At 37.9% G+C, this 288358-nt stretch overlaps 2 protein-coding genes and 1 long non-coding RNA gene across 5 annotated transcripts in view; all 3 read right to left on the reverse strand.

Moving 5' to 3' along the window:
• Positions 1 to 75012: 75012 nt before the first annotated feature.
• On the reverse strand, positions 75013 to 76410 carry LOC111607686. 2 transcript variants are annotated; one of them, XR_002752423.1, is made up of 4 exons: positions 76263 to 76410; positions 76101 to 76181; positions 75608 to 75659; positions 75013 to 75442 (listed from the first exon to the last, which is right to left on the reverse strand). It is a non-coding gene; the product is annotated as an uncharacterized LOC111607686 (long non-coding RNA). The 2 variants fall into 2 exon arrangements; XR_002752424.1 differs by lacking the exon at positions 75013 to 75442 and having other exon boundaries at positions 75472 to 75659.
• Positions 76411 to 98436: 22026 nt separating this feature from the next.
• Positions 98437 to 196100, reverse strand: nlgn4x (neuroligin 4, X-linked). Its single transcript, XM_005809966.2, has 6 exons — positions 195782 to 196100; positions 184705 to 185410; positions 150594 to 150746; positions 113220 to 113405; positions 108660 to 109449; positions 98437 to 99887 (listed from the first exon to the last, which is right to left on the reverse strand). The coding sequence occupies exons 2-6, from the start codon at positions 185153 to 185155 to the stop codon at positions 98993 to 98995; spliced, it is 2475 nt and encodes an 824-aa protein (XP_005810023.1). The 5' UTR covers positions 185156 to 185410; positions 195782 to 196100; the 3' UTR covers positions 98437 to 98992.
• A 75626-nt stretch (positions 196101 to 271726) lies between these two features.
• The window catches only part of pudp (pseudouridine 5'-phosphatase), a 23288-nt gene continuing 6656 nt past the window's right edge, over positions 271727 to 288358 (reverse strand). For both annotated transcript variants that reach the window (XM_005809967.3, XM_023329203.1), the window contains exon 4: positions 271727 to 272249. In XM_005809967.3, the coding sequence (XP_005810024.1) occupies positions 272073 to 272249 (177 nt within the window). In that variant the 3' untranslated portion in view covers positions 271727 to 272072. The remainder of the gene's footprint in view (positions 272250 to 288358) is intronic.

A 288358-nucleotide genomic window follows, 5' to 3' on the forward strand; every position in this document is an offset into this window, starting at 1 on the left:
GCATTTTTATTTTAATCTGTCATCAGTTTAGCCCCACAGATTACACTGCAAAAACCCCAAATCTTACTAAGTATTTTTTTTTGGTCTAGTTTTAGCACAAATATATTAGAACACTCGAAATGAGACAGAACTAACTTACAAGTAACTTTTCAGTAAGATACAGGAGCTTATTTTAAGTCCATACATACTTTAATATTGATTTTACAAAAGTACTAGTTTCACTGTCAGATTATTTCATTTATAGTATGGGAAAATGTCTTGTTATTTACAGGATCTATGGAGTATTGTCAAGAAGATGAGATACCAGTATGAGGCAGCTGTCAAAGCAATGAGGGATTCCAGCCTGGTAAACTCCATGACACATTGCATTAATGATATAATTCATGAAAAAAACTCCCAACAAAGTGCATATAAATAAAAGTGAACTTATTTCTCAGAAGCCTAACCCTTCTGTCTAAAATATGTTTTGTGGATCTAGTATTAAAATTTTCTGAGACACTGAATTTCGGCTAATCCATAATCATCAAAATTACAAGAAATAAAGGCTTGAAATATTTCACTTTTGGTGTAATGAATGAGTTCCACTTCCTGGAATGAATATCAAAAAATATTGAATTATAATGATATTCTACTTTCTGTGAGATATGGTTACCACAGAAGCTTTGCAAAAATATATTTCTGAAGAAGCTGATGCTCAATTTTTGATCTGCTGCAGATTCAAAGCCCTTCTAACCATCAGCCGGACACAAACGCCTCAGAAGCAACAGCTCTGCTGCACTTGAAGGTCAGTCTGACTCGTTTCTTCAGTAATCTCCAGATCAGATCAAGGTCTGCAGGAGCCTCCAGCTTTCTCCTCCAAAAGAGTTTTTTTTCCAACCTGATCCTAATTTGCTTCTGCCTTCTCATATATTCCCCTCCATCATGTGTTCTCCTCTAGAAGCAATTCAGAATCTCTAAGCTCTGCCTGCAGCTCTGCCTTCTAGAACGGCAGTCATAAAATAAAGAACTTTATAAAAAGTGATACACACACACACACACACACGCACACACACACACACACACACACACACACACACACACACACACACACCAGGCTATACATATGTTCAGTATTATACAATAAATTTGAATATTCATTACGTTGAGTCTTGGCAAAATAAAAGTACCATCCTTCTGTGTGTGATTAACCTCTATAATGTGTTTCACTTAGAGACAAAATTTCTACAAGAAATCAGCTTTTCAATAATATCCTAAAACAAAATAGAACGGAATATGATAGAATGAAATTATTATTGGTTATTATCCCACAGTGGATGAAATTCAGGTGTAACAGCAGCGAGTCAAGGATCAGTAGGAAGACGCACATTCACACAGAGGTAAAAAACAAAGTGTAAAAATAGAAATAAGACTTTAGAGTAAAGGCAGATTTACAACATAAGATGAATAGTACTGCACTCTTATTAAATGCAACATACTCAAGTATAAATAAATGTGCAACTTATTAGAATAATAAAAAAAACACTACAAATTGTGTGTGTATACTTGTGCATAAAACATATTTTTATAATGTCATATTTGAACTATACCAGAACATTATGACAGCCAGACTTTGAAAATCCAGGTAGGAGGCACTGCAGATAAAAAAAATGTAAGTAAAGATTTGATGTTATGTTAACAATGTTGATAAAGTAAATAGCTGTGGAGTTTTTATCACCTCAAAGAAAGAGTTTAAGTTCCTTAAAGGGCAGCCGTCCAGCACATTGGTAAGCCTGAGCTTCATTAATGAGTTCTGGCTAATGATGACTGCATACAACACAACCGCTGCTGCATGAGCAGACTCTTCTCTCCCCCTCAGTGTGACCTTCTAAAGGATAACAATAACTCATGTCTTCTCTCTTGTTGATTACAATATGAGCATCACAACTAGGCCACTTATCATGCCAGTAACATACACAAATGAGAATAAGCTTAAAAATGAAACAATGCACCAAATTCCCTCACAGTCCATTAATATTTCATCCATAAATGAAATATTTGGACCTTAAGAAAACATTGATACAGTAAATACTGAAGCTGTTCCATCCAGTTACAATGAAGCTGGTTTGTCCAGGAGGGATCAAATGTCAGCTTCTTCAAGGACATCCTCAAGGTCAATTTTTATAATTTTTTAAATAAATTATATAACAAAATAATATAATTTTGTGGCATGGTCCCCCTGACCGGGGAGAAGATGAATATTTCTGATTTATTTATTGATAAGCTTGATCAGGTTTAATGTTCATCTTGTTCCTTGTTTGGGCTGATCTCTGTTTTGCACTTTGAAGAAGTCAGATGAATTTTCCTTTACACAGTAAATTAACTCTGCCCTCTGAATCAGCAGCACTGAAAACCTCTGAACACATTATCAGTTTTGCTTGATCCTCTGTTATTTAAGTAAAGTTAGGTGGAAGTGTTTTGACCTTATTTTTCACTTAATGCCTGTCTTTGATGTGCTCCAGTGCTCACTGCAGTCCTCTGGGCTTTTACTTAAAATAAAAAAGAAAGCTGTGCAGCAAGGTTGTTTTTTCACTGCAGGTACAAGTGTGAAATGTCAAAAATTGATTTAGTCACTTTATGAGTTGTGAAAATAATAGCCCCCAAATGTCACAAATAATCAAACGTCTGATGCTGTTTTTGCCTGACTTCCCAAGGACCTTTATCACCATCTGTGTATTTTACCATTAAGAGCTGATATGTAGAATTGAAACTGGCCCAGAGGTAGAGTCATAACCTTCACTGGACCAAATTATGTTACCTTTTCTGTTCACTGAAACCCATTTTTCAAACCATTACTGATAGACAGAAAACAAAAGAATTAATTTTTCATTAGACTAAAAGGTAGTCTGTAATTGTGTCCTTCCCAAGAGAGGAAAGAGTGGGACTGTAGTCCTAGTCTTCTCTTATACTATTTATTTGAACTGTATTTTATTATTTTTATGGTCTTCACTTTCCATCATGACATTGGGCCAATCAACAAGCCCTTCGTTAAGTCTAAGTCTGTATAGCCTTTGACTGTGACATTTATCTAGTACTCGCACTTGTTTTTTTTTTTTTTTTGTTTGTTTCTTTTTAGTGCTTGAAGTTTTCAAAGGGACTACTAATGCTTGTATTTATACTAGCCAATTAATTGGAAAAAAATCAGTTTGTTTATTGGATATTTAAAGGATAGAGAAATAATAATAATAAAATAAAGTGTACCACTTTTGTTAATCAATCAATCCTCCAGAGCTCAGCTCTCTAGAAACTTGATAGGGCTTCTTAGAATATGCTAGGCATTAAGAGCTACAGTGTCAGGGTTAGAATGTCTCGAAGATGGACTTCAGAAATGCGTAAAACCAAAAAGATTTGGTGGTTGGAGAGGGTATGTCATCCCCCGACCACCACTTATGGGTAACAAACAATCAACGTTGACCAAAAGGTGGTGCTATAGAGCCTGGTGGGGTCACTTGGGAGGAATCATGGTTGTTTAGTTCATTCTATTCAAAGTCCACACGTTACCCTCTTTTGATGCTTGAAGCATCGCACAAGATCACCCCCCACTTTGAGAAGAGCAGCCCACTCTCCCCAACACCAGAACCTTCAAAAAGGTGACAGTCTTCAGGTGCTCCTCACTTGATGAGAATAAACACCAAACCAGAAAAAAAAACTTGAAATTGATGAGAAATGATCATACATGGATGTAGTGACACCTGGAGGAAGTTTCACATAGTTACAATGAGGCATCAGGGGAAGGTCACCTCTAGAATAGACCCTCTGACCTTGGCTGAGGCCGTACAGAGTACTATAGTCGTCAACCATTAATGTATTATGGCATCAACTTTTTGACTTTCATCTTTTCCCCAGGACAGTCATGTCCTGGATGGGAACCTACACCAAGGTGTTAAAGTATTTCCTCTTATTACTGTACATTCATACATATTCATAAACAATATTATTTCCCTATTAATTCTACAACTTCATCAAGTCTGTCTATTATTCAGTCTTTCATTGTTGTCTTTTATTGACCATTCATAAATTTTAGATAAACTCTTAGCAGATCTTTTGGACTTTATTCCCATTTATTTATTTATTTATTTGCCAGCAGTTCTAAGTTGAATAATATCGAATACGTCAAGGCAAGACTCTGCTAGTGTTGAACAGCAAGTGATGTCTTTCCCCTTAAAACCTGTTTATGATGTTATCTGATGTCTTCCTTATGCCTTCCTTTAAGTGTTTGAAAGATCAATTGCATCAACAAAATGCTCTGCTTATCAGTATTGTAATTTGTCTCTAAAGACAAGCTAATAGTGTTTTTACAAGGATGCTTCAAAGAAGCATTGGCTAATGACTGTTTTATATTATTTCTTCTGACACAATCAGACAGAAGCATCTAATATTTTCATCAGAGACATAAAATCTGAGGGATCCAAGAGCTATCTGCCTCTGAAAGAATATAGCTGGTAATCTATCAGCATTAAGGATACACCTGTAAGCCGACCTTTTCTGGTTAGTCATCAAATCAGCCCTAACACCCCATTCTAACGTACTAAATCCAATTTCTCTGGCTTCACCTATTTGACGCTAACGCGCTCTAAGAGTCCTTTGTTGAATTCTCTCAGCTGCCAGCTGAAACTAAGCAGGTTTTTATCACACAGCTGAAACACTGAGAAATCTCATGAATAAACATGATTTTATACCTTATTCCTACAACATATCAACCAAGAACTTATTACACCTACAGCTGAAACCAAACATTAAGATAGATTACATAAAAATACATAACCTACAGGTTAGGATGGAACTATGGGCTACACAAAATATATTCATTACATCCTGGCACAAAATCATTCTTAGATTGTGAGATTTTAGTCTGGTCACTTCAGCCTATTTTGAGCTCCTTTCAGAATGAGGGGCTCTTGTTACTTTATATCCAAATAAGCTGCTGGCCACGCCCCCAACATTTACACTCGCATGTGAAAATGGCTGCAAACAGATACACAATTGTACAACCGAAGTGGAGCCTCCTGTACAACCAACAGATATGCAGCAAGTGGTTTCTGGATGGTAAAGCAATAATAAAACACTTGTCCTTTCCAGTAGCCATTGTAATAGAACAAATAGAACAGTAAAACCATCTGACCAAATGTTCTGGCTGAGGTTGCTAAGGTAATCGCATAGTTCCTGTCGATTGTGAGTCAACATTTTGGAAATTTTTGACATGGCTCATTTTCCAGACACCAAAAAACATTTAAGTTATTACCTGAACGTTAACCTTCTTCATACTCCTGTTCAGACTCATAGTCACCAAACAGGTGGTGTATTGCATATATTTGAGTATGTAAGTTTTGTAATAAGGTAATACACTTAGAAGATATGCAAGTTATACTTGCATATTTGAAACCTTGGTGAAATGTTTGCCTGAAATTAAACAAACATCAGACTTTTTGAATTTATATTGAATTTTGAATTGATTCTTTTAAGTGTTGGGCTGTTTGATACCCAAATAGAAGTATAAAAATGTGCCAAAAAAAAAAGATTTTTTTATTTGTAAAGTGCCTTGAGACAACACTTGTTAATTGGCAGTATACAAATAAACTGAGTTGAACTTCATCTGTTGGCTTTCCTTTCGCAGAAAACATTGAAAACAAATTTTTAACAATAAACTGAATTTAATACAATGTTTAATAACTGGAATAAATTGGAATATTGAATTTAAATAACTTTTGTGAAGTGACATGAGAAACTTCAAATTAAATTTTATTTACATAAACTTACATGTATACACATCCTTATGCTGGAATATGTTTTACAAATAAACTTGATTGACTGATTACCTTTTCAACAAATAGTTTTAATCTTTAGTACTTTTTTTGTGTGACTGCTTTTTACTTTTACTCGAGTGATTTTAGTTTGAAGTGATGAAATGACTATATAGATTTATATAGTAATTTTATGTAGTCTCAAAGATGCTTTACAATGAAATTTGTTATTCCCATTCACGCGCTGAAGTTAATTTTCATGGGTAAGTAATTACCACTTTCTAATTCACTGGATCAGTTTGACTTAAACATTATTACTGTGTATGCTGAGGTGAATATATTAATACGTCAGCGGACAGTTTGCTTTTATACAAGCTCTTGAAGCTTCTAAACAAATATGTTAGTCTGTTTGATTACATGTTGTAGATGCTGGCCACCATTGTCTTTATAAGCAGTGACGATACACGTGCTAAAGAGACCCAGCGACCTGCCTGTAAGCTGCTGGGTAAACAGCTTTTGACTGGAGCCTGGAATCTGCACAGCATTCAGATCGTTTTCCAGTGACGGGGAACACCGGCGGACAGCCGCTGGAGATAAGGGATGTCAAGCATGCGGAGAAGCAGCTCTGTCCCTGCATACCAATGTTTTGGAGGGCAAACAAGATCTCAAGGTAACACTATTTTGGAGACCAGTTCACAAAACTGCCCACAAAAGATTGACTTAACGTTAATATACGCTAATATAAGAAATCCAGTCAATCTGGCACCAACAAAGTAAACCAAAAATGTGTTCAATGACATTTGGATTCAGTTCATATTACAACATGGAGTTATTTCATAGCCAACACAGAATACAATGAAATGTTACAACACTGAGCCTTTGATTACCAGAAGAGACTGCCTGCCTTCTGGGGAATCTCTACCATCAGTTGTTTCTGTCCAGCACTATTTCACAAGGTCACTATTGCTAACTGTCCTTGAACTCTATAGCCTCCAGTTCATAAATCATTTTTTTATTAGTTACATTTGAAAGGATAAAAGTTCTTTGTATTAATAAAACAATATAATATTCAACAATGTTCAATGTTTTTTCTCAGTTCCTTTGGAGTTTTCGTTTTTCACAGAAATGGGAAAATTGGGAACAAGAAGTATCAAACACATTGGTTTCCACATTCCACAGTATTTTTTGGCTTGGTCTGTTCACATTAAATTCATACCACATTTTTAATAATGTAAAGCAGATACAACCAATAAATGAACCAGCTGAGCAGCAGTTTACACACATTGAATAAAAGACAACTTTTACTTTCGCTACGCAAGTTAAAACCTGACCAGACATTTCCTGTTTTAAGTCAGTTAGAATTGTTTTTAATGTATTCAAAATCACACGTCTACATTAACAATGATTATTACGCCATGGCTTTGGTTCTGTGTCCCAGAGATAAACGAGTTCTTGTTTTGGATCTGAGTTTTCGTGTTTTTGCGGTGCTTTTTCCCTTGTCGCTTTGCCTGCAGGTGTCCACCAGAGGGCAGAGCTGAGCACTGTGTGGTCCCGCACACCTGCGACTCATCAAGCCATCAGCTGGAGGAAGAGGAGCTGGCTGCCAGTCAATCAGCGCCTGGTTGTTTACCTCTGTGGTAACTGTAGCCCTAGCGAGTTTTCCCCATGTGCTGTAACCTTCAATTGGTTTTATTCTATAATTCTATAATTTGTTATAGAATTATAATTCTTAATTCTATAAATATTTATATTTATACACAATATCTATATCTCTTTGCTATAACCCCTTATAGTCCATACATACATAGTCTTGTACATCTGTAAATAAATATTTATATCTCGTAGAGCACTTCTGAATAGATGCAAACTACATCTCGTTGCTTGTACTTGTAACAGTGCAATGACATTAAAGTTGAATTCTATTCTATTCTATTCTAAAATCACAATAAACGGCACCTCAAGACACAATTAATCTAGTTGTACATTCATTTTTGTTGACTGATTTGTATTTTTAATTTGTCGTTAAATACATGAGTCAATTTAATTGTTGGAAAAGCATGTTGTTTTAGATAATGGCCTCTCTGAACCAAAGTCCCAAATGTTAAGAATCAAGAGTATTTGTCTGTTTATATGTCTGTTTATATTTAATATTTTTTTTGGACAGGGGAAGCTGAAACAACAACTCTATCCCTCCCCTGAACCCAGGCCAGGGTTTGATACCAGCATCTTCCTGCAGTACCAATCACAGAGCAGCAGCAAGAAAAGACTGGAGGAGTTGAGTGTAATCTGTCAGACAGCAATAAGAAAAAACAACAAAAAAACAAACAAACAAAAAACCCAGAAATTGTGTACAACTGATGTAAATTTCTGATTTTAACTGCATCCAGAAAACAGCTTCCATGAGGAAGCCATTTTGGATCATTAATACCATCTTCTGAACTTCTCACATGGACTAGTAAGCCTTATCCTAAGATTTCTATCAGGTCATTTATTAAAGCTGATGAATAAATTTTGGTATATTTTTACAATGCTGATGATCATCATAATACATGGCTGAAAGTCACCTAATGTATTAGAATGTTTGGTATTTTTATGTTCTGACCACATATCTTGTAATGAAGAAGTTTACATATAACAAAACACTCTCACAATGATAATGCCATAAATATGTTTGATATATTTCTCTGCAAAAACAAAACTTTGGATGTATTGAAGGTGATACTTTTTGTGCAATCTCTAAAAGAAGTATCGAGAAAACTCCAGTGGTACTCCTTGTTTTAACTTTGATTCACAGTGACATGAGTGACACTCACCAGGTGACTTCAGCAGTCACTATCACATCACCTCACCTTAGTGTTGGTAATGGTCTACAAAGTACCTCAAATTATTCATTCCATTACTTCCTGATTCACCAAACTCCCCTCTGCTGTTCCTTTCCAGGTTGCCCTTGCATGTAAATTTGGAGATACATTCCCTCCTCATTACAGATAATGGTAATGAAAAACAGGGAAAAGAGCATGTACTTGTCACTATTGGCTGTAGAGTGGTGATAAATAGCCCTAATTAGCTATAACCTTCAAGGATCCACTTGAGGTTTCACCACCAAATCAGCCTTGTTTGTCTGGAACAAGCCCTCATGATTAAGCAATTGAACTTCTCTCAACTGAAAGAAACTAAGTGCATCCGTAGCTGTGGATGTCTTAAGACTTGAACTGTCCTTAATTGTGGGACATGCTTCTAAAGACCTGATCTTTTCAATACTGATTTTACTTATTGGCAAATTGATTCTCTTACAAAAACAAACAACAAAACAGTTGTTGTAGTTTCTAGTACAGATCCTGTTTTTGTTGAGTATGTTTTCTGGAATTGTTCTACAGATATTATGGTAGTTAACCTGCTAAAGCTTCACATCAACTGATAGAATAGGTTTGAAGTGTCTCATATACAATGTATGAGGCAGAATACATAAGCTGTTACATTGTTACGTTTTCCTTCTATTTTACAGTTTCATTGAAGAGTGTGACTGTCTACTTCCCAAACCAAGACAACAAACAACTGTGATTGCCAGAGGCTGTCCACTCTGTGCTTTTAATCAGACCTGACACCTGTTGGGGTCAGCTTTGGACCAGTGCCAGTGCTTTAACAGCAGATCATTCAAGATAATTCAAAAGTAAATACTTCACTATTCAGAAAGTCTGCACACAGTTACAATTGAGTAGATAACAACAACAAATGTCAATTAAGAGTCCAATATAATTATCCATCTGCCTCAGAAAGAGTCTTTTATGCCTATTGCCAGTGAATGAATTCCAGCTCTAGTAAAAAATGAGAGCAGACTATTTTTTTCTAATTTTATCTCTTTATGTCCTGTTCTTGCACTCCACAAAATATCTGCAATCCACAAAGTGCTGACAGCGACGGCACATCATGCTGCTTCAGCAACTCACAAACAATCATCAGTTTGGAACATTCCTTTTAGGTGTATTAGTGTATTAGTGTATAAGTATTTTTCTTTAAATACCACTTGTATCTGTTGAGGCTGATATGTCAAACTACATGTTAAAATTTATAAAGCAAAATCTGGCAAACTTGTCCAAACTGTTCCATACTATAATGTCTATTCCCAAATTCAAACAACCATTATGAAAATGGCCGTCAATAGCCATTGCAATAATTGGTGGTACCTTTTCATCAAATTAAAAATTGTCAATCTACTGCCTCATCTTCATGGACTTTATTGCAACCTTGTCCTTTGAATGAACTGAGTTAAAGCTCATAGTATGTTGGGTGGTAGCATTATAGCATTTATAATGTATTATAAATACATAATGTATAATGTATTCGAGTCATTCATTATAGTCATAGTCATACATTATACATGATGATTTTTAAGTTATTGTGGTTAAACATCTTACAAAACCAACATGGAAAGAGTCTGTTGAATGTTTTTGTAAAGCCTCTAAAACAGGATGTTAACGTGGAACCCAGAAAGTGATGTTGCAGATGTCTGACATCACCTTGTTCCAGATAAATAAACTCATTTCCATGTCAGAATCAGAGCTTTCAGGCTTTTTAATGAGTCTCCTAGAATTACTGATACTGACCTTAATAGTCTGGTTTTATTTAACTGATATCACAGTGAGGTGAGTAGCATGGTGTATTTAATTCTTCCTTTGCTAGCTATTATTGCATTCTCCTGCATCAAGATTTTTAGATTTTATTCGTTTATTTCAGCGGACGTTGTTATTGCTGCACCATTTTACTGCCACAGTTTTTTAGCCAAATAATTTTGACCTGTTGTTGGAAAAGCTACCAAACTAAATGGCTTTTTCTAAAGCATTGTTAGAATGACAGCAGGATTTCACATTCTCTGTATGAAAAGACACATCACAGTAACTCGTCCAGTTTTTAGGTTAGTTAGGATAACCAAACTGAAGTCTATTTGATTAATACCATAATAATGAGAGATTTTTATTTTATTTTATATTTTCTTCAAAGTCAGCAATTTCCATAAATGTGTATTTGGTAGAATTATCTTTCAACCTTATATCTTCAAATACTTTGGGTTTTTTTTCCACAAGTCTCTCACAATATTTTATAATATTTATAATGAAATTTGGTGGGATGTTGAGGGACATTAACCATTTTAAAAATCCATTTGTGTCTAAATTTTTACTTCTAATATTTAACTTAGATGTTTCTTCTATGTTTTCACATTGTCACTTTAATTTTTAATTTTGCCCAGTTGAAACCTGATGCTGTCTTCTTCTCTTTTCCATTTTTAAGCATATCTTCATATCATGTTTGATTTGACACATTGTATCAAACGTCACAACAAACAAACTGACAATGTGAATTGGTTGTTGCTTCACTGAAGTGCAGCTGTAACCTCTGCAGTAAACAATCCCATAACATGATGCTGCCACCTCAGCTTTAATTGCCATGGTGCTTTAAGCTTCAAGCTTACTCCAAATGTAATGATGAAAAAATCCTTCAATTTGAATTTCATCAGGCTATGAAATGTCTCCAGAAATTAAATTCTTTATCCCTGAGAACATTTGCAAAGTGTAATCCGACTTTTTATTTTCCTTTTGAAGTCGTGGCTTCATCCTCTGTGGTTCAGGACTCGTCACTATGGACGATAACACAAAGCGTTCTTCATGAACATCTTCATGAACATTCCCTAGCTGTCGAGGAAACTGAGTGTTTGGTTTGCCTCTATTGAAATCAAATGCTGTGAATTAACCAATCAAAAGCTTAAAAAGCCATCATCCAGGCATTGCAAAATTCTTAAAAGAGTTAACAATCTTACTGTATATAAACTTCTGAAAAAAGGAAGTTCTAAGCAAATTGTAATAAATTGTTATGACTACAGAATGCAGAACATTTCTATTCTATAAACTTTTCAAACAAGGAGAAAAGGCGATCTATGGGATCCATACTCTACCCCTTCATGCTTTTTCAGGTTTTCAGCAGCATGCCTGTTTCATTACACATAAAGTTTTAAACCTCTTCTTTTTTCTCTCATTTTGTTGTAAAGCAGTTCTCCTGATTGCTCCTGTTAATAACGTAGCACAGGAAGTGAGGAGCTATCAGGTCAGTGTGATTTATGTTAGTGTGATTTATGTCGTGCATGTTTCCACTGCGCCATTCACCTGGGAGGCATGGGGGAAGGGAGGAGTTTGTGAATTAAGCATGCTACTGTTTTGACCTTAGTGTTTGACCTCTGTGAACTCTTCAACTAAGCGTGTTATTGTCAGGGGCGGTCCTCTTAGATCGATAGAGCTATTGTTTGACATCAACATAATGTGAGTACGCTTTAAATGAAGGAAATTGACACTGAAAATGATTATGATCATGGTTACCTGCTTGTATACATGTCAAAGCAAAGATATTTCAAAGAACAATCGAAGTGGGTTATATTCTGATTAAGTGAAGATTTCCATTAACTACTTTAGGTTACGGTTATTTCTCAAGATAATTTAAGCTTTGAACATTTCTTCATGATAATTTATACAGAACACTTAAAACCTGTGTTTAAAACAACCACTCCAGGAAAAGTCATATTTTATAAATTAGAACATGTATTCTGACATTTGAAAGATAAAAGTACCTTTTTAAAATAACAATCTGTAAGCAGCTATAAAACACTTTTCATTACTTTGTTGAATTATAATGTTTTCATTGGTCTGATGTAATATTTTAATCTTAAATGTCATGTCTATATTAGCTGTGACAAGAAACTTATAATTAACAAAAATTAAGTCTGTGTGATTGAAATATGCAGTTTTTAGTCATCTCATTTATTGAATATGACAATTATAATGACGTCATGACTCATTTGGTAGTTCGATATTTTTTGCTTAACTCTTCCACTCATTTTCCAGTTTCGGTTTAATATCTACAAGTTTTTGGAGGAGGAATTTTCACTGGCTACCAGTTTTCTGATCAAAACCCTGTGATATGAAATATTTTGCACACTAGAAAAAAGGTTTATTTTGTTTAAATGAGCTTCACTAAAGAGAAGCTTTTAGACTCTGGAATAAAGATGGCCTGAATAAACCCTTAAATAATATAGTTTGTCTTTATGCTGCATGAAGAGAGATTGTCTAAAATCTCAGATATTATTTTTTGTTATATCAAAAGTGTTCATGAAATAAATAAATCCCAATTCAAAATAACTGTTTGGAAATTGCTGTAGAAACTCAGTTTTGGTAAATACCAACACTGAGTTTCTACAGCAATTTCCAAACAGTTATTTGACCACCTCTCCTCTCCACTCTTACTTATAAAAAATGATGGCAACAACATTCTAGAAAGGTTTATTTACTCTTCTATATAACTCACCCATTCACGTCTCATTATATCAACTGGAAGCATCTGTTATAAAGTGTCTAAACACCTTGATTTCTAAGCAAGTGTTCAGAATAAACACAAACTAAAATGTCATAGAATGATTCACTTTTTATTTTTTTAGTGGCAAAGAAAACCCAAGTACGATGGCCCAAGTTAGGGCCATTGTAGATAGAAAAAAAGGAAAATTCTGCCCAAAAATATCAGAATTACCTACAAAAAAAAACAAGGAAATGTGGTTGAGTAGTATAACCACACATACTTCATTAGCAACAAAAACAGAATAATTTAAAATGCTGCTGAACAAACTAAAGTCATATCTATTCAACTGGAGTTTAAAACTTTGTTTCACTCGATGTGATTTTAAGCACCAGAGGAAAAAAACCTAGTTTGTGGTTTTTACTGTTGATGATTTTGATTGTCGTTTTTATAGTTTTGTAAGAGCCCCAACAGAAGTCCTATCAAAACCAAACAAAGGCTAAATTATGAACATAGTCAACCTGAATAACAGCTATTACTTCTATTCCTGGCACCTTTCAATGTGATGAACTCAGATAGACCCGGCGAACAGAAGCACACTCTCACACTGCCTCTGCATTGCACACATAATCATGTTCTTCAGTGAGTGAGGACAACATTAGTGCACAAGCAACCAAAAATCACTTAGTTATGATGCATGCTCTGTTTGTTCATCTATGTGTTATAGGGTGCCTCATTTTTCAATGTCATCTTCTTCCCTTCTCAGCTGTGAGCGGATCACTTTCCAGGACAAACGCCTCGCTGAAGTTCACTGTGTAATTATTGACAGCAGAGAAGATTTATTGGCGTTATTTTAGCTGGAGATAAAATGGAAATGTGGATAATAACTGTCATTTCAGGAGCAGCACAGGAAAACTTAGCATACAGATTGGCTCTTGTCTATCCACTGGTCAGAGCAATTAGGTTTAGTCACTTGCTGAGTGCTGGAGAGGACACTTTCTGATGGCCTAGTGTTAGATGAGTCTAACACTGCTTCATGGCTTACCAAGTTTAAGCTCTAATTTTCTGGGCAAATTGAGAAAATAGTATATCTAATCTGATAAATCAGATTTAACTATGAAAACATGAGTTTGTAACTTCAGAGAATGTATTTTGTTTTCGTTTCAGAATGATTTCTTTCTTTAAATTTCTCTACTGGATTTGTTCAAGTAAACCCAGAAACAGCTGGTTTCAGCTCTGCAGGAGCCAACATTTCATTTGGTTGGACCTGGCAGAAAACGACAAGTATTTGGTAAGAAGATGGAATTCTTGGAAGTAATAGTTAAATTAATGAAATTTGATCTGTAGGTTTGAAGTGGTAGGCGCAGAAACACAAGTAAGGTTTTTGTATAATTACGACATAAGAGGTCATGCATTTCCATTGACCTTAAAATTGCACGATTTGACATTTTGAAAATAAACCTGCTTATGGGAACCATGCTAATTTCAAAAAACATTTGATCTAAAATGTTCGTGCTTGGATTAGGTGGTTTTTTGACTGTTTAAAAATGTGTGTATTTTACAAAACTGCAAAGCAAACACTTCTTTCTCATCACAAGTCATGTGATCAACAGCTGATTGTTACTACTGGTGGAAATGACAAAGAAGATGACAGGAAGTGGTAGGGGATGATGACGCCGCATGCTTTTAATTACTTACTGCATGAACAATCTTATTGTCTTATGATTTTAATTGCATTTCTTGTTTAATTGAAACACTGCAATTGGTGCTTCACATAAAACACCCAAAACTACATTACAGCTCTGTTTTAACATGATCAAATTTTATTGTAAAAATGTGAAAATAACATCTAAGAAAAAGTTCAAAAGTAACTTTAAACAACTCTGTAACTCTATCAATCCATAACTTAATAATTTGGTGATCTTACTATTTTTTAAACACAGAGCTGGATTCTAGCGGAGGAGTTTGCATCTTTGTGCCGTCTACAGATACTTGGGATTTACTTGGAAAGTTGATTATTTCTAATTTATTCCTAAATGTTTGCCTTAGTTTCTGGTGCATATATCAGTGGTGAGAGATTTCAGAACTCACTGAAAATAATATGAAAAAAATTATTTCATGAAAAATAAGTGAGAGACACAGGCATCATTGTACACAGACAAAATGTAGGACATAACCCAAGTTCAACTTCAGATGTGTCTCATATCACAGGAGAAGAAAAGCAGCAGCTTGCCGGACACTCAGGAGAAATCATGAACATGTAAATACAAGAAAACACTGCAAAAACCAGGAGAACTGGAGAATGACTCATTTTCAGTCTGAGGGTTTCAGGCTCACAGTGTACATGTGGAAGTCATGTGTGAAATGGAAAACCAGAGTCAGAGGAACAGGACATCAACACTTTCTGCTGCACTCAAAAACCGAGTACATCCTGTCAGATCTTTTGTTCTTTAGAGAACCTAAAACATAAAATTGTCAGCCTTTATTAAAAAATGTTTCTGAAGTGATTTACAAATACAATTCAAATCATGTGCGTTGTCTGATTTTAGAGCAGAAAAGACATCAGATACAAGCAGATGTGTCCAACCTCCCACAAGCACCATGACATGGTGGTGGCAGTATCATGCTGTGGGATGTCATGCTTTTTAAAGATATCTGTCTGAGACTAGAGCAGAAAAAAACATGAACACAGCAATCCGATTGAGAATGTCGGATCGTTGACAGCAATGAGGTTTTCCTCTCTGCAGAGAACATCTGAAGCTGAGTTTCTGAGATTTGATCAAATTGAGGTTACAAAAATAAAATATAAACATTTTCTAAAAACCTTTTCAATAAAAGGTTTTTGTGCTAGAATGAGGCGATTGTTTTGACATTTATGTATTTCACAGAATTGCAATGGAAACATTTTTTGCATCACACAAGTCCATGAATAAATCTCATGTAACTGTTTACATCCATCGCTGCCAGGTTTTTTAATTACTTATTACCTCTACAAGCTTATTCATATGTGATTTTAATTTAATTTAATTTAATGGAAACACCACAATTAAAACATTTATTTTTCAACATCAGCAGAACATAGATTTAAATCAATTTTTCTAAATGAGCTTTTCCCTTGAGAGAATTTACTTTTGAAATGTCAAATTGTGCGATTAGGAGATCAATGGAAACACAGCTACTGTATGAACTACATCACTTTAACTCCTCACAACAAAACCAAAACCTTTGGCTGAGTATGGGGATTGCTTGTGTGCCAAAAACGCTCAGTGTGATCTGCCTCAGCGAGAGTATTGAGGGCGTAAAGTTAAAATTGTGAAGTGAAGGATGAACCCAGCAGTACATGGAAGAACCGAGTGGACAGGAACTTTATCACCTCTAAGATAGAGCACTTCTCAAGGTCTCTTTAGCACCGGCATGATGCACAGTGTAGGGGAAGATAACACCTATCTCTGAGCGGACGGAAGCATTGCAGGAAGTGTTTGCCCAAAACAAGCAGCACCAAGGAATTTTAGGGAAGGACAGGACTATTTTATCTTCTTTTGTCAGGTTTCACATGACAGTACATCTAATGCAAATCACTTGAGACCATCTCAAATTCCGTAGAAGAAAAATTCTAAATCCTTTTTTGCCACTTGTAATTAAAAGCCAATGAAGTTTGTGAAATACTGAGAGGGTTCGCCTCAGTTATCCCTGCTGTGCAGCAGGTGCTGCTGTCTGACTCTAACTGAAGGTCCAGATGGGTGTTCAGTGGAAACACCTGCTGATGATGAATGAACGAGGGGGAAAATAGGTGACAACTGCGCTGACATCACTGCAGACTATTGATTCATGTTGCTCCCTGTGGTATCTTAATGCAGCAACAGAACCTCGCCTCACTCAGATGTTCCCCTGTTAATCTTTTCTTTCCAGGTCCTGTCGGGACTGGAGAAATTTATCAGAGTGGAAAATACAGAAATATACTAAAATGGGACATTTCATTCACATAAAGACCAGGGTTCAACAATGTTAGCGGGCTAAGTAACCATTTTTAAACTCCTGCAAACCCAAACACAAAGGTGGGACCAAGCTGTTGTTTTTTAAGAAAGTTAGGATCCAGCCAAAAGTCAAGTCAAGTCCCAAATAAAGACGTACAAGATCCATACAAGTCTAGTCACAACTAGAGTCTGAAGCCTTAACTTTAGATTTCGAGTCATTTTACAAAATATGGAATTTAATCAGAGTGACAATTTTTTTATGTAGAATTTAGACTTTGTTTTTGAAAATAATTGTTCCCCAGAACAACAAGTAAGATTTGGACATGGAAGATTTGGAATTTTAATTTAAAAATGTTAGAAAATCAGCTTTAATTTAGTTTTTTTGTGCAGTAAATATTGACAGAAGTAAACACAAATTAAAATCTTTAAAAATAATGAACAATCTACGGAGACCCGTATGTTCTTTTAGTTAAAGTACTGCTTGGGATGGCAATAAATATTGTAAATAATTTGCAAATACACCCTGGTCTATTTTTCACGCATTAACAAATGTCAAGGTAACATTGGACATATGTATACCTTTAAAGAGCTTCAGTAAAACATTTTTATACATACTTCACTTTTTGGTGCAGAAAACTGGTTAAAAATGCTGTCTGATGGCGATATCATCCAGTGAATATAACTCAAACGGTTTTATTCTGTCTTTCTTATGTTTATATGTTCATGTCTTAAAGAAGAGACAGAAGCCCATGATTGACCCATTTTTCCTCTGGCATTTTGCACATTAGTTTGTTTTGCATTTACAGTAGATCCTAAAGTGAAATATATGAAACTCTCAAAATGTCACAAATGAAATATTAAAACACATGGGAAAATCTTGCAAAAACCTTATATTTCAGCAGAAAAACCTTCAGCACTTAAGACACAGTATTCTGTGGCCAGTCACAGAGTTTAATGACTGTAGTTTTAGTTTTTCATTTTAGATGAGTGGTTCAGTTTTTGAGCTATGCAGGAAGTATTTTTGTTTGTCTTTTGGCTTTGGAAACACTGAAGTTTTTTGTAAGAACCTCAACCAGAGAAAACACTGAAAAATAGAGTTAAGTTGAGTTTCTTTGGTTATTGACCCCCACCTTTTGTTTAGTGTAGTGTTACACCCTGTGCATGGTGTAACTGATCTATGTTGACAAATCTCCTCAAGGTAAAGGAAGCTAAGACAGTCTCTAAATACAAAAAAAAACTAAGTTCTTAATAGTTTTATTTATGCTAACTCATAAAAGCTATTCACTATGTCTTTATGTGAGAATAAATGCTATAAAAAATTTTTTAATTTGAGATAATTTTTTTTTATCATGTACATTATGAAATGAAAATAAGTTTGTGGATCTTAAAATCAAAACCAGATTAACTTTATGTTGTTTTTTTTTGTTGGATCCTCAGACTGGGATCTCTGTAGCTGATCAACAGCCCTTTAAGATATCCTTATATCTTTTTTTTTCATAATACAAAAGCAGGAGCAATGTCTCAGTAATACCAAAGTATCTGCTAATAGAGAGCTGAGTGTGATTTTCTCCACACCCACCTGATGAACAGCATGCACTTCTGACAAGCTGCTTCTGTTTTGGAGATAAAGCTGCGTCTCAGGCAGACTCAGAGTTTCCCATCAGGCAGCGCCTTCATCTGCTCCGCTCTTATTTGTGTCTGGTCCTCCCTTAATTTCAGAAAACAAGCCAGCTATAATGAGTGCGCATTCATTTCCACCCCCCTCTGATTTTCCATGCATATCTCCACATCCATTGTTATTGGACTCTGTGTGACCTCAGGCTGTTTGGAATTCATCACTAAGCAGCTTAGCTGGTTAGGGTTCTATAATATAACCACACATATTTCAGTTCAATAACTCCGCCCTTTATTTAATGATTAAAACAAATAGTTTATTTCTTGTCGCTAAATGAACTGTTTCAGTTTGTTCCCGGTGCATCTGTTGGCAGAAGATAACACAGCTGGGAAAATGTGGCGTTTTCTATTTATAGGCAGGCGGCATAATAACTGGAGACTGACATTTCTCTCAAGTATGATTGTCAGGTTATGGCTCAAAGAGATCACATGACCGCACAATTTATAATTCTGTTCCTTGTCAACTACATCCACAGGCCAAGATTTTTCTGTCATAGAGAAATTATACATTGTGTATTTTCATCTTTTTTTTTTGCGAATGTAAATCCAAAAACTGTAATCTGTAAAAATTGCATACAGGACAGATTCAAGGCTTATAGAACAGAATAATATTTACATGGAATAAGTCAAATAGTTTTTACCACAAGACCAGACGTTTCTTGTTTAAGATCACCCAGAAATGGAAAAAAAATAATATTTTTAATAAACAAAACAAATAATAGATGTTTTTTTTTATTGCGTTCAAATTCCAAAGTTTACATGAATATTGCAATACCTTTGAAGAAGTTGAAAAACTCTATTTGTTATTTCACAATGTTTAAGTTGTTGCTCACATTTCAGTTTGCTTTTTTGTGTGACGTTATATAAAAATTAAAATAATCTGCCAAGATATTAGTAAGAGAATTCTGGACCAATCTGGTTCATCCTTGGGTTCAATTTTAAGCTGCCTAAAATTATTTTTCATTTAATTAATTTTTTTATTTCATTAACTCAATGATGAGTATGAATAGATTATGTAGTTACTAAAAGAAATAATGAATGAAAAGGAGCAGAAAGAAGAATAAACTTAAAATAACTTCCTGTTAAAAAAATCAACTATTCAGTTCAGATCATTACAAACATATTTCAGTTACACAAAAATACTCAACAAACTAAGGAAAAAATACAGCAAAAAACTTATTCAACGCCAAATGGTTTTGCCATCATAATTTTCAAATTTCTCCACGTTCTATGCTTCAGTGATTTACAATATAATATTATTTATATTATTACATCAGCCTTACTTTTCCACTGTCAATCTGTGTTCATGTAGATCGGTGTTAGCCACAGTAAATTGGGGACTTTGAGGGTTCTGGTCAGTGTCCATGGAAACGACCTGCTCAACAGATACAGGAACACGCTAAACTAATGACTATTTGTCACAAATCATCACTGTGTTGTATTTGTTGAACACAGATGAAAGAATAACTCATGACATAAATGACTTAGAAAAAAGGAGATGAGTAACAACTGCAGTGTCGCCACAGCATAGCAGCTTTTGATAGCAAAATGAATCTTTGTAATGACATGGTGGAACAATATCACAATATGAGTTTATTCAGCCAAACCTTTTTCATACATTTGTATCAGAAGACAGTTCTTTTTAGCAGGAGACAAAACAGAGGAAGTGACAGATACGACACATTTTCCTCCTTTTCAAAATGCATAACTGATTATGACAGGATGTGATATTATTGTAGCACCAGTTATTTGCATCTCAGTGTGGAGAAATGAACTCATTTCATGGTCTGCTGGGTGGTTCGGGCAGAGCACAAATAAGTGAGAATTGCCACTTGCCCTGCGTTTGGGTGGCTGTGGTGCAGAGCGGCGCTGAGATGAGCAAGCTGGAGAAATATGAAAATCAGGCTTCAATAACGCCTGGTCGCCGCGCACATCACTGCTAAGACATTTGCATATTGCTTTCCTTCCCGGGCGCCAAAATAAGATGGATCATTTCCTGAGCCTTTTAGCCCAGAGGAGGCAGAGATTGGAGGGAGTCTCCTATTACTGATGTCAGTCTTAACCTTCCACACTCACTTCAGCTTTGTGGACTCATCCCAGACTCCTGCAATCTAATAAGGCAAGGTCATTTTCAGTTGCTACTTTTAGCATTCATCTTCAATACATCATTGTCATATTAATTCTGAGATGTTATAATTACTCCAGCCAAATGAGGCCATGAGGAGGCAGGCAGTCTGCACAGATTCTGCACAAGATTTACGTGGATAAATGAGCTCAGGTTTTATGTTCATGACCCAAAACATGGATTTTTACCATTATTCCTTTTTTATTAATATTTTTAATATATTCAATGGTTTTTGTGGCTATTGCAGAGTGCATTGGATATTTACCCTTGATTTAGGGGCAATGGTGGCAAAAGCAGTAGGAGTTAATCCTGTAATCAGGGAGTTGTTGGTTTGAACCCCCACTACATCCATCTTTGTCATTGTGTCCTTGGAAAAGACTCTTCACCCGCCTCAGGTCTGGTCCAAACCTGTTTAATGGATGTGGGGAGGTTTTGGAACTGTGTCTCCTTTGTGCTGCAGGTACATTGGATGATTTCACAAGACAAGTTCTTCTCAACAAGCTTGGTGCTTTGCTTCCATTCCTGTTTGTGTTGCTCAGCAAATCAAGTTGTAGTCAATAAGAAAAGGGTGACACCAGGTTTCATCTTCACCGTTTGCTGATGATGAGGTAATGTTGGAGGGTTTACTTGACGTTCAGGCTGCCTCGGTGTGGAGCAAGCAGCTGGAGTTATGACTGTGGTTCTCAGAAAAAGATCTTTGCCTCATTCAGGTGTTTTCAACATTCTTAGGTTTTTTTTTCTTTGCAGGTTAAGGCATCAGAGCTGTAATGGGGTCTTATGCCATAATGTGAGTCCTGCTCCAGTTTGTTGTGGTAGAGAAAGAACTGAAAAACTTTTTGATTCAATTGATCTGCACATTAACACTAATGATACGATCTTGATCCAGTCAAAATTGAATAAAATCTCAATGTCTATAGTTTATATCTGCTTATACAGTAGTTGCAGAGCTGCATTTGGGCTGTGCTTTCCTCCAGCCTTATTCTGGATACAAGTGACTTAATTTAAATATTGTCATAGGCTGGCTGGACTTACCCTTCTAGATCAAGAATCTCCATTATCAGAGAGGAGACTGAAGTAAAACCACTAATCATTTGCATCAAAATGAGCCATTGGAGATCTTTCTCACACCTGATGAAGTTTCTCCTGGGTGCCAGTCTGGAGGGTGTATCAGTGGGTGTTTAAGACTTCTAGTCTGGTAACACCAAAAAAAAAAAACAGAGCAGGAGAGTATTGCTTATGTATGGCTTTGTCTACTAGACCTGTCATTGTTATGATGAACACAGTGGATGGATGGACTGATTATCTTTTTAGTAAGACAAAGTTTATTAAATATCATACTGTGCCACATATCAAGCTTTGGATATTTTCTAGCAACTGGTTTAAGAGGTTTGAGGAACTCTTTTAGTTCAGAGGCATCATGCAGCCAGAACCATGTGTGATCATCACATAACCACTGAAGCCCAGCACTGGGACAAAGTACAGAGTGTTCCTAATCTGAACATAAAGTGTGATTCCTGGTTTAATTCACAAGTTTGAAATTTTATGATCTCTATTTTGCACATGCTCAGCATTTAAGCTGTAATTTGATTATTTTTCACACTTTGGACAGTGCCATGGTAACATTGTGACTCATGGTGCATTTAAAAGCAATCATTCAATATTCCGTCTTTCAGGCTAAAATTTCTCCTAAAAATTGGATTTTGAAGTCATAATAATAGACAGATTCAACACCAGCAGGGTTTATTTGCTGTTTCATTTCTGAAATAACATCTCGGACCGTTACAATAACTATGATGTTTATGGGTCATACAACTACAAAACAAGTCAGGTGTCAGGAGTTTGAATGTGTTATGTTTTTTTCTAAACCACTCATAGTAAAACATAGTAAAACACTCATAGATGATACATTTTAGACAAACTGATGGGAGAGAGAGGATGCAATTGACACAAGGCAAATACATCAGCACACCACAAAGACAGACAATATTGGTTGGAACAGACAATTCCAACCAATATTTAGTAAAGTGTTCCTTACCAAGAGCACACACTTTATGTAGGCAAAACCCAGCTTTTGTTAGGAAATGTGTGTGTGTGTGCATGTGGGGGGGGGGGGGGGGGGGGGGGGGGGGGGGGGGGGTAGGGGGGCGTGTCTGTGGATGTGTGTGAGTTCTTTCCTGCACAGAAAATCTCTGCCGCCTGCTACAGCTACACAAGGCTTTAATCAACTTCTTTGTGTGCCATGGCTTTTTAAGGAGCTGTTGGACAACCATTCAGCGCCTGCTGATCAACCAAACCTGGTAGAAATCAAGCCGAAACCTCCCGTGAACTCAAGAATTTAATGTTTCCTGGTTTCTAAGCCTTACATTTGTTCGCTCTGCGCCTCCCAGGTTGGTTTCAGGTCCAATAACAAGGAACGTATTTGCCTGAGAGAAATAAGTGAATCTTGTATTTTGATTTATTGATGATTATAAGACAAGTTATTTTGAATTTACTTATGTACTCATGTGAATTAATGATGATTATGAAACTGGTGATTTTGTATTTTGATTCACTGATAATTAAAAGAAGAAAGTTGATTATGAAATAGGATGAAATAAAAATGATAAAATCAAAATCAAACGATTATTAAAAAGGAGTAATGTATGAAGGAATGCATTAAAGGATGTTGTGTTTACTGGTTTAATGGTTATGATGATCACACAACATATACTGTATAAGACTGTAATTGAAATAATCAAACAGTGTGTTAGGCACAGAGGCAAGGGAAAGGAAGTCTGAACATGTCCGGACTTGCCCCAGACTGTGTTCCAAATAAGGATCTGAAACCAGATGGTCAGAACAGAGAAGTGGGTAGGGAGGCGACCAAATGTGGGGATGATGGGGACTTTCCATGAGGTAGTTGAATACTTGAGAAGTCACCTACGCCTTATAGAGGCATGGGTTGAAAGGGCACATAAGGCCAGGAAAAACAAGAAGAGATGTTCTTAGTCTGCGGTGCTGAAGATGAGTCAACAAGAGGACGCAGACAGAAGACCAGCAGAGGACCACACCCTGGAGCCACGGAGAAGTTGAGACTCCACACTGCCAGAAGAGACAAGACCCCTTGACCTTCAGCCCCGGTTCCTGATTTGACTGCCTACTCTGCCCCAACCCAAAGATCTCAAAGTTGCAGCAACAAACTTGGAGAAAAGACAAAGGTCACTGAGTGATGAAGATCTGAGTGTTTGGAGGACAACAGCCAGTTCTGCTTTGCTTCTATTCTGAAGAGGATTTTTCCGTACAAAGACAAAGACTCTGTCCAAGGACATTGGAATCTTCCATTGCTGAGATCATTATCCATCTGGGTATGAGTTGAACTGCCTCCCAAAGCCTCTTTTAGTAAATTAGTGACACAGTTTAGGGAAAGAAGTTAGGAAATTATTAAGGTGATTATATTCAAATTGATTTTTACTTTTATTTTGTAATCATTGATAATTAAACTGTTTGTCATTTACCCCTGCTAAACGCTTGCTTAATAAAGATGTATCAAAATTCAAATAAGGATTGTGGACATTGAAATTAATTGAGTCAGTTGTCATTTTATGATTGTTCTAGTTAATGTAAAATCCATGTACATGATTCTAGAAATGTGGTGGCTTCAGAAATTCCTTTAGTGTTGATAAAATAATGACCTTGGGGCTCATGCCGAGCCACTGAAAATTGACTAGTCTGTAACAAGTGCACGTTGTCGATAGAGGGAGAACTACCATCAGTTATTGAGTGGTTATTGAAGTTATGCAGTTGTGAGGGCTACTCAACTGATTGCTTCTTAACTGAAAAAGGTCATAACTCTTGGATCATAGGTAGTTAAAGGTTAGTTGAGTCTCCTTCGACACCAGCTTAGACAGATCATCTCTCCTAGACCTGCCACAGCTTAATACTCGAAGGTTGAGAGGTTTTCCGGACCCGTTAGACGGAGAGCTGGTCAGTAGTCAGCCCATGGGTGTTGTGAGGTTTAGGGTGGGGCTGGCTATTGCTTAACAATAGATGACATGTTGTACATGCTCTGTTTTTTTATTTAGAACATATCTAGAAGTGTTTCAAAGTATGGTTGTAAGTATCTCTCTGTGTTTGGGCCTGAATCAAGAGTTTAGAACAGGTTTGGAATAGAAAAAAATCACCAATAAAGTCAAACTTTTGTACCAAAATCAGGTTTTTCAAGTCATTCCAGGTTTTTATTGCCTTTTCATTCACCTCCCAGAAACATTTGACTCAAATGGATTTTTAAAATTTTCCAACTGCAAAATCCAATGTACTTTAGATCGATTTGATATCAATATGAAGTGACACATAATCTACAGCTTCCAACAGTTTTTTCCAGTTATGGAAAAAATCTGTTTAATCTGTCTTGCAATCACTGCTGACTAGATTCTGTACTCTTTTATGCTGCCACCACCATGGTTCACAGTTGAGATATTGTGCACTTGTGCATACAATCCTAACAAATTACACATTGGAATGTTACAAAAAGTTAAAGGGGTATGGATACTTTTCCAAGGGGTATTAAGAAAAAAATAAAAAGGTCAGAAATGGTTCCAAATGACATCTGACATTATTAAAATCTATTTTTCATGTTAAAAGATGTAGTTGGTTTAAAAGCAGCTGACATAGGGCCAATTGTGAGACTCATTCTGCTCTGTGCTGAATGACAATTCCTTCCAACCCTATGTGACCCATTTTGGTTTCTGTAGGAGGTGAAATAATTTCTGACAGTAACTTGATTAAACCGTCTCTTAGTGCTCTGATGTACTGCTGAAGTGACTTTCCAAATGCGTAACCACTCGGCGCGTTGCCTCCAGCATGTGCTCCATTTCAAGGCACATCTCCATCAGCTTGAGCCGTTAGCTGATGTTATCTGCTGAGCTGACCTTGTCACAACAATCATATCCACTGGTGTTCTAACATCTTTCAGCTGCATGAGTGTTCAGACTGGAATGGTTCTATTTCTCTTAGAGTAAACTAGTGAAGAACACAACGACAGGAGACCTGGAGAGAGCAGACGGTCCCTGCAGGCCCCATGGTGCTACGGTGAGAGTTGCCTTAGTGATAAAATTAATGTTAGAATGGCACGTTAGCTGTGTCTCCATATATTTGCGCAATTGGACATTTTGAACCTAAATTAATGAAAACACTCGAACACTGATAAAAAAGGACAAGATGGTTTTTAGGTGGTAACAAAAAGCATATGACAGGAAGTGTGACTAGTTTTTTAATTATAAGTTTGTTTGTGTGAACAAACATAATCACGATTTTAATCACGTTTCTTATTTAATGGAAACACCACAATTGTAAATTTGTGTTTTTTCAACATTGGTGTAATAATGACAAAGTTTTGTGTACATTTCTAATGGAAACGCAGATATAGGCTAGTCTGTGTTCACTGTTTGTAAAATGATGCTCAACAGCAACACTTTGTACATGTTAAATAGACTTTGGATTTTTCCTTCACTTTTTTTTTTACTGTCAACTGTCCAATACTTCTAAGTCAATAGTCACACTCAAAATGCCTTTTGTCATGACTGCATGTGGATCAGCATGTTATCCAGAAACATGATCCTCATATTCATAAGCTGGATGTCCAGATTAATAAGTCATTCATTAAACCTTTATAGTAACACAGAAGATTTTTTTAAAAGCATAAGAACAGGATAAGTTATTGTTTTTCTATTGTTCATAGACCCACTATAAACTGAACAAATTTTGACAAATTCATGAGAAACATATCACTTTAAATACATTTAATACATTTAGCAAGATACACTAAAAATCTCAATTTTGCAAATAAATAATATGTTGTGAACTGCTTCCAAGTAGTCACTGTATTCTTTATTTTTTAAATTTTATTCCTCATCTTACCTTTTGGGATTACTCTACTTTGAGTAAACGTTTTCTGGGATATAAAACTAAAGTTAAATAAGGATTTCAAAAATCACAAATTGAGGTTGAAATATTCTACTCCTAGTGTAGAAAAATAAATAATGGATAAAGTCAAGGTTTCAAGCAGCACTTCTGGTGTGACCCAGAGCCAAAAAAGTGCTGAAAATGACATTCACAAATCCAATGAATGTTTCACAAATCACAAACTGGATTTTCAATCCTTCTAATATTAGTGTAAAACAGTCTAGTCCAGGTTTGAAGAGTCTACGTTTTGTAGTTTAGACTAGATTAAAGGTAGGCCAACAGTAGTTTACCTTGAAATGCAAATATATTAAAATTCTCAGAGTGGTGAGAAACTTCATCACACACTTAACTGGTGCTTGGGTATGAAAAATAATCAGGAAAACAATGAGCCAGTGTGTTTTACATGTCCCAAGACTTTGGAATATAATTTATTCAATCAATCCTTAAACCCAGGGCCAAACTGAAAAGCTTAGTGTTGAATAAGTATCCCATTTAAGCCTTTGGCTGAATAGGTTTCAAAAGTCCTTATCTCTGTCATGCTCAGTCACTCTAAATCCCTATTGAGTTTTGAATATCAAACCTCCTACAAGGGAAGATGTAGATGTTAGTGAACCTCAAGAGTAAAGTGCTTTCTGATCCACACATTCTACGACTGTCTGGTGTCTTCAGTAGGTTAACCTCCCACAGATACAGGCTTTCTGATGACTTTAATAATCTGCTCCAGACAGAACTGTTTGAAGTGCTGGCCCATCAGTGCTGCTGTGAGCCTCCAGATGCAGCCAGAGGCCAATAACTCCGAGTCTATTTTGGTTGCAAGGTGTCTTAAAATAAAATAATGGCTGCACCGGGGGCAGTGTGAAACTGTCCTCAGACATGTTCTGTTCAGCACTAATCAGTACATGCACACACACGCACACCCCTAGAATAATCTTTATAATCCCAAAATGAAAGTGAGTTCACTTAGACTGCTGTGGTGTTGGAATGTCTGAATTTTCTGCTTTTCATGGAACTTTATGAAACTTTATGTTTTAAAGCAAAACACAAGAGATGGACTTTAAAATTGTCGATGTAATATCTTTATAATTCAGTATACCTGCTTTATGAGGTACTCATCATTAGCTGCTTTTCTCTTACAAATGTGAGCAAATCTCTGTCTATATTCTGATAATGTAAGAAAAAACACAATTTGCAGTGTTTCCAATAAAAAAGACAAGAAGCTAAAATCACAAGTGAATAAGATTGTTCACTTGAAAAGTCATTAAAAAACATGGCAGACATACAGTAGATGAGACATATTCATATTTCAGCCGTAGACCTACACTCCTCATCTGTCAGCCACCAGAGGAGACGTTGTTGGAGCAACTATACATGTGGCATTATGGGGAAATTGTAGTTGGTCATTTTACAGAAGAGCTATGGATTCAACATGTTTGGATAACACAACTTTTTATGAACTGTGGAGCCATCTGCATATTGTCAGACAAAACATCATCCTCCTACCACTTCCTGTCATCTTCTCCATTGTTTCCACCAGTAGTAACATCCAGTTGTTGATCATGTGACTCATGTGATACGATAAAATTGTTTTCATTGCATATTATCGAAATACATCTCAAAAACAACTTTTTTCAGAATTCGAGTGTTTCCACTAAGCAAATTTATTTCTGTAATTTCAATTTTCGGAATTTTATTAAAAGTGTCATAAATTTTCAAATGAAACTTCATCACAACAGTCACAGGCATTCATAAAGACTCCTTCATGTTCATAACAGATGTTATGTCATGTTCATGACAGTGTCATGCCAGTCTCATGCACACACTGTCAAATGTTACCAGAAGTGCAGCTGATGTAATCATGGAGTGATTACATCACTCACATGTTGTCTTCATTCAGTTATGCTGGATTTCCTGGAGGGTTTTTAGAGCAAACATGTAACACTAAAAACAATTTTTTTGCCCTGCAAATATTACCCTTGTCTTTTATTTACATTTTACAACAAATTATTATAGTAGCACTTTTCTATTCTATATTTATTTTTACTTTGTATTAGGTAGTAAATCTGTATCCTTTAAAAGACAAGTAATATGATTCTAACATACCAAGTATATGAACTAAATTATTTTAACAAGTTCCAAACTTAACAATGTACATACATTGTAACTGAGTAGAATGAGTGAACCTGATGTAATGTATTTATATCCTAATAAGTAAATTTTACTTAAAAAAACATTTTGTACAAATGCGAAAGTAAAATTGACATTTGTTTGTTAAAATGACATCTTACTTCTAAGAAATATAAACTAATTTTCACTTGAAAAAATCTAAGTATAAAGCCTTGCCTAGTTTTTCTTTAGTAAATATCACTCCAATTGTTTTTCAGTGAGCCAAAGACACCATGAAGTGGTTTAGATCAAAGGATATTCATGTGATAGAATGATCTAGTCAAAGTCCAAACCTAAATCGACTGAGAATATATAGTAAGATGTGAAAACTCGTGTTCAAAACTGGTCCCATCTGACTGACCTTTAGTGATATTTAATGAAGGAATATATGGAAGCTTTACTCTGCAGGTGTTTAAAACTAGAAAACCCCCAAAAGACCAGCTGCCACACTTCATATGTGTATATAATACGCACTCTACTTAGAAAATGGATTTCTGATGCTGAAAGGCTGAAATAAAAGCTGTTTTCATTCTGACAAGTACCTTAGCCTTTCATTAAACCTCTGTTACATAATTGTCATTATGTTCCAGTTTTGTCATTTTTTTTCTTGGTATTGATTGGAACAAGATAATAAGAAAAAATGCTCTCTGTGTTTAGTGGATTATGCTTTTCATGAAAAATCTCACACCCAGCTTTTGTCTCATAATTCAGCCTGAGAAGAAGTGGAGGTTTTTTATGAATTTCTCATTATGACAAATAGAAGTACACTTGATAAAAGAGCAATAGAGGAAAAAAGGACACTCTCCTGGGTTTATTTACCCTCCATGTTTCTGATGAAGATATTTCTCTTCTTCCCCTTTTTTCATTCCACTCCCAAATTATCCTGTTGCCATCATTTTCCCCCTTTTTCCTCCTGCTTTCCTTTTTCGTTTTTTCTCTCCTTCTCACAATAACTGGATGTTACATGTAAGCCTTCCTGCAACCCCCTGGGAAGCAGCTGGGGAATTAGACTTTGGATGATAGTTTCTACCTTTTTTCTGTCTTTTTTCGCTCTGGCCGGTAATCTCTATTCCAGCAGAAAAACTCTCTGAGCCCCCAGTGGAAACTCGCTCTAAACTGTTTAGGAGGCTGTATCCAGAAAAACAGGACCCTAGTCTGGACCCCGGCTAGAAAGTCTGCTGTAATATTGCTACACCTCCTGGGGGACATATGCATCAAAAATGTTTCATAAAGAATGCATTTTTTTTTAATGTTTTTGGGGTCTGACCTGACGTTGATGGCTCCATCTTTGAAGAGAGACCGCCTGAGGTGTTGCTGGTGGGTCGGGATGGAGAGCGCTATTGAGTGCTGGGAGGTGGACGTGGCACTGGTGGGAGGCATCAGCAGCTTGGTAGCATCCCAGCTGCTCTGTCAGCAAATTTGTTGAAGCGGAGGGCGTGAGAGTTATGTGTCCTCAGGGTGCAGATGACTGCATCTACTCCACCCCCCCAAAACAGTGAGCAGCGGCTCATTACTTCTTAGCAATATGCTTAATGTCCAACTGTATCAGTCTTTGCTGTGTATAGAATGGAGAAATCTGATGTTCAGATCAAAAGAAATGATTCATTTAAACACAGGGAATATACCAGGAACATATTCATTTATTAGGTCCGAGCAAAATCACTTTTTTAATGTGTTCAAAAACTCACCAAACTTTACCCAAAATTGTTCCTCATGTAAAAGTTTTGGATTCCAATGAGGAATCCAAAATACATACATGCCCCCCCTAACATAAATTAGGATATTAAGTGTTTCATTATTATTTTGTATTTGGAAGATAAAAGCATAAAAGCTTGTAGAAAGTGTAAAGCAGGGGTTCTCAAATCCAGGCCTCAAAGGTCAGTGTCCAGAAACTTTCTAATGTCTGCCTTGTCCAACACACCTGAATCAAATGGCTGGATGTCCTCCTCACTATGCTGTCCAGTCCTCCAGAGTTCTGCTGATGACGTCATTATTTGAGTCAGGTGTGTTGAAGCAGAAATTACATCTAAAAGTTGCAGGTCACCGGCCCTCAAGGCCTGGATTTTAGGACCCCTGGTATAGAGATATGAATATAGATGGTGTATGCTGATACCTGGGGTATGCTATGTACAATGAATGATACAGGTAGGAAGAAAGAGGTATGGATGTTGTAACATTGATCACTGTAATATAGATGACAAATTATAAATATAAATGTGCTTAGACAGTTTATGGGTATAGCTATGACTCCATAGAATGAGGCAAATAGATAGAGTTAACCTCTGGTATTCACAGTTGCTTTTGGATGCTGTGCAGCTGGAAGGATTTTTGGTCTTACTTTTTTTCTTTTGGACAGTTCTGTTGATTAGTAGCCATTGTAACAAGCTCAGTTTTTGCTATTGGGAGTTGATGCATCTCAGAAACTCACATGATATCTGAACAAGAGCAACTCTTCTAACCACCTTATGGAGGTGCAAAGATCATAACCCAGATTCCAACATTTCTGTCTGGTGTCTGACCATACGGCCAGACAGATTTCAGGAGAAACAGCAGGTGAGTTTGATCAGCAGTGCTTGTCAACAACTGATGGTGTCATCCAGAACATGTTTCTGTGAGAAAACACATTCGCTGCCCACAAGGTGAGCTGTTAGCATATCATGACATTCATGACATCATCATACAGTAACAGTCTCTAGTCAGAGGCCTCTTCTCTCCAGATTTGTTGCAAAGCTGACTACCACTAGAGGTCTTTCCTGCCCACAGCACTCACAATGAATTTTGAAAGATGCTGGAATGATTTGCGTTATGACAACATTTGAATTTCCCTATGGGAAAAATATTCTATTTTTGAATCGAACTGAATCTTATTAAGGGAGTTGCATTGACATTAAATACCATTTAGCATCACAGGGACAACAATCCACTGTGTGGCTGGTTAATATCCACTAGTACACAGGTCTCAAACTCCAGTCCTGGAGGGCCAGTGTCCTGCAACTTTTAGATGTGTCTCTGCTGCACCACCTGAATAGAATAATTAGGTCATTAAGGCTCTGGAGAACTGATCTACACAAGGAGGAGGTAATGAAGCCATTTCATTCCAGTGTTTTGTACCTGTGGCACATCTAAACACTACAGGACACCGGCCCTTGAGGACTGAAGTTTGACACCCCTGCAACTAATATTTTGGTGAATCCATCACATATGAGTGAATACTCTCATATGTATATGCTTAATCTTAAAGGGGTAGTATTATGTGTTTTCCAGCCACATAGTGCTATTCTATAGTATATATGTTACCTTCAGTTGTTTGAAAAATATATATCAAATGTGAAAACATTGTGACTTTATAATTTAATGCCTTGAAATTGGGTCTTTGACTGTTTAAAAACTCCTGCTCTTTCTGAAACTCCGCCTTCAGGAAGTCATCACAACATAGCTCTGCTATTAACCCTTTAACAGCATGTTTTACCAGAGGATGTGTATTTCCACCAGGTGTTTGCTAATTGTTGCTTGCTAGTGTGAAGGAGCTGAGTATAGGAGTCATTTTTCACAGCTGAATGATTGCCACAAGAGGTTAAAGGATTTCTCAAACATGCATGAAAGAATCAAAGTAACACTCCAGGTATGTTTTTGATGAGAGAATAACATCATAGCATGATGTAAAGCTAAGAACTGTTGATATTACATCATACTGCCCCTTTAAAGTCATCTTAAGCAGGTACCGCTTAAGGCAGAACTCCAGCCAGTTAAATTGTGAGACATTAATAAGACACCAGATTAAAATTCATATTAGCTGTCGGAGACAATTACCAGGTTTGATGTCAGTCCAGAATAAAGGAACAGCAGTATTAAAAGGAAGAGGGGAGACAGCTTTTTCCTCTTTGAAGAATTATTCACAAAACCATTTTCTGATATGAAAACAGTTTTGGGTAAGTCTGGCCATGCAGGAGCTCCTCCCCTGCTTGCCCTCTTCTCTGTCTCCTTGAGAGATTCATCTTTTCTGCTTTCTTCTCCTCTCTGCTTCATTTACTCCCCATGGTTCACCTGAGATTGATGCTCCTTTCCTCTGATTGTGGTAATTATGTCTGTCCTGCTGCTGCAATACATTATGCGCAACACACTCACAGAGCATAGAAGAGGCCAAGGCCACATTGCTATTCATTGGCTTCTTGATGCATGCTGGGACATGTTTAAACGTTCACCCTGAACCTAATCAAGGAAAACAGACGATAACTGGCTCGTACTTGAAGCATTTAGGACCACTGAGAGGCTGATGTGGAGAGACAGAGACCAGGTAGACAGTTTGACGTCTTCTTGTTTGCCTCTCTGAAGAATCATGTTACCTCACTCTAAGATGGCTCCTCATTCGCCACAAAATTCAATGTGTTTTGGGTAAGTCTGTGTGACAGACTAACATGAAGTGGTCCACCATTGTAAAGCACAACGAAGCAGTTTTAACAAACCCCTTTGTGATTAGCATTTGTCTTTAGCACTCTGAGTTCTTGCTTTTCAAAAGCCTCATTAGATTCAGATCCATCTTTCTATCAACTTTTTGTCTATTTTTCTTTTCCAAATATCTCAGACTCTCAGGGAAAGAATTTTTGTGAAAAGAGACATTTACATTTCTCACTGATTTATACACTATAACATCTCTTACTTTATTTGTATTGATCATCCTATAAGTACTGCAGTACCAATGGTATTTTCTAGTGAGTTTCAAAAACATAATGTTGAATGCACTCGATAAAATAAATCCTCTTTAATGCATTTGAGGTATAGATTCAGATTTGTAATCATGTATTTCCAGTATCTCACCAACGCATACTGTATGGTGTAAAGTGGTTCCAAAACAAAAAACTTTTAACTATAATAGTCTTTATTTCTGATGGAATTATGTCACAGTATATCATACATTTTTTGTTTCTTTGTTTTTCCTACTTTTTTATGAAGTTATTATGTTACAACATTGCTCTTCTGTGTTTGTATGAGACAGAAAAATACCCTTTTTCTGCTTTGTGACTAAGTAAAAAATGTATTATCGTATGGGGGCCACTGTACTCACGGGGACCTTCAATTCAAATTTTCAATTTAATTCAAATTATTTGCATAGTGGAATTTCACAACAAATATTATCTTAAGCAACTCTACAAAAACGTCACTTCAGTTCAATCATACATTCATTCTAATTGATCCTAGTTATTAAACAGTACATTATCCTCAGTTTAATATTCAAATAAGTTTGCAAAACACAAACTCACCCTAAAAATCTTTTTGTAAGGGTGAGGTGGTTTTTCTGGCTGCATTGGAATGTGTGTATTTTGCCAAACTGCAATAGAAATTACCCGAGTCCTGTGATTAACAACCAGATGTTACTACTGGCAGAAATGCCAAAGAAGACGACAGGAAGTGATAGGAGGATAACTGCATGGCTCATTTCATATTGACTTATTGCATGAACAAACGTATTCATATGTGAATTTAATTGTATTTCCTAGATTTTGTGATATATCTATTACATAAGTTTGTGCACATTTGTAATGGAAACAGCTGTTGTCAGAATTTTCAGAAAATTTTTAATTTAATACAAACATAAGAAAATGTGAAAAAAGTGAAGAGATGTGAATACTTTCTGGATGCCACTGTATGTAAAGGCTTCTGGTTGCATTACGTTTTATTTTAGTCTATCTGACTAAAAGGGGTAAAGGCCAATGTTAGCCACTGAGACATAAAACGTAATACTTGAGTAAATTAGACTTTTTTTATTTAGCCCCTTCTCTCTTCTTCACCTCAATGCTTTCTCTAATTCTTCTCAAAAACACATCAAAGACACGAGGCATATGCATGTATAATGTAGAAGTTGACCCTGAAGCTTTTTGTGCAGTCGCCCTCATCATCTCCTCCCTTGTATCACACTTCCATTTTGCTGCATTGCAGTTTTTATAAAGATCATTATCAGCACATTTGAAACAATTAATGTATGCATTTATCTCTGGGGCAAGAGCTGGAGGTTGCTAATTACCATCGCTTTCATTCTTTTGTTGCTTTGTTGAAGGGAAAGTGGCCTGTTAGATCAGAGCTTTAGAGAAAGTAACGATGCAGCATCTAAATATTTCTTAAAATTAGATATAATTTAATATGCTTTTGTGATTAAATAAATATATTTGCATACACTGTAAAAACTGTTTGATTTTTTCCTACTGTCTAACATTCAATCAGGTAAAACGTTTTCCTTTTTTAGCCAAGATTAACAGCAATATTACTATTTTTTTTTTTCAAGAGGAAATATTAGGTAAGATATATTTTTGGAGCTTTATATAATGTTATAATATTACTCCCTCATCAAAAACATACCAGGAGTGTTCTGAATCTCCCATGACAACCATTCAGGATGCCATGATGGAAATATAAACCATTTCTTGTTTACAGTTGTAAAAAACAAAAGACAACTCTCACTGAGACTCAAGACCTATAGAGTTCTACTATTCTCTTCTTGAGATTTTGTCTTTTTTTTTTGTTTAGAGTTTGTATGATGTGTCATAAGGAGGCAGTTTGAAACGTTGTCTTAAAATACATTCAGAGGTTTGGTCTGTTATGTCTGGGGATTATGTCTCCAAATATAAGTAATGTCTTTGTATGTACATTTTTCAATTTCGAGAAAGTCATAGAACAATTCTCAAAATGAAATTTTCCATCTAAATTAGCAGTAAATTTAGTTATCCTAACTGACATAAAATTTGAGAAGTTTATTATTATTTAATGTCAGACTGAAGAAAAAAAATGTTTATTAAAATAGACAGAGCTTCTAAAATGCTTTACTGGCCACAGTCACCCAGTTGTGTTTCCTAACATGCACAAATCCACAAACCAATATATGATGAAGCCTATGATGAAGCGCAAATTCAAACTGGAAGACTCTTTTATCCCCACCGGGACCCGTTAATTGAAGCGACCTGCCCACAATCGTCGACCTATCAATGCCGGACCAAGCCACGTCACGTCCAATCATCGACCAAGTCCCAGCTGATAAGGACCTTCATCCATGGTGTCCTTCGCTCTCCAGCCGAGCTCACCCACCACCACCCCTTCTCCTCCATTCGCCCGGTCCTGAGGCCCGCACCCTTCTTCAACCTCCACCACCAGTGCCTTGCCTGGGGGGATGACGTTCCTACCAGCATCGGGGATGCTCATCTGAAGCCTATCGCTAACGCGGGGCCCGAGCGCCAAAGACTTTAAATTCTGTTTGTCAATAAACTCTTCTAATTGTCTTCTTATCTCCGTCTGAGTCTCTCCAGATTGAAATATCTGACACTAAAAGAGACAAAACAAAGTTGAAGAAAACTTTATGTTAAAAAAATCTTGCTGCCCAGTGGCACCGTCACATTTAGAGGCCATTCCAACAGAATTAAGTTTGTTTAATGTGATCTTGGTCTCATCAGGGTCGGTGGTCTTCCTCAGCCTGAGGGTCTGTGGGGCAGAAAGTGGGTCAGTTATCCCCGGCTCATGGTAGAAGAAAGGTCAGCAACTGGGCCTTCCAACCATGAAATTATAATGAAGAATAGTTTTTGTCATGTGCCACACGTTATTCATTTATCAGATCTCATAAATCAATCAGTGGGGCTAAAACTTCTATAAAAATGACAGGTTGGAAGTTAAACTGAAGTTAACCAATCAGATGTTAGATCATTTGAATTTTTTTATAAATTTTTATGTTAAATAACTTTATGGAACAATAAGTTGAAGCCTCTAAAATATATACACACATTAAATATTCATTATATATATCAATTTCCAATTTTCTATTGGTCTGTTCTAACCTTCTGCATCTTCTAGAACCAGTTCTAAAGAGGAAAACTCCAACTACATCTTTACATGATATATATATATATAGATATATATAGATATATATCTATATATCTATATATAGATATATAGATATATATCTATATATATCTATATATATATATATATAGATGTATATCTATATATATATATATATATATATATTATCTAGTTAGACTATCTTTAAAAAGACTTAACTAGATTAAAAATAAATAACTTTGGGAAAAAGGATTTAAAATTATCCAGAAAAACTCATATGAAGATGTCAGCTAAAAATAAAGATGCTTCTGGATGGAAACTCCTCTCCTCTTCTTAGTTATACAGGCCTACACACTGTCAGCAAAAAAAAAGAAGAAAAAAGAAAAACTGTAAGCCACTGGAGGGGAAAAAGATGATCAATTTCTTCATCTAATCATACCTTATCCATTGGCCTTCTATTCATAATTAAAAACAGAAGATTAATAGCATCTTTAAAATATGACCTACAAAAGATGAGAGGCTGGGACTGTTGTTGCTGTTTAAAGTTGCTCTCTATTTAGCGTATGTTAATGCCAGGACCCTGGAAATAATAGGGAGAGGTTCAGTTGCATGTGACCTTGCAGGGTCACGATGTTAACTGGGGGGATGTATCTCTGTGAGGAGTAAAATAACATGCTGACAGTCGGCTGTGACCTCTCTACACATTGGCTGTCAGGAATAATTGGATCAGGGCATAAAATCATGAATAGGCATTAGATCTCAGATAAATATATGCGATTCAAGCCAACGCAGTCCTGTTGTTAAACAGGCCACTATAATACATGTTAGAACTCTGACATAAGCTTATTAATGTCATAGTTAGAATACTCCTCATATATTAGGAATATTAGATTGAACATGCAAAACATTTGAATAGATCTGAATAAATCTGTCAACTCAGACAACAAGTAGAATTAAAATATTAACACATGAACAGGAAGCCAGTAAACTTTATGTTCATATAATGTAGAATATTAGCACGTGATCATTTTTCTCTTTCTTGATATGAATTACTGTTTTGCAAGTTGTTCAGTGTTATTTTATTTACTTAAACATAGTGCAGTTTAATTGAAGATTTACTAAAGATGTTCTGTGATGTTAGGAAAATTAATCATATCAACTAAAGAAGCCTGGTGGTGGCCACATCATGCTGTGGGATGAGGAAGCTTTGAATATCTCTTTATTTATAGGACAAGCAGCCAATCAGTCCATGGTGACTCTACTGCAGAGAATTTCTCCAACTTTACTTCATAATTTAATCTTCCAGCAGGATAACGACCCTAAGCAGATCATCTTAGCCTCAAAACACTTTTATTTAGTTTTATTTAACAACAAATGAAAGGTATTATTTAAAAATGTTGCTCAAAGTCAGAATAAAAACAATATATTTTCATTTAATATATAGAAATGTATTGCAAAATATACAGATTGAAAATTTTCATATATTGCAATGTATTAAACATGAATCTAAAATGTAAAAATATAATCACCATTTTACTTGGGATTGCAATACTTTAATATGTATCAATAAATCTACATACATGGTTGATGCTCATATTGCAATATTTTGGAAAGTATAAGTTCAAAATTTCTTGTCAAAATATATTGCTCAATACATTGGATGATATTTTCCAATACAGTGCAATATGTTTTTGTTTCTTGTGTATATGCTGTAATAGTATCTGTTTTGTCATATTTCTGAGTCTTGCTAAGTCAGAGACCTGATGGAGCAGACATTAAAATCTGTCTCTCCATTAAACAGAGCAAACAATAATGTCACTTTTACAACTTTACAATGCAAAAGTCATCTGATAAGTTGATGTTTTGTCTAAGTGATACATGCTTGTCACTATTATCTATCAAAGACTGCAGTTCAACCACAAAGCTCTGTGTAGTAAAAGAGTGTCTGTTACTCAAAACAAACCTTTCTTCTTTCACTCAGCCATTTTTACATCTTGCTTCTGTAAATCTATCAGGAAAATGCTGAGCCCCTGACTCCCGGAGAGGAAGACCTCACACTTAATATTCTGGTCTATAAATATTTCCACCACTGACACTTTTATGCAACGCCAAGCTGGAGACATGTTCTGGATGGAGAAGAGGAGGAAGTGAAGGATCTATGACTTAGATTGTTTTCTCAGACGTTACTTTGTGATCACATGATGGAACTGAAAGAGACACTGGAGAGTAAGAACCAGACAGATAACATAACAGAGACATGCAGCTTAGAAATCCCAGTGACTTGTGAACAGGTCCATGTACTCAGACACAAAATGACTCACATTCATGGAAATCTTGTATGAATATGAAAATACTTTTGAGCTCTGGCCACCTGCTTTTTTCCTATTATTACTGCTGTTAACTTTTTATTTTTATTTTACATAGAAAGTACTCCTGATTCAGTGCCTCTAGCGTGTGTTGTGTTTCTTAAACAGTTGTGTTTCCATTGACCATGTGTGCATGAAATTGCCCAACTTGGCATTTCAAAAATAAATTTGCTTAATGAAAACAAACCAAAAAAATAACTGAGGTGGGTTTTTTTTGTTTATTTTGCAAAACTGTAATAGAAACACTTTTTTCTCATCACACGAGTCACATGATCAACAACCTGATGTTGCCACTTTAGTAAACCAAGAAGACAACAGGAAGTAGTTGGAGGATGATGTGAATATGTTTCTTAATAACTTATTGTGTGAACAAATATATTCACAGGTGATTTTATTTGTGTTTCTAAATTAATGGACTACAAATGTGAATTTGTGTTTTTTTGACATTAGTGGAATACTGATGGAGTTCTGGGTGTATTTGTAAAGACACAATGCAAGTGACTGTCCACTGACACCACATGGAGGAGTGGAGGTGTTGTCTAAGTGATACATGCTGGTCCAAACCAAAAGAAAACTTTTGAACCAAGTTGAACAATAAACAGAATTTGCCTGCATTTTATGAAACTATAGTAATTGACTTACAATCTGTGTGACTGAGTTCAATTGGCTTTTTTGTTTTGCTGCAGTTTTCTGCCTCACAGAGAAGCTCCTCCCTGTGGCTGCACTCAGCTCCTTCAGACTAGCCAGTAGCAATTAGCTGGTAGAAGTGTGCATCGGTTGCTCTATAGGAGCTACTTCTCAGTGAAATGCTGGTAAGAACATTGTTAAAGGGTTAATAGAGGAGCCATTTTGTGATGACTTTCTGAAGGCGGAGTTTCAGAAAGAGCAGGAGGCTCTTAAAGAGATAGAGATAGAATTTCAAGCAATTTCTTTTAAGTCATATTTAATACATAAGCATTTTTATAACAACTGAAGTGGTTATTTGATTGTGCTATGAAATGGCCCCACATGCCTGAAAAATATACAATACTGCTCCTTTAACTGCATTGATTTGAATTTGGTTTTTGTGAAAGGTTGGTCTCTTACCTAAGAACCTTTAGTTCTTAAGTAAAATAACTAAAATGTCTTTTAAGGATTTTTATGGTAATAATTTATTTTTGACCAGTATTTTCTTAAGAGCCACTGCTGTGGTTTATAATATAAAAACTGTCCTTTCTTGCACATGCTGGCATAGTTGACCTATTTGTAGTGTCCCTGTGATTGGCTGTTTGATGTGACATCATCTTTCCCTGACTGTATTCTAGGTGGCGCAGAGTAGGAGTGGCTGAGGGTTTACTCCTTCCCACCAGAACTTGGCTCTCATTGCTCACTTTAAGCTCTTAGAAGTGGCTCACTCTTGAAATGGCTGGCAATAATTATTATTCCCTGCCGAGATAAAGAAGTCATGCTAGTGTGTCAAACAGCAAAACCAAGTGTTACTATGTTTCACTTTCATTTAGGATCTCATGTTATAAACTGTTTAAAGTTTCCTATTTGTTGTAAGTAGTGATGTGAGGTGGTGATACATTTATTTTTTGCTGACAGTTTTTAGGAAAAAGACATTGAATTTATAGATTATAATAACTGTCAAACTAAACTGACAGCACAACAGCCACTAAACAATTCATTAAAATAATGAAACTTTTTTTTTCTTCCCAGAAATATCAAATAGCCTGAATCCAAATATAGTTATAAAGGGCTTCCTTCACTTCATGCCAATTACATAAAGTGCATGGCCAAGAAGCTGCAATAAGTCAAAGCAATTGCATCACAATTTTTGAAATAAATGTATTTTCAAATCAGAGGGTTATTAGAAGAATAATAAAGTACAGTGTTACAACATTTTTGTCTATTGTATTAAACAGTAATTGCGTTTCCCTTTTTTTCCCCTCTTTGTTTACGTCTCACACTCAGTGATTCTGCCTTCTGTAATTGCTCTCCCTCCCCTCAGTGTGTGCTCAGGAAAACACTAAAACAGATTTTATTCTTGCTTTAATGGCTGCTTAAACTCCTTAGTGGCCACAAGCAAACATTGTTGTCGGCGGCTGAAAAGCCCTGCAGCTCTGAGCACTTTCATTATTTCCAAGGCCACTGAGTAACAAGACAGCACTCACAAGCTGACGGATTCATCAATTTAATAATCAACTACCAGAAAATTAATTGGCATGAATTCTGATGATTAATTTGTCAGTTAAGTCTTAAGCAAATATTCTCTGGCACCAGCTTTGTGCTTATAAATATTTCTGTCCCAGTTTTCCACAGCAGTAATTCTCTATCGCCTCTTCAATATCAACATTTGAACAGTTTATTTTTTTTAATTTGCACCCAATCTATTTAAACTTTTCACTTTCTGACATTAAGTTAGACAAAATTTTCCTGTTGAAGGTTAATTAGTGCTACCAGAATTAAAATATCACCAAAATGAAATAAACATTTTCCAAAACATTCTTCATGTTGAGACGCTTCCTTCCATTTCCTCTGTATTTTGTAGAATCGGATCATGTGGGGAAAACATTTTTTCGTTTCCTTCCACAAGTTTCTCACAACTTTGCTGGAATTTGCTGGAACTGGTTGAACTGGGTTGGGTTCATGGGTCTCCTTGCTCAAACATTCATTTTTAATTCTGCCAATTAAACAAGACACAGATGAAATATAGTCATTTAATTACAAATAATGAATAAGAACTTTTAGAAAGTAGAATTTATTTTTATGTTTGTCTGTGAGAACAACCAGCAACACCAACTGATAGATAAAACTGTGATGTTGCTTATCAGAGTGAACTCCAGCCTGAGCCTTAGTGGAACAAAAGACCAACTAAGGCTTTTTCCCTCTCCCCTGTTGTTCTCTGCTATGTTAAAGCTTCTTCATGGTAGCATAGCTAGTCATTAATGCTAATGCTAGCATGGCCACCAATGACAGTGAATAAACCATTTTTTTAAACGTGGTTTCTCTGATAAGACATTTAGCATTACATACATGAGATTGATTAACTGCACTAAGACTCTCCTCCTGACTCTGGTTGTTTTTGAGAAGGAGTGGTTCATTTCTCCAAATAGTAATAGTAGCACTGATGGTAGGTAGAGGATGTTAATATTTTCACACATCTGTTTTATACTGTCACAACATGGTGATAATTTTAATAAATATGTTTAGAAAACTTTCATACTGCAGCTTAAAAGTGTCCTGAAATTATGTTTTCCTGTCATGAAGACTCTTTTCCTCTCTTTCACCACCAGCTTAATGTCTCAATTTCATGATCATTTACGTCAGCTCTAGTGCGCCGAGCGAGTCATTAGCACGGAGTTACAATCAAGTTATCCTTGATGAGGTGGGCTGAGTCTGCAGACGCAGTGCTGAGGCAAAAATAGCAGTAATTAGAAGCTTGCTGCAAAAAAGAGAGCAAGTAAATGAAATAAAAGCTGCAAAGCTCAGTTCACAAACTGTATGTCCAAGAGTCAAAATGGCTCCTCTCTACTCTCTTTACAGGGCCAGTCATTTATTTATGGGTGTTTAGATGGGCCCAGCTGCTTCCCAGGTTCAACATGATTTTTTACTGTCACCTTTATTCCCTCAGGCTGGTGGGAGATACACATGGAAGGAAGCAGGACAGAAGAGCCATGTTCAGAAGACCTGTGCCTAAAAACTGGATGCTCAGCATCTTTTTGCATGATAGATGAGGAGGAATGCGACAAAGTTCATGGTTACCTGGAAATCTGCTGGTGTTTATTCTGCACACACTACCGTAGTTTGGCTTAGCATTTATGTTGAAAAAAAAACCTGCTAGTTTAGGAAAGAATCTCAGTGGTAAGCACACTGAGCCTGTTGGGGGATAGTATTACCATAAAATTAGCATAAAAGATCAGTGCTACGCTTTCACTGGTTTTGATTTTACGCTCTTTCTGCCCCGTTGAGCAACATGACTGCTGCTGTGTGTACAAATTGGATTGAAAGATGTTTCGATACTGAGTGTAATTTATCAATTTTCATAAAGTAAAATTGATTCTCTATAACTAAGTGGCTTACATGAAATAAAACTAAAAAGCAAGCTGTGTTCATCCCTGAAGTATTTGGGAAAAAGAGACATGGGACATTGTGAGTTATTGTATTTGCCATTTTAAATAAAAGCACTCGAACATTAAAGGTAATTTGTAAATTAGGAGGTTAGTTTAGAAAAGAAAATGCACAAGATGTGCACAGATACATAAAACTGAATATCAAAACTTCTGATATATGAAGTGGACATTTACACATTTTACATTTATACATTGAACTCATGACAAAGTTAAAAAAGAGAGAAAAAAACAACAATTCAGAACAGACTCTGCCTTTATGGAGACTTTAGAACCTCAAACTTACATATTTGAAGTTTCAGAACAATCAAAGTTCCATCCAGTAGTTTTTTTTCTCATATTTTAAAGCTTTCTTGTTAAACATGAAATTGTTTTCAGTCAAATTGTATCATACAAGTCAAAGTTTTTTGTTGTAGAGAGGCTACATGATGATATCATTTGGTTGTTTTATTTAAGTCTTTTGGAACAGAATAATTTTAATAAACTATATTGTTAATGATGTTGTAATTTACTGAGATGCACCTGAATGTTACTCTGACTAGATCTTATATACAAAGTGCTTTAAATATGAGAAGCAAACTAGAAAAAGTTCTATGTGTGAAACTGCAGAAAGGGGAGAAATCCATCAGACTGATGAATACGAGGTACTTCCTTTGACTGTACAGCTACACCTGCACCCACAGGAGAAACCCACCAGGAACCTCTGCCTCCATTCTAAGAAAACAGAACATCCTTACACTTCAAACACAAATGTAACATCACTTTTCTTCTTCTCCTCTCCAGTTATGAGCCTTTGTATAAGTCTGTTTTCCCTTTTTTCCCCATCAAAGACCCCCAGTCACCTGTTCCCCATTTCTCATCCACACACCTGCATCCACTTACATCATCACACTCTACAGTTTATGTACAGAGACTCTGCTCAGTCTCTGCTCAGTCTCTCAACATGTTTCTGCTCTGATTTTATTTTAACATGGTTTAACAAATGAATTATGTCATTATGTAATCCAAACAAAGATATTAAGTGGCAGCACATAACATCACTGTAGGGTGTTTAGAATAGTTTTGTATTGATTCTGCTTCTCATGTTTTAAGTTACTCAGTTTAGAGAGTTGGACAGTACTAGTCTGGACAGAACTCACAGCAAAGGACTGATGACCGTGTCACCTTGTCACCTCAGCAGGATGTGCTTGACCACAACAGCTCAGCTGTGTTTTAGTCCCGTTTGGGTTGTTTTAGGTATTGTTGCTATTGCTGTTTTTTTTCTTCTGATTTGTCCCTCATAACCTCTAAAAATTTACACATATCTGAATATAAGGAAAATGTTCAAATACAATTGAAATAACACAAAACTAACTTACAAGTAACTTTTCAGCAAGAATTAGTACTTTCTCAGTATCTTAGAAAGTATTACTTATAAATAATCTGCTTGTGAAACTAATATTTTTTCATCAATATTAACCAACTATGAACTAAGATAACTAACAGTGTTAATGATAAAATAAATATTTTATGCCTTACTGAAACTGATTTATGGTAGAAACACAGTCACAAAAGTAACAAGACAAGAAAAAAGAATAAAACATTAAAGCATACAGACCAATCAGCCATTCTCTCATTTAATCCACATACATGTCACATGTTTAGGAACTGAATGTGTTTGTGTGATGCTTGTGACATGGGAGCTAATCTGTTTAATCCTTTGTTGAATTTAAGGGCCAGTCACAGACCATAACTTTGGGTTTTTCTCATCCCTTATACATCTTATGAGAATGTAAACTTTTTCTTCAGAAGGTTTTCTCTTAGTCAGCTTCCCTCTCTTCCATTCTTATTCTCCAGATCAATACTATTTTATTCAGCGTAGGGATCACTTCTTAGATTTTCAATTTAAGCAATTTTTTGTTTGTTTGTTTTTTTACCAGTTGTACAGTAGAACAATCAATCCTTACAATGTTCCTGAAAGAAAGACCTTGAACAGTTCTTTCAACATTCACAGGCTCAACAGAAACAGTGTGGCGTAGAGGGATCACTGTCTGCAGTATCTGAGATAAAAGTAAACCAAAAGAAACTTGTTGCACCTCTTTCTGTGGAGACACAGAAGTGCAGATAAGTGGCAGAAGCTGGTTCAGTGCAAAATGTTTGCATAAAGTCAGAGGAAACTCACAAGGAGACTTGAGATAGAAGGACATCAATCATGGAGAGTAATAGAAGAACTCAGTAGAGAAAAACATAAAGAGAGGAAACTATATAGGGTAGGAGTGGAGAATGACATAAGAAACAAAAGAGCTAATCAAAGGTAAGTAGACAAAGCTGGGAAAGACAATTGACACAAGGAAATCAGGAAATGTGCAACAGGGAAGAGAGTAAAATAGGCAAAGCTGGAGGAAGGGAGGAAACCCTACCAAAGGGAAAATCTGAAACTAATATCAACAGTAACAGACAGAAACATTAATAAAGGAAACCCAAGACTAAATGAACAATAAATAATAAACAGAGGAAAGAACAAATGCAAAAGCAAAGCAAAAGAACAACAAAGAAATGAGCAAAAGAGAACCATAGTTGTAACAGAGTGGGATCATAACACGTCTACTGTAGACTTCATCTGAATCTGGTGATCAGTTAGACAGGAAAACTCTCATCTGAAAAGACTTCACCGTCTTTTTGATGCCTTTCCTTTTCATACAATCCGACATATTTAAAAGTATATGGTGGATTTCTCCAAAACACTTTTTTTAAAAATTGGCACTATTCACAACGTTCCAACAAAGTAGAAAATGGCTAGCAATTGCAATCATTTATTGCCTATGTTACCCTGTAAGCTACTTTAAATATCACACTCAGAAAAGGACAGGTCGAAGTTCATCATCAGGCTCCAGTAAAAGCAAATGCTTCAGCATTAATGCCTTCTTCAGGAGTCTTCAATCAATACTCTGTCTTTGCTTCCCTCTTGCAGCAACTTTCCCACAGATTCAGTCTGTTCTTTTGATTTATGAGCGTGACGATTCCTTTGTGCCACAGGTTGTGCAGTTCATCTTTCTGTGGCTTCATCCTAACTACTGCAACATGTCGTTTTGACAGTTACACAAGCCCTTCTCTTGTCAATCTCAGATTCTTGTCTATGTTCTCAGATTCTCCCTGCAGAGACATTTTCAGAGAAGATATCTGCATGTGTCTTCTTGAAAATTCCTCTCACTTGAAAAAGCTGCATATTATATCAACTGAGTTTGTTGGTTAGCCTTTAGCTTCCAGATTGGCTGTAGGATTCTTCTATGATTCCTTGTTGGTCCATTTTGAAAAAAATCTGGCCATATATACTTTTTTTGCAACTTCATGCTGATGTTTCCTTGGCTTTGTTGACGTACATAATAAAATTATTATAAAGCGCTATAAATACATATAATTTAGGCATGTGTCCAGGTTTTAAACATACATCATAGTATATTTAATATATTTACTTACTGACAGTTACTGACCCCTGACCATTGATTTTATAACTTAATAACTTATTTGTTTTGGTTTTTTTCGATGTAGGCATTACTTGGGTTATTACCAATAACTGGTGAAAATTTCATGTGAATTTCAACTTTATTACGAAAGATTGTGATGTAATATTATATCATGAGCAGTTTTTTGTTCTTTTTTTAATGACATTGATAATGTCCCATAATGCTGTGTGTAAATGTGTTTAGTTGGGGGCTATGTTTGAAAAGAAATGCTATTGGTTGCTTCCATTGTTTATTTGAATTCTATTCAGTTTTGAAAAAGTATATTAGTAACTTGATCATTCATGTGAAACTGTATTATAGCAGTTATACAAATGCAGTAAATTACTGTGTTTTGCCATTGTCACCTCAGAAAAAACACAAAATCTTACCAAGTAATTTTGGTTTAGTTTCTAGTGCTAATATCTTGAAATAAGATAAAACTAACTTACAAGCAACTTCACAGCAGGAAATAAGAGCTTGTTTCAAGTTAATAAGTTCTTAATATTGATAATAATGTATTTGTTCCACTGGCAGGTTATTTATCTTATAAAAAGTGTCTTATTATAAGTGAATTTTTAATCAATATTAGAAAGTTATTGACTTAAGATAAACTCCTATATATTGCTGGAAACTTACTGTATATGTGAGTCATATCTTTTTTAAAGTGTATTAAGATATTTGCACTCTAAGCCTAGACCAAAAGTACTTGGTAAGACTTTGTATTTTTGCAGTGTTGTCTCTCAAAACATGGAAGTTGCTCACATCTGCTGGACCTGTTGGGTGTTAGCAACCCTGCAGCTGTTTACTGTGATCTGTACATGAATCTAAATCACACAGTGGATAAAATGTGAAAAGCTCGTTTTGTGAAAGTAGAGGAGGTTTCATTGCTTTGTGAATTCTTTCATCTGTAGAAAATTCAACATGCAGTGCACCTTTCATTCCCAGCATTGCACAAGTAGGAATAGAAGCACGTGTGGAGCTGAGTGTTTTTCAGAAGTGGTGAGAGATCAGGCTGTTCTGCACTCTTTATATATTTCTTCTGCTGATAACCATCTGTGTGTGTGCATGTGTGTGGGCGGGGGTGCGCCTGTGTGCGTGTTTGCTGAGTCCCATGCAGTTGAACACATGTTGAACACCACAACAACCAGTCTATTACCTATTACTGCAGCGACCTCTGACTACTGATCCACAGCACCCTTTGTTTACAACACATTTACCCTAAATTGCTTGGTCCAGGCACACACCCCTACACACCCACACCCACACACAGATGGTCTGAATCTTTAAATCTTAGCTTTCCTGTTTTTCTATCGATTATCTACCAGGACACAGATTACACAGATTCCAACTTACCCTGCGATAGAGGAAACATATGCTGTGAAATGACGGCTTCAGCTGCTTCTCTATTTAAATTCAAGGACATATGGGAGTCCAGGCCAACTGCTTAATTAAGAAACTACTAAATATGCTATTATTATTTCACACAGCAGTATTTGCAACAAAAATGGTTGCTTTCAATAATTAACAAAGCAGCCTTTAAACTACTCTTTGATAAATTGGCTAATCAACAAAAAAACAATGAACATCAGCTTCCTCATTAGTTTTCTATCCAAATCTTCTTTTTTTGGGCTGTTCCCTAAAGAGTCCCCCAACATTTTCTCCTCTAAACCAAACACCACCTCTGCATGAGCTCAGTCACTGCATCCATAAAGTTTCACTGTGGTCTTCTTCCTCAATTTCCAAAAGCTTCTGTCTGAGATATCTGTCCTCATGTGTTCAAACCATCTCAGCTTCTCTAGCTGCATTTCCATTGACCATATACAGTAATTGTGCAATTTGACATTTCAAATTAGCTTAAAGGAATCACACAGAGGTGATACAACTTTTAGTAAGTCGGATTAGATGTTTTTAGGCTGTACTGAAATTGGTTTATTTTGGAAAATTGCAATGGAAAAACCTTTTTCACATCACAGGAGTCATAAGACCAACAGCTGGATGCTGGAAAAAGACCACAGGAAGTTGTAGGAGGATCATGTCATTTTCAGGTCTTCTGAACAGACTTATTCTGCTTTAATTTCATTTCTTATTTAATAGAAACCGAGCAAATGAAATTTTTTTTGACATTAGTGAAATATTGACATTGTATTGAAAATATTGAGGTTTGTTTGCAGAGTTTTGTTTATTTGTTTTTGTTAAAAGACTAAAAGTTTGTAAAAATATTGTACAAAAGTAAGAATGTCTGCTTTCATAACAGAACAAATACATAAAATTAAGGAAGTATAAAGCTTCTTTATAAGGGAACACTGAATGCAAAAGGATCTATCAAATAAAACGTTTCTATTTGCCAAGTTATATTAATATACAGAGCTGCAGGTGATAATACATTAAGAGCCGTTTGGGAGCAAAAAGAGCCGGATCTCTGAAAAGAGTTGAAATTCCCATCTCTGGTATTTCACAAAACTGTAATGGAAATACTTTTTTCATATCACGAGTCACGTGATCAACAATATGTAACAGTTTAGCTGCTGCTATGTTTTATGGGTTTTTTATTTTCGACATTATCAGAATAAGATTTTAACATATTTGTAATGGAAACACAGGTAGAAGTAGACAACAGGGGCCTCATGTATAAAGCGCGAGTACGCACAAAAAATAGACCAAGAAGTATCAAAGTCAATGTTTTTTTTTCATGATTTTAATATTTTATTTAAACAATGAACCGCATTTATCCTCAGACAATAAGCTAACACGCACACAAAATAAAGAAAATAAAAATAAAAGGATGTGAAAACCTCACTCCAATGTAAATAGTACTTTTTCTCAGTTTTTGTCTTATAAAGATGTAACGCTTGATTTGTGAGCCTTAGAGCATGAAATGCTTCTATGGGGTCATTTCATTCTCACTAAGAAATAAAACAGGGTTAGATCAGCAGATTAGCTCCAGACAGGTTTGATTATTTTTAAGGTAATCAAGTTGTGTATACAAACACACGTATATAAGTATATATGTGTGATTGACGTGTGATTACATGTGAGCCACATAAATGTGGAGAGCTTTGGCTCTGATGGAGAACATCGCCAATGGAAGGATTCAGAGGGAGTCTTTGTTCAGATATCATATTGATATGCTGGAAAATGTTGATGATGGTTTATTAGTGTTTAGATTAATCCAGACTGATCATCCTGGAGCTCTGAGCAAAACCTAAAGAGCTGTGTGGTACCGGTACTGCAGCTTTCACTCCTTGTGCAATATTCTTTATGGAAAACAGTGGTGGATGGTTGTATTAAAACAGATCTAACTGCAGTCATCCTTCAGTCGAGCAGCCCGCTTTATGAATGCGCCTTATGGACATAAAGCATCTCTCTTCTGTAAATGTATAACTTATGCACATGATTCTATTATTTAGAATAAACGTCCACATTCCCAGTCAGAGACTCTCTGACTCTCTGTCTTTAAATCCCGGCTGGACGCGTTACTGTTCAAATAGACATTTTCACAATCTCTTTATTTAGTTATTTATTTATTTGGATTTTTTTTTCTTTAAAATGTATTATTTTTATTTTTGTGAGGTGACCTTACATGCCCTGAAAGTACATTTTGCATAAAATATATCCATCCATCCATCCATCCATCCATCCATCCATCCATCCATCCATTTTCTTCCGCTTATGCAGGGTCGGGTCGCAGGGGTAGCTGCCTAAGTAGAGAGGCCCAGACTTCCCTCTCCCCAGCCACTTGTTCCAGCTCTTCTGGGAGAATCCCAAGGCGTTCCCAGGTCAGCCGAGAAACATAGTCCCTCCAGCGTATACTGGGTCTTCCCCAGGGCCTCCTCCCAGTGGGACGAGCCCAGAACACCTCAGCAGGGAGGCGCCCAGGAGGCATCCTGACCAGATGCCCGAGCCACCTCAACTGGCTCCTCTCAAGGTGAAGGAGCAGCGGCTCTACTCTGAGTCCCTCCTGGATGACCGAGCTTCTCACCCTATCTCTAAGGGAGAGCCCAGCCACCCTATGGAGAAAACTCATTTAGGCCGCTTGTATCCTCGTTCTTTCGGTCATGACCCAAAGCTCATGACCATAGATGGGGTAGAAACGTAGATCGACTGGTAAGTCGAGAACCTCACTTTTTGACTTAGTTCTCTCTTCACCATGATGGACCGGTACAGCGCCCACGTCACTGCAGACGCTGTGCCGGTGATCTCCTGTTCCCTTTTTCCCTCATTTGTAACAAGATCCCGATATACTTAAACTCCTTCACGTACTCTACCCTTTTCCAGCTCATAATAATATATAGTTATTATTATTATTATTATTATTATTATTATTATTATTATTATTATTATTATTATTATTATTATTATTATTATTATTATTTTAAATACTCATACTTCTATAAACAGGGACATAACCATGGTTATTGCGTCACGTGGTGGCACACTTCCGAGTATTTATATTGATTTGCAGATGTAGTTTGGGGTGGCGACAGGGCAGACCAGCAGCAGCGCTCTATTTTCCGCAAATTGGGATTTATAAAAGAAAAGTGCGCAGGTATGTGAGTGCGCACAGCTTTATACATCCGGATTTTTTTGTGTGAAGCACTTTTCTAAATTTGTCCATATGCCAAGTTTTAGTGTGAGAACTGTGCACTCTTTTATGCATGAGGCCCCAGATCTCAATGGCCCCAGACAGGATACACTATGTTCGGAAGGATAGCAGTCATGGTGAGACATGTAGAGCTGAGATCTAGAGGTGTTTCAGTAGACAGTGCTTCCTGTCCTGCAAAGCTTCAAAAGCTCCTCTGACATTTTACAAATGATGTGTCATCAAACATGAGTGGCAGGCTGGTTTGATACACGGAGCCAGTTATGATGACATTATTGCTTTTGTGTCACAAGTTGTCCTATTTTGCTTTCTCGTCATTTCAGTTCCAACTGACTGAGTGATGGTCCATCAGGTAATACTTTCTGAGAGCAGATTCTGCAGCTAGCATTTTCTTGATGGATTACTAATAGTCATTACTGTAATGGATGTTGACAGATGAAGACTTGCCAGTCTTTCTGTGTGTTTAACAAAGTTGTGATAACAATGGGACAAACATTTTACTGGTACTGACAGTTTCTTTCACATCCCATCCTCCTCTGACTTGCAGCATTTCTCAGATGTTTCCTCTTCCACCTCAGTCATGGATTCTTCTGCTTCCACAAGATTGTCTTCAACCAAATCAGAAGATGCTCCCTTTGCCTCAAAACCAAAACAAAGGAGATGATTGTAGACTTCAGGAGAAACAGGATTAGATAAACTCTGTTTCCATCTTGGGAGAAGAAGTGGAAATGGTTGAGGAATATAAATATCTTGGTGTTCATCTGGACAACAGACTGGACTGGAGACGTATCAAACCAGCCTGTCACTCATGTTTGGTGACACACACAGTGCAGCTTGGAGCGCTTTGGAGTCCTTTGAACTGGATAAAGTGCCATACAAGGAATTTAACATTTACCCTTCTTCTCCAAAACACTCCTGAAACTGGTCACTGACCTGATCCACCTGACCTGCCTCCAACCAGCAGCCTTCCACTCCACCCTGGAAACAAACTCAGCTGACAGTGAAGCTACAACAGTTAGCTTCTGTTACTCCTCTCGAGTTTAATCAAGGCTTAACGCAGTTCTTGGTTTCAACAGCCGTTTATTGTGGACACGTCTTACAAAGTCCCAAAAATGCCGTTAGAACTAAAAACAAAAGGTAACACAAACCCAAATCAGTTCACAATAAATAAAGTATTTACATAAATAAAATATACAAATAAACAAAACCGTACTTCATTAGCCACATTGACTCCAGAGGAGTAAAGTTTAATTTCTAACGATCAGCTTCTTGAGCTTGAATGCCCCATGTGGCTCTAAGTGCTCCAGCTAATGCTTCCCTGGGCAACACATGGTCCGCGGAACAAAATCAAAGGTCCCCCCACATTTGAATGTACACTTAACTGAACTTAATGAGCATCAACACAAATTTACTAAAACTACCACACATATTAAACTTAATGTTTAATATTAAATAAACTTTAACTACTGCCACCTTAAACCAAACATCAAAACAATAAACCAGATGCAGTTGTCTTGACAGCAGCTACAGCTTCCTCTCTTGCTGTTTACCTCCACCACTTCATTCCAATCTTAACTTCTAACTCATTGTAATTTTGAAAATATACTGTTTTTTATTAACATATATGTAAAATATTTCATCCATATACAAAAATGTGCATAATCTTTTCTGTCAGAACCAAGATCTGTAATTGAATCCCCTAAATTGGTTAATAATAAAAAGAGCAATATGTTTCTTTCTAATTACAAAAATATCTTCCAAAATTTCCCCCCCCCTTTTAATCATTTCTAAAATGTTGTTTAATCTTTCTTTTCCTAGATTAATTATTTTCTGATTGCATTTCTCTTCCTTAAAATATGTCTCTCTACTTATCTTACTTTAATCTATCCTGTGATTGTTTCATATTTTGCCATTGCTTTTGATGTGCTGTTTATTAATGCAATTCCTGTTTGTTTTGTACATTTTGTTCCATTAAGATAAAATCTTCTAATTGATTCTCCTCTTCCTAGAGCCTCTTCCAGAACTCAGATCCAAAATATGTCAGACATTTTTGCACATTCTCATCTCTGTCATAATAAACCATTCAAACCTGAACCTCTGCACTTCAGTCGAACCAAAAGTGAAACATGGCAGCAGAACAAGGCAGTTATACAAAGTACTTACTCAGGAGGGTTGATAAATAAATAAGATATATATTTTTCACTTCCCAACCCGTCACTACTTTGTGTTAGTCGATGTCATAAATCTAAATAAAATCCAAATTTTTATTTGTCACATGAAATAAAACGGTAAGACTTTCAATCCTCAGTCCTAATTTATGTTCCATCTGACAAACTCTCAAACATTCCTTACTGCCTGTCTGCATTGGTGAACAGGATGAAGGCGTTTCCTCAGACAAAAACCACAGGGGAGATCCAACCTTGAAGCCCCCTGTTGCTGGACGCTGGCTCTGCACTGATGGGGGTAAACAAGGTGATGCTAACAGAATCCTAAAGCATATCTGACTGATGGCATTGTTTACATAATTAATCATGTTGCACAAATAATCTCCTTCAGGTAGAAACAGAATAATTTATCTGATTTCTGATTTCTACACCACATAACCTTGTTTTTTAGATTTTGTTTCTTGGTTGTTGTTGTTTTTTGTAGGATCAATCATTTTTCTTTTGTCCTTTGGCGTTTTAGCTAAACCTGGAGAAAAGCAATTCAGTTAAAGAAAGAAAAACTTAAACACAGCAGGAATAAAGAAGAAAAGAGGAATTCCAAACACATTTCCAAGCTCCTAGGAATGTGAATCAAAATCATCTTAAATCCTTTAAGATTTTGTTTGTCTTTATGATCCAAATGGATGGAGGTATTTCCTCCTTCATATTTTTTGACTATTATTTGAGAGAAAAAGTGATTATTGGAATCATAAAATATTCATCTTCACTTATTCTGATCCAAGAAATGTGCAACTGGGTAGAATATATCTTTTTTAAAAATGTGTATTTGTGAATTAAAATAAACTACCTACAATATATACAATGGCAAATTCAATCAATCTTCCACACTGCTCTGCAATCTAATGATTTTCTTTCTAACCATGTAAAGAACTTTGAATTGCCTTGTTGCTGAAAATGTCCTACACAAATATAATTGCTTTGCCTTTCTTGTAACATCAGGGTTCTTTTAAAGCTGGATTTTTTTTTTTTACTTCTGTGAATATTTCCTGAAGTTTTTGACCAGCAAAAATGTTTTACCTCCATGCAGCAGCTCAGTCTGCTGATGGTTTACTAACCATGGCAGGAGAAATGCTCGGAGGAGCTTCAGCTGACAGCAGTTTCTGAATAAATCAGTTGTTATTGTTTAAGCTGTGGGCATGAATAACATGTTAAATGTTCAACTATATACTATTAAATATTGAAAATGAAAAATAAAAGTTGGTAACACAATAAATGTACCAGAAATCACAGGGATTTCTTAACTTTGAGGTCAAATCAGTGAAACCAACCCAGTTTTTCCTATTTTCCAGCATCCATCCATTTTCTTCCACCCTTACCCCATCGGGGTCGGGGGGGGGGGGGTGATGCTGGTGCCTTTTTCCACCTGTCAACGGGTGAGAGGCGGGTTATTTTAAAGCATTCTTGAGTGAAATTTATGTGGTAGATATTCAGCAACCTGCATTGTTAAAGATACAGGTTGGGGACATTCTGCACTTTCTAAAAAATCGATCCTATTAGCTCTAATTTATATATATATATATATATATATATATATATATATATATATATATATATATATATATACTGTATATATGTGTGTGTGGGGGGGGGGGGGGGGGGGGGGGGGGTAAATGCAAATTACTTGTCAAATGTCCCATAATGATGTATTTTGTTATATCAAAGCTCTTTGACTTTAATGATCTGCATGATAAATATAGCATATTCTCGGCTGTAGTTAGATATGAATATTGGCTCTGATACAACGGCACTTGGTAACTTAGCAACTTCTATGCAAATCGTCGTTAGGGAAGGGAAAGCAGATAATGAGTACAATATATCTCAAAGAGTGGTAAAATTTTATGCAATCAGTCAAAAATGTATGAATCTTCATTTTTTAAAGTGTAAAGTTTTCCCAATAGAAAAATGGATGCATAGATGAGATTTTAAAGGATGTGCTGGTGCTCAGTTAAAATTGTACCCAGCGGGATTGAAGACTCACTCACAATGAACCAAATAATGTCCAGCTGTTAAATTCATTGATGGAGTATTAATAAAAAAGGCCCTTGTATAAAAAGCACATCGTTTTGGGAACAAGAGTACAAGGCCATAGTTTTTAGAATAAATATATTTTTAAAAGGACTGATAGAAAATGTTTGAAAGGTTTTATGCATTTAGATATTTTGATTTTACAATCCAAAACAATATTGAATCATTTTAAATCTTGAATTTGAGAGAAAATGATTAGAAGCAGTCCAAATTCTGAGACAGTTATTACATCAGCTCAAATCAGACACACTGATACAGGAAACAGATCAGAAAATATCTTTATAAAATCAATGAAGACAGCAGCTGTTTCCATTACAAATGTATGCAAAACCTTATCAATATTCTGTTAACATAAATTCTAATTCCAATATCATTAGTAAAAGTAATCGGTCCAAAATGTTTTGCAGCACTGACCTGACCAAAGGTCAAAAGTTGTAGCTCAGTTTTCTTGTAGAATAAAAAAGAAAAGGGTGACAGAAATAAGAACTTAGCTGAGAAAGAGAAACAAAGTAGATGGATGAAAGATAAATTGAGGTTCTCAGAGGGCTGGTGCTGACTGAGATCAGCAGCAATATAGCAAATAAAACCAGAACATTTCATGCATTTAAAAACAGTTTGATAGCCAATACTCTCCAAGACATATATTTGCTGGTTCCACTCATGACTTTGAAAAGCAGGCTGCTGTCCTTTAGTTTAAGCCATACATTGAGGCTGAAAGCCATTAGGACAGGTTGCTGAGTCAGTTCCTGCCCAAATCACCCAGGTAAAGCCTTGACTGTCTGTTTCATTTAGGAGGGCAGATACATCAGTTTAAGCAAGTGTAGACCAATCAAACTCCTGACAGATGAGCCCAAGAAGCCAAAGCGCTGACTGTGGTGTGATAGTAGGAGATGCTATGTGATCATGAGCTGCAGCATCAATCTGACAGTTAATGTTCACCACCTGCATATGCAGCTCAGGTTATTTATCTTGTGCCCCTTTAAGCTGAACTTTCTGTAGTGCTGCAGTGGGAGTCTACTTTAGCTCTGAAACTTTATGCATTTTCTAATAAAACTAGTAACTTAACCTCTTCATTAGCAAGAAAATAGTAGTTTAGTCTCAACAGTTTAGTTATTATTCATTAATACCAGCCTGATAAAGTTCCAACATTGGAGCTTTTTGGAATAACCTTTCTCTAAAAAAGAAAAGTTTATGAACAAAAAGAAGCATTTAATCAATAAACTCTCTAGGCTAGTCACACTCAACTAAAAGATAGAAGAATGATGAAACTAAAACAAAAGTAAAAACAAAAATAGAACATGCAAAATGATGTTCAGTATGAATTGTAAATGGTGAAGCAAATTAGCTCTAAATTAATATTGGCTAAGATTATTTGACACTTTGTACTTCAAATATTTTATAATACAGACAAACCTTTATTTTGAGGGGAGTAATACTTTATTATTTCCTGGCTGATTGGGAATCAGTTTCCAGATGGTTACTGATTCATGGTTGAACTATCAAGTTGCCTTCATGTGGTTTTCATATGTTTGTTTTTCACAAACTCTACTCAGTCTACATGACTCTACAAGACCTACAAGTTGGGAGGAGGAAATGATGATTGATGAGCGATAAAATAAAATTTTTCATATTTTCCAAAATTGATATTGGTTAAGTCAATGCCTTTTCATTCCAACAGTGACCACTTATGTCTAAACTATGTTTTCTAAAGGAAACTTTGTGCTTTGATTCCACTTTCATGTGATCACAGTCGAAAAATTAAATTATTTTGAAACTCTTTATTTAAGGCTAACACATTGCCAACTGCATATTAATGCATCAGCTGCTTTTGAAACCATTTATTATCAACATGAAGATGTTTCAGTGGTTTCAGGATGTATTCAGGCTTTTATGCATCCCCCGCTCTACAGAAGGACACTAGTTTGAAATAGTCATTGACAAAGTGAATCAATATCTAATTACAAGCCGCACATTATGGTGCTTCTGCAGGCGAATGGAAAGAGGCCTTCCCTTCCTCCTTACACCAAGGGCTCAATAACACCTTGTAGATTATTTCTTCACCCATCATTTGCATGCTGCTCCCGTAATGGTCCCTCACTTTGGAAATCTATTACCATTTTTTGCCTTAAAGTCAGCAGTTTTCAGAAGACCGAGATTTGTCTTGCTTCGGTCCATCACTCAGCCTAAGCTGCATTCGATTTACACCAGAAAAGGTAATAACATCACCACTGGAGGTTTGTTTGTCTTGCAGAAATTTAAGTGCCGTGTTCTGGCTGTGGCTCTGAAGGAGAACGATTTTTGAAAACCTGAAGTGAATCACAAGTTCTGCACAATTACACTTCAAAATAATTTATGACTTCTACAGCTTCGCCAAGACAAAGATTAAAATTTGCATTTCAAGAGTCTGATGTTTCAAAATTAGCAGAGCTGGATGATATTCACATTATTTAGGTTGAATCAAGAATGACAGCTGCTGCAAAGGCCATTAAGGTTTGGATCAACAAGACCAAAATAAAACGTCTGTACTGTAAGTGTCATGACTTTGTTAAAATACTTGATCAATATCCATGAATGCTCTGAGAAGACCAGAAATAAAGTTTGAAAATGTTCATTATGAGAGAATGATAATGAATGTCAATCGATTGTCTCACTATATCAAGCACAATGTCCTCTGACTCTACTGTTAGACATCAGATAATAGCATTGATATTTCCATTAAAAATGTGTCCAAAACTTTAGCAAAAAAACACAAAATTGCAATTTTGGTCTTTCCTTTAAAAAGAAATCCAATAAAAATTACTAGTGAATAAGTTTGATGAAGTAACAAGTGATTAAAAAGAAAACCTTTCCACAGTCCTCAACTACTTCCTGTTATCTTCTTTGTTGTGTGATTCGTGTGATGCAAAAAAAGTTTTTCAGAATTTTCTTCTCTCTATTAAGCAAATTCTTTCAAACTGTGTAACTCCATGGTCAGTGGACTGAAGAGGAGAAGCAGTGAGGAGAGAAAATATTGTAAATATAAATATTGTTTAAGTTTGAAAAAGTTACTGGAACTCAACTGACAAAATTATTAGATTAAATTTGGATGGAATTGTGACAATTTTGGATTGATATAGTTATTGTTTACCATATGTTCTGTCTGTTTGACTGTCACATCAAATAAAACATACAGTAACACAGCATGTTACACTATAGGCACCATTACTGACGACACTCCATTTTGTTAGCTTGAGATAACTCATTTAAAGAAACAAACATGAATGTGAATAAAATCATAGCCCAAAAGTTGCCCAGAAGAATCGACCAGCCAAAGGTGGTTGTGAGAACCAGCTGAGCAACAGTAGTTGGCGAAAAGGTTGATATTTTCAACACTTCCAATAAGTCAATACTGTCAATAGAAAGGGTATATAAAGTTCACACAGCGGTTGCTGGCCCTGTGGATAAAGCTAGGTACAGTCACGTTTGGACGGCTTCATCTATCAAGCACTAAACGTAAGGCAGATACCAACTGGGTCATCGCTCTCCTTGGCACACCATGAGACCAGCAAATGTGCTCATAAATCTTCCTCCAGTTTGCCTCAAAGAATTAGCTCCATGGTTTGCATGGTTGTCACAGCAACAGATGCTCATCTTGAAAGTCATAGTGATTTTTAAGCCACATCATCTGATTATATAAAACAAGTGTAGTTCTCAGACCTCTGGAAAAATCCAGGTTACAAAAGCTTCTGGGTTTACAGTTAAAACCAGACATTTCCATAGACAAGATAAAACAAACACACGTTTGAACAGTTCTTTGTCTGACATTAAATCAAACTAACCCTTTCTTTTTAGAGATCAGGTAGAATTATGGATTTTTTTTTCCATTATGACATTTCTTAAGAATTTTTGTCTCAACTAATATTTACTATCCCTTTGAAAAAAATTAGTAAAGCCCTGAAATGAGACAGATCGGTGAAAGGAATCCTGCAGTAGCATACGCTGAAAGGCCATTCAGAGAGGAAGAAGTCAAAACTCCAAAACAACATAAAATGTCAGGACATATTTTGCACAGATCTTAAACTTTTGAAAAATGTTCTCTGGTCTGATGAAACAAAATTCATGTGATTGATCAGAAAGGCCATTGCTACATTTGGAGGGAAAAAGGTGAAGCTTTTGGATCTCTACATACAGAGTGTTGCAGTCATCAATTTGACTATAGTTAAGTGCGTGGTTGATTCCTCTAGGTCTGGTTTGGACATTAGTTCTTTACTCTTGGAAATGTTCTTCAGCCGACTCTCTAACTGACTTTATTCAGTCAGTTAGAGAGTCGGCTGAAGGTTCAGGTTTGAGTTCATAACCATACAGATTCTGGGCCTGTTCAATATTATCTATACATTATCTCTATATATTATCTATATCTGAAGTGACTGAAGCTGTGTGTTGACATGTGATTGTTCCTCTTGGTGACAGCATGGTGCTGAGAGGAGAAGACTCTTCACTAAACAAGAAAAATGGTTTTATAAAATCTACAGAAACATCTGGTTTAAACCGTATTTACTGACTTCAATAAATTACTGATATTCTTAAATATTTTACATTGCATAAAATAAATATTTTAAAGTTATTGTTTTGTTATGTTGACACTGGTGGACAGCTTTGTGGAGTGGTCTGAGCAGAATCACCTGAGGCTCAACATTAGTAAGACCAGAGAGATGGTGATTGACTTCAGAAGGAAGAAGATACCTTCACGACCACTAAAGGTCAAAGGGGAAGTGGTGGAGGAGGTGGAGGATTACAAATACCTGGGAGTTTTAATCGGCAACAGACTGGACTGGACATCTAACACTGACGCTGTGTGCAGGAAGGGGATGAGCAGACTCTACTTTTTAAGGAAGCTGAGATCCTTCAATGTGTGCAGCAAGATGCTGGAGAAATTTTATCACAGTGTTGTTGCCGGTGCCATCTTCTTTGCTGCTGTGTGTTGGGGAAGCAGCATCAGAGCCAGCGACTCTAATAGACTAGACAAAATCATCAGGAAAGCTGGCTCTGTACTGGGACTAAGGCTGGAGTCCCTGGAAACTGTGGTGGAGAGGAGGACACTGAAGAAGGTTCTGTCTATTATGGACAATAAACAGCACCCTCTCCACCACATAGTGGACAGACAGCGGAGCACCTTCTCACATAGGCTGCTCCAGCTCCGCTGTCGTAGGGACAGATACAGGAAATCCTTCCTGCCACATGCCACCTCACTGTACAATAAAAGCTAAATCATTGTTCTGCACTAATCAGTCCAATTTTGCACAACTGCACTGTGGCACACTTACTGTACATATATTTACATATACATATCTGCATTTTTTTTTTAATCTTTGCAAGGACTGCTCTTAAGTTGCTTTTTATATTAACAGCATTTCATATTTTTTACAATTTATAGCATTTTATATTTTATTTTTATTTTATCTACAACTACTACTCAGTGGTGGTTGTTATTATGTCTTGTCTCTATGCTGTAACTGCGAAGTCATTTCCCTGCTGGGATGAATAAAGTACTTCTACTATATTATATTAATTTATATGTTATAAAATTAAATCTTTTTGATAATAAATTTAAGTCTGTATAGTACCTGGTAAAAACAAGCTAGTAATTATCATTTGTTCTAGTTAACTTGTTTTTAGATGTTCTTTATATATGTGTGTGTCGATAGCTCAATTTTTCCTCCAAGCGCTGCTCCGGAATTATTGCTAACATACAGGCCTCTGATTAGATTTACACCTTGTATTCTGAGCACAAATGATGACAGTATTTGGAAAAGCTGGTATTTACCATCTTTTTTTATGTTGTTCTGACATGATTTGCTGCTCTGAGAGAAGCAAATATAATATTTTGCCCTTTCGCAGCAGGCTGTCTCCTGCCTGATGACTGACCTTGTTATCACAGGTTCCTTCTGGCCTTTCTAACTAGACCAAATTATAGTTTTTGCTCAGCACTTTTAACTCTACATTATTAATTTATAAATTACTTTGTTGGAGTTGTTTTAATATATGTGTCATTTTACAAGATGAGAGGCTTTTTGTAACATTTTATATTACCTTTTAATAATCCAACCTACATAAACTTGAGGTTAAAGTTTTCATAGTGCAATCAATCTTACCATAGGTAACACTAGTAAAAAGGCTTATTAGTGTAACTTCTTTACAGAAGGCACAAACACAGAGGCTCATTAAAATATTTCTTCTGGTTTTACTTTAAAACATCAAATTTAGATGTTTTAAATCTCCAACAAAATGCTAATATCAGACAAAGATAACTTAGACATAAAAACCCCAAAACATGTTAAATGTTCATTTTCTTTGATGAAGGAAGACAGATGTCCTAACCAAACTCGTCCCATTTGAAAATTGTCCTGGCAACAACAACAACATGTTTGTGATGAAAAAACAAAAACAGAAGAAATCTGTAAAGGGAGAAAACATGTTTTAATACCAATGTAAATGTAAAAGTTTAACCTCATGAATTTGAACTCAAAATTATTTAAATACATATTTCTTTCCCAGTATTTGCAGAACTGGTGTTCCTATTTTTACCTTATGTCTTTAGTTGACTCTGTTACTTAAAATGCTTTATAGAGGTGAATACATTCAAAAAGATAATGCTGAAGATGATAAGAACATTATTACGGTTGCTTGAAGTTTTCCTGAAGCAGCTTCAGTCAAACATTTTCTCAGCAGTAACAAAAAGCGGGCAATGATTTATTTTCTTTGGTGCTGATGATCCTCCAGATTATTTCCACTGTGCTGCTGAGATGTTCAGCAGAACAGACAGAAGGTCACCAGCAGTTTTTCCCTAAGCTCTTCTTTTCCAGAATCCTGTGAAAGTGTAAACAGTGCAGAGCCCAAATGTATTCTCTGGTGTTCCGAGTTACCAGCAGTCTGTTCTACACTCTCTATATATACACAGATGCTCAGAAATTTGAATACACTTACTATGCAATATGTTTTTATCAGTAACTGCAAAAACACAGTTTTGCAATCATCATGTTTCCATTGAATAAGAAACGCAATTAAAGTCACATATAAAAACATTTATTCAAGCAATTAAGTCATTCAGAAATGTCATCTTTGACTACTTCCTGTTGACTTCTTTGTGGTTTGCTCCAGTGGCAACATCCAGGTGTTGATCATGTGACTTGTGTGATGTAGAAAAAGTTTTCCGTTGGAGTTTACAAAATGAACCAATTTTGATACGACCATAAATACACCTCATCCTAGTGGAAAAACGTATAGATTTTTTTTTTTTTTTTTTGTAATCACTAATTTATATGTGATTGTTAAATACCTGGTAAATACCTTTCAGTGATTTCCATGAGCCATTTGTTTTCCGTACTGGGATTTCCACTCAGTCTATATAGTTCCATGAACTGCTAACCCTCTCCAGTCCTGAGAGTGAGTCCAGTGGACGACCCAGGAGCTTTTTATCCTGTGTGCACTGTTTGCTTTTACAACATTTTTTCCATAGTTTTGGGACTGTGATGCTCACCATTAGTGATGTACTTGTTTAAGTTAGAACAGGGTCCCAATATCTCCTGTTTACTATATATTCTCTTGACATCCACAGCAATCCCAGCACATAGAAAATAACATTAAAACCACAAAGCTTGTGTTGTTACCTATGATAAAGATCTCACTTTTACATAAACTAACAGTCTATATGGTGCATTTTTGATTCAAATGAAGAATAAAGTTGCTCTTCATTTACTGAAATTACTCGAGATTGGTGGTTTAGCTTGAAAAATTGCAGTAAGGTTCCAATACTTGATACTGTTACACAAGAAACGTAGGAAGTTGAGGTCAGATTTAAATAATTTAAGTAGTAATTTACATCACTTAAAATCAAAACTTGTTGTGGTAAATATTTGAGCTTTTCTTTTTCTAAACCTTCTAGACTCTTTCACAAACACATTGTAGCTGAGATAAGGCAACTCCAAGTGCAGAGGGGTCAATCACAACCCTGGAGGAAAAAAAGTAAAAGCTCTGTTCAATCATTCTCCCTAAATTACCTTGACAGATATCAAACAGAGTCCTTCACTCATGCTGAATGATAATTGCAGTGGGCTGCCCAGCCCAGTACTCACAGGGTCATCTGTAGCAGGCAGGCTGCATGCTGCACAAGAAATTACACCTTTTCCTGTTCATTTCTTTTCCTGGCTTTATTTTAGTATTCAGCCAAATTCAGAACATAATGCTTGCTAAATTTCCATTAATCAAATAATTACTCAGCTTGGCATTTCGTAAATAATTTTGCTTAACGGAAAAACACACTAATTTTGGTGGGATGAGGTGAATGTTCTCAGCCGTATCATATGGGTTTATTTTGCAAAAATGCAATGCAACACTTTTCACACAATCACACAATCACAACCAGATGTTACCACTGGAGCAACCCACAAAGAAGAAGATGACAGGAAGTAGGTGGAGGATGATGGGGCCACATGTTTAATAACAGATCAAACTTATTCATGTGTGATTTTGTGAGACAGATTCCCATCAGCCTCATCTGTGTGAGGTGGGGATTTAAGGAGGCGATGAACCTTCACACTCTGTTTGTTGATTAACCGTGTTGATAGTCTCTAGCACTCACTGTGTCTCTGAGAAGTTACCAGTTGATATTTGTGTTTTCCTGCTTGTGCTCAAGCAGTCTTCTGGTTCCTGTTCTCCAAGATCCACTTTGCCTTTATGAAACAACTCCTTGGATATTTGCTGCTGTCCACAATTTCTTCATCGTCAAGAAAATTTGTTTTTTGATAAAAAGGTTTGGAGCTAGGACGAGGTGTTTTTTTTTTTTTTTTGACTGAATAAAAATTGGTGTATTTCACAAAACTGCAATGGAAACACTTTTTTTTCGCATCAGATGATTCACTTGATCTAAATCCAGATGTTGAGATGAAGGGTTAGGGTAGGGTTAGGGTTAGGAAGAAGTAGACAGGAAGTAGTTGGAGGATGATGGTGCTGCATGTTTTTTAATGACTTATTGCGTGAAAAAAATTATTCATATGTGATTTTGATTACTTAGTGGAAACGCCACCACTGTGAAATTTGTTTTGCACACATTTGTAATGAAAATGCAGCTATTGATTTCCAGCAGTTGTTCCTCCTGGACAAGCATATAGTTGACAATCGCCTACATTGACTTTTTTTTTGCAATCCCTCATAATGTGTGTGCATGTAGTTGCAGTGACACTGGAAAGGAAACCTCTCCTTATGTAGGAGCGGAACCTGATTGGTACTTGAGAATACAGAGTCTAGACACAAAAAACACCTAAAAGTGCTTATCCAGAAGTACTTTATATGTTAGAAGAACAATATGATGGCAATAGTAGCTCCTGTAGTGATTCAATGTGAAGAGAGACCCATCTGAACAGATAAGCTCTGAGACCATTTGGATGAAAATTAGCACATATGGTTAGTTGAAGCAAAACCTTAGCCAATAGAACTGCCTTAGAGAGAAACTGGTTTAAATATTGATCACCATAGATTTATTTACACACAAGATGGTGTAAAGCTGCACCATCTTGAAGCTGCTACCCCCGCGACCCGACCTCGGATAAGCGGAAGAAGATGGATGGATGGATGGATGGACAAGATGGTATGTTACCTTATAAAGTAAATGTGTCCTATTGTAATAAACTAAGAGACAAAAAGCCAAGCTACTCAAAAGTTAAAAAAAAAACTTTTAATGATGGGCTGCATGGGTTCTTCATGTGACGTATAAGCAAATGTCAGACAATGCCACCTCTCTCTACTGCTTTGCTCAGTGGCAAAGTTTTATCTGGGTAAACAGACAGAACACCACGGGGCAAAAAGAAATAAATAATTGTTGATAAATGAGTGCATGTATATGTGTGTGTGGTGGTTTGTCCTGTGTGTCTGTTGTCCTACGATGGACTGCCGATCCTTTTAGGGTGTACAATCTCTCTTGGCCAATGACCTCTAGAGATTAGCAGCATCACACTGCAAGTTTAAGTGAGCATAGACAATGGATGGTTGGATAAAATAGTTGCCAATGGCAACAGACCTGTGAAATCAAAATATTACTTAATGCCAGGAGAGCTACTGATTCTCAGACTGGTACGTGGGTCAGATCTTTTTATTTGATGCCAGTCAAAAAGTAAAATTTTGGTGTTTTGCAAAGAGCCTGGAGTTTATTCAACTATATTTTTGTGCAAAAAATTGGACAATTTATGCACCTCAAATATTAATTACAAGTCAGTTAGGAAGCAAGTGACAGATCATTTATGGTGTATAAGGTCTAGCTGTAGTCCACAAACAGTATCCTGGCGTACATCCCTAGATATCGAAGATGGAGGGTGAAGTATAGTCTACAGGTAACCGTATCATCTGCCAACCTGTTTACCTGGTATCTGTAGGAAGAACAGATGGAGAGTCTGTGATGTCCTTCAGATGCCTGAAGGATTTCCTGACCACAGATATCTGGGTGACAGGCTAGCTGTCATTAAATCCTCTTAAGGTGAGTTACTTGTGGACCAGAATGATGGTGGAACGTTTTTATTGACATACTTTTTAAAGATGGCATCTATTTTCATTGTAGAACTTTATAATCGAGGTTGGAGAAAGAGCCTCATAAATATCTGTCAAATGTCTCTCTGAGAACAGACTATTTTTAGCTCCTGCTAAGTCTTAAAATAAAAACTTTCTGGAGGTATTCAGATTTTAGTTGTTTCTGGGATGTAAATGATCCCAGATGTGAAAATCTCTTTAAGCATCATCACAGAAATCAACTTCTGTGGCCTTGTTTAATCAATCCTAATTCTTTTTCTCCCATATTTAACCAACTTCAAGTTGAGTTCTCTTCTACATGCAATTTATACACCTCATGCTTACAGCTGGTTGGTGAATAGACACCAGAGTAAGTGACATGTAAATGAGATGAAGCTCCTTATGGAAAACTCGTTGGCTCTGCCCCTGGCTCCCAACACATCCAATAAACTATTGATATCTTATCTCAGATCTGGTTGATTCAAGTGTTTTTTATTACTACATAGATTTTAATGTATAGTTTTATATACAGTATGTATGTGGTACAACTGTAAGTCAACAGAAAGAGAGAAAAGTATGTGGGAAGGTGGGCGTGGCTGGAGGGGTAGATGGAGATCATGGTCTTCCATCCACAACTTTTGGTATCCATGACAGCAGCCTCACTGATGGGAGGGCTCAGGTGGTGTGTCATCCAGAGAAGGTGAAGTGACAACTTTTGCTTCATTTCTACTCTTTTTGGTAAATGTTTTGACTAGATTCAATTGGTTTAATGCCTGTATGATCAATTTTAGCTAGCATCCCTTCACAGTCACATTTAGCTTACAGAAATAACTATAAGACACCAAACAAACGTAAAAAAAACAATAACATTTTTGTGTAGGACATACATGTGCCCACCCCCACTGAAGCACACAGAAAGAGGGTTACCTACAGGATGTTTTGACAAAATGACCATTTTTCAATTTTTTTCCCACAATTTGGTTAATAGTAAAGTGGGAAAATAATAAACAGTCTAAGGAACACACACTGCGTACAGAGGGTCTGCAGAGGCCCAGCCACAGGAACTCCATGTTATTTAATTATAATCAGAGTTTATTCTGCTAGACCTTTAGGAAACATAATGCCAGATTGAAATGGTTTGACAGCACAGACCCGGTCAACACTTTCTGGACTCAGACAGCTCCTTCAAATGAGTAGGCAATTGATAAAACTCAGATAAACAGAGAGGTTGTTCTCAACACTTTGTGCTTCAATATGTGAAATTGATGGAGGAAGTGGATTAGGACATATTACACAGTGATAAGAATTAGACACAGTAACCAGCACATCTGCTCTTCATCCAATAAATCGGATTTTTAATTAAGCTTGAAGGTGAGGATGTGTTTGACTCAGAGAAATCTCTCAGCACCTGTCCAATATCAAGTGAGAAGTGACCTGAAACAAAACCTAACAAAGCCAAGACAACAACAGGATTTAGTTTCTTTTGGATGGTTGGAGACGCTTCACATTGTGTTTATGCTTGTGTGAAAATAACAGCCACATTTCAGGAGTACGTACTGATCTGTAGGAGAAGGATGAACAAGGAGCGTCAGCATGTAGGAAAGTTGTATGGGGCATAATATTAATTTTAACAATTGATCAACTATTTTAGTATATTTATGTATAGAAAACATCAGTCTCAATAAACAGCATACATTATTTCCAAGATTGGGTGCTTTGGAAATGCTAGATAGTAGCATAAGTAACTTTGTGTCTAGGTAACGTTTTGAATATTTTAAGGGGAAAAGCAGGAAGTAAGCAAATTATTTCACATTAAGTTCCACAGAAAAATCTAAGAAGGTGAATTCACAAATACTGAACTGTAAATAAAAGCAGCAGCATTACTTACTTAATGTTTTTCATTGAAACATTTATTGTGTAGCTTCTCTGAGAGCAACAGAACTCACCAGCTGGAGTTTCAGAAGCTCAGTGTTTCAGCAATACACATAAAATTCATTAGAATTAAAAAACATTCTTTAGACATGTATTCACTCACATTCAAATAAAATGTGATAAAGTGACAATCTCAACAGCAAAGTGTGTGGAATAGTAGATTATTTAATGTAATATGACCTGAATGCATATTGCACAGCCTTGGTTAGAAAATGTTTACATCTGTGTTTGAGTGATTATGTTTGCAATGAGTTGCTAAGTGTTTCTTAATGCTACAATACAGTTAAAGCTGTATATTTACAGCTTTAATTTATAAAATAAGGGCATTTTAATTATTCTTTAAGCATCTATCTTTAATTTTTATAGTTTTAGTTTTCACGGAAACTTCTTGTTTTTCACACAAAAAAATAATGTGCAAAATTCTATTTTGCAAACATTCCCTGAACAAACCTGTTTACCCAGTTAATGAAAAAATGTTCATCTTGTCGCTAGGCTCTTTCTTCCAATCTGTCACCTGAAGCCTTACTCAGGCGTGTTTTATTAGGAATATCAGGCTGTTTCCTGACAGAAACCAAACAGTAGCGGTCACTTAATTGGATTCCAGTCTGAGAGGCTGGATGGTGTTGGAGGTTGTGCAGTGGGTTAAAGGACCCAGACTGTCACCGAGCTGAGGAGGACAACATGGTGGCTCCAAAGTTTATCTAATGAGGTTGTTTGCAATTTCTGACCACTAACCTCTAATACTCAGGGGGAGTCATATTGATCTGCAGCTGCAGTGGCAAGTTAAAGCATGATCACCCCAACCCACACGCAGTCTCTCACTTCCTCATCTGAGGTCATTGGAAACCAAAGTCACATTGTTACATGAACACAAATGTGGTCAGGGCATCACCACGAATCCTGTTAAATTAACATTCTATACCAAACTGATACTTTAAACACGAATATATTTTAGCAGCCCTCAAAGGTACAGTGCAGCTTCAAATAACAAATTTTTAAATTTATGCTTACAGCCTGACTAAAGCTAAATAAAAACTATATTATCAACAATATTGTAAAACTTATTTTATGATACAAATGAACAATTCATTTAATCTTAGAACACCACACCTGTAAAAGGAACAGCTGCAGTGTACATTAGACAGTGGTCCCCAACCACCGGGACCAATTGGTACCGGGCCGCGCAAGAAATAATGAACTACTTCCGGATCTTTTATTTTGAAAATCCGAAACCGTCTTGCGCGTGAGCCAACAAGCTGTTATGACTACGGGTGTTTCTACGGGACTAACATTCATAAACCTTTGATCACTTTTGTGACTATTGTTCTTGAAAGTAGCATTGGCTAATTTGCTTTTCAAAACCAAGCAACTGTCACTTCTGGCTTTTTTTAACCTAAAAATATTTGATGTCATAAATCATGAAGTTCGATACAAAATGAGCGAAATGTATGTTATTGTATGTTATGTATGTTTTTTAAACTTAGCCATGAATTGGCTTAATGAAGGCTTTGGATGTTCTATAAGGGCTCGACTTTAACTCCCCTCTTCCACTTGCTTATTGCCATTAATTACTTCCTGCTTCCAGTTGATGTCTGTAAACAAATCATTTTATATCATTGTGCTCCAGTTTATTTTTTAAACTTAGCCATGAATTGGGAAAATTAATATTCACAAAAAAGCAGCTGGTTGTCTGTCCAGTTGACTGCAACTGAAAAACGTTGAAACAGTAAAGTGTTAGAACGACCTGCAGCAATCTGTAAGAGCTGGCAGGCTGTGAACAGAAACACCCGTAGTCATAACAGCTTGTTGAATTAGTTCACTTCTGGCTTTAGTTCCACAAATAACATACATTTCGCTCATTTTGTATTGAACTTCATGATTTATGACATCAAATATTTTTAGGTTAAAAAAAGCCAGAAGTGACAGTTGCTTGGTTTTGAAAAGCAAAGTAGCCAATGCTACTTTCAAGAACAATAGTCACAAAAGTGATCAAAAGTTTATGAATGTTAGTCCTTAATTTCTAATTGTCTGTTTGACTGTTGAAGGTGTCACAGGATTTGCAAACAGCTGTAGAGTCAGGAGAAGACCAACTGCCATCTCTGCAGACCCCACACATCCTGGACTTGTCGTTTTTTCTTCAGCAAAGTGTTAGAGAACAGTGTCTGACAAAAAGTGCTGCCCCCACGAGTCTCTGAAACAAGACTTGGGAATTTGTCATATTTTTCTTTAACAAATTTTTGTTTTCTTTTTTTGTTGCTTTAGATATTAAAAGAAATGGCTGTATGTGCAGATACATGTACACAATATTTATTTCTATTTCCTTTGACATTTACTTAACATCTGTGCACTTTGAGTGCTTGGTTTGTTCTTGGTACACACAATGTTGGCCACCATAGCTGATTGTGGTGATTTTAACTGACTGCCATGGAGCGAATTTATCCTTCTTAGCCAGTAGGTGGCAGTGCACAAAGTGACATGTTAGAGTGAAATAAAGTTGTTCAAATGCAAATATGTAATAAACAATTTAAATTATCACCTGCTCAATGTAATTTTATAAATAAACAAGCAACATGTTAACTTAAAATACTTGTAAAAACTCTTGAAAATACTTGAATTAGTATATGAAAACAACAGGGCTGTACATTGCCATATTCCACTAAAAGCAATTAATTTCTACTCATTGTGTTACTCTTTTATGTGCACAAGTGGTTATAAAACAGCCTCAGTATTAAATTGGACCTCTTCTGTAATTTCCAATACTTGAATGTCATTTCAGTTTTGTACACAAAAGAAAAACAGATAACTAAAATGATTTTCCTCCCAGCAAGAGTGACAGAGCAGAACAAAAGAGTCCAAACGGAACACTAACACAATCAAGTGTGACCAATGTCTGTGTGGAAAAATAATTGTCTTTTTATATTATTGTAGAATGTAACAAATGTTCTGTTCTCTGGCTCCAACAACCACCAATATGTTTGGAGCAAAGCACAGCATTTTATTGTTGGGTTATTTTAATGGCTAAATGATCTGATAATTTCCAAATTTAAAATATATGAAAATCTGCGTTAGTTTTATCTGTCCAAAGGACATTTTTGCCAAAACTCTTCTTTTTTATGTGGAACTTTGCAAACCTGGGTAAAACTGACATGTTCTGTTAGGAGAAAATCACCTTAAAATGAAACACTTCTAAAGTATGTTCATTCATTCAAACATTCATTTTAGTAAAAAAATAAATAATTAAATACCTACATGTTTAGCTATTGGCTCAGTTTGGTGCATTTTGGCATCATCTATGAACGTGGGCGTTTCTCGTGTTTTTACTTGCAAAACTTATTTTTCCAAGCCTAAAATTGCTCAAGATTTTTTTTAACACCCACATTTATTTTTCACCCAATTATAATAAACAGGAAACATCTATGTTGACCAAAAATCCACAGCAAAACTAAACATTTACAACACATCCAAAATGACAGGGCTAAGCCTGAAGCACTCAGGATTGATACCATCCTCATGGAGCAGAGGAAGTAATCATGCAAACTTTTCTCATCACACACCTAAAGCCGTGTAGCTTTCAAATGCAGTCATGGTGAGGAGCTATAAAGCACTATGGTGATCTTCTCTGAAGACGAGTGTAATGTATGCATTCCCAAACTCTGATTCCTAGTGACTACACTTCTATGCAGGGGTATAACTTGTGTTTGGATTGGCCAGATTTCATAAATGACCCCTCCTTGGCGAGTATAACATGATACCGAGAATCAAGTTCAAGTTGTACTCACCGCACTCACATTAATCCTACCACTCACAGATTACACAGGGAGCCAAGTCATGTTATGCAAACTGTTTAACGTTTACTTACATCCAGTGAACTCCTTGTATCCAAGCCAGAGAGAGGAAAGAAAAGATACTGGGAGATAAAGCTGCTCCGCAAACATGGATGAAATGCTCTGGACTTAGGATTTAGGGAAAAAAGTAAGAAACTTTTTACATTGTTGTACTTTTGTGCTTGAACATGGACAATCCACAATGAGCACAAAGTACAATAAAACACCAGTGTTGTTGACCACATGAGTATTTAAGTCCCCCAGCAGAAAGATGGAGTCCCCAGTAGGAGAGCTCTCCAGGGCTAAGGACTCCAAAATGGGACAGGGGTCTGAATCTGGAGGCTACCTTCTGTTCACCAGAATAAACCCTGAAAAACAGGATCTTAGATGGGGTTGCTGATGCATGGAAAAAGCTGCTTGTGAAAGTTGAGGCTCACCTTGACATTCAGAAACAACTCTGAGTTCCTGACTGCCGGACAGGACATGCTAAAAAAAGTTCAAAAATGATCATAACTGCTAATTTATGAAAACTTCATACTCTCTGTTTAGTAGGTGTCCATGTTTTCCCTGAACAATATACCCTTAAGATGCTGTATCCCCTGTGTTTTAGAGAAAACTGAAACCCTACATATGTGGTCCACAAAGTACCAGGTAAAGAGCTAAACATCTCAGTGGTATGCTTATCAGAAATGTTGTGTTGAAGATGTCAAGGATAAAACCTTCATCCATTAAGAGTCATTTCAGTAAATGAGGGAGTGATGCAGGGAAAGCTGCTTTGCTCTCAGGTGGCGGAGGGGTGAGTCTAGGAGTTCTAGGAGAATAACACAATGATGCGCTGAGGGAGGACATCCTGCTGAAAGGTCGAAACAGATGATAAAGATGAAATGAAGACTGGCTCCCTGCCAACAGGAAACGAGGAATGAAGACAGAGAAGGAGGGAACATCCTTTTGTTCATTCTTGCATTTCTGTCCGTCTCTCTCTGACACGCACTCAAACAGGTACCCTTTAACTATTGTCAATTATTATATTTGCTGACATGATTGTTATGCATCAGGCCTTGAAGATGAGCTGTTAACAGTTCCATCTGTCTAAGACTTTTTATCCCTGGATTAAAAAACAACTATGGTTTATTATTGTTTGTTCTTAAGGTTTACCAGTTCATAGTTTAACAGCGTTTCTCATATTGATGATGTAAGAAAAAAACATTCTTGTTCATGTATGAACAAGAATGTTTAGTCTGTTTAATTTATTTTAGTCTGAATTCATATCAGAAAGTGAGAAAAAAAATATTTTGTACAGTTTATGGAAATATTTCATATTTTCATCCTAATGGCTTCTCTTGCATTTGTTGAGAGAATTCAACATTTGACATCTCGCAGTTTGAGCGTGTAAAATAGTTGACAGAGCACATTAAAGAAATAAAAACAAGTGCTTTACTCTTCTGCTTTGTGGGTCATTTCAATTTACTGTTCTCAGTCTGGGGTGGCTGTAACGTCGCAAACAATTTCTCAGAGGAAAACTGATGAAAGTTCAGACCATACAGAAATGCTGTTTCTTCCCTGCAATTTTGGATCTACTCAAACTGCCTGAATCAAGGTTAGTTTTGTAAAATATTAAAAATGTTTATTTAAACTGCATTCTCTGAGGGTGTATGCATTTAACAAAATTAGGGGTCATTAACCTAGAACATTTTAGAAGCAGATATTACTTTCAAAGAAAGTAAGATACTGATTGCTATCCGTCTGGATGTGCTTTCAGTATCTTGCATCTGTTTTCAGATTTAATGGCATTTCTGAAATATCTGTTCATTCCATCTTTCTTGCATTCAGATTTTCATACTGGTTATGATCACCTGTAGAGCTACATGTTTGCTTTCTGATCAGTATATATGTCTTTTCATATGGAGACTTTTATGAACAAATCATTCTTATGCTTTAACACAACAATTTGATGACTTGGATTCAGAAGAAACAAATAAGGCTATCAAAATGAAAGAATATTTCATGAATTATTGAATACATAAAAATCCTTGTATTCCAGTACACAGCTGGTTTTAAAAACATGAAACAATGAGTCTCACTTCAGATTTCCTTTTTTAGCCTTTCAGTAACTCAGCAGTAGCAGCAAAACTTAGTAAAAAAAATGTTTATATTATGACCAACAAAAATATGTCAACATTTCAAGGGAGCTTTTTTGAGTATAATTATTTTAAATGTTAGATTTGGTTGAAGTGACATGTTCACAGACACTCTATAGAAACAAGTTTTGTTCCTTTTTCAGATTAGTCAAGATTACCTAATTATTTGAATAATAAAATGGTATCTCCAAATCATTTACTTTGTTATCCTTCAGAGACTTTGTAATTAACTTAGTGGTAAGTTGAAGGACATTGTCCATTTAGAAGACCTATTTTTGTCCATTTTTTAGATTTTGCTTCAGTATTTCCACATTTATTTTGTGAATTTGTGAAGCTTCACTTCATATGAACATATCAGAAAGTTTTGTAAGATCATAGAACATGAAGCCATTTGTACCTGGATGCATTTCTAACCTGTCCGACTTGTTTTGCTGACCTTTGGAATAATGGCTTCTTCCTCTCTAAGTGGCCTTTCAGCCCATGTTTGTCATGATGGGTTTTTGAACAGGACAAAATACAGACAATAAAAGGAACCAGATCCAACAGTGAGAGAATGAACCCAACAAGCTTGTGATTATGACATGGAAACCAGATGAGTACAATCAACTTAGCAGGGAGTGAGGCTGTAGAATACACTAAATATGACAACAGAAATAACCCAAGATACACAACTTAGACTGAAGTAAATCTCCACTTATTAAATCTGATTTTATACATTATAATTGCATTATATAAGTATTTATACATTGGGCCAAATGATAAACCAGAACTATGGAGGTAAAGCAGTGCAATTTTGTTCAGGATGTCACACAAGGAAAGAGTTTAACGTGTTAAAGTATATTCACAGTTGTGACTCCATTTAACTCCAACATCAGTAAATAAAACAATCAAAAACTTAAAAATGACATCAGCACACAGATTTTGCAAAATTGCAATATCAATATATTTAAATCTCTGAATTTTAACAAACTAATAAAACCTTACGTAAAAAAATCCGGAATTTGTTCCCTCTCCCAGATGGCATTATTCTGTTCTTAGGGGGTCCAGCAGATTTCTCTTCACACATTGCCCAGCAAGAGCCTTTTTTATTGTGGTGTCCAAGAATTATTGTGTGATTCCTCTGAAAATTTCAGTTCTAATGAGACTTTTACAAGGGTTGTGTACTTTAGTTCTTGCAACTTTCAAAGTTTTCTCTCCAGAAAGAAGTTTTGTTTGTTCTGTCCTTTCTGGACAGTACGACATGAGCTCCGGTTCTTGTGGGGAATGCATAGGCCTCCAAGAAATTTTGGTAACCTACAAAACTGGACATTTTGTCTCATTAGAAAAAGATATTGTGTAACATTTATGGGCTAGGCAGTTAACTGCGGCTACAAAAGAAGCATCAGAAGAGTGTCCTTTAAGGAGCCTGAGGTGTGAAAAAACAGGAGGCAGTGATTTTAGTTTTGGTGCATATATATTAAGTGATTTGAATAAAAACATACAATTACAGCAACACGATGAGACACATGAGAATTGACTCAGAATAAATTAATTTAAAAATCATAAAGTCCATAGTCCATTCCTAGCTCACCATCTTCCGATCCAGATGAAGATCTGATCCGACAGGTGGAAAAAAACCCGACCTAAAAGGTCAGAAAACCCATTAAGTGTTTCATCAAAAACAAATAGGCTAATACAAATGAAATAATTATTAAATTTAAGCATCTAGTTTATGCTTACAAAATGCAAATGCAATAATTAGATTCCTAATTATTAGACAACATTTCAATCAGGTTAAATTAACCATCATTTAAATAAAATAAAACAAAAAGTATCACATTTCAAACTAATCAATTTAAAGTTAAAGTGCACTTCCAAAATATCAATCAAGAAAAATAAAATTAATTAATCAAATACTCAAGCAGAGTGAGGAAAGGAAAAAATAAATAAATAAATAAATAAATATACTGCGCAATATCAAACTTAAGTGTAGCTACATTCTGTTCTGATCAATTTTATTTTAAACTTCAGTGCCTCAGCATCAATGTAAACGTGTCAGAACACAAAATTCAGCAACAAGTTACCTTTTAGAAGAGACTGGGGCTTAGCCACAATCAGCACTGACAGAATCCTGGTGACGGTCCAGGTAAACAATGCCAGTGATTCTAAAAAACCAACCCTCCAATGAGAAATCGAGCAGAAGTACCACATGAAAAAGTAATACTGTTAACAAATAACAAACTCACCCGGAAACCATTCAATAGATTTAAAGATTTTGGGGGGAATTCCTGAGAAAGACGCCAACAGCAAACCACAATCACAGCGGAAACAGGTGATGATCTTTAACTGCGTGCTGGAGGCGGGGCTTTAAATAAGTTAGCAGAGTTTGGGGCAACACAGGAAGTGGGCCCGCAAAAATAAAAGTCCTTTACTAATTGCGGGTTACAGGTTCCCCCCCTAAACTCATGTGCGGCCTCGTACATGCAAACGGCTGGTGACACACCACACTGTCACATGATGTAGAGGTCACAGAGGTCTCATCCAGTTCTAGAGCAGATTTATTTGTTGTTCATGAACAAATAGTTTGTGGAATAAAAACAAATAAAGGATTGGGGGCCCCTTTCTTGTTCAATATGCTTATCTGTTGTCCAAGCAAAATATCCAGCTCCAGCAGCACCAGTCCCAGCAGCACCAGTCCCTCCGTCTTTCCAGGCTTCAGTCCGAATCACAAAGATGGCGGCGGGAACCTCCTGCTTCTGGAACTCCACTGGCTCGTTCAGATATCGACCGTCCAAAAAAAAACAAAAAAACGGAGAAATCCCAGAACAGAATACACATTATCCAGTTCAAAATAAACTGATTTCTTTCGTATCACAGCAGCACTTATGAGTAGTAACTTCTCTACTTCTGCTTAAATGTGCTTAATCCACATAGTCTGCCATTTCTTTTTCTTCTCTCCACTCTTTACTCTTCTTCTCTACCGACACAGGAGAAATGTGGGTCTAGTGCCCCCTACAGGACATTCTAAGAATTAACAAACAAACGCAAATAACATACAGACAGATCAGCATAGTTTATGGGGGTTACATAACTAATTCAAATAAACTCCTTCAATTCTTCCAAGATCAGTGTGGTTTTACTACAACATACTATGATACATTTACAAAATATTAGTGGTGGATATATTCATATTTCAGAGTTTGTATGGATAATTTTGAGCCAGCGTTAATTAGTGGAAATCAAAGTCACTCACTCTACTGTATGTCGACACAATTAAGGGACAGAATGTTTACAAAGGTAACAAATATATTATTAGGCTTGACTGTAATTACAGACTGAAAACTGAGGTCTCAGTAAATTGACAGGCGTGTGTTAAATGAACCTGCTTGGCTCACTTCCTCCACACACAAATTAAGCACAGCCATAATTCCAGCCGGCCATGTGGTCAAACTCTGCCCACATAATGGTACATCTGCTGATCTCAACCCCAGCCAACATCAGCTGATCAACCAGCCGGCTCCCCTCTGGTGTATTCACCCAGCAAGTTCTGCCTCCAACTTCTGCACTTTTCAAGATGGATTTTTATCAAAATACCAACTAGTCAGTTTGGGTTCAGCCAGATCAGTTTTATCAAGCAGCTATTCTTCATTTTTACTTGCTTTGTGCTTCTTTTGAGATTTATTTAAAGAAGACATTTACAAACTGGAAGAAATTAGCAATGTTATAAAGGGAGCAGTTGTTGCCGGCCTGATAATATGAAAAGGGTTGATATGGTATTTTCAAACAATTTGAAATCCATCATTTTGCAAACAAGAAAAGAGGATATTAAGACAGTTGCTGAGGTAAACTCTACAGCCAATTTTTCCACAAGGTCAGAATGTGGAATGCTCAAAGTAATATCTAACCTAAGAAATTAATCTCACACTCTACTTTCTCAGATAACATTAAAAAAGCAAGAGAAATGTGTAAAATTCAGCTTGATGTAAAGCGGACCTCACAATATACTCAAGGCGGATCTGTCACAGGAATCAGGTAAAATATGTTGCACCATTTAATTTGATAAATATCCAACCACTCAATATAAATTTTGTTGATTTTTAGCAACAATCATTTATTCAAAAAAATCACAATACTAAGAAATAATAATAGTGTTGTTGCGCAACCCCCCCTCCTCCCCTCCCCCCGCTCTCTCTGCTCTCTACTTCCTCTTCTGAGAGGGGAGATGTGCTACCAGCTCTCCTTCTAACGGGTTAATTGAGTTTCCTAAATCTGCTGGGATTTACCCTGTCCAGAAATGAAGTAAACTCTGTTCAAGCTGGCATCAAGAAAAGATTTGCCTGGTTTCTAATGACCTACATCCAGGTGTCCCAACCTTCTTCCCCCTGTGAATTAGCCAGACTGAGCAGCCTGCAGCCAACTAGTTTCACAGAGCACACCTGTTAACTGTCGCTCCTTCTCTGTATTACAACGTGCACTTGGTATTGAACCAGGTAGGTTTTAGTGACTCTGGCGAGTCCTAAGGATGATGTTGTACTATGGGCTACCAGCAACCTATAAAACATTTTCCACCTCTTCCTTTTCAGAATCAAACATCAGAGCTATTTTACAACCATCAAAGAACTTTAAGGTGACTCATTAACTGAATATCCACAACATCTTTTAGATTTTCTTTATGCTAAATATTTTAGGCATTTTTGCAAGGGTCAGTACAGCTTAATTCAGTAGCAGAAATAATCAAATAAGTAAAATCAATCATCTAGTTTATCTTTCCCTAATGCTGACATTAAAAAGCGAACCTTTGAGAGAGACTGACAGAGAATGGTGTTTTGAACCCCAGACCTGGGCTGATGATGAAGAAGGTGTTGCAGCAGGAGGAGGAACTTGATCGACGAAGGCAGGGATCTCTGTAGGTCTGATAAGCTTCTTCTCCACATGGATGCTGAGGTCACACAGGACTTGGGTGCTGGCAGGAAGGAAGGCACCAGTTCTTCTTCTTTGCCTTTGTTCTTTGTCTTTGCCTTTGTCTTGGTCTTCATCTTTGCCTTTATCTTCATCTTTGTCTTTGGGGTCTGAACCCAGCTGATGAGAGAAGTGTGATTTGAAGCCACAGGTTGCGGGCCTGACGGGTTGGTCCCCATGCACAGGACAGTCTTCGGCTCTGTGGCCCCGGCTCTTCTTCAGCTGCAGAGTTCTTTGTCCATCTGGATCTTGGCTCGAAGCTGCCTGGAGGATCCAACCAAAGATTCCTCTTTTGCACCCACCTTTTATAGGGTTTATCCACCTTTTGGTGCGTTTGCTTTGGCTAGCACTGTTGCTGTGCTTGTTTAATTGTCTGTTTGCTCAGACAGATGATCTCATATCCATCACTGTCTTACAGATATTATGCCTTGATGTCTCTACTAATCTCTCAGGATTGCCCAATGGTCCTCCTATGACCATGGCCTGCACAACCTTTTCTTTGAAACATTTACGTTGTTCAACAATCTATCTCCAAATAAGGCGTTGATCATCTCTGCTCTCCTGTTAGTTCCCCCTTTTCCCTTAACCTTTCACCTTTCACCTACCATCTGCCTCCAACATATCAGTGATGTTTGATTGCAGTTACACATTTTACACCATTTCAAGTTCAATGTCAAAATCACATTTATAACTTCTTTAGCTTCTCCGATTTAGCATTCATTTATAATGTTATAACCATAACTTATTAATTACTCTTATTATAATCTTAATGTGAGTTATTACAGATGTTTTCTGAAAAGAAACCAAGAATAATCCATGATTGTAATTATTTGATACCAAAGTTACAGTTACTTGCTTTTCTTGTAAGTGTTCCCACAAATGTAAGTGTAAGTGTTATTAAAAGTAAACCAATATTAATATAAGTATTTTACTTTGAATCTTATCCAATTACTCAAAATGTTTAGATTTCATTCTTTAAAACGTTCATGCTTTAAAATAAGGAATAGTCTCAACTATTCTTATACATCTGCAGGCTGGAAACCTACTTCCTCTTTTTCCAGGAAACCTGCTCTTCCTGTTTCATGACTCTCTCTGTCTGACTATGATTTCTTATGATTAGATAGAAAAAAGGAATAGAATTAAAGCAAAGTTTGCAGGAGACAAAAACAACACACACACAACCAGATTTATTTTATTGATGTTTAAGTCTATTGTTGGGCTTGGATGTCACTTGTGTGATTAATTTTAAAGATAACTTTATTTATTATTACTGTTAAACTTAAATCTCCAGCATGGGGAAGTGGAATGATCTCGATTTCCTTGACAATAGTTATTCTGATAAATAGATCAATAACCAAAAGTTCCTCAAAAAATAATTATAGGTTAGATTTAAAACACTCAGTTTATATCAGCAAAAAACCTAAATAATTAAATGTCCAAAAGTTTCCGTTCTTTTTTTAGGGAGAATTTTATCTCTTTTCTTTGATTCTTTACTTGTTTTAATCATTCAATCAAGTCAAATCTCCCGCTGCACAGATCTAACGGTGTGCGTCTTCCTCTCCGGTTGCGCCGCCGAGCGCCAACGCACACGCCCCTTTTTATTCACTAATTTCAACCACACCTAAAACCACCATGATACTGCCCAAAATCAGTTTTAAACAGTGGAGATTGGGGATAATTTTAGTTTGATACATTTACTCTTTAATGAATTTATTCAGGAAAAAAACAAACAAATATAGTGGTTATGTTACAAAGGTTTGTCAGGAATAAGCCTTCTGCCTCCTACAAGGTTATGGTAAAAAATGTATCAAAATGATCCCCAAGACCTCTGAAAAAGGTGCTTTATGAAACCTTGTGTATTTTTCTAATAAAGATATTTGCACGAAACTAATGAATTGTAGTTTATAACCACAGTTAGAAAAGAATTCTGATCTAATATGTACAAACTTTAAAACGCTGTCAAGTTTTCTGCTCTCTTAAGCCACTGCAGCTTTTTCCCAAACTTGAAAAAGGCTTTCTTTCATCTTTTCTTTTCTTTAGATGAAGCTCATCGGCAGCATATGAAAGCAACATGTGGTCACATGAGTCACAGGGTTGGTTGAAAACCTACAAACAGGTAGGAGAAATATTAATTACAGATAACAATGAGTTCATTTTAACTTTAACTAATTTCTCAAGTAATGATTTAATCATTTTCTTGAAAGTTAACAGTTAATGATTAAATAAACAAATTATATTCCAAACAGTGCAATTAATTTGTGTCCAAACACATGAAAAACAGTTCATCAAACAAAAAATCTATTTTGATCTTCTGAATGAAAGTTGAATCGTGTAAATTTAATAATGTCCATTTCCTGTCTTTGAGGAAGCTTCTAGTTGTGGTTCTTCATGTGGTGAGCCAAGTTACCATATCGATTTGGCTGCTGAGCTTCAGCAGTGAAGGTGGATGGCTGAGTGCCAGTTGGGTGGAGATGGTGAATACATTCAAAAGTGTTGGATTTGCTGATTTAACTTGACAAATGCTGAAAGAACATTTCAGAGTAAAATGTAAAACAAATGAATAAAAAAGGGTGACAGATTTTAAAAAATGTAGAACTGGACCTTTCAAAATGATGATGACCCAAAGCATCACAGGACAATTTACAGAAGCAAGAATATTTTCACATTGAAGACATGCAAACAAATTGTCACAGTGGGAATTACAGTCTATAGACTGTTTTTCTGGATTGTCAAAAAAACACTGTAGCTATGCAAAATCTTATAACTATTGTCTGTTTTCTGTGGAGGTAAACATGCATTTTTTGAAATGCCAAAGTGTCAGGAGAGAGTCTGACCAACCCGTCATAACCTTTAGTCAGCTGGAGCTCCTTCAACAAGGGACAAGCATGAATCTTTTCCCCTCATGATGTTGAAATGTAGAGTTTTTAGAGAGACAGAGACCTAATTTCAAGGTCCTAAATTTCCAAGTCAAATTTCTTCATTCATATTTCATATTTGATATATCCAGCTTTTTAAATAACAACTAAATGTAACATAGTTACTTGATCATGCTATAAAATGGCACTATGTGACTTGAAAACACAATCTATCACGGAGGTATTTCTCAGTTTGCTTTGTCAGTTTTCACTCTTTATGGCCTCTTCCTTATTTTTAATTGTGTTCAGTTAGATTCCATCTTCTCAGATACACTTTTGAGTTTTAATAGATTTTATTTTATATGTTTACTTTACATGTTCTGCTTTTCTAAAGCATTTGAAGCTCAAAGTTTCACAAATCTATCTGAATAATCATCAGTAGAAAGTGAAAAAAAAGTGACTTGGCGGTTGATTTGATAAGCCATCTGTTACCGTCTACATTTACCAAACCAGATGAATGGAGTAGAGCCAGCTGATAGATTCAAACTCTCCACACCTCAATGGAGAACAGGTCATGAACAACATTTCAACAAATGTTGTTCATGACTTTCAGCTTGTATGTCATTTTTTATCCCAACAACTAATTAAGAAACCTCTCTCCTCCTTACATAGCTGAGGTTGAAAGCCTACTGCCTACTGAGAGTTCTCTCCACATCGCAGTGCAAAAACTAAAGTGCTACAGGCCTCAGTAGCTGTGTTTCCATTAACCATAGAATTTCACAATTTGAAATTACAAAAATAAATTCCCTTAAGTGGGTAGAGATGGAAACGTTTGTGAAAGATATTTTGTTGAAATAAATACGGTCGTTTGATTTTCTTCATCTCAACCTTTCGCTGGTCTGTAGTTAAAGTAGTTTTTCTCTATCACTAAAGGACACAGTTAATATATTCCATCAGTTTGGGTTGCTAAAATCAGTCTGAAATGCATGAAGCTGCTTGAGGGATTTTTGAGTGTTTACTTGAATTTTCTGCCCAGCAATTTCTTCAAGAGTATTTTCACACCCATTCACTGTCAAGCTTATTATGGAGTCACATACAATGGTAGTGCTAGCATCACTTTTTGAAAAGCTATTGTTTTAAACTTCCATATCATAGCTGTTGTTTTCTTACAATCAGATAATTCAATAAAAAAAACAGTGTTTTGAGTGGAGTGCCTCTCAAAACACTGCACTGTTTCATTTCAATAAAAGAAAACTAAATAAATAATTAAGTAATTACAGATATTTTCTGTGTCTGCAGAGTGGAGCACGTCACTGTTGTCAGGGAAACAAAAAAGTGGGAGTTTGAAAACAAAAAGCTGTGGATACTTGCAGGTGCAGGCAAAGACAGCGACAGTTATGGACTCTTGACACTCTAACACCTGTAGACACAAGCTCTTCTGAAATAACATTAGCTGTTGGGGAGATTATATTAGCCACCTGTTGCTGTCTGGCATTTTGATAGTGCCTCCTAATAAAATGTCCTCTACTATAAAAAGTTGTGCTACCTGCCAAATAAAAGAGAATAACAGAGATAGAAAATTAATTTGATTTGTTTAATTTCTTTTTGTGTTTGATTAAAATGTCTATGTTGGTGCAGCTGGTGTTAAAGGCAATGTTAAACAACAGGCTGCTGCACAACACTGATGTATGGCAACAACTTAGTGATTCTTGAGAAGTGGGACAAAATGGGTTTAAATTTTCCTCAAATTTTTTTAAATTATTCCTCCAGCTTATGTATACAAATATGACAAATAATGTTTCGGAAATGTAAAGATGCTAAGATGCAGGCTCCCAGTTACATTTTTTGAAAATTAAAGTTTTAATGGACCTGACCCAGAACTTTGTCATCACCATCTGACAAAATAAATATAAAATAATTTTTAAGGACCCTATTAGTGATATTTTTACTCAGTTTTACAGACAAATGCTTACCAAGAAAACAAAAGAAATATTACTTTAAACAAAAAAAAACAACATAAAGTCCATCTGACGGAGTTGACATTGCATGAGAAAGGAAGAGATGTTGACAAAAACTGGGGACAAATTTCAATTGAGTTAGAAAATATATAAAAATGATTTTTAATTCAATTTATTGATACGTTTATAATTATTTATTTGAATACTTATACTTAATTGCCATAGTATATAATCTTAGTATGCCTTTATTTGTTTCAAACTATTATAATGTACTGAGTTCTGCTCCAGGACAAGGGATTTTAAAGACATCATCTACCTACTACAAAGTTTAAAAAAGAAAAAAATTCAAACACCAGGAAAACATACATTGTTGTGCTCACATGGCCCAGGTTAGTTTAGTCAGATATTTGAAAAAATTATATTTTGTGTATATTTTATTCAAATTTTGTGCTTTATCCATAAGACCTGTTTTGTCCCTCTTCTCAAGAATCACTGAACTAACACACAAAGCAATTTGCATTGGTATATGCCACACAGGCTACACTTCTGTAAGTAACCCTCCAAACATTAAAAATGAATGTTGTCCAGGGATTACCTGAGCGGAAGATAACATGGAAAGTTACCTCCTATCGTCTCTTTTTGTAGAATCCCAGTTGTGTTCGTATTATTCCTGACGAGGGAAAACAAGGCCCACTCTGCCGTCGTCCCGCTGGAACTAATTTTCTAGTTTGACGTTTAAAAGCTTGGCTCCCTCAAGACTCCGCTGTGGCAGGCGGCTGTTACCAGCTCATGGTGAAGGTGTCGATGCTGGGTAAGCTGGAACGCTGACTGATTGGCAGACTGATTGATTGTAATTTATGGGTTAGCCTGCTGTTTTCAGGTCCAGAGTCTGCATTGGCTGATGCCTCATTTGTAAAAATTACAGCCTGTGTCAGGTAAAATTATGTTGCGTTTCAGCTGAGAAACTGTTGCCAGCTTATATCATTTATGGCATCACTGATCACACTCCACTGCTTCGTACACTGCAGTGGTGCCTGTTTGCATCCAAACGATTTTAAGATCTGATTGATGAACTTCAATAGGATGTTGGAAAATATAATGCAGTTCATTGACATAAGAGCTAGCTAAGCAACAAGGTAAAATTTGGGAAGGTAGTCAAAGATTTCAATGTCACATAATTTCCTACATTTTCAAATATTTACTGTAAAGGTCTGTATTATGGAAAATTGACATTTTTGAGCTTCACGTAATGTTATAGTTTTATTTCGTCATCGAAAATCACCTGAAGTGTTACCTCGATTTTTTTATGCATGTTTGAGAAATCCTTTACTCTCCTGTGGTTGCCTTCCCCCACTCTGAGTTTTTAAAGAGAAAATTTCAAGGTGTTAAATTACTAAGTCAAATTTCTTTTAAGTCATATTTAATATATATATAGTATTTTTATAACAACTGAACATAACATAGTTACTTGATCATGTTGTCATGATATGGCTGCAAATGGCCTGGAAAATGCATAACAGGCTACTGCCTCTTTAAATTTCAATCCAAATTCCTCAAAAATAAAAAAGGGCTAAAAAAAAATCATGCAGAAGCTACCAAAGACTACTTAAAAATGTTTATATTTAGTCGAGTTGTCCACAATGTATCTATCCAATGAACATGAAAGATTGTTCTGCAGTTAAGGGGTCAAATAATTGCTCACAGTATGTTTACAAACTCTGAAGAATATTTGTTTCAAATAAAATGCTATTAAATGTAAATAACTTACACCCAGCTATTATGTGTCTTAAATTTTTGGAGACACATTACATCTCAAGTAAAAGATTCAGCCGACAAGTGTCGGCTGAATCTTTTAGGCCCAAACCAGATGTTCCTGAACTCTGAGTGGATCAAATCCACAATTAGTTTTACTGAAGTTGTTTACACAATGGTGCTGCTTCAAGACAGCTGGGAAGACAAATCCCATTTCAAAGGGAGAGAAAAATGTCACACAAATTCTTTGCAACAACTTCATATTTTAAGCGATGCTCTTCAACAACCACAGTGCCTTCCGATCGTGAATCATTTATTCTCCATTGGACAATTTCTGGACTTTCTCTGAGCTATTCATCAAAAATGGCGTGGATTGTTTTGGTTTGTGTTTGAACTAGGCCATGTTGCTATATTGAAGAATCTGAGCACATGGAAACGTTCATAATGTGAACAATTAGTTAATACGCCTTTTTTTCTTTCTCTTGCTGCAAACTAGCAGTTTGCGACTGGGTTGCTATTAGCTTTTCACAGCAAATGATAAAAAACAGCAGATTATTTTCTGGATAGGTTGGTAGTGGCTTCACATCTGTTGCTTCTTTTATCATTCCAGACTGCTGGTCTGCTATCACTAGCTCCTAATTAAGGTATGATCTAGCATGCAGACAGCACATTGCTTAGCACATTGGACACTTCTGGCCTGCTCTGTTTGCTTGCACCTTTGAGAAATATTTTTACTGATGATCAGGAACCTACACCTTCATGATTACAGTAGATGCAACAGCTTGATCACCAGATCAGCTTGACAGCTGTTTTATAGCTGATTATAAACACAATTGATAAAAATCACAGGAACAGGAACAAAGGCTTTTTTTTCTCATTATATGAGTTTTATATGTTTTTCAATCTCTAGAGTATTTTTACTGTATTAATTATTTTACTGTAGGTGTCCACTCTGAAATTATGTTTTAATAACCACAGGGATATTAAAACATAGAGTGCAGAAAGTAAGAGGTCTATCCCAAAGAACTTACCAGGAAGTTGCATCAGAGACCATGGACACCAAGATGTTCATTCTTTTGGAGACCATAACTTTTGGAATCATAATCTTCAGCTTCGTATTTCATTCATGCAGTATTTAGTGTGGGAGCATGGTGCACAGCAACAATAAAAATGCACACAAATCTCTTGATTTGGTTTGTGGGGGATTGTCCGGTAGTTAATGGAGTGCCGGTTTGAACCCCTGCTCCTTAAATCACTTCACTGTTGTGTCTTTGGGCAAGACAATTCACCTGCTTTCCATTCAGGTGGTGGTCTGAGGACCTGGTGGTGACAGGTCTGCTGCTGCACCTGAATTACTGTCACCTGTGTCCTATTGTTTTTCTTCCTACTTATGATCAATTTTCCCTGTAGAAGCTACTATTTTGTTTCAACTGATGTGAACATCTCAGCATAATGTTAACCTAGTTGTCTGCCTTGTTTGGTCCTCCTTTGCTTATCTGATTCCTGGTTTGACCCTGACCTGTCTTGGATTGCTTCTACTGTTTTTTGGACAGTGGATTTTTGGACCCCATCCAGCTTTGCATCGACTTCACTGGTAGAGAATATTTCTCATAATTAATTGTGTAAAACTGTTTTCTGAGTCTGAGTTGTGTGTTTGGATTGAAAGTCTGACTAACCTGTCAGGTGACAGACTGAAGCTTACCACTCTCAGCATGTAAATATGTGGATCAGTGGATGAATGACTCATTGTAGTGTAAAGCACTTTGAAGTCCTCAGACCCTTTACCATATGTTCCAGCCCTATTCTATGTGGAGTTCTTTCACACTGACTTTGACATAGAGTAGGGGGAGGCATCATTAGAATTTTGAATTTGAATTTGCATTTGGGGAAAGAGTCAGACTTAGAGTGGTTAAATGATCTCAATGAAGAAGAAGCAAACCTTGATTAGATCATGGAGACCAATAACAAGGTTACTCTTCTGAAGCCAGGTCTGATGGGTAGAGCTCGGGTCTTATATGTTGAAGGAACTGGACATAGCAGGGTAGTGGTTTACACAAATTTTCATTGGGTTAAGGAGGACTGGGACAGCACCTCTGGAGGAGGAGACCCGGGTGGTCGGCCCAGTTTTTATCAAACAGAAAAGGAGTCTGTTCCAACCTTAAAGGGGTCACATTGCTCAGTTGCCCTGGCTAAAGCTTTCCCTAGGGCAATGCAATGAAAGCTCTGACCTACTGCCAAGCCCCAGACTCAGGAGGAGCAGTAGGGCTTTCATCGTGGCTAGGGAAAAGTGGAGCTTATCTTTTAATTTGCAGAATTGCTGAGTGGTCATGGGAATATACTTATCCTGTCCACCTGGATTTTGTGGATCTGGAGAAGGCTTACAGCCATGTCCTCTGAGGATTGTTTTTTCTTCAAAACACATTACCTTTGAGCCTTTTAACATGTATCTAGTCTGTGCTGGGCCAAGGCATAAACAGTTTCTCTGCACAAAATTGAACTTGTTTTCCAACAGGGATTGAACTATCCAGGGCTGCCACTTTTCACAAATCCTGTCTGTGGGTTACAGGATCTCAATAACAGAGAAGAAAGTGATAGTTTGAGCCCATAAAGTCTCATCTTAATGATTTCCAGATAATATAAATCTGTTAGTGTCTGTTGACTTTTAGTGAGCACTTAAATAAACATTCATACACATATAGTCAGTCATAGTCAATGGTTAACATGATGATTACAACCATAATTACATTAACTTATTTTCTACCTAATAACAAATAAAATACATGTAAGGTTTCATGTTTACTCTAGTGAATGCCATCACCTGGCTGAGGCAATATACCTTAACTTAACCAATACTTTACCTCATCTTAACACTCTGAAAGCTGCTGCTCAGAAAATACCATTTGTATTGATTTTAGCTGCTGGTCCTTTCACAGTTTACATCTCATGGTATTGTTGTCACTGTGTTCAGGCATCTTCATGTTTTTCTGCCCCTTTATGTCGCCCCTGTGGGCATTGTTGAATACAGAGCTGAGCAGATTCATCCTGTAAACAGAGCATCAAGGTCACAGTCAGCTGAGGGAAATTGTCCTAATAAAGGTCCTACAGCTCAAACTAAGGTTGTAACGCAGACCGCATAAGAAAAGTGTAAAAACTATCCCTGCAACAGAGGAAATCATCGATTTCAAATGACATAATTACAGAGAACTGAGAAAGATAAAAACAAAAAAAAGCATACACAGGCACATCTTAAACAATTTTATGTTTGTCCCTCATTTCAGAAGGTAGAACTCATATACCATGTAGATTCATTATACATGGAGTGAAATATGTCATGCCTTTTAATTTGATTTTTTAATTCTGTCCCTGCTCCAGCTCCGCTGTCGTAGGGACAGATACAGGAAATCCTTCCTGCCACATGTCATCTCACTGTACAATAAAAGCTAAATCATTGTTCTGCACTAATCAGTCCAATTTTGCACAACTGCACTGTGGCACACTTACTGTACATATATTTACATATAAATACTGTATCTGCATTTTTTGAATCTTTGCAAGGACTGCTCTAAGCTGCTTTTTATATTGACAGCATGTTATATTTTATTTTTATTTTTTTATTTTGTCTACAACTGCTACTCAGTGGTGGTTGTTGTGTGTCTTGTCTCTATGCTGTAACTGCAAAATAATTTCCCTGCTGGGATGAATAAAGTACTTCTATTCTATTCTACTCTATTGATGATTATGGCTTACAGTGTCTTAGAAAATTACAATATTAGATAAGATAAATAAAACAACTATATATTTTTTAACACAAAAGTCAGGATACCCATTTCTACATTAATTACTTCACTCTTGACAATATTCCATGTTAAGGGCAATTTATTGGCTAGTCACAGAAACACGATGGCCACTGAACCAGCCTTTGGTAGCTTTGGCAGTTTGGGTCAGCACTAAGTTCTGCTGGTAAATGAAATCAGTCTCTCTATAAGGGTTGTCAGCAAAGAAAATACTCTAAAGTTTCCTGTAGCTGGTTGTGTTGATGGTGAATTTCCAAACAGATGACAGACTTTAAGCAAAGTGAACTCTGTAGTTCTCCACTCTTCCCTCACATTGATTTCCACATGAAATACAAACCTTATATTCATCTGAAAGGGAGTCTTTAAATGAATACTTCTTTTCCTCCTTAGCGAAGGGTAAGATGTTCTCTGATTCCATAGTAGCTTGACTTGATGCAACTTTTGTAGAATTTGAACTTTTTACAAGGCTTAAAGCTTTGGAGATGTAACTTTACATGGTAATATAATTTGTTCTAAAATGATTTGTGTTTTGGAGTGAAAGGAGAAAACGTTCATCTCTCCATCTTGTGCTTTAAGTAAAGTCAATACTAACATTGCTGCTGCCTGTTTACCATCTGTGGTACTACTCTAATCACTCCTTGGGGCTGAAAAATCCATATGCATTAGCATTTTAGTCATTTCCTGCTGCCATTTCATTTTGACAGACAAGACATTGATTAAGATATTCATGCTGATGCTCTGCAGCAATTAGTACATGACCTGTTCTGTTAAATACTTTGCTTTTCGAATCACAAGGGAGTTTTACTGTTCAGCACAACAATAAAGCAATCCTTATGAAATACCATTCAACAAGACTAGAAGAAATATTTTTACTTCATTTATAACATCAATGAACAATGAATCAGGAACTATGTTGTCTTAGTTTTATTAATAGGAAGTATATTCAGCCCAACAGTTATTAATAGAATAGAATAGAATAGAATAGAATAGAATAGAATAGAATAGAATAGAAGTACTTTATTCATCCCAGCAGGGAAATTATTTCGCAGTTACAGCATAGAGACAAGACACACAACAACCACCACTGAGTAGCAGTTGTAGACAAAATAAAAAAATAAAAATAAAATATAACATGCTGTCAATATAAAAAGCAGCTTAGAGCAGTCCTTGCAAAGATTCAAAAAATGCAGATACAGTATGTATATGTAAATATATGTACAGTAAGTGTGCCACAGTGCAGTTGTGCAAAATTGGACTGATTAGTGCAGAACAATGATTTAGCTTTTATTGTACAGTGAGATGACATGTGGCAGGAAGGATTTCCTGTATCTGTCCCTACGACAGCGGAGCTGGAGCAGCCTATGTGAGAAGGTGCTCCGCTGTCTGTCCACTATGTGGTGGAGAGGGTGCTGTTTATTGTGCATAATAGACAGAACCTCCTTCAGTGTCCTCCTCTCCACCACAGTTTCCAGGGACTCCAGCCTTAGTCCCAGTACAGAGCCAGCTTTCCTGATGATTTTGTCTAGTCTATTAGCGTCGCTGGCTCTGATGCTGCTTCCCCAACACACAGCAGCAAAGAAGATGGCGCCGGCAACAACACTGTGATAAAAGGTCTCCAGCATCTTGCTGCACACATTGAAGGATCTCAGCTTCCTTAAAAAATAGAGCCACATATCACAATGACCTTTGTGGTCACTTCAAATTGTGAAAAATGGAATTGCAAAAATAAATTTGCTTAATGGCAACACACCAATTTTGGAAAAAAAACCTCATGTGTTTTTATTTTAAAAAAGCATGCAGTAGGACCAGGGCTTTTCTTTGGCTGTATGGAAATTAATGCGTTTTGAAAACTACAAACTTTTCTCCATTCCAAAAGTGATGATCAACAGCAGCAAATTTTTTTGTAGTTTTTACCAGCAAAAACGACAAATAAGACTTCAGGAAGTGGTAGGAGGATGATAGCCGCACCATATTTTTAATTACATGAACACTTGTGTACCACTTCTTATTTAACGACAACAGCACAATTGAAAAATTGTTTCTTCAACATTAGTGACATATTGACAAGTTTTGCCCACATTTGTAATGGAAATGCAGCTATTGACTGTAAAACACAAATATATGTACAAAGATAATAGGTAATAGGTTGATGTTACTGCAGAGACAGTGACATGTCCTGAATTAAACCATCTGTTGTTCACAAGATCCTCTAATCTAATCTTTTGTTTTTTCCACTTCTCTTCAATTCTCTGTGTCCGTTTAGACAAAAAGCTGGGAAGGAAGAATAAAAGTCTTCAAAAAGAATAAATCAGTATCAAAGCTACTCCAACATATTGCTGCCTTGTGTGGTGTAATTCTAGAGGTAACACAGCATGAAGACCAAGGCAAAGATGAATTTTGATCATTAGATTTTTTTTAAAAAGTGTCTTTGATTGAAATGAAAGTTTAATTTCCTGTTTGGTTTTACTGGCAGAACATTACTTCTCATTTAGGCCCAGCAGTGAAACAGTAGTGATTATAATACGTACTGTGACAAACCCTTACATCTATTTCCTATAATAGCCTGTGTAGAGAAAGAGAGAAAGGGAGAGTTTCTCTCTGATGGAAACCATAGCATGTAGGACGCAGAGGTCAGAATCAGATGATATTTTGCCCTGCTGTTCTGTCGCCAGATGAAACGGCAAGGATGATTTATGGAGGCTGCTGTACGGCAGGCAGAGCAGAGAACAATGTTTTCACTGGCCCCAGCAGACACGGGCAAAATTGGGTTACTTGCAAAATGCAAAGACTCTGTCTAAGACTAACAAATTTAATCATGGTCATCCTCCCCTGCATGTTGTTTTTCATCTGGTTGGATTACAGAGGTTTCTCCTCTCTCATTGTGTCTCTTTGGCAAACACACGTCGTCCTGGTCAAATCGCTGCAGCACAGCCCTGGGGTATCTGTAGGAAGTAGGAAAAACTCTGATTACATATTAAAGCAAACACCACACTAGGTTTTAAGAATCCTTTTCAGAAAAAAATAGATTTCTTTGCACATACTATTGCAGGAATGCCAACATAATTGAACTGCCAATCATAATGTTAAGGCCTGAGCTTTGTGGATAATCCAACCTGGCAGTCCTGCACAAGAGAAAACAAAGCTAAACATCGATGTCACTGAAGACTGAAGCTGCTATAACCTCTGTTAGGATGTTTCTGACTGATAAAAGAATGAAGAGGAATGTTAAGAGTGCCTTATTTCTTCTCAAATTCAGATTTGAAACTGTATAACTTGGATCAAATGTTTAGGTTTTTCCTCCACAAGATTCTTGCAATAGTTTGATGGAACCTTTTCCTCCTGACAGAACTGGGTCAGGTTTGTATGTCTCCTTGCTTACATGCACACCTTTTCAGGTCTGACCACAAATTTTCTGTACTACTGAGATCAAGGTTTATGATGGTCAGTCCAATGCATGACTTTGTTTTCTGTTTGCCAGTTTGTTACTAATCTTTGTTTAGAAAACTAACACTTCCCCATATCTTCACATTTTCCCTCAAATCTTTCACACAATGTTCTTTGTAGCTGTAGCTTTGCAGTTCATGTTGATACAGTATAGTAGCTGTATTCCACTGACCATGTAATTGCATAATTTGACATTTTGAAAATAAATTTGCCTCATGGAGACAATCCAATTTAGGAAAACCTTGTCTTTTGATAAAAAAAAGGTTTTGTCACTAGCATGAAGTGGTCTTTTGTCCATATCAAAATTGGTTTATTTTCCAAAGCTGCCATAGAAACATGATCATCAACCAGATATTACTACTGGTGCAAACCACAAAGAAGAAGACAACAGGAAGCAGTTGGAGGATTGTGGTGCAGCAGTATTTTTAATGACTTATCATGTAAACAAACTTAGTCATGTGATTTTAAATGTGTATGTTTCTTAATGGGAACGCTACAAAACCGTAATTCTGTTTTTTCAATTTAGATTAGTGATAAAGTCATAAGTCAAAAACAAAAAACAGGTTATAATTTTTACACAGTGGATTAAATGTCTGTTCTTAACTGAGCACTTGCAGTAAGCAGGACTATAAAGATTTATGTTTTGCCATCTTTGAAAAAAACAAAAAAAAACATTTTCCCCTAACTGCCACCAACAAAATGGAATTTAACATATGCAGAAAATCCTCTTTCTTACCTTCAAAGCCGGTATTGGAACTTGGCTTCAGGGATTTCCTCCCATTCAGCCACAAGAGTATAAAAGAGCTGCAACATGATATTGGTAGATAAGGCCACACTGCAAACCTGATAGTCACTGCTGCTATTTCATTACTTTAGTTGAGCCAATTTATGTCTTGCTGAAGGTTGGATAGTTTGGCAGAAACCAGACGTTGCTCCTCACACAGACTTTCTCCAGCTCTTTCTTGGTGACATTCTCCAACAGTTGTGTGTTCCCCTCACCCTGAATTTTTTATGGCTCTGCTTTATGAGCGACATTCAAGAAAAATCCTCCCAAAAGAAAGATCAATTAGTATTCTGACCAAATATCTAAACTATCCTACCTAACTCCTCTCGATGTGGATGGGTCTACTTTTAGTGATGACTGAAGCTCATTCTGGGATCTTGTCCTTGCATCAATGATACATGACTTTATTTTGATGGTGTTTTGTTCAACTATGGCAAATTCTATTTTCAGTTTTTGCTGTTCAGTAAATAGTGCTGCTGTTGTCATTTTCCAGTTGCCTGGCAGATTGATATTTAAGCAGTAAATTTAATATACACGTTCCATAATAATGGCTTACTGGTTTTTATTTTTGCTAAGGCACAGTTTTCCAGCCCAGGATAAATATGAATAAATAAACAAATTCATTGTTTTCTTTTTAATCAGTTACACAACTACATTGTTAAACATCTATACCTGTCTCCGGGAGCCCAACACACATTCATACACTTTGGATTCATTCATGGCAAGGCAATCATTTTTAGAAAATGTGTGGAGGCAGATGCAATGATGGGGGATTTAGAATTTGAGCTGGAATAAATCCTTTGCTGCCTTCACCTCTTAACTCCTCATTTACATGGACAACAAGTCATAAAAAATGGCCAAAAATCCTTAGGTCACTGTAGGCCTGCAGCTGATAAGAAAAACTATCAAGGAAGTTACATTGAAGACAATATTTTCCAGATGAAAATAGGTTGAGGGGGATTTGTGCTTTCTGCAGGTCATTATTACCTCCTCATCATTTACCTGCTCATATATTGACTGTGAAGATTTCATATTCATCTGTTCAGGGTTCAGCTACCCAGGGAAGGAAATGCAATCAACTGACTTTGCTGCTGAGGTTTCTGCTTGCATTTTAATTTGTGTTTGGCGCTTCCTGCTGCAGCGCTGTCACTGTGGGCCTTTGTGCTGCATTTGAGATGCAAAGAAACAAGCGAACACTTCTATTTTAAACCAAAGTCCACGCACAACCTTTATCTCTGCCCCCTCCAATTTGGCGTGTTACCTTGTCATCGTGGCGATCGATATGCCTGGGTAATGGCTGCCTGGAGAGCAGCACCTCCTGAATGACAGTTCTGGGAGCAGGGCTGAGTGATGGAGCATTGTTGCCAGCTTAATTAACTTCCAGTTGAGTCTTCAGCGAAAGCATTCAGCACCCCACCAACATCTTCCTCACTGCATCATTCCTCTTTCCATCCCCACCTCTACCCTGTTATCCTAAGCATAAACAACATGCCAATTAAAAAGGATGCTTGCACTTTCAAGCCGTTGTTGTTTACACACAAGTTTCGTAATACATATTCATTCTGTTGTTATAAGATTTTGTGCAGGATAATTTATTATAGACCAAACAATGTTTGTCCGCTGATAGAAAGTTTCCCTTGTGTCCTAAAGACATTTTTTACACACACGCCTTGTTTATACAGAAGCCCAGCGATGCCAGAAGAGACTGTATAGAGACATCCATTGCGCTTCAGTAGCTGCAAATTACCATTAAAGATTTCAATTTTCCCCCTGTCACTTCAGTTTTAAGTCAAAAGCTAATTTGCTTGCCTCGTGGCAAAGGAGATCAATAGATTGATTCGAGAGAATGAAGGTAAGGTCGGGGTAATGTTGAAGAAAGGGTTTTCAGGACCGTTTCATGGAATAAAAGATGAACCATGGGAAAGGTACTCTTCACAGTTCAGCTGTTTAAAGTGGATCCTTAAGAGCACAGAGCCCAACAGATGGACTGAGCTCATATAGTGCTTTGCTAGTCATACTGACCAGTTATCCAGTGGTACTCATTAAACTGTTTATATCGTTCAAATTTAAACATTCTTGTAGATGTTTATAACGTGTAACAGAAACAAAACAATTAAAAGCACATTTTTGCTTTTTACACAGTTTTACATTATTATCCAACAGTCACTATGAGTGAACGTGAGTCACATGTTCCATCCTCCTCATGTTTCACACAGGAAGATCAACAATGGAGCACTTCCTCCAACATTCATTAGGAAATGATTGTTGGCTTCTCAGTACATAAACTTTCAATGCTTCAGTTTAATGGATCATAAAACAATGTTTGTATAAACCATTAGGACATTGTTCAAAAGTGAAGTTGTTATAACAAGGTGGAAGTCTCTTATGATTGACACATTTTGGATTAACCAGTAGCTTTAGCTTAAGACCAACCATATGCCATGTCAGCAAATAAAGTCCAAATTAAAAACTCATTAAACAGATGACAAGCATGACAAGCATGGATAGTCATTCAGCAACAGTAATTATAGACCTATTGATATTATTCTGTTCACAATTTTTAGCTTGAATTTAATGTCAATTTAATTTGCATTTTATTCAGAAAAGATTGAATAGGAGCAATGTTACATTTTTTTGTTTGTTTTGTTTTTTTACAATTCAAAATTTGAGGAAAACAGATAAATATATATATAAAAAAACAGTTTTTTTTTATTTTATTTTAAGACTCTTAAATGAGTCATCAGATGCATAGATATACCAGTCAGCTTTTTGGGGATATTAAAAGTATACCAATTTTTTAACTTTGCAGATGCTGCTAGAAATAGAAACCAAGCTCATATAAATTAGCTATTGGTGGAGCTAACAGTACGTTTTGTGGGATGCTTCTCCATCTGACTTAAAAGCTTGAAGACTCAGCTGAGGAGCTTCACCAGAATTACACAAATCTTTTTATTTTCCTCTGATTTTACCACCATCCCAGCAACAATTCATTTTTGATTTCCCACTTGGGTGAGCACACCTGGCTAGTGGTTGTGGTAGCAGAGGAACTGATTTTTATTTGATTTTTTAAAATCTGATAATATGTCTGCAGTTTTAAAAGCAGACTTTACCTGTTACACACCAAAACCAAAAGTCCTTTGGTTTTTCCAGGTCGGGTAAACATAAGTCCCTTTATGAATAATCAGTGAGGCAAATGTAGATATTCCACTCCTTCTGCTAATTCTGGCTGATCCTCAGGAATTCCAGGGGCCAATAGGATGGTAAAGTTCCTTGGAATGTTCCCAGAAAAGCCAAACAACTGACACCGTTTTATGCGGATGAGTAACAGTTTGACCCCAACCTCTCACCCACTCTCCAAATCTAGCCCATCCACCCAACAGAGGAAGCTCCTTTCAGCTGCTTGCATCCCGCATCTTATTATTTTAGCCATTATCCATGTATTATCCAAAGGTGAGAGTTTGAACCTAAAAATACCAGCGAACTGGGAGGTTTACATTTTAAGTAAAACTGCTACCTCCACAACCTGACCCTGAATAAATGGAAGACAATGGACAATAGAGTTAGGTTGCAATTGTACATTTTTTTGTGTTGAGGCCATAATTAAAGATATTTCTCTTTCTTACAATTAAGCACTTTTTTACTCTGTTGCAGGTCATGTACGCAGCAGTCACAGGGGAATCCATCTTGCCAAGACCCACATGATGTGTGTGGGAGAGGCAAATTGGCACAGTTTGCAGTTATCCCTCTGAGTAGTGAGACCTTTCTTCACTGTAGTAGATAAAGAAGTCAAACCATATATATAAGTAAAGACATTTTGCTCTCATGTGATCAGAGCTCCTTCCTACTCATTTTTCATTTCCTTTAAAAGACTTGAACCAAACTGAACTCCTTAAAGATTTTTTCTCCACACTCATGTTGTGTGTAACTTGTTTTGAGAAAGAACACCACCCAGTCAGTGCCAATAAGCAATCCATTCCTTTCTTTCTTTTGTTTATTTATTTTATTTTTTAGAAAATACTGTGATATTTTATTAAAAATGTTGCAGAAAAAATTTATACAGGGGTCCAGCCAGAAATAGGTCTATTATCACTTAAGGCAAAACTGCAAAGAAATAAAACAAACTAAGGATTTTAAAACTACAATAAAAACCCTTGTTAGCTTGACTGGATTGGGGACCAAATGACAAGAATATACCTTTTTATACAATTTATAAATGCAGCGTAAAATTTTGTGGATGTAATTCTTTTTCTCCTGATATAGGATGCAAAATGGAAAGGGCATTAATGGGTACTTATTTTGTTTTCATAGTAATTAATATTAATATTTACACTCATTCACTTGCTTGTGTAAACCAAAATATCACAAGTCTGGCACAATATTTTACATATTGCTAGCATATGACAATTGGAAATATCTAACATAGATGTCTTTACAAACATATCCAACTAATATTATTACAAAAATTCACTGCCTTTTTTTATTCCTAAAGAATACATTGCTGGTCACATTGTAAGCTCAGGCAGAGCTGAGATTGCAAGACAAAAATAAGCTGGAAAAAAAAATCCACAAAGAAAAGCAATAGAAGCAGAACAGGATGAGATCCAGTCAGACTGAAAATACTGAGTTAATCTCCTTTCCGGACCTTGAGTGTCTTAAAAAGTGAACATCAACCAACACACAAGACAGTACTGCATATGATGAACCGAAGAAATCTCCTCTGATGGGATTGTGTTCGCATTTTGGTCATTCTGACAAAACTAATGAAACACAAGCTGTAGCCAGAAAAAAAAAAAAGATTATTTTTTGGGATATATTTACACACACAAAACTGAAAGCACAAGCCAAAACAAAAAAAGAACCATCCCAGCAAAAAAAATAAAACCAAAAACAAATCAAAAATAGAAATAGCTCTTTGTATTTTTTAAAATCTTTTTAAAAACATCTTTTACTGTATTTGCACGCATAATTATATTCCCTTTTAGTTTTCTTCTTCTTTTTTTTATTTATTTATTTTTTTGCAAAGTTTTCATAAATACATATCAGGCTGGGGTGTAGAATTGTGTGCCCAGATCAGGTGTCCGACGCAGGAAAGATTCTGAAAAGATGAAGCTTCTTTGTTGCTGTTTTGTTGTCTTGTGTATTTCTGGCTCAAAAACCTTCATAAAGGCTTTTTTGCCCCTTATAAGGATATTAACAGTCAGTCCTGGTTGCTTTCTTTTAAGTAAAATCTTCTATGAAGCTCTGCTTCAAAAAGAGTTACTAATGTAACATTCATTCTGAATTTCTTGAGAAGTTTATGAGCAATGCACCCTTTTCAAGAAGGCGTGATAACAAAATATCATCTGCTTAGACTCGGAGTCTGTGCTTTTCACAGTCAATTTCACATACTTGCTTTGTGTTGGAATCTGGATTGGTCCTGGCCCAGTTCAGCTATACCCGTGTTGTCGAGTGGCCGTGGGGCAAATTGGTACTGTTCTGGCTCCCGCCAAACGTGTTGAAGTTGTGCAGAGGCTGCATGCCAGCCAGTGAGTTGGGGATCATTGTGATAGTGCTGGGCGTCATCAGCGGGATGTCGTCAGGCGACCGGCGTAGCGTGAGGGTGTAGTCAGGGGGACAGGTGAGCCGCAGTGTGTCGTGGCTCTGCAGGGACTCACACTCGTGGTGATGTTCGTGTTCAAGCTGCTGCTGCTTCATCTGCAAAGACATCAGCTCCTCACTCTGCATGTGTGCCACATCGTTGGCTGTAGTAGAAGTGTTCGCTGGGGCGGAGTTGCGCTGCGGGGTTGGAACTCGGCGGTTGGACTCGTGTCGCCGCTTGTCTTTCTTGTAGTAGAGTGCCGCGAAGGCGAGGATGTTGAGAAAAAGCAGCGACGCCCCTACAGCGATGGTGACACTGAGCTCAGTGGAGTAGTCTCTCTTGGTCTCAATCATGACGGTTGATTCCTCAGTCAGGTCTCCGCTCTTGCGTTGGTCTGTGGTTTGCTTGGTGTTAGCAGAAGGGACTCCTGGATGGCGTGTGGTGGACGGCCAGTTGTTTTTCCCTGGAAAGCGTTTGGTGTAAGGGTACGGGGTGGTGTCCTGTGGCGGTATCTTGGTGGTGGTGGACACATACTGGAAAAACTCATTTATATTGTGAAGATGTGGAACAAGTTCCAGCCAGAACGCAACCTTGGTAGCCCGGTAGTGATCCCGTACTCTTGGCTTTAGGCCAATGTGAAGGTAGAGCTGGTCTTTGGGGTTGTATTTAGTCCAGGCTACTTCTTCAAACCGGTTAGGCTTTGTGTGGATGAATTTTGTGTCTTGTGGAACTGGCTGATTTGGATCTCTGAAAGAGAGAAAAACAAAAACAATATTCTTAGTAAAAATTTTAATTCAAAACCCATTCAGTAAAGTCTTTTCCTATCAATCACATGGCAACAGAGAGTTGCTCTGTTGCAGTTTTTCATATACTCACAACACAATTCGTTGTGTTTTGACAAGGTAATGGATTATTGTATAGGGATTGAATTTTTAAAGGTTTCTTACATCACCCTGAACAAACCAACTGCAGTGTGAAACATGGTTGCATCAGCCTCATGCTGTGGGAATGCTTACATCAGCAGGGACTAAGAAGCTGGTAGAAGGTGGATGGAGTTAAATCCAGGACTATCCGGGAAGAAAAGCTGTTTGCAGAATTCTTAAGACTCGGGGGAAGGTTCACCTTCCAACAGGACAACCACCCTAAAAATACAGCCAGAGCTACAATCGAAACGTTCATATCAATGATATCGACTATCAATAGTCAATGACAGGTATTCTCAATGTCTTAGATCTTTTCCTGGATGGGTGTGAATACATTTTACATAAGTATCAGTGTTTAGAATCTAAACCAAACCAAAGCAAGTATCTGTTGTTTCACTGAGGACGAATGTATGTCATGTACAACTGAGTTATTACCACATCTCTTCAAAAGTAATGAATTTCCAAGTGCTGGTTTATTTTCAGCACATTTTATTACAAAAATCATAGGATTTTTTTAGTTCTTTTCTTCTTAGTATGAGGTTTTCTTCTTATATGTTAGCAATACTTTATTGTTTTATTATGGATTTTTGAATCCATGATAAATCTAATCCTAAGATTGCCCTCTTGCTGCTCTAGTGATGCATAAAGCAAAATGTATTTATTTGTAAGTTAATTTAAGGGTTATAGATGTATTTCATCACTAAGCAGTAATACCACAGTCTCCTGTGTTCTCTCAGCTTTGCTCTGTTTGAGGTCAATGCCAGAAGTCATTTGGCAAAACATAGGAAACCCAAAGGACAGGCTGCCTGTTCATTGTCCTTTAGATAATTTTGGTCCAAATAAAAAGACATAAATAAAATGAAATAAAAATAAAAGTCATGACAAAAACATCATGAGTGATTGAAGAGAAATTTTCACACAAGGATCAATGCCAGAAATCCACTGCTTAAGGGAAGGACTCATAGATCCCACTGGCAGCAGAGTAGTTCATGTTTTCACCTCTCTGATCAATCAGGTTATAACTTTTTTTTGCAAAATGCAGACTCTGATTCTGATTCTATTTTATTACCCTTATATTTTATTTAACAGGATTTAAATAAAATATATTTTAAGTATTTTATTAGAATCAGAATACTTTTATTTTTATTGTACCAAAATCTGTTTTTGAAAGAGAATCAGATATTTTTAGGTGCATTGCTGTCTGTTGATGTTGATTCTGCTCAGATTGGACATTGGCCTCTTTTATCTGAACATCTTAGTCAGGAATCACTTATTCATGCAGATCTACTGTACATCAATTACCTACCTGTGAGTGTATTCACCTGTGAATAGGTGAATATACCATAGAAAAGTTCCACTTTCCTATTGTGTCAAATGCTTACTTTATGCAATAAAATACAAATTAATCATTTAAAATCATACAGTATTTTTTATTTTTATTTTGATAGGGCAATGTGATTCTGTAATATTTTAGGTGATGTCTCTCAGTGTTGATGTGTACCAACAATGGAAATTCTAGACCTCCATTATTAGTAAGAAAACATTAGAATAAATAAATCTACAGTGTGTCAAATACTTATGTTCCCTCACTGTGTTTTCTGAAAGGGGCCAAACAGCAGGTGTGGTTGAAATCATGCAGTGATGACAATCTGTGTGCCGAGCTGGTTGGTAGATTAAAGCCAAAAAATAAAAAAATCACCCTGACTGCATTTGGATAGAGAGTCATACTAATCCTTTCTTGCCAATAACACACATTGATTGGGTCATGGTTAGTTACTGGAACTTTTGTTTTTCTCCCTTGCAATCATATATTACTTCATGCTGTAGAAAATTCACCAAAAAAATCAAAATTTGTGAGTTATAATATTTGAAAATGCTAAAAAGTTAGTGGAGCATAAATAATTTTCCAAAAAAAAATTAACTTGCCTGTTTTCCTTTTCTATTTGTTTTTATTTGTGCCATTCAAAAAAACAAGGTTATCAAAAAAAAAAAAATAAATAACTGTCTCCTGCCTTTAATGCCTCCCTCACTACCTTTGGCAATCACAACTTCCTCATTGGAACCAGGAACTAAGCTGCTCGGCTCAAGCATCCCTGAAAGCTTCCCATGTTTCAGATGGATTCTGTTTTGGCAAACATTGATCCATTTTTCAGGACACACTGAGCCAGAAGCAGAGTTTTTTCTAGGATAATAAACTGGACCAGAACAATACTGTGCCCCTCACTCAGTCAGAAGAATTTTGCCCAGGAATCCATTCTAAATCTCCTGCAGAGTCATCACCGCTGAACTCTGCAGCCCATTAGGATGTTGGTGTCAGTTTATTGAGGGTCCTAACAAGGAACTGAAGAAAAGTGTGTACAAGTAATTGAGGCCTTTTGGGAGACAAAGCTGAGCAAAGATTTCTGAAACTAAGTAGTTACAAATTTTAGATGGTCTACTGATTTTTTTACACTATAGGTGTGAAAGTCAATTTATATCTGCAAACACTAGAGCAGATTTCCAGTCAGTGGTTACAATCATGCAGCCCACTGGAGCCTCTTTATAAGACTCTTCACTGTTTCATAAGATTTTGTTTGCTTTGTGCTGAATGCCCTGAATATTCCTATGTCATGTTCTGTGTTTTTCTGTGTATTTATTTAGAGCTTTCTGTGTCCCTGAGTCTTCGTGTTGTCCTGTCCTCCCTTTGATTGTCCCCAGGTGTTTCTCGTCCCCGTAATTACCTCCTGTGTATTTAGTGTCACCTGTGTGTCTGTGTCGGGTCCTTGTCGAATGTGTGCTCAGTCCTTCGTGGTGTCCTTTGTGATACCATTTGCTACCGACGTTGAGCCCTGGCTTCCGCTCAGTCGTGCTGCCTGTTCTTTTTGGACTGTTTTGGATTTTTTGTTCATTAAATCCTTATTATTCATCTAACCTGGTTCCATCTGCGTCTGCCTCACCACCATTTCATGACATCCTACTTCTAAAAATCTTTTACAGGCTTATTATTTTTCTATTTCTAAATTTGCTTCTTCACAGGATTTAAATGGCAGCAATTTAAAATTTTACCAGAGTCAAAAAAAAAAAAATCGAATTTGATTGGTGACCATGAATGAAGAAGTATCACTTTGCTCTAGCTGGATAAATCCTCCTATATGTTAGAGAGTGTGCCTGTTTGTATGTACAATGGTAACACAATATTCATGTTTTACCAAAATATTTGACCCAAGTCATGGTTTATTTGATTATATGCAAACATTAAAAAAAATGTATATATATACTGCTCAAAAAAATAAAGGGAACACTTAAACAGGTGTTTAACACTTAAAGTGTTCCCTTTATTTTTTTTGAGCAGTATAATTCTCATACTTATAATTCAACAAAATAATTCAGTTAACTGTGGAATAAAGGGAAGTTTTAGTCAGATTTAACATCAAATAAAATTAATATAATTTTCTTATAACTTAAGTATGCAATTATTTGGTGTCAACAGTACCACTGGTAGATGATAAAAGCAGCACATCTGCCTGATTAAACTGCCTCCTTAGGAAGGGTCAAAACAGTCATCCAGTAAGGTTCGCCCTCCAGCTGGTAGCTGCATATGGAGCCACACAAAAACGATTGCTGGCATGTGGTAAGAGTTCCCTCAAGGCCTGTCATTGCTGTACAAACATATGTTAGAACAGACATCACCCTTCCCACTGAATGCTTTAGAGATAGATTAAACAGAACACTTTAAACCTTCCTTGCCTATAGAACCGCCAATCTCTATTTATGTCCAGATTTTTGTAATGATTGAGATTTATTTTCTCTCCTCCATGACTAATTTTACCAAACACTCCCTCCATTTCTTCTGGTAAGTAAATTAAACGTGAAATAAACATCACCAGTGTTATGCAACAGATGCTGTAATGGACTTGGAGAAGCTGGAATGAATTCAGTGTTGCCTCCCTCTGGTGTCTTTTAGATGTGTATGAACAATATTTGCATTGTTACACTGCAAGGAGACATTTTTCCAATCAATAAAATGTAACTTGAGACTGAAATATATTTGTAAGTCATCTGACTGGGATGCCTCCTGGGATCCTCCTAGAAATGGGAACACGGTCTGTTTACTTTCCTAGGAGGAATGTTCTACTCCAAGAGTTTACGATAGTTTCCCAACAAGTTGTTTCCAAGTTTGGTGGAGTCGATGTAAACCTTTGCAGGGTAGTGTTCAAGAAGTTCTTTTCTACCAAATGTCTTTGAGTTTTTTATCTGACCACTGCACTTTCTCCGAAGCCTCCTTTAAGTCTTGTAGTTGTTCAAAATAAAACTGAAGTCATGCTATGTGTTCAGCTTCAAGACCTGTTATGGGGTAGTGTGTCTTTCTAATGAAAGTCTCGTTTGGATTCAGATCCTTAAAAAGCTCATCTGTAGTTATATGCTGGTCCCTCACCTTTTTATCATCAGCATCGCCTCATACGGTGGACTCCAGAAAGATGGTGATTAATGGTAATTTTATATCTACCATTACCGTTCTTCCATTTAGAAGAAATGGAAGAAGTAGCTTCCATTTCCAAATAGCTCTTTGGTTTTACCTTTTCAGGTTCAAATGAAAATCAAATGCAGTTAAAGATTTCTGGGTTCAAATCTTTCCTAAAGACTTCTGCATGGAGTCTTTAGGTTCTGCCGGTGTATGTGTCGGTACTCTCTGGTGTCTTCTTCACACAATTCAAAACACGCATGGGTAAGAAGACAGTCAAAATGTGCATGCATGCTCAGCTGTATGTCCTGTTGGGTTCTGTGTTGCCCCGGAGATGAACTGGTGACCTGTCAGTAGGTCTCCCAACCATCACTAGAGCCAGTGTATGTGTGTCACCGCAAGGACAAAGTGGGTATAAAAAATGGATAAATGGTGTGTTTCACACACACAACATGATGGGCTCAAACATTTCTGATTGATTGAAGTGTTGGTGCCATATGGAGACTAAGATAAAGTGCCAGAATCCAAGTTAGAACATAAGTGTCACCTTCACTCAATGGGATAAAAATCAAGTGAAGATTTACAGTAGAAAAAAGGTCTTTACCTACACTGTAAAAAATCAAACATTTGCTTTTGCTTCATTTGGTATTAATCAGACATTTTTTTTGATGAATTACAAAATGTACTTTTATCTGAAGAACAGCAGAGTAAGATACATTTTTAATTTTAAACTGAATTTTTTTTCTAATTTTTTAGTATTTGGTCAAACCTTTAAAATTTACAACTTGGGTCAAAAGATTTGGTTTGGTGTAATTTTCACCAATTCCTCTGAACAGAACCGTTGTTACTGGGTTCAGATTGTAGACCAACAATCCTCTTAAACAGGATGATTGGTGGCCATTACTATACTGTTCATAAAATAGTTTGAACAGAGGAAGGAGGAAACTTTAGATATTATAAAAGTCCACAATTCTGTTTCACATATTTGGACAGATCTCCTTTTGATTTTGTACAAGAAGCCAAAGTGTTTTACATGTTGCCTTAACTCATATCTACAGTTTCAGCTGTTGATGTGATCCAGAGTTTGTTAACTGACCCATCAGGAACAGTAAATTTGCTGAATGTTTGCTTCTGATTTCAAAGAAACATATTGTGTTTCACCATTCTGGCTTCCAGCAAACATAAATTTTCAGAACTGACTGATCTGAAACATGAACATTATAGTTTAATTTATTGTCAGACAGAGTGTTAATCTGACAAGACAAGACATCTGATTTAACTTTGTATACGATGGGCTTTTTCTGAAATTTTTGTAAGTTATTTTTTCTATTAAAATCAAGCAATCAAGAAAAATGGAAACTGTATTTTTTTTCCAAAGTGAACACACATATCGTTACCTTCCTAAGTCATTTTTTGCCAAAACATGATTGAGGCACAAAAAAAATGTCTTGAGGTATTATTTTAGGAAAGTGACGATATGCAACAGAAGATCAAATATTTATCACCTCCAGTTTTTCTATATTTCTAATTACGTCTGCCATTTTCTATCAAATCAGAACAATCTGAGGTGATCACAACTGGAGACTTTGCAGCGAGGTGGGGAGGCTTGCTGAGAAACAGCAACTCTCCAAGTGATAAATTTGCTTTCAGTAAACGCCGTCTTGGAAGTGCATAAAAAAAGCAGCAAGAGAAAAGAGCCTACCCAAAATGTGTGTGAGGAGACCAATCCCCCCGCTGATCAAGCATCAATTGAATTGGAGCCAAACAGCAAGCGGTGAAATGCTGCAGACTATCATGCTGATCAAGACTTTATTTATTCGCCTTAAAGTGAATTTTCAGTGTGACTGGGCCGCAAACAACCTGATGCCTAATCTCAAGGTGTGAGTGAAGCAAAGAAACGTGATCCAAATATAAATAGCAAGCAAATCCAGCACTACAGCAACACCAGGGCAGGATTTAATGTGTTTTATTAACCCCCACTTGATCTCTGTGACTCACAGACTAATCGTTAAACAGCTAATCATAGTAACAATATTTGTTGATACCCTGTCCCTGAATCCAGGTTTGGAGCATTAATAGTAAATGTTTTTTTTAGAAAACATTTAACTGGTAATTTGATTTATCAAGAGGTGTCTAGAGCTTTATACGCATATCTTTGGCTATGAGAGTGCAATGTGAAATGCTGATTATCTTGTACTAAGACTTCAGAATGTCTTATGTGCATAGAGTGTGTTGAAGAAGTCACACAGAAAACTTTAAGTGTGTGTAACCTTGTACAAGTTGCACAAGAACCTTTGTGAACCAGTAAAGAAAAAATAAAATCAGCTTTTACAATTATTTAAATCATTGTAAACCATGCTTGAGAAAAAATAACAGTTCACTTAATGATTCAACAGCTTGTAGAGCTATCTTTAGCAACTTATAGTAATTGCTTTCTGTATTGCTCTATCATATTACATTCCTTGCATAGATCATGAGAGATATATTTCCTCATAGCCGACTCTCAACACATTGCATGTTAATGTTTACATCCAGAGATTTTGCCCATGTGTACGACACTGGAGGGCAAAAATACTATTATTTTACTTGCTATCCATTTTTCTGCCACAGAAAAAAAGTTCAGTTAACAAATTGAAACCTGGAGATGCAGGTATTATTAATTTAGTTCACTGCAAATGGAAAAATACAGCAGAAAAAATGCAGAACAGCTCAAAACCACTGGTATTCTTTTTCTTGCTCTCTATGTCAGCTGTGCTTCACACAGAACCGTTGCCATAGTGACTGACTGACAACAGCTCCAGCAGTGTATCAGGATTCAACACCAAAAACCAAGCAAACATTTCTCACACAAAGAGCAAGAACATTCAGTCGTTACAGATTAGGTGTTAAGATTGTCAAAGTCAAACTAGCATAGCTCACCTACTTTTAATTAAAACTTTTTCCTGATCTGGTGATACTCTTGGACCTTATTATTGTTGTGGTAGTGTTGACTATTAATATCAAAGTGTCTTTTCCTTTCAGATATCAAGCGTGCAATTAAGATTTACCGTGTTATGTTGACCACTTGACAGCTAAAACCAATGGTAGTCATCGTTGGCAAGTAGTTTGTTGCACTCCAGCAGGGAGATGGGGACAGGATCTTTCATGCCATGTCAAGTTGCAATTTGTCTATAATATTGTAGCACACAGATGACTTCTTGGTCCACTATCAACTCTAATCAAATCCAGATCTTGTGGATTCAAATCTAGGTCAAATCATCCTGAGGACGTCAGCACTATGCCGGCCGGTTGGTGTGAACTTATGGGATCAAACATCTCTACTTTGGTTTCATCTGTTCACAAGTTCCAGAAGTTTTGTCTTTTTTCAAGATGCAGCTTTGTAAACCTATGTCATACTGCCATGTTTTTTCTAGCAATAAGACAATTTCCTCTTTAAGCTGTTTTTAAAAAGCCTTGCTTGTTCAGTCTTTTTCTAATTATCTTGTCATTGTGTTTAGCATTTTAAATGAGGCCAGTAGAGGCTGGGATGAAGCTGTTAGGTGTTTTGCAGTTTCTCACAGAGCATTTTGACCAATGGCCAGATGGTCAGTAGCTACTGGCACTAGATTATTGTATTTCTTGATTTTCACACTTAATCATGCATTTTTAAAAATATTAACTGAATAATGTATCTATTTATTCATTTTCATCTATTTATTTGTTTGTATTTTGCATTTGTATTTACATGAGCCTATGTAAAAAATATTTCACAAGTCATTTTTTTATTCATCATGGTAAGCGACTTTTTTAGTTGCTTACCATGTCACTGAATGAAGGATGAATTGAAAAATGTACTTGAACATGGTTGATAAGAATCTGCAGATGAAATAGGAGACATTTCGATGCTGTCATTACCAAAACCATATTTTATAATAAATATTAAATAAGTTCAAGACAACTTTTTCAATAATTATTCCATATCTCAACATAGCAAATACAGTATATGTGAGAACAACTAGGTGAATATTATGTAGGGCACCACATTTATAGGTGTCATTTATAAATAACTAATATGAACTGAAGTGAAAATAAGCCTGTTTAATAGCCGTCTATAGTAAATCACAGTGAGAAAAGACAAGGATAAGAAAAAATGTTTAAGAAAAACTTGAAACTTACCCTGTTTTAGCAAAATTAGTCCAGTAGGTCATGACGACTGCACTCAGCATCACATCGTTCTTTGAGAAATTGCAGTTAAAGAGATCTGTGGGGCCGATCATAGGGATCCCAAACACATATGGTACCTCGTCACCATGGGCCGAATCAGCCCAGCTGGGCTTCATGTCACTTTGACAGTGGTGGTAAAAAGCATAAAAGTAGGTGGGGGAGCCGTATTGGGCATGAAGGTCAGCTGTGGCCACAGCTGGCGCCACCCACTGGTGGTCGGTGAAGAGCGCCACAAGGGTCTTGCGACGGGTTTCTGGATTTTCCTTGTCTGCCCAGTCGGTGTACATGAATTTGATAGTTTCCCGCAGAGTGTCCTTTCCCTCTGGGTATCCATAGAGATGATCCACAAAGTCTGACACTGCAAAGTCAAAGTCATTGGCAGACACTCCATCCTCACTGTCCACAATGCCGTCAACAAATTTGAACCCCTCGCCTTGGTTGACGCCCAGCATGATGTCGTAGTTCAGAAACTCCCCTTGTTCCATGAGAATCTGTGGGTCGTCTGGGATTACGTCACCGTCAATGACAGGCCCAAAAGCAATGTGATACTTCGCAGGTGTGACGTACTGCTCAATCAGCTCCTTGTAGTTTTTCTTTTGCAGGCATTCCACCAGGTCGATGGTGTCCAGCATGTTGCAGCCCACCTTCTCAGCGAGGGATCGGGTGTACTTTGCAGGCTGGTAATTGACGGCCCAGCTGGACAGCGCTGTCCCACTCTGGATGATGGCTTTCTGAAACAGATCTGAGATACACACTGATATTAGTGAAACACTTCAAAGAACACCACTTCTCTTTTATTGGCTACACACATTATCCAAAAAGATGAGAATGTGTAAAAATTAAACATTAGGAATAATTAGAAATTCTGATTTAACTGGTATACACAGTGTGGTGATAAAGTGTTTGCCCCTTTCTACATTCTGGTTTTGTTTCTTTCTTCTCAACCTGGCCATATGTGAGAAAGTAATTGACCCCTAACTGGGAAAACCAACCTAGATCACAATAACTTCCATCTATATATAACTGGTAACGACTCTTTAACATCACGGTTGAGGAACTTTGGTCTACTGTGTTTTGTAGTTTTTCTTTTTTAATTCAGCCAAATTAAAATGTAATATATATATATATATATATATATATATATATATATATATATATATATATACTTTTTGATAATTTAAACTCTTAGATTGGGATTCAGGACGTTCCTGTACCATCGCTTTGGTTTTGTGAGCCATCTGGACATGAACACGCTGGTGTGCTTTGGATCATTGTTCTCCTGAACAACTCAAGTGTCCTGGAGTTCAAAATCACAAACTGAACTTTCCTCTGCAGGATTTTCAGCTAGAGAGCAGAATGTATGACTCCATCAATTATAACAAGTCATTCAAGTCCTGAAGCAGCAAAGCAGCCCTACATCATCACTGTCACCACCCTGACTATAGGTATGATTATCTTTCTCTGAAATGCTGTCGGTTTCACAGAGCAGGATGCACACTATGATTTCCCCAATAGTCTTGTGGATCATCATGATGTTTTTTGATAAATTTAAGATGGACCTTTGCATTATTTTTGCTCAGCAGTGGTTCTGCCCTCGTTTCTCTTTCTTATTTAGGAGTAATTAGTTCTGACTCTAACTGTGACAGGATCTAGATGGTTATAAATGTTTTTCTGAGATTTTCTGGGATAAATGAGGGCTACCTTTGAATTGGATTAAACCACTTGTCATTTCTACAACATTCATTCAACACATGAAGCCGACTTACCCCAACAGACGTTAGCTAGGAGAAACAGGTTGACATCTACCACCCTCAACAAAACACAGGGAGATGTGAGGATCTTGATCTGTCCTCAAAATGTTTTGGGAAAGTGGCTAATGTCTTTCCTTTTCATCTATTCTTGGATTATTTTTACATGGACAATATTTATTGCCTACATTTGAAAACCTCAAAAGAACAAAATGAGGGTTTTGAAGTGGCTTTGTAAGTGTAGGGTTAGAGTTAGCTGACATCAAAAAGACTGTTTGTGTTAAACCATTAACAGTCATTCAAGTCTTTAAATACTTGTGTGAATATTACAACAAGTTTCTCAGGCGGTACTTTTCTTAGCACAGCTTTTCCAGCTTCCAATCAGCAAATAGGTCACAATACATTTTCCCCCAAATTTTTGTTTTAGACAGTTCTATTTATACTCATGCAAACGCAAAGTAGTGACTCAACCAGGCCGATGTGGAAAGTATGTTTTGAGCTCATAGCCGACATTTCCCAGAAGGCCTGTTTTGCTCCGTGCGAGCTTTTACTGCCAGCGCTCTCAAGCTGATGGCGAGCTTCGGCTCAACCTCGACTCAGATATTCACGTCGAAACAACACACAGAGTGACGGTGAGGTTTTATGAGCCTGGCATGTTGATCCGCAAGGCTGATGATGCTGCTTTTTTCATGGCAGATTTACAGCATGGCGAATGCAACAAGCCACATTACATTTCTCGGTGATGTATTGTACGGAAAATAAAGGATTCTTGGCAAGGAATGGGGCCTTTGTTTACGACTACGGCCCCTTCAGAAACATCTAGACTTTTATCTAAATGTAAAGTAAGCCATTCCTGCTACAGAAACTACACAACACAGAAAAATAAAACAGATCTGCACACTGCAACAACAAAATATATTGTTTTATTTGATCTTCTTTAACAGCTCTTGCTCTTTAGGATTACATTTTAAATGAAGCCAATACACTTTTACCTGTTATTTCAATTTTTAAACTTGTACAAAAGGGAGATTTTTTCCCCAAAGCCTGTGTTGTCAACATTTAGGTGGAGATATTTTTTTAAGTAAAACAAGGTTTTAAAGTCAAAACAGAAGAAATATTCATGAATAAAACATGAATATACAGCTGAAACAATATACTTAAACCTACTGTACCAAAAATTCAAAGGTTTTTCTCACAATGTCTGACACTGAATGAAACTAAACTTCATGTTTTTAACGTCATTTGAATTTGCTTATATCAAAAATAATGAGAGGTTATTGTAAGACAGTGTTCTTCTTATTCTCCCATTCATAACGTTACAAAGTTTTCAGGTATAGTGTTCTATCTCAATATACTGCTAACAAACTGATACATGTGCAATTGAAACAAAAAATGTACATACACAAAAAAAAACCCAAATACACATTTTATTTCTCAATGCCTCTCATTAAATCAGACCAAACGTCTCCTGTTTAGGTCAGTTAGAGTTACATAAAAATGTATATGTTTAATGCCACAATAATAAGAGAAAGAATATGTCAGATTCATTGACTTACAGATGTTTTTGTAGAACATAATTCCATCTTATAAACTAAAAATCCACCATTTTATAGATTTTTTAAAAATTGTGTATTTCTAGATTTCAAAGAAAATCATTTGCAAAGTGGCCAATCCAGGAGAGCTATTAATTTTCCTTTAACTTATTGGCTGTACTCTCAAGAGCAGATACAATGAAAGTGGTAGATATTAGGTTCTGCTGCTGTGCTAAGGCTCTTTCCACTGTGCTTATAAAGACAATATCAAGTATATTTGGTGTCTGAATTGTTAAAATAAACAGTTTTAAGTGTTTTTAGAGGAGTTCTCAGGCAATGTAAATATTTGGTTTCAATTTTACCTCTTTGAGCAGTAGTGTCACTCCATACAGTGCCACCTACTGGAAAGCAAGAATAACTTTTTCACAATGCAGAATATTAATTCCCAACAAATCTCAAAACATCATGGACCAAATTTTACCTATAATTTCCACTTTTATTATTATTATTATTATTATTATTATTATTATTATTATTATTATTATTATTATTATTATTAATAATACATATTTTTAAATGCAGCAGGTTTTTGTATCCCAAGACAATATTTTTCATAGTTATATCAATTGTGTGAGTCGACAGTTTGTGTCATTTACTCTTTTAGGAGAGTAGACACATAAAAAATAATTTCAAAATGAAATTATCTTTTGGTTTTATTTTGTTTAGATGAAGAGCTGATGAAAAGTGTTGTTAGTGTTTATGCAAGAACAGGTTAAAATCTTTTTAAAACTGTTTTGCATTCATAAAGGTGACCTCTGGCATTATGATAATATTATCATCATGTTAATACAATATAATTCTCCTACTGAATAAGTAGCTGCCACAAATGCTTGGTTGTTTTTTGTGGCTGTTGTCTTTGTTCATGTGATGAAGCTGTTTTCATTCCAAGGTTATCCAAATGTTGCAATTTTCTAAAGTCTGCAGCATAAAATCATTTGAAAAAGTCTCAGGCTTTGATGCCCTGAGGCAGCAGCTGTGGCAAATAGAAGTCCACACCGCCAAGCAAAACTTTTCTGCTTTTCATGGATGTTTCTGCTCAACAACTTTAAATAAGTTGTAAGAGCAGAAGTAAATGCAGATTCAAAAGTCAGCTCTGGTTTTAAAAGTAAATGTTGCTGTGCTTTGAGATGGAAATTCAACTTCTGTTCATGACTCAGTGGAGGAGCTCATACCTTCTGAGTAATGCGAAAGGCAGAGCAGGCTGACGCACGACGCTCCAGCCCCTGAGCCGAAAATGGTCACTCTTTTCGGGTCTCCTTTGAAGGCATGGATGTTTTCTTTGATCCACCTGAGAGCCTGAATCTGATCCAGAAGACCATAGTTCCCCTTGGCTGCCTGGTCACCAGTGCTAAGAAAACCTGCAGCGATAAAAATGGAGAAAAACATATAGCTTTTATTTATTTCAGCACTCATAAGTGTTTGTGGTGCCTGCATCATTCATTCATGAGAAAAAGATGTTCATGACCTCTAATCTAATAATACGGAAACTTATTTAAACTTTTGCTGTTACTGTGTCTTTTAGCAGACGCTACTAATCAAGTGGAGACAGAGAACCACTTGGTCTGCCCATTGATCTGCGAGGGCTTACGAGGTCATTTCCAAAGATCTTGAGAAACATTCTTCACATGCAGAATATCTCTTCTCACTTTTCAGCTACCTGTAGTCATCATTAAACACCTTTAAGTGAAAACCTTGCCACTTTCTACTTTCCAGACCCAGTTTAATCTACAAAGGCGTTTTCTACTCAGGGTTTCGGTAAAGGTGTACAATACTAGAGTTCATAGCAGTACAGTTTAAAAAAAATTCTGAACAAGCATGATTTGTTTGAAATGGGTTATAAACAGGATAGCAGGTTGCTTTGGTTTCACAGATATTTATAATATCACTAGACAGAACATTGTCTAATCAGAGATCTACCCGCTTTAGAGTCTGGGATCAGATTATAGACACAAACACAACAGACAATTTAAAGTTTAAAAAAAGAGTTTGATTCTAACTTCAACACAAAAACATCAAAGAAAAAAGCAAAGCTTTAATTAAAAATAAATATTAACTCCTTTATATAAATTTTATGAACATTGACAATTTTTTCAAAAACTTTTTTATGAAATAAAGTAGGTCTGGATAAAAAAAATGAACAGTTTTTTTCAATGTAACCAATTTTCTCCAGACTGATGGATGTCAGTGAATTTGTTTCTCTTCTTTAGACAGATCGGGGCATCATGAGATCCTATAGCCTACGTCATGTTGCTCCTCTCTTTGTTTGTCTCAGTTGCGTCCTTTGTTAAATGGGACTTTCGCAAAATAGAGAAATGTGACTCAAATACACTTTTTTTGCTCAAATGCAACTTATTTCTGACTTTTTCATGGCAGTCTGAATGATCCAATATTAATCTTTTCAACCCCAAAAAATCCAAATTGTGCTACTTCGACATGTGCGACTAAATGGGATATGATTTATGTCACATTTTAAGTTATTTATGTGAGATGTGTCATAATTTTGCACCAGCAGAAGTTTGCCAGTAGAACATGTATTTCTTCAACATTATTAAAAAATTAGTGACTTAAAACAAGCTCCTATATCTTCTTAAAAAGTTACTTGTAAATTGGTTTTGTCATAATTCAAGTATGCCAAGACATTTTCACTAGAAAGTAGACCATAAACTACTTGGTGAGATTTTGTGTTTTTGCAGTGTGGGTGCTGCTGGTGGTCAGAGTGGCTCACTTTGGTCAGTCTGCTCCAGGGAAGCAGAGTGCTGAATGGGTGAATGTCTGAATGTAGTGTAAAGCGTTTTGGAATCCTCTGGACTTGAGAAAGTGTTATTCAAGTTCATGGGGTGAAATATAAAATATACTCCACTCTGTGTAAACCTCAAAAACACCTTTGTGTATCTGTGATGAACTGGAATACAATGAAAGGTGGTAGTACACATGCTGCTCTGCTGTTCCAAGTATCAACAGCCAAGTAGTGAAGTATGCAAATTTGATTGTACCCATTGCAGCAGAAAAGGTTGCCCAGAAGACATCCCATCCAGACTGACCAGCCAGACAGCAGCCTCTGACTTCCAAAAACTTGTTGACAAATTAGCAAATACCACTAAACCCATTAAGTGGCTTTCTAAATTGTGCCACTGGGGTTCCTGGCTGCAGCATCCTGCCAAGCCTGGCAGCAGTCACTGGTAGCTGTGAGCTAACCAAGACTGAGGAAGTGTAAATGACAAATGGAATGAAAACCACTTGGTAAGAGTGCAGGGGAGAAGGAGGATATGTAGCCTGTGGCTCTTTGATACACCACAGATCCAGTTTGTCATGGTGAGATGGAGGGAATGATGGGAAGAGGAGGGTGAGGGCAGGGGCGGGATTAAAGACCGACGGCAGCCTAGACCCTGCAGGACGGCCCTGATGCTGCTCTCCCCTTCAGACCCCTTTCAGCCTCCAGATTCTCATTTCTCTGCTCTCTTTTCCTCTTTCCTCACATCCCTCACCTCAAAGCAGCCAAAGAGAGAAGCATGCTAACAGGCACTCCTCAGGAGGTGTGAAGATTAGTCAAAGATTCATTTCAAAGCACCCTGTTCCCAAAATAGACTCGCATAACTGTCTGCTGCCTGAGACTTTACAAGGAAAACCGTTTCAAATAAGTAACAGGAATCAAATAAACAACATACACTCTACAGACATGTTCGCACATGAACAGCATGGTGATTCTGAACTGTTCTTTTTTGGTGTTAAATGTATGCATTCACCTAAATGTCTTAATGAGTGGTTTAAGAAGTTATAGAATGCATTTTAAACTTTTACTTGTTAAATTCACAGACAATTAGTTGAAAAATAATTTAAGAAATTGTGTTTTTGTCATCCTGCAGATGCTAAATTTAGTAGAGATGGTTCATTTGAATTTTGCACATATAACATGTTCACATTTTGGTATTTAATATGTAGATTATATAAATAAGAGATAATTTACTAGATTACATCAAAGTTGTTGCAAAAATGATTCTTGATAGGAAGAAGTTTGAGGCTAATTTGCGACAACAGACAATGACTGAATTTCATGTGATGAGTGTAGATTGAACCAAATGGTTACATAATCTGTCTTTCTGTTCACTGAATAATTTCACATTTTCACATTTTGAAAATAAATTTGCATAATGGAAACTCGATTTTTGAGAAAAAGTTCTTAGATGTTCCTTCAACATTTCTACAAAATTTGTAAAAACCTTTGAAATCCATGTTTAAAACCATTCGTTCCTTTTTCTACAACTATGTGATTTTTAGTAAATTTCTCAGCTTGATCTGCCACATAAATACCCTTAAGTTTGGTATTGGAATGTGACCAAGTCTAAAAAAGTACATACTTTTCCAAATGTTGTACATAGTGACTTTTTTCTATGTTTTTTTTTTATGAGAAAAATACCCTTTAAGTATCTTTAACAAATGACAAACATAAAGCATCATTTACCCTCCAGTAGTTAGAAGCTCCAAGGAATTCACTTCTGGTGAAATAGTTGAATAGGAAACTCAGCAAATCTGAGTTCATTCAAATATCCAAACATCTAAAATCAACTTCCAAATCTTCAGTTGTTTAGCTGGTCAGTTCATCATCCTATAAACTACTGGCTTATTGCGACATGTGCAGCTGAGATTTACCAAATTAAAGGATTTAAAATGTGAAGAAAATGAAAGAAACATTCTATGGAGGTAAACTGCCTGTGGCTGCAGTTGACATTTCAGTCCTGCTGCTTTTATCAGAGCGCTACCACGGAAATTAAACCAGAGCAGAGCTGTCAATACTCACATGGAAGAAAACACTAATGGCACACATTTAAAAATACCACTCAGGGTGAATCACATAAAGAAATCACTGTACAGCCTTTTAACCAAACCACTGACAGGCAATTTTCATTTTCAGTTTCACCTGACAGGGACACTTAGTGAGTTCTTGGTTAATGTAGTGTAATAAAATGTGTCTCAAGATGGACCGATTTTTGCAAAAAAAAAAAAAAAAGAAGGTATTGCTTATCAGAAAGCAAAATTATAGAGCTTTTCATCATAGACTTTAGAAATTCCACCCACCTGACATCATTGATTCAATTAAGGATCCTTTGCGTTTTGCTTCTCATTAGCATCACTCTGTTATATGATGTCAGGTTTTACCAAAAGCCACTGGAGCCCCGTCATGTTGAGCTTTACTGCTGTTTTGGAAACTGATTATTATATTATATATACAAATAAAGATTTCCTTTATTTTTTTTTATTGAATGACTTTACTCATTCCTAACTTTGCATTGCAAACTTAGAATGTGTTGGATTTAAACATCCAACAAATGTTCTCTCTTCCCTCTCCAATAAAAATACATATTCAAAGTGTATGTTTCAAAAATAATACACACTGAAATAAATAAAAATCAAACTGTAGAGGTAATTGCCTGTTTCCAGGAAAAAAAAAAATTACAATTCAAATAAAACAAAGATTTGGCCGTATAGTTTAAAAAGACTTCGGGGGGAAATCATTAAATTTCATGCTAAATGCATTAATGAAATCTAAAACGTCACACAGACTGTGGCATGTTTTTTTTTTTTTTTTGCATGGATGTGCTATAAAAATAAACTTGAATTAACTTGACCTGTATTTTATTCAGCAACATTTCCCGCAGAGACAATAAGCTGCTACTAGTAATTGTTTGCACTCATAGCTAATTACATAATACAATATTGGAGTCCAATTTATGTTTAAATGTGTTGATAGTAAAAGTCTAGAAGTGAAGGAGGGTGTGTTTTCTTTTCATCAGCAGTCTGTCAATGACAACCAAACTGAGCAGCACCACTCTGCTCTGGCCTAAAGCATTAAAACCCTCCCTGCTCTATCTGTAGAAATGCTGCTTTCACAGGCCACAGCTTAATGTAGGTCAGTCTGATAAAGTGCACAGAGCTCTGAGGTTTAAAAAGTGCCGGGCTGGGCAGCCAATGGAAGGCCTTACTGATTGATTTCAGGCTCTAAATGGAGCAGAGGAAAAACATGCCTGGGTTGTCAAACTTTTCACATTCATCGGAAATTACAGACAATTCTGTAAAAAATTATACAATTGTTGAACCAAGAAGGGAGGTGGGGGCGGGGGGGGGGGGGGTAATTTCACAGTTAAAACCAGACAAAATCTGGTTCTTTCTGTCTGACATTAAATCAGGTTAAACTTTTTCTGCTTCAGGTCAGTTAGGAAAATTACTTCTCTTTCCTAAATGTCTGAAGTTTGCATCCACTAAAATTACTATGAATTGAAACAAATTGGGAATACAGAGATTATGATGTCACGACTATAACAACTGAGCTAGAAGAGAAACACTGGAAGCATTTCACAGCTATATCTTAAACACACTGTCAGAGTCAAGAGCGCTCAGAAAAAAGAAGCAACTAAAAGGAAAAATGAGACGGAAGTTGAAGTGCTGGGACAAAATGAGCATCTTTACATATGAAGGAAAAAATGTGAAGCTGAAAACGTTGAGAGCATTAACCCAACTGGGACGTTAAGGTGGTGCCAGCATCATGTTGTGGACATGTTTTGCTATAGTTCATAAAATAGATGACATCATGAGGAAATAACATTATGTGGATTTATTAAAGCAACATCTCAAGATATCAGCTTAGGGACAAATTTGTCTTCCAAATGAATAATGTCCTTCAGCATATCACTAAATTATTTACAAAGTGTCTTAATGTTTTTTGTTGTTTTTTTAGCTCTGAAAATTAATTAATTTTGTTTGTCAATTAAAAGATGTGTGTGAACAAGGAGAAGTAGAATCTTGACCCGGTCACAGTGGTTCTGTCAGGAGGAGCAGGTCAAAATTCCAGCAAACTGTTTTCAACAGCTTGATAAAAACAAGCCTAATGTTTCATCCACATCAGAAAGTTAAGACAATAATTCTGTCCAATACTGAGGAAATATGTGAAAACTTTTGAATTTGAAAAATGTAACAAAATTTCCACCATTCTGATATTTAACACATTAATCCTCATCACAAACATAAAACATGAAAGGTTTTATTTTCAGACTGAGAGAAACAAGATTATATTTTTCCTTTTAATATTCAGTTCAGTTTATTTGGGCTCTTTTTTTCTGCTCGTTTGTTTGTTTTACCAGAAATGTTTATGCTGCTTCCCGTCCAAAAGATGGATTTAAAGGGAAAAATATTCAGGAGACAGAATGGACCTGCTCTGTATTCTGCTGCAGCTGTGTGATATGGCCCATCTCCAAAGAGCAAAAATCAAGTTTCAAATTATTTAAACCCTAAATTTAGACTCCTTATGCTCTTGAGTGCAATCAGAACTTTATTCGTCTGCTTTCAGTTCCATATGAAATGATTGTTCTGTAGTTGCTGCTGTTCATCGACTCCAGTTGTGATGGAAACACACCTGATAACTGTAAATGAATGATCTGAATTTGTTGTTGTGAGGTGGGGAAAGCTGACTTTTAACTAACAGAAATGTCTTTGCTGAAAGCAACATGTCCCATCAAGGTTCTGACAGTAAAAACTCATACAGCAGGCGTAATGATTTGGTCTTTGTGTCTCTATTACAGCTGCTTTACTGCCAATCCCATTGTGTGAACAAGAAAGTCAAGATTCCCAGGAACAGTTTACAGACTGCAAATTGTTTTCCAATTTGCAGTCAGTAAAAAATTCAGTATGATGGTTTTTCATAATCAGCCCAGTATCAATAGTTTGTAGAACCACAAACCAGACAGATCCAGCTCAAACCTGCAGAGCACATTATGTCTACAATTCAGTTGTAACTGACCAGTGAGAAAATGTTCATATACTTATAACTAATGAATAGCAAATAGCTCAAATGTGTTAAAATTTGACATTGGGTCTAAATTCATTTTTGCAGTCTGGTTTAATCTTGCATAAACCTACCCAGACATGTTATTGAACCAATAGGTAAATGAACTAACTATACTAATTAATCATGAACTTGGATTTCATAGTGAAACATAATTGTTTTATTCTATCAAATTGAAGGATATATTTAAAATAACTAATAATTTAGTTGTTTTTAATTAATTTTATTGGGTTTACAACAAATACAGTCAGATTCAGTGCTTTTCCTATTAAGAAATGAAAAATTGAATGATGTAATCAATACACAAATCTAGACTACATTGTGGAAATTAGCACGATTAGCTAGCTGATGCTATTTTGCAAACATTCCAAAGATCATATTGAAAGCAAAATGTTATAGTGGTTCAAAATTATACCTGATTCAGATAAATTTTATAAATTTGCCTCTCAAGTACTGAAATTTATTGAATGTGCCATATTTAGATAAAAAGAAAAGTTATTTTTCCAGAATCTGTCAGCTTAGGGTGACCAGACGTCCTCTTTTTCCCGGACATGTCCTACTTTTCAGACCTAAAAAGATGTCCGGGGGGAATTTAAAAATCGTCCGGGATTTTGGTCAACTGCCTCAAAACACATTACATAGCTTACAGTGCATTATAGAGCACTGCGCACGGCGCTGCGTTTCACGTAATCCCTGAGCCGCGTCAGTGCGGGCAGCGCACCCCCCCCACGCTCTAAGGTGTTCTTCTCTCTCCCCCCTCCACACCCCCCCACACCCCCACCCCGCTGCAAGTTGTCCGGGTTTTCCCAAAGTAAAATATGGTCACCCTATGTCAGCTAGCATTTAGGTCCTAGAAGACAACACCAGGATAGCATGATGCTAACTCCACAGCTTTAGCATGAGCACTACTTCCAATGTTTGACCAACTCAGTGTCTTACACTGATACCACAACATTGGTTTTGTAGAGAGTGCCTTTAAAAAAGTATGTTCACCTCCAAAAATAAATGCAGCTAGAAAAAGCACCCTACCAACCCATTCTTAATGAGGTTTAATAGCAGTGAGTCACATGAATGTACAAACCAAACCCCAATGAAAACCAGGGCGTTGATTTGTAAAGATAAGAACAGAAATGTTCTTGTCGGTGTAAACATGAACAAAGCCGCTTCACAGGTGTTCGTTTAGAGAAGCTGAACCAACTTAATCCTCACAGAGCATCTGAGCTTAAATTGAAAACGAATCTCATCAAATTCTGAAAAGACCATGGGAGTCTTATCAAAATGTCATAGCATGTTTTTTTGGGCTCAGTTTAATGTTTAAAAAGTAGCAGCAGACAGCAGAGTGGCATTAGTGACACGTATGAAGGAGTGAAATGGCACTGCAGCTCTGAACAAACTGTGACCCCAGCTGAATGCCAAGAGTCTGAGCTCGGAGCACACAATGTTCAGAGGGCAGAAATCTGTGAGTCACTGCAAGTTGTTGTTTTGATTAAAAGACTCACACTGGAAATGGCAAAATATCTGTTAAGATTCTGTAAAGGTTTAACTATGGGAAGACATACAGACAGGCTGGTCAATTAGGTTGGGTGAGAACCCGCTATCACCCACGCTTGTAGATGACTTTGTGATTTATTGTGTGAAAAGGGAGGAGACAGAAACGATTCAGAAAAAGTTGTGTAATGTCTTGCAGAGAAAGTAATGGCATGGTGAAAGAATTCATGTGTGAATCAGGGGAAAACAAGGAAACCGCAGAAATAAGAGGTTTTGAAAATGGATTAGATTAAGTTCCTTCAACAAAAACAGCGAATGCCAAAGACAGTGGAAGGAAAAAGCAGAGACAAGGTGGAGTGGAAGGGGATGAGTGTCAACAATGATGTGTGATAATAGATAATAGAACTAGGTATTATGTACGATTGGGAGAAGGTGGTGCCAACTAAAAGATCATCTGAGATGTTTAGATAGTGATCAGTGGGGACCAAAATGGACAGGATCAGAAATGAGTATTTAAGCTAATGCTGAAGACTGTAAACACAAAGTAAGGTTGTGTTTACACAAGACTGCTGCCTGGAAACTGCCGGTATTTTCAGATGTCGATTGGGAAGAAGTTCCATGATTAGACGGCGCCACCATGACAGCTTGAGTCAGCTGTAGTTGTCATGATGTGCCACTAGGTGGCGATGGGATTTTAGCATGTGGTCAAACATATCCTTAGTGTTTGCCTCATTGTAAACAGTTATTTGTCCCCTTCTCCCATTAACAAAATGCTCATCTAACACATATACTCCTTATCAGAAACTGTTTGAAACTAAATTGAAATTCTATTCAAATTCCATAAAAAAATTGGGCAAAAACTTGTCGCTATCTGCTACTGTCAAAAAAAACAAAATTTCGCAATTATGGTGTTTCCATTAAGTAAAAACAAATTTGCGCAATTATATGATCAAAGGAAACACAATTATTGTTCATCCTGGAAACTCCCATTTAACAGGTTAGCAACCTGTTACTAGGGTTACAGCTAACTACTAGATGGCTTATAACTAATCAGCTAAATGTACAAAGGTTATTGAAATAAGATTAAATATCTTAAACGTGAATATGACAACAACAAAAAAAAACAAGGTCAAATCCTTTCCTACAGCACACTCTTTGTTTACATATTGTGACCTGCAGTGTGCAAACAAACCTTGGGTCATCAAATGGACTGATGCTAGAAGCATGTCGTGCTCAGCTGTGTACATGTTCAGAGCTACTGGGCAGGTCAAAGTGGCAGCAGTGAAATTAGGTGAGAAGAGCTCCATCAAAGTCTCCAACAGGGCTGCGTAATTAGAAGGGTGTGTGAAAGCCCACATGGGGCTAGCTGAATGCTGATGATGGAGCAGCAGCTCAGCAGTGAAACAAACACACCATCGCTGTCAGAGCACATCAGCCACTGCATCACTGGGTCAAATCATGAGGCTGATCTCAGTCGACAGCTGGGTGAGTCAAACTTTGAACAGCTTTATGATGCCTGCAACATATTTTTTTTTACTAAAGCTGCCAATCAAGCATAGAGTTAGATTATCTGGTAAGAAAAATGCCTTCGGTGTTCTTGTAAAGAATAACGGAATGTGATTTACCTCACTTCTCATTAAAAGACAAAATGAGCAGTTTTTTATTTTGTGCACCACAGATATCATGATCTTGACTTGTGGAAGTCATTTGAATCCATGGAAACCACAAACAGACAAATTGTGCCTCTTAAAAATGTTAAACAACATGTGAAACATTGATGTTTGCTTTGATGTGACATATTTAATAAAGCAGTCTACCTTCAGCAGCTACTGTGACATTTCATTCTACTAATAACTTAAATAATTATTCAGGATGCCTTGCAAAAGGTGTTTTATTTTTACAAACTGTTCTTTTAAGATTTCCCTTGGCGTTTCAAGATTTCTCTCTTTTTGAAAACTGCAACAAAAAACATTCCTCCTAAAATCACATTTTCATGTGGATTCAAGATTAAATGTTAAAAAAGGTTTCACTGACAGACCCGCCCACCAGGTCATGTCTGTATGTCTGTATAAATTGCCCATTGTTGCCAAATTGGCAACATTCTTACTATATTTAGCAACATTTCATGCAAAACAATCATCCATCCATTTTCTGTACATCCTTGTCCCTTAGACGGGTTGGGTGGGATGCTGGTGCCTTTCTCCAGCTAGCGTTCCGGGCGAGAGGGCGGGATACACCCTGGACAGGTCGCCAGTCTGTTGCAGACAAAACAATCAATAATGGCCAAAACTGGAATTGGCCGTAATCTGCAATTGGCCAGTAAAATGTGATCAATGCATGAAAAGAATTATTGTCCTCTTCATTAATCTATTCCCTCTTCAGCAAAATTTAAGTTTGCTTCTTTGAATTTGAGACCTGACAGCAAAAAGGAAAATAAGATATCTCTTTTTTTATGCCAAAGCTGCAATTAAATAAGTGTAAATTCTTGAGGCATTGTGGCACCATGCTCACTTGTTTCTAATGTATTTAATCCCTTACGTACCCAGGAGGTTGAGTCTTCAGTAAGATTAAGAAGCATTCTGGAACTTGGCTCAGTTTCTGTAACATAATACGATTACAGGGAATGTGAGCCTATGTGGCGTAATGTTGTATCGCTGATGCTCTTTGAGGGAAATCATCAGAGGGAAATCAGATAAGACAGAACAAAAGTCAACAAATACATGTCATTAATACCATAAAGGAAACAACTTAGACATGTTTTTGTTCTGCAAAATGCTTCATGGAAACATGCAGAGTCCTGAGCACAACCAAAACCAGGGAGCATTAGAGGCAGACTGGTCTCATAACCATGTCAGGTCATTTAGGATACATTTAATACGCTGCAGGTTTTAACTAGGAAAAAGAAGCTGTTGCAACATGCAAGGTACTGCACAATATGGAAATAATGCAAGTGAAAAAGCAAAGGCCTCAATACATTTTTCCAAGGAAAACTTTTGTACGATTCCAGATTTGAGCAATTTTTCCATTCTTTTTTTATTTTTCTGTCGATTTTCAAAATATAAACACCAAAATTCACCCTGACTTTTACACAGATAAAATGATGGATGGATAGACAGACAGGTAGCTAAATGAATGCAGTGATGTTCACAGATAGACACTAGGTGGTGATATACTATTGCACCTGCCCCTTTTCTGCTGAATAAAAAAGTGCCCTTCTGAACGTTTTTTTTTTCTTTTTTTCTTCACAGTGTATGGATCAAGGTAGCAAAAAGCCTATTTTAATTAGGTAGCTGCTAATTTGGTTTGGACTTGAAAGTAAGAGATGTTCAATATTACTACTATTAATCTGTTGAAAAGTAAAAATATAAAAGTTATGTTGTGAAGGATGCAACTTTTCTCTGTACAAAATACAAAAAATATGTTTTCACAACAGAGTGCAGTATTATTTACAATTTAAAAACATATATAATAATTTTGGTTTGACATTACACTGTATCATAATGGGAAATAAACACAATATCACTGTCTTAAGCTTTACAGAATTTTTATGTCATAATTTCACAGAATTGAACTATTGATTTTATTTACTTTTTTCACAGTGTAAAAGTGGGACATGCAAACAAAGTTTTATTTTACATTTCTGTGTGAAAAAATTTGATCAGAATATTTTAAATATCAATATTCATGTTGGTGAGCACATATAGACATCCACTCAACAAGTACACTGTACTATAAAGATGTATTGTTGAATTAAGATGTAGAATAGTCACTGGTAAAACATCTTCAATTAAAACATGTTTAATTGAAGATGTTTCTACTTTTTATTTAGCAATAATGATCATTTCTATCTCAGTAATCATGAGTCAAATAAAGGATATTGGTAAATCTGTTTGTTTTCTATGCTTAGAATAGATTGAAATGTACATTTAACTTCATTCTAACGTTGAGCTTCGACATCTGGACCAAATCAATCATAAATACGTCACAATCCTAGATGTCAAAATTATCTGCAGTCGAAGGTGATTCTCATGGCAGCTGCATACAAACCCTTCAACTTCAAGCATCTCATCAACCATAGTTTTGCAAATACTGAAGGCAATCTTTGCCGTTATGTATTTTTGAACAGTGCAGCTTATATTCTCTAACCTAAGGAATATGCGGACGCTAAATTTGAAATTCCTATTAAAGTTATTTAGTGTATAAAGTCAATACAAAATAGATTTTTTTTCTTTCTTTCAGGACATCAAACAATTGTGAAAGATGAAAGTTAAAATGGTCATTTTACTCATCTTTACATGTGAAACTATTAGCATTGTCTCAGCGCCTTCGGTCTCCACTGACTCTACAGGAAGATTTTGAGGGCAGTGACGCATTTTACAAAGTAATGCTGCAATTAAACCAATGACTGCAAAGCAGCTGACATGTAACCATTCTGGACTCTTAAGGGTCAGAGGCCCCAGGGCCATCTTCTGAAAGGTTGCACTGTAAATAACAACGTAATAACGTAACACAAAATGACTCAGATGGGAGTTCAGAGGGTCACAGAATCAGCAGTGAGAAGAGTTGATGAGCGTAGCAGACAGTAGAGCAACAACAGAATCAGCCAATCAGCCAATAGGCCTGTCTATTAATTATTATTTCTAACTTTTTACCATCAGCAGAGATGACCACATTGAAAATAACACGGAGGGCAAGGACAGCATCAATTAGAGTGGGCAAAAAACGATAAACATACAGCCAGACTGCAATGGAGTGGTTTAGATCAGGGGTGTCCAAAGTGTGGCCTGTGGGCCATTTGTGGCTCTTTTACTGAGTTTTAGCGACCCACAACAGCAGTTCAAAAATGATGCCAATTTGTCCCATCCAGCACAGGGACATAATGCAGATGGAGAGACTTTTTTGTAAGCATGGTAAAATTACTAATGACATGATTTCCTTACAATTCAATATGCTAAGTACAACACAAAGTGCTGGTCTTTTTATAACCAAATTCTTATTATAATTAGAATCAAGTTTATCCAGAGACTTTTACTGAAAAACCAACTTTGCTGCACACAAGTCAGCTTCTATTCAAGAAAAAATAAATAAGTGATTGTGGATCCAGACAAAGTGTTTTAACCTGTACAGGAAGTAGTTGTGACCACATCCTGTTGAATAGTGAGGCTTTGTGCTAACTACTCTCCAGTGTTTCACGCTGTTTGGTAAAAGCACCTCAGCAGGCTGTGCTGGAACAGCAGGGGTTGCATAAGAAAATACACACTCTGGTTTTTCATCACATTCCAGCAACAGAATGTGACACATGGCAGTGCCTGAGCGTTTGTCCCTTCATTAATCTCAGCATAGTTTTCTCACTCTAAGTCAGGGCTACTTTCTTATTTCCTCCTCCTCTCCTGAACTTCCATCTGTGACGGCGGGCTCCAGCTCTGACACCCACATCATCAAAGCCTCGTCTTCCTGAAGCAGCCAAGTGAAGGAAAAACACATGCATAAGCTGTGTGAGACTGACAGAACTGATGGAGGATCTCTGCGCTCATGCTCAAATGCTAGCAAAGATGAAAAACAAAAACAAGTGTTCAGGCTAAGTTCTTCCTCTCTGTGCCTTCGCCTGGCACCTCACCATCTCATTCCCCTGCTGTTGGATGGCTGAGCTAAGTGGGGATGGCGGCTTCCTCTTAGCATACCAAATTCAGTTAAAAGTCATCGTAGAGCTGACAGAGCATATGGAGAGATATGCTTCTAAAATGAATATGAAAGATGTTGGGTTAAATTTATTGGACTTCCACTTTTTAGTACAAACATGGAAATAAGATTTCACATTTTATGTGAATATGTAAAAGAGTTTTAGTGTTTTGGCCTTAAATGCACATGGAAACAATTGCTGTGTTTCATTCCGCTAATGGTGTTTGCAATAAATAACAAACTCAGATGAAATCAACACTTGAATAGGGTTGCTCATGCAATAAGTTATTAAAAAAACATGCCTGGCCATCACCCTCCAAATTTTGTCATCAAAAAATATGATTTATTAAGAATTTGATGTGTTTCCATTAAGCAAATTTATATTCAAAATGTCAAATTGAACAAAACAGTATAGGTGGAAATTCCCACAGTATCACTTGCCAATAAATGTTTGAATGGAAGAAGAATATGCAAAGTTTGCATAGCCATCATGATCTGGGTTTCCTAAAATGTTTAAAGGAATAATAATGTTAGCATGTGATTTTAAAGGATTTTAAAAAATAAAACTGTCTCTCTTCCTATTCTAACATTTATCAAATAGAAATTATGTGGGACAAAAACATTGTCTTTTTATACAGTCAATGAAAATATCTGTTTTTTACTGTACCTGTTTTGAACTCTGTTTTTTTATTAAAGTTCAAGAACAAAATGTACCATAGAAAAAGGGAAAAACAGAGAGAGGAGACGAACGCAGAAAAGAGAAGGAGATTTGTCTTTCTCCAGGTTCATCAATTGAGAAGTGGAAAGATGCATTTATTAAGGAAAGTACAACAACATGTATCTGTAAAGAAACACAGAGTGAAGAAATCCAAGGACAGAACTATAAAACTTGCAACTATAAAATCTTGTTTCCGTCCTTCAGAGCACAAAGAAAGGAGAGAAAAAGTGGTCAAGGTAAAGGAAACAGAGAGGTGTAGATCTTGTCCTCTTTCTTTCCATTATCTGATGATTTTGTTTCTGTTTTTACTATGGAAGATTGATGCCTCTGTTCTTAATAGCCACAGAAATATTGAGGCTGACACTGAAGAAAACACAATACATTTGAAGCTTGTTAAAGCTTCATGTCAAGCCTGTTCCAAGTATTTGTTTGTGCAGAATTGTAAGCCTATGTCAGCCTACTGGCTGAGTTTGAAAGATTATGGATGAAATAAACAGCTAATAGTGTAGATGCTGTGGTCTGATGTAACAATATGAACATCAGACCTATCATTATAGTTTGTAAATAGTCATCAATGAAATCAAGGCTATGTTAAAAAGTGCAGAAACTACAGGCAAAGTAAGCAATTAATTTTGCTACATATTTACATGAAAAGCATTCATCCAGGAAGTCAGACTGGCATCTTCTAAAACAAAAAACAATATAAAAAGAATATCTGACTGGTCTTTGCAAACAATAACTTTGTTTGCATGATGCCACGGCATCATCATTCATCCTGTCTTCTTCTTCATGGTTTGCACCAGTAGTAACATCCGGTTGTTGGTCATGTGACTCGTCTGATATAAAAAAAGTGTTTCCATTGCAGTTTGAGAAATAAACCAACTTCAATACAACCAAAAAAATCCATCTAATCCTAGTAATAAAACTTTTTCTTGAAAACACCTTTTTTTTTAAAATTGTTGTTTTTCCATTTATCAAATCTATTTATAAAATGTAAAATTGCATATTTGCTGTATATGCTCTATAGAAACAACATCCTGTCTCCTTAGTTTCCTTAGGTAGAAAATCTTTTACCAGTTGCAATATTAAACTCAACCTTGTAGAACCAGGATTGAATTGAAATGTGTGTTGTGTTTATTAATTGGCTGAATCCACTGGATTGAATTACCCGTACATTTCTGTATAGAAATGTAATATTTCTGCATTAAAGTGCTTTGATATGACACCTGCTGTTTATCATTAACATGACACTGAAATGTTAAACAGTATGGGAAACAATAGGCAAGTGATTCTCAAACTGCTCCATTTATAGTGAATTTAAATATTATTGACTTCAAGCATATCTTCATTTGTGGAATTGTGAGATTTATTTTTGACACTTGTCACTTGGGGGAAACGGGAAAGGAGAAAAGAAAATCAGCAGGAATCTGAGGTTGCGGATATGGCAGTGAGGCGTAACAAACTCTCCCGTTCTGACCGCAGCGGTGCTCAGCCCCTCCCCGGAGCCTCCAGCCCAGGACGCCGTACACATTTCAGGGGTGTATAATGTGTGACAGAGCTGTCACAGGTATCAAGCCTGTCTGTGGCAAATCCATAGAGTGTGGCAAGGCGTGTGGGGAGGACGGGCAGGACAAAGATGAGGGACTGGAAAGGAGACTGACAGATTGTCCCGGCAGAGGACAGCTGGGAGATGGCGATATGTGTTTTTTCATACATATCTCTCAACACCACCAAGTAATGGTGCATTTGAGGAGTGAAAGTAAACACAGAGTACATGGAAATCTGCGGTGCAACATGTGGAATAACACACAAACACTACAACCCGAAACACACATCACTGCTTGGGCTCAATCTGGGTCACAAGGCATTAAATCCCCTTGTTCATCAGCTGCTCTTACACACACCCCCACCAACACACACACTGCAAACTACAACCATCACCTCACCACACACCATCTGTCCTCCAGAATCCTGGCTATTAAATCCACCAGGGTCTAACCGGACTAACCCCCACAGAGCTGCCAGATGCACGTGAACCAGCCGGCTGACAATGCTACAGCTCCTGCTAACATAACGTATCCAAAACAGATTTCAGACACAGATATTTCCTGTTACATTCATATTGAGAGCCCCATTCAGAACTTCATATCCACTCATCCTGGGATGGAATGCAAAGGTTATTCTGGATCTCTTTCCATGTTGAAATAAGCAAATAGGATGCAACTGCAATCATTGTTAAAAACAAGATTAAAGGCACAAGTTTGAATTTACAGGGAAACATTTTTTTTTCATCTTACAGATTTCTTCTCTTTTAACTTTTCTCTCACACTTTAATGTTTCAAATCATCAAACAAGTTGTGTTATCATAGGAGTATTACTAGAGTGAATACAAACAGAAGTTTTCAATGATAACTTAATTCTCACTGTAATTAATGTGTAATTAATGGAAGGTCATGACATTGCATTTCTGTAGTAAAAGTATTTTTTAAAGGGTTAACAAAACTAATTTTATAATTTTATTGATTAAGAAGTTAAATTTTACCGTAGAGATTTAGAATTCAGTGTCAAACAAAGTCAGTGAGACAAGAATATGAAAACAACAAATAAAAACCTAAACCTCCTTTTTCAACTGGAGAAAATCAGTATTTTATATTTTCAAACTGTCCTGCAGACTGAAGCACATTAAGGTCAAAGACTGTAAAGAAAGCTGAATGTTATCAGCATCTTAGTGGAAGGAGATACAAGATTCACCCCGCCTTGATGTTTCACCAATTCATTGCTCTTATACATCAACATTGACAACCAATTTACACATTTTAGAAGAAAAAATTACAAAACAATCCTTTAATTTCAAAATAGCAATGGATTTCTATTAAATATCCATTCATCCATCTATTATCTTCCATCTCCTGTGGGGGGAATTCCAGGCCAGCAGAGCCTCTCAGCTCCTTCAGACTAGCCAGTAGCAATTAGCAAACACCTGGTGGAACCATAGTATTCCAATTTCATGAGAAAATCTAGTTTGGGTTTTTGTTAAGCCATAATTATCAAAATTGCCAGGCATTAATTCTTCAATAGACCATTTTGAGTGTATGATGTCAAATGTGGGGGTTTTATTACTAAAAGAAATATTTTTTTGATATTCTAATTCATTGAAATAAAACTGTAAATGTCAACTTTCCAGAGTTCATTAACAGACAAAACAGCTTTAGCATGAAAGGCAGTTGTTGCATTTTTACTCTCGCTTTGAAAAAAAAAACAAAAGATTAAGGGAAAGGGCAAATCAGACCTCTGCAAAAATAAATAAATAAAATCTGAAATAGAAGACCAGGAAACAGGTTGTTCAACAGTGTTCTTCATGGATCCATGTAAATGGAGCCTCAGAGCTGTTTTACTGTCTCCTGAAGAGATCTGGGGCCACAGAGTTAATATCAGGCATGAAGTGTTCCAGATCCAAAGGCTTTATGGGAACCAAATTCCAAGCAGTAAACAATCAACACTAACATCAGACTGACTCTTGGGGCATTGATGAGCTGATGACACTTTGTCTTCAAGCTGCGTTCCGTCACCTCAGCAAAAGTTGCCAAGTCACACCGAGTGAGTGTGCCAAAGAAACAGAAAATATCAATGAGATTCTGGTTCTGAGAATCTCACGCAATGGAAATCAAATATTAGCATCCACTGTAAGAAAAGATGAAAATATGCGTGTTTTTCTTAACTTTCTAAAGTCTATTTTTTTAGGTCATTAGAATTACCAATTATTTTCTGTTTGCTAAACATCACAATAAACTAATGACTACACAAACCCAAACCATCACACACGATGCAAAAAAGTATTTCCATTGCAGTTTTGCAAAATACACTAATTTTGATGTAGCCTGAAAACCAACTCGTGCTAGTGCAAAACATTTATATTGAAAGTTGTTGTTTTTTTAATTGGCATGTTTCCCATTTTGTCCAATTTGATGATCAAATTCCATCTGATGTCACACAAGGAGACAAAATGTTTGAGAAGTTTCTTCAAGTATGTCTGAATTTAGCTATGAAGTTTAGAATGTCGTAAAATAATAACCTGAACTTTAGCAAATTCTACAGTAATCTTAAACGCCTGAATTTGAAGAGTTTGAGGACATTCTACCACTCTACTCTATTTATTGCATTTAGCAAATTGCTATAATGTTGGTAATCCTACCTGATTGAAAACAGGAAAAAGTTTCTCTCCTCTTTTCATAGAATGTGAAGAAATATCAGGTTTTACCTGGAAGTGGAGATAAGTGTCACAGGTGCTTCTCCATAGAAGTGAAGGCACTTTTGCCTAATGTAGAGAAGAACATGTGACGGAGATGTAAGACTTTACCTTGCATGTGAGAGGAAGCTCATACTGATGCACATTCGTTAAGATTCACACGAGGTAATTAGGAGAGAAGCAGCAGGCGCCGCCTCCACACTTGTGTCTCCAGAACATCAAAGCAGCGTTGGCCCACTTGGTGGTCGGCCATCTCACTCTTCTCTTTCTGTGCCCTCAAGTTGTTAGCGACATTACTCTTTAATCAGCTCGGCATCTGGGGAGTATTCTGCCCCACAGATATCATGCAAATCAGCACAGCTCTTCTTTGTTGGTGGCTGTGTGCATGCTGGTGGTCTGCTGGTGGAACGCTCCATTGTTACATAAAGTTGGATTTCTGCAGGCCTGAATCAAAGCAGCCTGAAATTTCCTGCAATCTCACAGGAAGAAAAAAAAAAGAACCTCTTAACTGTGCGTGACTTTCGGTAAAAGCCTGGATGTTTGTGGGTTTCCACATGGATGGGGATCGTTTTTCTTTTTTTTTTTCTTGACTCATGAGGTGTCTGGGGATGTTCATTCGGGTCACTGAACATGTTCGGTTCTGGTTGGAGTCTCTCAGAAACTCTTGGAGGCTGGTGTCTATGGCTTTTGGCAAAGATTCCATTAAATAACTGTAACCTACACTGCTAATGTGTATAAACTTGAAATCTGCAGACATCAGCTCATGCAGAGGATCAGAGAGTACGCTGCTGGCACAGAGATAAAATCAGAAATTTCTCCTTTAAGCTGAAAGTTGGTGACAGCTTCAGAGCGGTCACTGGTTATGGTGGAGTTGATTGGAAAGGAAAACCATGCCCTTTATTATTTCCCTGTTTATTTAAATGTCCCTTTAGTTTTCATGGAAATTGTTCCATCTGTATCATTCAAAAGCAGAAATATTCTCCTTTAAAGTTCATTCAGAAATATATTAAACTTTTTTGTGAATGCAATCATCAATTTTCCTCTTTATGTAATTAAGAAATCATTTTCTGCATTTTGCCCCTTCTGTAATTAGTTTAACTATTATAGTCTTCCTCTCTCTCTTTTTTTAGTCGACTTAAGGTGATATTTTCCATCACATCCATGTCTCATCCTGAGTGTTGTCAACAATTGTTTGAACATTTTATTTTTTTGTTTCATTTTGTTCCTACTGTTCCATACATGTAAATTGGTGGATGGGCAAACACCAGAAAATCAATTAAAGTCTTGATTTCAAACAAGAAAATAATATCTTCAGAAGAAAAGTAATAAACTTTGCAATTTTAAAAGGATTTCGGATCAAGAGAATGGCAAATTTACTGGAACAAAAATATTTTGTTTACAGCTTAACATGTTTCAGCATTAAGATTCATTATTAAAGAAAAATCTTAATATTACTGATTAAAAACCAGGATGAAAGGTTCAATAGTGATTCTGCTACAGCTGAAAGTCCTGACAAACGAACAAAAAAATATCTGAATTACATTTTAGCATCAAAAGCCTCGGTTTAATTTACCATGAAAAAAACAACAATGAAACCTTTGCCCATTAACTTGAAGTGATCTTTTTCATTCCTGACTGACCTTTGACCTGCAGAAATGGCCAGTGTCCCAACAGGTCTAGCGAACTGATAGAACTGAAAGCTCGGTTAGATAGCAGTGATTGTTTTTCTCCCACAACTTGGCTGCAAAATAAAAGCCTTCCCTGTCTGCTACAGCAGCTTAAGTCGCCAGCCCACGTTGGAATGCAACACAACGTTTAACTGTGCACAAAAAAAAAAAGAAAATAATCTGCAGTTGGATCTCAGCAGGCCGTTTGGTGGAGAGAAAACTGGAGATGGATCTCTCAAGATTCTTTGTTTCCAGGACCAGTCAAGTGTTTCCACAATCTGACTAAATCAAATCTCAATCAGCTGTCTGAATTTTTAAGCACCAATTTGAAAACTACAGAACACAGAAATGATATTTTCATTCAATTCATGCCGACTTGTTGAATTTGACTAACATTTACATTTTAATGTTCTCTCCCTTTTTATGATTCTTTCTTCCCTTCTTTCTTTGCTCAAATAAACTGTAATATGATATGGCCAAGAAGCTTTCTTATTCAGACATATTTTTTATTCAATTAGCAAATTTCATCTGAAGTCATCTATTCAAACTGCTAGGACTGAGTTTTCTCTGGTCAAAGTCAGAAAAAAGATGTCTTTTCCACACAGTGTGTTTATTCTCAGTTTTCCATTACTCAAAACAGTTATCTTCATTTCATAACATGCCAGCAACAGCTCCAAGTAGGAAAAGCGTTATAAAACCAGAAAATAGGCCAACAAAGCTGCGCTTTGTAAATAACAATGTTTTAAAGTATTTCTTCTGCCGGTTGCCTAGGTTCAGTTGCTGATAATAATCCCCCCGCAGCTGCCTAGCAGAGGAAAATACATCTTTATTCATGCAGCTCTCATTTCCATAGCTCTTCTATCCTAATGCAGAACAGAACAGCTTGCAGATAAGAAAAGTAATATTGTCTGACAGCAGCTTTTGCCATTTTGCAGGAATAAAGATGTACTGTCTTTGATGTACTGTCTGCAGGAACTGAATAAAGGTGTATCAAGCTTTTGTGCACATAACTTCCACTTCAGCCTTGACAAAGAGCAATGTGATTAAACATAGCTCAGTGGCTGCTGTAGAGTCACACCTTTGAGTCACAAGGCTCTGTGACATCTTGAGCTGTCTGGATAAATGTTGTTTCAAACAGAATAATGGAGCAGAAAACTGCTTCTCCTGTTCTTCATTAACCACATATAAATCTTATAAGATTGTTAATTCAAAGGGAATTTCATTTTACGTCCAACAAACAGAAAACAAAACCATTTAGTACTGTTGAACTTGTTCACATTTTGTCAACCAGTGGCAGCATCATGTTGATCATGTGACTCGTTTGATGCAAAAAAAAATGTTTCTCTCACAATTCTGTGAAATAAACCAAAGAATCCTAAACGTTTCATCAAATACTAGAGTTTTTTGGAATCGTCATGTTTCCATTTAGCAAATTTATTTTCCAAATGTGTGAGAATTTATTATATGGTGAGTGGAAATGTAGCTACAATATCCCTATTTTACAATTACAATGGCTGAGATTTTGTAATATAGATAAAAAATAATAAAGATACATCCATTAAATTAGAACTTTATTGAAATGCTTGTTTATTTTAGGAACTGTATCGCTCAGTTAAACACATTATATAGCAAGTTTGAACGCCTTTATTTCTGTTAATTATGATTTTCCACTTACAACTACTGAAAATATGACATTTAAAATGAAAATAAAAAAAAAACATTTTCAAAATAAGAAATGTGAGGTTAATGAAGAGTATTTTTAGTACCTGCTTAAAGGTTTTTATTTTCACAAGGTTCTTTTCATCTGACAAAAGCATCTCATGTTCTAATTTAGAGCGAAGGCCTGAGTGCAGTGAGTTTGGTTTAGTTTGAGTGTCCACACTTATGCAGCAGCTACTGCAGCTTTTTATGTCCAGGTTATTTTGGAGCTGGATGAGAATGAGTGGAGTTTTCTAAAGCTCTGAACTGGACTACCAACTGCTGGTTACAGAAACTGACTCATGCACCTCAGGGAGACATTAAAGGTAAATTGATTCTGCAGGATGACTCTAACTGCTCAATCAATGAGGCCACCAGAATAAAATAATCACCTGGCTGACACATGACTGTCAGATTAGAGAATAATGTGAGTTCAATAGCTATCACTATCTTTCAAGGATGTTTTTTTTATGCTTCTATGACTTTTTATGATCTTTCAAACCAAATGAGCTTTCATCTCTCCAAACAAGATAGAAAAAAATTCATTTGCACCGGCCAGCTATTTAATGATATTCTATTTGCAGTGGCGTTCACTCTGGGAAAAGCAAATCACACTCATCTAACACATTCATGTATGAGGCTGGAAGGGGCAGAGGAGAGCGGAGAGGCTGCTGGTCCTGCAGCGATGGGGAGCCGGCCAAAGAGGCTGGACCCCACACAGCATCAGGTTCCTTAACCAAACCAAAAAAATACATGTATTTAAATCAAACACAGCAACTTAAACAGGAGCATTTTTAACTTTAGACATTGCAACAAGCGTTTAGAGTTCTGCTCTGTGAATGGTGCCAGTTTGGACCGACAGAGGCATCCATCTCCTCTCAGGAAATCTGGGCTCGCTCCTAGTCTCTCAAATCCCTGCAGTACATCTGTTGCATTGTGCAGCTAGCAGCCTGTGTGGAGCAGACTATCAGTTCTTCAGCTAACAATGACTTTGTTGCAAAGCTTACTCCGCTAGCTTTCTAGCTTACTCCGCTTTCTAGCTGTTTCAGACAACAGAGTTGGGAAAAAATGCATGACTTCACATGAATATCAATACAGGCTGGGTTCCGTATTGAATCACAATAGCGGTGAGCAGGAGGCTGTGACATAGCTGACCTTTAAAAGCCAGGTTTGATTCTTAATATGCACGCTTGATACATATATTACACTTCCCTATAGCCTAAGGTAAGGCACTGCCAGCACTGCAGTCTGTTTACAGCCCAACAGAAGGACAGCAGGAAGTCAAATCTTTGCACATTTCACTTTTATGACAATTTGTTATGTTATGTCAACATAATTCTACAAATGATAACTCACAAGGACAAAATAAAGGTAGCAACAAGAAGCATTAAAACCAATAGTCAGGGTCATAATCTTTCTAAATATGTTTTTTGTTTTTTTTCAATTTCTTCTTGACAATTCCAGGCACTTAAATACCATTTTAAAGCACATTTATATATAACAAGTAAATATGTCACACCTCACCACCTTCTTTGTTTGCTTAGTTGAAATAATAAAAATCATAAAATGCCTTTCAGCATGTTTGATGCTGCTGCTTTTTCATTTTAAAACAATCTTTAATATTTCATTGCATAGTTTCTGCTCAGATATGAACTGTCAGCTGTGAGACCTTGTACTGACTCAAATCAAGCTGTAGAAACATTTGAAAGGAGTTCAGAGGAAATCAGATGGACCTGTAAGTGATTCTGTTTCCTCAAAAGTTTGCAGAAATATAAACATTTTGTCATTTTGCAATTGCAGGACTGTAAGGGAAAAACGTATTCCAAAGCAATAAAAGTGATCAGCTGTGAATATTTTCTGGAGCGGTCGTACGCTGATGACAGATTTTTTTGACTTCTCTGTCTTCCAGAGTGCTGACTTTATGTCACAATAGCAAACGAGACATCATGTATCCATCAGCATCACCAAAATCCCAATCTCATCTTGGACAACTTTTTATTTTTGAAACAATTGCAATATCACTGAGTTACAGAAATATATGGAAAGAAGATTTATAGCTCCAGCAAACTTTAAAATTGGTCCAGGCTTTTAGAATAATTACTATAAGCCTCTTTTTCGCAGGATTATCCAAATAATCGGCAGGACAGCGTCAACTCATGAAGAATGAAGCAGGGAGTGTCTTTACACCAACATGGATGTCGGAACATTCTCCCTTTCTCACGTATTCTCATTGCCTTCATGTTTAATATGGAACATATTTCAGGTGACGAGTTTTAGTTTATTCTCAGAATTTATTTTTGTCATTTGAACTGAGGCAATTAAAGTACAATGGACTGTAGGTATTTGTGTGAACTGGAAACAACCCATGAATATCAAGTATTCACACACGTGCAAATACTTGAGATCCCTAAAAATACATAGAACTGTATAATAATAATATTTTAACAGTTCACACACATATTATACGTTAACATACATAAATACATGGAGTAAAAACTGCTTTTGCACTACCACAGAAGGTAACATCTAAAGCTTCCGTTAGCCAATCAGTGGGGAGGAAAATGCATGCAGCTCCTTGATAGGCTGATTCGGAAATGAGAGAAAATAGGTGTCATGCTGCACTGTGTGGCGGTATTGTTTGTTTTTCAAATATTCCAGATATATGCAATACAGTGAACCCTCACTATTTCGCGGTTCACCTTTCGCGGTCTCGCTGCTTCGTGGATTTGGATCGTGCATTGTGTTCTGCATTCTGATTGGCTAAACAGTCTCTCCGCTTCTTCTCTACCTGTGTGTCAACAACGTTGCAGTTTAATATGTACACATACGTAAAACAGCTTGCCATATTTAACATAATCGATGGTGGCATGTCGGTTTATAAGAATCTTTTTGCCCAGAAGAAAAAAGAGCGACAACAACAACCGATAACTATGTTCTTCTCTAGATAAAACACACCTGCACCTCGGGCTTTAGAAGAAAAAAAAAACGCTACAGAGCGGAGTCAGGCTGCAGCGGCTCAGTCAGAAGAGCAGTGAAATACACGGGAGTCACTATTTGTGCTACTGTACTTTGTTTTGTTTTTTTTCATAATCATTTTTTATTTTCTCCAGTTCTAATCCAATAACTCAGGTCACGGTGGGGCGGCGCTGATCTCTGCAATTCGGGCACGGGAATCCGCTTTCAGTTCATATTAAAATTATTATTTTACAGTACAGTAGTTATTTGTAAAAAATAAAAAATAAATTGTTTATACAGTACTTTTTATTTGCTAAACAAATGTTTGGGCCTGTAAAAAGGTTTTGTTCTTTGGTTTCAATGTATTATGGAATATTTCATTGTATAATAATTGTAAAAAAGTAAAGGTTACTACTAAGCGGATTTCGCCTATCGCGGGTTCTTTTTGGAACGTAACACCGCGAAAAACGAGAGATCTTTGTATAAGAAAACTGAGAATACTAATGTATTAAAATTATGACTGTAAAATCTCCATTCCTGGAACTGAAACTAAAGCTTTATCAAACAGTTCTGATGATTAGTCTTTTTGGAGCTTGTTTAAAATTTATTGTAGCTGCATGAAACCGACTGAATAATAAATGACTTCTGATTATTATCTGGTCTGTTTGCTGGCAACTCTGCACTTATTTTTACTGCTGTTGATAATTGGTTTGGGTCATTACTGAAATGAGTTGGTTGTGCTGGTATTTTCAGAAATAAGTGTTTCTGAAATAAGAACACAAGCTCCATGTGCAGAGTGATGAATTGTGTCTTGATTAATTGATTCACCGTCTTAACCGTTTGGTCTGTTGGTAGTTTTTCTTCTTCTATACTCACAGGTACACACACTGCCAACCCATCACAATTCTAACAAACTATCTCCTTTGTATTTGTAAGGAGTGAATGATTTCTGGTCCTACTGAGCAAAGGTGAACTGTGTGTTTGAAGAACGCTAAAATATATTTTAAGAATATTTTCCCAGCTAACGAACAGGTGTGTATCTGGACTGGGTTTTGGGTTTGTGTTATAGTCAGAAGCAATTTAAAGAATAGAGTTATAGTAATGGTATGGCATGCTGTGGTGGCCTTTGGCTGTGAACCCTCCAAACATTTCTTATCTGACAGCAAATTAGAACTGACTTCACTTTTATTACAACAGAGCAGGGCTCTTTGTGAGTGCAGAAAGAGAAAGAAATGACTGAATAAAACAGATATCAGATTAAAGTCTGGGCTTTGACTAGGTCAGAGACTGGAATTGATGTTTTGCTTCAGATTATTTTTTGCTGCATGACCCTGGTACGCTGGCTCTAAAGGTCATTGATAGGTTTTTATGTTAATTACAAATATAAATACTTAGGACTGTAAGAATCTATGGTCTGCTCTTGGAGTGTGTGTGCCTTTAGCAGCAGGAAGCAAGCCAAATTGGGAGACAGATGGCCTGGAGATGAGAGTGACACCTAACAGGAGAGTACATCAAAGACTAAGGGTCAACGTTTTATGACCTAGAGGGACATGAGAACTGAAGTTTACAACCCACAGGGGGACGGGAACTGACCCAGAGAATCTTAGGAACTGGAAATGCAGGATGGCACCATTGTTTAAGAAGAGACTCTGTGTTGACAGCTGTGTTAATGTGTTTTCCGCTCCTTCTATGCAAATGATTTGTAACTTAAACCACCCCTCAATGTAATAAATATGCAATTGCAAAGGAGCACGTTAGAACTGGTCCAGAGACAGAGATAAGAAGATGTCCCTGGGCAGAGTTCACCGTTCAATTGTAAGAAATTTAACTGTCTCCCTGTGTTCCTATTTTTGTCCAGTGAGAATGTCAGATTATAGATCTGATAGTCTTAAACTCAATTCTCCTTCAGGAGTTTCTGCAACGCAGCAGCTGAGACCATCACACTCCCACCACCATGTCTGACTGTTTGACTTCTTAACTCTGAGTATTATGTAACAGGATCCAGTTTCACCTCATCAGTCAACAAAATGCTTTCCCAAAATGGAATCTTCCAAGTCCTTTGGTCAATCATGACACTGGACTCTGTTCTTTCTTGGTGAAAAGGGATTTTGGCTTTGCTCCATGTTTTCTTCATTTGTAAATAATAGTTCTCATTGTGCTTTAGGCAGTTCTAGTGACTTAGAAATGGATTTTTTACTCTTTCCAATCTGTAGATTTTGACTTCTTAATGTCTTGCTTTATGAGATTGTTTAGCCTATTGCATGTTGCCAGCTAATTATTGCTACATATATTTCTAAATATTCCTGTAAGCTAGTGAGAGAAGCATGATAAGGAGGAACAACAAAACAAAATTGTCCAGTTTAAAGGGCTACTGTGCCAAATGCTTCAGAAATTGATGGACATTTCAGAATTTAAAGAAAGTCATACACAAATATAAAAAACATCCATTATTCAGGCATTTAGAAAGTATCTGACTACAGCATATTATTGAAAATATTTTTTCTGGCTCTGAGTCAATGCAGCGAGAGAGAATCAGCTGTGCTTCGCAGCAGTTAACAATGTGTTGTTGCACAAAGTTACAATTAACATTTCACAGTCTTCATGGGGGCTGGAACAACACTGTTCCATAATTATATGATATGTCAACTAGATATTAAGGTAATTAGCTTTTTGCCTTTTCAGCTTTATAAAGCGTATCGAATGTATATAATGACTGGAGTATATTTTACTTTCTTTATGATTTGCCTGTAAAAGTTTACATTTTTTCTAGGGCTTTCAATGTTAACATGTAATTAATCTAAAAAAAATGAATGAGTTAATATTACATAATGCAGGATAATCACATCACCTATTTTGACCTAAAAGCGTTGTGTGGCTCACAGCAGTACAGTCTTGTACTGCGGTCAGCAACGCAGAGTTGCAAACACAAGTGAAAAGATGAGACTGCTGCACTCAGCAGCAAATTTCACCTTAAAAGGAACAAGCGGTGGACTTTTGGAAATAATCAATATAGCATGTGCTTACTGAAATTGTGAATACAACTAGTTGATAATTAACATTTCTAATTTACGCTTGAAACAAAATGGCTTCTTTAAATTATGAAAGCCTGAAAAACTGAGATGTTTTCTGTCACATTTTTTAACCCCTGTGTTGTCTTGCGAGTCAAAAGTGACTCATTACCATGTTTAGCTGTAGAAAAAATACCCTAAACCATCTTTTTCCAACTTGAAATTTTATGACTTTTCCTAGATTGACCCCGTCATTACAAAAAGTGATGCTTTGTTTTTGTTTATGTGGGCTGTACACCACTAGGGTACAAGGATTGTCTTCTGGGTCATTTTGGACCCGTGAATTATAAAACCATTTAAACACCAGAAAAACAGTTCAAAGGCCACATAAACTCTCTCCAACACGTACACACACACCTAACCCTTACCCTCCCCACACACACACATACAGACATATCAAATAAACTGGATTGATGTACGAATTGAATTTGCATTTGACCTGCACCTGCACTCAATCTGCAGCTAACCTCCCACATCACACAAGTTCCCAAACACAACAGAAAACAATCTCAGACATAAATTAGGTGTAGAGGATATGAAGGTAAGCTGAATCTGGTTGGTTTCTTGCTGACGCCATGAGTAGACGTTTCACTAACAGGTGCTATGTTGTATGTTTGCACATACTGTCCAACATGGGATCTTCAGCATGAGAAGTTGAACATCTTATGTTGAACAAATTCTTTTGCTGAAGATGTTCAATGTAGCAGCATCTTCATATGGTGAAGAACATCTTCACACTATGAGGATTTTCTTGAATATCTTGTGCTGAACATTTTGTGTTTAGCGTGGGATGATTTTCATCTTCATTGTGGGGTGGGAAGGACAGGATGTTCTTTGACTTATGTTGAAGATGTTCAACATAACATCTTATGAGTTCAACATCTTATGTTGAGCAGAACATGTTCTTGTGTTGAACATCTCATATAAATATGAGACACAACATAAGAGCTAATGTTAAATTGTTCACAAAATCAAGCTACATCTTGTTTTGTTGTGTTACGAGAGGTATTTTTATAATTCACTTCCTAAAAAAATATAAAGGAATGAACTGTTGACAAAAAAGTTTCTAATTATTGACTTTTTTTCCCCTTTTAGTATAATTAATTCAGAAGTAATAACTTCACATTTCTATAATTACAATAACAAACTTTTACTGTGTAAAAAAGAAATTGTTACAACACTTGGTTTGTGGTAAAAAGAAAAAAGTGAGTAATACAGTTGATCGTCTTTTAGAATTGTCTGACAAAAATACATGATAAAGAGTTTATTAAATTGAGCTGAATTGATAAACATCAGATTGTTTCATCATGCAAAATAGATTTTGGATTTAAAATGCAATTAATCTGCTTTATTTTAGGGCTTTTGTTATGGCGGGTCATTTTTGACCCGTAGGACAAGGGGAGTAAACAGAATGTTAGAATCTCACAAGGGTTAAAATGTGCATTTTTATATTTCAAGCTACCAAAGGTAAGCATGGTGATTAATCGTGATTAATCACAGTGCTAGAGTGTGATTAATCTGATTACATTTTTTAATCGATTGACAGCACTAATGTTTTCTCACAAAACATTAACATGATTGATGTTAATGTTTTGTACTGCTATTAAATCCATATTTTATTGAATCTTCTGAAAAAGTCCACCTTGTGTCTGAGTCCTCCCTCTCTGCAAGGACAGCCAGGGCTGAAGGAGGCCGTCACCAATCTGATATTCCCTGCAGAGCGCCATGTATGGCAGCGTTTGAAGATAAAGATAGAGAAATGCTGTGTGACTCCGGCCAGTGGTCAGTTATTCAGCACAGCTGTGAGTCAGACCATGAGGCGATGTCTTCTGACGTGACACCGAAAGGCAGAGGGCTGCAGCTGCAGCTCACATTGTGCCGCCAGAAAGATTGAGAAGGAGAAAAAAAAGACCCAGCGGAACACGCAGTTTGTCTTGGCCAGAAACATGACGAGGGCAAAGGGAGGAGGGTGCACACAGTCATCTGTCGCTTTGGCAAAACAGTCATTTGCATGACAAATGTTGCTCTGTGTGTGTTTTAGTCAATGTGTCCTGCTGCGTCGGTGCTAATCAGCAGAACCTTTTCTTCCTTTTCAACTCTGCTTCTTTCCTCTGTCTTTTATGGAGATGTTTTGATAAATTCAGGGTTTTTTTCTTGACATGAAAATAAAAAACATGTTTAAAAATGTTGCTTCCTTTGTCTCTAAATGGGCTCACAATAAAGAACATGTTTGCTGCCTATCTGTGAGTTTTATGCAATTCAGTTTGATGTTGTCAAAGTCTTGAATTAGGACAAAGTATGTCATTCTTTAGTAGGTGGAAAACAACAAGGCTCCATTCACACGGGTTGTGGATTTCTAGAAATGTTCATACAAAACTGAGAAAGACAAAAAAGAATGGAACAATGCTGTTATTACTCCCCCATTCCTATAAGTGGCGCTAAGTACAAGTATGGGGCATGAAGTCTCCACACAAGTCTAGCAGTAGGCTATAGGGGAAGAAGAATGGCGAAAGTCCGAGTGGACTCTTGGAACCATTCTGACATCAAGTCTTTGACTATGGCAGTAGATTTATATGGGCAAAAATATGGGCAGAAAACATGTGAGATTTCATGGCAATTTGAAAACAAATGACATCATAATATTTAACATTTTTGGGGGCATTTAAAAAAATCTCCCAGATGTTTTTTCACATTACTACCACAACTTTGAATGGGTTGTATTGTGATTTTATGATAAATGCAAACATAAAGCAGTGCATAATTTGATATTAACAAATTTATGATCTTTAAGTGACTTCACAAGTCATTTAAGAACTTGTGAAGATATGTTGTTGCATTGCATTCATCTTGGGGTAATTTGGGCAGGTTTATAAAATCACACCACTCTTTTCTGATTTTAGTTTCTACAAAACATGTTAAAAACTAATCAAGTCCATTCCAGTTCCCGTTCATACAGCACATGGTGTTGATCAAAGGCGTAAATCCCATCTCATTATTGGGGGGGACAATAAACAGTCAATTCTAGACTTTTCCCAGATTGGGGGGATCCGGACGCCCCCACCCACCCGGGATGCCTATGAGGGTGATCACACAAAACCCCAGAAACAGACCATATACAGTATTTCACACACTGATGCTCTACTAAAGCGGTCCACAACCTTTTTAGTCGAGCGGACTGGTCAGCCCTTTGCAATTTTGCTGCGGACCAGGAGTGGGGGGGGTGCGCATCGTAAGTATCGAGTCCGGGGTGGGGGGGGTCTAACCCCCTCGTTTTTCGCGGTGGTTACGTTCCAAAAAGAACCCGCAATAGGCGAAATCTGCGAAGTAGGAACCTTTACTTTTTTTTACAATTATTATACAATGAAATTTTCCATAATACATTGAAACCAAAGAACAAAACCTTTTTACAGGCCCAAACATTTGTTTAACAAATAAAAAGTACTGTATAAACAATTTATTTTTTTTATTTTTTACAAATAACTACTGTACTGTAAAATAATAATTTTAATATGAACTGAAAGCGGATTCCCGTGCCCGAATTGCATAGATCAGCGCCGCTCCACCGCGACCTGAGTTATTGGATTAGAACGGGAGAAAATAAAAAATGATTATGAAAAAAAACAAAACAAAGTACAGTAGCACAAATAGTGACTCCCGTGTATTTCACTGCTCTTCTGACTGAGCCGCTGCAGCCTGACTCCGCTCTGTAGCATTTTTTTCTTCTAAAGCCCGAGGTGCAGGTGTGTTTTATCTAGAGAAGAACATAGTTATCGGTTGTTGTTGTCACTCTTTATTCTTCTGGGCAAAAAGATTCTTATAAACCGACATGCCACCATCGATTATGTTAAATATGGCAAGCTGTTTTACGTACGTGTACATATTAAACTGCAACACACAGGTAGAGAAGAAGCAGAGAGATTGTTTAGCCAATCAGAATGCAGAACACAATGCACGATGCAAATCCGTGAAGCAGCGAGACCGCGAAAGGTGAACCGCGAAATAGCGACAGTTCACTGTACTCTGATGTTGTTTTGTTACTCATTCTGCTGCAAGTTGGCTCAATTTTGACGCGCAAGACGTAACCGGTAAAATCCGGTTTAGGATTTTCATAATAAAAGATCTGGAAGTAGTTCATTATTTCTTTTGCGGCCCGGTACCAATTGGTCCGTGGACCGGTACCGGTCCGCGGCCCGGTGGTTGGGGACCACTGCTCTACTAGTGCAGTTTAGAAAGAGAGTTAGATCAGTATTTGTCCAGCTTTGCATGAAGCCTGCAAGCTTCTTACTGTTCTAGGAAAAATAAACAAAAAAACAAATAAACACAAACTTTATATCTGATTTAGAAAGTTGTCTAATAAAAAAATCAATCTGTAAAAGTAAAAAAGCAAGTTAACCAAAATAACACTGGTTACCTCCTGAAGACCATCTATGATCAAATCCAAACTCTTTACACAGAGCTGCTACTTCAGTGCAATATAGCCTGAGGGCAACCATGCAAGACCCGACTGTCTCTCCCTTAATATTGCCAGTCACAACAGCTTAGATGCTATTGTTTTTACCTGGTGAATCTGTCTGCCTGTGTTTGTCTGATACAGGACGATGGTTCCCCAGACTACCTCAGAAGCAGGTTTAGCTTTAAAAACACCCTCGGCTGATGTTGACACGTCTCTCTTCATAACACATTTTGTAAACGTGAAAATGCCAAAGACCCTCTACTTCACTGTGGGGTTGTATACTTACAGATCAGCAAAAAGGAAGTAAAAAACTTGGATTGCAGATGTCCTGTTTTTGGTCTCAGAAAATGTTTACCAAATATTAGAGATCAACCAGCATCATGAAGGCCAGGAAGACAACAGACAAGAAGACGTGGAGCCGCATAAAGCAGAGCTAGGGTGTTTCAGGTCAGGGTGAGTCCGGTGGACTCAGTAAGATTGGGAACCAAAACATTTGCTCCATTTTCAGCTGGTGCAGTTTTCTTTCACACTGCACTGTTAAACAAACCAAACCCTTTGAAAAACCTGTTCCCAGCTCACAATCCGTTAACAAGTAATTACTACATCACTCTATATTTTATGGAAATATGGCAAGAAGAAATGCATTGTAAGAGTGCATCAACTTAAGAATTGAATGCACTATCATCTAAAATTCTTCTAAATTGTATTGAACTATGTGGTTAGAACATGACACCGTGTGAAGAAGTTTTCTAAGTATGAATGCATTTGCAAGCCCCCCCTTGGCTTGTACTGCAGTAGCACAGTTGTATCATTGGCTCCACACAGATTCTGTATGCGATCTAAAGGAAAAGGGTGGAAGTGATGCAGCCACTGACGGTCATCTGGCTGCATGTGTGAGGTCAAAGTGGAGAAGGCCAAAGAGTGTCCCATGATTTCCTGCAGTCCTCCCTCTCCCTGCCAGCGCTGACACAGTTACAAGCTGATTGTCCTGCAGAACTCACTTGCCCTTAACGTGCGATGCCTGCTTTAGTTCGGCGTCATGCTGTTCACACATTTAGCGTGCCAGGCCTCGGTGAGGCTACGATCACCCCAGCAGCAGCTGGAGACGTCTATTTGAATCATCTGAATCATAGCAACAGCCACACATTTTTATTGGGTCAGGAAACTGCTGTGTTTGCTGATGTTCATAAGAACTTTCTTACTCTTAGGAGCCGTCCAGCTCATTTTGTTTATGCTGGATCCACCAGTTCAGCTGAGGAATCAGACTGCTAACAGAATGACTTTGGACACATCCAGAGCACTGACTGTCAACTTTTATCTTGACCAAAAGCTACTACTGTCAAAAGCAGATTGCAAGTTTCCAGCTCTTGAAGTCCTTATTTCCTATTTACTTGGAGAAAGAACTTGTATTTGACAGCATGTTTAACCACAGTCAGGCTTCAAAGCTCAGAAAAACCTCAAAAGAGACACACTAGCTGTGTTTCCATTACAGATGTGTGCAAAAGTTTGTCTATATTCTGCTACTGTTGAAAAAACATAGTTTTGTGTTGTTTCCATTGAATAAGAAATTGAATTAAAATAACACATAAATACACTTGTTTACACGATAAGTCATTAAAAGTCATGGCAGCGATTCATGTAAACAGTCACATGAGACATATTCACAATTCAGTCAATAACATGACTTTTATGAACACTGAGAGCTCTGAAAACAAAAGCACACCATCATCCTCCTACTACTTCCTGTTTTCTTTGTCGACGTTTTCACCAGAAGTAACATGTTGATTTTGTGTGATGTGAAAAACGTGTTTCCAACACAGTTTTGCAAAATACATCTATTTCAATATGGATGACAAACCACCACATCCTTGCTCAAAAACGTTTTTTTAAAAAACGTGTTTCTTCAAATTTGACTTGTTCCCATTAAGCAATTTTTTTTTCAATTTCAAATTGCACAATTCTGTGGTTAATGGAGACACAGCTACTGCGAGTCGATAGGTTCTCTGGTTCTTCTTCATAGGTGAAGGTTTGAATTTGAGCGGGCCACTTCACTTTATTCCTTCAGCTTGACAGCAATGGAGAAACTACAGCAGGTTAGGGGCCAGTATATCTACCCATCGCTCAAGGCTGCAGGAAGCCATCTACCTTCTTCATGTCACGTCTCCGGCTTCAGAAAATCGTCTCTACCTCCAGTGACTTAGTCTTTGGCTGCCAGGCTTTGCAGGTGAACCATATGGTATCACCTCCAAAGCCTGTCATTCTCCTTTTCATAACTAAACTTTGACATTCTGTTCATAAAATCACAAATATGAACTGAGACAAGGGACAGCTCAAACTGATTTGTTTTAGGCCAGTAGAAGTCCAGTTAGGTTTCAGACTTTTCTAACTGGCTTCAGCTTCATCCACCAGGATAAAGAAGTGAGTTATCTACTTCAGGTAAGATATTAAACCTTAAATCAGACCTTTAACATGCAGGGACATGCTTGACCAGTACAGAAGGACACTGTGATCAATCTGAGCCAACACCCCTCATAACTTTGTCTTTTCCTCCAAAGTATTGTGCTGGATGTCTTAGTGAACCACTCTGCCACACCGACGGAAGAACAGAGTGAGGAGACCAAATGGATTTCATAATGGAATTGAGGTCAAAGGAGTTCTGATTGATTTGGGTTATTACCAGATCTTACCAGCACAAAAAAAGAACCTCATTACAGCTGAGGTTGTGTGTGTGAAATCCATCATTTCAGCAAACACAATTAAGATGCTCTGTAAATGATTTGGCAAAGCTCAACAGTATTGCTCAGAAGACCAGCATCTAATATAGATACAAGGTTTGCCACTCTTCTGACACTAGAACAATAACTTCAGACAGAACCACGTGAAAAATGTTGCATCAAAACTGTTATGAGTCCAGTTGATTCCTCTCCATTTTGTCTGTCTTTGCTCCCATCCCCCTCTTTTGTTTTGATGTAAGATACTCATCTGCATTTCCTCTCTCTCTTTCTTTCTCTTCTTCCTCATATCTTTTCCTCCCTCTTTGCATTGCACACCTTTCCCCCCTGGCTCTCCTGCAACTAAATATAGTGACTGGTGCAGACAGCTCAGCCTTATAACGAATGGTAAGCAGAGCGCCGGCGCTGCAGAGGCATGTGCATTTGGATGAGTTGCAGCTTGACTTCAAGAGACAATGAAGTGAATTCATACAGTGAAGGAATCACAGATAAATAATTTCAAGAAGGAAACAATGCAGATAAACAGAATGTATGTGTACTAGTATTATAGTTGAAGGGAAGAAAAGCATTCATTGCTGCAGAGGACCTGTTGCTTTGGCACTGAATGCAAGAATACATTTGTCTTGTCAACTGAACAAAAAATGTAACTTTTATCTTTGCGTGAGAGGCTTCTGAGTGGTTTCCTTACTATGGAAATGAACACAGGGCTTCTCCCTGTTACACTCACAAAATTTATATCAAGTGGAGCCAGAGTAGACTGACTCCCACAGAGATAGACTGGAGCAGTACCCACGTATAAGTGGAATAGCAAGAGCAAAGCAGATTTTGCATGCACATATTGTGTGGGAGTCTCCAGAGCATCAGCTGCTCCTGTTTATGTGAGGCAGCAGCATGAAGTGCAGAAAGGCAACATGGGAAACATTTACAAAGGAGAAATAATTAATAACTCTGCTTTTCTGTCACCAGCACCTTCACAGGATTGATGTTGTTCTGGGGTCACATGTCACACCAGAAGCTTTTTGAGCAATACGATGACTGGACATTCTCATCATGTTTATATGTGCATATAATGGTTTCAAGAAATGTGGCCACATTGCATTTTATTTTTGAATTTGAAACCATTTGAGGCCTCTTGAAATTGGACCCAAATTTGAAACAGATTTGAATAGGCTCACCAGAAATCTGGAAGAAATATATTCAATATATCTAGATGTATTTAAGTATTACACAAAACAAAAACACAACCAAAGGTTGCATAATACCTCACATTGTTTTTGTCCATAAATCACATACTGATGGCAACACATTGCGCCTAGATAAACTGTAGACAGGCAAATAGGAATGATAAAGCTCTTAAATTATGATGAATCAACAATCCACTGTTCAGTAACTGACAGACTTGCATTTCAATATTTAGTTTATTACAAAACAATTATAATAATCCACTGACTAATATTTGTTTTCTCACTGTATCTACAGGCTGTTAGAAATCCGAAATATCAGAATGAATTTAAGAATAGAAGAATAAAAAAAATATATAAAAAATTGAAAACAAACATAAAATAAAGATCTGTGGTACAGATGTGAGCAGTTCACATTCTTTGTTCATAATTAATAAAATATTCTATTAGTTTAGCAAAGACCTTTGATATGAGAACTTAAATTTATAAGGAGGTAACATTGTTTAAAGGTAAAATGAAATGAATGATGTTCAGGTAGATCATGGAGAGTGTTTGTTGTTTTAAACTTTGGCTTTGAGGCGAGTATATTTGAATCTTTTAATCAAAATAAACTGAAATGAACTGAAATATCTCATTGACTGTAGAGAAACAAAAAGCCTCTGAAACTGCCCATAAAACACTAAGTATTCCAGTTTAAATAAACCTGAATGGTTCTTATTTAACTCCTCCTTACAAACAATGCCACTGTGGTTTAGGTAGGATCAAACGTCGACTCGTTGTTGAATGTGTCTGAATTGGTGCAGTTAAAGTCTAACTGGTGGACTCACCCAGAACTCCAAGCCGGTAGTTGATTGTGATGACGATTACGTTCCCGTAGCTCGCCAGGATGCTTCCATCGATCATGTTGCCGGTTCCCTCCAGATAAGAGCCTCCATGGATGTAAACCATGACGGGCTTTAATCCATTCTCATCATGAATATCTGAGGAGAAGAAGTCACAGATCAGAAAAAGACTAAAAAAAAAAACAAGGTTACTACATTTAGAAGTTAATTGGCCAAGATTGTGTTCACAATTTACTTAAAGTGAGGTATATTCTAAGTTTGTAAAAATAAACTATTATTATTATAACTATATATTTTTGGGTTGCTGTTAGTTTTTTGCAAAGGTTTTATTATTGCTTTATTTACACATTAATATAACAAACTACAAGCATCTACAACATATTTAGACAAATGCAGATTGTAAGACATGTAATTTTTCTGATGAGGAATAAATTAAAACACCCCAACATTTGTTCTTAAATAAAATGGATAGAATCACACACAATGTTGCATCTTATCAGAACCCCATGATTAAAATAGCATTACTCAGCATTTGAAGGAGACATCCATTTTGAGTCTCACACATTTAATTTGATGCTCCTGACTGTTGAAGTGAGAGTGAAGCACTCTGGTTTGGGGCTTTGTTGCTGCAGGAGGGACCGGTGCACTTCACTAAGTAGATGGCAGCATGGAGAAACAATAGATAAAATTGTAACAAAAAATTCAACCAAAACATGAAACAAATAGAAAGTGAGTTTCTCCCTCATCTTATATTATGGAAATATTGAAGCAATATGTCAAGAAATCAGCAGGAAGTTAAAGTTTAGAGAGAAACAACAATTCCAATTGAACAATGTCACAAAGCACCATAAAATACAAAGGGGTTTGTTTAAGGACAAAAATGTCGATCCATCACAACTGGATCTCAGTCTCAGTTGAAAAGGTGCGTGGGCCTCCAGTCCCACCAGGAACTGGCCAAAATTCCAGCAAACTATAGTGAAAAACTTATGAAATGAAACATTTTCAGTTTAAAAGGCAATTCTACCAAGTAGTAAAAAACAGAAATTCTGAATTTTAAGAATACATTATCTAAATGATCTAAATAATCTTCTAATTGTGTAATCCGTAGAAATGATTTTAGTAGCTCTAATGACCTCAAGCAAGAAAAGCTAGTCAGTAACACTAAACTTTGGTTTCAACATCATATATTTAATGTTCAGTATTGCTAATATCTGATGTGTTGGTAGTCAGTGATAAATAAACCAGTCCATTGAAAATATAGGAAAAATCTGATGATTAATGATTTTGACATTTTGTTGAATCTAACAGGAACTTAAGTATCCAGTACCTTAAAGGACAGATGGTGTTAGAAATATACTTTGAGTTCCTCCAACAAATCCTGATGAGCACATCATGGTTTAAACCCTGTAATCCTTACATCAGTCTGTTCTTTCTGCTCCATTTGTTATTTGTGTAATGCACTGGGAATATGGCAATTATGGCAGATGAAAACCTTGTTTATGAAACTCTCTGGTTGTGATTAAGCAGGATGATTAGCAAATATGTATCTGGTATCTTCAAAACATGAGAGAATTTTTTATCAGAGTATGGAAGGAAAAAATACTTCCAAGTGAAAAGTGTTTGTACCAAATCTGAGAGCAAAGGAGGCACTAGCATTTTTACCAAGAATTCACTCAATATTTGGCATTTGTTGTAACTTTTTTTCACCTCACTCTTTGAACTGCAGGGTTGAAAGGGAAGGAACATCAGAGCAGGGTTTCTGAGGCCTGGTCTCACTGCACTACAGCAAGTTTTGGTTTTACCTGAAACCAACTCCTGAACAAATTCATTCACCACGGCTCTGCCAGCTCAGAAATCTCTCAAATGTCATTTAGGATGGAAGTCTCTGCCAGTGAAAATTGTAAATCGAAAGCAGAGGTTGGGAGCTGTTAGTATGAAATATCCAAAATGAGGAAACCGAGCTTTAATATTTGCTGGTTATAATTTGCAATTTCACTGGAAAGAAACAGGTGTTTATTTCTAAAACAATCTTTCTTATAGATTTCGGTGGTTGATGACAAACAAGAGAACAAATTCCATTTAGTCTGACACTGAATCACTAGTTGAGGTTCACCAGTTCAGCTAAGTGATGAAGACGCCATGCTTAAGTTTCCCTTTTTGTCTTCCAAATGTGAAAATTGTCATTTTGACACTTCACTTTTTGTTCATCAGACTACAGGACATGTCTCCAAAAAATAAAGTCTATGTCCCTGAGGACATCTGCATACTATAAAATATTGCTTTTCCTCTCTTTTTTCCACCATCTTGAATTTATTTTTCTGTGAACACTGCAGCTCCAGCAGTCAGACTGTGTCAAGCTAATGTCTTTTTTTACAGTGGATGGAATTATCTGGTTCACCACTGTGCTAGAAAAGAGAAATTGCCACACACAGTACATGAAACATCAGTAAGCACAAATAGAAAACCACAAATGGTTAAAAGGTTAGCCGCTAATGATGCTAAAGCTAACATCTGCTTTGTGTTTGTTCAGATTCAATTTGTCAAATTAGTCTTTGCTGCATTTGATCATCTCTTGCTTTCAAACTGAATTACACCAACACATTAAACTTGAACTTGATAATTGTATGCTGGAACTAAATTATTTCAAACACAGATTGGATTTATGAAAACAGAAATGAACCGATTGTTTTCAACACTCTCTCATACAGAAAGTACCACAAAATTCAACAAGAACAAAAAAAATAATTTCCCTGGACTGTGTCTATTGGTCTTAAATTAGATCTTCTATGTGCATACAAAATATTAATCCTTCTTCCTGTTGGTGATGGTGCAAAAATATTTGTTTGCTGTAATACACATGAAGCACCTCAGTAGGTCTGGCACAAATCATCAAAGGATGATTTGCCACGAGGCAGGAAGAGTACATAATTCTCCTTTTCTACAGAATAAAAACTAAGGACAAGAAGTCCTGAGCAACCCACAGAGAGGTTATGAATGTCTGCTGTACTCTGAGTTGTTGCCCCTGGCTTAGTAAAGCCCTGCCTCTATTCCTCAACTCCTCACCTGTAACCAAAATGGCAGAGTCAGAGGTTGGGGTGTAATGGTAGGGGGGATGGGTTGATGGGTGCTAATGGTAAGCCTTGGGAGGATCTGAGGTCAGAGCCCCGGGCCGATTTACCCCGCTTTAACCAATGCCTGCTAATTACAGAGGCTGGCCAGCACAGTGGTGTCAATAACTTCCTGTTTGTCATTCAGTTCCACATTAGAACAAGCCCCCGCGGAACAGGGTGGGCGGCAGGAACAACCTTGAAAAGGCAGATGCACATAAAACAAGAGCAGTGCCATTAAATTGTCATAGCCTCTAACAGATCGGCATCTGATGGTTGCTGCAGGCATCTGTGGGCTCAAACAAAACTATTTGCTAGCTTTCCATCAAACAAACAGGCAAACTGACTGCTTGTGCCTATTTCTTTAGTTGGAGTGCATCAGTAGAGTCACATGCTAAGAGAGACGGAGAGGATAAGGAAGTCTACTCAGCCTAATTCAGTCCATCAAAGAAGAAGACATAAAGACCAGGCACAGTTAGCTCTCATTTACTAAAACGTCAAACATTTAATTTCACCAACATGTCGCTCGTGAATGAAAATAACAGACATGGTTTAAGTTTATTTGTATAGCACAAGGCAGTTCAAAGTGCTTTACATAATAAAAACAAAAAATACAAAGTCATAAAATCAACATACCAATAAAAATTACATTTTGTTGAGTGTTGTCATCAAAATCAGAAATACACGTCAAATATTACATTCAAAGTTCCATTTACGATCTTTCAAAAGCAACTCTAAACAGGTGGGTTTTTAGTCCTCTGTGTTCCAGCAGGTTTGTGGTTTTCTGGAATGTCATTCCAGATTTGTGGTGCATAGAAGCTGAAAGCTGCTTCTCCACGTTTGGTTCTGGTTCTGAGGATGCAGAGAAGACCAGAACCAGAAGACCTGAGAGGTCTGGTAGGTTGATACAACAACAGATCTTTACTGTATTGTGGTGCTGAGCCGTTCAGTGATTTAAAAACTAACAGCCTTTTAAAGTCTATTTAAATCCACCCTGAATATCACTAAATTGCATCCTTATTACATTATTTTCTGAGTGCTACATAAAAACCTAAATCTTTTGAAAACATCCATTTATACATCGGTGTTTTTATTTTTATTACTTTCTTAGATTTAGGCATTCAGTTGATTCTAAATCTCATTAGTCAGAAACTGCACTTTCTACCTTCGTTTTTTAACTCCTGAGCTAAAGCTGGACGTGATTCAAAGTGAATATTGTTCAAACCAGTTTCACATTTGTGCTAATTATACAGCCTTACATGAGCTGCGTTTATTTGGATCAGAAGGACCAACTTTGGGTAATTGTGCATTGTCTACCAAAGGAAAATTGGTCTGAATGCAATTAGAGTAAATTAGAGCCTCTTTCAGAGGAGTAGTTTGGATCTGACCTCAATAAATCAAGCTCTTCCATCCCTGGTACGACGAGGTTCAAAACCAGAGAAGCTGAAAGCATGCAAACTGACATGAATTTACAGATGTTTGCTACAGGCTGGTTTGGTGTTTTATTATGAGTCCTGGGTGGGCTCAGGTTGCCATGCTCCAGTCCCGTCATTGAGGAGTCCATTTAAAGGAAAATAAAACGTTGTGCTTTAAATGCTTTTCTCGTTGTCTCTCCCACACTGTCTCTGTGCCTCTCACTCTCTGAACTCTCTCAGCTCTACAGAGCTGCCTCGGTGACTGTGCACTGAGTTGGTCTTGGACATTTATCATTGCCACCCGGGCCGGGGGGATAATATATTCCTCCAGTGGCTGCGTATGTTGCACACATTACTCATCTTTATATGGGAGAGAGGGGTGGAGAGAGGGAGTGGATGGTGTTTGAGGTGGGCTGGGAGCTTGTTCAAGGGGAACCAACTGAGTTTTCTATTGCTTTCAGCATTTTCTGCTGTTAGCAGGACAAATAAAACTGGCTGTTAATGGAATCTATGTAAAGTGCTTCGCTGCAGGCTTGTCTGCCCTCACCACTACCACTGCTGTTACAGCTGACACTGACCTTCTTCCTGCTCAATATGGTTTTACTGACAGCTGACAGAACATGTACAGATAGCCATCATTTGGCCAAGAGCTAAGACTTCATATCTTAAGAAGAGAAGAATGAAGAAAAGAGAACATCTTCATAAATCTATAAAGAACTAAGTGAAAATCTGTGGATGTGAGTAATTTCACCATTACAGTTTTAATTGTGCTTGCCTTGAGAAGGTATAAATCCAAACTGAATTGTTGGTAAATCCAGGACAAAGATGTAGGGCTCGTCTGCAGTGCTGTGTGGTTCCTCTGCAGAGGTATAGGTGAGACCACAGGGGAGCTACACGAGTAATTCATTGCCACTGCAGATGTAAAATGCATTGATCTGCCGTGCTTTCCTGAAAACATAGCCAAGGCCTGCTGGGGTGAGTGTGCTGGTTGAGTGTGTGATTTAAGTAGGCCAACATGAAACAGGTAATTATAAATATGTATGTCTAACACTGAAAGGGACTAAGAAGGACAGCATATAGACCCTCACAGGAAAAATCAAGAACACTGCTTCATAACATGTTTCTAAAAAAAACAATAACTCAAAATGGAATCTTAACTGTGTGACTTTATTAAAGCAAGACTCTAGTGTCAGCCATTTAGATTATACTGTGTGTCCGTGTGTGTGTTCTCTAATTATTGTGTTTGTGTTGAGTGGTTGTATGTGAGCTAGTTTGTCACCTGGAGGTGCACAGTTGTTAGAGTGGTGTAAAAGGTGAAAGGCCTGTAACACACAGGACGGGTGGGCTCGACCCGGGAAGGACACAGCAACCCCAGGCAGACAGACACGAGGCACCACCCCAGGGCAGTCGTCAGCTGCTTGCTAAGCACAGCAGCAGCATCCAGCATGGCAAAGAGATGCAGGGGGAGATGTGAGGCGCCTGGCCCCCCTGACCCATGTCAGGACTCTGCCACCGTAGCAACCCAGAGCCTCCATTAATCCCTGGCAGCAAGACCAACCAATGTCTATGGTGATGTGAAATGTTGCAATGAATGGAGTGTATTTCTAGGGTGCATTGATATTAGGGTTGTTGCTGAGGTGAGTGAGACTTCACTGATTGATGACAGAAAAGTCTCCCCACCCAAAGACTCTAAGTGACGGGTGTTCACTGTATGGTGCTACAATCATCTACTGTTAATGCTGCACATCAAAACCCAAATGCAGTGCAGTATTGGATATATTAGGGAGGATGTGGTGGTTCATTCCACTGAGACCAGTCATTCCTCAGAAATCCCCAAACATGCCAGGTAGTCCACAAAGACCAAACTGAAATTACAAAACTCAAAACTGCAACTCTTGTATGAGGCAACGACCTGCTGAACATTAAAATGAGCAAACACCTGGTGGAACTGCTCACCTGCTGAGCTCATTACAGGAGCAATGTCTCAGTGAAACGCCACTAGAAAAAAATACATTGTTAAATGGTTAAAGAGGAGTTTCAGAAAGAGCAGGAGGCTTAAAGAGATAGAGGTCCAATTTCAGTTATGAACTCAAATTTCTTTTAAGTCATATTTGATATATACAGCATTTTTTTAACAACTAAAGGTAGCGTAGTTAATTGGTTGTGCTGTACATGGCACACAGGCTGACATAGTGGTCATGCTAACAGAGCCATATGTAAAAAGACACTAACTGCTCATCAGCTCTCAGTATAAGCCTCCTCTGAACATCTCTAACATGATTTCACTTCTCAAACGCAGTAAAGATTTTATCTTTACAGCTCATGCTTAGACTCAGCAACATGTGAAGATTCTCTTTTAAAGCAACATCCATAAAAACTGATTGAATGCTCATAATGATGGGACTCAAAATGTCACTGCATTTTCTGGCACTTGCATCTTTCCCCCTGGAAAACAAATGATGGCCTTTAACTAAGACATCTCCGTGGTTTTCTCCCTCCTCCAGTCATCTGTCAGTCCCCACTGATTACCCAACGCAGCACGGAAAAATGCTGCACTGTTTGGTTATTATCAATCAGGCAAAAGAGGTGTTAATAGACAGAAAAAGACATGGCAGACATTTGTTGGAGTGACTGATGAACAAATTGCTTCTGTCAAAACAGCATGGGTTGGTCCTCAAGCTGCGGGGGGGAGGATGTAAAAAAAAAGAGGGAATCTAAAATTTAAAAATGTAATTCATCAGGGGACAAAAATGTTTTTAAATTCAAATCAGGTGGTGATAACTAATTAAAAAGGAAAGGCTGGGATCAATTTGGTTTAAATGTACTGTGGTGTTTTAGAAACATCTAATTTACATTTTGAAACCAGATATTTATATTTACTGTAGAAAAGGGACAGAACTCTGCTTTTCCAACTGTCTGATATTAAATCAGGCTAAAGTTTTCCAGTAAACAAACAAGGAAGAAACGATCAAATAGATGAACAAACGTCTGTGTGAACAAACTTACATATGTACAAAACAACTGACAAAAGGAATAAAGCAAGGAATGAAAGAAGTCAACCAATGAATAAATTGTGGAAGGAATTACATGGAGGGATGAAGGAAACAAAAAAGGAATAAAGAATAAGAGTTTTAAAGGAAAGCAAGATGATAGGAAACAAGGGAGATTAAAGACAAAGAAGGCAAGAAATAAAGGATAGAAGGAAAGAAAGAAGAAATGACAAGGAAAGAAGCAAAGACACATTTCAGGAAAGAAGATAACTGTTTTGGTTTTATCTCAATTTCTATTTTTGAACCAATGTTCATGTAACAAGGCGGCCTTTTGCGGTTGGATTTTACAGTGAGGATGAAAATCTTGAGGCAGAGTCAGGTGGAAACAGCAGTGGTTTATTCTTCACACAAAATCAACAACAACTTCACAGGTGAAACTGCAGCCTTAAATAGTCCCAGCTGTGACGGACCAAACCACCTTAAATTCACAGGGGAATCAATTCATCAATCTCCTCCTATTTCTATAAAATACCTTTTACTAAATACAAACATTTCCATTTACTTTTTATAAATATTTTATGTTTTATCATTACACCATAATGAAACACCACAAAACCCATAAACAATTCCCCCCCACACTTTTCAATGGCCTCTCCCAGAAACTATATATGGTGTCTGGACCCCTGGGGCAGTATTTGTCCAAACACCCTGGAGAGGACACAGAAAGGACAGGTGAGTCACTCTACATTAGCACTCCACACCCAACAGATTCTGCACAACACATGTTCTCAGTTTTACCCACCAGTAGCTCATTGCTCTGAGTAACAATCATTATCCCTTCACAGACAACCACCTCACTCATCAATGAGGAGCAGCTGTGCAGAGCCCAGAACAAAAGGCTACATGCTAATCTCTAAAAATACTCAATAAATACAATTAAAACTTCTTGTGTGCAAATTGTTATTGATGTGCAAATGTATGCTTAAAGTGCAGTGCTAAATAAAGTGCTTGTTAATAAAGTGCAAAAAGTACTTTTAAAAGTGCTATACAGTGATTTCAGTAAAAATAGTCCCAGTAATGAAGATCTCTTCATTACAGTTCAAAAATAAAAATGTTGGAACATTGGTTCAAAATGTTTTGTATCAAATTTATTAAATTGAGATAAAATTGTTTTATCTCAAATTTTATTTTTGAACTAATGTTCTTTCAACATAAGAAATAAAAACAGGAGTTCCCTCTAGTCCAGGGATGGGCAATCCTGGTCCTGGAGGGCCGATGTCCTGAAACTCTTAGATGTCTCCCTGTTCCAACACGCAAGAATCCAACAGATGAATCACCTCCTCAGTGCAGTCAGATTCTCCAGAGTCCTGCTGATGACCTCATTATTTGACTCAGGTATGTTGAAGTGGAGATGCATCTAGAAGCTGCAGGAGGCCGGCCCTCCAGGCCTGGAGTTGCCCACCCCTGCTCTAGTCTAATCGTTGGCACAGACACGGAAATATTAAAAATGCATGAAGCACATCTCACCCACAACACTGACCCCAGAAAACACTAAACAAAAAATACCAAACTACAAAAAAAGAAACAAATAATTTTGGTCAATATACAGTGAACCCAGATGACTATGGAATTTATAAAGAACATAATTTTTATTAAAACCTATTGAGTTAAAGCCATCTAACCATGGAAACAGCTCTTCCTCTGAAGTGCTAATTAGCCACTATGATAATAGAAGCTTCAGGAAAGTTCCTTTGGGTTTTACTACTTACTGCCTCTAAGTCGTCTGGCATCCAGCCCCACTGTGGGCTGAACTCTAGCTTATTTTCTGTACATGAGCTTTGGCAACAAAATGCTTATTAGTGAACTTTAGCACCCGATCACATCGAAGACCTGAAAAGTCAAAATGAGCAAGAGAATTAACGGCCGTCAGTAATAAGGCTTCCCACTAGACGTGACTAAGTGTGAGAGCTGTCATTTACTTTCACTATACAAAAACATGTCATTGTGAGGTCCATCCATCCATCCATCCATCCATCCATCCATCCATCCATCCATCCATCCATCCACCAAAGCATCCATCATCTTCTCCTTATCCATCATTTGGTTGTAGAGGGAACATTTCCAACAGGATTCTGGGAGAGCCTAAGGTTTTTCCAGGTCCAAGTGGATGTCACCTCCCTTAAACACGTTCCTCTGTCTGTCATAATGTCCCATCATATAAGAGTTCAGCTTCTGTCCAATTGTCCCACTGGTGGGAGACAAGTGTGTCAAAAGAAAAAGTACTGAAAAATCTGTTTCCCATTGTCTTGTTGCCTCCTAATAGGATGTGTCAAAAAAAAAATGGAGGCATTGTGATTGGCTTTGCCCAACTTAATGGACTCTTCTTCAAGACTCATCTTCCTGATTCCAACAACAATAAATTGGAAGCTCATTTTTCTACCTCATCATTTCGATCATAATTCATATCAATTGACTATAGGTGATAGTTGGAATGTTGGCAGACAGAAAAGTCGAGTTTATCGAGTTCTGTGTTCACCATAACAGACTGAAGTAAAGTGTTTCTTGTGGCAGATGAATGGTGGCCTGCATGTCTTGGTGCATTCACTGGCTATATAAATTATTAATCTGGTCCTGATTCTCTTCATGCTTCAATCACAGTGTCAATACTCCAAGTAACTTTTTGCAACTCTTGCACATTCCATTGCTGCATGCTTTGCTCTCATCAGCATCCGTATTGACCAGTCCACACTTCCAAATGTTATCAATAAGTATCACTTCATGCTCATATGAGAACTATATCACTGCATCACTGTTGGAGTCGGGCTGCCAGCTGTGGGGAAAGATGTGCACTTCTAACTGTGGGCTGGTTACTAAGAGACAGAAGGGAGTTTGTAAGTTGCACCAATCAAAAAAAATACTGAAACATTGGTGGTCCAAAAACAGGTAATTTACTTTGGGAAAGCTAAAAAAAATGCTGAAAATGTCATATATGTAGTGATCAGTGGTAATTTTATCATCATTATTTTTATTTTTTTTGTATGAGAGGCTGAAAATATCAGATTTTTTTCTTTTTGCTTTTTTCTTGTTTTCTTTTTCTTCTGAGTTCAGGTCTCATTGCGAATGTAACAGGTAATTATTCTAACTACCAATATATGTATCAGTCCTGATATTGAAAAATAAATCTATATCAAGTATCTGAGAAAATGTGTCCAATCCATGAGGGCAGATCTATTCGGTCTAATTCTATGCTTTGTGCATTTATTATTTATTTTACGTTACATGCAGAATTCCTAATTCCACTTTCTGAACATTTTGAAAGGTTTATTGCAGTTTAATTTTTAACTTTTTTCCAAGACAGTCAGTTGAGTTTCTTTATTATTCAGTTTGCATTGGCTGTTATAATCCTTATTACATCATAATAACATCTATAAACAAATAAACATCTAATTGCACTGACAGTTGTGTTTTTACGTTTGTTAGCTTGTGAAGATGTTCACAAGCTAACAAATGTTAGCTTGTGAACGTTTGTGCTGTAGTGTGCTGCTGCAGCAGTGTGCTGCTGTGCCACAGAGTCATCAAATAAATTTGTAATTCAGCACATTTCTGTCTGTGTTTTAAAAAAGAAACATTTTAACTCAGTTCAGTTCTGTTTTTTTGTTATGGCCAATCCTAACCCTCAGATATCTGTTTTGGTATCGGAAGCCAAAAAAGTGGATTTGTGGATTCTTCGTTTTAACCAGAAATGATTGCCGTCTCTTCAGAATATATCATGTGTGTCTTTTTGCTCCTGCCTTCATGATGCATGTTGCTGTATTCGATAAAAGGCAAACAGGAAAGAGCTTGTTTCAACAATGTGTCAGTCTATGGTTGGGATTGTGGACTGCTTGCATATTAAAGCTGCTCACTGTGAGATCAAGCTGCACAAACAGAGGCCAGTGTCACATAAACCAGCTGAGCATGAACGCTCAGGCTGGTCACACTGCAGGTCTCCTGCACGCAAATTAAACATGCAAACCTAAATAAATTAGACCATTAGCCCACAGAGTTAAATATGCACAACTCCAGTCATATCAAGTCAAATGTTTTATGCATGCTACCTACACACCATGAAGTGGTGGAGCTCTTCATAGCCTCTGAAGCTTCATTTACACTAAAGGAACGGCTGTCTCATGCTAGAACGAGTGGAATTTGCATTGGACTGCTGCAGTTTCTGAAACTGCATGTTCCACATGACAGGCTATTAATGCAGTCCTCTGAAAAATAAAAATAGACCTGCATATTGTTATGCACAGAATGGACTGTGTAAAAGGTAAAAAGAAAATTAACAGCCATTATGCCTGGAGGAAGTATGAAGATAGAATATCAATGTGATTGAAGAAAAACATACTTAATGAACACGTCTGCCGTCTGCTTGCTTTGTGTAACTTGTGTGGGCTTTTATTTCTTAGGGTGGAATGTTTATACACATGTAGCTGCATTTCTATTGATCATATAATTGCACACGTTGACATTTCAAGAATATATTTGCTTGGAAACACACCAATTACAATTGTTGATAAAAAGTTTTGGCACTGTGGTTGTTTTTTTGGCCATACTGGAATTGGTTTACTTCAGAAAAACTGCAATGGAAACACTTTTTTTGCATCACACGAGTCACATGATCAACAACCGGATTGAAGAAGAAGACAACAGAAAGTAGTTGGAGGATCATTTTTTAATGACATGTCGCGTCAACATGCTTATTCATGTCATTATTTTCATTCCATTTCTTATTAAATGGAAACTCTGCAACTCCATTTGTTCAACATTAGCAGCGTATTGACAAAGATTTGCAAATATTTGTAATGGAAATAAAGTTATAAAATGAGAACTTCGCCTTGTTTTAGTGAGACAACATGTCTCATAACATACCAGTAAACCCATTAAGGATTGGCTGACAATTGAGAAAACTAGAAAAACAAAATTTCTGAAGAAATTTAGCCGGGGCCTGCCAAGGCGCGCCCGTGGGGTTTGGGCCCGGCGTCGTCACTCCACAAATTGGCATCGACGCCAAAGAACGCCGCAACGTAACCAGTGGCACGCGGAGAACCGCAAGAACGTTAAGTGAGGTGGACGTGCACCATTCAGTACGATTTAAAATGTTGTCAAGGCTTTTATTTTGGAAGTTTTGTTAAACTTCATTTCAAAGGGCCAAACTAATACCACGTGTAAGAGTGCTTTGGATGAAAAAGTCAAAGAAAGCCAAAAAGAGCAATTACGTCATGTAAAAATATTCAAGGCTTTTATTTTGAAATTTTCAGTATGCTTCATTTCAAAGGGACAAACTAATACCATGTGTAACGGTGCTTTGGATGAAAAAGTCAAATAAAGCCAAAAAGAGCAATTACATGATGTAAAAATATTCAAGGCTTTTATTTTGAAGTTTTCAGTATGCTTCATTTCAAAGGGACAAACTAATACCATGTGTAACGGTGCTTTGGATGAAAAAGTCAAATAAAGCCAAAAAGAGCAATTACATGATGTAAAAATATTCAAGGCTTTTATTTTGAAGTTTTCAGTATGCTTCATTTCAAAGGGCCAAACTAATACCATGTGTAACAGTGCTTTGGATGAAAAAGTCAAATAAAGCCAAAAAGAGCAATTACATGATGTAAAAATATTCAAGGCTTTTATTTTGAAATTTTCAGTATGCTTCATTTTAAAGTTCTGAACTAATACCACGTGTAAGAGTGCTATGGATGAAAAAGTCAAATAAAGCCAAAAAGAGCAATTACGTCATGTAAAAATATTCAGGGCTTTTATTGTGAAATTTTCAATATGCTTAATTTTAAAGTTCCAAACTAATCCCATGTGTAACAGTTACTGAGTTAAATCAGTTATATACAGCCCATAGCAGCAATTAGTTGTAAAGGCCAGTTCAGTCAACCTCTGTTTCAACTGAGTATTCCACTATATATAGAACTACAGTGATGCGTATGTGTAGTCCTAACCACCAGCCAATAGCCTCTTGAGTTCCGTTGCTATGGTAAATAATGGTCTCAGCAGGTGTGAGCTGTGAGTCATACATGCTCAAACACACAATTGTGTGTTTGAGCCTACACGTTTTACTGAAAAAAAGCATTGGAAACAAATCCTTCCTGTTTGGGAACCGTAATACATATTCGAAAAGCGTTTGAAGCGTATCAGAGGTCAATGTGTCTTCTGCGATAGTCCCGAGATTCATATCTGTACCTCAGTCAGAGCATTTACAGCGATGAGAGAAAGAAATGTTGTGCCCAGATCTGAAATTCTATTCAAATACATGGGAGAAAGCCTGAGACAGCCTCAGAAAATCCTGTCGCATGACTTTGCTCTGAAGCACCGTGACAGAAAACCGTACGGTCTAGATAAATTTCGAAAACATTTTACCGGAGCAGACAGGCGTATCAATGTCAGGACCGATTTTGATACTAATCATGCGATATTTGTGGGCGTGATGGCGATTTCAAAAATGATTTAGGCTGAAAAAGTTGTCTTCATCTCTCACTCTAAGCAGCGAGAGACGCACTCTAACTTTAGGAAAAATGAGAAACTTTGGGTCGCTTAGAGGCAAATTGTGGACAAACCGTAACTGGTATTGACGAGTCGTCTTCACTTTCGAAGAGATCACAGAAGTATCTACAAAATGAAATTTGAATGGCATTTCTACGTGAATTCGTGACGACACAGAAAATCCTCAAAAATAGGGTATTTCTAGGATTTTTCCCATTGACTTATAATGGGGTTTTTTTCGTAGTTTTTTGCGAATTATGTCGCCACGTTAAGCCCAAATCCCACCAAAAGTAATAGCTCCAATGGCGTGAATTTTCTGCACGTTTTGATATCTCATTTGTAGGTGTGCACGCAGCGGTATGAGCCGCATTAACGGTTACGGATGAAAAATAAAGAATTATAAAAATTTCGGAAGAAATTTAGCCGGGGCCTGCCAAGGCGCGGCCGTGGGGTTCGGGCCCGGCGTCGTCGCGCCACAAATCGGCGTCGACGCCAAAGAACGCCGCGACGTAAGCAGTGGCACGCGGAGAACCGCAAGAACGTTAAGCGAGGCGGACGTGCACCGTTCGGTACGATTTAAAATGTTGTCGAGGCTTTTATTTTGGAAGTTTTGTTAAACTTCATTTCAAAGGGCCAAACTAATCCCATGCGTAATAGTCCTTGGGTTAAAATAGTTATATAATGCTCAAAACACAAGTAGCTGATGTAAAAATATTCAAGGCTTTTATTTTGAAATTTTCAGTATGCTTCATTTCAAAGGGCCAAACTAATACCACGTGTAACAGTGCTTTGGATGAAAAAGTCAAATAAAGCCAAAAAGAGCAATTACGTCATGTAAAATTATTCAAGGCTTTTATTTTGAAATTTTCAGAATGCTTCATTTCAAAGGGCCAAACTAATACCACGTGTAACAGTGCTTTGGATGAAAAAGTCAAATAAAGCCAAAAAGAGCAATTACCTGATGTAAAAATATTCAAGGCTTTTATTTTGAAATTATTATTATGCTCCATTTTAAAGTTCCAAACTAATCCCATGTGTAACAGTGCTTTGGATGAAAAAGTCATATAAAGCCAAAAACAGCAATTACCTGATGTAAAAATATTCAAGGCTTTTATTTTGAAATTATTATTATTCTCCATTTTAAAGTTCCAAAGTAATCCCATGTGTAACAGTGCTTTGGATGAAAACGTCAAATAAAGCCAAAAACAGCAATTACCTGATGTAAAAATATTCAAGGCTTTTATTTTGAAATTATTATTCTCCATTTTAAAGTTCCAAACTAATCCCATGTGTAACATTGCTTTGGATGAAAAAGTCATATACGGCCAAAAAAAGCAATTACCTGATGTAAAAATATTCAAGGCTTTTATTTTGAAATTATTATTATTCTCCATTTTAAAGTTCCAAAGTAATCCCATGTGTAACAGTGCTTTGGATGAAAACGTCAAATAAAGCCAAAAACAGCAATTACCTGATGTAAAACTATTCAAGGCTTTTATTTTGAAATTATTATTATGCTCCATTTTAAAGTTCCAAACTAATCCCATGTGTAACAGTTACTGAGTTAAATCAGTTATATACAGCCCATAGCAGCAGTAGTTCTAAAGGCCAGTTCTCAGTCCTGATCTGTTTCAACTGAGGATAGATAGAACTACAGCGATGCGTATTCGTAGTCCAAATCAGCAGCCAATAGCCTCTTGAGTTCCGTTGCTATGGCAAATAATGGTCTCAGCAGGTGTGAGCTCTGAGCTGTGAGCTCTCAAACACACAAGTGTGTTTGAGCAAACACACTTTACTGAAAAAAAGCATTGGAAACAAATCCTTCTTGTTCGGGAACCGTAATACATATTCGAAAAGCGTTTCGAGCGTATGACAGTTCAATGTGTCTTCTGCGATAGTCCCGAGATTCATATCTGTACCTCACTCAGAGCATTTACAGTGATGAGAGAAAGAAATGTTGTGCCCAGATCTGAACCGAGATCGGCTGTCACTGTAATTTCAGCAAAAATGAGAAAGTTTGGGTCGCTTAGAGGCAAATTGTGGACAAACCGTAACTGGTATCGACGAGCCGTCTTCACTTTCGAAGAGATCACAGACGTATCTACAAAATTAAATTTGAATGGCATTTCTAGGTGAATTTGTGACGACACAGCAAATCCTCAAAAATAGGGTATTTCTAGGATTTTTCCCATTGAGTTATAATGGGGTTTTTTTCGTAGTTTTTTGCGAATTATGTCGCCACGTTAAGCCCAAATCCCACCAGAAGTAATAGCTCCAATGGCGTGAATTTTCTGCACGTTTTGATACCTCATTTGTAGGTGTGCACCCAGCGGTATGAGCCGCATTAACGGTTACGGAAGAAAAATAAAGAACTAGAAAAACAAAATTTCTGAAGAAATTTAGCCGGGGCCTGCCAAGGCGCGCCCGTCGGGCTTGGGCCCGGCGTCGTCACGCCACAAATTGGCGTCGACGCTAAAGAACGCCGCGACGTAATCAGTGGCACGCGGAGAACCGCAAGAACGTTAAGCGAGGCGGACGTACACCATTCGGTACGATTTAAAATGTTGTCAAGGCTTTTATTTTGGAAGTTTTGTTAAACTTCATTTCAAAGGCCCAAACTAATAACATGCGTAATAGTCCTTGGGTTAAAATAGTTATATAATGCTCAAAACACAAGTAGCTGATGTAAAAATATTCAAGGCTTTTATTTTGAAATTTTCAGTATGCTTCATTTCAAAGTTCCGAACTAATACCATGTGTAACAGTGCTTTGGATGAAAAAGTCATATACGGCCAAAAAAAGCAATTACGTCATGTAAAATATTCAAGGCTTTTATTTTGAAATTTTCAGTATGCTTAATTTTAAAGTTCCAAACTAATCCCATGTATAACAGTGCTTTGGATGAAAAAGTCACATAAAGCCACAAACAGCAATTACGTCATGTAAAAATATTCAAGGCTTTTATTTTAAAATTTTCAGTATGCTTCATTTCAAAGGGCCAAAGTAATCCCATGTGTAACAGTGCTTTGGATGAAAAAGTCAAATAAAGCCAAAAACAGCAATTACATGATGTAAAAATATTCAAGGCTTTTATTTTGAAATTATTATTATGCTCCATTTTAAAGTTCCAAACTAATACCATGTGTAACAGTGCTTTGGATGAAAAAGTCAAATAAAGCCAAAAACAGCAATTACATGATGTAAAAATATTCAAGGCTTTTATTTTGAAATTATTATTATGCTCCATTTTAAAGTTCCAAACTAATACCATGTGTAACAGTGCTTTGGATGAAAAAGTCAAATAAAGCCAAAAAGAGCAATTACATGATGTAAAAATATTCAAGGCTTTTATTTTGAAATTTTCAGTATGCTTCATTTTAAAGTTCTGAACTAATACCACGTGTAAGAGTGCTTTGGATGAAAAAGTCAAATAAAGCCAAAAAGAGCAATTACGTCATGTAAAAATATTCAAGGCTTTTATTTTGAAACTTTTGTTAAGCTTCATTTCAAAGGGCCAAACTAATACCACGTGTAACAGTGCTTTGGATGAAAAAGTCAAATAAAGCCAAAAAGAGCAATTACATGATGTAAAAATATTCAAGGCTTTTATTTAGAAATTTTTGTTAATATTCATTTCAAAGGGCCAAACTAATACCATGTGTAACAGTGCTTTGGATGAAAAAGTCAAATAAAGCCAAAAAGAGCAATTACGTCATGTAAAAATATTCAAGGCTTTTATTTTGAAATTTGCAGGATGCTTCATTTCAAAGGGCCAAACTAATCCCAAGCGTAATAGTCCTTCGGTTAAAATAGTTATATAATGCTCAAAACACAAGTAGCTGATGTAAAAATATTCAAGGCTTTTATTTAGAAATTTTTGTTAAGCTTCATTTTAAAGGGCCAAACTAATACCATGTGTAACAGTGCTTTGGATGAAAAAGTCAAATAAAGCCAAAAAAGAGCAATTACGTCATGTAAAAATATTCAGGGCTTTTATTGTGAAATTTTCAATATGCTTAATTTTAAAGTGTAAAACTAATCCCATGTGTAACAGTTACTGAGTTAAATCAGTTATATACAGCCCAAAGCAGCAAGTAGTTGTAAAGGCCAGTTCTCAGTCCTGATCTGTTTCAACTGAGGATAGATAGAACTACAGCGATGCGTATTCGTAGTCCAAATCAGCAGCCAATAGCCTCTTGAGTTCCGTTGCTATGGTAAATAATGGTCTCAGCAGGTGTGAGCTGTGAGCTCTGAGCTCTCAAACACACAAGTGTGTTTGAGCAAACACACTTTACTGAAAAAAAGCATTGGAAACAAATCCTTCTTGTTCGGGAACCGTAATACATATTCGAAAAGCGTTTTAAGCGTATGACAGTTCAATGTGTCTTCTGCGATAGTCCCGAGATTCATATCTGTACCTCACTCAGAGCATTTACAGTGATGAGAGAAAGAAATGTTGTGCCCATATCTGATCCGAGGTCGGCTGTCACTCTAATTTGAGCAAAAATGAGAAACTTTGGGTCGCTTAGAGGCAAATTGTGGACAAACCGTAACTGGTATCGACGAGCCGTCTTCACTTTCGAAGAGATCACAGACGTATCTACAAAATGAAATTTGAATGGCATTTCTAGGTGAATTTGTGACGACACAGCAAATCCTCAAAAATAGGGTATTTCTAGGATTTTTCCCATTGAGTTATAATGGGGTTTTTTTCGTAGTTTTTTGCGAATTATGTCGCCACGTTAAGCCCAAATCCCACCAAAAGTAATAGCTGGAATGGCGTGAATTTTCTGCACGTTTTGATACCTCATTTGTAGGTGTGCACCCAGCGGTATGAGCCGCATTAACGGTTACGGAAGAAAAATAAAGTTCTATAACTAGAAAATTTCGGAAGAAATTTAGCCGGGGCCTGCCGAGGCGCGGCCGTGGGGTTCGGGCCCGGCGTCGTCGCGCCACAAATCGGCGTCGACGCCAAAGAACGCCGCGACGTAAGCAGTGGCACGCGGAGAACCGCAAGAACGTTAAGCGAGGCGGACGTGCACCGTTCGGTACGATTTAAAATGTTGTCGAGGCTTTTATTTTGGAAGTTTTGTTAAACTTCATTTCAAAGGGCCAAACTAATCCCATGCGTAATAGTCCTTGGGTTAAAATAGTTATATAATGCTCAAAACACAAGTAGCTGATGTAAAAATATTCAAGGCTTTTATTTTGAAATTTTCAGTATGCTTCATTTCAAAGGGCCAAACTAATACCACGTGTAACAGTGCTTTGGATGAAAAAGTCAAATAAAGCCAAAAAGAGCAATTACGTCATGTAAAATTATTCAAGGCTTTTATTTTGAAATTTTCAGAATGCTTCATTTCAAAGGGCCAAACTAATACCACGTGTAACAGTGCTTTGGATGAAAAAGTCAAATAAAGCCAAAAAGAGCAATTACCTGATGTAAAAATATTCAAGGCTTTTATTTTGAAATTATTATTATTCTCCATTTTAAAGTTCCAAAGTAATCCCATGTGTAACAGTGCTTTGGATGAAAACGTCAAATAAAGCCAAAAACAGCAATTACCTGATGTAAAAATATTCAAGGCTTTTATTTTGAAATTATTATTCTCCATTTTAAAGTTCCAAACTAATCCCATGTGTAACATTGCTTTGGATGAAAAAGTCATATACGGCCAAAAAAAGCAATTACCTGATGTAAAAATATTCAAGGCTTTTATTTTGAAATTATTATTATTCTCCATTTTAAAGTTCCAAAGTAATCCCATGTGTAACAGTGCTTTGGATGAAAACGTCAAATAAAGCCAAAAACAGCAATTACCTGATGTAAAACTATTCAAGGCTTTTATTTTGAAATTATTATTATGCTCCATTTTAAAGTTCCAAAGTAATCCCATGTGTAACAGTTACTGAGTTAAATCAGTTATATACAGCCCATAGCAGCAGTAGTTCTAAAGGCCAGTTCTCAGTCCTGATCTGTTTCAACTGAGGATAGATAGAACTACAGTGATGCGTATTCGTAGTCCAAATCAGCAGCCAATAGCCTCTTGAGTTCCGTTGCTATGGCAAATAATGGTCTCAGCAGGTGTGAGCTCTGAGCTGTGAGCTCTCAAACACACAAGTGTGTTTGAGCAAACACACTTTACTGAAAAAAAGCATTGGAAACAAATCCTTCTTGTTCGGGAACCGTAATACATATTCGAAAAGCGTTTCGAGCGTATGACAGTTCAATGTGTCTTCTGCGATAGTCCCGAGATTCATATCTGTACCTCACTCAGAGCATTTACAGCGATGAGAGAAAGAAATGTTGTGCCCAGATATGAAATTCTATTCAAATACATGGGAGAGAGCCTCAGACAGCCTCAGAAAATCCTGTCGCATGACTTTGCTCTGAAGCACCGTGACAGAAAACCGTACGGTCTAGATAAATTTCGAAAACATTTTACCGGAGCAGACAGGCGTATCAATGTCAGGACCGATTTTGATACTAATCGTGCGATATTTGTGGGCGTGATGGCGATTTCAAAAATGATTTGGGCTGAAAAAGTTGTCTTGATCTCTCACTCTAATCAGCGAGAGAAGCACTCTAACTTTAGGAAAAATGAGAAACTTTGGGTCGCTTAGAGGCAAATTGTGGACAAACCGTAACTGTTATCGACGAGCCGTCTTCACTTTCGAAGAGATCACAGACGTATCTACAAAATGAAATTTGAATGGCATTTCTACGTGAATTAGTGACGACACAGAAAATCCTCAAAAATAGGGTATTTCCAGGATTTTTCCCATTGACTTATAATGGGGTTTTTTTCGTAGTTTTTTGCGAATTATGTCGCCACGTTAAGCCCAAATCCCACCAAAAGTAATAGCAACAATGGCGTGAATTTTCTGCACGTTTTGATACCTCATTTGTAGGTGTGCACCCAGCGGTATGAGCCGCATTAACGGTTACGGAAGAAAAATAAAGAACTATAATAATAAAGAGACGCTTGTTGGGTGTAGAGTAATAGGTTCCTGCCATTGCTTTGCATGGCAGGCCCCAATAATAATAATAATAAAGAAACTTTTCTTGGGAGAATAGCAATAGGTTCCTGCCATTGCTTTGCATGGCAGGCCCCAATTATAAAGAGACACTTTGTTGGGTGTAGAGTAATAGGTTCCTGCCATTGCTTTGCATGGCAGGCCCCAATCAAAGTTTCGTCCAGTCAAAGCCCAGACCACAGATGTTTGGTGTTTTAGTAATATTGTAATGCTGGTGCAATAGAAGCAGCTGCAGGGAAGTAGTTGGTTTCAGTTTGAAACAAAATGGGTTTTTTTAAGTTACTGGTTAGTAACTTATCTAATTTTCTTCTCTTTTGTCTGTTCTGAAGGCTGAACATGTCCAAACATGCTTAATTGTTTCAGTATTTCCTGCAAAACCTTAAATAAGATAAATTTTACGCTGCACAGTACATACTTGTGACTTTTTATTCACAGATTAATTAATTTGCTGATTTCCTGTGGAACATCACTTCATTATTGTGTAAACTCACCTACACTGCAAAAACACAGAAACTTACTAGGTATTTTTGATCTAGTTTCAATTATCTTAGTAAACTCAAAATTAGACAAAACTAATTTTAACTTCTATGAAAGATATAGGAGTTTGTTTTAAGTCAGTAATTTCTTACTATTGATTAAAAAAAGGATCACTTAGAAGAGAAATAATCTGCCAGTGGAACTAAAGGAAACATAGAAAATTCCAGGTCATTACAAAATACATCAAATTTTTACCTCCATTATTTGTCCATAACTGTTGAGTTGATTAAACCTGAGACCTGGTTTCTACGTCGTCCTACTAATCTTTGAAAGATGAGGTACTGATCTGATGAGTTGATATATAATAGCTAATGTTCCTGCATGCTTTTTAAAATCCATATATGCTCTCTAACAGGTTGTTTATGTGTGAAAAATGTCAGGATATATAAAAGTGAAATCACCCTTGCTGAAACAGCTCATCAATAATTCTGAGACCACAAAAATGACTTCAGGTTTTCAATGCTAATCATAATCTGTACAATATGTCATCAAATAAACAAATCAGTTAGAAGGAAAACATTCACAAAAAAACTGCAAAAACACAGAAAGGTCCATCGTTCTCCTTCCAATTCAATATAAAAATACTTCAATAATCCCAAAGGGAAATGGACAAAACTATTGTGATTAATTTCAGTTGTACAGGATTAATATGAAAAATAAGCATTTTTACATCACAGAAACTTGTACTTTTGTGTACCATACACCAGATATTTATTTAATATATCTAATCAGAGTGAATCAAAGAAGATTCCTAAATTTCACCATTAGACAAAGAAGTTTGACCAACAGAATCCACAACCTTCCTGAGCTGCTCCTCTGTTCCCCCTGACTCGGTGTTCTTCCAGGACTAAGTTGAAAGCAGCATGATTGCATCAAAGTGCTCCAAGTCACCAGATCACACACTTCAAATGGTGCATCCTTCATGTTCTTTTTTCCCCCTTCTGCGTCCCTGTGAAAGACCCAGTGAGAGACGGCAACATTCCACTTCGCTGTTTCTCTGCCTCGTTTTGACCCCAGCCTGAAATCATTTCCTCCTGCTTCTCCCTGAGTAAGACTCTCTGTCACAAAGCTGCCTTTCAGAGGCTCTCTGAGCGCCGCAGATCCTTAAAATGATGACAGGAGGACTGCAAGATCACAGTTCTGCTGCTTTCAACAATTCCAGGGGCAGAGGTACAATTGTACAAAGAGCTGCTTGAGGAAATTGGAACCTTTTCCATTAAGCTAAGTGGAAAAAGAACACAGAATATTATTCTGTATAAAGTATTCAAACAAACAAAAACAAAAAAAACTCAAAGCAAATGAATCGTGTATTTCGATAATGATTCTTCGTGGTCAGCCTTAAAACTCCATGTTTCTGTCCTGAATATTGAAATGTCTTTTGCTTGTCGTCATGTTTCCGCCCGGATAGCGCAACACTAAAAACAACCTTAGCAATGTTCTGTCTTAATGGATCACATTAAATGTCCATTACTCAGACTTGCTTCAGACATATAATGTTGCACTTAGACATTTACAACAAGGAGCTGGACATGGTTTACTGAAACGAGTGGTTACTCTGCCTGTAAAAATACACAGAACAAAGACTTTGATGCATTAACAAAAGTGATTACAGAGATCTTATGTAGCTATTTTGAGCCACAGGGCTCTTCAGGAACAGTTACAATAGTTAGTTGAAAGGCCAAAATAAAGACATTAATGATAATAAATTATTTTGGTAATGCACTGATCAGGATGATTGTTGTTCCAGATGAATGCTGCATTCATCCGGATGGTTTATAACGAGTATCTTTTATGATACTTGTTATAAACCATCCATCCATTAGCTATGCCATGTCACCCAGCACACTGAAATGATCTGATATTACTAAGAAAAGCTAGGTTTTTTTTTAAACTACTTTACTTTAAAACAGAAACCATTCCTGACAGCAGGCTCCTATGTGTGAACAGAACTACCCACTATAACCAGCTGCTGTTTCACCCTCTGCAGAGTTTGAATATTTTGTAACAGCCTCTTTATGTACGACATTTAAGTTTAGCCCTAGAATTAGTTCTACCTAGGGACCACGTGCCATTTTTAAAAATTGCAGAATTTGTCAGTTGCTAATCCCATGCAAATTGGCCATGTCAGTAATTTGTTAAATTAAAAATTCCCCTGCAACACTGAGAAAACACGAAATCTTACCAATTATTTTTGGTTTAGTTTCTAGTTCAAATACTTTAGTACACTTAAAATAAAACAAAACAACTTATAAGTAACTTTTCGTTAAGATATAGGAGTTTGTTTTTAGTAAATAATTCCTTAATGATGAAAAAGTATTAGTTCCACTGGCAGATTATTGAACTTATAACATGGGAAAAGATTATTATTATAAGTGAAATAACCTGCCAGTGGAAGTAGTACTGTATTTGTCTGTGCATTGGGATTAGAGCAACTTGGAAAATTATATATATATTTATTTTTTTATTGTATAGCATGAATATTGTGTATTCATGCTAGGAAGTAAAGCTAGTACCATTTTAACTCAGTTGCATTGATCTTAGCGGCCCAGCTTGGTCCTTTCATATTCATAGAGCTCAGAAGTTGCAGTAGGGGAGCATTTCAGGGACGCTTTAAATCTTTTATAGCTGATGTGGCTCTGAATGGAAAGAACATCTGCTACACACCTCCGTTAAGACGAGATTGTCCATTTGTGTAAATGTATTTTGAACACCACGAACATTATCAGAACAACTGCCGAGTCTGGTTATTCTTATCAAGCTGGAGGAAATCTGAGGCGCTCTGAGATCTCCACTGAAAAGCTACAACACTTTAGCAGCTGCAGAGGAAAAGAAAAACGTCATTGATGCAGCGGAAGTTTCCACTAACCTTTCTGAAACAGCGTGTACAGTAGAATGGTGGATGAACAGTAGATTATTGCTGCTGGTTATTATGTGAAAGCAACAACTGGATAAAATATATATTGTGCTGCACTGAACTTATGTGACTTTAAAGTCATGTAAACAGAGTTTAGTTTAGAAAAAATACACAATGAGGAGGATAAGTAGACAATCTGCCAATTTTATTGTTTAAAATGTTGATGACTTATTATGAGAATATACATAAAAACTAGATTTGTTGGTATGATATGTATCAATATACTTTGGTCCAATACATCAAAGATGTAGATGAAACCAAAATATAACCATACTCTAAAAAAGACATAGCCAATTACCCCAGTGTTCCACTTTCATCGATTCAGACAATCATATGTTAGCAAAACTAGCAACTGTCATAATGCAGTTCTGATGGACTCTGTGTCCCAGAGGAGAACGACTTTTACCGGAAAATGTGTGAATCAACCTCCAACTTACCAATAAGGACTGATACTGACACTCAGTGAGGAAGAGGCCAAATCAGTAAAGTGTTTTCAGGTCAAATCAGATTAGGACTGGCTGAGAAGCCTTGAAACTGATCAAGTTCCACCAGTTCTCTCAGGAGTAATAAAGAAATGCTTGACTGCTTGTGTCAGAAAGAAATGTGCAATTTATTGGAGCAACAGAATAAGACTAAATAAATCCTTTTATCTTCTTAGTTCAATCTGTTTCATAACTGTGAGAATGTTAAATAAAATGAGAGTAGAATCACAATGGCAGTTTATACCTTAGTTGATATTCATCAAGCTAAGTAGACACTCATTTACATTCTTCTGGAATGAAAAGAAGATTTCAATGGATGATTCTTCATTACAACAGACAGCACTAAAGTAGAGAGCTTTTGCCTGAGATGTTTTGCGTCTCAGGCAAAACGTTGCCATGGTGTCCCAAAAGACAAAGTCCTGTCAATCACAACACCTCCAAAGAGCGTTACGACACTGCTTTGTTTTTACAGTTAGTCACGTTAGAATCAAAGTAGTTTCATGTGACAGGTCAATGCAACACAGAGCATTACTGTGAGCAGAGTATCTACTGAGGATGTTTATGTAAGTGTGAAAAAGTAAAGAGTGAGGAAAAGAATATTTCCTTTCTGACTTTCTGAACAATAGCTGCGATTCTATTGACCATAATTGAATTCTTAAAATACATTTTCTTAATGGAAACACGGAAACTTTGAAATGACTCCTATTTTTCAAAACAAAATCTTTTGCACTAAGATGAGGTGAGTTTTTGTTTGCAAAACTGCAATGGAAACTTTTTTTTTTCAGCATCACACAAGTCATGTGATCAACAACAGAATATTACTACTGGTGGAAAATATGGCAAAGACAACAGGAAGTGGCAGGAGGAAGATGGCATGGCAGGTTTTTGAATGACTTACTGTGTGAATAAACATATTCATGTGTGATTTTAATTGTTTCTTATTTAATGGAAACACTGTAATTGGAAAATTGCATTTGTAATGGAAAGACAGCTACTGCTACCAACTGAACCATCCTTCACTGCAGATATACCTGCTAAGTAGCTAATGAGCGCAAGCTGAGTGTTTTCAGCCTCAACAGCTTTTCTTCCAGGATCCAAATCTGTACTTGAAATATGAATGTTTATTGAGGAGTTTGAGAATGTTGGAGCTAAAACACAGATGCAGTCCACACTTTTCAGATTTTCATTTGAAAAACAGAGAAAGATTTTTTGAAAAAAAAAAAAAAACTAAAACATGTTTATATTCCTCTTTACTATTTTTTGTCTCTGTACCACATTGTATCAGTCTATAAAATAAAATCTCAATAATATACACTAAACATAGATGCTGATCAGGAGTTATGGTGGTCAGGAGTTACAGTACTGTGGAGTACTGTACTTTAGTACTCCACAGTACTAAAGTACAGTTAGTACTGTGGAGTTTTTCTGTTCTGTTTTCATTTTCCCAACAAACTGGAATTAAACAGGCCTCATCTTAAACCTGCTTGCTGCCAGAAATGGACTTCCACTTGGATCTCCTCTGCTTGTTGTCTCAGTGCCAAAAACATGGAGCTTCACTATTAAAGATGCAAATAAACAGGACTGTAATCTTTATTTGAACAGCAGAGCACTGAGGAGGAAAATGGAAATAATGTGAGGACTCTCTTTAATTTTAAAAATGGTGATTAGACTGCTGAGATATTGTCTTTGTCTTGAAGAAAAGAAACATTTTCAATCTGATTAATTCACCCTGCAGCTGGTTTATCAACATTACTGCATTAACACCACAGGTTCTCACAAACTCTCCATATTAGCCTTTCTTTCATACTTTGTCTCCACAACTTGTAAGCACTCAACTAGCTAATCAGCAGAAAACATGGACACCACGGCAAGGAACCTAAAATATGACAACAGAGCATGCTCAGTACAGACCATGGAGGATTTCCTCTTGAAGTTCAAACCAGATGACAAAATTAGGCATCACTTAATCTGTCAGCAGCACAGGTGTGGAAAAACAGGAAACCTCTCCCTGATTCTCAGCCGGATGGATATTTTGACATTACACTGGATTTCTGAAAAGGCCAACTCAGGAGATATTAAGTTGACAGGCGGTGAGAAGAGCTCTAAGCAGGCCAGACATGTCGCTCTCTACTGAGCTCACACTGAAGACACACATTATTAGGACTCTTTCATATCGCTGTCTGCAGAGATGAAGACTGAAAGATGGAGTAAAATATAAAGAGGTGGTCAGTGATAGTTAGAACCAGATATTTACATACAATGTGTAACAGACACATAATCTTTTCTTTCTTATTCTCTGATAATACTGCAGATTATAGTTTTAGTTAACTCTGTACTATAATCATAACGTTTGTTTCTTTCCTCATGATGTCATCTATTTAGTGAAGAGTCCTATTCCTGCAGCCAAACAGCCCCACAGAACAATACTGCCACCTCCTGGCTTTACAGTTAGTAAAGTCAGCTAGTTAGTCTCAGGCTAACTAGCTTCTTCCTTTAACCTCAATTTGTAATAACGGTCATCATGACCAAACACTTCACGTCTTATATTTTCAAACTGTGATCTGGTTTTTATTTTGCTTTTGGTGAAATGTCTTCTTCCTCTCTGCTTGGCTTTTCAGCCCATGTTGGTGCAGAATTTGTTTTACCAGGGAAACCAAATCTTCACAGGATCTGTTTGTACTATGATTATTTGTATAGTACATCTACTTGACTTGTTCTTTGCTTAACTCACACATTTCTGAAACCCATCCATCTCTGGGACACAGATTCTGTCTCCTTTTTGAGCATTATGATGACTGGACATTCATAGGCTTTTTTACTTTCATATTGAACAAATGAAAGTGGAACTTTCAGATATCTAAAATTTGGACCTGAGAATAAACCAGGCTTGTGGAGGCTCACATTCTCCTCCCAATATATTGACTGATTCCCTTGGATTTTTTTATGACACAAGAAAAGACAGCAGAGCAAACATGTCTGTTTTAATAAATGGCTTAGAAGTATAGTAATCTTGAACTCTCTCTTTTCTCTCATTATTCTGGCAGCAACAACAACAAAGTTTAGTCTGATGAAATCGTAATAAATAATGTTACATTTCCTACATGTTCATATCCAGTTTCAACTTTATTTATCAATCTAAAGAGCTGACAGAGCTGTCCATTAGGGCCCTGTGAAAACAGGAAGCCATTACAGTTAGACTCCATAGGTACACTTCACCTCCAAGCAAGCAGACTCTCTGTGTTCTCCATTCCATTAAAAACAGCTCAGAGACACTGAGCTTTCTGGACTAATGTACTGTGTCATATGTCACAATATCTGCAGTGTCTCTGCTGATGAAAACCTTTTTAAACCCTGCTGGATTAATGGGTTGAGTCAGAGCGGATGTCTTCTGGAGCAGTCGGCAGTAGAAGTAGCTCTTATTTAACTATAACCAGGACTATTCTGACTTGGAAACAAACAAGAAATCCTACAATAAAGCAAAAACAAAATGAAAAACAACATGTCACAAAGAGGCATTATTTATTTAGATATATAGCAACTGGACACTTTTTTAATGTTACCATCACCATGGACTATACATATATAATAGTGAACTACCAAGGCTCACCGCTTAATTATTGACTATATTATGAGTTAATGAAGAATCCTGTGTCCATTATTTGACTACTTCATTAATAAAAATGCAACAAAATTTCTCATTTTTAAACCCATGTAGGACGAGTTATTGACTTAACCTCATCAACTGCCTGATGGAACAGTGGGGAGAACTGCTGCCTGGCAGCAAAATGATCCAGGGTTCAAATCCCAGTCTGGAGTCTTTCTGCAAACCAAGCCTGTTATTTTATTATTTACCTTCCAATGAGGAAAGAAGACAGTGACAGACAGCAGCAGACAGACAGACAGTCTGGCAGCCTCAGTGTCTACATGGATTTCCAGTCAACACTTTTTCCAAGGTGCATTTATATACTAATCGTATTAAGCTTAGTAAGATGCATTAAAATATGTTTCTAATTATTAACCATGAGGAAAATATCATCATGTAGACTATCATACGAAAAAAATGGTACACATCTAGATTTTGGAATGCTTTTAAGTTTGCTCTGGTGTTCGGGGAAAAATAATTTAAGAAATATTGGTTTAAATGTGGCATTAATTCAGACAAAGTCTGCAATTTGATCACATCAGCTAAACGTTAGAAGGGAGTAGGTATGGGACGGATTTGTAAGCTAGCTAGTTCCAACTTTTACAAATACTATGAGTCCCAACAGGTCTGACACTTCCACAGACAAATTTGCTCGACTTGAACAAGTAGACGCCACGGATAGATTGGAAAAAACAACTGGGGAAAGCGATCACAATTCAATGCTCCCATCAATCACTTCCAACGTCCGTCATGGGGCCTCAATAGTTGCAGGTGACATACTTGCAAAGTTGAGGCAATCTATTAACATTTTGAATGTTTCCCAGAGAAAATTATTCACTGAAGTGTCTGCAACGAGTTCACATATCATACCTGTCATAGTATAACGACATATCAAAGCGGGGCCTGGGCACTTTCCAGTCACTAAGTTTATTTAGAGCCCATCTGTTCACCAACCACAACTTGGCTGAAAGTGGGTCATAGAAAGCTGTGCAGCACAGGGCAGCTCAGAGTGAGAAGAAAAAGAAGGTGAAATAAAGGTGGTGCATTTCACCTTCAGTCAAGTTCAGACTGAAGTGACATCTAGAGCCTTAGAGTTCTGCAAAAATAAATCAAAAAACTAACAAAAACCTGAAAACTCAGGAAATCTTTATTTAGTAGGAAACAACCTGCATATAATTTTACATTTGTCAAAGGGAGCTCATATAGACAGAGATTGTTTAATGCTAAATAAATAATGAAATAATGTTTAGCTTCTTTTATGAATGTGGTTGTATTTAGTATTTTTTCCACATTTTAAGAGTTGTTAAACATTTTTATTAAAGCTCAATGTATTAAATCTTTTAATTAAAAAAGAGGTTGTGTTTACTCTTTGGAGTCACTCTGCTTGCAGGGGGCACTGATTTGTTGTATTAAGTCTCTACTTGAGCAAACAACTTTAATTCCTTTTTTTTACTTTGTGTTTATTTCAGAAATACAGAGTCATTTGAGAAAAGCTCCCTGCTGTGCACCAGTGTGGGATTGTGAGATTATCCTTTTCCTGCACTTATTAATCTGCCATGTACTGAAGAGCTTAGAATAAATTTAGCACAGAGCTGTCAACGATCTCGGCCAGAAACGCACGTTAATACGCCTTTCTGCGTGTCCACTTGCCATCCATAGTTTCTGTCCATTTCCTAAAAATGCTCTGCCAACCTCTCCGTCCTGACCCAAGCAGCTCAAGGATCAACAGGCCATGTTTTTTTTTTCTAATACTCATACTGAGCCCATTTAGTGGAGCATAATGAAGGCAGATAAGAAACCTGAATTAGTAAAGGGTCTGCCAGTGTACTTTACTTCAGTGTTAACAAAAGGGAGTAGAAAATAGAAATCCTCATACATCACTCATAGGGTTAAAGCACTCTTAATATTCCCAATGAAAAGAAACATTAAGTATCATTGTGAGTTTTGTCTCAGTTAGACAATAGTGTTCAACCTCGTCTCACTGAAATAAAGCAGAACATGTTTATTTCAGTAAATATATATTTCTACAGCAGTTATAGACAAACTGTGCAACCTAAGTAATCCAAATATATAAACAGATGAACAGAACTAAGCCAATAGATTAAATCTTGTGTAATGTAGTGAAATGTCAAAGCAAATCTGTGTTTAATACTAAAAACATTACAATAATCTCTTAATATTTAGAAAACAATCTCTTATTGCGATTCATTGGAAATGTAAAACCTTACTGCATTATTCCTAGTAAACATCCAGATGGTGCTGGTTAGTGCTGGTGACACCATACTGGGTGGATGGTGCCACCCAGTAGCAACATGAATGAAAGGAATTATTTGAACTGAACATAATTTAGATTTAATCTGTTTGCTTTTCTAGAAGAGCTCCCTGGAGAATGTTTCAATAAAATCTAACCAGAACCTCCTTTCATGAAAAACCAGCCGTGACCAGATGTACTTCACAGGATTTCTGACAGACGAGTGAAAAGACTAATCAGAAGAGGCTTCCAAGAACTAATAACCTCCCACAGAGAGCCACAGGGTCCATGTACACTAACTGCACAACACTCTACTGATTAAGAAAAAAGGAATGCTTAAGTTAAGAAAATTATGAAAATCCAATAAATAACTAGAAGAATACTGCAAGGTCTTCACAGTAACAGTGAAGTTTGATGGTGAGACGATGATGATGTGAGGCCATTAAAGGTCGGATGAATGGAAGGTTTTAGTGATAAATCTGAAAATACCATCGCTGTGAATTGTTCTGAGTCAGAATGATCCCAAACACTTTCTGCACAAAGGAAATGCCTCGAACTGTCATATCCAACAAAGACTTCAGTATTAAAGCATTAAATTAATTTCAGCAACTGTGCTTAATGCATATTCTCTGTGCCATTCCACTTTCATAAACATGATTAATGGACCCATTTCTTAGTGTTTCTTTCTGTGAAGAAACACTAAGAAACACTGGGGTGTTACTGAAATTCTGTGAATTTTACATCAAATTAGAATGCTTGTTATGGTGAAACTGGTTCAGTGCCTTTTTTTTCTACCAGAAACACAATAATCTAAATTTCTATGATGTCACAGCAAGCACACAAAATATTTTGGGGTGGCTCCATAAAACAAAACTGCAATTAACCATTTAAATCAATTAAACAGCTGCAGCTGATCCAGAATGCTGCTGCTGGTGTTCTCACTAAAACCAGGAAGATAGAGCACATAACACCAGTTTTAAAGTCCACTGGCTCCCTGTAGCTCAAAGAATCGACTTTAAAATACTGTTAGTTTATAAATCACTGACTGGCTTAGCACCACAATACATTAAAGATCTGCTGTTGTTGTATCAACCTTCCAGACCTCTCAGATCTTTCCGGTTCTGGTCTGCTCTGCATCCCCAGAACCAGAACCAAATGAGGAGAAGCAGCATTCAGCTTCTATGCGTCACAAATTTGGAACAAACTTCCAGAAAACTGTAAAACAGCTGAAACACTGACTTCCTTTAAATCTAGACTAAAAACCCACCTGTTTAGGATTGTATTTGAAACGTAATAAATTACCAATTTATTGATGGAACTTGACTTAATGTCGTGTTTTGATTGTTGATTCTATGTTGCATTGTGTTTCTGTGTTTGATTTGATGTAAAGCACTTTGAAATGCCTTGCTGCTGAAATGTGCTATACAAATAAAATTTGATTGATTGATTGATTGATTTGATTTACTAATATGCACATGACTGAGAAGAATTATGACCCAAAACAATTCGATTTTTCTATTTGAGGCAGAAAAGCATTGTCTAAGACTTGGATATGCTAATCCTCCAACTGGCTGCTTCACACTCAGCTGCAAACTGCTCCATATGTGCTGGCAAGCCATTAAATTTAACATCAAGCTATCAAACATAGGACGCCGATAAAGAAAATGTTTGAACAGCACTTTCATTGATTTGTTTATTGGTACAATCTATTGGATTCTTCTAAACGGCTAATCAGAAGCCAAATTAACTCACCTTTGGTCTTCTCTCTAGAGACCTGTTGATAATGAGACTGCAGTTGTTTAAACATGTATAACAACATGTAGACTTTGACTCTGACCAAATCAGATTTTTATCTTTTGGTAAATAAAGACAAGATAAACCAAGATCAGTTGACACAAAAGTGTTTGAAATTGATTTTTTCCTAATGCTTAAATGAACATTATTTACCAGTAACAGTGTCACTGTCCAGAGTAAAGCTGGTTTTACATGACCAAGAACTGGGAAGATGTTGCTACACACCTTTGTTCGACTGAATGCTACAGCTGCCCACAAGGAAGTCAAATCTGCTCATCTATTTTAATGAGTGCAGTATATTTGGAGGTATCGGGGTCAAGGCTTTGAAAATAATCTGTCTTACAACCTGTGACCCATGATGGTGCTCCATCATGGAGCTAATTTGCCGACAGTGTTAGTCGTGGCTGAACTAAAAAAGCAGAAGAGATACATCCAACTATTTACTTATCATCCCAAACAAAAAATAAAACAGATCAAATGTTTTCCAACCGGGAAATGATACCCGACACACACCCAGACTGGTTTTGGAACAAATAATGCAGACTAAAGTTAAGCTTCTTGAATTTCTCCGACCTTAACCTTGTCTTTGACCTTGCTAAAAGGTTGTGGATAACTACAGATAGCTGCATGTAGCTTGCTGCGGAACAGCAAATCAAATACTACTGGGCATGTATTCTTAAGCCTGTAAGTATAATGTATAATTTTTCTGGGCTGTGAAAATGTACATTTGACTTCTGCCACAGATTGTTTTATATAATTTTTTGGTTAGTTATATCTTCTAATTATATTCCACAGAATCTGACTCAACCAATGAGAGTTAAATGACTTGTTGGCAGCAGAAGGAATACACATTCCTCTGAAACTTAAATGTCGCTTTTCCAGTCACATTTAAAGTGTTAGTTGCACTTACAAACTCAAACACCGGCTGGTAGGCAATGATGGGTTAAGAGCCTTGCCAAAGGGCACATCAACAAGTTACAGGAGGAAGATGGAATCAAATCTACAACCTTCTAATTGCAAGACAACCACTCTACCCAATGAGCCGCAGTCAGGCTATACCTATACCTGTAGCTAAGCAAAGGTAAATACAGGTAAAACATGAGGTAGTGAGCCCAGACCACTGGAAGGCAGGTTGAGTTTTTCTTCATGAACTACCACACTGATAGTTTGAGAAACCTTCACTGAAAACATCCTTGAAAATTATTAGTTTTTCTTAATAGCAAAAAGTAAAAATAGTTCACCATGAACATGATATGTGGTGGTAACGCAAGATGTTTTTTTTTTAAAGTTTGTCAAAAATAAGTCATCAAAATAAACACTGTCAATGATCTGAGAACATAAACTGAAGAACAATTAGCAGAACAAAGGTGGAAAGAAAGGATGAGATGACCTACCATCCTCTGTTGGGACGTAGATGTTCAGGTAGAGGCAGTCCTCACTCTGCTCCTGCACGTAGCTTACTACTGTATCCAGGTTGGCAGTGAACCACACAGGGAGCATATCATTGAGTAAAAAGCGGTCCTCCAAGAACTGAGGACAAGCTGGAGCAAAGTGAGTAGCATTTCTAATTCCTGGCCAAGACATGGGCGGTTCTGGTGGCTGGAACCTCCGCTCCCCTGTTGGAGCCAGTGCATAGGGGATCCCCAAGTACTGCTCCACCGGTCCCAGAATCTCGTTAGGTAACGTAACCTTCACTCCTCGCAATTTTCCGTAATTGGTTGTGGCTACAGGATGCTGCTGAGCTTGAGTAGCAGCTACACAGATGGACACCAGCCCCATCCAGAGCAAAAGGCTGGTCTTGGCCTTGGAGCAACACATCCATGAAGGGTCTATGAGAACTGACATGCTCTCACTGTGTGGAGCCGGAATCTGGCAGGTTGTGCTACTGGATCCTCAACAACTCTCCCTGCCCACCTCCGATTGACTTTGTGCTGCTCTTCAGACTGCGAGCTGAGTGAAGGAGCACCAGCTAATCACTGTCGCTTTCTCAGAGCTCCCCATCTTGAGAGCTTGCATGGAGATCAGTAGTTGTTGTTTTACTCCTGTCTGGGGAATGACTAGAACACTCCCACCACATGCAGTCCAACGTGATCGAATGTTCTAGAAGGAAAAAGAACAGAACAAATAATTTTAGTTCTTCAAAATTATTGATAAATGAGCTAGTACATATTTTCAGTTACATATTGCACATGTACATTAGCTTAACACCAAAAAGGTGACATAAAACTTTTTGCACCAGTAGTAGTACAATTGGTTCAGAGTAGGATAATTAATGGATTGATTGAGTTCCCCTCTTGGACCGGTTACCAGGGTGACGATGGATGGATGGATGGATGGATGGATGGATGGATGGATGGATGGATGGATGGATGGATGGATGGATGGATGGATGGATGGATGCCATTTCATTCTAAATCTCTTCAGGGTGAAGTTTTGGAAATATTTCTCAACAGGCAAACTGTTGCACCCGGGTTTGTCTGCATCATCATGGACGCAAAATGAGATGATATGCAAACGATTCATTCTGCTTCCTGCTACTGTTGACCTTATCCCTCTGCTGAAGGTCTTAGGGCATTTTTAAGCATGCATTTTGCATATTTTTAAAGGCTAGCATGGAGAAAGTGATATGCCTGCCTACTCCAATCCAAAAGTGTTGGTTAATTACCATCCCACTCCAGTAACACCGTGTACCACTGAAAGTCAGACTAAATTAATTATTAAATCTCAAACTGACCAGGACGAACTCCCATCTAATATCAAATATAAATGAAAAGACTTCATGATTTGATGAGTGGTCCTCTGCCAGAAGGGCAAAAGCAGACACACATTTTAGCAAGTTAGATTTTTAAAGCGAACAGCCGTCCATGATGTTACACTGAGAAATGAACACAGACAGGACAGCAGTGCAGATACAGCCTGTATGATTTGGGGACAAAATGCTCATAGACAAGAAAATGGCTGTAGATACACTGATAAGAACTCACTCAGTAATTTGGAAGGCAATTATACCTGAATTGACATATATAGCCAACATCTAAGAAGAGATAATTATAAATTAAAGAGAGGATGTATGCTTAGTGTAAACCATGGAGTGTATAATATGAACCCAGTTTATTTACTAATGTTCTCTTGCTGCTTGGTTGCTAGCCAGGCATCCTGTACAGTCGCATCAGCTTTCACTGTGATCTTGAACAGTTTAATTTCTGGTTCAGGTTTCATTTCCACACACAAACACATGAGCTCAACTTCATGTCAGTCTGAAACATGAACCCTACAAGCCTAAACATAAACAAACAGTAAGACCAATGGTATGCAGTTGTGTGGATAAGAATATTTCCTTGATTGTGATTGCAGTAGAGGAGAAAAAGCCTCATGTTTTAGCTAGTCTGAGCCTGGGTGTCATAAAATTATTCAATCAACCATGAACTCTCATTTATATCAAAGCATTCCACAGTCAAATGTGAGGCCATCTGTCTAATAGCTAAAGTTTGGCCCAAAGATCGCCAACAATGACATAATCCAACACAGAACACTGCAACAGAATGGCTGAGACACTGATCAAGTATACAGAAAATGATTAGCTATTGGTTATCAACTTTGTTTGTAGGAATAAATGTATTGACAAGCATAAAAATGTAAACTTTTTTATTGTTGTGACCTTGAAGAACTCAGATTAAGTTTTATCAAAAGCTAATAACTTTTCTTCAAGAGGACAATGTTCCTCAAAGTTATTGTCATTAATCGCATTTTTGTCGTCAGTGACTGATTTGTGTGTGGATTATATAATCATATTATGATGCTGTAAATCAAGACTGTTGAGTTGTCAAAACTCAAACAAACAGTAAGACTTCATCAAGTCACGGTCAAACACATTCCTAATGGAGCAGCACCGCAGAGCACCAGCTGCTCAATATCAATTGAATTGACTCTGACGTATCAAACGTATCAATTTTTCCATAGACACACAAACTGGCAACTTTTTCAAAGAGAATTTCATTGCTATGGGTTCTTATATGTCATTTTACACAGTATTCCCCTGGATTACATTAATTTTAATCTCAATAAATACTAGAACAATTTCCAAAATTCTACATTATCTCTTTCTATTTTTGAAGAACAGTCTCTGTTAGAACATGGATGCTGGTAGAGAGTGACACTCAGCATGTTTCTTTAGAACTCTCCGTAGCGCTCCATTAGGTTCAGATCAGGAAAAACATTTATCCATTCAATCGCCTTCACTCTTTTTTTCTTCAAAAATGTAATAGTAGCTTTTGATGTGTTTTTTGTCATGTTGTAAAAGTGATCAAAGTTTGGCTTTTCTCCTAAGACTTGAACTGTGGTGGATTTTATCAACATGAGCTTGAATGAATTTGTTACAAAAATTACTTTTCGCTTGTGCAAATGAGAAAATTTTGTTGACAATCACTGGCCCACATTCAAAGTGTCTTGTTGTATGGTACAACAGGAAATACGCTGAGTTAAAAAGAGAGTTCCTTTATGTTGAACACTGTAGCTTGTTAGGAACATGAAACATGTACTGTATGTCCACACCTCAAGTGTTTTTGTACTTTCATTCCAGCCTTGGAATAAGAGCCAAGCAACGGCAAACCAAATGTGCTTGAACTAACATCTAAAACAAAGATATTTGGTTCTATAACTCAGTGACAAGAAACAAAATTTTATGACTACAACAAGGAAAAACAAAACTAAATATGTACATCAATATAATTTTAAGGGGTAAGGAATGTAACAGCAAAGTGTTGCTAATCTGATACAGTTCCATCCATCCATCCATTTTCTGTTCCCACTTGTCCCTAATGGGGTCCTGAGGGTTGCTGGTGCCCATCTCCAGCTACGTTCCAGGTCGCCAGTCTGTCGCAGGGCAACACAGAGACATACAGGCACACACACCTAGGGAGAATTTAGAGAGACCAATTAACCTGACAGCCATGTTTTTGGACTGTGGGAGGAAGCCGGAGTACCCGGAGAGAACCCACGCATGCACAGGGAGAACATGCAAACTCCATGCAGAAAGACCAAGGCCGGGAACTGCGCCACTGTGCAGCCCTCTGATACAGTTCATTATTACCAAATATAAAGTCTGTATTTTTCCTCAAGCATAAAGATGTGTTAACACAATGTCAATAAGGAAAGTCAACACTAAAGACTTCAGAGAAGTAATTGCTACTGTCCATCAATCTAGAAAGGAAAGGGTAATAAGTTCCAAAACAATTGAATTTTACCATTTTACACTGAGAAAGACTATTGCCAACATTTAGGATAGTTTCTAGGCTAATTTTACCAAGTCTGGATGTCTTGGCAAAGGTCAGATGCTCTGATAAAATGCAAAACATCAAAGAACTTCATCTCAGACTCTACAGCAGGAATGTCTTGCAGGTTTTAGATGAATTCCCGCTCCAAACACAGCCGAAAACAATGATTGAATTACCTCTTCAGCATCCCATGAAGTTTGGCAAACGTCTCATAACTTATTCATTTGATGCAGGTGTAAACAGGCTGCAGGACAGTAGATCTCCAGGACAAGGCTTAGAGTCCATTGGACTTCGGGCCAGAATTATGTTATGATGGGAAAATTGGAGGAAGTCTGAAAATATGACTGAATGGGAGGGTTGAACTAGAAAGTTCTTGGTATGAAAGTTTCCTTCCCAGAACTTTCTGGGTAGAAACCCCAGAAAGTTTTCTAACCAAAAAACTTGACTGGAATGAAAATGTCATTCCAGTAGCTAAAATCTGGCTAAGACAAGAGGACAACTAAGATGCATCAGAATCAGCAGCAGGTGACCATGATTGTTAATTCAGCCCAATTAGATTGAATTAAGTAAATAAGACCAATGAAATTCCAGTAGGTAAAACCTCATGCTCTGAGAACAATAGAGACGAAAACCAGATTTAAGGGTTTTGTGATAAGAAAATCTCTTAACAGCTAGTGTTAAGAGATTTGTACCGGTTGTACTGGTTAAGAGAGTGTTGTACTGGTTTGAAACTACCTGAAATGTGAAGAAATTTCTCTTTACTACAACGTTCCAGCCTTCAGTTCCAGGCGGCCCTGTCAGTTAGACCTCCCTCCCCTCTCCACCTCTCTTCTTATAGGGGGTAGTATTTGATGTACAGTAGTCAGCCCCAAGCTGTTCATCATTTACAATCACTCTCTGCTATAAAGACTACTCTGTGAAACCCACACTGCACCAGATCAAAGACTGACTCATCCTGTCAGCACTGTTCAAGCTAAAGAGTTGTCAAAATGATCCTAACCCAATGTGTATTTTCAGATGTCAGAGCCCAAATACCTTCCTTAGCAGAGTCATCGTGTTTCTTCTGATTCAGTTAGCAGACAGCTTTAGCCTTAGCCTCTGCTTGTCTCTGGCTTTAACTTTCCGAGATGCTATTTCAATATTCCCACATAATGTTCTTCCCTCATGATTCCAAATAGTTTTTTGTGAACTTTCTGCAGCAAATTATTCCCTCGGCAGAAACAAGCTCAAGCTTTTTCCTCCAGGTGTAACATCAATCTGACTTGTGATGCTTTTGCTGCAGTGGCTTCTTCCTCTCTGAATGGCCTTTAACTGTGGATAGTGACTGAGTAGGTGACTTAAACTAGAAGTGCTGGAGTTAGTCCATTTTGACATTTACCTATGCAGTCTAGAGATAGGCCAAATGACCTGAAGGATTGCTTTTGTTCTGTAAATAAGGCCATTACCTTATAAGTACCCTGGTAATGGCCTCAACGCATCTCACAGTTGCACAATTGTTCCTTAGACTTAGACTTCAACTTAGACTGGATAATGCAGCACAACATCATGGATCAGCTGCAAAAGGTCACATCTCTCCAAAAACACTTCATGTATGCTTCAAAACTAGACTGAAGAGCATTACCTACAGGAGATCTGATCTCCTGTTGGTATCATAGATACCCACCCCCAACATGGACTATTCACACTCCTACCTTCTGGCCTGACGGTCAACGACCACATTTACAATTGAAGAATGGATGCTAATTTGAGCCATCAGAGTCGTCAGTTTGGACTCAGGTTCTTTTGGCTCTGTTTCAGTAAGTCTGGGGAGAAATCGAAAACCTAGTACTCCTAGTCTTAACTGAAAGGAAAAGTTTAGTCTGATTTAACATGACTGAGGACATAAATATTGTATTGTAAAAAAAACAAAAAACAAAGGGAGTTTCGGGGGCACAATATGAGAAAGCATCTGTATTGAAAGATCATAGACCCTCTTTACCTTCACATATTTATACCTGTAGATATAGATAAAAACAAATGGATATTCAGCAGGTACAATAGGTTACTATTAGGTCACAGACTGTTGATCATTGGTTATTGCTCACAATAAATGAAAATGATTCCACAGAATACTGGGAATGCTGCTGCTGCTGCACATGGCTGCACAACAATCTCCACCAGTAGAAGTAGTGAATGCAACAAAATGAAGCCAAACAGTTTCTTATTGTTACCTCAGGTTATGTGCTTGTAAATGTTTCTATAATAAATTGACACAGGCAGCTGCATTTGTAATAACTCAGTGTGTTATGACAAACCGTCCTTCACACAGCTCGGCCTGCATGCAGATCTTGCACTGCGACTCTCCTTTGCAGACAAAGAACAATGTACTCACTCTTAATAATTATACAAGATAAGTCTTATGAATATCAATGAAGGCGCTCTCTGTCATTTGCATTTCAATCATTATAAAATGATTCCGTCGGAGATGTGCTGTCCTCCTAACTATAGGATGTCACAGACTGAGCCGCAGCAGCTGATGATTTACCACCGTGTATGTAGAATGCATTTGAAAGCTTTAGGATATTTCTGCACTGTTTGTCTCTGTTTTCTGCTTTGACATTAAAATCTACAGGATGTCACATTAGGGAACCCTAATGCAAGCAGAACGAGGGAGAAAAGAACACCCTGATTCACTGTGTTTGAAAACTGGCTGTGGAAAACACAAAATTACTATCAACGGTTTCTTGCAATCAAATCCATGTTCTATTAGCCTTGTTTCACAGAATTAAATGTATTTCGGTTGGATATTGAGCTGAATTTATATCTGGGCTTTGACTAAGCCATTCTACCGGCTCTCTGTTTTTTCTTTCTTTCAGGTGTAGAAGCACATTCCTATGTCTTATTATGTCATCTATTCTGTGAAGTGCACCAGTTCCGCCTGCAGCAAATATACACATTATGATGCTGCCACTACTGTACCTTACAGGCTTGCAAGCTTCCCTCTTTTTCCTCCAAATGTAACAATGACAATTATTGTCAAACACTTTAGGCTAAGGACAAAGCCCACAAAGCTAAGATGTTGGTTTGTTGTGGAAATTAATGAATACTAATATAGATTAATGCTAAATGAAGGTACACCTTAATAAAATTGAAAGATTTTATACTTTAGAAACTAAAGTTGATGCCTCTGTTGATAAAAGCTTCTTTGGTATTCTACACAAATCATTCTAAACATGCCACAATACCACAAAACCAAATATTTGTATCTCTTTACAAACTGTCCATGCATCCATAATTAGGCCATGGAGATGCCTGAGGCAACAAGCCTGCAATGCATTTGCTGCATTGTGTTTGTCCATAGGCTGCACAGTGGCGTAGTTGGTAGTACTGTTGCCTTGCAGCAAGAAGGTCCTGGGTTCGATTCCTGGCCCAGGGTCTTTCTGCATGTTCTCCTTGTGCATGGTGGGTTCTCTCCGGGTACTCCGGCTTCCTCCCACAGTCCAAAAACATGACTGTCAGGTTAATTGGTCTCCCTAGGTGTGTGTGTGCGTGCCTCCACTTGTTGTTTGTCCTGTCTGTCTCTGTGTTGCCCTGCGACAGACTGGCGACCTGTCCAGGGTGACCCCGCCTCTCGCCCGGAACGTTAGCTGGAGAGGCACCAGCACCCCTCCTGACCCCACTAGGGACAAGGGTGTAAGAAAATGGATGGATGGATGTTTGTCCACTAAGAGACAAAGGAGAAAACAGTTATGTCATAATAAAATATCTATTTTATTATGACATAACTGTTTTCAACACTGTCAAAAGCCTGTGGCGTTTCTGACCTACAAGGAAGATGTTATGTTTGTTTTTTTAGCAATCCAGCCGTTGGATCCAAAGTGTGAATGCCATGAACTTAGTTAGGAATAAACATTAAATAATTAGTAAAAGACATATATATAGGAGAATCATACTGTTAAAAAAAATCCTAACGAAGCCTTGCAGATAAAAACTTCAAGGTAAAAAAAATATTTAAATTAGCAAAGTTGCTGTTGCTACCTAGAGGAGATTAAACAAAAAGAGGCATAGTCAATGAATTATAAATATGACAAAATTTGTCTATATATGACAAAAAACTAAGACAACACACAGGGGAATATGTAGCAGTCAGGATTTGCTAAACAACTGTTTCAGAAAAAGTCTTCATATCTGTGACTTTAGGAAGGATTCTTAAACTGGACATAACTCAGTGAGTTTATGAACAACCAAATACCAAAGTAAAGTCCTGCGAAACAAAGGTTCACTCCTTTTCAACAGCAAAGTTTCAAGAATAATGTAATTATTAGGAATTATTATGTGATCATTTACAAGAAGTGAAGAAGACTTGCTCAAACTGGGACCTGAAAACAGCAGCATATCCACAACACACTCAGCAAAAAAAGACTTGCCATACCAAGTCCAGACCTACTGTAACTCTGATCTAAATGCTGTGGTGAGACTTTTAACAGCCCTGTAGGTTTGCTCAGTTTGTTTTTGCTGTATGAAATATGAGATTTTATGCATTATATAAAACAATTGAAATGCAGCTACGCAGCTAAAAGAACAACATGTTTTGTTCTTTTAAACAGAATAGATGGAAGTGGGATTTTATGGGAAATTGTAAGCAGTTCAATCTAATTTAATATCAGTTTTGCCTCAGCATAAGAGCTAAAGCTAAAAATGTATTTTGTTTCTCAGCATCATAGTAAGACCAGGCATCCCTTCAAATCAAGAGAAAATTTACTTCATGGGAGGAAAACATTTTACATTTTACAAGCCACATTCTCACAATCAGAAAGAGTTTGGAGAACTTTGGTACGTAGAGTGAACAAATATAAGAAAATCAAGGTGTGTGATGCTGATAAACTCCAAGCAATGAAAAGTGAATGCTCAAATTAACTAACAAGGTCCTTTAACAAATTATGTGCACACATATGCAACCGGATAGTTGTACTTTACCATTACAGTTTATTTTTCACCTGACATTAAAAGTATAGGCATGTAAACCCTTCAAACTCATTTAATGAGTCAAAAGGGAAGAAAAATTAAAGACAAGGATAAATTTGGTTGTGACCTTCAAACTTTGTCATATTCCCATGTAGAACCTGATTGGCCACTTTCAGATGGTGAATGCTTCTTTTTAAAGCTGGTCAGTCAGTTTGGTTCTGCTGGAGGTTTCTCTGTTCAAAGATAGTTGTTTCTTTTCACTGCCACCACAAAAGCATTATTCAGGAAGGAAGACTTCCTCAAAGTCACTGACAAAACTCTTGGACTTTCTCCCAGGATCAACGTTTTATCACTTGGACTTGACAGGTTTATTTTAGAAGTTAGGAGGGAAATGAACTGTTGATAACTGAACTGGAATTGTTGGTTTTGGTGTCTTTAATGCGACTCTTTAAGATACTCCACAGACTCTCTGTGGGGTTTCGATGAGGTGTGATTGCTAGCAGGTATCTGTAGTGAGAAAATACTAAAAAAAGGTGTAAACTGAATTTTGCATCTCCATAAGGAGATGTTTCTCTCTGTCAGCAGACAGAAACATGAAGTGCTTTGAAATATCCTGTTAGATGGTTGCAGTGACTTTGGACTTGTGAAAAGTCACTGGCCCACCAGCCTTCTGAAACTCCTTCAATCGCCTAAATGCTGTAGCTTTCACCTTTTCTCCTTCCACTCAGTGAAACAACTAACTTCTTTTACATGACTTTTGTCTTCCTCATGGAGCGTGTTAAAGACTTCTGGACAACTGTAAAGTTGACAAGCTTCTGTAGGATTGAGACGGCATTGGCATGCCTGGAAAACACCCAAAGGGGAGACTGATCCTGATCTGGTTCTCAAACCTCATCAACTCATTTCAGGGTGGAGAATTAAGGTTAAGTTCAGCAGCCCCACCAAGGATCCAAAGCTCATCTGAACAGCTTAAATCCAAGACCAACAGGGCAATGTCTTTCAAAATGAAGGTTTTTGTCCCTGACACCATCTGCAAACTGTAAACTGTCTTTTTATGATGCTTAAGGAGGAATCGTGTCTTCCTCTCTGAGTGGCCTTCAGGCTCATGCTGGTAAAAGACTCATTTTAGTGCTAAAGACACTTTGTTCACCACTTCCTCAGATTTGGTTGAAGTTCACTTAAAACACACTTATGATGTTAAATGTATTCATATCACATAAGGATGCAGATTGCCTTAAAATAAATCCCCAGGTGTGTCGTTATTTGACTCAGATTTTGTGAATGAACCTGGCAGTGGCCAATAAAACCATGACACCATCATCTGAGCTGTTAAACAGCAGTAATCTCAGCATACATCAGGGGTGTCCAAAGTCCTCGAGAGCCGGCATCCTGCATGTTTTAGTTCTCTCCCTGATGGTACTAACAACATTTTCAGTGTGTCAATGTTCTTCTTAGGCCTTCTAACGAACCATCATTTGATCCATTTGAGTTAAACCAGGGAGAGAACATGCAGGATGTCGGCCCTCCAGGACCGACTTTGGGCACCGCTGGCTACATGTACTTCCTTTCTAATTATTCTGGCATATATCAAACACTGAACAGGTAAAATGTGTGTTTTAAAGTGTTTGTCTCATTTGTGCAGAATAAAGGTTTAGCTGGTTGAACAGGTGCCTCTCTCCGGTAAAGCTAATAGAAACTTCTAGTTTGGGTTCTATCTTTTGATTTTTCAGACAAAACGCAGCCTGTTTCATCTCCTCTTATCTGTGAATTCATGCATTTTTTCCGTTTCTCCAGAAGCCACATCCAGATCTCCACACCACCATCTTGTGGCGACCGGGCTGCGCACAGAGCTGTACTGATGGAGGATGTCAGTCTGCGTTGCAGCTCTCACGCACACGCACACACACACTTGGATAGCTAAGAAAAAAAGAGTTGTTGACAAACGCATAATGTGTTGAATGTGTTTAAAAGCAGGTCGCTGCTGCTTGTAGTCTCTGTTCCTCACTGTTTGCTTTGGCTCTGACTTTGCTTTAAGCGCAGTGTGGTTGCACATGAATGACGCCTGAAACGTGAAAAAAGCGCATTGAGTCATTTGCGCGATGAGGGATTCGTGTTGATTTTCATCCCAGCTGCTCCTTCTTGCATCACTCACACCGTCCGCACCGCAGACATTTTTCTCCAAACCAACTCGAATCAAAGTGAAGCTCATGCACCTGCAGCTTCCTCACACACGAACTGCTGTTGTGTCACTCACCTCAGTCCGGATCCCTAACGCACGAGTCCTGACTTCTCGAGGTTCTGCAGCCCACATGCGCAAAAAAACTGCTTTTCAGTCCACATCCAAGCTCCTGCTCTGCAAATCCAAAGTAACACAGCGCGCACCATGTGTGCCGGAGGGAGCGCAGCAGCACGTCCTGGGTTATGTTTTCCCCGTGCGTGCGCGTGCGTGTGAGGTGAGGAGAACGAAGATGCGGCTTTATCAGCACTGAAGATGTTTCAATGAGTCATTGCAGAGGCGCTGGGAACGCTGCTAAATCTAATTGCTCTCATAGCGAGAGTGAATTGCGCGTACAAGATTAGTGATAGAGAAACCAGGTCTCTCTCTCTCTCTCTCTCTCTCTGGCTTTCTATTGGACTACACAGACTGAATTTACTAAGCCTGCAGCCAATAGATTGCTGCACTCTCCCCATCATCCTTAACAGTTGGTTCGATGTTGTGGCACCGAACCAACTGTGGCAGGTCTCCATCAAAACACCTGCAACTTACAATCACGCAAAAGTCGGGACATTTCGGATCTACGATCATGTGAAATGACTTGTAAACGAAGTTTGAATCGGAAGAGTTTATGAAACCAAAGTTTTAGGTATGTTTCTGAATTAAAAAACTTAATTGAAAGCTTCATATTGAATGTTTTAGAAATAAATTTGCAAAAACTGTTGGACTATTGTGTAAAATAAATGATTTAGTTGCTATACAATGTTTGTACATAAAATATGAGGATTAGGGCCACCGGGAAAATAATTCTGAGTTTAATTTTAGAGTTCCGACTTTAATCAGACTTTTGATCTCAGAAGTTTAATGGAACTATGTCATTAAACTATTTCTCTTTTAGTAAATTCTTGACTCCTAAAACAGGATTTTATTTCATTTTTTGTAATGTTGTAGATTGACCAAAGTAAATGTAATAATCTGAATCTGATTTTTTTAAGAGACATTTAAAATATTCAAACTGTGATTTAAAAGCTTTTATAGTCCTGTACAGAAAATAATTTATTTCCAGTGTTTTGTCTAAGTGAAATCCTCAGACTAATTTTAATAAGAGACAAAAAAGCAAGCTTTTCTTCATTTATTATTTCCACAACAAAGAAAAAAAAGCAAAGATCTAAAGCAACAAAAAGTTCCCTTCTATTTACAAACGGAATAAAGAATCTATGAATCCCCAGTTTTTATGAATTCATTTATAATGTAATCCAAGTGAAGTTTAGATATTTTAGAGCTAGAGTCGATCACCTGTCGCTGTTTCACCTTGATTGCAAATTTATATGCTTTTATGTGTCATTGTGAAATACTTTGAAACCAGAAGTTTACATGCTAAAAGAAAAAAAAAAAAACAGAGGAACTAAGGGACTTTTTTTGTAGCACTCCTGTCACCCTCTCAAAGAGTTGTGCCCTCGCCTTATTGCCAGTATCAAAAACCGCTGCTGCATAGGAAGCAATATGAATATCAAAGTATACATTTTTTGCACACATTGTTCCTGCAGGCTAAACCTACTGCAGGGAAAAATGTTGTCAGAATGTTGTCAACCTGTCCCAGATCCCCAGGTCCTCATCACGCTACACTTCAGAGACATAAATGAAGGAGAAAAAAAAGAAGAAATGAAAGAACAACTTTTTTGTACATCTATAATGTGCAACAAATCAGTGATCAACCAAACTCTGTATTTGCCCACCTAAAGCTCCTAACATGTGATACAATAACTAGTTTGGAAGAAAACAAAACATAGCATGGAGAGCAAACACACACTGTAAGTAAAGCTCAAGTCAAGGTTTGAACCAATTATCTTTAAAATGATAAAACTCCAACTGTCTCTACAAATGAATTTTTTTGCTCATAACCAACCAGGAAGTGACCAGAGGTGGACATAGTGTTGACAACAAGCAAAATGCCAGCTATACAAGGTAGAGTTCAGGTAGTAAAGCCACAAATATTTTACTTGCTACAGGAATCTGTCTTTATATCTTCATTTGAATGAAATATTTGAATTTGTTTCTTGCTGCTATGGCTAGCTAGCACTACATCCACATGACAAAATATAGTCTTGTGAAAAACAACACTTTTGATGTTGTCAGTCCAGTCATAAAAGAGTAATATGCTGCTTGAATAGCGTATTACTATTTAAGTAATATGCTATTGAATAGAATAATAATAGCATACTACTACACTATTAGTCCTTTTGGACTATTACGTAACTAAATTCCAGTCTGTTTTTTCTTACTATCAGACAGCGAGTACTTTATACAACATGTTCAATAACCACAATTTTAGAATATTTCTTAACATTCCACAGACTGATGTTCCTAACTTAATTTTGTGATGACCTGTTAATCCTTTTCAGATTGATATACAGTAAAAATTCTTACCTTATTTGTTATAAAATATCATTAACAAGCAAGGAGAGGCATATTTATCAATGGGAAATGTTAGGATTTTTTTGTTCCACCACCTAAATTGAAACACAGATAAAACACAGAAGCCTGGAAAGTGATAACCTTCAACATCAAGGTCAGGCTCTTTTCTAACCAGTGTGAGTGTGAGCAGAGCTTCTCATCATGTTACATAAAACAAGCCAAAAGGAGGTTTGAACAGTTGAGTCAGAGCTGGGAGATGAGGCAGGCCTCCCTTTGATATTGTCATCATTTATTCCCTCTCCCCACATCATAAGCCTGAGCAGTCGGGGGTGTCCTCGTTGCTTCTGAAGTTTATATCAGCTCCAGTCGGCGGATCGGCCAAGATTGACTGGGTGACTTTCATGAGACTGATGAAGGGACGTCGGTGCTCCCTGAGTGGAGCCAAATTAAATGTTGAGTAGGATTACAACGTCACCTGCAACCTGCAGTGGAGGACCACTGAAAAAAGTCAGAGTGGCCTCTCTGTCCTTGTATTAGCATGCATGCAGCGTGATGAAACCACTACTGGTCATTTCCTCATACAGCACAAGTGGAAACTTTAGATCAGGAGTATAATTCTGCATACTTTGTATTTCAGATAATTGGAAAAGAGAGTGAATATAGCACCCTAATAATGGCTTTTTCCCTTCACTACAGTACAATTATGTTAAATTGAGGATAATGAAAAATAATAATTCTCTGCATGTGCTGCGATTTAAAGATATATTCAGAAATAGATAAGGTGATGTGAGGAAATATTTTATCCTCCTTGTTTTCTTTAGTTTTTGCTTCTTTGTCACACTGAAATGTCTACAATCATAAATGAACTTTAGAAATCAAACATAGCCAGAGTAAATCAGTACAATACACACCAGCATATCTCTCAGCCTAATAAATAACTAGTTGTTCTACTTTTAGCAGCAGCAGCAGCTTCCAAACAAGGTTATTATAGTTTATCTGCAATAATGAAAACTGGAAATAAAAAACATCGTTGCTAACTGAAATAAATTAAAATAGTAACTGATGGGGCAAAACAATAACTGGAAATAAGACATATACTATGCTACATTATGAATCCATTTATTTACTACTATGTATTATTATGTATTTTTCTAGATTGGTAGATGTCAGTGACTTTGTTATCCGTTTCTCAGTTTCTTCAGGTTGTTTTATTTTCTGAGATCTCTCGGCCTACTTCGTGTTGTCACGCGGGTTCTTTTGAAGTGATATCTTGACTTTACTAATTTGGGATTAATCATTCCTAGAACTAATTTTGAAATGTACTTTTTGAACATTTGAAAACTTTGCTGACACAACATTCAGCTTCACTTCATCATCATTAGGATTAGTTAGTCCTGACAACATTTGGATCTCATTTCTCAGTCTGTAGCATGCAGCTACATTAAATACGACGCATGAAAACTGGAGCCGGCAGAGGTTTGCATGTGTGTGGATGAGAGGTCTGTGCAGCCGTGTTCACTGTTCCAGAATGAAGAGACTGTCAGACCTACAGACTTAATGGCAGCAGCAGTAGATGAGGGCAAGAAGTGTGGTGTTTAATACTTCACAGAGGACAAGCTGGCCTCAGATGATTTAGACAAGTCATGGCAGTAATCACATGCAGAGAGACAGGGGCTGTGGGAGTGGGTTTCTGAAAGAGCCAGGACATGTCTCCTCTTCTGTGTTTAAGTACAGACGATTCCTGTCGCCTCAGACTGGCAAACAGATACATAAAGTCTATAAAGTGGTTGGTAAGGCATGACTCTTCAGGAGCACTCACTCCTTTGGTGGTGATGCATGAGCACGAGGATGTGGCCCTCTTCGCTGACTGCTTCAGAGCAAGTGCGGTTTTATCTTTGTTGGTGTTTTGATCGATTGCAGTCTCAGTGTTGATGCAATAAGGCAACATGATATTTGACAGTCTCTTACAGCTACAAAATTAGTGATCAATGCCTGTCGGAGCTTTGTTGCTGAGGCAAACACTCTTCAAGAGGCCAGGCCTCAAAGTTTCCTCTCACTCACAGACCCTTTAAAGGATCAAAAGAAATACACAGAGGAAAAAAATGTTCTACACAATGTATCGCCAAGGTTATGACAAAGTCCAGGAGTAATTATTACCATCCATTAAGTACTCATAAAAAGGTCTAAGATTGGATTGTGGTGGAAATGGGAGGGAAACTGAAACAATTCTTCTCAAGGATGAGCATATTAAACCACATACAACACTGTTTAGTGGACAACTGGTATTTGTGGTAGATAGGGAGGACAGTCGCCCAGAAGATCTGCCAATAGTTGACAACCCGTGCAAAAACACTTGGAACTGTTTAGTTCAAACAGCAGATATTCCTTAATATGCATTAAAACACAGTGGAACTTATGTTGGCACTGCAGCAGAGCTAACACCCATAGTCTTCCTTATCTCTGGTCTTAGAGCGAACAGTCAGTCAACACAAGGCAAAATGAATGGCACTTCTGGATTGGCCGCTTTGTAAACGTTAGACACTTAAAGATTAGCATTTCTGACGTCTATGTATTTTGTAAAGTGCACCAGTCCCTCTTGCATCAAATCACGTACAGTGGATTTCTATATCTGAACATTTTTATGATACCTCCTAACATCGGTTCTCTCCCCTGTGGCTGGCTGGTTCAGATTAGAGTATTCCTTCACCCTTCACTACTATCCTAGCGTATAAAGGAATGTTCTTTTGACCAACTAAGCTGCCCTGCAGGGTTAATGAAGCCATTTCCCTTTGACTTTAACATTTAGGTTTGCTTGTGAGACAATGTCTCTGTCCTCTGGGCAGAACTTCTGCCTCACTTCCAGACGGAGCAATAACCAAACTTTCCCCAAGAGCAAATGCTGAGGGTGATGCTGTTTCATCTGCTGCGCTCCCTTGTGCTGCCATTTGAAGTTTCAGATTCCCATTGTGACTTTGATGCTTCCACCTCTCCAGCTGCATCTGAGCAGTGTATCTCTTATAATAGATGTAAAGTTTTTTCCACAACCAGAACTTCACAACACAACAAAAACACTTTTGCTCTTTTTTTTTTTACATTTCTGTACGTGAAAGGACTGACTGTTTTGCTGCCCTGATAAAAAGATCAACAATCCAACCTGAGGTTTTCTACCTGTGTCTGTATCTCTGAGCCCAGCTCTGCTCTCTGTGAAGTCAACCAACCAACCAATGATCTCTGCTAATTCCAATGGAAGAAGTGAAGAAATTCCTTTAAATAGAGTAGTTGATGTCTTGTTTTTATTTTGATGTTATAATTGTGTGTACTCTCCTTTGTGTTTCAGACAATAGCACTGATTTGTGTTGGTCTGTCAGATAAAACATTATCTTCTGGATCTTAATTATATAATTTTTGTTCTTCTGTAGGATGTGATTGGATTGCATCATTATCTTCTGAATCTAATAGAAGCTAGTTGTAATATTAAGAGCATATTCTTCATGTATATGAGCGCCTTTGAAGTTTCCAGTTTTATTGAAAATCCGTTTGAAACGATGCTCTGAGTTCTGTAAAGCTCTCTCCTCACAGAACGGATGAAGCAGAAATGTGTTCTCTTCATATTAAATAATACATTACAAGCTGCTTGGAGGTGGCCAGATGAGCAACCATTTTTTAAACATTCTTCCCCTTTTTTCCCTTCACATCTTTATTTAGAGGTATTTCTACTGTCTGTCTGACAACAACATTTCCAGTTTTCGTTCTCCTTGACCTGACAGTGATCTTTGCTTTTCAAACAAAGATGTGCACCTTGCAGATATCCCATGTCAGCTATGAGTCTCATGAATTTGGACTGATATTGCCTGCAGTGTGTCCCTGACCTTAAACCGTGGAAATTTTCGAAGCCATCCTCTAACCAATTGGGCTTTTGATCCAAATCATAAATGGCAGCTTCCATAGCGAGCAGGAAGACAGATATGGGAAGCAGTGAGAAGATATCATTAAGTGTCAGGTGAGACGCATATCTGGTGCTGGAACTAGAAGAAACAGAAGTGAATTTGGTTCAACTTGGACAAGGTTCAGTCTTGATTATGGAATGTCAGAAAGCAGCAGTACAGCAACCTTCCTCTCACTGTCAGCTGCATCTTCTTATATAAGCCTGTCAATCAGTCCTTGATTCTGCTTTTTTTCTCTGCACTACTGTGAAAATACTGTATTTGATGCTTTACTAGTTTCTTCTGTTTTTCTTTTTTTTTCTTTTGTCACACTTAAATATTTTTTATCAAACTAATTGGGATACAGCAGATTGGACATTCATCAGGCCTCAGTGTGACTGAAACAAAACTGTCGTTAAGCTCAGGTAATTTATGATTTAACAAGGAAGTCATTAGCGGAGTTCCCAATATATATGTGAGCAAACTTTGTCTATATTCCACTAAAGTAAGAAAAAAAAACTGTTTTGCAGTTGAGGTGTTTCCATTGAATAATAGACGCAATTAATATTTGTTTCACAAATAAAAGTCCCGAACTGGAACCTGTGGATTGTGTTTCTGGTACACCCATAAATCTGACACACAAGCAGCAAAGGACAACAAAGCAGCATTTCTTTTCCCACTGGGAGTTAATTTTAGCTTCAAAAAAGTTAAATGCAAGTCAGATTACTTATTTTGCACCAAATCACAACAGATGTAATCTGTAGTAATTTCAATTCAATCTCATCTCATTTGAATGTGAGTTAACAGGGCATTCACCTCAGTTTATTAATCAAATTAAAGTGTTCTGTCTAAGGAAACACAGAAGATTGCATCAAGTCACTGACTTGCAGCATTCATTCTTCCTGGATTAGTACACAGTGACATTAGACAATCACTTGCATTGTGTGGTTGACTTCACAGCCATCCCTCATTCTGAGCAAGCTTGTAGTGACAGTAGGGTGAAAAAACTCCCCTTTAACAAGAAAAAACCTCAAGCAGAACCAGTACCTGGCTCTTGGGTTTGAGAAGGTGCAGACTCAAAAAAGAAAAAGAAGAAATGTTGTAGGATTTTCATTGGTCAATTATTAGTATTTTTTTTTACTTTGGTCAGTTTCAAGTTATTTCAATAACCATTCAGTAGCCGATGTACAAGCTATTTTATAAAGCTGTTTGTAAATCATCCTCTTGCATATATTATATAAATGAACAACAAACAGGCACTCAAAATTAAAGGTCCAAAAGCAAGACGGACTGCTGTTCTGTTGTGTGCAATTGGAGATTTCAGAATAAACAGTCAGCTTGAATTTTTTAAGGTTTTTAAGTCTGTAGAATTTTTCAGATTTGATCCGTTTCACCTCCAGTCAGGAATTATCCAAACATGGTGTTCAAAAGCAGCCTTGATGTTCAGTATCCTGACCATACCTGGGTGGTAATGGCTAGTTTGACTATGTGCTTTCAAAGCATGGAGACCACTGAAGAAAGCTTAAAAATACCCTTCTCTGACTGAAGCCTTACGATACCAAAACACAAAATATAAAAAAGATTAAGAAAAAAACTGACAGAACAATTTTTATCAGTCAGCAAGGAGTGCAAGCTCACAACAATGTGGAAAAAATAGTAAAAAAAAAAAAAAAAGAGGTAAACTAAAATGAAATGTTCAGAAACTCCCGGTTATCTGAAATTGTCTGCTTCAGGCTATCAAACAGAACTGAATGCATTTTTCTGTCTTGACTTGCAGATATGTGAGCAGACCCACTGGCTGCAAATATAGCAAAGATAGATTTGTCCACCTGAACAGAACAAACACAATATGTGAGTGTTCCTATAACCTTCAGTGATTATGACATGCAGCCATGCTATGAATAAATATGTAAGGTTATTATTGCTCTCCACACAGTTTAGCATGAACCAGATCATCTGTCACGCTTAAGTGGATATAAGAAAGAACTGCAGTCAATCATCGATAGCAGTTGAAAACATTTATTTCACTTTAAAAAAAAACATGGGTATTATTATTTCCAATATATTGAAAATTCTATTTAAATATAATTTCCACTTACATTAAATTACACTGCCTTTCTGTTAAAGGTCTGTTAGATTCAGCAGAATTATTGAATTAGTATTATTACTAACCACATTTTTTTATCACTTTCTTCAAATTTCTGTTGACAAGCGTGTCTGCGCATTCTTAAAACATCTGAAATTTATGTATCTAAACCTAATGCCTTAAAACGTCTTAGATTTGTTTGAAATATCAAGTTGGCTTTAAGTACATCAAACACAGGTCTGACATTTGGTTGTGGCAGGACTATTTAATCTCATAATTTATGTTTTTCTGTTATTTAAAAGTTTGAATCACACAGAGACATCTTCATTGCTTTCTGTATCTTCAGGGAGTTGCAGATATTAGTAGCTACCTGTTAATATACACTTTGTGTTTATCCTGGGTAAGTCTAAACTTATATAGCCAGGCAGCTGGGAAACATTCTTCTTTACCACTGGCCCATTTGTGTAGCATAAAATGCTACAAGCATTCTGTGCAACAACACTATGCACTAGGGTAAATACAAACACCAGAAATTTCTGTTTTTCTAGCGTTGCTAAAGCTCCATTGAAATATTTTCTTGTGATGCAGTTGTTAAATTTCATTGATGATGGTTGTAAAATAAACATCCTAAAAAGTTATGAACTTGAGTTGGTGAATCTGGAGGTTTGTAGGATGCCTTCATCACTCCGGCCTTTTGAAAGTGTCTTTTGTCCAAGCTTTTACTTCCTGGCTGATGTCTTCAGGTGTTGCTTCTATATTCCCGCATACAATTTGCATTGTGGCTTTATGTACAAGTTCTTTTCCCCAAATGTAACAATTAGCAACAATTGTCCACCAAAATTACTTGGAATTCATGTCAGACAGTTGGAGTTTTTGTAGTGAATGGAAATATCTGTTTTGAACTGTACACTCATATCAAAGACAGTCCTTTTATTATCAATGTGATTATAATAGACTAATTTGCCTTTAATGGGTGGGAAACTGCTGTGTGCTGATCCTTAAGTGAGAAATAGCTTAATGCCTCTGGGTGTTATTAGCATTGTGGATGAAGAACCTTTCAGTTAGACAACAGTGTTGGTGGTTCATGACAATTTATAAAAATAACAGCTGGAGCATAAATGTCACATTTACTAAGTCAAGCCGCTTGAGATGTAAAGCCAGTCTTTGACAGTAAAGTTTAGCCCGTGCTTATTGATAATTAAATTGCAGTAACAAGTTTTACTGATACAAATTTTCCGTATACAATTACGGAGAAATGAAAACCACATCGACTGTCAAAACAGTTAAGCAAACGGTAAAGGACTTTTGTTAACACAAACATAAAATTCTGGGAGCCATGAGTGAATTGCCAACATTACCAACTATACTTAGTCAGCCACTGTTGGTTCAGCCAAAGCTAATCCTTGATCTGACTTCATGGCACAAACATCAGAACTCTGCTGACCAGTAAGGAGCAAAACATCACTGAATACTGACCGCTAGCTACCACTCCACATCTTTAGTCACCCCAGGATCCTCAGCCCTCACCCCAATGCTGACATGCAGTAGAAGTCTATACTAAGTCCTGATCTGAGCTCCACTAATTCTGCTCTGTCTTCCAGAAAATATGCCCTGAGCAACCACGAGAAAATCCTAAATGCATATTGAAAGTCTGCATATGTCAGGATATGTTGTGAGGTGGTGGTGAGGCAGACGCTTGAAGACCCAGGTAAGATGATTAATGAAGGTTTTTAATGAGGAATAATCCAGGAAAACAGAACACAATAATGATCAAACAAGTCCAAATCCCTGTCAGCACTGGTGAGAGGAAGCTGAGGCTCAACACAGGTAGCAACAGAGAACACGAATGGACTACCCAGACACACGGCAGAACAGATGTCAAATGAGATGAGGAACAAGGAACACAGGTGGGGTTAAATACACAGGGAGTAATCAAGGAAACGAGACACACCAAGGAGTAATCAAAGGATGAGACAGAACAACAGGGAGACCCAGAGACAGAAACTCGAAATAAATACACAGAAAAACACAGAACATAACAGCTTAGCTATGCAAAGTGATACAAATTTGCTTAATTTGTTGGCACAGATAAGATGGATATTTTATCTTTAAAATGCAAATTGCTCCTTTTATGTTCTGATCTTGTCTTGTGTGTTTCAGTGTTGTCCTGTGATAGACTGGTGATATTTTCAGGGTGTATGCTACCTCTCACCCAATGACCTCTGGAGGTAGGTACAAGCCCCAGTTGTGACGCTGCAGGATGGACAGATGGATGGGCAGCTAATGACTACCCACATCCAAATCAGAATAGTTCCTCACAAGCGCTTGATGCCAGGATTTGAGGAATTTAGTTAAGTCACATAAAATCAGAAACTGTGGCCATTAATTTATGTAATCACGCATATCTCCAGGCTGTGTGAGCCAGAGAAGAGAGTAACAAACTATGTCACATGTTCATTATAGCTGCATTACAGCACTGTCATTTGGAGAGAATGTGGCAGAGTGGGAGGCCACAGTCACACAGCTGCCACAGTGGATTAAGATGGATTATTTGTTTGGCAGAAAAGTAATCCTGTGAGATTGGTGATTGGCTCTAGCCTCTCTTTGTTGTAATTCTTGCTTGGAGTGAGAAAGGTAGAATTTTGCCAGACTTTAGAGAATATATTTTTGCATAAATCATTAAAGTAATTTAGACAGAAACGTGATATAAGTGGTGACTAAATTCGGACAATTAGGAATTTTACCATAGCGCTAACAAACTGGGAACTGAAAGTCCTTATTTCATATGCTACAAAGTAAGAAAAAAGATTAAGAAAATTTTAAAATTCTGGAAATTAAGATTAATTTATTTCAAAATCTGGGACAGATGATTAAGATATTCATTGAATAAGACTGTTTTTATGTCAATCAAATACATTTAACTGACAAATTGATGATTAACTGACAAATTACATAATTTTCTGGACATCTCCTTAAAAAAAACAGCAAATAAGAAAACGATGCCAACAAGAAACACCGTTGGTAAACAATAAACTGAACAAAAAGCGCCCAAAGAGAAGAAAGACCCGCAGCAGGCTAACAATACAGCTAGCTAGAGAAGAAAAGCTAACGAAGCTAATGAAACGGTAGCCGAAGTCCTGCGTGAACTAAAGGAGTTGTGGAAAGAAAATTAGAGTGTGTTTGCTGAGACAAAGGCTGCTCTAACAAAACTGGAAACATCAGTATGAGACCTGAAAGAGCGTAGGGACACCCTAGAGCAAAACATGGAAGGAGCAGAGAGTAGAAACGGTAGAAAGGTACTCAACTTATACGACTTCACAGGCCCTCGCGTCCACCTGGCGGTGCGAGGGCCTTCACAGGCCAGGTCCTTGAAGGATCCCTGGCCTTCACGGGCTTTTGCATGCACGTGGTGGAGCGATGGCCTTCACAGGCCTTCACATTACCACGTGGTCGTCTTATTCAAGTACTTCTGAAGGAACAGCCTGCGATGTCATCGATGACATCACGTTCGTTTTGATGACATCAGTGACAGTCAGGGACGGACGTGATGTCATAGATGACATCGCAGGCTGTTACCTCAGAAAAAATATTTTTTATACCTACATTATTTTTTATTATAATTTCTAAGTGCTCTAAAACCTTGTTCACGTCATGAGTGACATGACAGCCATTCTTAAGTGATGTCATGAGCAGCTCCAAGCCATGAATGGCTGCATTATGAGTGTATTTTTTTTAGTGCTTTTCCAATTGAACTAAAACTTCAGAGGCACAGATCATGTTAGTTCAGATGACAAACACTTTCAAACATTTAAAAATGTAAAATGTAAATCCACAAATTAAAACAAAACCCTAACAAGACTTAGAATGTATGTTGGCGTAAATTTTCACTCACTGAATAAATTATTATAACTTATTAATTAATTCTCCAATGAAAAACAGTTAAAATAGAGATGCACATTCTTATACTAGACTGTTTAACAGCATTCACTTTTCAAGATGTTTTATTGTTAAAAATGACATTGCAACATTCTTGACCTATTTAAGCTTGTGGTTGAATGGCTTCTTAATACTTTTCTGCAGACCCAACTGTTCAACTGCTGTGAGGAAAAACAGATAGGAGAGGCTGCGGCATCCTGAACACGATTTATCCAGATAAAAATCATAATGAGGTTTATAAAATGCCCCCTGTCTTCACATGTCCGAGGTTCGTCTGTCGTCACATAGCCATTTAGCAAATACTATAAAAACCACTGACCAGTAATTAGAAAGTAATTAAAATGAAAATTATTATACAAATAATTAAATTGAAAAGAATTAAAATCAGTTAAAAATTCTTAAAATAAGAAAAATTATGAAAGAGTCATTGGCAAAAAAATAAATAAATATCAAATTAAATTTTTTTCAAAAACAATGAAATACATTAGTTAAAATAAGTATTGAAGACTTCCAGTGGTGCCATGCTCTGAGATGGCTGCATTGGGTGGAGGCTCCAGTGAGATTGATGATTAATATGTTGATTGAATTTAGCCAGTTTGTCTGAATTCAGTAAAAAAGGTCAAATCAAGTTTATTAATACGGTACATTTCGCCAACAAGGTAGTTCAGAGGGCTTTTCATGATAAAAATAATATTATACCAATAATGAACCAATCAATAAACATTATGTTTTGTCAAATGCATTATCTTGCATCATATTGATTAATGTTTCAGCTATTATTAACCATTAACAGGTGGGATTTTAGCCTTATTTTACCAATCAATTTACAAAAACAAAAAATCATTGATCCGCTGAACGTCCTCAACAGAAGGTTACAACAGAAGAAAGTTAGAAGGATCTCATTGATGTAGTCCATGGCTTGGTTAATCTTTTCCAACCAAATGCTGTACTATAGCAACTGTATAAAGTTTAGTTTGCTGTTTTAACTGCTGGTGATTGCAATTCTCTTGTTATCATGTTACGACTTTCATCCAAAGTTGGGTTGGAAGTATCAGGCTCATAAATTGTGTTCAGAAACAATCACAGAACAGTAATAGGGCAACAGAGTCCATTAAAGAGACTTGTTATCAGTAATGAGGTCATCAAGGTCACATGAATCTCTGGCCAGTTAACGCTTCGTGTCAATGTCACTGACAATCCAAGCAAATCTCCAACAATGTCAACCTGTCTGCCGTTTCGGTCACACATCTTAAGGTGTGAGATTTTCTGACTGATGCTTATTTCATACCTTCCTCAAACCCTCCATCTACCTTGTTCAGAATGTCACATCATTTCCTTCAAATGTGTTCTTCGTCCTTGAGATGTAGATGAACTGCTAAGTTCTGACCTGACCTGGCTCTTATTGCGTGAGTCATCCTTTTGAAGATGACGTTTTGTTTAGGTCTGAACATACCACACTGCTGAGCCAGTGTTCAAGTGTTCTGTACTTGAGGAACTAATCTCTAAGAGTGTTACCAGATTTAAATTGCACTGGAATATTGCGAATAGAAGATTTCACAATATTTCTTAATAATAGTTTTTCACACTTTAGTCACATATGTGATGACTATGTTCTTCCACCACCTCTTCTCCTTTACTAGTCCAGCCCAGGTTGACTGTTTTCTTGATGCTCTAACATATTCCTTGTTGGAATATCCTGAGATTTGGAGGATTTTCTTGATGTTTTTGTTATTTGTCCTTTTCTTCCCTCTCTGTGGAAAGCTGTTAGGTTTTAGTGATCTGATAACTGATCATTTTTGTTCCACTGGGTGGAATGGAACATAAAGCTATACTGTTTTTTGAAATGACATCAGACTTGTAAAGTACTTTGTAGCATCCTCAAAGAAGTTTTACATTGAAATCAGTCATTCCCATTCATGCACAGATTCATGATATAAAGTTTACACCGAAACTACCTAATACCAAGATTATGGATTGAAACTTCTGAAATTGAACAGGTGAAGAATTATTTTTTTTTGTCTTACTCCTGTGGTAATTAGCAAATAGAAATAATTTTTTTAAAGGGCAGTGTGGTGTAAAATTGACAATTTTAGCTTTACATGGGCTGCACAGTGGCGCATTTGGTGGCAATGTTTCCTTGCAGGAAGCAGGTCCTGGGTTTGATTCCCGGCCCGGGATCTTTCTGCACTTAGTTTGCATTTTCTCCCTGTGGATGCATGGGTTCTACTCCAGGTACTCCGGCTTCCTCCCACAGTCCAAAAACATGACTGTCAGGTTAATTGGTCTCTCTAAATTCTCCCTAGGAGTGAGTGTGTGTGTGTGTGTGTGCATGGTTGTTTGTCATGTCTGTCTTTGTGTTGTCCTGCGACAGACTGCCGTCCTGTCCAGGGTGACTCCGCCTCTCGCCTGGAACGTTAGCTGGAGAGGCACCAACCCTCCCTGCCCCACTAGGGACAACGGTATACAGAAAATGGATGGATGAGCTTTACATCATGTTATAATTTTATTCCCCAGAGGGTTGTTTTAATTCTTTAATTCATGTTTGAGAAATCCTTTATCTCCCATGGCAACCATTCAGCCATGTGTGGACATGTGCAAAACGCCTCCGTGGACCAAACACCGCCTTCTGTGGAGGTGCAGCTCCTCCACAGAATTGAAATCTTACAACTTCCACCTCACTTCCTGAAGGCAAAGTTTCAGAAAGAGCAGAATTTTTTTAAAGAGACAGAAACTCAATTTCAAGATCTTAAATATAACTTTCAAGTTATATTTCATGTGTGAAGTTAGCACAGTTTGTGTCAGGTTTAAACACCTATTGAGACAGATTAAACAAACACAAGAAAGACAAGAGAGTTAGATTCTTTTGTCCTCGCGAGGAGAACAGCCAGAGATGTTTTCAGTCACACATCTCTTCCGTTCTGAAAACATATGTGTCTGTTCTCCCTTTTTATTGCTGTTAGGATCCCTGTTACAGAGAGCGTCTCAAAGGGGTGGGGAAAACACTTCAATCACATAATTGCAATGCAAATGCTAGTCACTAACAAAACACATGGTATCTACACACTAGATTATTCTGTTCCAGACACAGGATAACACAGAGCAAATTGTACGTCTTCATGGTGACAGTTTTATAGCATCTAACAGGTCAAGGATGCAGATGTTTCTGCTGAGCGATAACCTGTTGAAAACAGTTTCTCTGCTCTTCCTCAGAGGCCTTCTGAGAAAGGAATCAAAGTAATTCTACAACACAGAAACTTTCTTTATCCTAAGATGAAACAAATAAAGGCATATAAGACAAGAACGTTATAAAGGCACATAAAACAACAAATATTTGATAATAATATATACAATTTACCTAACAGTTTGTGCTATAAAATGGCACTATATGGATGAAAAATACATAATACTGTCCATTTAATTTTACATTAATTTCATCATTGCCCAGATTCAGCACTAAACCTGTGGTTGTGCTCAGCTCCTCTTTCAGCTGTTTTAAAATGATGCCATCTGATTTAGTATCGCTGAAAATCAAAACATATCTTACATAAAAGATAAAGAACACATTTTACATGATGTCAATAGGTAAATCACACTTTAATTGAGAATGCACAAAAAATAATCAAGTAAGAGATTCATTCTATCTGCATAAACCAAGAATGCACTAATGTAAATATCACAAACCTACAGAAAATGACTAATGGTTGATGAAATTAATCTAAAACACATAAACTGTCTGAAATAAAAATCCAGCTGCTTTTGAACCAGAACACTTGTTTGCTGTTTCAACTAAATGGCTTCAACAACTCTTTGATGTGAGGCTCTCTGGGATTTCACCTGGTAAACCTTGATGGTGGTTAAGCTTCAAAGCTGTCTGCATCAACCCATCACTATCTACACATAGACAAACAGACTGCACATGGATTTTTATTCTTTGGTATTCACCGCCAGTCAAGATGTTTTTCTTTCTATCATGTATTCTTTAAGAGAAACTCTTTTGGGCCTATACTTTTCTTTTTCTTTTATCCTTTATTTATTAGAATATTTTTTCAAAAACTTGAATTTCTAAAGTCTTCCTACTGAAGGTTTTCTATTCACAGTTACACTTCAAAGAGCTCTTCTTAGCAATAAAACAATAATAGTGTGTGCATTTTAAGATAAGATGAAAATATAGTTTATACTCTTAACTCATGTTCATCTCAAATGTTTGGCTATGTTGTTTATTTGCACCTTGTATTTTTTTGTTTTTACAACAATGTTTTAAAGGATTAAAATAGGCAACTACGCATGTAGACAAAATAGTTGGTTCCTCTCTGCTAATAGTCAAAAAAATAGTCAATGATAATTTACTGAAAATGAAACCATGAAAACCAAACATTACTTTAGTGTCATGATGAGTCTATATTTCTAGCCCACATGCAGAACACGACACAGGAGAGCAATATATATATTGTAAGTGAATTTAATTACAACAGCAATATTTGAATGTACTGCAGATTACGGGTCAATCCAGGGGGGGAAAAGGCTCACGGAGTGGTCGGCACATTGTTGAACAGGAGTTTGTAGGTTTGGAGGGATAACTGCCGTGCTCGGGGTCCTGGTTTCCTTATGATCCAGGAGGAACAGCGCTTGGCCACAGAGATCCAGAAGGCGACGAGGGAGTGTTGTCGGGGGGCGGACAGGTAGGTTCAGGCAGGACAAAGACAGAGGAGCGACACGACTGTCAGTCGGAACCTCCAGGAGGGACTTGCGATCAGCCGGAGGAGGTGAGTCTGGAAACTCGGGTTACCAGTGGGTATGTTCCACGGCGTCACGAGGGGAACCCAGGACGTCTCAGGGAAAACACTGTTACTGGCTAACACTCAGGCATCGAAGTACTGGCAGTCAGTTCCTCTTGTACACCTTGCCTGACGAGCAGATAGATCACAGGTGCGCAGGCTGACAACACACCACTCCAGAGAGAGGTGAGTCTGGCGCCATCTGGTGGCTAGATGGTGATAAGCAGCAAGCCGACTCCCACAAGGAAAACAAAGAACCCCGGAACACGACAGTACCCCCCCCTCAACGGTCGCCACCTGGCGGCCGAGATGAAGAGGAGGGAAGAGACGAGCGGTAATCCGTGATGAGGGAAGGATCTAAAATAAAAGAGCCAGGAACCCAAGAACGATCCTCCGGACCGTAGCCCTCCCAATCGACGAGGTATTGCCAACCACGACCTCGTCGACGGGAGTCAACGATCCGGCGGACAGAGTAGGCAGGATGGCCATCAATATCTCGGGGGGGAGGAGGGGGCTCGGTAGGAGGGCAGAGCGTGCTGGTCTGGACGGGCTTTATCTGAGAAACGTGGAAAGTGGGATGAACTCGGAGGGAGGCTGGCAGGCAGACGGAGGCGAACAGCGGAGGGATTAATAATGGATTCGACCTCAAAGGGGCCGACAAAACGGGGAGACAATTTTTTGGACATTGACTTTAAAGGAATGTCTCGGGATGATAACCACACCTTCTGGCCGGGAGTGTAGGTGGGAGCCGGAACCCTCTTACGGTCTGCCTGTCGTTTGTTTTGTTCGGCTGTGCTGTTAAGGTTGTGAATTGTGGATTTCCAAATGTTCTGGCAACGACGGATATGGTGGCGGACTGAGGTTACCGAGATGTCTCCCTCTTCGGACGGAAGTAGCGGGGGTTGATAACCTATGGAGGCTTCGAAAGGGGATAAACCAGTTGCGGCAGAGCTAAGGCTGTTATGGGCGTACTCGACGCATGGGAGATACTGACTCCAATCTGACGGATTGGAGGAGGTGAAGCAGCGGAGAGTAGTTTCTAAATCCTGATTAAGTCTCTCGGTTTGGCCATTCGTCTGGGGATGGAAACCAGAAGTGAGAGAAACCCTTGCATGAAGTGCAGTACAGAAATTTTTCCACACCCGGGAAATGAATTGTGGTCCTCGGTCCGATAAGATCTCTAGAGGTATGCCATGCAGGCGGAAAACGTGTTTAATAAGCAACTGGGCCGTTTGAAATGCCGTGGGCAGTTTACGGAGGGGGACAAAGTGGCAGGCCTTAGAAAAACGGTCTACAATGGTTAAGATGGTGGTCATCCCCTTAGAGGGTGGCAATCCTGTGACAAAGTCTAAGGAAATATGAGACCACGGGCGTTTGGGAATAGGTAGCGGCAGTAGGAGACCAGATGGAGGTTGGTGAGATGCCTTATTACGTGAGCAGATCGTACAGGCTAAGACATACTCCTTAACATCTTTATGGATTGAAGACCACCAGAATTTACGGTTGACAAGGGCAATGGTACGACTGATACCTGGGTGGCCCGAGAATTTGGAGGCATGAATCCACTGCAGGAAACGGGCACGGACAGAGGTGGGCACGTAAATCTTAGTAGGTGGGCACGAGTCGGGAGTGGGTTCAGATAGTTGAGCTTGCCTAATAATGTCTTCAATCTCCCAGGTAACCACTGCAACCGTGCAGCTGGGGGGCAGGATAGGGGCGGGAACCTTCTCGGAATCCTCAGGTGAGTGGAGTCGGGAAAGGGCATCCGGCTTGATGTTACGAGACCCTGGACGGTAGGAAATGGAGAGGTTAAATCTGGAGAAGAACAGTGACCAACGTGATTGACGGGGGTTAAGTCTCTTAGCCGACTGCAGGTAAGAGAGGTTCTTGTGATCGGTCCAGACCAGCACCGGATGCTCAGCCCCCTCCAACCAATGCCGCCACTCCTCCAGAGCCAACTTGATGGCCAGAAGCTCTCGATCCCCCACATCATAGTTACGTTCAGGAGGAGATAATCTGCGGGAAAAGAAAGCACAAGGATGAGTCTTGTTGTCTTGGGGGGAGATCTGGGATAACACGGCTCCAACTCCAGTGTCCGAGGCGTCGACCTCAACAATGAACTGTTTGGACGGGTCTGGCTGAATGAGAATGGGAGCATTAGCAAAAAGGTTCTTGAGTTGAGTAAAGGCGGCCTCTGCCTCCGAGGTCCAACTGAATGGAATTTTGGTAGAGGTGAGAGCAGTTAGAGGTAGGGCGGTTTGACTGTAATTACGAATGAATCGGCGATAGAAATTGGCAAAACCCAGGAAGCGCTGGAGTTGTTTACGGGTTTGAGGAGTCGGCCATTCCAATACCGCTCGAATCTTTTCCTCTGTGGGTCTCACCTGTCCGCCCCCAAGTATGAATCCAAGAAACGACACTGATGATTGGTGGAACTCACACTTTTCAGCCTTGATGTATAACTTGTTCTCCAAAAGACGTTGCAGGACCTGGCGAACATGATGCTTGTGATCGTCTAGAGACTTTGAGTAGATCAGAATATCATCCAGATAAACAAACACGAAAACATTTAGAAAATCCCTCAACACGTCATTTACGAGGGCCTGGAAAAAGGCTGGAGCATTAGACAACCCAAAAGGCATCACCAAGTACTCAAAGTGACCTATTGGTGTCTTAAATGCTGTCTTCCATTCATCTCCCTTTCTAATACGGAGTAAATGGTAAGCATTTCTCAAGTCAAGCTTTGAAAAAACTGTTGCCCCATGAACAGGTTCAAAGGCAGAGGATAACAGAGGAAGGGGATATTTATTCTTAACTGTTATGTTATTTAACCCTCTGTAATCGATGCAGGGCCTAAGGGAACCATCTTTCTTACCAACAAAAAAGAATCCTGCTCCCAAAGGAGAGGAGGAAGGGCGGATTATGCCGGCTGCCAGAGATTCTTTAATATATTTCTCCATGGTTTCTCTCTCTGGTCGGGAAATGTTGTAAAGACGGCTTGTAGGTAACGGAGCACCGGGTAGGAGATCTATAGCACAATCGTATGGTCGATGTGGGGGTAATGAGAGAGCCTTGGACTTACTGAATACCGGAGTTAGGTCATGATATTCAGGTGGGATGATCGACAGGTCGGTCGGGTCTGCCTCCTGCGGGTCTGCTGGTGGTGGACCTGGGGGAACAGCTGAGCGGAGACAAGATAAATGACAGGAGGTGGACCAGGATTCGACATGTCTGTCTGTCCAGTTGATTTGAGGGTTATGTTGCTGGAGCCATTTAAAGCCAAGGATGATGGGAGAGTTGGCCATGGGGAAAACAAAAAAAGAGGTGAGTTCGCTATGATTTCCGGAGATGTAGCGGTTTGGTCTGGTGAGTTATTCGAGGTAGGGTGTTCCCATCAATGGCAGTGACTCGAAGAGGGACAGTGAGTGGCTCGGTCTCGATCGACATTTGCTGAACTAAAGTACAATCAATAAGATTTTGTTCACAGCCTGAATCAACAAGAGCAGACAATGGGAATGATTGATCTTTACAGATCAAGGTGGCAGGTAGTGACAGGCGAGGAGAATCTTTCCTTTGCAAGTGGTCCGCCAGCCTCCTCACTTCCACTGGCGGACCTGGGAGTTTGAACGGACTGGGCATTGGGCGAGAAAGTGCCCTGGGGATCCGCAATACAGGCAGAGACGAGAGGAGATGCGTCTTTGTCGCTCCTCAGGAGTGAGACGTGTCCGACCCACCTGCATGGGCTCAGGATCCTGAGGAGCCTGCGGAGAAGGAATCGCTGGAACAGGTAGAAATCCTCCATGAATCTTAACTAGCGGTTCTCTATGTCTTCTCTCCCTAGTACGAGACCGGATCCTATTATCGAGGCGAATAGTTAGGCTGATCAAATCTTCTAAGGTCTCTGGTTCATCTAGCGAAGCTAGTTCATCTTTTAGAGTTTCGTTAAGAGCGTTAAAATAAACACTCTTCAATGCAGCTGCATTCCAATCAGTTGCTGCAGCTCTTATTCTAAAATCTATAGCAAAATCTGCTACAGTGCGTTGACCCTGTTTAATTCCCATGAGCTCGCGTGAGTTAAATGATTTATCGGAGTCTTGACTGAAAGTTTGTTGGAACTCTTTCAAAAACTCGTCAAACGAGCAGTTATAATTTGCAGGGGAAGGAAATCGGGCCTGAGCCCAGTCTAAGGCCCGCCCGGATAACAGGGACAAAACATAAGCGATTTTAGAGCCATCTTGAAGGAAACTCTGAGGGGAGTGGTTGAAAATAATAGAACATTGCATTAAGAAACCTTTACATCTGCTCAGGTCCCCAGAAAATCTCACAGGAAGCGGTGGTCGAACCTCGGCAAACATGGGCTGGACTGATTGGACCGGAGCTGGACTTGGAGAAGGAATCTGAGAAGCGGAAGGTTTGAGATAATTGATTATCTCAGCTAACTGCCGGTTAGTTTCGACTTGTCGTGAGCTAAGCTCTCTTAAAGCCGTTTCATGTGATTGTAACTGGGTGTGTTGATCGGACAACGCTCTCCTGATCGCATCTGCTGGGCTTGTTTGCTGGCCTGAGTGTTCTGTCATGATGAGTCTATATTTCTAGCCCACATGCAGAACACGACACAGGAGAGCAATATATATATTGTAAGTGAATTTAATTACAACAGCAATATTTGAATGTACTGCAGATTACGGGTCAATCCAGGGGGGGAAAAGGCTCACGGAGTGGTCGGCACATTGTTGAACAGGAGTTTGTAGGTTTGGAGGGATAACTGCCGTGCTCGGGGTCCTGGTTTCCTTATGATCCAGGAGGAACAGCGCTTGGCCACAGAGATCCAGAAGGCGGCGAGGGAGTGTTGTCGGGGGGCGGACAGGTAGGTTCAGGCAGGACAAAGACAGAGGAGCGGCACGACTGTCAGTCGGAACCTCCAGGAGGGACTTGCGATCAGCCGGAGGAGGTGAGTCTGGAAACTCGGGTTACCAGTGGGTATGTTCCACGGCGTCACGAGGGGAACCCAGGACGTCTCAGGGAAAACACTGTTACTGGCTAACACTCAGGCATCGAAGTACTGGCAGTCAGTTCCTCTTGTACACCTTGCCTGACGAGCAGATAGATCACAGGTGCGCAGGCTGACAACACACCACTCCAGAGAGAGGTGAGTCTGGCGCCATCTGGTGGCTAGATGGTGATAAGCAGCAAGCCGACTCCCACAAGGAAAACAAAGAACCCCGGAACACGACATTTAGAATTGTGGTTTAACAGAACCATTTAAAAAAATACACAAATGAAACATAATAGCACCCCCAGAAAAAATTTAAAACAATTTCACCATATGGATAAGTTAAAGTAAGCATCTCAGGTGTCTTCAAGCTTGTAATCAGTCAATTTAAAAGGTGATGCTTTGCTATGTTCTGGAGTGACTGTCTTTGTCATGTCACATAGATGCATTTCTTTGCAGGAATACTCTATTATGCAGATATAAAGTCTAGTTTGTCTCCTGGAGCTAAAGACTAGAAGGAACACTGTTGGAAGAAGAGCATCTAGAAATTCTGAAACTAGTAAAATGTGACCTCAGAAAACCAGGCTTCACATTTCAGCAGCAGCAACTCAAGCCAAAATCAAACAGACAAACCTGAAGCCTTTGAAACGGCTCATAAATCTTTCACAGCCAAATAAAATGGACCAATTTGAACTCAGGCAGGATTATTTCTTTCTGAGATTGTTTCTTATTCCAAGAAGATGGTTTATTCTGAATACGTGTGTGTGTTTGCGTGTGTTGTGTGTGTTAGTATTCCTCTTCTTCGAGGGCCATACTTTCTAACAAATACTGTGTTGTGAGGACCCACTGCTCTTTATGGTATTCAAAACCCAAATCACTGCTGTCATGGTGTTAGGTTAAGATCAAAGGTCAGGGTTGGGCAATAAAAATGAATGGAAGTCAATAGAAAGCCCCTCTCAATAGAGAAAAAGATACCTAATGTCTGTGTATTTTATTAAATATTTCTTCAAGTTATCAGAAAAAACATTAATTTAATACTTCTAGTATATTTAATATTATTTTTAATTACAGGTCTGTCTGTCTATGTCCTAGAAAAAGCTTTATCCACCTGGCTACAAATAAATGTCAATCAACAATTTGGTTTTGACAAAAAATAAAAAAGTATAAAAATCTTCTTTAATGTCAAACTGAAAACTGATTCTATGAAATAATGACAATTAAATATAAATATACAACATAAAAAGTGATCTAATTCCACAAAGTTAATTGGTGCTAGTCATCTCACAATAGGTGGAACAGAGCTTACCTGAGAGTCATGTCTCTGTCAGGTGATTGTATGAACACACCTGTGTCTGGAAGGTCCATTCTCTGGTTAATCAGTTCTTAGTTAACATCGTCAAACCCAGGGTTTCAGTAAACAAAAGTGTCTCAAAACAAAAGTTAGTTAAGAACTGTAACCCAGAGCTCTTAAATATTTGACCAGAAACCTGCAGCAAAACCAGGCTAGAAAGCAAGAAACAGTTTGTGAGAAACTGAAACTAAAACAGGTCACTTCACAGCTATCCCGGTAGCAAGACCTAACAGCTCAAATCAAGATTACAAAATACAACAGCCAAATCAAAACTAAAAACTAACAAAACACCAACAGGCATAATTTGTTTAAATCTGAAAGAAAACTGCAGCTTTGGAGAAAAAGTTATTTTCAAGCAAAACAACAACCTGAGGATTCCAGATGAAGCTACACAGAGATGGTTTGAAGCAACAAGATGGATGTTCTGTAGTGGCCAAGTCAAAGCCCAACCTCAAGATGAGAGAATTTCTGCCAGGACTTGAAAAGGCCTGTTCACAGCCCATCCCCATTCAACCTAACAGAGCTTGAACAGCTGAGTAAGAAAAATGGAGGAAAATTACAGAGTCCAGTCCAAACACAAACAAGACCTACTCACTATGACTCCAATGACTAAAGATGAATCTACTCAATACCGACTTCAATGTGCTGTTACATATTTTTATTTTTCATTACCTTTTAGAAATCAGTTTGTCAGTGACATAACCTGGATGGGTGTCAACACTTTCTAGATAGATATAAATAAATCATTGGTCCTCTGAGTCCAGAGGAGTCTGTTAAAGTCGCTTGAAGGTTTTCAGGTACGTCCCACAGGAGGAGGGATTTCTGGGTCCTGCTGTCCCAATGACTTCATTTTGGGCAAGCAGTGGGAAATGGGCAGGTAAACTGCAAGAAATATAAATTCCTCTCAAAAGAAAACACATGTGAACAACACACTGACTTTGTTTCTAATTTAAGTTCTGAAATGTCCTTAATAAAAGATATTAAAGAACTGTATCAGACCATGTTAAGTGCACAAGTGATTTTCACAAAACAAGGAGATGTCGTGTTATATTTTTTTGGTTTTGAAATCGACAGAACTTGTTTCAAAAGGTCATTCATCTGCTTCAGATGAAAAATCCTCTCCCTCAAGTTCTGCCTGGAGGATTTCTATTCTAAACCAGTCCAGCAGAGAAACACAAACTCCAGTTGTCAGAGTTCAAGTTGAATATACAGTAGTAGTAGTAGTAGTTTTTTCTTGGCATCACAAAGAGAACTACATGAGAGTATAAAGAGGAACAATCAGCCATAGTCAGTGAGACTTCAGACTGCCCATCAGCAGCATTCAGTTGCCTTTTACATCCCAGCAGCAGCCTTGGCCCACTTCCTCGCACTGAGCGACCATTTATGGGCTTTGCGACTGGAAGAGGACATGCATAAAACAAGGCTGCGCCCCTGGGGTTAGTTTGTGGACAAGAGGCATGGGTGCAGAAAATTCACTGACACAGAAAGCATCTTACTGAACCAGAGAGAGCAAGACGACAAGCTGGGAGAAGAGACATTACTAGGCACATTGAGAGAATCAGTGGGAGGAAAGAACAGTGGAGATCCACCACCACACATGATCATGCGTGGAATAGTATAGTGTTTTCAAATGTTTTCATTCCTCTTGAACTATGCCCCATTCTGTCATGGATCTGCCACAAGCTTCAGTTTATTCTATGTGACAGGACAACACAAACCAGAGCATAGTTGTGAAGTGGAACCAAGTGATACATGGTTTTCTAAACTTTACCAAATGACACTAAAACTAATATTTTGTAGAACCACCTTTCATATAACCTACTGGCCAAACATTTTCTTCATTTCTAAGAGAAGAGTGGACTTGTATACCTCTAGTGACATACAGTATGTCAACCTAGCAAAGAACTACAGGAAGAGGACAGAGCCAGCTGTGAGACAGAGAGGCTACTCTATTGACCATTAAAGTCAGGACGGCTAATAGTTTTGACCTTGTCATTTCTTGCTTTCTTGTTGCAAATCAGCACAATAAAAGGAAAAGTACTGATCAACTTTTCTGGAGATTTATTCTTTTTTCTTTTGGGAGCCATAAAAGTATAACGAATTTTTATTATGGTGGTTTCCATGGAAATATTAGGATTTTGGACGATTGATCTGACCTGAAATACTGACCTGATCCCAGGTCAGTATTTGACCTGGAATACCAGGAAGACACTCTATCTCACCACTCCCAGCCCCCTCACCCACATCATCACAGACAGCTTTTACACATAGGACAGCAATTTACAAACTATTATTTAGAGAAACATTGGCTCACTACTCTTCAAACATCAAAAATCCATTGGTGCCTATTTATAGTATATAAGTCATTGTCTTTAAATTTTAGAAAAATCTCCTAATTGTGACTCTTTCATGCCAGAGGTCTCATAAAACTTTAGCCTAAACAAAGATGTTAAAAGTCTGGCTAGATTATCTCATATAATCAACCCTAGACATTTTTCAGCTAAAACTAGACATCAGTAGATCACCTTTCAAGATTTAAACACACTTTCATATTGTTTAGATGGATGAAGAGTGTTTTCCTAAGTCAGTTCAGCAGAAACTTGTTCATGGAGTATCCTGACCTGGATATTTAGCTCAACATGCCACCCAGGAGATTCCAGGCTGAAGAGGTAAAGTATTACAGACTCTTTTAATTCCCTGGAAATGTAATGATTTAGGTTTTGTCCGTGCAACAAAAACAATTGCAGAGTTCCAAAGAAATGTTTAATTGGTTTATTGGAAAGCAGGTTTAATAGATGCTCTACTGCAGACAGAATCTTCTATGAAGAACAAAGACGAGGATTATCTGAGCTCAGTTGGGTCTTACAGGTAAAGAGAATGCACTTGTTGTTTGCTGTTGATTGCCTAAGATCAGGTCTGTGTGAGTGAGTTTTGGGATACAGAAGATTGGGAATGTCAGTATTGCTTTGTCAGCTTCTTGTCCTGTCTTGGTCTTTGTTGGTTCGCTTGAGAGCAACAAGTAACAATTGTTCTAGCTAGAATCAAACACTTTGTCTTGGTTGTAGTAACAAGCTGAGTCTTGAATAAATCACTTATGAACTGATCGGTACCCAGGTTGGTCAGACTTGCTTGGAGTATTAAACAATTTCAGGAAGCTTAAAGATTTGCTTGAGGTAAGTGTCCATAAGATATGTAGACCAGGGGTCTCAAACTCCAGGCCTCGAGGGCTGCAGTCCTGCAGTTTTTAGGTGAGCCACGGGTACAAAACACTGGAATGAAACGGCTTATTGACCTCCTTGTGTAGATCAGTTTTCCGGAGCCTTAGTGACCTAATTATTCTGTTCAGGTGGTGCAGCAGAGGCACATCTAAAAGTTGCAGGACTGCGGCCCTCGAGGACTGGAGTTTGAGACCCCTGATCTAGACAAACCAATACACGGATAATTAGTAACCTCACAAATAGAAAGAATGTTTGATTTGTGCCATCACTTGAACAGTAAGGCAACCTGTGGACTCTGGAAAAACCCTGATCATAGTTTCATAGGTTTTTATCATAGTTTAAAAAGCAAGTCTACTAATAGTCCAGGGGCCAGACCATTTTTTGTCCATTTCAGGGTGTCAAAGTCTATCAATATTTTTTGGAAAGATACATGTCTATAGTTAATATTTTGACATGATAGCCCTTCCAAAATGGTAGCTGAGTCAAATTCAGTTTTTTGAGACTGGTGTATGTCTGGTTTAGGCTCATGGTTTGGGTATTTGTCAAAGGTCTATAATATACTGTAATGTTTGGTATCATCTTAAAAGGGACACGTTTGGCTTTCATTTAAACCAGGTTTTGAGTCTCTCTGACCAACACAGAGGTTAGGTAACAGTAACATCTCATACGGAAATGTAATTTAGCAAATTAAAAAAATGTATATGAAAAAAACAATGAATGGAGAGTGTTACATTCACACTTAATGAGCAAATATTACCAAACAGATGGGAAATCTGATTTTGGAATTTGTGAAAATTGGATCAAAGTTGTTCCTTCCTGAATTATGACACTGATTGATTTGACTAATGCAACGTCTGGGAAATAAGATAATGATACAATTGAAATAGATATTTAGGCAAAAAACAATAATCTTAAAACAATAGTTTTACTAAATCCAAGCTCTTCCTGGATAACTGTGAGTGGAACTGCATAGTAACACCCCTGATTCATTATCAATAAATCCACCATTAGGAACTCACTACATTTACTGCTGCACAAAAGGGTTTTTAATTGTATCATAAATCATAAAGCAGTAAAAGAAATGTCACATTGCCCTGAATGCATCACATAAACAAAGAAAATGAGAGTTGTCCAATTTACCAGATATTTAGGAACGAATTATGTCTTAATGATTTACTAAAACACAAGGTGCATGCTTTTAACTGGTGCCTAATCATTGTCTCCTTTATAGTCAACAGCTGGTTTTCTGCAGTATTTTGTGTGCCACATGAGGAAAAGGTGGGCCATGACGGGAGTTAGATGATTTTTTGAATTTTGGTCAGTATTGCTAAGAATGATGGAATAACAGTTAAAATTTTCCCCATAATAACTAAACCTAGAAACATGACAAATAATATACTATTTCACACATAGACATTGTTGTCTGAGAATATTTTTGTAATTTTATGGTAAATATCTTTCCTTGAAATTCATGATAATAGCATCCATTATAATGCCCAACTTTCATGCAAATGTCCAATTAACAAAACTAACATTGCACATCATCCAAAACACTTTAAATAGATGTTCAGAATGTGGGTCTTTAACATGAGGAATTGATCTATTGTACATATTGCCTAAAGTTTAGATGAAATACGGCTGCAGATCTGTTATTGGCCTTCCATGGCGTAATGTCGGCCTGGTACATTGAACGCTGGATGCATCACACACTTTCCTAGAAGACCTTGATGAGTTTTGTGGGTGTGATCAATAAATCCCCCCCGTCCCCCCTGCTCACTCGCCGGCTATCCATCTGTATTGCCTCCCTTGCCTCATCTCTCACACCCGGAGGTCTACGGCCCTCCCACTAACAGCATCACTTCTCCATACCAAGCCTCTCCATTTTAGCAGACCCTAGCTTCTCCTCCAATGAGGCTGCACAAAGAGAAGACATACAGTAGCTGTCTTCATTAAGGCACCTGGGGAATCTTAATCAAAAAGCCATTTGCCTCCCGCAATTAATTTCTGTCTTAGTAATCAGTGTGAAAATTCTCTCTTAACAGACTTTGCCTCTTTGCATATCATGAATCTAAAAAAATCTTATCTTATTGTTCTATGTATTTCTTGATGCAAATTAGGATTCCAATGCTCTTTAAATGGTAAGTGTTTTATTTTTCATTTGTGGAAATAGTCCAGGATACACCCCACATAGTTGAAAGGGGGCCAGGTAAAGAGGCAAGCACAATAATCTAATTGGTTCAAGTCAAGGTGTCCGCTCTTAATGGGCGCGCCCTGCCTCAGATCACGCATAAGACAGAGCTCCTCCAGCTCACTATCTCTGGTAACTACTGTGAGTCCATTTCGGTTTTTGTTTTTTCGTCCTCCCATACCCCTGTGGGCCGAACTCCGAAGCATGGTCTCCTCATTGCCACGCCTCCTATCTGCAGTCTGCCGTTCCACCAGACTCTGCGCCGGCAGTCAGCTACGAGGCGGACCCCATCGATCTCACAGGCATCCCCAAAGTTTATCACGATCTTAATGGAGTCTTCAGTAAGGACAAGGCGCTCTCTCCCCCTCCGCAATTGCCTCTATGACGGCGCCATAGACCTTTTACCAGGAGCGCCCCTTCCTTCCAGCCGTTTATATAATATTTCGGGTCCTGAACGTCAGGCCATGGAGAAATATATAAACGAGTCCCTCGCTGCCGGGATAATCCGTCCTTCCTCTTCCCCTTTAGGAGCTGGGTTTTTCTTTGTCAGTAAGGACGGCTCCCTCAGACCCTGTGTAAATTACGGAGGTCTAAACAATATCACAGTTATCATCACAATATCATAGGTACCTCCTCCCACTCATCTCCTCAGCATTCGAGCCGGTCCTAGAGGCCACCATAATCACCAAGCTCGACCTCCGCAACGCTTATCACCTCATCCGCATAAACCACGGAGATGAGTGGAAAACGACACTTAAAACCTGGGTCGGCTATTTCGAGTATCAGGTGATGCCTTTTGGACTATGTAGCTCAGCCGCAGTGTTCCAGGCCCTTGTCAACGATATCCTCCGTGACTTTCTTAACATATGTGTCTTTGTTTATCTAGACGACATATTTATCTATTCTAAGACCCCCGAGCAGCATCACAGACATGTACGCCTCGTTCTCCAACACCTCTTAGAAAATCGCCTCTTTGTAAAGGCCGAGAAGCGCAAATTTCACAAATCTTCAGTGTCATTCTTAGGATGGAGGCGGGGCAGATTCGCTCTGACCCGGAGAGTTGTGTTCAAAAGACCCGTAAATGGTTTAAGTTTGATGTTGTGTACTACTGGGGGGGGAGAGAGTACTCCGATGTTGTTTGTTACTCATTCTGCTGCAAGTTGGCTCAATTTTGACGCGCAAGACATTGGGGACCACTGCCTTAAGGCATACCGTAGTTGGGGCAGTGATGACGTCAGCACATTGGTTGCTGATATCTGGTTTGCAGGTTCGGTAGCTGAGCCGCTGTGCTAACACGTGGGAGAGATTTGCAAGAGATGTGTGTTTTCCTTAGAAGTGTGAGTCAATGATAAGTAAGTTGCGATATTTGAGTGTTTACTGCAGCTAATTAAGTGAATTAAAGTTTATTCGTTTGCTATTATTTCACCGGTTGCTAAGTCCGAGCTATCTGCTATATGTGTGTATTGTAGAGCGTTGTGCTGAACAGAGGCATGGTTATTAGTTAACTTGTCTTAGTTTGCTTGTTAATAGTGATTTAGAGGTCGAGATTAGTTAGGTTTTATCTATTTCCTTCTTAGGTCATCCAAGGTATAATAACTCGGTGTAATGTGTAATGACAGGACACTTTGAACTTATTTTCTGTATTTTTGTTTGTTCTAGGAAACCACACACACACCCTCACCCAGACAAACCGAAACACACATTTATGCCCATTGTTGAGGAAAAATGATTATTTTTAGTGCTTAATACAGTTAATCTTATGGCATGTGTAAAAGGTATATTGAACACTCTTATTTTGAACAAATTTCTTTATTTTGAACAGGTTTGTGTTAAGGGTTTAAAATTAAACCAGATGACCAAGCATTCAGACAACAGGGGCCAAATGCAGATCTCTCAATGGGGCCTCCCGCTGTGCGGCCAGAGCACAGGAGGCCATAAAATTAGCATATCCTGCAGGGCAGAATCACTGGAGCTTGGGGGAGAGAAGTCTGTTCTGTTCACAGCAGATCAAAAGCCTGCCAGAAACCAACATCTGGGATGGTGTGAAACTTAATACAACATAGAAGGTTGAAACTGCTAACATTTAATTTCTAAGACATTTTTCTAAGTAGTAATACCATGTTTTTACTGAAGATTGTATTATCTCATTGTAAAACTACTAATCTAGCAAATGATGAATGTATTTGAAAATTGTACTATCTGTGACTATATCGGAATCAAATGGAAATTGTTTGAATGAAAATGTTTTGTTTAGTATTAGAAAATTGCTCAGGAATTATACCTCATTTTGTTCTGTTGATTTTATGTGTTATTTTTGGCAGGACTCAGTCTTTTGAGGTGCTGACTGTAGAGGAGCAAAACTGGGGTTTGTAAAGATAACCTTTCCTTAAACCAAAATTACTGAATGTAAGTCTCTTTGAGAATTTATGTAAGGAGAGATAATGGGAGAAACTTCGGATTTCACAGGTATCTGTGAAATCTTATCTCATGCTTCTCTGTACCCAAAATGATCGTAGAACCACAGGGGGTCAGGACACAGCTGTTGGCTTTTTTGTTTTTACCAGAGAGCAAATGGCCTTTGATCTTTGGCGTAAATTAGGGGGAGTTTCTAAGTTTCTCTGAGTGTCCAAGGTAGCTTCCAGTTGGTCAACTAGAGGAACGCTTTAAGTGAATATATTAAAAAGACAAGACACACCTTCAGTATAAGACTTAGTGTCAGGAGTAAAAAATTCAGAAAGCTGCCACTATTTTGCTTGTTTGCATCAGCTATCTCCAAAGACGCGTCTTTGCCTTTTCTTTGTTTTTTCTTTCTCTATTTTTCCTGTCTCAAGGTAAAAATGTATATCTCTGTCCCTCTGCAATTCTGTTGTTAATTAATGCGTTGTATGGGATTAAACTCTGTGATTCTGTGACGTCAACGCGCAGTGTTGTTGTTTCCCTGTGGCTGCACGTCGCCTGTAGAGAGGACCCGGAAGATTAAGGAAGAGAGAGCCAAACGTTTTGTCCAAAGTTAATTTTAAATTATTCTTCCTTAATACCATCCATGTTCAATTGGATCAAGATCTGTAATACAGAACAGTTAAAGGATCCTGCCTCGTGTCTTCATTATTCCATCTGTTGCACCTCATCCTTACATCTGGTCCTGAGATGAGTTCTGGCCGACACTCCAGGTTGAGAGCAGTGATAAACACGAACAGTGCCTTACAATCCTTCAACCCTAGAGCAAACACACCTAAACGTTGACTGGCCGGTGCTGGGTTCCAGAAAGCCCATATCGCACCACGCCATCACCAACGAACAGTCGCCCATCCTCAACCACAGACGAGAGCGGGAAAGGGAGCCCGAGAGCTCACTTCACGGAGAAAGCGGAGGAACCCACCCCCTGTACGATCATGGTGTGTGCAAGTGGCTCGGCTGTGAAAACATGTGTGAGGACTTTGGACAGTTTTTGAAGTTAGAACTTATTCTCTGACAATGTGGTGCTGGTTGCAATCTCTTCTTATATCTCTTGATTAGTAGTCAAGAAAATACTCTCATTTACTCTCATACAAAGGTTCCTGGGTTTTGCCAATTTCTACCGCAGGTTCATTCGTAACTATAGTCTGACTGCTGCCCCTCTAACCGCTCGGCCCTCAGATGTCTAACTTCCAACAACCCGGCAGACTGGAGTAAGTTCCTCCCATGGGTTGAGTACGCCCATAACTCTCATGTCTCCGCAGCTACTGGACTGTCCCCGTTCGAGGCTACAGTGGGCTACCAGCCTACGCTGTTTCTGGTGGATGAGGGGGACATCTCCATCACCTCCATCTGTCACCACATCCGCCGCTGCAGGCGCGTCTGGTCCAACACCGCAGCTGCCTTAAGTCGCACGGCGGAGCAGAACAGCCATTTCGCAGACCATCGCCGCAACAGAGAACCTCAATATCAACCCGGCCAGAAGGTATGACTTTCTTCCCTCGACAACCCGTTTAAATCCCTCTCCAAGAAGCTGGCTCCCAGGTACATTGGTCCCTACACCATTGAATCAGTGATCAGTCCCACCGCAGTCCGTCTCAGTCTACCGGCCAGCCTCCGTGTTCACCCCACATTCCACGTCTCCCAAGTGAAACCAGTCCGCACCAGTACCTTGTGCCCTCCAGCCGAGCCCCCTCCGCCCACCCTGGTTGAACGGGGAGACCCTACCTACCTGGTTCGCAGAATCCTGGACTCCCACCGCAGGGGCCGCGGTGGGCAGTACCTCGTGGACTGGGAGGGGTAACGAGGACCACCAGTGGGTGCCCCGCTCATTTATTTTGTGATCCCACACTCATCACGGACTACCTCTCGTCTCTACCCTCCACGTCCTCCGGGCCGCCAGGTGGCGGCCATTAAGAGGGGGGTGATGTTGGGCGCCTCTACCATCACCTGCTAGTTCCTCCGCTCTGCACTAGATGTCCTCAGAGAGCGGGATGGATCCGAGCCTCCCCAAACCTCCTCTGCACACCTGCAAGTATTTTCCCCTCATCAGCTGGAGCATAAGAAGAGCCGGCGACCAATCCTCCGACGCCAGAGTGTCGGTATTCTCCAATGCCGGGTTCCTGTCCGATCGTGTGGTCCGTCCTCTGGTTCGGCGCGTCTCCTGACAGATCCTAGCCCCGTTGTCTACCTCCTTCGCTCTCCACGCTGCCACTCCCTAGCCTATGGCTCCCCGACATCTGATTCCTATCGTCTCCCTAGTGCACTTCCCCTACCGCTTTGAGCATCCGTACTCTCACAGAGCTAAGATGTTGTAAATAAAGTAAAGTTTGCCTCTAACTCCTGATGGTGTTTCTGCATGTGGGTTAGACAGATTCCCAAAACCATGACATTAACATTATCATTTAAAACCAAGTTTTTGTATTTACCCAGGTTATCTGTGTCTCATAATGAAAGTTGTTTGATGATCTGAAACATTTAGATGCGACAATAAAGCAAATGCGAAAGACATTTGTAACATGCAAATATTGTTCTCTGTGGTGGCATAAAACAGCCTCTGTCTAAACAGGACAATTTAGTCACCAAGTAGATTTATAAACCACAAGCTGTGAACAGTTATTATTCCAACTATAACTAGCAGTTATCACTCAAACTCACACACTGCTTACCAAAAAGGGCACAAACACATTTACCAAACAACATCTTGAGGTTCCCCCAGACAGAATATTCTGTAGTTTACTCAGGATAACCCTGGAAGCAACAGTATTTAAAATAATTCTTCAATTTTTAAGTTTAGGTGTAATTACTTTCACTCAGAGGGCCAGCCTAGTCTACACAGTACTTCTAAATGAATTAGTTTGAATAACAATAACATAATAAAATTAAGTGTGTGCAAAAATAAAATTATGGGTCTACAAACACATTCTCAAAAATCTACTTTCCTTCTGAAGAAGGGAGAAAATATTGGCCTACAATTCCTGAGAGGCAGTAGTAAATTCAACTGATTAATATTGCAGGGATTTTCAAGATGGTTACACAAATCAGTCAATTGCTGAACTACTTACAGTTCAGATATTAAATCAATATGTCCCTTCCAAGCTCTCTTCTACTATGGGTAAGAGATGTTTCTTCCACCAAAAGGGGGAGGGATTGGCCTGCAAAGCTTGAAAACCACTGGGATAAGATGTGCATCAGCCACCCACACAGTCACCTCTCAGCTCTAATTTGTTTTTTCTGACTACTCAGGTCAGCAAAAAACGAAAATAACTTACAGGTACCAAGGGGTTTCAGCATCATCTGGTGTTTATGTCTGTTATAATACAGAATCATGAGAAATGTATATACATTTCTCATGATTCTGAATATAATACTTTTATATAATCCTTTATTTAAAGTCTGATGTTTAGTACATCAAGATTAATATGGACTTCATATTCCCCCAGGTTTTTAAAACAGCAGTTGAAACAATTAATAAAAAAGAACAGGCCGATGTTCAACCTGCTCACCGCAGTGCTGACACTGCCTTTGTCGAAGTGTTTAATGACATCCACATGAATACAGACTGGAAGAGCCAGCGTTGGTTCTGTTGGAGTTCAGCACAGCATTTGACACTATTGGTCTTGCCTAAAGAACTTGGACTTGTCTGAGTGAATAACTTCTTGTCAGTGTGGACAGAAGTCACATGCGGGGTACCCCACGGTTCAATGCTAGGACCCCTTCTATTCAATATCTATATGCTTCCACTATCTCAGGTTATAATAGGAAACAAGATTAGTTATGTAATGCAGATGATACACAGCTCTATTTTACGATGTCACAAGGTGACTATGAACACATCCAAGCAATGAACAGATGCCTACAACAGATCAATGTGTGAACGCACCATAACTTTCTCCAGATGAACAGAAACAAAGCTGACATCATCACCGTTGGACCTAAAGAGGAGACATCTAGAGTCATAAGCACACAGCCTCAATTATTACAGCTGGAAACTAAAAATCAGACCTCAAACCTGACTGGAACATTCAGAGACGCATAAAGACAGTTACAAAGTCAGCCTTCTGACCTGAAGAAAATTTCCAGGATCAAAGGACCAACATCCCAGCAAGAACTAGAAAAACTCTTCCATATGTTTATCTTCAGTCACATTGATTACTGTAGTCGCCAGATCTCAAAAAGGTGTGTGAGTCAGGTGGCCAGCAAACCAGACCCAGTTCTGTCAGGACAAACGATTTAGAAATGCTTTTATTAGGATACGTATAGTGTTTGACTCAAGTAATAAAAAAAGTCTCAAATATGGTTTACTGGTCTTTTTCTACAGTGTATGTAAATATTTGGGTTCATTTGTAGCTCTGAGCTCTCCATATTTGTAACATAAGCCTTCATACAGCTTTGAAAATGTGCTTTCAAACAAAGCTTTGTGCTGAACCCACACACAGCATCACCTCACACAGTAACAGGATCCATCCTGCTTTTCTTTAGAGCAAAAGGAGTGTGTGCAGCTTACACAGGTGACAAAGCAGCCGTTACATCATTTATCATTTACATACCTTGCTGTGTCAATGAGCGGCCATGCCACCAACATTTCCATCACTTGTTATTCTCACAAAAGTGCAAATATAGTTTCCTCAAGATAATCAGAATATCTTCCTGGCACATCCTGTCAATTATTCTAGTAATTTTGTCACATTTTATTCTGGGTGGAGAAGTTTGGCCTGAATGGGTGACTAATGGGTTTGGAGGTAGGCTGGTATCCAGAGCCAAAAAAAACCTGATAAAATAAATTTGATAATATTAAAGCTGCTGCTGGAGGAGAAAGACCAAAATCCAAGAACAACAAATTCCTGCAGAACATTGACTTTTTTCTCTTTTGTTTTGTTAAAAATCTCATTGATGCTGGTTAAATCAATGTTAACATTTAGGAAATTAGGAATTAAATCTAGTAAGAGGCCAGAATCTTATCATCTACCATTACAGATAAAATGGCAGTGTGTAGCTGCTTTTTGAGAATTGACCACAAATTCTGTCAGGCTTCAGATCTGGTGCTTTTCCCAACCCACAGGTATGAAATTTTAATCTTATGGATGAGGATCCACTTTCATATTACACTAACCCAGCCACACAGTGGCTCCATCATGCTGGAAAATCCACAGATTATCTGGGTTGTTAAAGATGTTGCTTTTGAAGATTTTAAGCAGAGTTATTCACAGAAACTTGTGAAAACATCACTTTGTTAAGCTGGATGAGGAAGTGTCAGTATTTCACTAACTCACAACAAGATTTCAGGTAAATGAGATGTATTTTTGTGTTCTTCCGGGTTAGCAGTAGTTCTGGCTTTCAACCTCTCCTGGAGGTCATTTTTGCCACACTTTATGATAGAGTTATATAGCTTGCTGAGGGAGAATATTATTTGTACTTCAGGGGCATCTGGATTACATGCAAAGTCCATGTGGATGCATACGTTAGCTTCAAGAAGTCTCACGGTGAGTCTGGTGCTGTGTGTTTTGAAGCATTTCATGAGTCTGGTACTGAACATTCTGGCGCTGCTTCTTCAGTGAGTCTGGCTTTCTGTGTTTTGAAGCGTTTTGTGAGTCTGGTGTGGTTTGTTTCAGATGATGAACCATTTACAATGAGTTCAAGTTGGTTTAAAATTTTTTCTTAACATTTTTGAAGATGATGTATTACATTATTTAACATTACAAATACAGTTTTTTGTTGTTTTTGCATTTCTATGTGTGAAGATAGAGAAAGGAAAGGACTGACAAGCAAGATGGTCTGGCTGCCATGTTGGTGAATTGAACTGAAGCCAGGAACCCCATGGAGAGGCTGGAGCTAACTTCTTTCCATGAACATGAGCTAGTATGAAATTTTACATTTACTTTGTGGTCAGAATGCATCAGCTATTTACAGTGGGCAATATATATATATATATATATATATATATATTATATACAGTATGTCATGTGGTGCGGGTGTAGGTAGTGAGGTAGACACTGTAGACCCAGGTTGAAGTGAGAAATTATGTTTTTTTAAATGATGAATATCCAGAATACACAGTCCAATAATGCCCAAAACAAACGGGCAGCACGGCCGAGCGGAAGCCAGGGCTCGACGCCGTAGCAACCGTTAAACTACGGACGAGACGACGGACTGACAGACTAGACGCCAAAAGAGACAAGAACCCGACAAAGACACACAGGTGACACTAAATAGACAGGAGGTAATCAGGGAATGAAACACCTGGGAGTAATCGAGGCGAGACAGGACAACGAAGAGACTCAAGGACACAGAAACTCGAAAGAAATACACAGGAAAAACACGGAACATGACTATATACAGTAAATATATATATATATATATTACACAGAGTCAGGTTGTTTAGTTTTTTCCTTAAACAAAAAGGAGGGAAATACACTAAGACCAACATTCCTGATTTAATACAATATTTTTCTCAGTATGATGGAAAACCAAAGCAGACTTCTGTGCTGCTCCATCTCTATTCAAATGTGCATCAAGATGGAACTGTTTGACGGATTCATCATTTAAGACATTGGAGGAAGAGGATCAATTAGTTATTGAATTAGCCTCCGGCCCAAATCATCCATCGTTTAACTGGACTCTGACATACCCAACACTAGATGATACAAATGAATGAATCATATGGTTGATTCCTTAATAGCAGACTGGCTGCTTGCAGCTCATATGGCTTATATTATAATAACAGTGTCACAGCAAAGAGAGCTGTATGTTTGTAAGATTAAGTCAATGGAAACCTAATGTGTGTTTAGGAGAATTTATTGAGCTGTGATTACTCAGATGACCCACTTAAGCATCTTTCATCATGTTGTTTTAAAATTCAGTTTTTTAATAATGACTCAATTGACTGGAGCACCATCCAAACAAATCCCTCTTTAGGTGGAAACAGATGAATGGTGCACATGTTCAGCAAATGGCCTCTTTATTCTTGGAACCTGGATCCATATTTAAACACGTCATACTCTGGTGATGACTAAAATTCATATGATGCATGCATAATGTGAGAAAAACTTAAATGTATTTAACTGGGACTGCTGAATGTTTATGTTTTCAGTTGTTTGACACCCTTAGCTTTTCAAATAAATATAGTTTTTGATAACTAGAATTAATGGGAATGTTCATCAATCCATTATCATACATGGATTGATGTATGATAATGGATTGATGGATGGTTTATAGAGCCCTCACTGGGCTCTATAAACAGTGAAGGCTGCTGGTTCTTATCTCTAGCAGTCAACAGGCGAGAGGCGGGGTCACCCTGGGCAGGTCTAAAGGGAATGGATGAGGTAAAACTGAAACCTTTGGGGGGTTTTGTTTGTTTTTTGGAAAGTGCCTTGAGATGACATTTGTTTGAATTGGTGCCACAGAAATAGACATGAACTAAAATGAAGTGAACTGAAATGAATTTAAAATCTTGTACATATGTAGAGCTCTCATGTCATGTGACGCTGCCACACCCCTCAGTTAAATGTTTTACTTCCAGCTGTCTTTAGAGGCATCAGTGTTGCTCCATAAGTGGCAGATCCTCAACACAGTGAATGTTCAATATTCAGTGACAGAAGCCAAGGAGTACATCATCTTTTCTTAACAAGCAGTGCACTCTGTTGAGCTTTAGATCTGCCAGTATGTCTGCAATCTCTGCCTATAATCTGAAAAACAGGTTAAGAGGTGTTGAAGTCTGTAATACGTTCTGGCAGTCAACTGTTAGAGAAGCACAAAATGCAACATTTTTAATATCACCATGTTCTCTTCAGAGATCAAATCACGTCCTGCTCCTATGTGCAATCTATACTACATTTCAAATCTTAAAGTTAAAATGTGGTTTATATTTGCTGATTTAGGTGAAGTATGGTGTTAGTAGCATGACTCCAGCAGCCCCCTTCATTCCAAAGTAGAAGGAAAACTAGCTTATCTTCATTTCCTCATGTTGTATAATCTCATTCCAAGTTTTGAACATCTCATAGGTGCTCTGCTCAATCCATCATCTGAACATGGGATGAACCAACTGCAGACCTATCAAGACATGGATGTCCATTTAAACTGACAGGCTGGGAAACTGAAAGCATAAAGTTCTTCACATCCATGTTTGTGTTGACAAGCTGCATGGTTCTTAGCAACAAGATCAATGTAAATACTTTCTTTAGCTCATCTAATGCCATCAGAAAAAAGTATGTTTATGTAAGGATGTAATCCCTATAGTCAACTCTTCTTTTCTGGTAAGAATTTGTGTAAAAGTAGATGACATATTCTCTAGTTTAGTTTGTAACAGACATACAACCAATGAAATCTCCTGACATGACAGGAAATGCATTCTCTATGAAACACTGCCTCTGGAGGCAAAATACAAATAATGTCATATGTTTATTTTGTGAAGAATATCAATCAACCAATAAAGCACTTTAAAATTTAGGGACGTAACATGAAAAACTAGGCAGACAGGTCCTAGGTGAGGGACCAGACAAAGCGCACCCCGAAGACCCCAATGATGAATGAAAACCTTGGACTTGGTGTTCCCTCGCCCGGATGCGGGTCACCGGGGCCCCACTCTGGAGCCAGGCCTGGAGGGGGGGCATGATGGCGAGCGCCTGGTGATCGGGCTTTTACCCATGGAGCCCGGCTGGGCTCAGCCCTAAGAGGAAACATAGGCCCCCCCTCCCATGGGCCCACCACCCGTGAGAGGGGCCAAAGGGGTCGGGTGCATTGTGTGATGGGTGGCGGCCAAGGGAGGGGACCCTGGCGGTCCAATCCTCGGTTGCAGAGGCTGGCTCTTGGGACGTGGAATGTCACCTCTCTGGTGGGGAAGGAGCCAGAGCTAGTGTGTGAGGTCGAGAGGTTCCGGCTAGAAATAGTCGGTCTCACCTCGACGCATGGCTCTGGTTCTGGAACCAGTCTCCTTGAGAGGGGCTGGACATACTTCCACTCTGGAGTTGCCCAAGGTGAGAGGCGTCAGGCAGGAGTGGGCAGACTTGTTGCTCCCCATCTCGGCGCCTGTACGTTGGGGTTTACCCCGGTGAACGAGAGGGTAGCATCCCTCCGCCTACGGGTGGGGGGACGGGTCCTGACTGTAGTTTGTGCTTACGGGCCGAACGACAGTTCAGATTACCCACCCTTTTTGGAGTCGTTAGAGGGGGTACTGGAGAGTGCTTCTCCTGGGGACTCCCTTGTTCTGCTGGGAGACTTCAACGCTCATGTGAGCAATGACAGTGAGACCTGGAGGGGCGTGGTTGGGAGGAACGGCCCCCCCGATCTGAACTCGAGCGGTGTTCTGTTGCTGGACTTCTGTGCTCATCATGGATTGTCCATAACGAACACCATGTTCAAGCATAAGGGTGTCCATATGTGCACTTGGCACCAGGACACCCTAGGCCGCAGTTTGATGATCGACTTTGTCATCGTTTCATCGGATCTGCGGCCGTATGTCTTGGACACTCGGGTGAAGAAAGGTGCGGAGCTGTCTACTGACCACTACCTGGTGGTGAGTTGGCTCCAGTGGTGGGGGAGGAAGCCAGTCAGACCTGGCAGGCCCAAACGTGTTGTGAGGGTCTGCTGGGAACGTCTGGCGGAATCCCCTGTGAGACGGAGCTTTAACTCCCATCTCTGGCAAAACTTCGAACACATCCCGGGGGATGTGGGGGACATGGAATCTGAGTGGACCATGTTCCGTGCCTCCATTGCCGAGGCGGCTGACCGGAGCTGTGGCCGCAAGGTTGTCGGTGCCTGTCGCGGCGGCAACCCTCGAACCCGGTGGTGGACACCTTCGGTGAGGGATGCCGTCAGACGGAAGAAGGAGTCCTATCGGAAGCAGCTCCGGAAGCAGCTGATGGGTACTGGCGAGCGAAGCGGCATGCGGCTCGGGTGGTTGCTGAGGCAAAAATTTGGGCGTGGGAGGAATTTGGAGAGACCATGGAGAAAGACTTCCGTACGGCTTCGAGGCGATTCTGGTCCACCATCCGGCTCTCGGGGGGGGGCGGTACAGCACCAACACTGTTTATAGTGGGGATGGTGTGCTGCTGACCTCTACTCGGGACGTTGTGGGTCGGTGGGCAGAATACTTCGAAGACCTCCTCAATCCCACCAACATGCCTTCCATTGGGGAAGCTGAGCCTGGGGACTGTGGGTTGGACTCTCCAATCTCTGGGGACGAGGTCGCCGAGGTGGTTAAAAAGCTCCTCGGTGGCAAGGTCCGGGGGTGGATGAGATCCGCCAGGAGTTCCTTAAGGCTCTGGATGTTGTAGGGTTGTGTTGGCTGACGCGACTCTGCAATATCGCATGGACATCGGGGGCAGTTCCCCTGGATTGGCAGACTGGGGTGGTGGTCCCCCTGTTCAAAAAGGGGGACCGGAGGGTGTGCTCCAATTATAGAGGGTTCACACTCTTAAGCCTCCCTGGCAAGGTCTATTCAGGGGTCCTGGAGAGGAGGGTCCGTCGGATAGTCGAACCTCGGATTCAGGAAGAGCAGTGTGGTTTTCGTCCTGGTCGTGGAACACTGGACCAGCTCTACACCCTCGGCAGGGTCCTGGAGGGTGCATGGGAGTTCGCCCAACCGGTCTACATGTGTTTTGTGGACTTGGAGAAGGCGTTCGACCGTGTCCCTCAGGAAGCCCTGTGGAGGGTTCTCCGGGAGTATGGGGTACCGGGCCCTTTGATACGGGCTGTCAGGTCCCTGTATGACTGGTGTCAGAGTCTGGTCCGCATTGCCGGCAGTAAGTCGGGCTCGTTTCCGGTGAGAGTTGGACTCCGCCAGCGCTGCCCTTTGTCACCGATTCTGTTCATCACTTTCATGGACAGAATTTCTAGGCGCAGCCAAGGTGTTGAGGGGATCCGATTTGGTGGCCTTGGGATCTCATCTCTGCTTTTGCAGACGATGTGGTCCTTTTGGCTTCATCAGGTCGTGATCTGCAGCTCTCGCTGGAGCGGTTCGCAGCCGAGTGTGAAGCGGCCGGGATGAGGATCAGTACCTCCAAATCCGAGGCCATGGTCTTGAGCCAGAAAAGGGTAGAGTGCCTTCTCAGAATGCCCACTTGGGGCAGGACACTTGGGGTGTGGAGGAGTGGAGGAGTTCAAGTATCTCGGGATCTTGTTCACGAATGGGGGAAGAAGGGAGCAGGAGATCGACAGGCGGATTGGCACAGCGTCTGCCATCAAGCGGGCGCTGTACCGGTCCGTCGTGGAAGAGAGAGCTGAGCCAAAAAGCGAAGCTCTCAATTTACCGGTCAATCTACGTTCCCACCCTCATCTATGGTCATGAGCTTTGGGTCATGACCGAAAGAACGAGATCGCGGATACAAGCGGCCGAAATGGGTTTTCTCCGTAGGGTGGCTGGGCTCTCCCTTAGAGATAGGGTGAGAAGCTCAGTCATCCGGGAGGGACTCAGAGTAGAGCCGCTGCTCCTTCACATCGAGAGGAGCCAGTTGAGGTGGCTCGGGCATCTGGTCAGGATGCCTCCTGGACGCCTACCTGGTGAGGTGTGCCAGGCACGTCCCACCGGGAGGAGGCCCCGAGGAAGACCCAGGACACGCTGGAGGGACTATGTCTCTCGGCTGGCCTGGGAACGCCTCGGGATTCCCCCAGAAGAGCTGGAAGAAGTGGCCAGAGAGAGGGAAGTCTGGGCCTCCCTTCTGAAGCTGCTACCCCCGCAACCCGACCCTGGATAAGCAGAAGAAGATGGATGGATGGATGGTTGGACATGAAAAACTTGAATACGTTTAATGGATACAAATATTTTTGATTGAGAAAGTTGTTGGTTTTTTTTGGTTAATTTTCATTGAGCTTCAGCTAACAGCACATCCTCAGTCTCAGTCCATGGTCCAGTTTACTCCCATCCTGAGCCTCAGTCAGAACGTTGCCACTGCAGTCCACTGAGGACCAGTGTTACATAACTCCAGTCATACTGGGCTCTGCTGTTGACTGCAGATTAGCAGCATAAACACTCTATAGACATCTAAGCTAGACTTCAGCCATTTACAAGCATGGGATCCATTCACAGAATTAAGTATCAGCTGGAAAAATGACAACATTCAGTGACTATTCTTTAAATTTGTCTGTTTAACCAGCTAAGGAGCAGAGATGCAGGCAGCATGTCTGCTAAGCTACAACTGGACAGCTTGAAAATCAGCAACGTAACAACATTTGACCAGTTTCATCTCAACAGCATGTAAACACCATCACAACAGTTTACAGCAACTCATTAGCAAATAAATTTTGATTTTTTTTTTTTATAGCATCATTTGTACACATTACAAAGTGATTTATGGATGTACATCTGAGTATAAATATTTTATTACAAATTAACAGCCCATATGTTAGAGCTCAGCATCTTATATCTGTTATCACAGCTAAAGGAAAGTAATACCAGATAGAAACATACAGCTCAGATAAAAGATATGTTTTACTCATTAAATTAAATTAAATTCTATCTACTTTATGTCTGTTAAATAATCTAATTATGTCTATTTGCTAAATGCCAAAATAATGAGAATTTTACATACTTTTTGGTCTGGTAACATCAGCAGCAAAATTCATGTCTTGGTTTGGAAAATGGTGGATCATGGTGCAGATTATAAAGACATGCTGTGATCACTGCGCTAACATCAGGCAGCTAATGAAAACAAGACCTTTAGATTAGAATATTATATTAGACACAAAATAAAAAAATATGTGGTTAAGGAAATGTAATGCTTAAATGTTTTCAGTTTACAATTGGTAGCTTTATTCTGAGAAACAAGCTTCATGGAATTTAGTATATTCCAATCTATTGAATAAGACTGAACTAAGGCTGGTCCCACATGACTGATATATTGCTTATAGCTCATAAAAGCTGTGCCTCGTAGGTTGGAAGATCATTTTGGCTATGCACTGAAGATATATAAAAGAATAAATCTGAACTATACTGTCCAAAGAAGAATTAATATTTTACACTAGGCAAAAGTTGTTAAAAAGAAAAATGAAGATTATACTAATGTAGGAAAGTTGGAGCAATGTGAGCACTCCACCTACAGCAATACATTCTTCTTTTTCTTCTGACATGAATATCAACCTCTGGGAATGGGCTGTTAAATACCAAAAACCTACTAGATTTGACCAACAATAGAATCTGATTGTATTCAAAAGTTACAAAAGTTAGAACTGACGAAAATGCCAGTTCTAAGATGTTCAATGAATTTTCAGGAAATATATTTCATGGATGGACTAGTCGCTGAACTTGGAAGTTGAATGGCGCGATGTTCAGGACAGTCTTCAGCCTGAGGTGTCAGGAGTTCAGAGAGGTGGCCCATTCAGCCCCCGCTGAGAGCTCATCAACAAGCACAAAAACAGTTCAAGAGACCAACACTGTATGTAGAGCGGATTTCTCAGGTTGTAAATCAAAGTCTCTCCACACCTCAAGGAGTAAGGTGACTTAAGTGGGAAAGTAGCTGGCATCCAGAGCAGCCTGGAGGGTGAACTGCCACCTGCTGGCCTGCTGGTGTGTTCTTATTTTCACCAGCCTCCATCTTACACCCTTCCCCCCCCAGACCGCCACCCTCAGGATAATTGACAGGATTCGGCTGTGGGGCCAATTAGCAACATGTAATTACTCCACGCTAGGTGTGACCCTGAAACTAATTTAACACTTTGGCAGTCATGAAGATGAGAATGAGAAGAAATTGACCTGAACTGTGTCACTGAGATGATGAGCAGGACTTCTGTTGGGAGCCACAGGACCTTCATCCACATGACAGAGTGAGTCGGTGGAGCATGTTCCACGAGCTGTAGGAATATGTTCTATAAATGAAACTAAATGATAATTTCTCACATGAATTAATTAGAGGATGCAGCTGATCCAGGTATAAAGTCTTTGCCAAGTTTGAGGGAAGTTTTCTGACCCACATGGCTGGTTGTGCAGCACAAAGAGATTCCCTGCAAAGTGGTCTAAAATATCTTCCAAATATAAGGTTGAACGTAAAAGATTATCACACAAACATCAGGCTACCAAAAAGCATCAGTAATGTTTTTTTTTTATGATTTTGAGGAACTGGGTCAACAAAGAACTCTTTACATTCTGCAATGGGGTGGTGTTTCAGACAGTAACTTAAAGTTTTGTTAGATTAGACTTTCTGTGACTAAACACAATGCAAGTTACAGCATAACTCATTAAAGTTATGCTGTAACTTTAATGAGCAATAATAACACTTGAAATATTTGTATATTTCAAGTGCTATTCTGCTCAATCTAAGCCTTTGTTGAACTGACACTCAGTTTGGAGACAAAACTTCGAGAGGGGATAAGTGATAGAAAATGGCTGCCTTGACCTGTAGAGAATCTGTGATATATCACACTGTGACTATATTTTGCATTTGTTGATGGGTTTTCCCAAAGGAGTAACGATCAGAGAGTAGTCTTTTTTATTAGATGCGGTTGCCATTTGTGGACAAACAGAAAGTTGTCTCTGCAGGTTGTTGCTTCAACCTCTGGTAAAAAGGTCAAGTGTTGCAAAGCTGGGAAATATGCCAAGCTGCAAAATGAAACATTTCCTCAGAGAAATGAAAAAAAAGCTTGACAGCCTATTGAAATCGATTGATCTCAGACTGAAAGTGATTATCAGCTTCAGATGGAGTTTGGGGGTGGCACAGTGGTGCTGCTGTTAGCACAGTTACCTTGCAGCAAAAAGGTTATGGCCTGTAATGCCCAACTGAGTCTTCTGTGAAGTTTTTATGTTCTCTCTGTCCATGCACGGGTTCCATCTTACTGTCATTCTGCAGTATCTGTTTTCCTCCTATAGGTGATGCAGCCACCTGACAGAAATGGTACTCAAACTGTTGAACAACAAATTCTAAAAAATGCACAATGACATAAGATTTAACTGAACTAAATGTTCGTCAGCTCATTAAATCTACTGTTTGTTACGGAAGAGGATTAGGGCCACACAAAAAAATTCTGAGTTTAATATCAGAATTCTGACTTTAATCTCAGAATTTTTTTTTCTTTTTTCGGTGGCCCTAATCCTCTTCCGTAGTTTGTTATTAAAGAGGGTCACTGAAAGAAAAATTTAATCTTCTGAGATCAAAAAAGTCAGAATTCTGAGGAAAAGTCTGAATTTTGTTAATAAAGTCAAAATTTGTTTTCTTCTTTTTCAGTGTCCCTTATCGTCTTCCATAGTTTATGAGCTTTTTCTATAAATCCGTTTTTTGATTTGTGAAGCAAATCAGTATATACTAATATACTGATTAGTATATTTGATTTGTTTTTCTTCCACTGAGTGAATTTAGTAGAAGATTCACATTACAGCCAGAAAACCCAACTATGACTACGATACTATTTGCAAAACCAGAATAGATGTGTTACACATCCACTCATATTAACAACATTAACCAATAGTGATAATAAGACAAATGCATCTTTTACCCTCTTTAAATCTAGTACAGCCCAATATTTCTCAACAGATAAAAGTAAATGTTTGGACCCTGTGTATGAAAACTAGTTACAACTTTTTTCAAAATTAACTCAATCTGTCAGACTGCTAAATTAAAAAAAATAAATCTCACCTGGATCTTTATGAATCTAAATGCCATTTAGTGACAGCAGTCGTTTGACTTGTGTGTGGAGGGCAGGGTGGAGGAGGAAGCGTAGTTTTCAGGCAGTTCATGGCGGCGTAGTAATCACACCCGGCGTGTCACAGCACATTTGCAAACCTCCCATTACCTCATGACTGTAATGAAAAGGAATAAAAGCAAATGAGACGATGAATCAAAACAATTCCAGGGGGCAATTCTAAATGCAAATGGAGGCAAATTTAGCCTCGACTTAATGCCTGTGAGCAGATGCTGACTGACATGTCATGATTTCATCAATTACATGCAGCGCTTTGGCCCCGTTTTCACTCTGCGCAGGGTGTTAAAAATGTATCCACAGGCTGATCTTTCCTCTTTACACTTTCACCTTGGGAAGTTCACAAGCAAACTTGCCCGTTGTAAAACACTTGTGTAAAGTGAAACACATTAAGAACCTAATTACTATTGATTGTCATGCCTGTCTGCATTCTCGGGGTAAATCTTTCCAACCCAGCAGTTTCTACATAATCCAACTGTAAGCTAAACTCTGGAGTCAGTTTTAGTGGTGAGCCGGACGCAGACCAACTACTATCATTTAAATCCCTTTGCTTCATTTGAGAATGATGCAGTGTCGTTCTTTTGATGTAAAACCTCCAACGATCCAGTTTTTTCCACTTCCAGCTGGAAAAATATCACCTGTCTTTACAGCAGCTGAACAACTCATTTTTCTACCTGCGGAGGAAGACAACCTTATCATCTTCATTATGGATAGGCTGAAGACGTGCTGCGACATTCTGAAGCTAAGAGTGGCATCCATGTGACAGGTGATAAACAATCAGCTGAGCGGATACAAATGATCGAGACCATTAAATTGAGTCGTGGAAAGCAGGTCGCCTGTTTCAGTGAGAAAAACAAAAAGACAGAGCAACACTTTGGCACAAAACTCATGTTATTCTCATTTTTATTACATTGGACAGTATTAAAAGCACAAAAAGGTCCCACATATGTTGTGTATAGATCCAAGAATAAAAAAACAAAACACTGATAATATGAACTTAGATTTCTAACTAAAAATTATGAGATGTGTTCAGTTGCACCAGTTTTAGTTCTCCTGGATCTGTTGGTCATGCTGTTCTATTTTAGAACAGGAAATAGATCAGGTGTGTCTGTGTGAGGATTTGGTTTTTCTGTGTATTATTTTAGGTTTCTGTGTTCAGTTGAGTCTCCATGTTGTCCAGTCGTAGACCCCTTGATTTTCCCCAGCTGTCCCTCATTTCCCCTGATTACCTTCCTTGTGTATTTAATCCCACCTGTGTCTGTGCTTCCTCCTTGGATCCTTGTCCAAGTTGTCATTGTCTTTGCTGTCTGACATTTTGTCATTTTACCAAATGCTACCAGTGTTTGAGTTATTGTTACAATGTTCACCTGTGCTACCTGGACTTTGTACTTGCTCATTATACTCATTAAATCATCAAACTAAGTTGCTGCCTCACCTCTCTGCTTCTGGATCTGAACCTACAACAAATCATGAGTCTGAATCTGTGGCCTGAGACACATTTGCAACCCATTTTCTAAAACTGAACTTTTTTAGGGATAAATTTTTTTGTGATAACTTGACATCTATAAAAATGGAAAATGTTACATGGTGTGAAACCATGTAACATTTTCACTTTATAGTGAATGGAATCACAAAAATCCATCAATGTTTATGCAAGGACAGACATGAGGCAACAAAAACTGCATTTTGACTTTTTAAATTTTGCAAGATACAGAAAAATGTTCTTAAAAACTGCAATAAAAAGCCTGTGTTTTAAATAACCCCATCCCAGAGAACATTTTGAAAGTGACAGAGGTGTTGAGTAGATTTTAGTAAATATAAAAAAACATTGAAGAACAAAAACCATGGAGAACACACGGAGCAAAAAAAACACAGGAATCAGGAACAAAAGCCAGCAGGGAATCAGAGGGGAAGTAACAGGAGGAACCAGAGAGGAGAGGAGCAGAAGTACTGGGAAAGTAAACGCTACACCAGGGGTCTCAAACTCCAGTCCTCGAGGGCCGGTGTCCTACAGTTTTTAGATGTCCCACAGGTACAAAACACTAGAATGAAATGGCTTAATTGCCTCCTCCTTGTGTAGAAGATCAGTTCTCCAGAGTCTTGCTAATGACCTAATTATTCTATTCAGGTGGTGCAGCAGAGGCACATCTGAAAGTTGCAGGACTGCGGCCCTCGAGGACTGGAGGTTGAGACCCCTGCGCTAGAACAAACAACCTGAGCTGATTGGCTAACGGGTTTCAGGTATAAAGGGGGAGAGAGAAAGTGACACACAGGGTGAGGGAGAGAATACTGGGAACTAGGAACTGAGTAACGTTATAGAATAACTAGACAAAAAAAAAACAGAATTAAACTATAACAAAGAATAACTAGACACAATAAACAAACTAGAATCACTCAGAAGAACTGAACTAAAGTAAAACACCAACAAAGCTGATCTAATCAAAGTAACAGACTAAGGAACACAGAATATAACGAAACATCAATAAATCATAAGGCAAACTTTATAAAAAACAAAACAAGAATTACTACCTTGTGTCTACTTTCTTACACTTTTTTAATGTTTACTCTACTTTTAAGCATTTGAAAAATATTGTAACTTTTTTTTTTAATAAATCAAAACATTACGGCCCACAGACACTTTCAACTTAATGGTTTTTACCATTGTGGTGAAATGTTTGGACTTGGAGGAAGTCTAAATTTTTACATTGATCTTATTCTTAAACTTATTTTTACAACAACAGATCTGAGAAGAATCTTCTCTGTTAGATATTCTCATCGCTGCCTGAACGTCCAGCTGTGAACTGTGTGGAAGAAGACGGGTTCTGTGTCCCAGAGATTATTGATTTCAGTGTGAAATGTACCAACAGCGAGAGTATCATTATCTACTGTAAAATGGTGAAGATGCCATTACACCAGAAGCATCAGGAACAGGGCACATGCCTCGTAGTCTGATTGAAATAGAACTTATTGGGACATTTGGAGGAGAAAGAAGAAATCTCACAAGTTTGAGAAGATGATCCCAACTGGGAAGAACAGAGGAAATACTGAAGCAGCATCTCAAGACATGAAACAGGAAGTTAAAACCTGGACACACATGAGTTTTCTAAATGGACGATGTCACTCAGCATAGTGCCAAATCAGTCAGAAAGCAGCCTAATTTTACATTTCCAACTAGCTTCACTATATTTAGGTTTCCACTACCTGTGATTGAGACAGAACCCAGCTTGTGTGTTGTTTACAACTCAGTCTTGAATTTTAAACCTGTTGGACTGACTGCCCGTCTGTATTTGCGAAACGCAAACAATGTTCTCTGACACCTAACAACCTGTGCCAGATGAAAACAGTCAGCTCCTCCCTGGAAACACAACCTCCAAGCCGGGTCAAACATGTGTACTGTAATTTGTCCTGTCCGCTGAGCTTAGAACCGATTGTGTTCAGAACCACAGATCCAGGAACTCTGTGTGATTGAGAGCTGACACAAGACCCAGAAAATAAGACATGTTATGAAATTTGATGTCAGAATCTGCTGGACCTTAAATTTCTTCCTCTATTTGATTTATCCATTCTCCACTGCAGACACTTCTTTAAAGGAAACACACATTTATTTGAACCTGTTGTGTTAAAACATTTAATTTGAAGTTTCAGAAAGAGACTTTGATGAAAAGGTTTGGTCTCTGTGGAGCTCATTATGCTGTAAAGTAATGAGTAAAATCCTCAGTTCTCTTAAGGATTTTCTTTAGCTGGTTGTTAGGCTTGATTATTTCTAATCACTAATATAGTGATACATTCTGCATATACATTTCAACTTTTCAAGCTTTCTTTTTAATATGTTAGATATGCTCTATGAGAAGAAAAGGCAGGTTTTACACAAATTGGTGAATGTCCAAATACTGAGCCATGAACAGAGAGTTAGCATGAACACACACAGGTTCTTTATTGATTTAATAAGTTCTAAAAAAAATTAACTTTAATAGCAATGACAAGATTTTGATAATAAATATACTTTGATGATAAAAATATTTAGTTGTCTATCGGTCTCCATCATAGTAAGGTTGCTCTTTGATGAAGGAAATCAATTGATGTTTCATATAATTAAGTAAAATTATCATTTGCTGATTTTAACAGTGAACCTTTTTTGTGAGTCTTTATTGTTTTTTTAATTGCGATATGATTACATGACACATCATCAGGTCCCAGTCCATAAAAAGATTTTTGTATTATTCCAGCTAACATTTTCTTGTCCTCTCAGTGAAACTACAAGTTTTGTGGTTTGAAGCCACAGAGTGCAGCAGGTCTGCTCTAACCTACACCCTAGCCGCCTTATGAATAATAGTTTTGTGTAACAGCACAGCAAGCTGGGACAGGTACGCTTCTGAGAAAGCAGATGCAGAGAAGCATCGCAGAAAGCTCCTCACCCACAAGCATGAATAATGGAAATCACAGGCCTGCCCTCCGCTGCTTCGGTCTGTGCAGCTGTTGCTGCTGAGCTTTACTGATCGATCAGATTCAAGAGAAATCGACGTTTTCTCCGTTGTTTCAGAGAAAGGTTTGGTCAATGCAGAGATTTTTGTGAGTCTGCATCCAGAGTTTATGTGAGGGAATCATTTAGATGATTCTATCAATTTATTCATATGATGAATAAATAGATAAATTGAATATTACAAATATTAATCTTTAATAGTAATTTTCATGTCTACTTTTGTCACCAAAATGAAGCCTAGATGCAAATTCAAACTGGAAGACTCTATTCATCTCACCTGCCCAACCAAGATGTCATCATGCGCCTCGATTCCAACCTATCGGTGATGATCTCCTCCTCCAATCATCAAGCATGGCTCCCTTGATAAGGTTCAGCTCTTCATCGTCTTCTGCTCGTTGCTGAGCTTCAACCTTCAACCTCCACCTTCAGCTCAAGACTTCTTCAATATCCATTCAGTCTTCGGCATCCTCTAACCACCAGTGTTGGGCCCAAGGCGGGAAGACGTCTCTAATCTTCATACACAGCGACTCATTCTCTCTGACAGCGGTTTCCAGCGCAAAGTCTTCCTCCTGGATCCGAGCACCAAAGACTTTCATTTGTCAATTAAACTTTCTATCTAATACCATTATCTCTCTGTGTATGAGTCTTTCCAGGTTGAACTGTTCTTTATTTTATAGCATTTTATTTATATTCATTTATTCATCTATATTAAACCTTGATAATGCAACATTTCACCTGCATTTTTAATACGTTCTCTTAATGTAACAAATATTTTTGATATTTTTTAAACTTGACATAGCTTGTTTACATTTTTAGATCACAATTTCCTGTTTAAAAATCAGCACAATTATAATATTTCTGGAATCTGACAGCATTATGACATCCTGGGTTAAACACATGAGCTTCAGCTTGATGGTTTGTGTTACCTAAAGGTAAAATAACCTTTTCCATTTAAATTAGTAAATTATTTCTTACTTTGGAAACACTTTTTTTCTAAACGAATCAGATCCTGATGTTTTATGGATTGTCATAAAAATACCACATTGCTGATGTTTCTGTACACATTATTTATTTATATTCCTTTAAAAACTTTACTGCTTGCTCCTTTCATGCTGTTTTTTAATAAGAAGGCTTTTCAATGATATTATGTGTTTGTTTGGTTTTCATCTCAGACATTGGTGACTTAAATATGAAGTATAAATAATAAATATATATTATTTAGTGGCGCAGTTGGTAGAACTGTTGCATTGCAGCAAGAAGGTTCAGGGTTCAATTCCCGGCCCAGGGTCTTTCTGCATGGAGTTTGCATGTTCTCTCCGGGTTCTCCGGCTTCACAGTCCAATAACATGACTGTTAGGTTAATTGGTCTCTCTGAATTCTCCCTAGGTGTGAGTGTGTGTGTGCATGGTTGTTTGTCCTGTCTGTTTCTGTGTTGCCCTGTGACAGACTGGCCTCTCGCCCGGAACGTTAGCTGGACAAAGGCACCTCCTGACCCCAGTAGGGACAAGGGTGTAAGAAAATGGATGGATGGATATATTATTTATTAAGATATTTTTTCATCTGTAAATACTTTGTGTTTGCTGTTGGTACGAAAAGTTAAGGTTTGATTGAGATGCATTTACCTCATGATTCACACTTACATCCCTTAAAGCCATAAAAGTCATGAAATACTTTAATCATAATAGTATCAGTAAGGAGAAGGCTCTTAAAGAATCTGTATTATTCAACCTTCCTCCACCCCTGGACAAGGTTGTCTATTTTTACTGTACTGTGTATAATCCACAGTACAGTAAAAATAGACATTAATAACTGAAGAAAATACATGCATTTTTAAAATTATTCTACCTTTATTTTACTAGGATAAAATCTCAATGAGACTAAAAAGCTTTTCTTCAAAGTAGTCGTGGCCGAGAGGCAGCAGCAAACGGAACACAACGTTACCCAGTCAAAGAACATTACAAGCTATGAAAAACAGGTTTGCGTCACTGAATCGGCCTCAAGAACCTTTAGTTTGTATGTAATAGCACTAAATGAAATAAATTCTGTCACAATTTGAAAATTCCAGTTTAAGGAAGCAGTGTGAAGAAAATCCCTCCAACCCAATTCTGTCTGAGCAGAAGGGAAGGAAAGAAGCAGGAAGCTGTGAGAGGAAAAATATGATTCTACATTTCTCAGGCAGAACAGATACAGACCAGGAGGAGTCCAGGTGATGCCTTGTAAAACAAAGTTAACCAATCAGAGTGACTTTAGGCAGCCGGACCGTGCCATCCCACCTGTGAATATAAATAGTATTAAAAGAATCATCTTTTAAAATTCTCAGCATTGCTTTTCTGCTGGTTTGATGAGAGGTGAATGAGAGTCACAATGTCCAAATATCTGACCTAAACCCTTCAGTAGAAAGACTAAGATAATAATAATAATAATTATTATTATTATTATTATTATTATTGTATATTATATAATAATACTAATAATATTATTATCACCATCAGAGTGAGTCCAAGGAGAAATCTAAAAGAAAAAATTGTTTCATGAGAGGAAAGTGAAAGTTTTCCACTAGAACATAATTTGACTGAACATCTGTAGAATCACCTGAAGAGGGATGAGGTCAAGAGACTAATTCACCATGTAGACCTGGAGAACTTGTAGAAGATAAACTAGACAAGCATGACCAAGTCAAGTTCTGAGATGCAGTGAGGCGCATAATAAAAAAGATCCTTTAAGAACGCTCCAGTTAAATTGTGTATATATTCTGAATTCAGAATGTTCCTGCTTTAAATTTTTTATATTTTTGCTTAAAGTAAATTAAATTTTCTCTTGCGCGCTAAAGAACATTTATCATAATAAACATGGGGAAAGCTTTTTAAAGGTTCATGTCTATTTTCCTGTCATTCCAAAAACATGGTATTGTAAAAAAAAAAAGGGAGCAGCTGAATCTAAATGTCTATCCCTTTGAAAACATTCAGATAGCAACAAGCCAACAATGTTAAATAATAGCTCATTCATAATTACTCTAATAATACCCAAGATAATAAACCATAAACACAGGAAAAGGCTATTATAACTTGGATTTATTTGGAGCTTATTAACACATATGAATAGCATATCAGTCATCACTGCCCTTATTGTTGAGGAACTGAATAAAATCAGAAAGAGAAGTATTTTAGTGACATTACCTTTTCTACCAATAGAGGAAATATAATGGCAGCCATTTTCAGTTTCCAGTTACAATGCTGTGTCTGTATTCAGAAACTAACAGATGGAACTTTAAATCTGCTTTTCATTTATTAGAACATCATGAAATTATAATCCTTTAGAGATTTAGAGAAAATCCAAACTATAAATGTTTGCAGCTCTTGTAGTGAAAAGAAGAGTTTTTAATCCTTACAAAGAACTTCTTACAACTTAGGATATTATTTATCTACTGTCCCATCTCTCTCTATCTCTGTATCCATTGCATTTTAAATAAACTCAAAACAATTGCTAATAAAGTTTGTATTAATATCAAGTGGAGCATCATAGCAATTGCCACTTGTGGAAGTAAATCTGTCGAGTTTCTCTCTGGCGTTAAGTCAACATTTGTAAGTAGTACACTGCAGGACAGGACACATAAATGAATAAAATAAAAACTGGTTGTTCTGACCGTCTCAGGCACACAGTCTGTAGAATAATAAAAAGTTATGTTGATGAACAACTACAAGATTTTGTTCTGCAGTTTATAATGTTCGCAAAGTTCAATTTTTGGAGATAAATACAGAATTTCAACATTAATAATGGTAAATATTTCTACAGGTTACATTTTGAACCTGCTTTTTTCAGACTGAATAACAGAAAAAACAAAGGACAAACAGACAAGGATTATGAACAGGTCAACATGTATTGATTGTTTTTGTTATGCATGCAAAGCTATGGAACATGGCGGTGGCAGCGTGATTAATGTTGTAGAAATGTTCTTCTATCACTTTGTCTTTTTCTTCTCAAAAAATATTTTCCATGTACTTTAAATTTTACTGTGTTGTTTGAAATAAATCCCCAATAGATCAAAAGAAAATGTTGAAAAGGTGTAATAAATAGCCTAACTGGCTATTTATTACATTTTATTTAAAATGGGTATTGGCACTAATTTAGTCAGAAATGTTAATAACCAAAAACACACTATCAAGCCTAGAAAGTTTGAAAAGATAAAGCAGCAAAATATAATTGTACTGTTTTGCCCTCTTTGTTACTGAGACAAATAAGTTCTGCCTGACTGGTGGAGTTGAACTAGATCTTGACTTCCATTAGCCTCCATGTAAAACTGTCATTCATTTTCTTTATTTGCCAACAAGCTGCATTTGAAACATGTTCAATTCAAGAACTTTGGATGAGTAACTGTTGGTTTGATGCTTCAGATGAGCAGAAAATGAAGGAAGCAACACTGATGAGAAAACAGCTTTGCTAAAATTTCTCACTGATCAACGTTAATCCTGTTTGTTTTCCAAGAAGTTCCTCAGAAATATTTGTGAAACATTTGAAGACAAATTACGTATTTCATCCGTTTCTCAAGTATTCATTTCTTTCTATATTATCAAGTACACTTGCATCCCGATTATTTCTGTATCAGTATCGTTACCATGGTTATTATTCGGTTGCTTTTCTGGTTGATCCATTAATGAAAGTTCATATTAAATTCTGTGAAGAAGTCAAGTCTTGTTACTTGACATAGCTCTAAATAGAGAGCAAATGATGGTAGAACAATAGTGGATAGATAACTTAAATAGAAACACGAGGAACTTACAAGGACAAATACGTGAAAAATAGAAACAAACCAAGAAACAAGAGAAAAGTAGCTGAGTTTCCATTACAAAAGTGCACAAATCTAATGTAGAAAAAAAACAACACAATTTCACTACTGCGTTGTTTCCATTAAATAAGAAAACCAATTCAAATCACACATGAATAAGTTTGTTCACAGAATAAGTCACTAAAATGACATGATCCTCCAACTTCTTCTCATCTTTTTCTTCATGGTTTGCTCCAAAGGCAACATTCAGTTGTCGATAATGATGCAAAATAAAGTGTCTCCATTGCAGTTTTTGCAAAATAAAACAATTTTAATATGGCCAAAAAAACAACCTCATCCCAGCACCAAAACTTTTTATCAAAAGCCAAGAGTTTTGCCGTTTCCATTAAGCAAATTTATTTTGTAAAATGTCAAATTGTTCGACTATATGATCAATGGAAATGCAGCTACTGAGACCAGGATGAGGAAACGGAAGAATCTCAGTACTTACAAGTACAGACATGGAGTGAAAGAGTCAGAGATCAGCAAAATGCACAGCTAGTGTGACTGAGTAGCTGATGGAGAATAACTGATGAACAATAGTGAAACAAACTGAGAGCATATATGACAGGTTAACCAAGTTTATATATTAACAATCCAGTGGCAGAAAGTTACACCTGGACAAAACAAAGGAATGTTTCAGACTCATCCTGAAATACCGTGGAAGAACTCTTCCAGTTTAGAAGCTGCATCAGCTCCAAAGAGGTCCTGACTGCCAGCTGCTTTTCTTTTTCTACTTTAAGCCTCTGGTGTTTTTCTTGCCTTTTATGTTTCTTGCTATTAATGCTGCTCTTTTCTTTTTGATCACTACATCAGTCATTACTGCTGCCAACAGTTTATTTGTCAGGATCTGGAAGTCCCAGTGGATTTTAGATGGTCATTCTCCTCCACTTTGAAGAAATCTCCACATTAGATTTTGATACAAATAATGCTGAACACTTTCAGCCTGGTTACGACACCAAGTGTCTGTGGGGGATCTTTGTATGGCCTGTCCCTCAATCCCTCAATCCCTCAATCCCTCACATGAGGTTTTAACAGACATAATGTCTGCAGATTTATACAAGGGTCAGCAGTAATATATTGTTTGAATGTTGGTGACTTCCCTTCCTTTGATTTCACACGTGTCAGTTCCTTCTGTTTAAGAACAAAGTTTATAGTTTAAAAATCATTTTGAATCTCAGAGGTTAATAACCATGCTGTATTGACCTTGAAATGGAACTAAATTTGGCCTCTTTCCTATTAATGGCTGGTCATTTACCATCTATTAAAATAAGACACAGTGTTTTGGTCAGATCCAGCTGTTAGGACCACTGCAGATGGTCATCCAGAAATAATCTTTTATGGTGCTCCGAACATGTTATGACTCTGCCCTCATATTTATGTCCAGGAAATTTTAAGAACATCTTTTTGTGCATTGAGGTCAAGAACAGTTCAGAGCCACAGCAGCAGCTCAGCAGCACCTTGAAGTAGAAGCCAATTAATGTTGACACCCAGTGGCAATCAGTGAGACATTTTTATCATAAACAATGATCCCCACCTCCACTTTTACTACCAACCCTCCTGTTTGCGTTGCATGAATTAATGTTCAATAAATTGCAACATTATTGAGAAGGCCACTATTTTTTTAGGAATGTTATTGCTAAGTGAGACATTAAATAGATTAATTACACAGAGATGGATATTTGAAAGCATTTAATTTTGTTAATTATGATGATTTTCACATACAGAAAACAAAGCATGACAGCTAAAATAATTAAATCAGAACAATCAAAAGCCTTTCCTTAGAAACTTAGAAACCTTAGAAAATGTAATGCAGCAGAAGCTGCAACATTTTCCCTGGAGGTGAGTTCTGAGTGACTGTAAGTGCAGCAAAGACACAGATCAGTTCTGATGCACAGTTTTTGGCTTTCAGATATTTTTTTGTGTGGCAAGACGCTCATCCAGGGCTGCACAGTGGTGCAGTTGGTAGCACTGTTGCCTTACAGCATGAAGGTTCTGGGTTTGATTCCCGGCCCGGGTCTTTCTGCATGGAGTTTGCATGTTCTCCCTGTGGTGGGTTTTCTCCGGGTCATTCTTCCCACAGTCCAGAAACATGACTGTCAGGTTAGTTGGTCTCTCTAAATTCTCCAGAGGTGTGGGAGAATTTCAGTCACATGATTTTAATGACACACGAATGTGGCATGATAGATGGAGGACAGGAAGTGAAATGTCAATGAAGGTAACTGTTGCAGATACTTTTTATACAAAGATACAAAAAACAAATATTATTTTTACATGACCCATATCTTGTAAAGAGTTTGAAAAAACCTAAAGATTTCCCATGAGGCTGTTAGTGTCACAAACAAGTCGGCCATTTTAACATTTTGCAACATCAAGCAGAAAACAAAATCCTATAAAAGTCTGGAGGTCGATTTAAAGAGGAACATGCAACATTAACAAAAGGGTGCTGACCCAAGTATCAGGCAAAATTTGATAAGCACCCTTAATTTGTTGACAAAATAAAATATTCAAATAATCTATGCACTTTGTGTATATATATATATATATATATATATATATATATATATATATGCTGATGTTATCAACAATATATTTATTAGATCCATAAGAATAAATGATGGTGAATAAAGAACAACTGAGGAGTAGAAATTTCTCAAAATAATATCAGCTTAAATAATTCAGTTTGTCAGCAAAAAATGCCTGAAAATTCAAATAATTTGAATCAGAATTAAGTCCATAATAGAGTCCCATATCCTCAAAAATCAAAATCCTCCTGAAAATATGTCGCTATACAAAATGAAAACTTAAAAAAGGCAAAATCCCCCAAAAACATAAAAGAAATTTGTGGAACCCCCCAAAAAACTTCAAAAATCTCCAAGAGACCAACAAGGTAGTGTCAGAAGCAGTGATCACTCAGATGCTTGGCTAGAAATGTTGCTCCTCTGGAGGAGGAGGCTGGAAGCCAGCATAGAAATGATGGAGCTTCCAAAGTAATTGAATGAGCAACAGAGAAGGACAGATTACCCAACTAACAACTGCTTACAGCTCCGACTGCCCACCTGAAGACCTGCAGTTAAAAGCAGCGGTCAGGAGAATAGTGTCCTCCGCATCACTACAGATGGCCTTTCAGTGGCAGAGTGATGACATGACACTAGAACCACACAGAACTGAAACTGAACAATATTAGAGAGGCAGAACTCCACTGTCCTGTAGAAGAGATTGACCACAGCAATCCCTCAGAACAAGACCCAGGACTATTCCTAGTAGCACAAATCAGATGAGTGTCAAGTATGAAAACTGCACTAGAGTCTAATATGATGACCAATACTGATTGGCTAAATAAACTGACCATTAACACCTGGCAGCTGCTGTAGGATTGGAGCCGCCCAAATGACTGAACTAAAAATGGTCCATTCCATCCAAATAATATGCAAAGTGCAAGAAAATGGTTTGGAGGAATCATCATGCAAAGCCACAGCTCTGTATGGTCAAACACCACCTACAGACTGAAGCTGTGATCGATATGATGGGGCTGAAGGACAAGCTGGAGGAACTGGGCTAGGAAATGATAAGAACAATAGAGACTTGAAACCCACCAGACAAGATGCAGACTGTGTGAAGTGAATGGTGTGTATGCCTGTGTTTGTGCGCGAGCGTGTGTGTACAATTTCAAAAGCAGTTTTTTGAAGTAGTCATTTTTGTCATTAAGTCACCAAAGAAATTGGCAAATATTAAATCGGACGTCAGATGAAGATAATAATCCCTGAAAAAAATAAACAAAATTCTGAAGTTTCACATATTCAGGAAGAATTTTTAGAAATTTCTCAGGTAAACATTTGTTTCATGGAGAATAACTTAATTTATGTGTTTTTTCATACATAACAAACCTGATGTCAAGTAATAAAATTGGGTTGAAATCTGCCAAATTCTTAAATGTTATTTGAAGTTCATTTGTTCATTTGAAGCTGAGCTGGAGTTTCTTAAAATGTATCTAAACAGAAAACTGAGAATTAGCGACTGCATATTAAAATATGACACTAGGCTGAGTCAGACTGACAGAGATACAGAAGCAGCATCAAAGTATTACTAAGTGCTACACAGGCCTAGTCAAAGTTAATGCTAAATAAAAATTGAGAATTTGGAGCATAATGTTCATGAATGCTCCCCATCCAAACTGACCAAGTTGTTTTACAGAGTGAACATAAATATTCGTCTGAAGATGTACACAGTTGGTAGAGATTTACAGTGAAAGACTTGAAGATGAAAATGTGGTTTTGCAAAGTGACTTTCGAGGCATTAGAGGATTTAGAAATGGCGAATAAGTTTTGGAAGATTTATCAGAAGAAGGAGAAGCCGACTATCTGTCAACCCAAAATAAGTCCTAAAAGAACGGACTTCTAAGGAATCATCATCTGTGTGTTTGTCTAACTGGATTTTTTTTCTTTCATTTAACTTCACTTTGAAACTTCCAAACCTCTTACATAAAACCAAGTGGATAATACTTGCAAACGAGCAACATTCTGTTCACGCTGACAGTCCGTCGAGTTAAAGAGGAAGGATGTTCTGCATAAAAATGATGCTGCCAATGCCCCTGGTTCACACCCTGGCAGAAATTAAAAAGGACTTTCAGAGGTGTGCTGAATTGTAGATTCGTCTCATGTATGGGGATGAAGTACCAATGCATTTTTGGTTGAATTCATCCTATTTGAACTTGTCCTGCTCCCTAATTGAAAGCCCTCTCCCTGGTATTGAATTAATTCGAGCAGACATAGGCCGTTATCAAAATGCAGCATGCCTACTCGGGTAAATAAAGGTCTTGTATGGAAGAGGAGGAGGCTGGTAGCTGCAGCTGAGCCAGGAGCACACACACGCAATACAAAGATGTTAAATCCCAACGTTGCCACTGGAGACATTAGGGTGTGGCCTCAGTACTGTAGAGGACACACAGTGAAGGACAGAGTGATTAGGAAATCGATAGCGCTGCGTTTGACCCAAACTTCCAATGATTTTAGAAGACTGCATTAGCCTGAGGTTTCTCCTGCTTCCTCAGCAAACACTTGTTTTCCACCCATCTGCATTCCCAGAGCAGTCGGCCTCTCAGACACACACCAGCCGCGTGGCTCAGTTCATTTTAACCACTTCAGTTGCAGAAGATTTGATCATAAGAATCAAAAATCTGTGTAAAAACATGACACGTTTCCTCACTGTCTGACCTTGAATCAGTTTAAACTTTTCTGCATTTTGGTCACTTAGGAATACCAAAATCATTTCTATTTACTAGATGTCAGAAAAATGAAGGAGAAATTTTTGGGAGTTTTAAAATGAGAAGTTTCCACATATTTTCTCAGTATTTGATTGTCTCCTCAGTAACTCAACTGTTGTGAAATAACCTATAAGAAGCTTAAAAAGCCACATCATTGTTGAATGGTGTTCTATATCAACTTCTGAATTTGAAGACAGTAAAAAAAATATTTGTGTTGTTCTGTCATGTAACAAGGAATAAGATTTTAACTAACCCAAAACAGGAAAGATTATTCAGATTTATTGTCATACATGTCAAGAAGTGCAGTGAGTGGTGGTGAGGCAAACGCTGAGGAACCAGGTAGAGGTGAAAATGATGAAGATTTAATTATGAAAAACGGTACCACAATCCAAACTGTCCAAAAAAAAACCTGTCAGCACAGCAGAGCAGAAACAAGGCTCAGCACTGGTAGCACAGGGTCAACAAAGGACAGTAGACGACAGACTGGGAAACACATTCAACCACAGACTAGAACCCGATGAAGAACCCGATGTTCATCGATGAACATCGGGGGATGTTCATCGATGGGAAACTAATCAAGGGGAAGACAGGACAGCACAGAGACTCACAGGACACAGAAAACTCCAAATAAACACACAGAACATAACACTATGTTGTGTAAAGGAAGTATCTGTTTCTGACTGTATTTGGAAGAAGAAGAAGAAGAACAATTACTTTATTCATCCCACCAGGGAAATTATTTTAGAGAGCACAACTTATGGCTTTAGTTTGTAGGTTCATGAATGGTTTCTAGGTTATGTTGCTCCTGGCCTCCAATCTGAAGGACTTCAGGTTAGGAAAAGACAGAATAGAAATCTCTCCTGAGGTCAGTCTGTCTCAGCTTGAGAAGATTGTTGACGGTCATTGAAGCAGAGTAACCGCCCAACGAAGCAGCAAGTCTAGTTGAATCTGACTCAATTTTTCATGTGGACGTCCATCACACATCCTAACTGGGTAGGTTAAGAAACTGCTGACCAACATTAACGTATGAATGCTGCAATTGTCTAAAATAATATGACATGTTTTGCATAAATCTGCACAAACTTTCAATGTTTTCACAACCAAAACTTTTATGCCTCATTTAGGAACCCCATATGATGGAGACATTGTTTTCAAAATATTTTCCAAATAAAATCCATCCATCCATCCATCCATCCATCCATCCATCCATCCATCCATCCATCCATCCATCCATCTTCTTCCGCTTATCCGAGGTCGGGTCGCGGGGGTAGCAGCTTCAGAAGGGAGGCCCAGACTTCCCTCTCCCCAGCCACTTCTTCCAGCTCTTCCGGGGGAATCCCGAGGCCAGCCGAGACACATAGTCCCTCCAGCATGTCCTGGGTCTTACCCGGAGCCTCCTCTCATGGCAGTTAAATCCAGCCCCAATTATTCCTGAGACCCCCAAAGAAAATGCATTTGGACGTTCAGAAGTAATTTAAGGTGACTTTAAATTATTCAATTAAATTACAAATAAGGGTTTAGGTTTAGAAATTACTCATGGTATCATTAATATTTCCAATTCTGGGAAGTTCTACGTTCCACAGACTCATTAGAAGCAGCAGACAGCAAGAGAAAGATTTTGAGGCAAACAGAAGTTTGAATCTTGCAAAGAAAAAAAGATGGGCTAAAAAAACAGATGGATAAAGAAGCCAGACTCACCCTCGTGGGGAAACCTGAGAGAAACGTCTTCATAAAGAGGACAGCATAAACAAGATGAAAGAGGAGCTGGAGAGCAGAGCAAGAGAGCTGCTGCAGCCTTCATGCCCAAATCACTCAGGAAATCTGCCTCAAATTTGGAGAAAGTCAACACGGAAAACAAGAGAAACCTTCAAAGACAAAATTCGGAGGTGAAGAAAGGTCTGCAGCAGAGAGAAAGATGACTGCGTCTTTTGAAGAGGAAATATCTAAAAATATAGCATCAACATTCTACACTGAAAAAGTTTTCACAGCCTTGAAACTTTCTAAATTTTAACCACAAACTTTAATATATTTTTGATTTGCAAACAAAAGGTTCTGCTTCGAATTGAACAGAAACTGATACATGCTTTTCACAAATTTGTACATCCAGAAATGTTTTGTCCATTGAAATCCACTGAGATCAGATGTTCATCTTGTGATTTCTCTGGATTTTATTTGGAGCTGTGGCCTCAAACTCCGTCCACGAGGGCCAGAGTCCAGCAGCAACATGAGTCCTGCACTTGAATTAAATGATGAAACTCCCTCACTATGTGGTCACGCTCTACAATAAGACGCCATATTAGGGCTGGTGTAGACAGAAAATTTGTAAAAAATGAAGTAAATTACCAGCAAAAAAAAAATGGAGCACACCTTGAAACCTGGAAAATCTTTTGTTTTTCCATGAAAATATTTGAGCTTAATCTCAAAAAAAAAAATTTCCAGAAAAAGTTTGCTTTTCTAACTCAGAAATGTTCATTTTTTTCTTGAAAAATCCTGAGATTAATCTTAAAATCTCAGATTCTTTTTGAAGCAAGTTTTCAACTTTTCAAATTCAAATAACTTTCTGTCTTTTTCTTTAAAATGTCTGAGATGAATGTTAAAATTTAGTTTTTTAGTGGAACTTTCATCTTCCTTTTTTCTCTTCTATCTACATTGGCGTTGCACTACTGAGCTTTAGTAATGAGCTAATACTGGAGTCAGGTGTGCTGAATCAGAGTGACATCTAAAAGCTGCAGGACAACCAGAGTTTGAAACCATTGACTTAGAGGTAGAAGAGCAAAGGGAGGTCAAATATAAAATTGTTTGCAATACAAGGTCATCTTTTAGCTAGCTGAGTCATGTGACATGAGTAAAGAAATGTTAAACTATCAGATTAAAATTGTGTTTGCCTATCATTCAGATTTGATCAAATAAGGAAATGTTAAAAGTACAGAACAAGTCTATAGCATTAGCACTATTGTTTCCCATAGCGCTAATACTAGCACTATGGCAACGTAGCGCAACGTTGCCCCACTTTCCTCTCTAATAGATCATCTGAGCGCATCCTCATTGCTGAAAATGTGTGACCTCATGTCATCATCAGATGTTCAGATGGGAACACTGATGTGACATCTCTCCATTTCACTACCTATAATGAATTTCTTTGTACCACTGAGAGGAACATAAAAATTCTTCCTTTCAGTTATTTAAGCAGCGCTGCAACACTGATGTAAACAAAGCTCCTACATTTAGTCATCAGTCCTGGATTTGTCACTGATGTTTTCTGAATCACGTCTTGTTCTGCATGACTCAAACAGGCTTTATTTGTACTGTGAAGGTTATGGAGAACTCAGTGTGTTTGCCTAGTTTTCTGCTTGTTTCTGCTTTTTGACTTTTTGAAGCAGTAGTGTTCTATGATAGATTACAGAGGGATTAGTTCAATGCAATATTTATGTATAATGTATAAAAAGACATTAACACTTTTTTCTTGTTTCATCTCCACTTTTTTCACCATCAACACCCACATGTAAAGAAAACAGTATTTGAATAGCTGTCCACTGTAATGAAAACCATGTATAAAAACGTTAAATGGAGAGTAGGAAGTGGCTCAGTAAAAACCTCTCTGTCCTTGGAGTTGTGAGAAAACAAAACATTTTCATCTTTAGAACTTTATTTATGTTTCTCTACATGCTGTGGTATAAACCTGTGCTGGAAATCAAAGCATGTATTATTATTATTATTGTCTAATTTGATCATTAGATTTTCTGTCAGGTGAATCAAGTAACTTTTTGTTGTTTTTTTTAATAAGTTGGAACCTTGGGATGTAATTCCATTTAGATCTTTGAGTTTTCTACAAAGCAGATGAAGTGTTGCATAATTTAGAGTATGCACTATCATTGCTGAAACTCTCTCCTCCTTGTCTATAAATTAATAAATATGTTCATGTTCTCATGCTGCCAGAGATTTAGGCCCATGTGGCTTAATGTGTTCTGTACCAAACAGGTTTATTAGCATTAGATCTAATCACTAGGTACACACATGTTCCCTGCTGTGAGCATGAGTGCCATATCACTGAGACTCCTGTGCAAAGCAAATTCAAGAAAATTATATGTACAACCCTTTTATTTGCAGATACTATATAATTGAAATGTAATCTATGATATTTAGTCGGACACAGACCTGGGAAAATACTAAATACTCGTCTCCTTTAGCGGATTTTAGACAAAGTAAACGGTCCATCAGTTGTTTGAGTCTGATTAGCTTTGAAAGGTCACAGGGGTCATTCTGTGAGAGAATGGGTACATCCTGGACATAAAAACACAAACCTGAGGCTCCCTCCACCCAACTGCAGGTTCTCACCTGAAAATTGAGCTCATTTTCTGTTTAGTGGGTGTTTTTGTCAGTTTTCTGATTTTCACTTCAAATCATTTAGGATTTGAGGGAAAGAATTAGGTGAATGTGATGTGGATGAAGACTAGAAGAAAAACAAGGTAAGGAAAAATGAAAGTTAGTCATTTTTAGCCTTCTCTTTTCTTCACCTTCTCATTCTTCCCATCCTCCCGCTCTGCCTCCCTTCTTCTCCTCCTTTAGGCCAGGCCCCATGCTGTTTGTCATCGCATATGAGCTGAAGACTCAAAATCTCTCAGCGCTTGCTCTAATGGGGCTCATTTTTGTAAAACAACCAGCATGTGCCAATTGACAGACCTTTGGTGGTTTGATTTCAACAATTTAAATTTAGACTCAAGTGTTGCCACTTCCCAGAACAATCTTGTAAGAAGAGATTGCAAATCTTAAGGCTGGCTAAATAAAGGTTGATGAGTGAATCTAAGAATCCTTTGGTATTAAAAGATGATTTTAGAAACTTCACAATGCAGTGGCCTCAGGTATTCACACTGTTTGGAGATCACAGTTGTCTGTGAATTAGTGATGAGTCAAACCCAAAAGCATCAGCTCCCCACGTTTATTTCTTTTCACTGCTCAGCTCTCAGTCTCAGTGACTCTGCCCTGTTGACAGCAGAGCTTTGTGATTGGCTGCCTGGCAGCCATGTGGCTAATCAAGTGAGAGGCTATAAGGTCACAATATCAGCGTGTGTGAAAACAGAGGGGAACAGATGCCACAGTCTCCTCAGTCAACAGACAACATAAGTGTAACCGACACCTGTTTTGTTTGATCTCACATTATAGTTTTTTGCATTTTATTTATTTTGGAAAAATTTACACAAATCATGTTAATATGTTACTGTAGACACCTAAGAACTTGGTCTAAACTTTGTCCTGCTACAAAAATACCAAAAGGTCAGAAGTTAGACAATATGAATTACACTTATCTTTGGACTATATTTATTCATTCTTCATTCTTTCATTAAATAAGGAGTATCAGTAATATGAGCCTTGTATTAACTTGGTATCATATTGTTACCAGTATCACACATCTCTATTAATTAGGTTTTGTTGCATTTTCTGGTGTAAAGTTATGTCTTAATAAGAATATTGTGTTTGAAGATGCATATTTACATTACAATCTCACTGAACCATACCTGTGTGTCACAGAGGAACTATAACAGTATTGTTTACAATCAGATGTGAACTGATTTATATCCGATGACATAAATCACAGATGACATTGCTATCCCTGCAGGAAGAAGCCCCTTTAAAATTCAAATCCCTGCTGTCTTAACTGAAGTCGGGTAGAGAAGAGGAAAACAGGATGATGTATTTTGGTTTGTTGAGAGAACTCTGCTCCCAGCACCTTAGCAGCGTCCACATGCATATTTTAGGAAATCACAGGCGACCAGCTCTCCTAATGTGTTCACTGCAAAGCCTCAGGCACTTTTTATTGAACTCAAACTATCTCTTTACTGCATCATTTGATTTCCTTTTTACTGCACTACTCCCTCAATTGTATACATGTATATTTTATTCTCTTTTATTGCCGCTATAACAGTGGTACTGCTTTGTAAAGTAGAAGGCAGCAGCACAAAGCCTGGCGGTCCTCTAGAGGGATGGAGAAGACATTTTGTAGAACAGATCTTCTCACACATTCCAGCAGCTGCAGTGTGACTGTGAAACTCAGTGTGTAGCCCTTTAAAAGAGGAGATGAAGAGTGAAAACATATAATGGGGTAAAGGGAAGACCTTGGAATCATGAAAGAACAGACAAAAAAAAATGCTGATGTGCATTTGATGCCATTTTTTCTACAGCAGAACTCCAGGAAATACCAACAATCTCATTTTTACTTTGTGTTTTCCATTTTGCCAGGACAACCTTTGAAGCTTGTTCTTCAGAGATATGGTACAGCCTGAGCATATTGAGGAAATCCTGCAAGAAGAACATCTGTTCCAGCTCCATCCATCTTCCCACCACTTCCCACCAGATGTCCTGTCTGCTATGACATGCTATGATCCCATCAGCATGAGGCTGCCACCACCATGTTCCACAGTGGGAAGTGTGTGTTCTGGATGTTGTGCAGTGTTACTTTTCCACAACACTTTTCACCAATTTGCACCATTTCTGCAGATACTCACCATTTGCAAACTTGTCCAAAATATTTGAAACTCATTGATTTGCATGTTAGTCACATGATCCAATGATGGGGTTCTCTAAACTGCCTGTGTCCATATACTTCAGTACAACCCTCAGTGTGTGTCATTTATACATTAATTTAGAAGAACAATCTTTAGGCTCCTGCTGGTATTATCCTTTAATTATGAATGTTTCAAATCTGTGGAAAAGAGGGAAGAAGAAAACCATAAAATGAAAGCAAAACTAAATCTTCTTGGCCAACATTCAAAATGTTGTGTGGTAGAAAACCGACACTGCATATCCACATATTGAAACAGAACATCAGGCTATGGGTGTGGTTTACTTCAGCAGGGAAGAAAACCTGCTAGAGGCTGCAGGGGACAGAGCCAGAGCTACTACAGAGTTGACACGTCAAAACAAATTCATCTGGGACAATGTAGCTGTGTCAGTAGCTGTGTTTCCAGTGACAACTTGTGCAAATTTACTTCATGGAAACATGCTAACTTAAAAGAAAGTTTGATGTTAGGAGGAAGTGGTTTTTCAGCTGTATCAAATTTGATTCATTTCACAAAACTGAAATGGAAGCTCAGCTACTGTCCAGACCTAAATCTGAATAACTGTCAAGGCGTGAAGACAAATAAACTCTCTGTCCTACCTGACTGCTTGGGCTGCTTTGCTCTGTATCTAGAAGTGAAAGGCTAATACAGGAAGCCTTGCAGCTGGATATGATCTGTGCTCTGCTGCAGTTCATAACATCATTTCACCATCAATAAGCCACGGCTCTGCAGACCTGTCACCCACTGCGCCGTCTAACTGGACTCCTCTCTTGTACCTGTGACTCAACAATTACTCAACATAAAGCATCCTGTACATTTACATGACTTTTATTGACCTTTCAGGTTATGTCATGTGTTTATTCTTCAGTCTGTATGAGTAGCTTTTAACCTGGACTGGAAAATGTCAAAGAAAATAAATATTTTCCTCATATGTATTTTGTTGCAAGACCAAACCCAAGATCAAAAGCTCATATTATAATATATTCATAACCAACTACCAACAATGAATCTCATGAAAATGTCAAAATGTGTGATTAGTTGTGGTCCTGCTGCACAGCAGCTGTTCTTTAGTAGAAAGATAGGAGGTAAAAGACAATGAATGGAAAAGCTGGAAGAGGTTTTAAAAAACGGCAAATATGCCTGGACTTTATTTCTGATGAAAGTTTGTATCCGGGCTTATCTTTAAAACATTTAATCAGAGCAGAAGCATAAATATTACAAGCGGACAAACAAAGTGAACGACAGTTGCATCATAGCTGAGGTGAATTATTTTTCAAAATAATTATACAGAAAAAAATAATAATTTGTTTCTTTGTTATTAATAAAATGATAGTTTGAATTTAACACATATTGGTGGGATACATACTGTACATCATGATGTATATATATATATATATATATATATATATATATATATATATATATTTGAAAATGTTTGAACTTATGGTTTTTACAGACAAAAATCTCAGAATACTTTGGGTCCACTCTAACTCAAAGACTGACATGATCTGGTCATTCATATTACCAGTCAACAGAACCTGAACTTTGTAGTCACTTCCATTGGCTGTTAACTGCTTTCATTAATATATTTGTACCTTTGACATGTTTGTAAAAATCTGACTGGAACTGTAAATTCAAGTTGCGTCAGTGGGGTTCAATATTATCCTCTACTATCGAACTAAGTGGATAAATCTTTACAGATATTTTCTTATTCTGATCTGGCACTAACAGAATTACGGCTGCAGCCCTTCTGGAGTCATGACCTGGTACTTTGTCACGATCAGCATGACAGATTAATTAATCTATCACTTAACCTTCCTCCTGGGGTCTTTTACATCCTGTCTATCAACTCTCAGGAGGGAGGAGGATAGAACGTCAAAGACCAATGAAAGTTCTGTTTGGTGTGTTATAAATGGGCCCAGCACTGATGCTTCCTTATTTCTGTTTTTCTTGGACTGGAGTTCAATATTAAACTAAAATACTGAGCTTCCCAGCAACTGTCAATCATTCTTTAAAAAGTAGCTGAAGCTCAGTCAGACTGGAGAGCCTGTTCCATTGTTGGTTCCATTGTTGGTTCCATTGTTGGTTCCATTGTCGGTTCCATTGTTGGTTCCATTGTTGGTTCCATTGTCGGTTCCATTGTTGGTTCCATTGTTACTCTGACTGCATGTTTAGGGTCACTGTCCTACTGGAAGGTGGAGGACCTCCACCCAGTCTCATGTAGCAGGTTTTATCCCAGGATTGTCCCGTATTTCGCTCCATCTGTTACACACTGCTGAGAAGTTTTGATCCGATTTATCTCAGCAGCCTCTTTCCCAGGACTTAATTTAGCCCGACAAACGAAGGTCTTTGACCCCCTTTAGGTCCAAAAGGTCTTCTCTTGATCAGGGTTAGGGTGGATCGGCTACTCCTGATGAATACATTCCTGTTGCCAAGTTTACTCAGCATAAAACGGGACAAAAAGGACAAAATTCCTGAAGCATTCACATCAAAACCACAGTTAAAACCTCCTATATTAATTGAGGTTCTCATGTTGTTTCCATTGGATTTAATCTCAGTAGTGTTTTTTCTTGCTCAGTGAAAGTCTTGAATAAAGAGCATTAATCTGTTTTTTTCTACACATAAGAACAAAACAACTATTTAATTCCCCAAAGCATGACTGCAAAATATCTTCATCTGATTCCTCCTGATCTTACAATGGAAGCATTTCCCAACAATGTCCTTTCCATCACCTGTTTCTTTAATCAAATTTATTCTCTCATTACTTGGAGCTGAATAAAACATGAGCTCTATTTGCATCATTGAGCAGCATGGAGAGCAGCCTGCATCCTATCTCATATAAAAGACAAAGTGCTTCTTATGGTCAAAGGCCGTTAATATCTTCATCTCAATAAAACCCTGTATGGTTCAAGTTGAGGTTTCACACTTTGGCAGAGGAATACAAAATACAAACTACTTTCATCTGATTTTTGGATTCCTCTTTGCTCAAGCCTTCTTGGCAATTCAGCAGCAGCCTGCACTTTAGAGATACGCAGACTTAAGATATGCATTTGCTTTGTGTCGAGAAAAGAGAAATCCATCTAAAGCTCCAAAAGCCCTGCGCACTATGGAGCTATTTGTTTTTGTCTTGAAGGGGACGGATTGTGTTCAGTCTGTTGACACCAGAAGTTTGGAAACTGTTGAAAACTTTCAGACAAATTAAATGAAACAAGTGAAATGGTCGTTTTCTGATTTAGACTCTGGTGTTTCATGAACTATCTGGGGTTCATAAGGTGCAAAGAATCCATATTAAGAATCTTTTTTTTTTTAATATATTTTCTCAAATGTCATTTTGATCTCAAGTAACAGATTTTCATGAATTTTTCGATTTTTGAACTCTTCGTCCGTCCCCAAGATGGACAGACAATAACTTTGGAGATAATAAAATATCAAAGTTGAACCAGCAGCAACCTTGATATTTTTTAAAGATTGCAAAAGAAATATTACCTGTTTTTAATGAACTTATTTATGAACTTCAAGCTAATAAATAAATCAAAATATTTCAGAATTTTAACCCAGAACTCAATAAAGGGAATAATTTATAGAAAGTAAATTATTCCCTTTCTATACAATGTCTATATATTTTTCCTCCCTTATTTTTAAATGGTGTTTTCTCATTTATTTTGTGTGTGTGCAAAATTATTTGTAAATAAATTATTTCTGTTCTGCCTGGACAAAATGCTTCCCAGATAAATATCATGTTTTAGGAATGAGCTGTTAAATTTAAAAATACATGAAAGATATTTTCACCTGTAGAAACAAAATTAAATATATATATTTAAATACTAATTCTACAGAAAGGGGAACAAATAAAAACATAAATCAACTTAAGTGTATTCAAAATATGAATTTTGAAAAGGGGATATTAAAGACCTAAAGAAAAAATATAACAAAAACAATGTAGGAGCTACACAAATTTCTCTTAATTTAAATGAACAAAACCAAACTGTGCAAAAGGTGACTATCTAAACCAAACGCATGTCCAGGGAATCAGGAGATATTCTCCAAAGCTTTGATAGGATGAGACTTATGGAGTTCTTCAGTATCATAGTGGACTTTAGGAGCAGAGATTGGCCCTTCTTGTTCCTCTCCTTCTACAGTGAATTACAAGCTTGTTTGTTAGTCTCTTCAGAAGAAAAGGTTAGTGTATGAAATGAGGTCATCCATAACATTTTTCCACTCTGACTTTGCCTGTAGAAGGAGCTGCGTGTCTGAGCTCTGATAAGGTCCAGAAATAAAAAAACTGACATGGAAGATGAATGTATCCCACGGCCGCTCTCTTCTATCAGTGGTGAGCACAGTTGGAGAACATGGGCTTGTGAAACATGTCAGTGAGCCATCATCACTGCTGCTTTCTATCCCACTCAAAGGCAGAATTAATGCTGAAACGGTTTATGGCAAGGATAAAAGACAAGGTGATTTGCAGAGTGGAAAAGGAATGCAAATGGGTGTAAAGTGGAATATAACACATGACTACAAAACTCTGGAGCATTTTATAACCTGAAGAGAAGCTTTTTGAAACTATTCAATCCTCATTACATTTTTCACTTTTGTCTTGTTGCTTCAATGGAAAATTTAGACAGAGCAGATATTTATCTGCTAGATGTCATATCTACGGTCGGCTCACACAGCCCAACAGGCATATGAGACTGATAGTATCAGTTAGTTATTACATTCTAGGTGATGCCCTGATAAAATATTACTTTTTAAAAGAACTTCATTAATAACTACTGCATGTTGTTTTTGTCAGGGGGCCACAACAAAAAAGATCCCAACCATCATATGTCTGCATGATTTAGGATTAATGATGCTCATCTGTTAAATATTCAGTTTCTGAAATAATTTCAGACCCAATTTAATGGACATTTCAGGCTAAAAACAATGTGCTCTTTTAAACAATAATTGATTTCTTCTTGCCAGTTTTCTCTTCTTGATGTTGATGTTTATTCTTAAATTTTGTTTAGAAGTATTAGAGGGATGGGGAGTGATGTATTTGCAATACCTGTCTGAATTTTATTTCTACAAAAATATATATTTTTTTATTATTTCACATTGTGTTTTACTTTGTGCTGGTCTGTCACATAACCGTCTTATAAAATAGGCTCAGATTGATGTTTGTTTTCCTTTAAACCTGTTTGGAAAGTTAGAGGGTGAAACGCTGAAGTGTGAATGCTTTTACAACTTTCTGGATTCCCTCCTCATCTGATTATACAGGCAGTGAACTGAATGTGACAGGTTCACCTGAGCTGTATAAATTATATTAAATGATCACATAAATTAAAAATGAATAGGCACACTCAATACACATGCACAGATCACTTTCAATATGCAGCATGTGTGAAAATAATTCACAAACTAATCAAACCTGAAATGAAGGTCAAGAAGAAAATGAACTAATGCTAATGGATATCGCTCAACGTCTGTAATGTTGGGTTTGACTTAGAGCTGCAGACTTTTTTACAGAGACAACATTCATACACCGATGTTTGGGTTCTCTCCAGCTTCCAGCCTATGGAGGAAAATGTTTCTAAGTACAGTTGAAACCAGAAGTTTACATACACTACATGAAAAGTACCTTCAGTTGCATCCACACGTGTTATCATTAAACCAATCAGAAGCTTCCAAAGACATGACATCAAATTGGAAGTTCTTTTCCAAATTGTATGAAGGAAAAGTAATATTAGTGTCTTTAAACATTTGACTCTGAGGAAAGTAATAAACATTGCTGTAAAAAATTCTCTCTCTCAGTTTTCTGGATTTTAGCAAATAGAAAACATTTTGGCAAACTTAATTGATCTCAAACGGGAAACATTTATTCTGATTCCAAGCCACAGTATGGAAAAAATGCTTATGTAAAATTCAACTGAAGGTTTGAATTTGATTTTAATTGTAAGTCATGAAATACTCAAAACAAACTCAAGCAAATTTCAGGTTTTTTAAGTGCTCAAAAAAGTACAAAATAGATAGAAATTATACTTAATTACAGTAACGTGAGTAAATGTAATTAGTTACATTAGTAGATCAGATCACACCTGTTTTGGGTTCAGTGGGAAGTAGTGTGGGTTAGCTGACATTTTTGAATTGTCTCTTTTCTCACATGTAAGAATAAACTGAAGGTGTCTTTGTTTGGAGATAAGCTGTTTCTGCAGCTCCTTCACACCCACAGTTCAAAACATGCATGTTAATTGGTTTGTCTAATTTACCTTTAGGTATGAGTGTTTGTGCGTGGTCGTCTGTTCTGTGTGTCACTCATGATGTTGCTTTATGTTCAAGCTAATCAAACTGATATCTGTGTTTTAATCACAAGAAAAAATATAAACTTTAATTCTGTAAGATATGGCAAACAATCAATCCAAAGAATGCTAAGTAAAAGCAGGAAAATGCACATTTTACGCAAGAGGAAAAGCAAAAATCTGCTGCAGATTGTTGGTTCCTCGAGGAAATGGATAAGAGTACATCAGAATCGGATCTGAGAGGCCTTGCGAAGCCATGGTATCACACTCAGTCAGCTCGGCCCCCCCGTCGTTTCTGTAACAGTGCAGTGCATACAAACTATGGCAAGCGATAGAGCAGATATGAGCAGAGATTAAAGTGTGTGGACAACTTAAAGCAGATTAAACAGCGAGCAGAGGAGTGGTGTCTTTGAAGATTGTTCCAGATGTTACCTGAACCATTTGTGCATGCAGCAGCTTCCTCCTCCACTTTAAATTGATCTAATTCCCCCGAGAGACCCAACTTTGGATTTTCAAACGATGCCTAGCCGAACATCTCAATAGGTTCTGCCTGTGTGTTAAACCTGAGACTTCTGACAACAGATTAAGCTGATCATATCTTAGAACTTATCCAAGAAGAAATCTATGGTACAATCTGACTCATGTTATCCATCACTTACATCTTTGGTCAGTGTGGCGTTTATCTCTTCAAACAGATGATGTGTAGCGGCCACAAGGGATTGGAAAACATATATATACTTTCCAGGAAGCTGCACTGAAAAGCATGAAACCCTGGAGTGAAATCCAAGAATTCATCTACATCATACATCAGAGTTTTCATCTACTCAGGAACCTGAGCTGTTCTTTATGAAACACAAAGCTTTAATGGACCCATCACCTCAAAGCAGAATTAGAGACGCCACTTTAAATTGGAGAGTTTCTATAATCAACACAAGGTCAAAATATGTACAGATGCTAAAATGTATGAATACATTATGGTCTGTTTTACAAGCATCAGATCAATTGGTTCTTCACATAAACAGCAAATTAGGCACGTTATAATTAATGCATTTACATATCTAAATGTTGTTAAGACAACTTTCTGAAGTTTAACTTGAGTAACAGGATGGAGAAGAAATGAGCTTTAAGTATCTTGAAGGCTGGGATGTCCACAGATTAACACTAGGAGGTGCTAAGGTGCCTGCACTTTTTTCTGAATTGAAAAAATGCCCTTCTAAAATCTTTTTCTTTTATTTTTAACAGTGGCTGAATTTCTGGATAGGATTTCTGGATTTAACAGGTTTTGACCTGTTAAACCCAGGCCTGTTAACAGGTCTAACAGGTTTTAGACCTGTTAAACCCAAGTCTAAAATAATTTTAAAAAAAATGTTAATTCTCCCCCCAAAAATTGTCATATTCTGTTTTGCTGTTGGTAATCTGATTGTTAGATAACATAATTAAACATCTGCATCAGACTACATATGGCTATTGATTTAAATATTCATGATGGCCTGTAATAAATCTCACATTAAAGCAGCCGGCTGTTCTATGTGGCACAAGGTGCCACCTTTTTGTCCCACTTGGCCACCTGTCCTCCAAAATCACAATAGGCTAATCACAAATAAGATAATTGTAAAAAACTGAAACTGTGGTGTACAGTAAAATCAATGTAAATTTACTTTAATCATCTTTAAAAATCATAAGTAGGACAGGTTTACAAAAGCTGCCAAAGAATGTTTGATTTCCACAGAAACAGTTTGATATACATTTCAGAAGTCAACTCATCGTCCCATTAACTGCAGAGCTTCCATAAAGCCCCGAGTTTAATATTAAGATGGCAGTAAAATGTGAAATAAAACACATAATCCTTTATTGCCCAAAGTCTGACGCTGACTCTGAAAACAATCAGTACAATTTTTCCTCAGCAAATTAATATACTTAATTGTTTCTTTGAAAGGACGTCAATGAACTGAAACACAGAGGCAGGAGCAGCGCTGAGTTTAGCTGTATGTAGGCAGGCCAAAGAGCTGCGGGTCAAACTCCTCCATGCTCCTCAGGCGCAGCGTGGCCCCCTGGGTGAGGTTGGGGGGCAGGTTGTCGTCGGGAATCATCACCACCTGCATCCCTGCAGCTAGCGCAGCCTTTACGCCGTTGGGGGCATCTTCAAACACCAGGCACTGAGAGAAAGAGAAGCGACAGAGTTCATTAAGTCTTCCCATCCTGCAGATGAAACAATAATAGGGAGCACTATTTCCATCTCAGTTAGTTTACCTTGGCATTCCTCTGAGACTTAATGTTTACCTCTGCTGGGTGAAACATCCATTTAATGGAGATTTTAAGGTCTGCTCCCTGTTAACTCACTATATTGTCTTTGTTTAGACTGCAGGACAGTTAAGAGACTGGAGAGCCTCATAAAAGTCTCACACACACACACACACACACACACCCACACGCACACACACACACACACACACAACAGTCTATGTATTTATGAAAAACTGCAGTGTTTCAATTTAGACATATTGGAACTGATGGATAATGATGATGATTCTGTTGTGTTTCTACACCTTCACCTTAAATGAACTTTTTGACAGTTTTTGACTCTAAAACGAGGCAGAAGCAGAGGAATGTTGTACATTTTAATAAAATATATCCACCAAATTGCTCTGTGTTTTCCACACCACGCCTGTCAGATCCTGGTGGAATTTGTAAATTGTATTTTACTGTATTATATTTGATCAACGTCCCGGTCCAGTCAGTCTGGACAGTAGCTAAGCTCAAAGGTCATGAGTTGCACACAACAAATTTCTAATATCATTAAAAAAGATGATACAAAAACTGTGGAAATTGATTATATTCACATAACCAATCAAATGTTTAGTTTACATACTACATATTAATCTACTTCTGGTCATTTTTAGACAAAAAAGAAAAAACAATGCTGCAAACAAAATAAGACAAAAACAAACAATATTTAATCTCCTGTCAACACAAAGTGTTGGCTGAAAAAAAACGTATTCTACCTTCACTTTCCAAATCAAAACGGCAGAATCTTTCCTGTATATTATTCTAAAACATTTCTCCACTCGTAAAAGAAAACACAATCAAACCGTACTGTGATTGTTTAGCAAATGATTTTTATACATTAGTTTTAAATGTGAAGAGTGAAAAGCACAGTTTGACGCAAAAAATAAGATAAGTTGTCTAAGCACCCTTGTTCTACAGATGATCAATCTTCGTCTCATGCTTGATCACATCGTCATCATACTAAAAAACATGAAATACTCTTTAAATCTTGCAGATATTTCTGTAAGTTTTTCACCCAAATTTCTTAGTGTTAATCTGTCCTCTTCCGTTTTTAAACAAAGTGTTGCAGAACCTGATCTCAACAAACCCAGCTTGGATAATTACAGACCAGTTTGTAAATGACCTTTGAATTCAAACTGTTGATAAATACCAATCTGTGTTGGTATTTATTCTGTAATGCAGCAGGAAGTGGAGAATTTCCTGTTTTTGTCTAGTTAGTGCAGTTGGACCTTTCAGCAGTCTCTGACAGCATTGATCACATCAATTTAATTAACATACTATTAATAGAAAATAAGATACTACTATAATAGCAGACTATTTGTTCTTTCATCTTTTTATTCCTGCTTAAATTTTTGTTCTGTCTTTGTGACTGCTGATTTCTCTTTATGACAGAATTTTAGTTCATATAAATTTGTTACTTTCATACAAAAATAGCATTTCTTAATCCCTAGCAATAAAAACAGTTAACATTGATATTACTGAAGCACAATGCAAACAGTCATGATGCAGTAGATCAATAAATAGCCCCTCACTGATCTCAGTATACATGCATTATTCCTCAATTTAGACCTATGAATTAATCAGAACACTATATAGCAGTGGTTGCCAAAGATTTTCTTGGCCCCCATATGGATTACAATAAAATGCCCCCCAAAAAAGAAAAGAAGATCAACTAGACACACACATCGTTCAACCAGACATAAACCTATACACATACTTTGTTTTCAAACTTCACTGAAGTTTATTTCACACTTCAGATTGCAACAAAACACACTGCAAACCCTCTTTACAGAGAAACACAGTTTTTTTTTCATTCATCCATACCTCTTCCGCGCCACCTCTGCAATGGTACTGTGCCCCCTCTAGGGGGCGAGCCCCACACTTTGGGAACCACTGCTATATAGCATCACTAGGAACCCTTCTGAGGTGTCATGGTCATGTCACAATGCCATGGAAATGACCTCCCCTCACTAATCACTCTTCCTCCCCTTCACCAAGCGCTTTGCTAATGAGCCATGCACAATTATAAGGTATTTACATGCAACTGATCTGATTCTACAGGGAAGACCTTATAATCCTCACAATACTGGACACAACAGAGTGCCTTAGAAAAGTATTAATACCACCAAAACGTTTTCACATTCTCTCACACTCAAACAACAAACATTTATTAACCCAAATCCCATTTTATTGGGGTGTTATAGCCAGATCCACACAATCAGTTTAGCATTTTCACGACTGAAAATCAACCATCTGTCATGATATGCAGTGAGAAGTAGTAAGGGAGACGCTGTGGACCCAGATTGTTGAGAATGAAGTGATGAATTTAATGATGAAAAAAACAATAATCCAAGTCCAGGCAGCACAGAATGAGCAGAAGGCTAAGGCTCAAAACTGGTAGCAACTGGTCACAATCAAATAACTGAAAGCAGACTTGACAGGAGACAGGCCAAGACAAAACGACTAGACAAGAACCTGACAGGAAGCAAGGAACACAGGTGGGATTAAATACACAGAGGGTAATCAGGGAAACGAGACACAGCTGGGAACAATCAAGGGGTAGACAAGACAACACTGTCAATAGACTCAATAGACACAGAAACCTAAATGAATACACAGAAAAAAACAAATCCTTACACCAGCATTGAGAAAGAAAGCTCTACAAGTCATGTACAGGAAACAGTAAACATATGGAAGAAGGGGCTCTGGCCAGATGAGACCGAAATTTACATTTTTCGGTCTAATGTGGAAAATATTACTTGAGATTGAAGACAAACACCCTCAAAGCTCCATCCCACTGTGAAACATGGTGGTGGCAGTATTATGGTCAAAGCTAATGGAAAGATGGATGAGGCTGATACAGTAATACAGTGGACTCTCTTTTGTTTGTGGTTCACTTTTAGTAGATGTTTCTGTGGAATGTAACTCCAACTTTAAAATGTGCCTACTGATGGATTTTTTTCAGTTCAAAAGAATCCGGAGTGAGAAGATGAGATACCTGGTGCCGTGATACTTGACACGCTGTTTTATATCAAGAAAAATCTACAGAGAATCCTTGTTCTACGGGTTATGTCCTTAATATTACCGTGTCTGCGCACTTTGTGCATACGATGCAAAGCAACTTTTTGATTAAAGTGGATTGCAGCAGCTCATTTTCTGGCCATTTCAAATGGGTTTGGGTTGGTTACATCTAGATTTAGCTTACAGGTCCCCATAAACCTATATTATAGGTTTATGGGGACTTATAACCTAGGTCTCCATAAACCCATAAACCTATGGGTCAAGCCATGCTCTGACCATGATACTGCCACCCATAGCAGCTAGGGACCCATAAACAGACAAACCAAATTGTCTTTTTTTCTCAATATAATTTGAGAGAAAAAAATACACTTCAAAAAGGATTTTTCTTGAATTAAAAATAAAATCATCCTTTCCGTGTCCAGCATCTGTGGCAACACTAGAAAACTGATGTTTCCATACAATATGATTGAATCTGAAAGAGCAGAAACTTGTGCTAAGCTGCTCCAGTCATTACCCAAAGACCTACAGCTGGAACTGCAGTCAATGTAGATCTTACAAAGTTTTGATTCAGGGGTTGGATACAAACAAACACATTTTTGGAAAAAAGGGAACATGAAAACCATCCATCTTTTTCCTCCAGTTTCCAATTATCCACAACATTGTGTTCGTCTGTCAGAAACTAAATACACTGGAGTCTGTGCTTGATTTGTGACTAAACAAGATAAAGTTCAGGGAGTGCAGTAGCTGCATCATGAAGACACACATGCATGGAATACAAATCAAATATCTTGCTTCTACTGATAGATGCTAAAGAAAGACAGCAGCCATAATCACCATTGTCACTACAGCCGAAATGCATGACTGATACATGATGCAAAACGAACCCGTATACATTTGTCTCACACAGAACACTCTATAATTATAGATGACAAGGTGTGTTTACGTGTTTATGATCTGCAAGCAGCAGCAGTAAATAAATGACAGTGACAGATTGCTTATTACATTTTTTAAATGATCCCAGAGCCTGAGGTAGAGTGAGTGAAGAATGTGTAACATTCCTTTAATGATGTTGTAAAGAACACAAAAAAACTGAGTATGGATGATGGACAGGAGCATCCAGGTGGAGTCAGAGGGTTTTGCCCTCATCCAGCCCAGTTTTAATGTTTGCTGCAGCAAATATGGATGTGACATAGTACAATGATTGCTGTTAATTCAGACTAAGTCAATCTGACAACATAAACTAGGTTGAAAAATATAGATAGCCAAGAAAAAAAAGAAAATATAGCCAAATAGAAGCAGGAAATGGCATGACTGATATTTACAAACTTCACTGATTATTAGATGACACACATCAATCATCTATACTGTCTTGAAAAACTATTCTGACTTTACAATGTCAGAATATTATAACTGGGTTTAAAAGACATTGTAGAAAAAAGGAGTGAATTTCTACCAAAAATGTAAAGATTAAACTCAGATTTTTTTATTGTCAATATTTGAAAATAATTAGATATTTCTGTGCTTTTTTGGCAAAAATGTTCTCCTCTGTGGCCACATTGTGTTTTTTTTCTTTGAACCACATTGGATCTAATACTGCCTCAGAACAAGTATAACATTTTTACAGCAGATTTTGAGAAAGGGAAGGTTTAAAAATGTTGCACTGTAAAAATAAAAGAATAAATAAATAATGTTGGCCTAAGGATTAAAATTTATAAAATCAAATACTCATAGTTTTTGATGGAAATTATTTTAGAAGTTAAGCAAACATACAGGCTTTTAGAGGGTTAAAAGTCAAAAGACTATTACAAATTGATAATATTTCATGAAGTAATTTTTTTACATTGGAAAAACACTAAGATGTAGCAATTTTCTATCGTTATGGTTAAATCCATTACATTAAGTGTTAGAGCTTTTTCTGCTCTTTCAAAAATAACATTTCCATCATAAAACCATAAAGATGATCAATTTTCCGAGATTCCTCTGATCATCCCTGAACCACAAATTGAACCAGTAACATTCCACACCGTGAGCTTTAAAAGAATCAATACAGCATCACAGAACCATGAGTGGAGCATATCACTGTTTGTGATTACGGGCCAAATGACAGTTCAGATTACCCACCCTTCTTGGAGTCCTTAGAGGGGGTAGTGGAGAGTGCCCCTCCTGGGGACTCCCTTGTTCTGCTGGGGGACTTCAACACTCACGTGGGCAATGACAGTGAGACCTGGAGGGGCATGGTTAGGAGGAACGTGTGGTCGATCTGAACTCGAGTGGTGTTCTGTTGTTGGACTTCTGTGCTCGTCATAACGTAATTGTCCATAACGAACACCATGTTCAGGCATAAGGGTGTCCATATGTGCATTTGGCATCAGGAGACCCTAGGCCGCAGCTCGATGATCGACTTTGTCATCGTTTCATCGGATCTGCAGCTGTATGTCTTGGACATTCGGGTGAAGAGAAGTGCAGAGCTGTCCACTGACCACTACCTGGTGGTGAGTTGGCTCCGGTGGTGGGGAAGGATGCCGGTCAGACCTGGCAGGCCCAAACGTGTTGTGAGGGTCTGCTGGGAACATCTGGCAGAATACCCTGTGAGACGGAGCTTTAACTCCCATCTCCGGCAGAACTTTGAACATGTTCAGGGGGAGGTGGGGGACATTAAGTCTGAGTGGACCATGTTCCGTGCCTACATTGTTGAGGCGGCTTATCGGAGCTGTGGCCGCAAGGTTGTCAGTGCCTCTCGAGGCAGCAACCCTCGAACCTGTTGGTGGACACCTTCGGTGAGGAATGCTGTCAGGCTGAAGAAGGAGTCCTATCAGGCCTTTTTGGCCTGTGGGACTCAGGAAGCAGCTGATAGGTACCGGTGGGCGAAGCAACATTCGGCTCAGGTGGTTGCTGAGGCAAAAATTCGGGTGTGGGAGGGGTTTGGAGAGGCCATGGAGAAAGACTTCCACACTGCTTCGAGGCGATTCTGGTCCACCATCCGGCACCTCAGGAGGGGGAAGCAGTACAGCACCAACACTGTTTATAGTAGGGATGGTGTGCTGCTGACCTCAACTCGGGACGTTGAGGGCCGGTGGGCAGAATACTTCGAAGACCTCCTCAATCCCACCAACATGCCAACCATTGAGGAAGCTGAGCCAGGGGAGTCTGGGTTGGGCTCTCGAATCTCTAGGGACGAGGTCGCCAAGGTAGTTAAAAAGCTCCTCGTTGGCAGGGTCCTGGGGGTAGATGAGATTCGCCCAGAGTTCTTTAAAGCTCTGGATGTTGTAGGGTTGTGTTGGCTGACACGACTCTGCAATATCACATGAACATCGGGGGCAGTTCCCTTGGATTGGCAGACTGGGTGGTGGTCCACCTGTTCAAAAAGGGGGACCAGAGGGTGTGCTCCAATTGTAGAGGGGTCACACTCTTAAGCCTCCCTGGCAAGGTCTATTCAGAGGTCCTGGAGAGGAGGGTCCGTCCGACAGTCGAACCTTGGATTCAGGAAGAGCAGTGTGGTTTTCGTCCTGGTCGTGGAACACTGGACCAGCTCTACACCCTCGGCAGGGTCCTGGAGGGTCCATGGGAGTTCACCCAACCGGTCTACATGTGTTTTGTGGACTTGGAGAAGGCGTTCGACCGTGTCCCTTGGGTAGCCCTGTGGGGGGTTCTCCAGGAGTATGGGGTACCGGGCCCTTTGATATGAGCTGTCAGGTCCCTGTATGACTGGTGTCAGAGTCTGGTCCGCATTGCCGGCAGTAAGTCGGGCTCGTTTCCGGTGAGAGTTGGACTCCACCAGAGTTGCCCTTTGTCACCAATTCTGTTCATTACTTTCATGGACAGAATTTCTAGGCGCAGCCAAGGTGTTTAGGGGATCCATTTTGGTAGCCTTAGGATCACGTCTCTGCTTTTTGCGGATAATATGGTCCTATTGGCCACACTATGTGGTCCTATTCATGCCTATTGTCCAATCAGCGATTTCTCAGGTCTCCAACGGGGACATACCCTTTCCGTTTTGCTAATGTAGTAGTGCTTCGTTAATGTTAACCATATTAGTATTGCCTCTGGTTTTGAATGATGTGCAGCTGGGAGGGTTTTTGTTATTACTCTTTTACGTTCAGACAATTTTGATGCATTGCATAACTGTGATAAAAATAGAACCTTTATTGGTTCTATTAAAATATATATTTTTATTTTATTGTTATTATTTTCCCCATTATTTGTTCTATGAGAGTATCAATAAATATCAGTAAAATCATAAATATGATTAAATACAGTAACTATGTGTAGTTTATAGAAATCACACTTGTTTAAGGCAGTTTCAAATGGGAATGTTTTTCAAGAACAGTATTTGTGTTTGTGGGACTATGATTGCTGCTACTAAAAAAGTAATAAATATTTTTTATCTTTTTATTGTTATTACAACAGTATGAAAAAATATCACGATAAAAATCACAGTCCATATCAGGTGGGATAATATAGTTGTAACTCTAGGAAATGGGATTTGGTTCTAAGGTTTCCATGCAAAGTAAAGCAACATTGAATTCATTATGGAAAATTGCTGGATATTTAAATTTCAGCCCCAGTTTGAGCTTCATCTGAATTCACTAAGTAACTGCAATAAACAGGAAACATATTTTAATTAGAAGATAATGTGCCAGTGAGCTGAGTTTAAACAGAAAGCATATGGTTGGGAGTAAATCCCTCAGACAGCCCTGGGTATTCATCAAATATCATAATTGAGCTAAAATGAGTGTCTGGGAAATCTCAGCGCCACCCAGCTTCCTCTGCTGGGCTCATGATCGTGTCTGACCCTGCAGCCGGATTTACCCACTCATTTAAAGTCTGAGTGATACACAAAATGCAAGGACAGGGTGACGTTTTTTTTCAAGTAAAAGTAAGTAAAGTCAAAGGCATGGAAGTTATTAACGACTCACTAAATGTCATTACTGAAAACTTCCATCCTAATCAGTTTTAGTGTTATGGGGAGCCTGACCTTGAGTTTCACAACTTCTTAATAATTATTATCTGTCTGGTATGTACTGTAATTCATTCATTAGTATCATTCAGTCAGCTTTGTACAACCACAGATAAAAATAATTGCTATTGTCAAACTGTTTATGAGGAAAGAAATATGCAACTAAAGGAGAACGTATGTGTTTAGAATTACTAATCTGATGTTTGTTCATTGAAGACTCTGGTTCCATCATTATAATTGTGACCATCAACATGTCCAACAACAACTGAAGCCAGAAATAACCGCACTGCCTTCCAACATATGGAAAAGTGCTTGTGATAAATCAGTGATCAGCTGAGATGGTCAAACATGATCTGGACCTTCAAGTAAGGTGCTTTTTTCTTTCCGCTGCTGTCTGGTTTACATCTCTTAAAGGGGCAGTATTATGTGAAATCAACGTTTTTGAGCTTTACATCATGTTGTATGTTATTCCATCAAAAACATGCCGGAGTGTTACTGTACTTTGATTATTTCATGCATATTTAAGAAATCATGGTAGCTGAATGGCAACCATTCAGCTCTGCAAAACATGTGTGGACCTAACGCCGCCTTTGAGAAGCAGCTCCTCTTGCAGTTTAAAAAAAAAACTGATGACTCCCCCACTCAGCTCCTTCAGACTAGCCAGCGGCTATTAGCAAACACCTGGTGGTACTGCGGATCTGCTGAGCTCGTTTCACAAGCTACTTCTCAGTGAAAAAGTGGCAAAAACGTTGTTAAAGGGTTAATGGAGCCATGTTGTGATGACTTCCTGAAGGTGGATTTTCAAAAAGAGCAGGACATTTTAAAGAGGCGGGGGTCCAATTTCAAGGCATTAAATTACAAAGCAAAATATCTTTTAAGTCATATTTGATAGATACAGCATTTTTATAACAAGCGAAAGTTGCACAGTTAACTGGTTGTGCTATATAATGCCAACTGGAAAATAGATAATAATGCCCCTTTAAATTACATTTTGTTGTTAGCATTTACAAAATGCCACAAAAATCCTTTGTAGCCTCTGAGAATTCAATAAACTGTTTCTAGTTTCTGTCCAGGTGACATTTCTACTTCACAGAGTGAATGGATTAGAATTAGTCCTTATGTTTGTTCGGCTTCTTTTAGTTTAGTTAGTTGGTAGGGAATAGAAAATCACTGATTCTTAATACATTTTATTTTAGTAAATCCAACCTCAAGTCAGTATTTAGTAGTAGTATTTTAATTGATTTTAAATAAAATTGATATACAGATATCTCCTCCATCTGGTGATAATGTACAGACTGCTGCCTGGAATGGAGAAAATTAGCAAACATTAATCTAGGAACTGTGATTCCATACAATTAAAACTTTACGACAACACCTTTCCCATTTTATTTTGACGAATTTCAATAAAACAAATGCAGTCATAAGCGAGTGTCTGGGATCCAGAGAGTCTCCTGAAAATCATAAACGTTTCTTCCTTCTCTGCAGATTACAGTGTCAATCCTTTATTACATGAAACCTTCTCAGCCCCTGATGGTTAAAGGAGGATGAAAGCATACATACGCACAAGGTTAGGGCGGGTCCAGAATAATAGTTGCTGCATTGTTGCAGCATCACTATCTGCACATCTCAAGCTCTTATGGCCAGATGGGAATTCTCCGTCTCTTTCCACTCTGTGTGAAAACCTTCTCCTGCTTTACTATCATTCAGTGTAAGCGATTTGTAAATCACTTCTCCTTCATGAGGTCGCGCCTGGGGAAATTGCCTTTTAATGGAAGTTGTATGACATTACTTTCACACAGACCGGTAAGATGTAGGTTAATTTGAAAATCATTATGTTGTGATTAAGAGCCAGTGTGATAATTATGACTTTCTTACCTGTCATTTACAGTCAGAGGTGAACTGCTTGCCTGGAAATTCATTAAATATTTTTACATTGGAAACTATATGAACAGATAAGGTTTGAGATGTAAATACATCCATCACTATAGACAGTAAATAATAATCAATATTAATTTAAACTCCTTGATGACAAGAGTCTGATCACCTACAGCTGTGACTCTTTCTATTAAGGTGAACTTGAAACCACATGGACCACTTTTTGGAGATATTGGTCACATTTTTAATCATGGGGAATAACTTTTCATGCTGTATTGTATCTTATGATACTTTGACAAAATAAGTTGTAGAGTCAAAAGAATAACCAGAAAAATTGTACGACACTCTGTTAAAGAATCATAATATGATTATAACACACAGTCCCAGGAACACTTAATTAGTTTCAGAGAGGTCAATTGTACTTAAATCTAAGTAGAAATCAGTATGAATATCTGAAGTTCTGAGTGCTTGGAAGAGCTAGTGTCTGAAAGCACAAGAGAGAAATTTGGGGAGGAAATACCAACCTCCTTAGAACTCACCTGTGAAAGGGTTAACAAGGCAAATTCCAGAACTACAAAACATATCATAATTAAATCATAAATCATAATTAGGACTAAGAAACGTTATGGCAGAGTAGAGGATGTGGAATTTCAAAGTATAGTGAAAAAGAGTTGCTCTATTGAGAGCATTCAGCTGATGCTTCAGACTTTATACGATGAAGATTGAACAACAAATTCAAAAAGTTGCCTAACACAACAAATATATTCCATACATTTCAGGCAAATAATTTTTTTATGCTGAACATTCACATAAAATAAAGCATCAAATCAACATTAATTTGACACTTTTTGGTTCTCAGTTAAGTGTCTCAGTAAAACGACTCCATGTATTAGCTTCCCTGAAACTAGCTTATATTATCTAGTGCTTTTGGAAAAAAAAAGGGAAAAAAATTTTAACAAAAAACTAGAACTTAACCCAACAATGGATTAGCCACTAAAAGTTCTGGACTCAAATCAGAACTTTAGACTTGACTTGGACTGGAGCAGTAATGACCTGTGACCCCACATCTTATAACACTAGCAAATGAGCCGACAGTGGTGGAGACGTGTTGTTGTTCAGCAAAAAGCTATGCCCAAATCTGGATTTAATAAAAAATACTACACAATATTGAAAAAGTTTAGAAACATTTCTAGTGCAGTCAGAAAGAACCGTCTCAGAATCGATCCTTAACTGCAAGGATCAGAGAAAAAGATGTACGTGCTGCCAGCTGTTTTAGCTAACTAGTAAAATGTGTGCTAAAGAACTGAAGTTGATAGACAGCAACATCTAACTTCCTTTAGACATTTAAACTTACACTGGTAATGATGAGTCAAAGCTAATACAGCAACTAATGCATGGTAGATGTTACCTAAACAACTAAGTCATTCTTTTTTTGCTCAGTAATTTAATAATTGAGCCTAGAATTTGTAATCATGTGTTGTCAGAATGAGTGATTACTATTGTGAGCATTGTGAAAGGAATTCATCGAATGTCCGCAGCCTGCTGAGGGATGACTACTGGGAAGGTTTATCAAAACAAGAAATAGTCAATTCAGTGTTGAAACTGTAAAACCCATTTCCTAATTACACCTGATTTAAATATCTGGATCATCAAGACTTCCCCAGGTGCAATGCTCTGTGTGATTAATGACAGACAACCAACTGGTTCCTTTTCGCTCTCTTCATCAGTCTGAGCACAAACTAGTTCACTTTCATTTTTCATTAATCTTAGTCCAGCCTCAGAGCAAAGCTATAGAAAAATAATTTGTCTCACTAACAGCTTTGGAACAATTTGAAAGACATTTACTTTTCAATCAACCTAGACATCAGAAGCTAAAGGACCTGGACTTCCATTAATATGCTTGGCAATATAACTACATTATGATGTATAATTACAATCATTATTCATCACCTTTCCTTTTAGTTGAAACTGACAAGATAAATGCATACAGAAGAAAAGCAACTTTCACCTATTGCCACAGACTGTGAATTGGACTTAGGACTGTCCTTTGACTGGACCATTTCAACACTTGAAAGTACAGATGAGTCTAAAACTAAATTATTAGGACACCAGAAGGCCTAGACCAAGTAAAGCTTTCCAGCAAAAGTAGCCCATGCCATCTGTGAAGTATAGAAGTGGACGTGTTATGATTTGGGAATGTTTTGCTGCAGCTCAATGTTACTGAATCCAACATTAATTCTACTGTGTATCATAAGGTGGTTGAGGAAATTATGAGGCCAATTGTAAAAACAGCTGAACTAAATCCGAACTGGACCTTTCAACATGGCAACAAACTAAAGTACACCAGTAAATTCATTAAACACTGGCCAAGAATTAAGAAATGGAAAGCTGTAGTCCTAGTCAAAGCCCACATGTTCTCACTGAAATGCTGTGTGAAGTTGAAATGATCTGAACATACAAGATACCCTTCAAACATCTCCAAGTTAAGAGAGGAGTGGGGCAAACTATTAGAGCTGGTAGATGGAGACAAGAAACATCTTCCAAAGAAGGAAGGACGTAGTAGGGTTTCCTAACATCGATTTTAATCACTAAAACAAGGTTAGTATTTTGTGTTTACCTAAAATTAAATTAATTTTCCAGAATGTCTCCATTTGTAAACATGACTGTTGTTCAGTTTTCGCTACCTCATCATATCTCCTGTGGCTTCCAGTGATAATTGACTTTTCATCAGAGTTGAATCAGAGAACCTGATTATTCTTCATGCTGTATGTTACCACTTCATGACTGTTTTTTCTTTTAATATCCTTCTATCCATTCTTCTGCTAGCAGTTTTTCCACTGCTTGCTCTCCTTTTCTTTCCCTCCACCTCCTCTCCATCTCTTGTCGCTCATGCTTTATTCTCTCCTTTGCCACAAAGTGGAAGTCAGAGGGTGACGCTTCATCTGTTATTCCACTAAACGCTGCGTCAATCCCTCCTCTGAGCTGCAGTTTCATATCTCATCAAGAAAAATGCCAGTTCTTACTATGGTTGGCTGCAGATTGAAGAAAAAAAAATCAGGTGCATCATGCCACAGGCTGGACCCGTTTGCAGCAAAAGCGCTTCATGCAAGAGGACTTAGCATGAATATATCAGCCAGAAGCCAAGGGTCTGTTTGCATAAATGCTCAAAACCTGAAAGATTAAATAACTGCAACATGACTATGTTTGTAAGTCACAAATATAGGCCTTTATATCATCATCGAGGGAAATTTCACTGACATAAAATCAGACTAAAGTTATCTTGTTAAAACTCAGGATTATCAACATCATTTACATTTGTTACATGACAAAATAAAGAGGGACAGAACTTTTCATTTTCTTCAAAGTCAGACATTTTCATGCATCTTTTTTTTCTGTTTGGTAGAGTTACATTTAAATGGTTTGATTTAGAGTTAAATGCTGGTAATTTGGTCAATTCTTCCAGACAGACCTGGTAGAACTTTGTAGGCCTCTTTGCTCACACTTTTGCATTTCTTCCCTCTAATGTTCTCTGGGACTGAGATAAGATGAAAAATAACAAAAATATGTTGAAAAGCTACATTAAAAATGACTGAATGTCTAAGGTCTGAAATCTTGCATCAATATTTACACGTTCTTTCCATGTGATCTCTTTAGTCACTCTGTCAGTAAAACAACCCCACAACATGACTTACTTTGCATGGTATTCAGGATGGTGTTCAAATGCTGATCATAATGTACTGATGGTCATTATGACCAAGCACTTCATTTCAGTTACATCTAACCAGAGAACGTCTCTAAAAGTGAGGTCAAAGTGCAAATTTCCCTTTTCTATTTCTGTTGGAGTAATTAATGGCTTCTTCATCTCTGAGTCCATGTTGCTACAGGACTTATGACATTTCTCTCCTCTCTCGCAGTTTCACCAGTAGCTTAATACAGTCTTTAACTTTTGTTCTGATGTAAATGTTCACATTTTACAACAAAACCCATTCACTTCCGGGTCACAGAATCAATCTTCTTTGTTAATGTCAGGATGGCTAGACGTTCCTATGCTTGTTATATTTGATTGTAACTGAACAGATGGATGAAAAAGCCTTCAGACATCTGGAAATCCTCTAGCAGAAATCTCTTCTTATTCTCATATTCAGCATATATAATCAGAGCTGATCATCCTAACTGTCCTAAAACAGTAAAAAGTCAGTCACATTTAATATCATAAAACAAGAAGCAAAGGTTGAGTCATTTTATCTAGAGCAAGTAAATACCTGCATTCAACTCTACATTTGAAGGAATCTTAACATATTCACTCAACCATTGACGATACAGTGTAAAAAAGTAAGAAATTACAACAAAATCAGAGTGTCAGTGTAGATCTGAGAAAAACTTAAAAGACGCCTTAATGATGTCGGCAGTCAGTAAAGAAAATTATTAATATACCCTGTAGCTTGTAGCTTTTCCTGCTTAGGATAAAAGGATAAACTAATCATCTTTTTCTCCCTTCACACACCATCCCAAGGTTTTAAAGTACAACCAGTCTGTTTAAATCATTGCTGCCTTCCTATGTGTATTTATTCTCAGTTATCAAAAGCTGTTATCAGCTTTGATCTGTTTTTCTAAAACAGATGCATACCGTAGGTCCCCTAGGTTTACTGTCCGTGTTTGGTGATAAATGGATGTGTTCTGCAGCGATCATCATTACATTACATTACTAAACCTTTAGTTCAACTTCACTTGTTTAATTGTTTTCTCATCTAATGTTTATACATGTTCATTTCATACGAGATATTTGGTTCCATAGTTGGACTGATCTAATGAAAACTGTGGGTTTTTTTCCAAAATGTAAATATTATAGTCAGCCACCTGGACCAGCTCCTTCAGAGAAACCCAAGGTGTTCTCAGACCAGAGACACGTAAATCTAAAATGCAACTCAGACAAACTTTTAGGTTGGATAAAGAGTTGGAACATATAGACTCACAGATTCAAGTGAACATTGATTATTATGTAGCTGCAACAACTACATCAAATCTGTGAAACAATGACACTTCCAAACTTTGCTCTTTTTGTGATGCCTTTCCAGGCTTTCACAAGTTTTGGGGGGTTTGCCTCTTTAAACTCTTCTTCACCTCAGGAAACCTTGAGGTTAAGTTCAAAAAGTGATGGAGGTCTTGACCACCATAAAATATGAAGTGGGTCTTTGTTTTCCTTTGAGTCAGCAGTGGTTCTGGCCTCAGAACTCTCCCATGGAGGTCACTTTTGCCTGGTCTCTCTTTCTCTGTGTTGAATCATGAACTCTAACCTTAACCGAGGCACAGACCTGCAGAGCTTTATGTATTGCTCTGGGTTCCTCTGTTCAACAAGTTTGTCACCAACCAAATCAGAAAATGCTGCTGCTCTTCTCAAAAGAAGTTAGAGAGGCTGAACTGGAGCAGGTTGGTGTTATCCCTAGAGTCCTGAAGCCCTCTGCAGAGCAGGTAAGTGAAATTCTTTGGCACCTCATCAAACTTAGCTTGACCCAAAAGAAGGCTCAGTTGTGGAAGACGTCCTGCTTTGGTCCAGTACCAAAGAAAACTCATCCTTCAATCATCAACGACTATGAACTGTTGCTTATTGACATGGAGTTGGAGTTGATGGCTCAACAAACCCATTGCCATTTGGACTCTGAGAGTCATATTCTTTGATTGCTCCAGTGCATTTAACACAACTCAGCCTGATCTGCTTTCTCAAAAACTCCAGAAAACACAGATGGAGGCCTCAACAATCTCCTGGATTAATAACTAAATGATAAACATGCCACAGTTTGTGAGACGAACCAGAAGCACAGGAGCACCACAGGGAACTGTACTCTCACTATTCCTTTTCATTGTATAACACTGAGATTTACAGCACAAGTCACACAGAGTGACTCCAGACTCACTCTGATGACTGTAGTGGTCGGGTGTATCTGAGACGCTTAGACAGATGATGGGATCAATCATCTTGTTCTGGGAGCTACTGTGGAACATTTGATTATAGAACAAAGAATGATTCTTTATAAAATACAAGAAAATTATGGACTGAGCATCATCTACATAAGAATATCTTCAGTCAGAGGCTTCTTCAGACCTGCTGTAGTACAGACCTCTATAGGA

This window comes from Xiphophorus maculatus, chromosome 24 (genome assembly GCF_002775205.1).
Source record: "Xiphophorus maculatus strain JP 163 A chromosome 24, X_maculatus-5.0-male, whole genome shotgun sequence".
NCBI lineage: Eukaryota > Metazoa > Chordata > Actinopteri > Cyprinodontiformes > Poeciliidae > Xiphophorus > Xiphophorus maculatus.

Bases quoted from the DNA above. Each gene is read 5' to 3' on its own strand.
- nlgn4x (XM_005809966.2), bottom strand. From the start codon at position 185,155: ATGTCAGTTCTCATAGACCCTTCATGGATGTGTTGCTCCAAGGCCAAG. The intron at 109,450-113,219 runs GTATGAGCTCCT...TGTGTATCTCAG, and splicing joins CCTTTCGCATTACTCAGAAG to ATCTGTTTCAGAAAGCCATC. The intron at 99,888-108,659 runs GTAAGTTTCAAG...TCTCTCTTTCAG, and splicing joins ACTAATTTTGCTAAAACAGG to AGATCCAAATCAGCCAGTTC.